The sequence below is a fragment of the Sceloporus occidentalis genome, unplaced genomic scaffold (genome assembly GCF_023333645.1).
Source record: "Sceloporus occidentalis isolate IW3139 unplaced genomic scaffold, rSceOcc1.0.p SCAF_1, whole genome shotgun sequence".
In the NCBI taxonomy this organism is placed as follows: Eukaryota; Metazoa; Chordata; class Lepidosauria; order Squamata; family Phrynosomatidae; genus Sceloporus; species Sceloporus occidentalis.
The window spans coordinates 160,282,021-160,551,031 of NW_028316981.1; the positions used below are offsets into that span (position 1 = coordinate 160,282,021).

The window sequence follows — 269,011 nt, forward strand, 5'->3', positions numbered from 1 at the left end:
AGGATTTAAATCCTGTTTTTGCACGGGATAAACTCCAGAGTGTGATTTGTCCAAGTTTTTTTTTATGCTCAAGCAGGGAATTAAACCCTGATTGCCAGAGTTGTATTCCAACATTCAAACCACTATGCCTCTCTCTCTCTCTCTTTCACTCTTTCACACTCACTGCTACCCAACTTGCTAGCTTACTGAGATGGCATCCACAAATTAATATATATCAGGGAATTTTAATAGCTCAAATTAATAGCAGCAAGAGGACTCCAAATAACTAAAAAGAGTCATGATCTGGCCCCTTTGTATAACAGGTCTAAGAACTGCAACTCGAGAGTGCTAAGTACAACTTAGTTTTATTGACTAACAGCAAAAGAGAAAATCACCATCCATGCAATAGCATTCTCTCTCTCTCTCTCTCTCTCTCTCACACACACACACACACACATTAAATTAAAGGTAGTAGTTTGTAGCAAGATTGAAGAAAGGCAATTTCTTACCAGTCCAGAAGCAAAGTTCCAATTAGGGGATAATAGAAGTGACAGTGACTCAACAAGGCTGCCTGAAATGTGGGAGAGCAGCCAATCTATGTTGAAGGATCAACACATATAAACTTTAGAGTCCGTCCAAAAACAAATTTGAGCATCTTGAAAGTTCTACATGTACTTCTAACAGGTTAGGGACAGAAGACAAAAGACTTAGGACTTGTTCCTGTTCTGGCAAGGAAGGGAAACTATTAACTGGAGCAGGCTGAGAGCCATGACCACTGAGTTATTCCACTCTTACTGTTGCCAAAAGCAACTCACTTTATGGTTGGAGAGCTCTTCTGGATACTACACTTCAATTCTGTAACATAATAAGGAGCAGTAATGGCGGCAACATCAGCAACAACAGAACTATGAACATTTTTATCTGGGAAAAGATTTCCTTCCCAACTTCAGAGCAGACTCCATTGCCATCCAGTACTACTGACCTTTTGTTTGTTATTTTATGCTTAAGTTTTGGTCACCGTACTCCATTGCTTGTTCGCACAGAAATCAATCCTTTTGTGTTCGATAGAGCCAGTGTGCCACAGTGGTTTGATGTTGGACTATGACTCTAGAGACCAGGGTTCAATTCCCACTCAGCCATGAAACTCACTTGGTGACCTGGGCAAGTCACATGCTCTCAGCTTCAGCGGAAGGCAATGGTAAATCTCCTCTGAACAAATCTTGCCAAGAAAACCCCATGATAAGTTTGCCGTACATCGGAAATGACTTGAAGGCATACAACACACACACACACAATTCCCTATAAAATAAAAGATTGCAATCTAAAGCTCCCTACCAAAAGGTGAGAGGTTTGGACAAGGCAAGAGTACTTGGTGAGGACTCCCAGCAGGTTCCTCAGTCCAGGTTTGTGTCAAGCTTTGCCTTTTTCAAGACAGGCGCATCAGTAAGTAGAATGCTGGATTAACTGAAGGCCCTTCCAATCATGTTGTGGGTGAGCTCTCTGCAATTTTTCTTTTATTATTTTCTAATACTGTACAATAATTTGTTTATAGGTTCATTTTTAGCCTTATTAGAGAAACACATCATACATTTTGTTTGCAAACAAATAAAAAAGTAGGGGGATAACTCAAACCCTCTCACACCTAGGAAGAATGTGGGAGAGAGGTGCACTTGTCTGCCATCAATACACACCTATTGCACTTTCATACTAAACCATCATAGCACTATGATTCCACTTTAACTACCATTCCACCTCCTACTGAATCCAAGGATTAAGAGTATAGGTGTTTTTAGTTTTGTCAGAGGCACGAGAAGAGCTTTCTGGCTGAGAGTTTTTAAAGGTCCCACTCTGAATCTCAGGGTTTCATAGAATACAGCCATGGAAGTTAAAGTGGAGTCATAGGACTATACAGTTGGCCCTCCTTGTTTGCACCTTTGACTTTTGCAGATTTGATTATTTGCAGATTTGATTGATATGTTCTCTCTAGGAAGCTCTAGGTCTTCCGATGTGACTCTGCCAGAAATTGACCGTAGAGTCAAACTGGAGGCCCTAGAGTTTCCTAGAGAAAACACTTCCCCAGGCTTTTTTGTAGGTTTGCCGGGCTATGTGGCCATATTCTAGAAGAGTTTATTCCTGATGTTTCACTAGCAGCTGTGGCTGGCATCGTCAGACAATGCTCTGAAGATTCTCTGAAGATGCCAGCTACAGATGCTAGCGAAACGTCAGGAATAAACTCTAGAACATGGCCACATAGCCCAGAAAACCCACAAAAAACTATGGATGCCGGCCATGAAAGCCTTCGACTTCACATCACCAGACATTTGTAGGTCCTCCAGTGCAGTTCTATGGCTGTAGATTCCTAGGGATGTTCTCTCAAGTAAAAAAAAAAAATAGTTTTTTTTTTAATTTGCATTCCCCTCCCCCCCCCTCACTTTTACAAGGGTCCTGTGCTCCTAACCTCAGCAAATGTGGAGGGTCCACTGTAATTGCAAAGTGTGAAAGCATCATTCCTACAGGTTGTGCTTTCCACCAGCGGTATGAAGGAACCCTGCACTGAAGCCCCTCCCTTGTGCAAATCCATAGGGCTCTTTCACAAGGCTGCCAAATGAGTACTTAACAGGATGTGTAGCCAGTGTACACATTAGAAATGGGTACAGGGCTACTTAGCAAAATCCCTTCACCTATTTTCCCACTGTGTATATGGGTGGGGAGGGTGTTGAATAATATCCCACATGCACCTCTTCCAGTGATCACAGGTAGTATATCGTTTGCACCCTGCACAGCTGCCTCATCCCCATTCACACTAAACCACACTGCAAACTGGCACAACCCTTTTTTAGGGCTTTCCCAAACAGACAAAAACAATATGTTTATCCCAGCTGTGATTGGGACACTTCCAAATCAACCCCACATTTCTAACAATGTTGGGACTTCAGTTCCTATCATCCTCCACAGTTAAGGGTTATAATAATTGTAATCCAGCAACACTTGAAGGATCACAAGTTCCATATCCTTGTTTTAAAATAATATACACTGTATAACCAGATGAATATTTATCATGAAACTGGGTGAGATGGCCTCAGGTAACAAATTATCTGTTGTTTTAAGGATCACAAAATAGGAGACAGATATGAGCCAGAGGCTTAATCCACCGAGATATGAGTGGATAAATTAATATGAGGTGAACTGGAGAGAATGCCATTTGCCTATTCTGACATAGGCACAAAAACATCTAGGACTAGACCTCATTGATTTCTTGCCTTTCTTTTCACTGAATACGTTTTCCAACACTGCCCCCCTCAGCAATATTTTTATTTAGTTATAAATAAACAATATACCTATACAGTTTTATTTAGTTATATGCTTTTTAATAGCTTTTTTTCGGGGGGGATACATATACAATTGGCCCTCCTTATTCCTGGATTCTTTATTCCAAAAAGCAAACCTTTACTAGGCCATTGTATATAATGGACTTGAGCACCCACAGATTTTGGTATCCACGAAGGGTCCCTGAACAGAAATCCAGTGGGCATCTAAGGTCCACTGTAATCCTATGTATTTTTAATTTCATTACAGGTAAGATGAGGGACGGGTTTCAGACACCTATTGTTCTTTTTATATTTTTCCTATCTTTTTTCTTCTTCCCCTTCCCACTTTTCTTATTTTTCTTTTTTTCTTTCTTTGATTTTTCTCATTCCTTATTTTTTAAAATTTATCTCCAGATTGTATGTTATATACTGTATTGTTTGTGAGTGTGTATTAGATTTTTAATATTAAAATCAATCAATCAATACGTTTTATAACTTGTATTCTAGCATCCACTGTCTTAATCTTCAAGGCTGAAAAGTTGGATTTTTAAATTGTTGAGTCAGTCTCTTGTAATTCTGATATCCTCACCCCCACCCTAAGGTCATAAACCAAAGCATTTAGAACAAGCTTTTTAAAATTGTAACATTAATGGAAACACGTTATTTTAGGGTGCTTTGTAACCAGTTACAGATTGAATTACTTATAAAAAAAGATCTTCAAGCTTTGAATAGAAAACAGTAGGCTTTGTCCGTTCCCAAGAGTGCAGTTTTATGGAAGTTCAGTTTCTGTGAATAAAACTAATGCACAGCATGGAATTGGCCTGGCAGTGGAGCAAATCCCATCCTTTTGACAATTTGTAGTCCATCCTATTGACACAGATATTAGTGGGAGAGAGCAATGCCTCTGCTTGCTCTTCTAAAAGAAAATCTGTGGTTCAGAAGTGGAAGGAAAGAGCACAGTTCTGAGGCTAAGATCAGGAAAGTCAGTGCTCAAAGTGGGTGGGATGCTCTCCTACTGCTTCCCAGGAAGACTTGAAGACACACACACACACACACACACACACACACACATTAATAGAAGTATTAGGGCTTAGCTTAATCTGAAATAAAAGCATACCTTTTCTTTTTCTCTCCAACCAGTGAGAGCCAAGGAAAGTATTTCTCTCTCCAGTGCTTGTTCAGCTGTCTGTAGGCAATTAAAAAAATAGAGAGAGAGAATAGCTTGCTAAAGTTATCTTTCCTCTTTTCCTTCCTCCCCAGGCCCTCTTTTGCTAGTACTTAACAAATGGGTAATAACAACAAGGACCCTCCACAGCTAATAATTCCCATCAGATGGCACCATAAATATACACCTGAGTAAAGCCAAAGAACTACTAGGCCAGGTGTGTGGTGAAACTGACTTGCTGAGCTAAGGAAACACACTGTGCTGAGTATTCATATTAAAAGTGCCTTAGGAAAAGCTTGGTGGCCTCTCCCTTCTGTATCTCTGTAACTGGGAGAAGCAGTCAAGCCAGATGGAAGACTGCTAGTCTATAATTTTCTTCAGCAATATAGCTTAGAGTGAGCACAACTGCATCTTCCATTGATTCTTGGGTGGCAGTGTTTCCCTGAGAAGGCCTTTAAGACAGAAGAAGAGTCCTGTTGGATTATACCAAAGCCTCATGAAGTACAGCATTTGGTTCCCAAAGGGGCAAATTTGTTGTGTATGGGAAGCCCACAACATGGACATGAGAGCACTAGCAATCATTTGATGATGATCCTTAGCAAGTGGTATTTCAGAGTAGGGTTGCCATAATTCTCTACTAAAAACCAGGACAAAATGTAGGACAAAATTTAGACCAAAATATAGGACAATTGTAGGATAAAATTTAGCCCAAAATGTAGGACATTTAAGGAATACTGTAATGTTTGTATTGTCTTACATTTCTAGAAGGTGTACAGGAATGGAGAAAAGAAAAGAATATAACTCACATTTAAAAATCCTTGTGGCTGTATGTAATGTGTAGTTCGAGCATATCTCCTGAAATCAACAGATGCAAGCATGCCTAACTTACATACAACTAAGTTGTTAAGTATCCAGTGCAGAATTTATTGGTGCTGCTTTTTCTTTTTAATAAACTGGTTTTCTTTTTTAAGGAGAAAGCTACTAGTGCTCATGAGAATCTTAAACATTAGGTAATGTTTATAAATGGTCTTCCATTCTTCTTCAGTACCTGGAATGAACATATACAAAATATTTTTTAAGCTGGCTGATTTTCCCTTGAGAATTCTCTTTATAAAAGGCCAGTAAAATTAGTTTCTATCAGGAAGCAGGAGAACTAATGCCACCTAGCGGGGTGTCTAAACACAGCCCTTCTAGCAAATAGCTTCTTTTAAAAAATATCCTAAAAATTCTCAGTTTCTACTCATTCCTTCTGCTATGTCTGATCAGTTGTCACTATCACTGAAAGATGTTCCTGCAGCAGTTACAACCTGAATACAAAAGCATCTTCACCTAAGTAAGAGTGTAGAAATAATAAGTTACAAGCAACATAATTACCTGGAAATTTCTCTTCCACCCCTCTCTCCCTCTCTCTCTCTCTCTCTCTCAATCTCTGTGTGTGTGTGTGTTGTGTGTGTGTAAAAAGGGCATAAGGATGTTACAAGATCAATGCCATGGAGCAAAGGGAGTGGTGTTTTACAAAGCAAAATTATATATATTTTTAAAGTACCGTATCCTTCTATTTGGCATGGATCTATATTGGCAGCAGAATAAGATGAATATTGGAGGGCATTACATTTTTAGTGCACCCTGTTAGAAAGAAATTGAACTCTTGAGCAAGAGGGATGCCCTAGAATATTTTTATTTTCTTACAAATGATTTTTTATAACAAGGGAAATTTTCAAAATATAATAACCACCAACTCCCACGCCAAGTCTGCAGTAGTACAAAGAATTCTCTCCCACAGAACCCAGCCTTATATTCTCATCAACAGATCCAATCTCAATCTCTACAATCCCCCAAAGTTTATGCTATACTAATCCCATTTACCTGTAAAGTCCCATAAATAATTTGTTAGTTTTGCTAAACAAATGTGACACCTTTTTAAAAAAAAATGATGTGCCCGAATAACTATGCAACTCTAGATTGTTAGGATAATAAATGGTAAAGAGACTAGAGCATGGATTTGTATGTACTGCCTTAGGCTCTACTTGTTACTATGTGAGTAATGTTTATTTTTAGATCACCATCATCACCATCATCATCAAAATATACTTAACGTTTTAAAACTGGCCAAATGTTCCCCAAATTACACCCTACTGGTGTTTTAGAAATACAGTAATATCTAAATTGTTGTTGCTGTTGTGCGCCTTCCAGTTGTTTCTGACTCATGGTGATCCTATCACAAGGTTTTCTTGGCAAGGTTTGTTCAGAGGAGGTTTGCCATTGCCCTCCTCTGAGGCTGAGAGTGTATTACTTGCCCAAGGTCACCCAGTAGGATTCCATGACTGAGCCGGGATCCAGACCCTGGTCTCCCAGAGTCCTAGTCCAACAGTAATGACTCACTCGCTAAAGTTCAATTCAGACAGAGAGAAAGAGACATGGTGCTAGGAATCTGCAGCTCCTGATAACAAGGCTCTATCTGTATCTAAGTCCAAGAAGTCACAGATTAAGGCAGAGGGGCAGACATGGAAGATCAATTGCCATCATTCATCCAGCAACAACAGGACAAAGAAAGACTGTAGCTCCCAAAGCTTATTAAGTCACAGACACTGAACTAATTAGACACCTGGGGTCTTGAAACAGCTGCCTACAAATCTCCATGCCACTCCCTGGGTCCTTATTGCTTTCAACCCTCTTTCTTGATGACAGACTGTGATTACAAACTTGCTAAATGTTAATCATCTTGCTTCTCCCTTCATCTTGCCAGACACCCTGAGTCTGGCTTGGACTGCACTGACTACTCAACAGCTCTTGTGTTCTGATCACTTGATTCCTGGGACAGTTGCTGACTAGAGCATAGGACATCAATACTCAAACTGTTATATCACATATTTCACATATATCACATTACTCCATCTTTTAAAACGTGCTATTTTGTGAATTGAATTTTGCCCATGTTTCTCCAAAAAGTAACTTTATTCCCAAACTCTGGATATGTCCTTCATTTGACCCTTCATAAGAGCCTGAGTTATGAATTTGAATGATAACTCAAAAAAGCATGTGCTTCCAAGAAGTTATTCAAGGAGTGAAAATAATACAGGTAGAATCTGGGTTGAATCTTTGTTGTTCACATGCATTTCAAATGCATCTGATTAAGTTGGGGGGCGGGGGGCTGCAAAAAAAAATCCACTTAACCTGGGATAATCGATGTCTCCCCCCCTCCCCCCCCTAGTTTTTCTAAATGATTTGAATTCTTAAATGTGCAAGTAACCGATGCGAATAGGCCCGGGATAAACCAGGAAACAACTCTGCATGCCTTGAAAATGCTTTGAATACGTTCACATCATCACCTCCATCTTTTTTTGAGTGCTGACACATGTGAGCAACCGAACTCACAGAGATGTGGGTCCATAGTGTGAATAACAAACCCAGAATACATGAATGAGATTATTCACATAATAGTCACACTTAAAAAATAAATGTGTGAATGACCCCTAAATTGTCTGGAAATCAAAAGTAGCCAATTAGAGGGACAGAAAATATATGCCTGGCATGTACATTCTCAGAACATCCTCATTCTCCATATAGCCTCTCTCTATGCTTGTTTACTTTAACACAAATTGTACGGAGTTTGACAGGACTGAATCCAACTTAACTGATCAGCCTTATGCAAAGATTGGCATTCCTAAAAGCCCAATTATTTTACTGGGCTAAGCCATACCTGATTCTGCATAGGATGCATGGACAGGACTGCAACCTTCAATAGATTGAAGGAAGTCAAGTTGGGGGGGGGGGGGAGTATAAACTAGAAAAAGCCTTCAAGAAATTTCACATTTAAGTAGATGATAAGTAGGAACTTGAAGAATGTGATCTGCTTCCATTTCACACTGTTTACTGATAGCAACTGCACTCTAAATGACATTAAACATGTTTTTTTTTTCTCTCTTGACAGGGTCTCTACTTCCTTCTGTATAAAATGAGGGCAGTGTTGCTTGCAGAATTGTGATTATGAAGTGTGTGTTGTGGTGGTGGCCTTTTTAATTAAAATTTAAAAAACACTACATAGAATCATAAAATACCATAGCATACATTGCCAAAATGATTTTCACCACAACATATATCATCTCCTACTATACACAAACATATATTTTCAAACCTGCTCATCTTTGCCTATACAATCTTACAATTTTAACATTCTATCATTGTTTATCTAACTGATCTATTTGGTGATGATGGCCATCCACTGTTTCCCTCTTTCTATTCCATCAACTTGATACCTTCCCTTATTCCCTTCTCTATTACCTTCCTCCTCAAATACCCACTCTTTCCTTTCTCCTCTCTTCCCTTCTTTCTTCTCTCTCTCTTCTTCCTCTCTATTCTCTTTTGCCTTTATTTCATTTTCAAATCCTCTCATTCACCCTCATCATTACCTCTTTAACTCTCTTGTTTTTTTTTTATTATTATTATTACATGTCAAATGCAAAGCATCTGCTGAGGATGGATCCTGCTAAAATGTGGGCAGCTTTCAAGGTCTGCCTTGGAAATCAACATATTTTTAAATAGGGAATATGTCCCCTAAACTGGACAATTTAAATGGTTTTAGGTGACAGAATGTGACACAACTCAAATGGAACAATGCAAACACAATAATATTTCCATCAGAGTCAATTGTGTGTGTGGGATATCTGAAATACATTAACTTTACAGTCCCTGAGTATCAGCCATCCCTTTTGTCTCCAGATATGGAGTCCTCTAGAACATCTCAAGCCTGATCTCTTCCTGGATGCCAAAATGACTAAATTAGGGCTGTCATACTTTGTCCTCATCATGAGAAGGCATGGCTTTTTAGAAAAAACATTACTGCTGAGAGAAGTAGAATCTGGTAGAAAGAGGGGAAGACTACATGCCAGATGGCTAGACTCAATCAGGAAGGTAATGGGCCTGAACCTGCAGCATCTGAACAGAGAAGCTGAGAATAGGGGGACTTGGAGAAGTCTAGTTCACAGGGCTGCCACAAATTGAGGTTGACTGAATGGCAGTTAACAAGAATATGGAGCCAGCAAACAACTCTAGACTGCTACCTTCATATCACCTTCTGCACTCTGTTTGCATCTCCATCTTGGGCATTAGTCTCACTGAAGACTTGATGGCCATGACAGATGGACAGATTTGTATACTTCTTGTTTTAGTCTCAGTCCCCTAATTTTTGGTATCATCTAGCCTGAGGAAGAGTTCTGGAGAACTCAAAAGCTAATACCATTTTGTGACATTTTGGTTGGTTCCAATAAAACTATTCCCCCTTGCATTCTTACTCATGGACCAAATGGCTGCTTCTGTTTTTATTTTATTTTTTAAAAACCAACCCATTATATCTTCCCATTTGTGAGCATATTCTGTCTTCTTATACTGATATACTACTCTGTAGGGTGTGCCAAAAGTCATGCCCATAGGGAGTTTACTACATAAAATAAATATTAAAATTGGCTGCCATTTTCTTCAAAATGTTTCCTTAATTGGTTGATGAATGATATTTGAACATTCCTAAGTAAAAGTAGAGAATTCCCAAGCAAAGTACAAAATTTTCTGATGTTTACAAATCCTTGCATAATAGCCTAATTTAGATAATCTCTTCAGCAAATGACTGTCATGTGGCATTGCCTTCTCCATACATGAAAACAATATTTTTCTTTTTAAGTTAATTTATAAGCCATGGAACAAAAAATAATTAATAAAAATAGAGAACCAGCATGATGTATGTAGTGGTTTGAGTGTTGGAGTAGGACTCTGGGCCATGGAAACCCAGCCTCAGAGGAAGGCAAAAGCAAACCTGCCCTCTGAACAAATGTTGCCAAGAAAACCCCACAACAAGTTCACCTTAGGCTTGCCGTTAAGTCAGAAATTACTTGAAGGCACTTAACAACAAAGTATATCAATCTGAAACAAAATAATAATAATAATAATTTAAAAAATCACCCATGGAGGCATGATTTTACCATATCCTGTGCAATATCTATCGAAACATATATTTGTCTACATCACAAGTCACATTTTTAGAGCGTACGTGCTGAAATGCACCATGTTAAGTAGGCTTAAGAAAGGAGGCCCCAGCATGAAGCCACGCAGGCTCCTCTGCTAGCACTATATAGGAAATTGGAAACAATGATTTCCTTTCCCTCCTCCGGCCTCTCTTCGGTTCCAAAATAAAGGAAGAAATTCCTTGAGATTCTAGGAAATCATAACACATACTTCATGGGGAAGCAATGAGCAAAAATTGGGCTTTTGGCCCAGTAGAATGACAGAGCATTCCCCATTCAGGAGAAAGAGCTGGGAAACAAAGTCACTGCTTCCAAATGGAGATGAGCCCATGCTACCACTCCAGCTAGCCCAGCTTTTCCTCTGTGGTCCGAAACACACTGCAGAAATAATCCAGTTTGAGAGCGCTTTAACAGCCCTGGCTCAATGCTTGGGAATTCTAGGAACAGTAGTTTTGTGGGGCATTTAGCCTTCTCTGTCAGAGAGCTCTGGTGCCACAATAAACTACAGTTCCCAGAATTCCTTAGCAATAAGACAGCACAGTTAAAATAGTCTCAAACTGGATTATTTTTGCAGTGTGTTTTGGACCTGTGTCAATTTTCTGCATGAAGGAAAATGAAAATTGTGGGAAATGCTGGCAGCAGTGATACAAATGGAATCAGACCATGGCTATGTCTGCACTGCAGAATTAATGCTGCATGGCACCACTGCATGCTATGGAATTGGTACTTTTGATAGATGTTTAGCTGTCAGAGAGCTCTGGTGCTACAACAAACTACAAATCCTGCGATTCTATAGGACGGAGCCTATAGAATGGCAGTTAAAGCTGCAGTGCAGATGCAGCCCACGTTTGGACCCCTGTAAAAGTCCATAAACGAGATAGGGCAACTGAATAATAAAGGCCTTATCTGAAAACACCCAAAGACTCTGCCTCAGTTACTATTTTGCAGGTATGTGCATGCTGAAAAGGCATGAAAAAATGTAAATAACATAATTACCTGCTTGGTAAATAATATGATGAAACAAGCTGATGAAATCTTGTATTATTTTCTATATTTGGAAAAAATTAACTCTTAAATTGTTACATGCTATGGAGCGCGGTGGCTCAAAGGTTAAGACATCAACTCTGATGATGACCGCAAGTTGGGCCCACAATATGGGCCCGCTCTGGGCCCCACAACAGACTCCAACTCCCAGAATTCCATAGCCTTGAGCCAGGGCAGTTAAAGCCAAACCAGGTTATTTCTCCAGTGTGGATGCAGGCTTGGCAACCCTGTCATTACCCTCTGGCAGGGTGACCAGATGTCGTAACTGCAAAGGAGGACAAGGGACAAAACAAAAGCTAAAAGCATTCATATGAATGTGAATCCATGCTCTTTTGTCACACTCAAAATGGAGGACATGCTGAATACCCTGCTGACAAGATTGGAATGTGGAAAAGGAGAATGGCTGGTCACCCCACAAGCATTGTGATTAAACTGTGACAGTAACACACTACGCTGTTGTAGCGCTATCATTCCGCTCTAACTGCTACAGCTTCCTCCTGTGGAATTCTGGGATTGGAAGAGCTCCCTGGCTGAGAGTTCTAAATTTCTCCCCCTAAACTGCCAATCCCAGGTTTCCACAGAAGGCAACGATGGTCTAAAACACACTGCAGAAATAATCCAGTTTGAGACCGCTTTAACTGCCCTGGCTCAATGCTAGGGAATCCTAGGAATTGTAGTACATTTGGCACCAGAGCTCTCTGACAGATGTCTCACAAAACTACATTTCCCAGAATTCCCTAGCATTGAGCCAGGGCAGTTGAAGCAGTCTCAGACTGGATTATTTCTGCAGTGTGTTTTGGGCCTAAAGCAGCTACAGTGGAATACTAGCGATATAAGAGGGTGGTGCAATGTTGAGAGGGAGAGGTTTTAAAAGTTAAAGTGGCTCCTCCCTCCTCAACCTCCTTCTGAGGGGAGTAAGAAACGCCTCCAATCGCCTCACTTGGAGGAACAAAACCCCTCCCTCTCTCCTTCCCTCATTGGTTGGTTTCCTTCCTTCCTTTTGCGGATAGGCTGAAGAGCCCATCTATCACAGGCTCACCTGGAGAAACAAACGGGGAAAGCACATCTCCTCCCTCCCCTCCTCATTGGTTAATTTGCTTCCCCCCTTTTGCGGATAGGCTCAGGAGCCCGTCTATCACTTCCTCAGCCTCAACTGAAGAAACAAACAAGGGGGAAACAAAACCCTTCCTCCATTCCTCATTGGTTGGTTTCTTTTCTCCCTTTTGTGGATAGGCTCAGGAGCCCATCTATCACTTCCTGAGCCTCACCTGGAGAAACAAACGGAGGGGGAAAGCAAAACCCCTCCCTCCCTTCTCCATTGGCTGGTTTGCTTCCTTTTTTGTGCAGATAGGCTCAGCAGCCTGTCTATCACTTCCTCAGCCTCACCTCGAGGAACAAACAGGAGACGCAAAACTCCGCCCTCCCCTTCCCCATTGGTTGGGTTCCTTCCTGCCTTTTGCGGATAGGCTGAGCGGCCCGTCTATCTCTTCCTAAGCCTACCCAACCTCTCCGCCGACTAGTAGTCTTCCAGTTCACACTGGAAAGCGGGAGTGGGGAGCGCTTCCCTTCGAAGGTGCTCCCTTGGGGTTTGTTCAGGCGCTGGCGACTGGGAGAAGGAGGCCCTCCTGGAGCCATGCACTGCCTCAGGGCTGTGGTACTGCAGCCCTGGCTGGAGAGCCCGCTCCTCGGCTCAAGGCAGGGAAGCAGTGGTGGTGGTCAAGGGCCGCCACCCACAACCATAGCAGCACCTGAATGACCATTAAGGGCTGCATGACCCATGTGCCATATCACTGGTGGTGGTGTGTCTGCAATACATGATGTTCTGTGTGTCTTCAAGTCGACTTACGGTGACCCTAAGGCGAATCTATCATGGGGTTTCCTGGGCCAGTTTCTTCAGAGAGGGCTTGCCATTGCCACCCTCCGAGGCTGAGAGAGTGTCACTCACCCTTTCATGGGGGTTTCTTGGCAAACTTTCTTCAGAGGGGTTTGCCATTCCATCTGTTATTATTTGTTTGTTTGTATCCCACTCTTTTTCCAGAACTGAGACTCAAAGCGGCTTCATATTAAAAAACAGTACAATTAAAAACATAGAAAAAAGTACAATTAAAATCCTCTGAGGCTGAGAGAGTGTGACTCAACCAAGGTTGCCCATTGGGTTCCCATGGCCGAGCAAGGATTCGAACCCTGGTCTCCAGAGCCGCAATCCGACACTCAAACCACTAGGCCACGCTGCCCCTCTGTGGATAAATTGCTGTTGTTGTTACCTGCCCCCTAGTTGACTCTGATCCATGATCCTGTGGATTATTATTACTTATTATTATACACTCATCCCTCCACATTTACGACTTTGATATTTGCGGATTTGGTTATCTACGGATTTGATTAATGCGTTCTCTCTAGGAATATCTAGGTCTTCCTCCAGTGCAACTCTATGGTCAACTTTAACTAAACGTTGCACTGAAAGACCTAGACGTTCCCAGAGAGAATACTCTACTAGGCCTCTGTAGCTCCTCCAGTGCGGTTCTAGGGTCAGTGTCTGTTGGAGGTTGATCACAGAGTTGCACTGGAGGACCTAGAGATCCCTAGAGAGGTCTCCTCTCAGGTAAAAACATGGTGTTTTTGTTGTTTGCATTTTTCCACATTCACAGGGGTCTTGTGCCCCTAACCCTAGCGAATAGGGAGGGACAAGTCTAGTATTATTATTATTATTATTATTATTATTATTATTCTGTTTATTTTTATCCTGCTTTCCTTCCAGTACAGGGATTCAAGGCAGCTAACAAAATTTAAAACAGTCCTTACGTTAAAACGAGCCCTGGTGACACAGTGGTTAAATGCCTGTACTGCAGCCACTCACTCACAAACCATAAGGCTGCAAATTCAATACCAGCAAAAGGGCTCAAGCTCGACTCAGGCTTGCATCCTTCCGAGGAAGCTAAAATGAGTACCCAGCTTGTTGTGAGCAACTAGCTTACACATTGTAAACCACTTAGAGAATGCTTAAGTGCATTGATGTACTTGCTATTGCTATACAGGGAGATACAGTCCTAGTGTCCCTGTCTTCCACTGCTTTGCTTAGTTCCTGCATATCCATTCCCGCAACCTTCCTCATTGAGTCTGTCCATCTGGCATGTGGTTTTCCTCTCTTTCTGCTTCCCTCCACCTTTCCTAGCATTATGGTCTTTTCTAATGAGTTGTTTCTTCTCATGATGTGTCCAGAGTACAACAGCCACAACTTAATCATCTTGGCTTCCAAGGAGATTTCAGGCTTGACCTGTTCAAGGACCCATTTGTTTTGTCTTTTTGGCCATCCATGGGATCCTCAGCACTCTTCTCCAGCACCACATCTCAACTAAGTTGATTTTCTTCCTATCCACTTCCTTCATTGTCCACATCTCACATCTGTACATGGTAATGGGGAATACGATGGCTTGGATGCTTCTGACTGTAATGCTCAGATGCATATCTTTGCTTTTCAAGATTTTTTTCTAGTTCTTTCATTGCTGCCCTTCTTGTTCCTTGGCTTATCTTGTAATAGCTCTGGTAGTGCAGTGATTAAATGCAGGTACTGCAGCCACTTAGTCACAAACCACAAGGTTGTGAGTTTGATCCCAGTCAGGGGCTCAGAGTTGACTCAGTCTTGCATCCTACCTAGGTGGCTAAAATAAGTACCCAGATTGTCAGGGGCAGTTAGCTTACACTTTGTAAACCGCTTATGGTGTGCTTAAGTGCACTGATAAGCGGTATAGAAATGTACTTGCTATTGCTATTATAGTACACTAAATCACATTATCCCCCCCCCCCCCCTATAGTGAATGGTTTTCTCTCTGTGGTGCAACCCTTTGTTTGCATTAATGAACTTCCTATCTCTTAAGACAGGCAAGTGCCCTTTCCAGTGAGTTCACACCACAACAAGTCAAGCTGGCATCCAAGCATGAATTCTGCAATCCGACTTCACTGGTCTTATTTATTTTTTCATAGCCAGCTGAGAAATCTTATAACTCTGAAGAGAACTAGTAAACTGGCAGAGGTGTAGTTTATTTATACGTATCAGACTCTTTAAATATTTGAAAGGATGTAATATGAAAGAAGGAGCAAGCTTGTTTTCCGTTTTTCCAGAGACGGTCACAGGGCATTGGATTCAAGCTGCAGGAAAATAGATTCCACCTAAACATTAGGAGGAGCTTCCTGACAGTAAGAGCTGTTTTACAGTGGAACACACTCCCTTGAAGTTTGGTGGAGTCTCCTTCCTTGGAGGTCTCTGAACAGAGGCTGGATGGCCATCTGTTGGGGTGCTTTAATTATGAGTTCATGCATGGCAGAGGATTGGACTGGATGGCCCTTGGAGTCTCTTCTAACTCTATGATGCTACGATTCTATAATCTTGAATTATGACACACATAAGGATTTGACCTGGCTATTCCATATCACGAGAGTGCTCTATTCTGTTCAGAAGCAGGGAAAAGAAGATGCCAGTGATTAAAACTTCCAGATGTGCACATTAAGTGAGCCATTTCTTAGTGGCTGTTGAGTTTGGACATTTTGTATTTTATATTTTTAGTGTTCATTTTATTTCACAGTATGAGACATTTTATAAAGCACTAATCACCTCTCCAGTTTTACTGGTCTGAGAGGAGGTGCTGATTCTGCTCCCAGAGGAAATGTTAGCTACCATAGAAACATCCACATGATAGCAGACTTGCATTCAAATTAGAATGTAAAGAATGGGAAGGAAAGAAGGAAAGGAGAAAAAGAAAAATCCTCAGGTTTTGGTGCTGCTTTGTGGCCTAGAAACTGATATATTTTTTAGTTTGGGGGGGAATAAAATTAGCCTATTGCAGCAAATCTCTGCTGTTCCTACAAGACTCTATCTGTATTCAAGGAATGTGAAATTAGTATTAAGTTATGATGGGGGGAAACATTTCTTTACCAGATACTACTGAGTGGAAACTCATATTTGTTTTTTCCGTTTCCAGTCTGTTTTCTTCTTCATCATACACATCTTTCACCAATAGTTTTTATTGCCAACTTGCTTATTTGCCAGAGATGTGATTAATGGCCTGAAGGAAAAACTGAAAGTTTGTATGATTTCAACTTGACTGCCACATATTATATATAACTCCATCACTGTCCCCTTCATGTTTGATGTGCCTTTTGGAATGTAGATGCACAAGTGTCCATCCTACTGTAGCTGCATGCCTGCCTAAAACAGGCAAAGTAAATGGCTGCTGCCTCCAGGATCCCATATAAATGAACAGCAAAGCAGAGAGAAAATGGGAAAAGCCTGCCTCACCAGCTATTCATCAGACAAACTATTATTGGTGTTTCAGCCAACATGTACAAGTCTGTCAAGTCTGCGAATCCTTTAGGATCTGGATCTGCATTTGTGAAGCATTTTATCTTTGTACCTCCAACTGGAGGAGGATCTTATCCATTTTCATAAAGAGTTGAAGACCACCTTTGAGTCACTGGATTAAGCTGCTGAGTGTGCCCAAAGTTGCCAAGATGGGTAGCGACTGATGGGGTGGGGAGGATTTCATTTTTAGTATATTCTAGTGTTATGTATTATTGTTTCATCCTTTATTATATATGTTTGATGTTCTGCAATTTAGTGAAAAGGGTGTTATAAATAAATATTACTGTTGTTGTTGTTATTATTATTATTATTATTAAACTTTATTTCTAAAGCGCAGTAATTATACGCTGTAATAATGTTGTTATTATATTGGCTAATGCCTCTGTTATCCCAGCATTTGTGACATTCTGAACGCCTCTTTCGATTTCTGTGATTCTGTGTAATATCTTCAGAATCTGAGCTTTTCATGTTGTACCACTTCTCTTGACCATGGTAAAAAAAAACCTTCAAATCTCAGAGAAATGTGTAGACATTAAAACAATTAAGGATGTAAAGCTTTTGTTTGACTAGGTTTCTGATGAGGGAATTTAAAAAGAAGTTATTTGGAGGGGAGGAATCTGTTGCAATGGTAAGGTATTCATAGGTATGGTCAGTCAGGTTCAGGAGTTTGAACTTTACATGTTATCTTCTCCTTTGTACACAGAACCAAGGAGAAATTTTAAACATAATTATTACTAAAGATGTACAAGAGGAATTTCTTCGTGTACAAAGGACAAGATAACGGGCAAGATAGCAGGTAATGTACAAGGTCCTGAATCTGATTGACTATAATACTAGACCTAGACCAACAGTGGTATGCCCAGATTCTTCTTTTCCAAATAAGTGTAGACTTCACCTAAAACATTAATTTAGTGAAAGTCCAGCAAATTTTATAGTGAGCCAGTATTTGAATGCATACATATTTACATACATACATCTTTGCTATTGAATGATAATTGATCTTGGCAAGCCATGTTTTGGGAGTCCTTGTTTGGGGGAAAGGCAGGGTATAAAGTAGATTTGATAATAAGATAAACAAGAATAAATCCTAGTTCATTCTCAGAGCTTGGAAAACTTAGGGGCTGAATAGACCAGCATTATACTCTGCCTCGGGGCAGAATGGGGCTATGGCATCCACATGACACATGCCCCAATGTTGCCCTGATCAGGGACGTAGCTAGGATTTTAGGAGGGGGGGGTCCAGACTAAGTGCCACCATTATAATGGGGCTTGAGTGCGGCGGCGCAGCAGCACACACCATTCATTTTTCTACGTCCCTGCCCTGATGCCACCGTCACTCTGTGCACCCGACCGCATGGCGGACAGCATCACAACACTCCTTTGGCGCTGTGTCCGAAAGACACATGCCAAAAGGAGCGCTGGAAAGTGCCGCCAGGTGGCAAGGCACCTTTTCCCTAATGTGAAAAGAAGCGGAATTTTGCCGTTCCTTTTAGCGCCGGGGAAAGGCCGGATCAGGGCCGACTCTGAAAGGGCAGTGGCAGACCACCCCAAAGGGGCGGTCTGTTTAGCTCCTAAGTTTTTAAAAGCAAAATCACCTTGCAGCCTTATGTAACATCTTTTTCTGATATTGTATAAGGAGATGTCAAAGTACCTCCTTAGATAGTAGTTTTGCAGGCTGCTCCAGATGGGAGCAGAGCACGGCTCCCCTCCACCAAATGTCTGCTGATTGACTGCAAGGAAAACTCCCTTGTGCTCCTGCCCAGCTGCCTACCTGCCTCTCCCCTCCCTTTTTCCTTTCACATTTGCTGTTCTGGGCATGTGTACAGTAGAATTAGGGAAGTGAAACTTTACTTTGCTATCTTGGAATGGGATTTTAGCTTTGCTCTACACTGTCAGAATCTCCTAGCCAGGATTGCCTTACTGCATTGGAGAATCATTTAGACTTCATCTCTAGATTATGTTGAGCTGCAACTAAGCATGTCATTGATGGGATTTGTAGTCAAGCAAGATCTGAGAGGCACATAGAGTTCCCACCCCTGCTTTAACCATCATTTCAGGAGGTAATAGAATTTAAATGTGACGGCCTGAATTTTTAGTTGAACAGAAATTTAAATCGGAATGAGTGAAAGATATGAATTGTAATATTACAACACATATCCCATAGCTGTTGTATATGTGGACTTTCAGAAAACTTTTGACAAAAGAAAAAGAGAGTAGGAACAAATGGACACAATTATCTCAAGAGACAGCTGTAAGAAGTGAGTTCTTCCAAGATTTGTATTAGGACCTTTAACAAAAACTTTTCAATAAATTATGAACAATGGGTTGCTTGTTGACAATCTCAAATAATTCAAGATGGTAAAAATAAAAAGAGGTTACAATGAGCTCTAGGGGGAATCTCTAAACTGAAGGTAAGTATAGTGAAATAGCAAACACTTCACTGTAAGTGTAAAGTGGTGTCCATTGCTTAAAAATACCATATCAACAGAAACACACAAGGCCTTAGTCAAGGGACTAAAGGTCAGCCCAATGAGAATATCAACCCAGTGTGTGGCTACTGGAAGAAATATTAATTCTGTGTTAGGGATCTTAAAACCATCAACATGAGACTACCCTTAAAAAGATTTATGGTGTGACCATGTTTAGAATATTACATAAAATTCTCACTGCTGGCATTTAAAAAGTGATAGTGTAGAAATGGAGAAGGTCCTGAAAAGAATAACCAAAATGATAATGTAGCTGGGAGAATAAGGGAAAAAACTACAAGAATTGGGCTTAAGTCACTTTTGGGGGTGTCTGAAAAGGGAAAGAAACATAATGAGGTATAAAAAGGTATGCATGATGTGGAGAATAACATAATTCTGGCACTGGTTTCATCTGAAGCTGAATGGTGGGAGATTCAAGACAGTAAAAGAAGTGTGTATTCACAGAATTAAACTAAGCAACTCTTTTCCACATAATTTTTCTCTGGTTCAGGTCTACTCTATGGTCAAACAACTTTTGGAAAACTTAAGATCCACCCTTGATCTAGAACTTTGTTTGCAGAGACTGTAAAAGTCTAGATTAATGGGTGAAGGCAGCCCTAGCCCTCTCTAAGGTGGTAGATTTCAGTTATCATGAAAAGACAGCGAATTTGCTACATCTGCACTGCAAAAATAATGCAGTGTGACACCGCTTTAACTGCCATAGCTCCATGCTATGGAACTGTGGGATTTCATATATGAATTGTGGGATTTCATATATGTTGTGGCAGCAATGCTCTTTGACAGATGGCTAAATAACAAAACTACAAATCCCAGGATTTCATAGCATTAAGCCATGGTAATTAAAGTGATGTTGATGCATGCAGCCTAAGGTATATAATATAATTTCATTGTCAGGGAAGGGAAAAGGTTCTCTTGCAGGATTTACTGCCAGAATAACTTGGCAGGCTTTCTGTACTGTGTACATCAGGGGGGAGGGTTGTTTGTTCATCCATGTGTCCATGTCTGTCCACTGGCATCCATGTCCTCCTCAGGCTGCAAAATAGCATGGGCCTGGCCTAAGTAAAGAGGAGGAGTCCCCAGTTTTATTCACAACCCTGCACACATCTCAGTTATTCCTCATTATGAAGCACATGCCAACAGTTGGTAAAGCTTTTCCCCAGCTATTTCAAGGACGCAGAATTTTAGAAATGAATGGAAGAGGAAAGGGGAATTCGCTAAGTGTGAAGTAATGATCCATACTAAGAGGAACATATTTCCTGGCTCTTTCTGTAGCTAGTGGCTTTACTTTGCTCTCTCTGTTCACCACTACTTTTTCTAGGCCTTCCTGCAGCCTTCCCTCCACCCCACTTGAAAGGTCTGTATGAAGTTGTGTGTACCTGCAAAGCAGTAGGAAGATATTTTTAAAATAAGTACTGTACAGTTGAAATGCCCACTGCAATCTGTAGTGACTCTCCTCTCTTCCCAGGGATCTGTCAGCGAATGGGATGCTGCTCCGTCTTGGTGACCTTCTCTTCTACACAGTAGCTGAGGGACAGGAGTGCATTTCTCTCCATACATTCACCAGTGTAAGAGTTGAGCAATCTTAATGGCTGGGGTGAAAAAAAGTGGAGTGGACTTGTTGGCTTGTAAATCCTTGTACTGTTTAGACAGCATTGGAAAATTATTAGTCAGATGTTAGATTTCTCTTTCATTTGAAATACAAATAATTTTTAAAATACAGTCAACTCATAAAATCCTAAGAATGGGAAATGTGGGGTTTAAGAAGACTGATTCATATGCCCCCTTTTTTGTGGAATTTCTCTCTATTTTCAAAAGGTGTTTTCCATGAAAGGGCCCCCTATTTGGTAAACCTGATTGATAGCTATTTCCTTAAAAATCAGCACTCTGCCTACCTCTCCTGCTCCCATCATCAATTATTATGGTAAATAACAGTGTTGCTACAAGATAACCATATCAAAAGATTAATTTCCCATGTTAAATATGTGCAGATATAATCTATTAATATAAGAAATTGGAATTGGTTCCTGGAGTGTTGCTAAGTGCACCCACCCACTGCCACTCACAATAGCATAGCTATATCATGCAACGAATAAATTTAAATATCTAATATATTACATTCAGCTTTTTTGGTGGTACATAAGAATGGCCAACTGCTAGACAACCACAGTGATGACTGATATAACTTTTTGAGACTTGGCAAAAATATTTCTGCCAACCCCACATCAGTTGACAGAAATGTTTTTACCAATAGTCTCAAAAATTTGATCAGGAGAGCTTTAAACTGAGTTATGTGAGGGAAGCAGACAGTCTTTAGGAAGACAGGAGTTCATCAAGGGCTAAAGAAAATAGTCAAACTGTTATATAGAGAACAAAGCAAATAGGGCAAGGACCCAACAGTGGGAGGGTAGTTGTGATGGGTGACTTCATCTATGCAGATATTTGCTGGAAATCAAACTCAGCCAAAACCTTAAGGTCTAGCAAATTCCTCATTTGCCTGGAAGACAATTTCATTGTCCAAAAGGTAGAAGAGGCAACAAGAGGATCAGCTGTTTTAGATCTGATCCTTACCAACAGGGATGACCTGGTTAATGGGGTGTGAGTGGTGGGATCCTTAGGTGGAAGTGACCATGTTCTCCTGGAGTTTGTTATACAGTGAAAAGGAGAAGTCAGGCATAGTCAGACACACATTCTAGACTAGGAAAGCTGATTTTAGTAAACGTAGGGAAATACTGGGGGTGATCTTGTGGCCAGGAATACTAAAAAATAAGGGAATTCAGGATGGATGGGAGTTCCTCAAAAGGGAGATACTGAAAGCACAATTTCAAACTGTTCCAATCAGGAAGAAAAACAGGAGGTGTCTCAAAGAAACATCCTTTGCTTTCCCTCATGCCACCCCAGAATACACATATGTAGCAAAAGCATTCTGTATCAATTTGCCAAATTGAAAGAGAAACATTTGTAACATTCGCATTGTAGCATTAGCATATAAAAATAATTTAGAAAAAAAGCCTTTTGCAAAGTGAGGTACCGTGCTTGGGAGCAAGGAAATGAAAGGGAAAGTAGCACAAGCAGACACACATTTTCTATCTATTTGTATCCACCTGTAGCAAAAAGCATGCGCATAGTCTGTCAAAAATAAAATTAAGAGAGAGAGAGAGAGAGAGAGAGAGAGAGAGAAAGCTGCCTGCGGAGAGCAGAGGCTTGCTCTGTTCCCTGCCCTCCCTCTGACCTGCCCTGAATTGACCCTTTTCCCAGCTCCTTTCTCCTCTGCCTCCTGCTCCCCCGTTACCCCAATTCTGCCCTTGGCACCCCCGGCTCCATGTGTCACCTCGATTGCCCTCGTTACCCACCTATTCTCTGGCTCCTGCCTTCTCCTCCTCCTCCTCCTCCTCCTCCTTCCAATGCTGCCCTCCATGGCACCTGTCTTTCCCCCGGTTTCATCCTCCTCCTCCTCCGCCGCTCTGATGAAGAGGAGGAAATGTTCTGCCCTCTGCCCTCCCTCTGACCTAAATCCCTCCCCTGAACTTGACCCGATCATAATCAGGGCCAAGTTCATATTCGCCCAACCCGGTTTTCTTGAAAAGACAGCTTTTATCCTGCTTCCAAAAGACCCACGCTAAGGGGCATTTGCCCCAGAATGGGTGTGCAAAACTCAAATTCGCTTGTGGGAGATTCGGGGTGAATATGAACTTCACATGCAAAATTCGGTTCCTGATCTGGGATAAAAGGTAGTCTGAATGGCCCCCTAGTAGACCACAAGTTGAACATGAGTCAACAGTGTGATGCAGCAGCTAAAAGGGCCATCAGGCTGAGTCCAATTAGAAACCCATAGAACCAAAAAAATGTTCAAATTTTCTTTACAGCATGGGCAGATACTACTAGCTGTTAATGGCCCCTTGTTAATGACAATCTAAATCTACATTTTCGAACCATTTCAATTCATTATTTTGAATGCTGAATAACACAGATTCCCTCACAATGAAATATTTGCTTGGGCAATGTTGTTTCAGTAGATTAAACTGCATGAACTCCTTTGGAAAACTGCCTGGGGAGGTTCTGTCTGGACCTTTTCACAACAATCACTACACAGTTACAGCAATCTGATTCCACTTCAGCTGCCATCTTGGAACTTATAGTTAGTTGAGGCACTACTGCTCTCTGTCTGAGAGTTCAAAGTATCCCTCCCTAAACTACCAATCCCAATATTCCAGAGACAGTTAAACTGTAGTTATGGCACTATTGCTCTGTAGTGTATAAAAGGGTCTTCTTGTCACAGGCGTCCAGTTCTGGGTACTATAACCTCCTTGCCATGAGTGTTTCCATGTTGTTCTTCTTTCCAGTTCAGGCCTTTACAAGGCACTGGCCTTTGGACATCAGATCCACGCCTTTGTGACTGCATGAATCTGATGCGGAAAGCAGCTCAGGATCCCAGCACTGGAGGAACACTGAACAGAGAGCTTTTCCGGAAGTATGAGTCATAGTTGGATGCATTGTGATATTGCTATGGTTAATACTTTGGCAGTTAAAATAGAAATCCTTTTTAGGATTACTAGCTGAGGTATTCTGCTTTAGTCTTAATCTGATGCTTTCCCCATTGCTCTTTCTCTCCCTGCATCCACCCACTGACACAGGCAGTCTATTTTCCCTCTACTTGACCACTTAATCCCATGAGAATGGCTCTTTCTCTCCCCTTACACATCCTACTGCTCTTTCTCTTTCCCTCTACTCTTTTTCTTTTTCTTTAAACTTCCATGCCCCCCCCTCCCGCCAACTGAAATTTTAATTCCTTCCACCTTGAGGCTCGCTCAGCCTTTCCCTGTGCTTACTCTTCTCTCTCTCTTCTCTTACCACATGGAAGAGCTTTCTCTCCCTCCAGCCCATGCATTCTCAATCCCCCTTCTGCTCAGGAATGTAGTTATGGGGAGCTGCCCAGGAGAGCAAAATGAAGGCATTACCCACCAAATAAGAATTCTGATCTTAGATGAAATTTTCCTTCATTTTCCAAATTTCTAGTGATGCAGTTAAACTGAAAATTTTGATTCAGCATTTAGATGCTGTGTTTAGAAACTGTGTTTAGTCATCAAAAAAAAAAAAAGAAAGAAAGAAAGAAAGAAAGAAAGAAAAAAAAAAGGAGCAGGCAAAGAGACCAAGGGAAAGCTAACACAGCAAGTGTAAGAGTTCTAAAGCCCTTATCACACAATTGTTTTTGCAACTCCAATCCAGGCCCAGCCATGCTATTATGTGATAGAATATCACACACAATTGCTTTCTATGGAGAATCATTCTGAGCCTGATCCTAAGTCAATCCAAAGTAACTCCTGATGTAGGTGAATCTTTCTCCAAGGTCAATTCGAATCCGATTGGTCTTGGTGTGGAATGCAACTTTGCTTCGGTTCTGGTACACCCCCCCCCCCCTTCCTCAACTTCCAAGGTGCCAAATTTCCCATGATGCAGCGCTGCAGTTTTGCTCCATTTGCTTCCAGTACTCCTTCAAGAATGGAGGCTGCATTTGGATGTGTCCAGGAGGGGTGGCAAGAACAGAAGGGGCAATCTGATGTGTCCAGAAGGGATGGCAAGAATGGAGGGGGCAATCTGTTGTGTCCAGGAGGGATGGCAAGAACGGAGAAGGCAATCTGATGTGTCCAGGAGGGATGGCAAGAACGGAGGGGGCAATCTGATGTGTCCAGAAGGGATGGCAAGAACGGAGGGGGAAATCTGTTGTGTCCAGGAGGGATGGCAAGAATGGAGAAGGCAATCTGATGTGTCCAGGAGGGATGGCAAGAACGGAGGAGGCAATCTGATGTGTCCAGGAGGGATGGCAAGAACAGAGGAGGCAATCTGATGTTTCCAGGAGGGGTGGCAAGAACGGAGAGGGCAATCTGATGTGTCCAGGAGGGATGGCAAGAACGGAGGGGGCAATCTGATGTGTCCAGGAGGGGTGGCAAGAACGGAGGGGGCAATCTGATGTGTCCAGGAGGGGTGGCAAGAACGGAGGGGGCAATCTGATGTGTTGTCATGGCCAGCCAAGAGCAGGACTTGGAGGACGAGGAGGAGGATGGGTCTACTGCAGAGCAAGGAGTAATTGAGGCTCCACCTGGTGTTAATTCTGCTCTGCCAGAGCCCAGCCCTGATCTCCCAGCCCCAGAGGAGGTTCAGCCAGGTCCTAGTGCTGATGGGATTCCTCTGGTGGTACAGCAGCCTAGTGGTGACTCTGGGGAGGAACCAGGCCTGGAGGTTCCCTCCTTTAGGCAACGCAGGGCTGAGAGTGCTGGCAGACGCAGGTCCAGGAGGATTGCTGAGACAATTGGCAAACAAGCCTCAGCTGGCACCGAGGAGGGAATCTCCTACTTAACCACCTGTGAGATGCTAACTGGGTGCCAGAATTTATTGCATGATTCTTTGGTGTGACTGCTGCCTGCACTGGCTCAGGGTATCTTGACTTCTTGTTGCCTTGACTCTTGACCTTGGAACGAACTAGACTCTTGTACCTTCTGGCTGACCTGACCTTGGAGTGGACTGACTATTGTGATCTCTGTATTCCTGACTTCGGCTTTGGCTTTCGGCTTGCTCTCTCACTCATTCCTTGCAAGGTTTGTGGACTGTTTCCAGCTGCATAGCTAATTACCTTGCTGAGCCATCCTTATCGGTGTGTGTTTGTTTGTGCTGGCTGTAGTCCAGGACATGTGTCCAGGAGGGGTGGCAAGAATGGAGGGGGCAATCTGATGTGTCCAGGAGGGATGGCAAGAACAGAGGGGGCAATCTGTTGTGTTCAGGAGGGATGGCAAGAACGGAGAAGGCAATCTGATGTGTCCAGGAGGGATGGCAAAAATGGAGGAGGCAATCTGATGTGTCCAGGAGGGATGGCAATAATGGAGGCTGCATTCGGATGTGGCTGGGAGGGATGACAGGAACAAGGCAATGCAAAATATAATAATAATGATGATAATAATAATAATAATAATAATAATAGGCAACCCTGCCTCGAGCCTTGAGGAGAGGCAGGAAAGAATTTTTTTAATTAATAATAATAATAGTAATAATAATAATAATTTATTTTGCAGTGCTTTGTTCTCCTTTGGATACCCTGCCTCTAACCTCACATGAATCGTTCCTGTCAAAGAAGCACACTTTCTCTGTTCTTGTTATAAATATAAAAATTTGCAGGCAAAAATAGCCTCCTGTCCCCATGATCATGCCATTTGTCCCATGATACTAGTATTTCTTCTGACAAGATTTTTTCCTCCTCCTGTAATAGACTTGATTACACCCAGGATTTTAGCTAGATTTCTGGCAATGCCATTTTCCAGTTATAATAATAATAATAATTTGTTTTATTTGTATACCGCTATTCCAAAGATCATAGCGGTGAACAGCAAGTAAGCTAATTAGCAAGTAAGCTAATTTGCCCCCAACAGTCTGGGTACTCATTTTAGCGACCTCGGAAGGATGCAAGCCTGAGTCCAGCTTGGGCCCTTTTGCTGGTCTTGAACTCGCAACCTTGTGGTTTTGAGTGAATGGCTGCAGTACAGGCATTTAACCACTGCACCACCAGGGTTATAATCTACCCATGTTTTCTCACTTCTTATTCCATTTCTTTTCTCATGAGAAAAAAATGTTAAGAAGGAAATGATGGAGTAGCTTTTGATCAGTAGCATGAGATGCCTTCCTTCATGTGAACTTACCAATCCTCTTCTGTGCCATCTTGTTCATCGTTATCATATTCCTATTCATGCAGCTCTAACGTATGTGTCTCCTCACAAATAATAAATGCATGACTATTGCCAATACTTGTACCTTCAAAATTTCAAAAGTAATCCCCAGAAATTTGTGGAAACTTCTGGCTTCTTTTTGCAGGGGGATTTGGGATTGAGGGGACTATTTACTATTCTGTCCCACACTTCACTGGAAATAATTTATTGTAAAAGAAGACTCCTCTGGTATTTTCTTTTAGCCCTGGAGTTCACTTAAAGAGGACATTAGAAGTGACAGAGGAGTTATCTGTCAAAAGACCAACAGGGGTAGCTAAAGCTGAAGATAGATCATCTACTTTTTAAAAAGATGGGAGCAAGCTTGCTGCCTCTTCGAGAGATTTTCATAGAATCATAGAACTATAGAGTGTGAGAAAATGCAAAACATATGTTGGCTGATCTAGCAAAGTTAGCTGGCTTTCAGGACAAAGACATATGAAGATAATTTAAAAATCGGCAGTGCTGATGAATGTCCCAGTAGGTCTTCTGATTAACTTCTTTTATGTCTACACATAAACACGTCACTCTCTCATACTCTCTTTCTGTCCTTAGGTGTGTGAGAAGCAATATTGTCCTGTTGACCCAGGCCTTCCGGAAGAAATTTGTCATCCCTGACTTCCAGTTCACCTCTCATGTGGAACAAATTTTTGAGAGCACCAAAGGACTCTGGGAGGGCAAGGTAGTAAAAAAGAACAAGCAGTGTGTGTGTAGAGGTTAAATGAAAGCAAGTCAGTCCCTGTAACTCTCAAAAAGAATATGAAAGAGTTGCTACTGTCATGCTGCTTTCTCCTGAAGCTACACTGATTTTCTCTGTAAAAGGAAGCTTCTTCCTTTCATGTAGAAGCTGCTTCTGTAAGGGAAAATTGATGCTGTTTTAAAGGTTAGGACTGGTCTCCTCTGTTCAGCCTATTGACTTTTAAATGAACAAATATTACAAGAACCATCCTACACTTTGAATACATTTTTTCCACAAGTATAGCGACCACTTTAGAACTTCTTGTGGGTTGGAGAAACAGGAAGTGCCAAATAATATGAACATTCCTGAGGATATTCAGTCAAAGGAAGCTGCCTATGCCTCCATCCGATGGATATGTATACTTGAGGTGAGATTGTTGCACATCCCCCTTACTAAATGGATTTTCCCTTTCTAGGTGGCAAACTACATCCCACAGCTGGCAAAGTGTAATCCAGACATCTGGGGTGTTTCACTTTGCACAGTAGATGGACAATGGTGAGTGGAAGAAACACACCATTGGAGGCTACAGTTTGAAGAGTAGGAACTCAAGAATGCCATAACTCTCCCTGCTGAGTGCATGGTATGCATGCAATAGAGGACACTGCCTTCTGTAGAAGGCTAATGTGCTTGTGGAACCAGGGGGTGAGGGTGAAGGTCACTGCATCCTGCACACCAGAGATGACCTGGGAACCATATAGGACCTTATAGAACCCAGCCTGCAATATTAGTATCACAAATTACACTGACAGGTGTGGGCATTATGGCATTCCCAGATGAAAGCAGGAAACCCCAAGTGTCAGGTGGTGTGATGGAGTGTTCAGACTCAGTGATGGTTCCCATGTTAGTGAGGTGGTGAGTTTGTACCAGATTTTAGTCCGATGTTTAAAATAGCTGTCCAAAGGAGGCACATAGGGGGAATATGGTTCAGGATCTTGGATATCACCTCAAAGTTGAAACCTCGTGTGAATTCACTACCCTACTGTAAAGGGAACTGCCAGCAGCCACAGTTCAAATATATGCTCCTGCTAACTGCCCCGGTGCTGCTGATGTCAACTGGTGGTGGTGCTGCCGCCACCTGCTTTTTGTCTTGGTAGATTAGAAGTCGTGTCACACAAGTCATGCAAAATAATTTGTGCCCTTTTAAATATTCATTAGAGTGGCATGGTCTTATACTTGGGATTTGGAGGACAGCTGTAGCTCAGTGGATGCTTTGTACACAGAAGGTCATGTGTTCAACCATGGCATCTATAGGCAGGGCTGGAAAGGACCTCATCCCAAACTGGGAAGCCCCTGATATTGAAGTGTGAACAACTAGATGGCCTGGTTCAGAATAAGGTAGCTTCCTCTGTTCCTATGATTTGTACCATGCTCCAATTGAAAACATTAAGCCATACTGAACTGGGTTTCATTACCAGATCACTCCTTCTCCTTCTCCCCTCTTTTCTCCAGGCATTCTATGGGCCACACCAAGACCCCCTTCTGCCTGTAGGCCTGTGTGAAACCTCTGAAATATGCCATTGCTGTCAATGAACTGGGTACCAAACAAGTGCATCAGTATGTGGGCAAAGAGCCCAGTGGGCTGTGTTATGACAAACTCTCTCTCTCAATGGGGAAGGTAAGAGGGCAGAACTACAGAGTACAAGTAACGGGGGGAGAGGAGTTGTGCTTATGTAGGGGAACCCTGGTGTATTTGTACATAGGGGACCATGGGTGAAATCCTCCTATCCAGCCATGATGCTCACCAAATGCCTTTAGGCAAGTCACTCTGTCTCTAGGGTTTGTATCACATATGAGGCCATCATCTAAAGAAAAGTATGTAAGTCAAACAAATACCTTTCTCAGACTCTATGCAGCTACTAGAAACCCCGAATTGTGACTCTGGACTGCTCTTTTTTGGACAGTATTTTTTAAAGGTGAGTTGCTTCTTCCAAAACAATTTCACCCCTCTATGGGTAATTCAACCTTTTAATAGATAGGCCTCCCCCTTAAATATTAAACATAAAACACCCTATTTTTTAACACTAGAAAGTAATCTTCTAGCCATTTCTGAATGGGTTGTTTTGGGTGCGTTTGGAGAATTTTTTGAAGTTTGTGCAGGTCCAAGAGGGTTCTGAGGCAAAAAAACAAGACTCCCCCAGGCTCATTACAGTTGCCCAACCTAATGTAAAACATATTGTCTATTGAAAGTTGTTGTAAAATGATTGTGTTCTTTCTATCATTAATGATGGCTACCATCCTTTGAATAAGTAGTTCCTTCCCTTTACCCTTGTTATCCTCATGATATTTAGTTACGGCAGGCCTTTGCTTGAACCTTGATTGATCTCTCAGATGAATGGTGCTTTGTGATCTGCAGCAGACCCACCCGCTCCTAGTCCATGACCTGTGTTTCCTGCATATAGCTCTCTCAAAGTAGGCTTTTCAAAATGTAATGCAGACCCTCCTGGGGAAATATGAATGACTGCAAAGGGGAGATTAGAATTCCTCCCTGACTCATCCTACTCTCATGTTTATGCATGTTTGATCATGTTATAAAGCCCTTGATCTTTTATCCACTGATCTTTTTCTTTTTGAGTATAGTTTGGAAAGTTCATACTTGAGTTAATAGCAGTTTCTGGGTGGTAACATGAACAAGCAAAACAAGCCCCAGTCATTACAGAATATTCAGATACCACCACTATCTCATTCAAAGCCACAATAATGTGGGACTAGTCTCAAGTATGCTCAGAGGGTAATATACATGTTCCGTAATGACAATGGACACTAGCATTGTTCTTGCATTATAAACCTAGGCAGACTGTAGGTCTTGTCATGGGTTGGGGAGGAAGAGCATGGATGACTTTGCACTAATAGTGGATTTTGGTTTTGTTTTGGCATCAAGGGATTCCCCATAACCCCATGGTGAATGCAGGGGCCATTGTCATCAGTTCTCTCATCAAGGTAAGTCACTGTCAATTACCACAGATCTGCACTTGAGAGTATAGAACAAAGGGACTCTATGGAATTTATCACATGAGGGATGGGATATCATTGTCCTGTCCCTGTCCTATTCTTACTGCCTTTTACACCTGACCACAGGGGATCGTATTTGACACAGCGGGGAAGTGTGAGTGAGAGGGATTGCACAAATTACTTTCCCCTGCAGCAGGCTGAAAAGTGCTTTCAGCTTTCATTTCAGCCGTCATTTGCAGCCGTTTGTATTAACGACATAACCTATTAATACCATGATAGCTGAAAGCGCTTTTCAGCCGGCTGTAGTGTGAAAGTGATTTACGCAAAGCACTTTCACTTGGATGATGGACGGGATAAAGAATGGGGAGAGATGTCATCCCTATCCTATCCCCCTTGTGATATTCTCCTATAACTCCACTGATATTGGGCTAGCATGAACAAACTTAACCATAGCAATAGTAATAGCAATAGCATGTACATTTCTATACCACTTATCAGTGAACTCAGTAAACAAACAAACAAGCTTTATTTATATACCGCTTCATACTGCCTAAGCAGTGTCTAAGCGGCTTACAACTGTATAAGCTAATTCTATGATTCTATGAAAGCTGATCTTGTCACTGTAACCCAGAACTGAGAATCCTGCAACCCTCCTAATGCTGTCAGACTGGAACTCCTAGCTAGAATGGTCACTGATGTGGCCAACTACAGGCACACATGAAGCGGTTTACAATCTGTAAGCTCATTGCCCCCAACAAGTACTCATTTTACTAGCCTATGAAAGGATGAAAGGCTGAGTCAACCTTGGAGCCCCTGGGATGGAACTCATAACCTTGTATAATATAATAATAATAATAATAATAATAATAATAATAATAATAATAATAATGATGATGATTTATTTATAGCGCGCCCAATCACGAAGAATCTGGGTGGGTTACAACAATAAAATACATCAATTACAATAGAGTTAAAAATCAAACCCTAGACCTGGTGGCGCAGTGGTTAAATGCCTGTACTGCAGCCATTCACTCAAAACCACAAGGTTGCGAGTTCAAGACCAGCAAAAGGGCCCAAGCTCGACTCAGGCTTGCATCCTTCCGAGGTCGCTAAAATGAGTACCCAGACTGTTGGGGGCAAATTAGCTTACTTGCTAATTAGCTTACTTGCTGTTCACCGCTATGATCTTTGAAATAGTGGTATATAAATAAAACAAATTATTATTATTAATTATTACCGCCCCCCCATACCCAGTACTAAAACAGAATTAAACAATAATAGTATAAAAAACATTAAAAGCATTTTTAAAAAGGCATAAACATAGGCGGGGAAGAATAGACAAATGAGGGGACAATATCTCTATATCTGGGGAGGGTTAACTAAGTTGGCTGCAGTACTGGCATTTAACCACTTTGCCACTAGGGCTCTCTTCTTGGAGCAACCACAGCCTGTAGTTGGCCACATCAGTGACCATGCAAGCTACGTCTGACATGACAGGAGTTCCAGTCAGACAGCATTAGGAGGGCTGCAGGATTCTCAGTTCTGGGTTACAGTGACAAGATCAGCTTTCATAGAATCATAGAGTTGGAAGAGACCACAAGGGCCATCCAGTCCAACCCCCTACCATGCAGGAACTCACAATCAGTGGATCCCTGACAGATGGCCATCCAGCTTCTGTTTAAAGACCTCCAAGGAAGGAGACTCCACTACACTCTGAGCTTTGGTACTGTCCTACAGCAAACAGAATTTCATACCTAAGATGATAGTGTTTAAGGGCCTCAGTCACATTAGTGGCAGCTACTGCTAATAGGATGTAATAATAATAATAATAATGTTTATTTATATACCACTTTTCCAAATTAGATCAAAGTGGTGTACAACAGGAAGTATAATACAAAGTCAAAATAAAACATAACAGGCCTCTCTCCCCCTCAAGATGGTGGTCGGAAGGAGGGCTCTTAGTCTTTCAGGCCAGGCCTCTCTCCCTCCAAGTTGGTGGTCGGAAGGAGGGCTCTTGGTCTTTCAGGCCAGGCCTCTCTCCCTCGAAGATGGTGGTCGGAAGGAGGGCTTTTTCTTCTTTCGGGCAGGCAGTTGGAGCTTGCCTGCCTCTCTCTCCCCCTCAAGATGGTGGCCGAAGGGAGGGCTTTTTCTTCTTTCGGGCAGGGAGATGGAGCTAGCTGAAAGAGAAGCTCTGAACTGCCCAAGTGGGGTATTTCTTCCTCACTAGAGTTGCGTCCAGAACTCAGTTTTTTCTTGGGTTTCTGTGCAATGAAGTGGAAGAACTACACTCAGATTCAGATCTGTATCCATGCCTAAATCCAAGCCAGTTCTAATCCTGAACAATACATCCTCAAACCATCTTTGAGTCCTGGTTGCTACAAAGATTCATGGCCCCTTATATTTATTTGATATTCAAGATAACTTTGGGTCCTTTTGGCCTCCCAGAAATATCCATGTTCATCCATTTGATAAAAAGTTCTATGGTTCACTTGAGTTGGCTTGCCAAGGATACACTATTTTTCCCCAGAATCTATGATCTTTCTTTCAGATGGGGTGCAAGAAAGCTGAGAAGTTTGATTACGTGAGTGTGAGCATTACCTTTCTGTGTATAAAGATAACATTTCATGCTTTCTTAGAGCCCAGGGCCTGGGTTAGGGTACACAAACTCACTGACAAAATGGGCTGACCAGTTTTGCAACCTCGGCCCTGATGTCTGATTCAGATTCCTTTTGTGCTTTCAGAACTGCTTAAAGGTGTTAGTGATGAAGGGTAGTGAAACATGTACGTTACAGGGGTTTGCTTTCAAACATCATTTGCTCTTGACTAAACTGTAAAGTGACAAGCAGTGTTTCTGAATGAGCCAATTAGGATTTGACTTGAAGCAATTCGGTGATCAGCTCAGACATATTTCCCTCTCTAATAACATGGCAACCTACTCAAGATTTTTTTTTTACCTCAGAAAATATTCTTATCTACCAGCTAGAACCCCATGAAGACTACAATTGTTGTTGTTATTCCTAAGAAGTAAAACATTAATGTATAACATAGTATTAACAAAGAGAAAGTTCTGTCCTCATACTTAAAATCTAAATAAACAGATGGATGAGGAAGAGGGAATAAAAATGACTAAGTGGGACTGAATTGTGCATATATCTGGGAGCCCTATTTTTGTTTTTCTTATAGGTAGTAGATTATTTGAAGATGGCAGGAAATGAGTATGTTGGATTCAACAATACCACATAAGGCAACTTTGGGGATGAGTGGCCACTGTTGCTTTCACAAGAGGTGTTCATTGTACTTGTTTCACCCATAGTGTTTGACTGGGGCTTGTGAATGTGATTAATGCAGCATGTGCTGCAGGACTATTGCTTTTTGAACATTCTAGAGCAGTGGACACCCAGAGTCTGGAGAGAAACAAAGGATATGAATATCTCTTTGTAGATTTCAATCAGAGAAAGAAACGGGAGACCAGAAGGTAACGAAGAGGGAAGGAATAGGAAAAGGAACAGCAGACAAGAATCCACCGTAGGCTCCATTTTGATGAGTTGTCCTAAGTTGGGATGGGATACATTGGTATGCCCTTGCCAATGTCTAATGCAGTTCTCTCTCTCTCTTTGTCTCTACACAAAAGTGTTTTCCACATGGTGTAAACATGATGGCAGCCCTTGACTTGTATTTCCAGGTAGGTTGCTTTTTGAGTTATGTTGTTCTCAGTTTGGACAAATGACCCAAGAAGAAAAATCTATCTTAACAACTTACTAAGTGTTTTTCACTTCCTTCCCTCACCCCACTCCACTTAACTGTGCTGTGTGGAAGTGACCTGTGAGTCTGGCAGTGTCATGGCAGCCACACTAGCCAATGGCGGTATCTGTCCTATCACCGGAGAGTGTATGCTGAGCGATGAAGCTGTCTGCAACACCCTCAGCCTCATGCACTCATGTAGCATGTACGACTTTTCAGGGCAGTTTGCATTCCATGTGAGTTTCTGCTGTATCTTTGACCCCTATCTATCCATTTGTGTTCTGAGAAAATATTTAACATGGCAAGATAGAGATCAGAATGCCTTCATGAGAACAGTCAGTTATGACTCACACCCTGGCAAGCTTCTCAACACTAGTGCATCTCACCTCCAGATAATGAGGACTGGAAATCATATATCAGATATAACATTTTGCATACTCTCTGGATTATATGAACAGATGTAGGTGTAGGAAAGACTATAATTGCTCATACCTTGTTTTGTGTCTTTCAGAACAAGACTGTTGTAAACTTGCTCTTTGCTGCCTACAGTAGAGATGTCTCTGCTCTTCGGAGGTATGTGCTTGCTAACTCAGCAGAAACCTCTGTTGATCAGAGTGTAGCTGAAATCATCCTGCATGACATTTGAGTCCCTTCTCCTTGACTTCTCTCTAGATTTGCTCTGTCAGCTATGGACATGGAGCAGAAAGATTATGATTATGTAGCTGCAGCTGAAGGTAGCAGGCTGAGGACACAAATATGGCAAGTGGGAATTGCAGGCATTAATGCAACAGAAGAAGTGACTGTGGTTGTTTAAAAAACGTTTTAGGTTTACATTGGTTTTCTATCATCTCACTGTCACAGTTGCCAAACAAGGAATTATGGGTGTACGGCAATCATGGAACTATCTAATTAAGCAATCACACTTTTTAGTGAGACGAGTAACTTTGGAATACAATACATTATACCAGTTTTAGAATTTTCAGTACAGCTTAGGTCTGGTCATCTCCAGCAACATGATGATTTGTGCGCTAGGCTCCTTCATCCCATTAGTGGCTACCAGCAAATTATTTGGAAACCAGTGCTCTGGACTTCAGTGGGAGAATTCAAAGTCTGGAATATCAGTATGCAAAGGAATCTTTGAGACTAATAAAAGAAAGAAGGTGGTCGCATGACCTTTCATAGACTTGAGCCTACTTCCTCAGATGCATGTTTGGAGTGGAGAGTCCAGAGACAGACCAATATAAGTTGGTTGGGTGTGAGAATTGAAATTCCAAACCATGTGTATATGGAGATGAGAAGGTCTGTCTCTGGACTCTCCACTCCAAACATGCATCTGAAGAAGTAGGCTCAAGTAAGCGAAGGCTCATGCTGGCAGCTTCTCTCTTTCAGTTAGTCTCAAAGGTGCTACAAGATCCTTTTGCATCTAATAATAATAATAATAATAATAATAAATAATTTATTTGTATCCTGCCCAATCAACGAGGAATCCAAGTGGCTAACAACAGTGGAAGTACAATAAAATACATTAAAAAACAAGCTACTGGTAATCCCTTCCTAGCCCCCCAGCCATATAAAGCAGACAATAACAATAAGCAATATCAATACAGTGGCAATCAATAGGAAAACATAACATTACAAGCCAAACAAAGTTCATAGAAAATCCTTTCCCTAACCCCTCAGCACAGGTCCATACCAAAATAATAATTAACCTAACATAATAGCTGATTTAAAAAAACCCACAAAAATAGCAGTTACAATGTCAAAACCATGATCCATATAACATAATAAACATCAAAATTACAATTTATCACAATTAATAAAAAACAACTGTGACAGATCAAAGTATAAAGGAAGCAAAAACAGTTTCCACAACCACCTGCCAGGCGCTCCAGAAGCCAGCACAGGTGTCTCCTCTCCTCCTCTTCTGAGCAAGGGACCAATGTAATGGGTGAATTTGGGTTTGGGTTTACCATTCACCCTGCAAACTATCTAGATAAGTGACCACTGATGCAAGTGAGGGACTTGTCCTGCAGTATCATGCTGGAAACCTATCTGCTTTCTGCTTGAAGAACTCCATGGTCAAGGATGCATACAATGATTTTTGTCAGATGGTGAGTGTCAGAGTCTTGCAGTCCTTTGTACCTTTCCATTTCTGTGATTTCCCCCCAGGACATCTGGAGGTCGTGAAGTTTCTGGTGGAGGCCTGCAGAGTCAATCCCTTTGTCAAAGACAGGTGAGAGCTGACAGGCTGAAATTTCAGAAATAGAAGGGGGCCTGCCTGTTCCTCCTTTTTTGTAGCAGCTCAAAGACTATGGAGATTATCACACAGGGGTTATCCCGTCCTTGCCCTGTTCCTGTCCTGTCCTGTCCTTCCTGCATGATCGAGGGACAGACTTTCAGTTGATGTTGAGCAGATCCCATCATTAACAAGTCCAAAAAGCATGACTGATTGTGATCACGCAAGATACTTACAGATGACATTATTATTATTAACCTTTATTTATAAAGCGCTGTAAATTTACACAGCGCTGTACATACAGTCTTTTTAATTAGACGGTTCCCTGCCCTCGGGCATTGTGCAGATCCTGCAATTAACCCCATTAAAGCGACATTGGCTGCCATTTTGCAATAACATAAGTTCGTGTTACTGCAATACCGCTTTAATGACAGGTTAATGGCAGGATTGGCGCTATGATTTGAAAGCCTTTCATGCTACCCCAGTCACAAACAAGTTAATGACGGGAAAAGGACAGGGAAGTGATCCCGTCCCGATCCCTTCTGTGTGTGATAATCGCCCTAGAAAAAGAACACAGAACAGAACAAGAAAAGCTTAGACCTGCTGCCTTTTATCTAGTTGGGCAGCCTCTACTGGTCCAATGGCTGTTTTCCTACCTGGAAACAGAACACGACACTAGAATGTAGTAGCATTAGTAGTAAAAGCCACTTGCTTCCCCCCCCCCCCCCCCAATGTTCTCTTAAAATTAAGAGACATTGATCAGAATGTGTGCAGGAAAATGTCATTTTTTTCTGTCACTGAATTTCATAAATAACAGGTAACCACAAAGAAGCTTCATTTTGCCCATCTCTAGTCTGGATCATGATTGCACAGCCTGCCAGTCACATATATTAACCCATCAAAGACTTAATCATCTTTGCTGCCTGATTGAAAGTACAAATCCAAGAAGACTGACCCCAGTCTGACAGGCCACAAATCATTAACTGCATTTGACTTTGTAAATTACCTGATGTGCACGAGCAGCAATAGACTATTATATGCAGCTCCCTCAGCAAGACAGGCAGCAATGGCCTATGTTTGTTCTCCCCAATGATGAAAGCTATGCACATGTACGTAAGTGTGTCCTTGCAATAGTGTTAAGTCTGTGGGATGGATCAGAAAAAGACATGGGCAGTTTCTATCCCTTTCCTGGGGATGTCGGGGATTGTAATTGCTAGAGGCAAAATGTTAGGTGGGTGGTATATGCTGTATTCTATTGCAACAATGTTTGCTTTAAGATCAGGAAGATGATAGTGATCAGTTTGCCCCTGATGTGAGAAAGATTTCACTGACCCCACTCACCGAGGAAGAATTGTCAGATTTTCTAGAGATCCATGGAGATAGGAAAGTAACTCTTCCTATAGCATATGCTGTGGCACTCCTGAGTCCTCTCATACTGCTTGTTCTCATTGGTATTTTAGACCATAAAGTTGGAAGAGACCCCAAGGGCAATCCACTCCAACCCCCTGCCATGCAGAAATACACTCCCAACAGATGGCCATCCAGACTGTTTAAAAACCACCAAAAGAGGAGACTACACCACTCTCTGAAGCACCATCAAACACCTTACAGGCAGGAAGCTCTTCCAAATGTTGAGATGGAATCTCTTTTCCTGTAGCTTGATTCCATTGCTCCAGGTCCTAGTCTCTGGAGCAGCAGAAAATAAGCTTGCTCCCTCCTCAATATGACATCCCTTCAAGTATTTAAAGATAGCTATCATATCGCCTCTTAACCTTCTCTTCTCCAGGCTAAACATACCCAGCTCCTTAAGCCACTCCTCATAGGGCATGGTTTCCAGACCTTTCACCAGTCTGTCCACAACCTTCTTGAATTGTGCCCCAGAACTGGACACAGTATGGTACATTATATAATATGATTGTAGTAGTTGGAAAACACTGATGTGTGAATAATAGAATGGCCTGGTTGGTGGTGATAGAGTGGCTAGCTGACAGCAGTTCCCTAGTCTTCTACTCCCCTGGACAATCACTATCTTCTTAATGTGGCTTCTTTGCAGGTGGGAGAACGTTGCCTTAGATGATGCTATCCAATTTAATCATTTGGAGGTGGTGAAGTTGCTCAAGGATTATCAAGACACATACGTCCTGGGAGCCAGACAAGCTGAAGCAGCAGCCGAAAATCTCTCCAAGGAGAACTTGGAAAGTATGGTGTGAGAACAGCATGCAGATGCAAGCAAGAACGGCTTCCTAGGCTGAATGCACTTAAGGGCCAACTTTAGCGGAAAGAAGAAGTCTATGGACTTTTTCACACAGAGGACATGCATCACCATTCCGAAAGAAGAAGAAAGTGGGGCCAATTCGGAAATGCATGTAATTACGTACTACCTCATCACACACAACTGAGAACAGCATCCACCCAAAAGAAAGCAGGATCACAACTGGAGGATTTTACATTTCTGGTCCCAAGGAACCCACCCCCCCTGAGTTAGAGGTGGCCAAAAATAAGGAGTAGGCAAGAGACATGCTCAGCGTCCTCATAACCTTTCCTCCCCCCCCCAAAAAAAAAAACCTTAATTGGATGCATTTGAAATACATCTGAACAACACAGATTATTTTCACTGTTTGAATAATCCCTAGGAATGGAATTTTGTACAGAAAAGATTGTGAGCTGTTTTAGAAAAATTCCTGGACAAGGTTTTCTTGTATGTGTATATTTTGCAGCATACACCAATTGGTGGAACTTATTTTTTTAGTTAAAAAAACTTAACACTACCACTGATCATGAATGTCTGAAACCTTTTGCCCCTCCTGTGTCCTATGCTATCTTTGTCATGGAAGAGCTCCCTTTTCTTGACACATACACTCGTCTATTAGATCAATTTGAGAAAACATAACCATCTGGTCCTCTTGGAAGCCCTCCCTAACTTTCAGCTGCTCCTGAAAAAAATGACATAGGAATTCCTCTAAACATTCTCAGTCTTGATTTAAACAGAATAAGCTTTCAAGATGAAGTTGCACAATTTATTTAACCTTTTTTTTACAACAAAAACTTCCATACAGTTGTCAGTAGTTTGTACAAGTTTAATGGAAGTGCCCCAAAACATAAAGTGATGAAGAATGCACATTAGAGGTGGAATTGTACATCCCTCCTGATTGGCTATGGCTGGTGGTTGCTGTCACCCGACATCTGAAGAGCAGCATGAACCCTATCCATGATGTATAGGGACAACAGACTCACTTCAAACAATTCCTGTTATGCTTGTTGGGAAAGCAAAACAATTGCTCTGAAAAATCAAAAAATCTTGCCCTAATTTTCTAGATAAATCTATGGATTAATATGGCAATAAACATGATGTAGTTACATATGATCAAGATTACAATGTAAAATACAGTGGGCTCTTGGTATCTGCTGTGGTTTGGATCCAGGACCCCCCTGTGGATACCAAAATCCATGGAAGCTCAAGTCGCATTATATACAGTAGTGAAATAAAATAGTATCCCTTATATAAAATGGCAAAATCAAGGTTTATTTTTCAGATTGTTTCATTGGCATTAGGTTGGAATATTTTCAAGGTGTGTATGACTTCACTGTCATGGCACTGTTTTCCTCCTGAGAACACCACAGTAGCAAAGGAAACAGCTGAGCATGGCCTTCCCAACCTGGCTGCCACTCTCCTCATGATGAGAATGACACCGTGGCAGCAAAGCAAAGGGCCAAATGTGGCCCTTCCAAACTCGTTGCTGCTCTGCTCATGATGAGAATGGCATTGTGGTGGTGGCAGCAGCAATACCAGCAGTGGCGAAGGGGCAAGCTGCTTCTAGAAAGCCCTACTGCCACCTGAAGCCCCCCTCCCCATGCAACAGGTGACACTGGGGGCAGGAATGCCACTGCTCTAGGTCGTCCAGCATGAGTCTGCCAAAAGTTGACCACAGAGGCATACTAGAGAATCTAGGCATTTGTAGGTCCTCCAGTGCAATTCTATGGTCAACGTCTACCAGATGTTGGCCAGTGGAGGACCTAGAAATTCCTAGAGCGGTGTCCTCTCATGTAAAGGGTCATTTTTTCATCTGCAGATTTTTCACTTTCAAGGAAGTCCAGTGCCCCTAGCCCCAGCAAATGTGGCAGGCCCACTGTACACTGTTTTAAACAACTTCATTTTTATTGATTTTTGTCAGCTGTCAACTGTGCACATGAAGTCTTTTTCAAACCAGCATCCTTTTTCTTGATTATTTTCTATGAAATTAAACTTTTTTCCTAGAGAATTTGTTAGTGCAGTGAATTCACATAAATGCCCCTGCCATTTGGAGTCCCAAATTGAGGGAAAGGTAGGATATAAATAAGTATAATAATAAAATGTGAATAGTTTTTCCATAATTGTATCCCTCATCGCCTACAACATCAGGGACTGCCTGAAGGAAGAGGCCCCTCCCTCCTCAACTGTCATCTTGGCCTCAGAGGGAGCGATCAGGCAGACCCAGCAACATCAGGGACTGCCTGAAGGAAGAGGCCCCTCCCTCCTCAACTGTCATCTTGGCCTCAGAGGGAGCGATCAGGCAGACCCAGCAACATCAGGGACTGCCTGAAGGAAGAGGCCCCTCCCTCCTCAACTGTCATCTTGGCCTCAGAGGGAGCGATCAGGCAGACCCAGCAACATCAGGGACTGCCTGAAGGACGAGACTTCTCCCTCCTTTGTCACCTTGTATTTTGTATTGCATTATGATTTTTACTGTACACCGCTATGATCATTGCGGAATAGCGGTCTATAAATAAAACATCATATTATTATTATTATTATTATTATTATTATTATTATTATTACATCCTTCCTCCTCATTACCTAGATTGAACTTATGCAGTGGTAGATGGCAGCATTATTGCAGCTCTCCTAAATATTAACTATATATAAATAATTGTAGTGATATTCCTGCCAAGCCTGGACATTATAGAATGTGGGGATCTTGGTAGTTTAAAGTAATTCCTATTAAACTGATCTGCAGGGTTTATCAGTAAGACAGCAGATGCTTAGATGTTTGACTGTCCTTTCACCAGACCAGCAGAGGGCAGTGGCAGTGTACATTATACCCAGAGGCCTCCCTAACAGTGGATGTTTCTTGTTTTCCAGCATTAAAACTTATACTTTCAATGTAGAAGAGACTTTTCAGCTAAAGAACATGGATAAAGCCTAAGTGGGAAACATGTAGCCTTTCACATGTTTCTGGACAACAGCTCCTTGACTACTAGCCCTGCTGACTGAGCTGAAGGGAGCTGATGTTCAATATCTGGAAGATGACATTATCCCAGCACAGGATAACTGAACCAAATGCTATGGCTGATCCCACATGCAAAATAGCTGTCAAAAAAGCAGACAAACCAGAACTGCTATGAGTCAAATGGATTCCCAATCTCTAGGCAGCAAATATTAGTTATCACAGCAGATGAGAATCAAATGTAGTCCTCTTGCTGAGTTCTTTGAGCTAAGCTCTTCATCCTATATATATTGAGATATGTTTCACTACAGTACCTAGAAGTCTGATCTTTTTCTGTGGGGAAAGCAATTTGGACAGTTATTAACTCTGGTTCCTAACCAAGCAAAGATACTGTAAAAGGGAGATGTCTCCTTTTTGTAGCACCCTGAGCAGCCCACATCTCTCAGGCACAGAATCCTCTGAAAATTTATCATTGGGCTTGGAAAGTTTTTAGTTACTCTTGAGAGTCTCAGGTACATCAAGGCCTGAATGAGATACCAGTTCACCATCCCAGAGGGCAAAAGCAGGCACCACAGGACCTTTGAATTCAGAGGAAAGGCTGTGGATTAACATATTTTTGCTGATATCTATTAAGCTCAGTTTCTTGCGTTCATAGTCCAAAAGCAAACCCACTCTCTCTGGCTTACCAATGTTATTGATAGGAGTGGTCTCATTGGCAAACATGGCAATCCAGTGCCGATTAGCATAAGCAAAGACCCAGGAGCTTTCATCCATGCCAATGCAAACTTCTCGGGAAATGTCCACATCTGCCACTCCAATGCGGAACTGCTGTGATAGTTTGACAGTCACTTCCCAGTAATGGCAGCCATTAGACACAGTGGTGTCTCCCAGGACTACAGCCCAATCCTTAAAGCGTTCAGGGTTCTGAGGAACTTTAGTGGGGTCAATCCCAAGCATGCGGTAAATGACACCACAGTCCTTTCTGGACAAGTCCAAGGTGCTGTGGGCTGTCTTCTCATCTAGTTTGAAACTGATCTCTACAATTAAACCAAAACAGAAACATTTAAGTTTTTCACTTCTCTGAAAAGAACTTCAGTTTAATAAAAGAGTTTTATTTTGTAATGCCAAAGAGTTTCCCCCTATGTTGTATCTGAACTATGTACTGTTGTACTAAGAGGCAGCTGTTGTGTTTGCTTCAAAGGACACATATGCAACTTACAGAAAGTAAAAATCAAGCAGCAATAAAATCTACAATAAAAGAAAGTGCAGTGTAGGGGCTGGAAAATTTGGTCCTCCTGTTTATTTGGACTTCAGCTCCCAGGAGTCCCAGCCAATACAGACTATAATAAAGACTTTATTAAAGTCTTTTCATTGGCTGTGGCTCATGAACACTGATTTCCCTAAAACAGGTGAAGGACCAACATTTCAGTAGGTATATTTGGCTGTCACTCAATTTACAATATCTTGATTGCTAAGTTACATCTGCATCAGGGGACATAAGGATAAAAAAAAAAAAACAGCAGAAACAGGTGAGCAAAAGGAAATACTAAAGGTGCCAACCAAACCATTACTTTTCATTGTCTGGTTAAAAGCTATATGAGAAAAGTTATGCAAAAATGTGGCCACCACAGTGAAGAATAATTTGATATAAATAAGCCATTTTGTTTGATCTTGCAGTCTGGCTGAACACAATTAAGATTTTTGGATGCATAAATAAAAAGTTGGATACAGGAAAAATTCTAATATGTTGGCATCTAGATTTGTCAATACACTCATCCCTCTGCATTTGCTGGGGTTAGGGGCACAGGACCCCAGTGAATGTGGAAGACCCGCAAATAACAAAAACACTGTTTTTACCTGAGAGAACACCTCTCTAGGGATCTCTAGGTCCTCCAATGCAACTCTGTGGTCAACATCTGCCAGACATGGACCATAGCATTGTGCTGGAGGAACTACAAATGCCTAATAGAGTGTTCTCTCTAGTATCTCTAGGTCCTTCAGTGTGATGTTTGGTTAAAGTTAACCATAAAGTTGCACTGGAGGACTTAGATATTCCTAGAGAGAACAAATTAATAAAATCCACAAAGAATCAAATCAGCAAAAGTCAAATCCGCAAATGTGGAGGGACGAGTATAGTTTCTATTATACTGGTAGAAAAATACAAATATTATATTACACTGAGATTAAATAACTTAATAATAGTGTTACCTTTAAGCAACTTCACTTGGAAGTATATTTCACTGAAATATGGAACGTTTATGAGGAAGTACAATCAAAACCAGGATACATTTTGCAAATATACTTAAGCTTAGGCATACATTTATTTATATTGTTGAAAAATTCTCTCAGGGCACAGCTGAACTGAAAAGCTGGGCTCTGCCAAGTCCCTATATTTTCTATTTTTATTTCTCGATTTCTCGATTTCTTTGCAAAGCGAAAGAGGAAAGAATTCGATTCAACAGAGGCCCGACATCTTTGCCGTTACCTCTTTCACTTTTTGCTTGTCGCGTACTTAGTTAAACTACAGAAGCCTTTATAAAACGAAGCTAAGCCCTTGGGGAAATGCCTGACACCGGGAAAGGAAGAAACGTCCATGGCAGGGCCGGGGAAGGGGCTGCTTGGGCAGCATTTCCCATCTATTTCCAAGCTCCCTACCTCTCCGGGGCGCCTCCCTTCGGACCCTGGGTCCCGCGCAACGCAGACTCCAGCCACGCCGCCTCGCTCCTCTCAACATGGGCGCCGCCATATTAGAACAGTGGACGGGAGTCACGTGATCGGAATCCACCTCAACGCCGCTGCGGCCGCCATCTTGGAGGAGGGCATAACTTCGCCTCGCCCATGCTTTCCGCCATCTTGAAACCAGGAGGGCGGTAGCGAATGCCAGTTCGAAGCCGCCATTTTATGGCAGGGGGCGGAGCTTTCTCAAAAGCTCTGACTCTGGAGTGGTCCCCAAACTGTGCTCTCTAAAGGATTTTGGACTCCATCTCCCAGAATCCCAGGGTATTAGCCAACATGTCTGAGGCTTCTGAGAGCTGGAGTCCAAAATCGCTTAAAGGGCACAGTCTGGGGACCACTGAGACCTTCATTGTGTTTGTTTTAGGCAGCCTCTGGCTCCCTCTGTACTGCAGTTTGACACCACTTTAACTGCCATGGCTCAATGCTATGGAATTCTGGGATTTGTGGGGAGATTTAGCCTTCTCTCAGTGAGCACTCAGAGTGGCGTAGTGGTTTGAGTGTTGGCCTATGACTTTGGAAGCCAGGGTTCAAGTCCCAGGTCAGCCATGAAACCCACTGGGTGACCTTGGGCAAGTCACACTCTCTCAGCCTCAGAGGAAGGCCATGGCAAACTTCCTCTACCTGGCCAAGAAGACCCTATGATAGCATTGCCATAAATCAGAACTTGAAGTTACACAACAACAACAACAGAGAGTTTTGGGGCCACAAACTACAAATCCTGGGATTCCACAGCATTGAGCCATAGCAGTTAAAGTGGTGTCAAACTGGATTAATTCTGCAGTGCAGATGAGGCTTCAGAAATAAGTAGGATTCTGATGGAATTGGGGATTTGGGAGAAGACACTAAGCACTGTGAAGCCAAAGGCTTTCATGGCCGGCATCCATAGTTTTTTGTGAGTTTTTCAGGCTATATGGCCATGTTCTGGAAGAGTTTATTCCTGATCTTTCGCCTGCATCTGTGGCTGGCATTTTCTCTGATGCTGCCGAAACATCAGGAATAAACTTCCAAAACACAGCCACATGGCCCAAAACCCCCACAAAAAACACTAAGCACTCTTGCAAGCAAAACGTACAGTATAGCCATGAATGCATGTGCCACCCTTTTCTTACAGACTTAGCCGGCTCCTGTTCAATATACTTCCAATCCTGCTAAGTGCATCCCAATGCTTTGACAATCTTAACATGATGGGTTTCTACCTGCATTTGGACTTTAGAGCCTTCTGATGCCTCCATACATGTGCTTGTCCCTAGAAAACATTCAGGGCTAGAAGCAACAAAACAACAAAATCCACAAAACAGCAATACATTCCCCTTCTTGGCCATGTGAGGACCAGGGACAAAGGGCAGGCAATAAAATTTCAACTCCGTTAGCAACAGAAAAGTAACTTCTCTTGAAGTCCAGGCTCTCCCTGTCCTTTATGATGCTACTTGCTCCTTCCTTAGGCAGAGAACATTTAATTTCTCAAGAAGTCTATACCATTGCATCTGGAAAAACGTGTAGGTGCTGCACTTTGATTGGCCAATATTGCTGTTTTGTGAATTTTGTACCTAGTACTTTCTTGTACCTAGTTTAGGTTAGTTTAACATATAAAATGGTCCACATCTAACAACACATGTCTTATGACTCCACTTCAATTTTTCAGCCAAGCCAGTGGGATTGAAAACCACAATTTGAACAACCCTAAATTAAGGGTGGAAATTGTGCAGCCTGTCATCTACGTGCAGCCTGTGTGTGTTCCATGTAGCAATTGCCCTCTCTATGCCACAGTCTTTTAAAAATCAGACCAACAATGTGATTTTCAGTAAAAAGAAAATATCGGGGGGGGGGGGGGGACTATTTTTCCAACCATCGCAATTTTGAGCATCGCTTGCACCAACAAAGTAAAAGTAAAGGTTTTTTAAAACTGACAAAAGTAGCCATATGTAGCATTCCCGCTGGCGAGCCCCGGGGATGCGACCCCCTCCCAGGATAGCAATGTTCATCAAGATTGAGATGTGGCAATCCCGTTGGCAGACCACAGGATTGCGACCCTCTTTCAGGGTGACAATGCTTTATCCATAATTAGATAAGCCCATGTTGATTCGGCTGAGCCAGTCTACACATCCTGCTTCCTTTGCTAATTGGAACTCACCTAAGCACATACTGGTCACATAACCTAGCAAATGATTGTAAGACAGACAATGAGTTAAAGTATACATTATGACAATAAAAGGCCCAGCCAAGACCTGGCTGGGAAGAGTCTTGGCACCCCCATTCCTGTCTCTGCGTCTCTTTGCCGCGACAGCCATACGTGGCCAAAACATCAAATGGTAAGCATGGGCTGGGTGCACAAAAACGGCTCTCTGTAAGGTTTTCATATTTATAAGGCTATAATGTGCACCCATATTGGTATTTCTTGTTTCATTTTGAAAGGAAACATCCTACAGGTTTTAGGATGAAGTCAAATATTTGCAGCTTCTTCAATATTTTTGGGAGAAGGCAGTGAGTGTGGGCTTGCCTCCTATTTCTGCTGCTCGCTTCAAAATGGTTTCCCCAGTCTTTGGACCTGAAGGATCCCACTGGCATTAATGAAATGTGACAAGTACATATGACTGCTATAGGTTGTAGGGAGGTGGCTATTGTTGCCACCTTTTCATTGACAGGATTGTTCTGGCTCTTTGCAGCAAGTCAGCAAGCGCTGGCCAAAGAAAGGAGAGACAAACAGAAAGAGAGCAAGCATATGCCAGGGAGAGGTCAACATAAGGCCTTGCTTTTGCTGAGCCAGATGCTGACTTGACAAAAATCAGAAGTCAGGCTCTAATGAGTTTTTAACACATGACATCTAACGGATGGATCCTCTAAAATTCCTGTAGATTTTGAAGTGTTCTAATCACTACCTAAAGGCCCAGTCTTCCTTATTTCTCCACTACTAAAAGACATATTTCTGGCTAGAGAAAGAAGAAAGCAGAGCAGAAGTTCCCATGCATCTGAAAGCTGAGACACACTTTTTAATTAGTTAAAACTGGAGGTGTACTTCACTCTTTCCACCTGAACAGACTTGATTTTTAGTAGAGAGGTTCTCATGACTTTTTTTTAGGTGAAAAATATCAGTCCAGAGATCGTTTTAACAATCAACAATAGGGTAATCATTTCATCAGAATTACTTAGTCCATGTTGCACAAATGTAACTGTAAATGTGCCCCCGCCTCCCAACCTTGTTAATTTGTTTCTCCTATCATTTTCTAGGCAAGCCCCTAGAACCAGAAATAGGCCTGACGTGAATAGGGTTGCCATAAGTCAGGACCTCCAAACCGGGACAAATGTAGGACAAATGTAGGGCAACATTTTCAAATGTAGGACACGTTTTTAAAAAATGGAGGACATGCGAAAAAATTGAGTTTTTTTTTAAAAATCTTAATATAAATGCATGTTTTTTAGGCATGATCAAAATGGAGGACATTTTGGCATTATTCCTAGACAGATGGCAGAAATGGACTTGCCCTCGGGTTCAACTGTACTTCTCAGAAGTGTGTACTTGGGCAAGGGACGGTGGTTTTTCTTCACTGCGCATGAGTTTGTAAAAATCACAGCAAGTTACATTGGCCGTGCCTCAGAGGCTTGTTGATATCAATATCACCATCACCATCATCATCATCATCATCATCATCATCATCATCATCACCACCACCACTATAATTGGCCAAGAAAGGCAGACTTGTTAGCATTCAAAGCACCATAAATACACAAAAAATGCACTTGCATATATTTAATAATAAAAAATAATAAAAAAACAAGGCAGGGGTGTATATATTTAATAATAAAAATTATTGTAATAAAATAAAAAACAAGCAATAATAAAAATTAATAAAATAAAATAAAAACAAACGATAATTAAAATTAATGAAATAAAATAAAACAAGCAATAATAAAAATTAATAAAACAAAATAAAGACAAGCAACAATAAAAATTAATAAAATAAAAAAATAAAAAGCAATAATAAAAATTAATAAAATAAAATAAAAACAAGCAATAATAAAAATTAATAAAATAAAATAAAAACAAGCAATAATAAAAATAAAAAAATAAAAAAATAAAAAGCAATAATAAAAATTAATAAAATAAAATAAAAACAAGCAATAATAAAAATTAATAAAATAAAATAAAAACAGGCAATAATAAAATTTAATGAAATAAAATAAAACAAGCAATAATAAAAATTAATAAACTAAAACAAGCAATAATAAAAATTAATGAAATAAAACAAGCAATAATAAAAATTAATAAAATAAAAACAAGCAATAATAAAAATTAATAAAATAAAATAAAAACAAGCAATAATAAAAATTAATGAAATAAAATAAAACAAGCAATAATAAAAATTAATAAAATAAAATAAAAACAAACGATAATTAAAATTAATGAAATAAAATAAAACAAGCAATAATAAAAATTAATAAAACAAAATAAAAACAAGCAATAATAAAAATTAATAAAATAAAAAAATAAAAAGCAATAATAAAAATTAATAAAATAAAATAAAAACAAGCAATAATAAAAATTAATAAAATAAAATAAAAACAAGCAATAATAAAAATAAAAAAATAAAAAAATAAAAAGCAATAATAAAAATTAATAAAATAAAATAAAAACAAGCAATAATAAAAATTAATAAAATAAAATAAAAACAGGCAATAATAAAATTTAATGAAATAAAATAAAACAAGCAATAATAAAAATACAAAAATAAAAAAATAAAAAGCAATAATAAAAATTAATAAAATAAAATAAAATAAGTATTTTATATTTTTAAAAATAATGTAAAAAACCCAAAAAACCAAGGCAGACCTAATGGCCACTGACTCAGCTTTCCTCCAACTCCTCCTCCTCCTCCTCCTCTGCCCCAATTCTGCCCTTCAAGGCACCCTTCCTCCTCCTCCTTCTCCTCCTCCTCAAGGCTATGGAATCCTGGGAACTGTAGCTCTGTGGACCATTCAGCCTCTTGTCAAGAGAGCTCTGGTGCCACAAGAAACTACAATTCCCAGAATCCCATAGCACTGAGCCATGGATTTTTAAGGGGGGGGTCAAACTATTTCTGCAGCCTTCTGCTACCCCAAAGCCCTTCCTATTTACAAGCAAGGCAAAAGCTCTTCCTTCACCAAGCCATTGAAAACCAACCCAAGTGGAGGGCTGATTGCTTTTTTTCCATTTGTCAGCTTCGAGAGAAATTTGCATATTACAAGTAAAGTTGTTTAGGGCCTCAAAAACGATCCTGTGATAAAGAATTACAAGAATACTGACGCAGTATACATTTAAAAGATGAGGCGTTTAGACTCCCAGTGAAACATGAACGATTTATGGCTTTTTTCCCCCTCACTGTAACCTGGAAAGTAATGCCTTTTTGAAGACATATATACGAAGTGGGCTGGCAATAGCTCTGAGTGGCAGGTGTCCTGAAGACCTGCTCTCTAGGCTGAGCCAGGCAGGGAGGATGGGACACAGCCATGGGGAGGGGTGGAGCTGCCTCCAGGGCCTCGCTGGGGGGGGGAGTCCCGGGGGCGGGGCCAAACTGGGGCGGGACCGTGTGGCCCTGCCCCAAACTGGGAAAGTCCCGCCCCCAGGCGGGATATGGCAACTCTAGACGTGAAGGAAAAAACAGGCTGATGGACTGGCACTGGCTGGGAGGAATGTGTAGGTAGGTTAAGCTTTTCTCCTGCTCACCAGTTTCGTTCTACAGTACAAACTCTTTCCTCTATTTCTATGACCTCTGCAAACATGGGTATGACTGAATTGTATGACACATTTTATAAGATAGCAGGAAGCTCTGTTCTAAAGCTTTGTCCTCTCCTGCACTTTGGTTTTAAGGCTCTCATTCTATATAACACCATACGGCTCAACTGTGTTGATAAATTAATTCTTTGCCATCCCACTTTTTAAGCTGCTTTTTAAAAGGCAACTCTTCTCTCACTTCCCCTCTTTGTCCTTGGCTTACTTCCGCTTCTGCAAAATGAGGCTGAATCTGCATTGCAAAAGTAAGGCAGTTTGACACTGCTTTAACTGCCATGGCTCAATGCTATGGAATCCTGGGATTTGTAGTTTGTTGTGGCACCAGAGCTCGTGACAGAGAAGCTAAATTGCTCACAAAACTACAAATCCTAGCATTCCATTGCATTGAGCCATGGAAGTTTATGTGATGTCAAATTAACAATAAAGAATTTGTTGCATTGGGCCCACAGTTCCTTTGCACCTCTCACATTACAAAAAGAAATGAGGATCAATAGGATGTAGTCAGAACTCAATCTCACATAGGTAGGAGTACTCACATACACACTCAAATGCTTCCTTCTACACGTGTAAAGGTAGTCCCTTGACATGAATGTCTAGTCGTAACTGACTGTAGGAGGCGGTGCTTATCTCTGTTTCTAAGCCAAAGAGCCAGCATTGTTCGAGGACTGCTCTGGTGATCATGTGGCCAGCATGACTCCACTGAACAGTGTTACCTTCCCGCCAAAGTGGTACCTATTTATCTACTTGTCTTTGCATGTTTTTGAACTGCTAGATTGGCAGAAGTGGATCTAGTGACAGGACCTCACCGCATCATGAAGCACTCAGGCCTTGAACTGCCAACCTTCCAACCTTATGATCATCAGAATTGGCGTCTTTAACCACTAGGCCACCGCATCCCAATTTACTTAAAATTAAATTATTGATAAATTAGAATGAAAGCTACCCATATACAGTTAAATAATTTAAAACATTTCTGTGATATTTTTGTACTCAAACACATTAATGGAAAATTTAGCAGCATAGTTAATGCATAATCAAGGATTTCCGTCTTTAGAGGCAACCCTACTGCAATCCTGTTATCTACTGCATATGTAAATTTCCTGAAGTTTGTGTGCAATCACCTTTGATCACACAGAAATAAAGTCCATCTTGACCAATGGTAACTGTGGCAACTCCATTCAGATCAGGTCCTAGGTTCAGTTCAAAGGAAACTGTTGCCTTGACATCCTTGGAATTAGCATGGATCATATTCTTCCTCCATCCACAGAATTGTTTCAAAGCTTTTATGTAAAAATGATTCTGGTGGTGATAATGATGATCCCAAGAGATTCTCTCTTCTCCCCAGAGACTCTGGATTGGAAGGAGCAAGGACAATAGCATAGAAGCATAGAAGCATAGTTGACTGAACTCAGTCCACGAGTGTCAATGACATTCTAAGAAACTGTGATAAAGTTGATGGCACAGATTATAAATAATAGTCTACTGGGATTTCTTGGGATACTTCCTGAACCCTGACCTCCAATTCTGCTTCTGAGTATTTGACTGTTTTAAGATATTCCTCCCTTTCATCTTCCTCTGAACTGCATCTGCTTCATCTTTAAAAGGATCCAATTCCTAACTGGGACGATGAGGGAGGGCAAAAAGTGGGGGAAGGATAGGGTATGATAAACCACTTTGATGGCAACAACAACACATCTTCTCTCACTCTGAGTTTGGAAGCCAGGCACCATGGGCATCAAGGAGGTAAGTAAGGACTTCCCTCTTTGAGTCCCACAGGAAGTCAAATAGGATGTTCATTCCCCATCTTCCCATCTTTTTGTAGTTTTTCCACCCGCCTGTTATTTTTGATAATAAGTCCTCCAATTTTCCATTAGTTTGCTCATCTGACCTGTTTTCCATACTCCTTTTCTATACTCAATTAAATATTCCTTTTTCTGTCTTGCTAGCTATGTTTGTCCTTGTACTTTTGCCTTGTTTTAATCCCTGAACACACTAGTTACCATTATCTTAACCTACAATTAAATGGCCATTTAAAAAATATTCACCAGTGTTTCCAAAATGTCTGTTGCTCTTTTATTGTTTTAAAATCAAATTCATACCTACTGGAAAGAATAATTTTTTTTAAAAAAAAATAAGTGTTTGTCTTTGTGTGTATATTTTGCTTACCAGTAATTGCTTTCCATGTCAGAGAGGAAAGCAATTGATTGCTTTTTATGGCTACAAACAAGGAAAATATGACACTGCAAAGATGGTGTATTTTGGGTTAATGTGTTCACTGTACTGAGATATTCAGAATCAGGAATTAAACATTCTGGGTGGCTGACAGATACTGTTTCCAAGGGGCAGGCATAGAGTTCTTCCATTTTAAATATAAGTATTAATCCTACCCTAAGGGTTCAACAGCAGTGATATTTTCCTAGAGTTCACTAACTGGATGCAGGATCTAATGTTGGGGTGCACTATCAGTCTGAATTCTTCAGAGGTGTTATCCAAAGACTTTCCCTCCCCTGTGAAGGTTCTTGGTCTGGAACAATGACAATACACAGAAGGCAAGCCAACTGGTAGCTGATAGTCAAAATTCCATTTTCATTGCAAGTGTAGTTTTTGATTGCCAAATGCTAGAAGCTTAGGATATGAATATTGCTTTTTGCAGGGTGGGTGATCTTCTTTTGGGATCTGTTTGGGATCTAGTAGGAAACATATTCCAGAACTGTGATTAATTTTTCTGACTAAATATACTGAATTTGTCAGTGTCAGAGGGAGGAAAAGTGCAGCCTTTCAGATGCTGTTGGTCTTCCACTCCCAGCTTTTCTCATCATTGGCAGTGCTGGCTAGAGCTGTTGGGATTTTTTTTTTTTTTTTTTTTTTTTAATAATTTTATTTAGAATACACTATTACAACATCTAAAGAATAAAGAAGAAGAAACCCCATAACCTTAGAAACACCCCTATTAAAACCAACATTTACACATTTAAACAATTAAGCATATAACAAATATTTACATCTGATCATCCATATTGTTATCCTTCTATTTGTTCCTTCCCTTATATCTGGATGTTACTATATACTGTAATCTATACATTTGTTCCTGGTCTATAACTTATAATGTTAAATTCACATGGTGCGTTCCGTTTTTCAATTATATATCAACCTTATTTCTTTGAACTGTTTAGTAACACATTTCCTTCAATAAAATTCAATACACTCCATTCTTTTTCCATGCTTTCTACAGATTTTCCCTTTAGTAAAGCAGACAATATGTCCATATTCTTAGCCTCGTAAAGTCTGCTCAGCCATTCCTCGATTGGTGGAATATTTGGTGTTTTCCAATATTGTGCAAAGGACATTCTTGCACACGTAACCATATATAAAATAACTCTGCCTAACTTAACGTTTTTAATGTCATGCACCATGTTCAGTAAAAACAATTTCGGTTCAAAAGGGATACTTATTTTAAAGATATCTTCTATAAACTTATGAATCAGATGCCAAAAATTCCTTGTCTTGGGACACAGCCACCACATATGAAAGAAGTTTCCTTCTGGTCTTCCACATTTCCAACAACTAACACTACCTGATTTATAAATTTGATGAATTTTTTGAGGCGTTAAGTACCACCTGTAAAACATCTTCAGGTAGTTTTCTTTATAATTTTGACAGAGTGTAAATTTATTTGTCCCATTCCACGATTTTTCCCATTCTTCTATAGTGATTGTTTTTTTGATGTCCTGTGCCCATCTTATCATGTTATATTTAATCACTTCAGTTTCCAAATCTCTTCCCTTCAGTAATTTGTAATATTTAGATATATGTTTTCCTTGTTTATCAAATATTATTTTATCAAGTTCATTGTTATCATTGGTCAAACCGATTGTTTCATTATCAGTTTTGAAGCGGCTTTTTAGTTGGTTGTATAGAAACCAGTCCTGCATTTCTCCATTTATATTAATTTCTTCTATCTTTTTTATGATGAGTTTCCCTTCCATATTTTTACAAATTAAGTCTTCATATTTTATCCATTGTTGATCCTTGTCTTTTGTTCTTTTGTAATATGCTTCTTGAATTGAAACCCATTTGGGGATGCGATTATAGAATTGTTTTTTAATTTTATACCATACTTTTATTAATGATTTCCTCAACACATGGTGATTAAAGTTGCTTTTATCCTTAGGTTTAACATACCACAAGTATGCGTGGATTCCCATATTTAAATTTGCACACTCCAAATCCAGCAATTTTTCATCTCTTAGGCTGATCCATTCTTCTAACCAATTAAGGCATGTTGCGTAGTAATAGATCTTTAAGTTTGGTAGATTACATCCTCCCTTGATTTTTTCTTCTGTAAGTAATTTCCATTTGATTCTTGCTTTTTTACCTTGCCATAGAAATCTGGACAAGTCTTTCTGCCATATATCAAAACATTTCTCGTTTGCTATTATTGGAATGTTGCTAAATAGATATAACATTCGTGGCAGGATGTTCATTTTTATTGTGGCGATTCTTCCCATAAGGGATAAATTACATTTACTCCATTTAATTAAGTCTTTTTTTATTTCATGCCATGTTTTTGTGTAATTGTTTTGGAAAAGTTCCATGTTTCTTTTTGTGAAGTAAATTCCCAAATATTTGATTTTGGTTTCAATAGAATATCCTGATATTTCTTTAAGTCTCTTATCTTCATCCTTTGAAAGATTTTTTGTAAGAATAGTTGTTTTCTCAGAATTTATTTTGAATCCCGCTAGTACACCATACTCTTCTATGATTTGAATCATATATTTAATGCTATCACATGGTTCATCTAAGAAAACTACAATGTCATCCGCAAATATCCTTAATTTACATTCCGTATTTCGAATTTTGATCCCTCTAATTTTATCTTCTTCCCTTATTTGGTTAGCTAGTATTTCTAGTATCAGTATAAATAACAAGGGGGAAAGGGGGCATCCTTGCCTCGTACCCCTTCCAATCTTAAAGTTCTTAGATTTTTCTTCATTTATAAGTAAAGCTGCTTTTTGATAACTGTAAATTGATTTGATCCATCTTTCAAATTTATCGCCCATATTAGTTTTTACAATGACTGCTATAAGGAAGTCCCAATCTATCCGGTCGAAGGCCTTCTCTGCGTCTAGCATAATGCATGCTAATTTTTTCTCGTTGTGTTGTTCATAGTACTCCAAAACATTTATGAAGGATCTTATGTTATTTTGGCCTTGTCTTCCTGGTAAGAAACCATTTTGGTCTTTATGTATATATTCCGTTAGGATTTTCTTTAACCTTTCAGATATTATCGTTGTAAAGATCTTATAGTCTACATTAGTGAGAGATATAGGTCTATAATTTCTTATATCTGAGGGATCTTTATCTCCTTTCGGAATTATCGTTATTAGTGCCTCTTTCCATGATTCAGGTAAACCATTGTTTTGTATCTCATTAAGTGTTTGTTTAAACGGTTCTAATAATACTTCTTTCAGTTTTTTATAATATATTGCTGATAGACCATCAGGACCTGAAGCCTTCCCTAGTTTTTGTTTTTGGATCGCCTCTAAGATTTCTGTTGTTGAAATTTCTTTATTAAGATTATCTTTCTGGTACTCCTCAATACACTTAATATTCTGTTTATTCAGATATTCATTGATTTTTGCTTTCTTATTTACAATTTCAGTCTTATCATCATAAAGTTCTTCATAGTAGCTTGTAAATTTTTCTATAATTTCACCTTGTGTAGTATAATGTTCTCCTTTGTATTTAATCATATTGATGATTTTTTTCTCTCTATGTTTTTTAAGTTTCCATGCTAGCAGTTTTCCTGCCTTATTGCCGCTTTCAAAATTTTTTTGTTTTATTGTTCTTATTTTGGCCGCAATTTGCTTGATTGATAGTGATTTCAACTTTTCTTGCAATATTTCTACTTCTAGTTTCAATTTTTTATCCCCTTTTGCTTTCCACTCTTGTTCTTTTTGTTTCAATTTAATCTTCAATTGAGATTCTTCTAGCTCTTTCTCCTTTCTTTGTTCTGCATTAATCTTAATAAATATTCCTCGAGCCACAGCCTTACTTGCATCCCATATTGTATTCATTGATAAATTTTCCGTTATGTTTTCTTTAAAGTACCATCGCATTTCCTCTTTCACCCTATTTGTAATTTTCTCATTATTCAAAAGGTCCGTATTTAATCTCCAAGAATATGTTAATTTTCTTTCTTGAATGCTCATAACAATTGGGTTATGATCTGATGTTGGCTTTTCAAGAATATCTGATGATTGAATATATGGGAGAAGAAATCTGGATGCTAAAAATAAATCGATTCTTGAGAATGAGTTGTGAACTTCTGAGAAGAAGGTATAATCTTTTGTTTTCCCATATTTATGTCTCCACACATCCCTAAGAGCTAAGTCCTCTAACATAACAAAGAAAGTTTTTGGTAGTTTTCCTTGTGTTTTTTTAATATTTTTCCCTTTCACAGATTTTCTATCAACTTTGGGATCTATTACCGCATTGAAATCTCCTAACAACAAGATATTGTCATATGAGTAGTCTTGAATTTTTTTGTGTATATTTAAAAAATAGTTATCTTTATTCTCGTGAGGTGCGTAAATTCCAATTACTAACAAAACTAAATTTCGTAATTTTATTTCCACTGCAAGGAAAGTTCCATCTGTGTCCGAAAAAATTTCTCTTGAATCGTATTTTTTATTAACATATAATGCAATCCCTTTTTTACTTTTACTAGCTGTTGATGTATAACATGTTCCTAGCTTGGGATTTCTTAGGTATCTCTTATCTTCTGTTTTAATCTTGGTCTCTTGAATACAAGTTATGTCTCCTTTTAATTTCTCGAGTTGGTGGAAAATTATGCTTCTTTTGTATTTCGAATTTATTCCTTTTACATTCCAAGAAATTACTTTAGTTGACATTTTGTTTATATTTTCACTTTCTATTTTTGGTTAATGCTATTAATTTTATTTTAATGTTGTTCCACCCCTTCCGCCCCTTTTATTTACTTATTTAAATCTTTATTTATTTATTTATTTATTTATTTATTTTTCGTGTACAAAGTTTTTCAGTAGACCTTGTGTAATCAATATAGATTTAGCCCAACAGCTGTCTCCTTGCTTTATAGTCCTTAGGTTTGAATCAGTAGATCAGTTTCCGTTCTTTCTAATGGTTCAAAACTTCCCAATTTTTGTTCCTCATTAATTGGACTATCTATGTCTTTATTTTTCTTTTTACTTGGTTTCCATTCCTTTTTCGTATATTCTCCCTCTGATCTTTTTCCTTCGTTGCTTCTATTTTCTTTTTTTATTTTGGTTTCTATTTCGTTAGCTTTTTCTAAAGTGTCTATTTTGTATCTTTTCTGTTGATAAAAGAAGGTTAGACCTTCTATCCTTTCCCACCTATAGTCAATGTTCAAATATTTCAAGAGTTGAGTCAAAGGTTTATACTTCTGCCTGTTCAACATTATTTGTGGAGGGATGTCCTTAAATATTTTAATTTCGGTATCTTCAATCACTAATTTTAATTCGTAACTCTGTTGGATAAATCTATCCCGAACTTTAGTCCTTGCAAAACAAATTACAATGTCCCTTGGTGTAGCTCTTTCTTTATTAAAGGGAGAATTTATCCGGAAAACCTTGTCTATTTCCATCTCCAATTCTTCTGGAGTTATATCAACATAGTTTGCCAAGGCTGGAATGAGTCTTTCATATAGATCTTCTCTGTTCTTTTCAGCCAGACCCCTTAATTTGATACATTTTTCTCTGTACCGTAATTCGTTGTTCCAATCCATACGTCTTTGTTCTTCTTGTTGTTGGCTAAAGTCTTTAGATGATTTTTCTAAAATATCTGTTCTTTCTTTTATCTGTTCAACTTCTTTTTTTGTCTTATTAAGATCTTCTGATAATTTGTCAATTTTTTTCCCAAAAGAGTCTAGTTCTTTTTTAACATCTTTCCTAATCTCAGCTCTTGTGTCCTTTATTTCTTCTCTTAATTCCACACATACATTTCTGATATCTTCTTTAGTTTCCAGCCTTGCATCTTTTATTTCCTGCTGTAGTTTCCTTATTTCATCCAGGATACGTATATTGGGGTCCGTTATTTTGACTGAGTCTTCCATTGAACCTCTTCTTGTTGTCAATAATAGCTGTGATTGTGTTAGTCCTTTGCTGCTTTTAGCCATTTCCTCCTGTTAGTAATTATATGCCGTTAAACAGATTTACTTATTTCGCTATTAAATTAATTCTGTAACAAAGATTTTTAGTGTAGGATATATAAAGAAAATTTTACACACCCATTGCGTATATATCTGATAATCTACAAATATCAAAATAACACACTCTATAGGTAGGGAAAGAAAAGGGAAGTAACAATATACAAATATTATCTGTAAAAATTGTTGTTATTTCTTTACCTTCCTCCTTGCAGCGTCTCTAGTTTCCATATGAATCTGACAAATATATCAAACTTAACTCCCAATATTAGCTTTAAATTGCTTTGTCCTGTTAATTCACAAACTCAAATTACTTTACGCACCTGCATAAAATAAAACAATAACATTGTAATGTGTTGTTTAACTATAACAGTTTCAGTTCTCTTAGGTTAGACAGATATTGTCACTTGTTAATTAATTCAGCTTATATATTACAGTCTCTAAGACTGTATCTTCTTAATCCAGTTTTATTTCCACTATAGGGATCTAATTAATCCATTCAAAAATAATCTTATTTCTCACCCCTATCTTTTCTTTACTTTGTTTCTTACTTCCTTACTTTCTTTTATTTACTTGTTTTCTTACTTATCTCTATCTCAGTCTTTCCTTGTTCCTTTCAGATTCTCCTCTCTTCTTCTTATTCCTCACATTCACTAAGTTAACTGTTTTTGTCATTGCATTACTCACAACTATAGTCAATTAAGTCAATTAAGCTAATTAAAGAATTTCCCCCAAACAATTTTACCACCAGCAAGATAAAGAGTTATATGAAGGTCTCCAAATTTCCTTATTCCTCTGAAGCTACCCCGTCAATAACAGTAGCTAAATCACAAGCCAGTCCGGAGGTTCGCCCCAATGTTGCTTTCACACTGCCAGCTACTAAAGAAGTAAAATGAAAAGCTTTAGAACCCCTCTGCGTTTCTGCCCCTACACCTCCAGGGGCTGCAAGCTATCTTCCGTGTCCTGCACCACCTCCTCACCAGTGACAACCAATAGTCCGTGCTGTCAAGAGTGTTGTTTCACAATAATAATGTCTCTGCCACTGCTCCTTCGAAGATAGAGGGGGAAAAAACAGCTGTTTGCCTTCCCTCAAAGAGCCTTGCCTGGATGTTGCCTCTGTGCCATTAGTTAAGAAGGTGGGGGATCTAAAGAGCTTTATTGTCTTTCAGTGGTTCCATTAATTAAAGAAGCCTCGCCCATATACTGATCCAAGGGCTTATGGGAGTTGAAGTCCTGTGTCAGTGTCTCCTCTCTGCCCACAAAATGGAGCCCGCCTACTCTATAGACTCATGGGAATTGTAGTTCAGAGCTGGTCGTTTTTGTTCTCTTTACTTCAGAGGTGACCAAATCACTTTAATTTCAGCTAGTTCCTCAGATTAAAGGGAGGAAAACAATGCCCAATGCTTACACTCCCACACTCTTTCCAAAACAAACTTTCACTATTCCATTCCGTTTCTTCCCAATATCAGGGTCTCTGCCACCAAAGGCTTATGGGAGTTGAAGTCCTGTGTCAGTGTCTCCTCTCTGCCCACAAAATGGAGCCCGCCTACTCTATAGGCTCATGGGAGTTGTAGTTCAGAGCTGGTCGTTTTTGTTCTCTTTACTTCAGAGGTGACCAAATCACTTTAATTTCAGCTAGTTCCTCAGATTAAAGGGAGGAAAACAATGCCCAATGCTTACACTCCCACACTCTTTCCAAAACAAACTTTCACTATTCCATTCCGTTTCTTCCCAATATCAGGGTCTCTGCCACCAAAGGCTTATGGGAGTTGAAGTCCTGTGTCAGTGTCAGACATAGAGCTGTTGGGATTTGAAGTCAGAAACAAACTCTAGAGGGCTGTATGATTCCCACCCTTGCCCTTGTGGGTTACCTCACAGGATTATGCTGGGAATGAATAAGATAAAGAATATGCTTGAGCACTTTGGAGTTTGAAGGCCTAGTTCAGCTAGTGTCACATCTTCACTCATTTTGCCTCAAGGATAGGATTGGTTGATTTTCTGGTTAATACAGTATTCTTATAGACTTTTTAAAAATTAACGATTCTTCATCCTTGCAGATGTCACAGTGAAGATATTTTTAAATAATAATAATGGGATGAAATTATGTAATCCTTGCCTAATTTGGGTGCACTGGAGCAACAGGTATCCATCCCTATGTTGTGTGCGGGTAAAACCTGTATACTGAATCTATACAACAAAATCCCCAGTGGATCCATACAGCAAAATCTACACTGACTGTGATTTTATTTTAAACTATAGCTTTGAACAGACCAGAGGGCTGCTATAAAACCTGATGAAGAGAATCTACTGTCTCACCTTAACTGAAAGGTTTGATAGTTGCAGTAGCATATCCCAATAAAGTATATGTCTTTTGTGCTATGTTGTTGGTAGGATACACCCCTACCTGTTGACTTTTCGGGGGTGTTCTCACTTACAATTTACAACAATTTAAAATACACCGGTTTCAGTAAAACAGATTCAAAATAACACGGGTGTTATCCCATGTTCCAAATCACTTTTTTTTCTTTGTTCTCATGTACCAACTGATTCGCTGTAAATGATCCGCTTTCATTCCTATTCAAGAATGAATCGGTGTATATATAAACCGGTTTTAGCGTTATTTCGTTTGCACTCACCTTTTTCGGCTGTCAATCAAAGCGACATCATCGTGACGTCACAATAAACCGGAGTAACATAAACTGGTTTAGCTGTTTCCTGCGTTTCCATTTATTGACTGTTTGTAATTCGTTTTTAATTTGGCGCTTTTTTTTAAAATGACCAATAAGAAGGCGCTTAAGCTATTATGCGTCATAAGTGCCCAAGCTTTTAAGAGTCCTCCAGTTGTCTGTTCCCTCCTTCTTTTGCCATTACTACTTTCTTTACCGACAATCATGGACCCTCACCTGCACCTGGAGCAGATGTTTGTGTCAATATGCTTGCTTATAGAGAACTCCCTGAGCTGTCTTTTAAGCCATGAAGCAGGGATATGTCCTGCAAAACCCATCCCATAGTTCCCCTGGAAAGAGCCTCGGGTCCCCAAATTCGCTTTGGCCGCCCCATGGGGAGAGTATCTTTGGGGAAGATTGCTCCCTGAGCTGTCTTTTAAGCCATGAAGCGGGGATATGTCCTGCAGGAGCAAATAGGAGGAGTTCCTGTTGCTCCTGCTCTCTTATCGCAAGACCTCGGCAGACAAAGGGACAAGGGAGGCAAAGATGGCGACGGACGGCGGATGGGGACAAAGAAAGGGTGACTCCCCCGAGCCAGCCCATCGCGCTCCGCTCCTCCCATCCAGTTAACCCAATTCAGAGGCTGAATCGTTCCCTTTAAATACTCCTATTCCTATCCCGAATCAAGGAAAAATAGAAGGGTCGACCCTTCTATTTTTTTACTCCGGTTTATAAGCCTCTAACCTGGATTAAATAAAATACACCGATACAGATTCGAATCATAGTGGAAAAGATTGCGGGTTAATCTAGAACTGTTCTAGAGTAAAATCGGGTTTCAGTAGGAACGCAACACCTTGAATTCGATTTGAAAACCGGAGTATAAGCCAGTGAGAACAACCCCTTCCTTATTCTTTCTGTTTCAGGAACTGCAGAGTCGTAGGTTCTGGAGCTGCCTCTTGGCAGAAGCAGCTGGCACTCTCATCTTTGTCTGGGTGGTGCTGGGTGCCTCATCCCCAGCTGGTCCTACAGAGGAACTCCCTTCCCCGCTCCAGCCAGCCCTTGCAGCTGGCATGGTTGCTATCAGCTTGGCTCACTGTTTTGGAGAGATCAGTGGTGCTCAAGTCAATCCAGCACTTACCATGGCCTTCCTGTGCACCCGCAAACTGGATGTTTTGCATGCGGCAACCTATATCTTGGCTCAGTGTTTGGGTGCCATCTTAGCATCTGGGGTTTTCTACCTTGTGTTGCCTACCTCAGCCATTGGGCATTTGGTCACAAAGGTGAGTTAACTACCTGATTCCTCTGTCTTCCTTTTCCTCCTCCTCTCTACCTCCCCAACCCACAAGAAGATATCCAAAGAAATGAAAGTTAATTCTGCCTTCCTTAGCCAGCAATAAAAATAAAAATATGTAATTACTGGTTCTCAGAGGGGCTGCATCAGTCATGGTGTGTGGTATGTCATTGACTGTAAGCCTAGTGGTTGTGCATCATTACTGAATTCTAGCTAACTGAAGCCAAGGGAATCTTGATCACTAGATTGAGCAAGCAGAATACCTAGTCCTAGCAGTGGCTACCTAAAATAATAGAATCACAGAATCGTAGAGTTGGAAGAGACTACAAGGGCCATCCAGTCCAACCCCTGGCCATGCAGGAAATTTCAATCAAAGCATCCCTGACAGATGGCCATCCAGCCTCTGCTTAAAGACCTCCAAGGAGGGAGACTTCACTACACTCCGAGGGAGTGCATTCCACTGTCAAACAGCCCTTACTGTCAGGAAGTTCCTCCTAATGTTGAGGTGGAATCTCTTTTCCTGTAGTTTGCATCCATTGTTCCGGGTCCTGTTCTCTGGAGCAGCAGAAAACAAGCTTGTTTCCTCAATATGACATCCCTTCATATATTTAAACAGGGCTATCATATCACCTCTTAATCTTCTCTACCTGTCACTTTTGCTCCCATTGTCCTTTTGCCCTTACTGGCTACTTTAAATATATAGTTGTCCCTCCCTTTTCCGTGGACTTGGAATCTGTGGTCTTGCTCTTTGTGGGAGAGACAAGCGGCCATTAATAAAATAGCAGCATGTGTGCCATTATTTTCTATGGGACTCGAATATGTGCGAGTCTCCATTTTTGCAAGGTGATCTGAAACACATCCCCGCAAATTGGGAGGGGCTACCGTATGCTAATTGGCTGTCCTTTCTCCCCCTGCGGGATACTTGGCTGTATAAATCTCATTCAATAATCTCTGGATAGGGTGGAAATCTCTGGATAGAGTGAAGCAAACACTCTTCTTTTGACCCCCCCCCCTCAAGAATCTTACTTTTATATTCAGCTAACCTGAAATGGAGATCAAATTGACATTATCTAAATAAATACCCTGAACTTACCAGATCCTGAGCTTGGTAGCTAAGCAGGGTCAGGCCTGGTTTGTACTTGAAAGGGAGACTGCCAGGAAATACCAAGGGGTATTTCAGAGGAAGGCAATGGCAAACCACCTCTGGTACTCCTTGCCTAAGAAAGCCCTGTGAAATTAATGGGGTCTCCACAAGTCAGCAGGCAACTTGCATATAGCAAAGTATACATACTTTACTTTAGAATGACATTAACACAAGGTTACTGTAACATGCGCGCGGGCGCGCGCACACACACACACACACACATATATATAATTTTTCCTCATATCCCTTGTTTGTAACAATTTTAAATGTTAGCCATATAATTTTTGTAGTGTCATTTAAATATTTCATAATATAGAGAGATAATGAGAATTACTACTTCACATTTGATATCCTAGACATAAATCTTTTTGATTATCCAAAGGTGCAATTAATATAGAATGTCCAAAAATGTATGCGCAAGATTGATTCTAAATACATTAGAAGTCAAGGCTCCTTATAGTTGCTACAGTGTGCATTCAAGTCATTTCTGACTTATGGCACCCCTAAGGCAAAACTGTCATGGGGTTTTCTTGGTAGGATTTATTTAGAGGGAGTTTGCCTTTGCCTTTTTCTGGGGCTGAGAAAGCATGACTTGTCCAAAGTCACCCAGTGGGTTCCCATGGCTGAGTGGGGATCTGAACTCTGGTCTTCATAATCATAGTCCAGCACTCAAAGCACTACACCATGCTGGTGATCCTGTACAGATGTATGTAAAAGTCACCTGGCACTAATATCTCTCTCTCACAGTACCCATGCTCAACTATTCCTCTTCTCCACTGTATCTCTTGTTTATCTCTGTTTCAGGTCAGCACTGAGAGAAATGCTGGGCAGGCTTTAGGGATGGAGGTTTTTTCCACCTTCCAGCTGGCTCTCACCATCTTTGCTGTCGAAGACCATCGGAGGCGTGAAATGGGCGAGCCTGGGATCTTGGCCATTGGCTTCTCTGTGATAGCAGGAGCCTTAGCTGCAGTAAGCACCTTCTTAGTCAAGCATGATGTCCCTTTAATGCAAGGGGTGGGGGAGGGACACTTGCCCCACTCTCCAGGGTGAAATTCCAATTTGGGAGGGCTCTTGGGGACCACATTCTAGCAGTATGTAGGGTGAATGAAACCAAATGTAATTCTCATTGTTTGGGGACATTTTCTCACCAAGCATGTGAAGCAGAGTTCCAGTCTATTCACTTCTACTCAGCATTAAATCTGAGTACAGTAACTTCCTGGGATTTAAAGAGACTCTTAAAAGCTATTGTTGATCCATGTTGATTTTGAACTATGTTGTATGACCAGGTACCTTCTGAATTAGAAAGGTGGAATCACCATCAGTGTTATAGAATCATAGAATAGGAAGAGACCGCAAAGGCCATCCAGTCCAATCCCCTGCCATGCAGGAAATCCAAATCAAAGCATCCCTGACAGATGGCCAATTCCAGCCTCTGTTTGAAGACCTCCAAGGAAGGAGACTCCACTACACTCCAAGGGAGTTTGTTCCACTGTCAGACAGTCCTTACTGTCAGGAAGTTCTTCCTAATGTTGAGGTGGAATCTCTTTTCCTGTAGTTTGCATCCATTGTTCCGCGTTCTAGTCTCTGGAGCAGCAGAAAACAAGCTTGCTTCCTTCTCAACATGACATACCTTCAAATATTTAAACAGGGCTATCATATCACCTCTTAAGCTTCTCTTCTTCAGGCTAAAAATCCCCAGCTCCCTGAGTCGTTCCTCATAGAGCAAGGTTTCCAGACCTTTCACCATTTTAGTCGCCCTCCTTTGGACACGCTCCAGTTTCTCAACATCCTTTTTGAATTGTGGTGCCCAGAACTGGACACAGTATTCCAGGTGGAGCCTGACCAGAGCAGAATAGAGTGGCACTATTACTTTCCTTGATTTAGACAATATACTTCTACTGATGCAACCTAAAATCGCATTGGCCTTGTTAGCTGCCGCATCGCACTGTTGACTCATGTTCAATTTGTGGTCTACATGGACTCCCAGATCCTTTTCACACGTAGTTTCGTTCAGCCAGGTGTCCCCCATAATCCTATATCTGTGCATTTCATTTTTCCGCCCTAAATTCAGTACCTTACATTTCTCCGTGTTGAAATACATTTTGTTAGCTTTGGCCCAGCTTTCCAATCTATCAAGGTCATTTTCAATCTTGATCCTGTCCTCTGGGGTATTAGCTACTCCTCCTAATTTGGTGTATTCTGCAAATTTGATAAGTATGCCCGCAATTCTGTTATCCAAGTCATTGATAAAGATGTTGAATAGCACTGGGCCCAGGACAGAGCCCTGTGGGACCCCATTGGTCACTTCTCTCCAGGATGAAAAGGAGCCATTGTTGAGCACCATTTGGGTTCGGCCAGTCAACCAGTTACAAATCCATGTAACAGTTGCCTTGTCTAGCCCACATTTTACAAGCTTGTTTGCAAGAATATCATGGGGAACTTTGTCAAAGGCCTTACTGAAATCAAGATATACTATATCCACAGCATTCCCTTCATCTAACAAGCTGGTAATTTTTATTAAAAAAAGAGATCAGGTTTGTCTGGTATGACTTCTTTCTCTGAAACTCGTGTTGACTTTTTGTGATTATGGCATTGTTTTCTAGATGTTCACAGACTCTCTGTTTAATGAACTGCTCTAGAATCTTTCCTGGTATAGATGTCAGACTAACTGGACGATAATTGTTAGGATCCTCCTTTTTTCCCTTTTTGAAGATGGGGACAGCGTTTGCCCTCCTCCAGTCTGCTGGGACTTCTCCTGTTCACCAGGAGTTCTCAAAGATTATTGCCAATGGTTCCGATACTGTAGTGTCATTGTCATTATCATTATCAGTGTTGTTGGTGTTGTTTCATTGTTTCAATGGAGTAATCCCCTTCTAAGATCAGGCATGAAGCAGGGGAGAGATTTTACACCTGCATATATCATTGTAAAATCTCTCCCCTGCTTGATGCCTGGGCTTAGAAGAGGATTACTCCATTGAAATAATGAAACAACAGTGACAACACTGATGATTATAACGACAATGACGCCACAGTACCTGGAACATCCCACATTATCCAATGACATTTAACTGAGACTTAAGGTGTGTGACAGGACGGGACCTTCTTTAAGAACTAGGCTGATTCCACCTCTCTAATTCAGAAGGTACTTGGTTATTCTGTATGAAATACATAGTTCCTCTTTGTGGAATCAACCTAGGTCTTAAAGAAGGTACCGTCACATCACACACCTTAAGTTTCAGTTTTGAAATCAGTTAAATGTCATTGGATAATGTGGGATGTTCCAAGTATTATGGTGTCATTGTCATTATCATCATGAGTGGAGGAGTGTACCAGAGAAACTATGCATTTGCATACAGAATAATTTTATAAGGAAATGTATGTATTTGCATGATTTCTGCATAGCACAGAACTGGGAGGTTCTGCCTGCAGAATCTGGATTTTTGTTGCTTGGGTTTTCTTTGGCACACAAACCAACATTTTACATATACAACATTAAATTATCTGCAAGCTGAATTGTTTAAATACCAAGTGATAGGCATGTGTTACTTTCCTATCTCTCAATCTCCATGCAGTACCTAGTCCAGCTAGGGTGCTTTAAGAATGACAAATGATAAACACCAGTTAAAAAGACAAGAGTTTTTTGGGTTTTTAAAAAAGAAAGACTGACTGCAAACCAGTTCCTGGAACAAAGGAAGACAATGGTACATGACCATCACTGATTGTGCCAATATGATGCTTTTACAGGGCACATTCTCTGGAGGCAGTATGAATCCGGCCCGATCACTGGGACCTGCAGTAGTGACAGGAATCTGGGAGCATCACTGGGTGAGCAGATGCTTGTTGGATTTCTGTTCAGAGATGAATAACATACTACCTTGTCTCTGGTACTATGTATTTAAGTAGTTCTCCATTCCCTGAATTTTATAATTGAGGAGCTGAGCATGAAGTCTGCATACATGAAGGAAGTGCTGTGAATGTAGTTTTCTTTCAGATGTGGTTGCCATCAGTACCTCCTCTGGATACTCTAGTTTTGTGCTGTCAGCTAGATTTACTTAGGCCCTCCTAAGGCAATGCTTGCTTGTCTCTCTTGATGCCCCATCAAGGTGGTTCAACTGCAGTGTAAAATGGCCACCTTACCAATCTCAATTACTTTTGTGCCATCTTCTCTCCCCCTCACCCCTTTCCTCTGGATTACCTGTTGCTTTCAAACCTACTTTGTGTTCTCTTTTACCCAGCCTCTCCCTTTTTGTTTCTCTCCCAGGTGTACTGGCTTGGCCCCACACTGGGCGCTGTTCTTGCTGGAGTATCCTACGAATTCTTCTTGGCTCACAGTGCTTCACGGGAAAAGCTAGTTGCCTGCCTGTCCTGCCGTGACATTGAAATTGTGGAGGCAGCCAGTATGTCTCATTCTTCACTCTCTGCTCCTGCTCCTGCCAGGCCACCTTGCAAGGGGGAACACGGCACTGAGTAGGAATCCACAGCAATGACTACTGGCCATCCTCTTAACTGTGCTGTTATGCTACCCTTATTAACACTTCCTTGCCATGTCACTCACTTCTGTTATGACTATCTTGGCCCTGGCACTAAAGTGGATTAGGGATGTGAAGCCCTTTAAGGAACACTGCAGTGCCAGTCCTGGCATGAGGCAGAGCTCTATTTCAGGGGGCAGACCTTGTGAGGTAGGAGTGGCAGCAGAGTGAAAGATGGAAAGGGCTCCTGTCTCTTTAATGGCTGTGTAGAAGAGAAAATTTCAGCAGGTGTTGCTTGTCACACAGCCATTAAAGGGACAGGAACCCTTTCCAGTTTTTACTCTGGCAATCCTACTAGCAATAGCAACAGCAATAGCAAGTACATTTCTATATCCCTTACTGATGTATTAAGTGGTTTACAAAGTGTAAGCTACTACTGGAAGACAGAGCTGTGTATCCCACACAATCTATCCTGACCCCATTATGCCAGTCTGCGACCATATCATGAAGTTTACTTGGCATAATTTCGTGTTGTTTTTGATTATTGTATTTTGTATTCTTTGTTGTGTACCGCTTTGATCAGTTTTGGAAAAGCGGTATATAAATAAATTTTATTATTATTATTATTATTATTATTATTTGTTCAGAAGGGGTTTTGTCAGTGCCTCCCTCTGAGGCTGAGAGAATGTGACTTGCCTAAGATCATCCAGTGGGTTTCCATGGCCAAGATCTAGTCTCCAGGGTCATATTCCAGCACTCAATTCACTATACCATGCTGGCATATTCCCTGCTCCACATTTCCTGACCCAGCTGTCCATTTCTGGGGAAAGTATGCTTAGAAACTGCTCCAAGGTCATCCTGTCTCTGCAAAACTATGGGGATCTCTATTCCCCTGCTTAGAGAACATGAGGGACTTTGATGGGCTAACACAGGGAGAAAGGCTGGAAGCCAGAATTTTTGTGTTCTCTTAATCCCTGGAGATAAGCAGGAGGAACTAGGAACCAGGTTATCTTTGGTGACTACAAAGGTGGAACTTGAAGAACTGGAAAGCAGGCCACCTAGGTTTCATTTCACTGACACTGTTTTTATCATATGACCACTGGCAAATCTGTTCCCCTTCATCTCGTTCCCACCACCACTGTGTAGCAACACTCAGAGAACATCTCAAAAAGACCCAGTGCATCTCTTTGTTCTGTTTGCCACATGGGTGGAGTTCAACAACAGGCATAAGCCAACCCCTTCTGTAAACTTGATGCACAATAAAATGTGAGGCTGCAACAGTGTGTGTGTGTTGCATACATTTTGATTCCCTCTCCATGTGTCTGGAACAAGCTGGGCCTGGTAAAATGCTGAGTCCAGCAAGTCCTATTGTCCCGGTTGCTTTCAGGGCTGGCGGTTTTTGTCCTGCCTGCCCAATCACTGAGCAGGCTAATAAATCCTCTGAGCATTGGAGTCTCTTAAACAGCTCTGACTAAACCTCTGCTCCAAAATGCTGTGGTGACAAATATCCCAGAAGCCTTGTTTTGAGCATGGTATATGTGTGTGCCTCTAGTTTTATCCTCATCCTTTTTGCTGAGCCGTTATTCTCAGATACTCCAGTCCGAGAAGGCCTGGTTTATGCCTTGGTTGCAAGGCTGGCCATTCTATTAGGCAGCCACAAAAGGATATCAAATCACTAGTTATTCAGTTTGTATTTGGGGGCTCTTGTCTGCTCTAAACAAGTGAAAGCTCTTACAATCTACTGAGTTATGCTGGCTGTTATCGCCTCTGCATCTATTCATTTCACTCTTTTGGGGAGAGCTGTTTATAATGATTTACTGAATCTGCACTAAGGTTCTTCCAATGTTTTGTTTTGTTTTTAGAAACTGGAACATGGTTTTCTGAAGTAATTTCATGATTCAAATGGAAAATTTCCTCCTTAAAAAAAACCTGAAGAATTACTTAAGTGCAAAAATGCTACTTAATTGGTTCACTATAGCACTGTAACTCTACAAATATGTTTTTACAAAAGAAGCAAGAAAGAGAAGAGAAGGGACTGTATTATTCTACAGTACTGTAATACTTATTTAAATGAAAAAGAAACCCACTCAGAGGTGGGAATAAAATTCTCACCAGGTGCTGGAAATTGCCAGAAGTAGATAGCTTCATATACAGAGAAATCCACAGTATTGTTCACCACAGCAGTTGTGTATCCAGGCGTGGCAAAAGAGTCTTCTGTCAGTGTGAAGGTAATTGTTGATAAAGAAGGCAGTGGAATTATGACTGTAGTTTCCATGATCAGTTTCAGATGGGTCATACTTCTTTGGTCAGGGGGAAATCCATGTCCTGATTTTGCTACTGTTTGTAGCTACACTCTTAAGCCTCTTGTGTTAGTGCTGATGGGTGGGCATCTTCTTTCCCAACATCATTGATCAATTCTAGGCACAATGATACCAACCCATTTTACACAGCCTCTGGAGTACACTGTATTCTGAAACCCTTGGGGTTGATAGGGTTTTACTGCTTGCCCAGGTGCCAGGGAAGAGAGCTGCTAATGTTGCTTATGGGTCATGCTCTGTTTTTTATTTTTGTTTCAGATAACAGAAATGTTCAGATTTCACATCCAAGTACAGGATTGTATGGTATGTAGAAATCACACATATGTACACCCAGAGGATAAGTCCCCTGAGTATGGGTAGCCTTGGGGTTGAAAATTATCCAAGTCATGCTGGTGCTTGGGGCAGATGCTCTAAATGACATTCCAGTACAGTAAACAGGTACCAACTAATAACTTTCTAATAGTACTACCAGATCTTGATGTCAGGGATTATGCACTACCTTGCCAAACGATAAGGCTGGGCCTGGTACATTTTAAGGCTGCATCCACATTGCATAAATAATCCAATTTGACACCACTGTAACTATCATGGCTCAATGCTGTCCAATTCTGGTAATTTTAGTTTGTTGTGGCCCCAGAACAGAATGGAGCTCTGCTCTGGTGCCACAATAAACTACAGTGCCCAGAATTTCATAGCATTGAGCCTTCACAGTGAAAGTGGTGTCAAACTGGATTATTTATGGAGTGTGGATGCAGGTTTAGAGAGCAACTATGGAACTGGCCTCGAAAATTGCCATAATTTGGAGGGGGGGGGGAGCTGTCCTAGAAATAAAGTAAAGGGTCTCCCAGTCCATCCATTACAGATTATTGTAGAACCTTGGACCATGAATGGACTAAATTTCAATTTGAAGATCATTATTAGAAGTAGGAGGAACACTTTTGCCCAGGAAATAGTGTGCTACATCATGATTAGGCATATTGACTGATCAAACATGCCTTGTCGCCTGATCAAATGTCGCCACCTTGAGTCCCTATATTGGGAGAAAGGCGGGATATAAAATAATAATAATAATAAATAATAAATAATAATAGTTCTGATAACTCAGTCTCCTCCTCATACATGGAAGTGAAGACAGATTCTTTTAACTATTGTCAACATACTGAAGCAATGATACTACCATTATCTCCCAATTATGCAAATCATATAAAAAATGTGAATGCCCCTGATCTTAGCAATGTAGTGCTGTGCAAATTACTTTAGAAGATGCTGACAAGGACTGATGTGAGATGCAGTTCTACAACATCTTGCACAATTCACACCCCTAGCTTATTCAATGCTACAGCCAGGTACACCCTTGTGGAAAGGGTTTTTGGATGAGTCTCAAAAATGATGATGTATCATCAGGTGTGCTCCACTGGTGTACTTTGTAGTGTGCCACTGTGCATCTGTGTGTGGCAAGGAGAAGCATGCATTACATTCTACTAGCAAAGTGTTTATCCTAAATTTTCCCTGGACTTTATATTTCTAGTACAAGAATACATCCTTAGCCAGTTAAAATAAATATGCCAATCCAATAAATAAATATTTACAATAGTTAAAGAAAAATAACCATCAGTTTCTGATAATTAAATATTAACAAAGATTTTGTTGCCTGGAAGATCATCCCACATGTTTTACTTGAAGGTGGAAAAATATGAGGTGTATTTGAGCCAAGTAAGGCATTTTGAAGTCATATTTTATCTCCTTAATAAGCAAGTCAAGTTTGTGCTTAAATCTACCCACACTGAAGTCAATTGAATTTTTTAAATGCTTGGAATGAATTATGTGTAATACTTGTGTCGTGAACCTATAAGAAGTTAGCTTTTAAAAATTCAGTCTTCAAAATATGTTAACAAAACAGCCGACCCTTAGAATAAGTCCAAGTTAAAATTAAGAGCAAGGGTGGAGAGACTTTAGACTCTTTAGGCTGCATCTGCACTGCAGAATTTATGCACTTTGACACCACTTTAATGTTGTTGTTGTTGTTGTTGCTGTTGTTATTATTATTATTATAGTTTATTTCTATAGCGCTGTAAATGTACACAGCGCTGTACATACAAATGATCAAATCAATAAAAATAAAACCTGTCAATGGTGTATAATCCACAAAATATGTATAAAACAATAGGTAATAATATAAAATAGAGTTGGCTAAAATAAGCAGGCAACAATTAAAAACAACAGCATCTGCTATCCTTTAATGGTCATGGCTCCATCCTATGCAGTCCTGGGATTTGTAGCTTGATGTGCCACCAGACCTCTCTGACAGAGAAGGTTAAATATCTAACAAAACTACAGATCCCAGAATTCCATAGCATTCAGCCATGGCAGTTAAAGTGGTATCAAATTGCATTTATTCTGCAGTGCAGACACAGCCTTAGAGGTTCTACATTTTGTTTCTAGAACCCCAAGAACAAGCTATTGACCTAGCATAAAAGATGTGCACTTAAAACTAAGTAATTCTGAACCCAGACATTTGTTTTGAATACCAGAATTGAAAGGAGCTCAACGCCCTTCACACAAATTTTTGTTCCTCTTTATAACCATCAGCATTAATATAATTTAGGGTTCATGCTGTTATTATTATTAAACAAAGGTGCATTAGATATACTTGCCAATCTACTGCAAATAAGCCAGAGAGCTATTGCTGGATTCTGATCTACTTTCTGCCCTCCCTCCCACTCATATACCAAATCCTACTCACTTTCCAAGGTGTGTTTCTTACCTACAGTAGAAAGCTCCAGAATTCCTGTTGTGGGAGGAAAAAATTCAGTCTGGGAACATCATCTGGAGGTTTTGCTCTGGAAATCTTCAGTCTCATTAATAATGAGGGTTGGTACTCATGTAGCAGTTTGAACAGATAATATACTACAGACTTATGCCTGTGGCAATTGGTTCCATTTAGCCCAGCGGAGCATTCCTGTGATGTGCACATGCACATATATGCAGTTCAAAAAGTCTAATTTTAGTAGGAATACAGGAGAGCTCTGCAAGAAGTATCTGCTGGAATATTTTGCAATGCACACCACACTATCAGATCCAGACACCACCACATCTAAAGCAGAACCCCTGAAATCAATAGGACAAGTTAGTTGTGACTTGTGAATATCTTAGCTACCCTTGACTGCAAAGGCTTTGGAATGGAACCATCAACCTCTATGGAGTTTATTAACAGGATATTGCTAGCCTCTCTCTTACCAGCTTGATTTGTCTCCAGTTGTTGAATTAATAGCGCAAGGCCTCAAACTATCTCTTGCAGATAATACCTTCTTTGGAGTCTGGGCACCTTGAGGAGGTGAGAGGTCAAGATCAGTCTAAAGTTCATCATTTGTATTCTCAAACCATATCCAACTGCCTAGGCATTTCTAACTAGAGCTCAGACACCTTGTTTTGAACTACATGAATTCCTCAGCCAGCATAATCAGTGTCTGTGCTGAGTAAGATTTTGGTATAACCAAACTCCCCACTTTAGGGTATAAGAATAGGCTTATTATACCCGAAAGGCACCAAATATTATCTGATCTTGGAAGCTAAAATGAGTCAGCCCTGGTTAGTACTGGGATGAGAAGCTACCAAGGAATATTAGGTGATGTAGACTGTCTTTCAGAGGAAGGAACTGGCAAAACCACCTCACGATTCCTTATCTAAGAAAATGCTATGAAATTCATGGGGTTGCCATAGCCAATAGGCGACTTGGAAACACATACACACAGTCTAAAAGAGTAATTAAAAGAGCCCTAAGCTTGATTTGTAACCCTTAAAACAATACAATTGCATTCATACAACAAATCAGGCTCCCACCTTCTGTCCCACACTCAGTCCAGAAAACTTGTTGCAGTGCAGACATTGTGTCTCTTCCATTCTTTTTTCAGCGGACGGTAACAGCACTGAATAAAGGGAGCTTCAGATGCATCTCCACAGAGTCGTAGGACCATTTGCAGTTTGTACTAGTCCCTTTATGAAATTCTCTCGGTACAGAGAACAGGATGGAGTTTCCCTTCCCTACAAGAAAACTGTAACAACACACGTACTTCAGAGAACAAAGGACACCTGATGCATTCAACCAACACTTACAAACAAGGAACCCTAGAATGAAGCCTCTTCACTGAGAGATGACCCCAGCTTCTGGGAAAGCTGAATTGCAGGAAGGGGGTGAATCTAGTGGGGATCAATGCTTGGATGGCAGTAGAAGATTCTGGGAACCCTCATACATCTTCAGCCTTTTATAAGGGCATTACAGCTTCCCCATCTGGTCAGTGAAGAGTTAAGAGAGCTCAGTTAGTTGAGCTAAGATCCCACCTCCAGGGCTGGCATAGCCTAGGGAGCCTTATAAAAGTCACAGCCCCAACAGAAAGTGGTGGGTTTGGGTCTGTGTATGGAGCAGTAGTAAGATTGAGGACTGTCCTGCTGCCACTTCAAACCAACCTCTCCTGCCCTGTCATGTGGGAGGCACGCTCGTCCTCCTTTTGGAGGGCTGTCTTTGCTGAGTTCTTTGGCACCATGATCTATGTACTTTTTGGCCTGGGGGCCTCATTGCGTTGGGTCATTGGCCCTATTAACGTTCTGCAGGTGGCCTTGGCCTTTGGTTTGGTGGCAGCCACCATGGTGCAGTCTCTAGGCCATGTGAGTGGTGCCCACATCAATCCGGCTGTCACCGTAGCCTTCCTGCTGGGCTCTCAGCTTTCCTTCTTCCGCGCTATCTTCTACGTGGTTGCCCAGGTCCTGGGAGGAGTGGCTGGTGCAGCTGTGCTTTATGGAATTACACCAGCAGCGCTGAGGGGTAACTTGGCTCTCAACACGGTAACTGGATCAGGCAGACCTATTGGGGAGTGTGGTGTTTTCTTTCTTTCCCTCCTTCCTTCCTTCTTTCTTTTGGTTGTCTTAGTTTTGAGTAGAGTGGCAACCCTTGCAGCTAAGAAGTGAAATGACATAGCATTTGCTGTATGCAGGAAATCCACTAAAGGACTACAAGGAGTGATTGGTAAAATTTGGGTGATTAGACTGTCCCAGAAGTGACAGCAGAAGAGGGAGTTGTGTTGTTTTTAACATCTCTTATCAGGATATGTCTTTAATCCCAAGATTGCTAGATAAACTGCCCAGCCTAAAACCTGGAGTAGGTAAGATCTATGTGCTTACATAGGAGATGCAAAAATGCATCTGTCCCAGCTATTTTGTAGGACTGATAGCGGTTTAAGAACATGGTGTTGGCTCTGTAAGCAAGAAATGTCAGTGTCTCCCAAACTTTGGTCCTCCAGAAGTTTTGGGGGGCATTCCCACTATGATTTAAAACGAATCGCTGATTGGGTTATATGACCGTCATTCCCATTTGATACCGGTTCCAATCCCACTTTGATCAATTTCTGTCACGATAAAGTGAGACAAACGCAACCCCCCCCCCCTGGTTTTTCCAGACATTCGTTTCTTAATGGTTCTTTTGAAAAAAATCAATTCCAAAGTGTGTTCAACAAGTGGGAATGACGGATCTGTATCACATCATTCTAGATGCAAGGGACTAATGGCAGAGGGGTGTTTACCATCCCTCCTCAGTTTTTGGTAGATCCACCATCCCACCCCCCACCCCAGTGCTGCCTTTGTGCTTGTGGTGCGACCTATGGGTGCATGATTTTAAAAAAGTAATTGATTGACTGGTTTTGCAATTACTTGCAATGAGGCAGGTAGTTGGAAAACCAATGAATCAAATGTTCTATATATTTTTTTAGTATTTGCAAAATCAATCAATCGAATCTTCTATCAACACACACACACACACACACACACACACACACACACAGAGTTCCCAAGCTGGACTGCCCAGGCTGCCGCTTATGTCACTGATGACGCATAGATGAATGACATGCATTTTGAAGTGGTGCAAACTAGTGGGGATGAAAATCATGTCAAAAAAGAAGCGATTACAAGGACATAATGAAAAGATCTGCTTTCATAGTGGGAATGATGGACCTTTTGGAATCGATTTACCAAGACAGAGTGAAGGTGAATCGCACACTGGTTTAAATGTAAGTGGGAATGAGCCCTTGGGCTCCAGATTCTAGAATTTCTGATTGCTGGCCAAACTGATTAGGACTTCTGGGATTTGAAGGAGATTATCACACCATGGTGTTCAAGAGATGTTAATATGTACTCCTCCCGATATAGTGGTCCAAAACACCTGGAGGACCAACGTTTGGGAAATGCTGGTTGACAATTACTTTGTTGTTGTTTTTACCATGCCTATGTGAATGTGTACTGGGAGGGGGAGAGCGAGAGGACAAATAAATAGGAAAGCAAAACAAATCACACACACACACACACACACACACAGCCCAGATCTGAAAGAAAAAGAAGTCAGATAATCTCTCATGTGGGGTTATCAAAGGTATTTATGAAATAATTGTGCTGTCATTTTTATTACTTCAACCTATTTCATAATCCTATTGAAATTTAAAAGAACCCTCCTTTTCAGGCAGGATTTTGCTGTGTAAGAGATTTTTCACAAATAAAAACCTCTGAAGCGCCTGCCTGCCAGTTGAACAATGTCTGAAAGCATTGTTATTGTCAGACATAATGCAAAACGGCAGGCCTTAATCCCATAGCAACTAGGGATGAGGGACCAGAAAGGCTGCTGGGGTGGCCTGTGGTCCACGCTTCCATTGTCCCAGTAATAGCTAATTGTGATTTTAGATTACAGACAGATTTAAGGAAATACCAAATTAACCTTCTTTGTGTGTGTGAAAATCCCTTCCCTTTCTTGATGTAAGCCCACACATGATGTGTTGGCTTCACAGCTGTGCCTCTCTTTCAAAATCAGGAGTATGGCTGAGCTTACTGCTAGGCTGCCTTCCGGTAGGATGCCTTGTAAATTCCACTTCTCTAACAGTGCAATCCTAAATAGATTTATTGCAAAGTAGGTCTCCCTGAGTCAAACGAGATTTACCTGTACCATGCATACGTGTGATCTTATGCATACGTTACCATGGATAGGATCACATCTGAACGTTTGCTCTGTATTCTAAAAACTGAAACAAAAAGTATCTGTTATTAGAAAACCATTCTTTTCAGAGTTGGTACTAAACTTGCATTATGTGTTGATATCTTTGTTCTACTTAAGGAAACTAGTTGTTGTTGTTGTTGTTGTTGTTGTTGTGTGCCTTCAAGTAATTTCTGATTTATGGCGACCTATCATGGGATTTCCTGGCAGGTTTCTTCAGAGGGGATTTGCCATTGCCATCCTCTGAGGCTGAGAGAGTGTGACTTGCCCAAGCTCACCCAGTGGGTTTCATGGCCAGCTGGGAATTGAACCCTGATCTCCAGCGTTGTAGTCCAAGATTCAAATCTCTACACCATGCCGACTGTCTCTAGTTTCACTAGTAGCTATATTTATCAGCAAGCAAAATTCCTCTCCTAGATTGACTATTAATGATACTAGTACCTGACCTAATTGGATTTAAATCATCCTCTCACTTTTGGGTCAACAGAATGGGAGGATTTTTCTGTTATACCCACTGGTAGCCATGGAGGGCTCAGAGAAACCAACTTCAACATATGTTAATTGGTGGAAGAGGTGGAGATACACTTAGGTTTCAAGCCCAAATATGTTCACAGCTCTGAGCCTAAATTGTTAGTCACAACTAAAGTAGACCTACTGAATCAATGTGATTTACATATGTATTGATGCAACATTCAACATCAGATTCAACGGTTTTACTCTAGTTGGGACTAACCAGTAGGATTCAGATCCTAGTTTTATTCCTGAAGAAAGGACAATAAAAAACACACTCAGCTTGTCAGATGTACTGAAAAGACATTAAATTATACATATTGAATTTTCAAATCTTAAGTTTGAGCTTGAGATTTAAAATATTTCAATATCAGTTATCTGGTTAAAAATTCTAATTTTAAAGGCAATATAAATATATACTAAAATTTTGAATGCAAACATAGGTTTGAATTCCCTAATTTTCTAATTTTGTAGGTAGAATTCAGATTGGAGTCTGCGGTATCAGTCTGCAAAGGGATCTTGTAGCACCTTTGAGACTACAGCAGTTTTCACTCAGGAGTTTATCACACTGGGGCTAATTTCGGCATTAAAGAGAGATTAAAGCGCATTTAAAGCATCCTGCAAATAAAGTGAAAAATGGCGGGTAATTGCACGGATGATTATCACATGCAATTGCACAAATAAAGTGATATCGAAATGCATTGTCACCCAAATCCCGAAAGTAACCACTTTAATGGTTTTGTGCGACGTTGTGTGGAATCGTTTCAAGTAATTACGCGATTTTTCCAGGATATTCACGGAATAAACTCCCAATCTCCTTCGTATGATAAACTCCATAAATAGATTAAAAGATGTTACAAAATCCCTTTGCATCCCTAATTTTGTGTGTGCCTTACAGCTCTTCTATTTAACTAAATTCAGATATATTACATTTGAAGATCTGATTTGATAGCCATGTCTGATAGATGGCTGTGCCTGTTGGTGGGTTTTAGAATTCCTGAGCAGTATCTCTTGGTGATGCCTATGCAGTGCTGTTCCAGAGAGACTGAAATTGCCTGGTCTCAGATGTATCTCAGAAGGTGTTTGAATACTTCTTAGGGATTTTGGGCTCTGTTTTATACCGTACAAAAGACTGCTCTTACAGAGCAGCAACTAGTATACAGTATTGGGTTTTGAATGGGTAGTTTTTGTTGTGTGCCTTCAGGTTGCTTCTGACTTAATGGCAACTCTTTCATGGGGTTTTGCTTGCAGAATTTGTTCAGAGGGGGTTTGCCCTCTGAACTGAGACCTGCTGGAGAGTGTGATTTGCCCAAGGTCACCCAGTGGGTTTCCATGGCTAAGTGGAGATTCAGACTCTGGTTTCTCAGTATGCTAGGGGTCATTCACACTTTTTTTTAGCACAAAGCTGGGAGCCTTCTCACTCATGCATTCCATGTTTGTTAATCACATATGGAACTGTATCTTTGCTCATCTCGGTGAGTTCCGCTGCTCACATGTGCCAGCACTTAAATAAAGATGGAGTTGATGATGCGAATGTATTTGAAGCACATTCAAGGCATGCAGAGTTTTATCCTGGGTCTATTAGCATTGCTTATTCATACAGCTAACAATGCAAGATTTGCACTTCCCATTATTATTGGAGTGAAGAGCAGGGGAGAGAGACAAAGCACTGTTATCAGTCCTTGTTCTACTTAACATGAATGAAGTGTTTCCAAAATGTGGCACAATCTATTTTGCTAAAAGCTGATAAATGCTCTGAGAGTTATGAAGCAGTTTCTTGAAGACACTGTGGTTCATTTGGAGATATCTGAATTTAGCTCTGATTGGAAATATATTTTGAAATGCTGTGGCACAGTGTCACTCTAGGTGGTTGGCTCTAACATAGCCATTTTAATTTCTCATGATGCATCAGTATTGATAAGATTGTTGCCCTCCACTGCTTCCAGGTAAGCTGCCAGCAAAGGAAAGAGGCTTGTAATAATATATTTTGTCCAGGGCAAAAGTGGAATTGTAGCACTCTAATTGCATAGTTTGAAAGGTCCCCTGGAATCGTCTGTAAAAAGACATGAATGTCAAAAGGATTTCTTGTAAGGCTTCCAGAAAATCTACTAAGACGTGACAATAAACCAAGGCCCCAATGCTTTTTGTGACAGCTCTTGCTGTGACCTTTTTTGGGATAGCAATTGAAGGCGGGCGGGGGGGAGGATTGTGGCTAAAATTAGTGAAAGCCAGAGGGTGGGATTGTGGCCCCTTGTACCATTCCCCTTAATGAATTCAAGGATTGCCACAGGGTATGGCAAGATGAGTGAGATGTATTCTGGTCCAGGTAAGAAGAGAAATAGTATGACGTGGTGACACATTGCTTGCATACTTGCTAGAGTAATTTCAGAAGGAGGGTCCATATAGCTCAGTAGTTAATCATGGACTAGGATTCAGGAGACCTGGGTTCAAATATTAATTCTATCATGAGGGTGATTCTGGAGAGATCTAGGCCCGTTACAGATGGGCTCTTGAGGCGCCCCCATCACGTGCTAGGGGTTGGCTGGGGACCTAGCGTCCACACTGACCTCACCCCTAGCACGTGACGGGGGCGTAATAATGGCGGCGCCCTATACACACAGGCGCTGCCATTATTACGTGTTGGATGCGCCGTGGGAAGAAGCGCCATTTTGGGGCTTCTTTTTTGCTCCGCGCGGGAGCTGTGTGGTTTGGCTGCTACAGCTCCCTTGCGGAGCAACCAGCAGCGCCGGCGGACCACCGCTTTTAGGCGGTCTGTAACGCACCCTAGTTTTTTAAGGAAAAGCCACAGGAGCTGGATTTGCTTAGTGTATGTGTTCAGAGGGAATATGATTGCCATCTTAAAATATCTGAAGGAGGGTCACATTTACAACAATGGTTGTCTCTTGCTTAAGGCTAAATCCAAAGGCAACTGGTTCAAATTTACACAAGAAGGGATTTCAACAAATTTTAGAAACTGCTTGTATGAGATGAGATCACACTGCTTCTGAAGGTAGTGGACTATCTTTGGCTGGAAATTTAAAGTAGATTTCAAATGGACAGCTATTAGAAAGGCTGTAGTCACAGTTTTCCCCAACTGGCAGAAGACATTTGTAGGGGTTTCCAACATATCTGCTCTTTGATTGTGTCAGAGTTGCACTGAGTGAATGGCTTCTGGGTTAATATGGGAGGTCAGAGTACCTCACATTTTTCATGCCTACCAACTGAATCCGACCTCCCAGAGCACTTTTTCCGTGACCGCTCCCACTTTATGGAATGGCCTGCCGGATGAGATCCGTCAACTTACCAAACTAGAGAGCTTCAAGAAAGCTGTCAAGATGGGTCTCTTCTGGCAGGCCTTCCCGGAATAGAACCCGGCCATGTAACACTCCCCCCACAGACATATATAAGTGAAGACTCTGGCCACAGTTATTCTATTATTGTACTATTGTTTTAAGATTTTATTGTCTGTAATTTTAATGAATAAAATTGTTTAATCTTTTTTTAAGGGGGGCAGAAATTATATATATTGTATTTTTTAAAGGTTGTACACTGCTTTGATTGTGGCAACAAAAAGCAGGATATAAATTAAAGTTTTATTTATTTGTTTGTTTGTTTGTTTAATCTCTGGATATAAATATACATAGACATATACACATAATGCCTACATCTACATCAGGATTATTCATATAACCCCTGAAGCTTGAAGGCAAGTTGGTATTACATCATTTTTGAGCAACTGAATTAGTGAGTGTCATAAATTAGTATATATACTCGATTATAAGTCAACCTCATCTATAAATCACCCATTTGGGTGATGACCCATGAAAAGTGGAGAGTCAGGACCAGAGACACAACAGCCCATATTCTTGATCCCTGTAAAGAAGTGGTTCCCAACCTTTTCTATGTCCTACACCACTAGGAAATGTTTGATTAACATTCACACACCCTGCAAAAGTAATATAACATTTTAAGATGAAGAAGTCTAATTTCCAATTTTTGGACCTCAGACTGAACCACATGCAATACTGTGGATGAAGAAATTTAACTTAAAAAAAAAAGCTTTTAGCTCAGTACATAAAATGCACATCTAAATTGAGCAATTAGATTCTAATTTATTCTGAAAAAATTGATGGATGACTCATAACTCTACACAAGCCACTTTTGTTGCACTCCCTCAAATTCCGTCTTGCACCCCAGGTTGGGAACCGTTACTATATAGCCTTTCAGATCCCATGTATTCAGTCCACTGGCTTAGACCATGGACTTTATCAAACGTGAGGAATTTCTCTTAATTTTGAATGAAAATAAAGTGGAGCCAGAATGCATTCACATGAATTCGCTAGTTTAACGAATTTACGTGAATGCGAATTGCGTTCGAACTGGCTTCCCATTGCCCAAAAATAGCATGCTATTGCCCAAATTTGCGTGTGGTAGTCTATCATGCAATAACGTGAAACCCCATGATTGCATTCGGATTGCCATTGGATTATACTTCCAATTTCCCTTGTCTGATAAACTCCCTGTTCTTTACCAGGGTCCCCCTTAAATTTGTTGCTGTGGACCCCCAAGACTTAACTAATTTATTTAAAACTGTAAATAATAATAATAATAATAATAATAATAATAATAATAATAATTGCTGAGCACTGAACCATTCACAATTGCACCATCCATTCAACCTTCCCTCAGAGGTGCTGGAGGGGAAGACTTTTCTCCTGCTTTTTCTCACCAGTTTGCAGCTGGAGTGGATTGGATGGCAATATGCAGGCCCAGGTGGCTTTTACTTTGGCTCATGTCATGTGGCCACTCTGCTGTTGGGAGGGGGTGGTCTGAGCAACCTTCAAGCCTTCACAAATCCCCTGTGAGGACATTGTGGCCTCCTGGGAGTCCATGGTCCACAGGGTAAGAACCACTGGCTTAGACCAATGTGCAAGACTGAGCTGGAAGCCTTTATAAGAGAAGAGAAGAAATAAGAACCAGACAACTTGGGAGCTGAATAGATCAGGGCCACAACAACTACATGCCGCAGCCCCAATCTGGCCTTTCCGCAGCGCAAAAAGGAGCAGCAAAAAGCGGCTCCTTTTTGCACCGTGGAAAGGGCACCATAGCCATTGGTGCTGTGGCTTTTTGGTGCTCCTTTGGCACTGTGTCATCTGGGCATGTGCCACACCCCCACTCCACCCCCACGCCAGCCTTTCTCACTAGTCTGTTGAGGCTCCAGGAGCTGAAACTGCCTGATATCTTTAGCCTCTAAGCATACTAGGGACTGTCTCTCTCTGGTGCTTTGTACTCAACTCCTTCTCTTCTCTGCCTTTCTGCTGTACCTTGCCCAAGGAAGGCCTTTTTAAAAGGAGGGAAAGGAAGGGGAAGAAAGAAAAAAAATGAAGGTGTTTTTAGAAAGATATATTATTGCTTGAGGCTACAAGATGAGAGAGCCAGTATGGTGTAGTGGTTTGATCATTGGACTATTAGTCTAGAGACGAGGGTTTGATTCCTTGCTTAGCCGTGGAAATGCACTGGGTGACCTTGTACAAGTTGCACATTCTCAGCCCCAGGAAACCCATGATAGGTTTGCTTTAGGATTGCCATAAGTCAGAACTGAGATGAAGGCACACAGCAATAAACAAAGACAAGCTGGTACCTCTCCTGGCCTGTGCTCCATATAGAGAATCTATCTGGTCTGACAAATCTCACTTCAGGGTTGCCAGAGTGCCTTTCTGCTGGTAACAAGCAACACCTGCTGAAATTTCCTCTTTGCACAGCTATTAAAGGTATAGTAGGCCCTTCCAGTTTTTGTGCTGGCCAGTCTAATTACAATGAAGTAACGCCTTCCACCATATCTTGAAGGCAGCAGTGGACCAAAAAAAAAAAAAAAAAGATGTGTAGCTAAAGATGGGGGAAAGGCTTCCAGATCTTTGTAAATTTGACATCTCTTATGTGTGGCACAATGCAGTCTGTCCTCCAAAGGAAGAGCATGGCTGGTGAGCTCAGGAGGAACAGTCGGGGAATACAGCTGCACACCAACATCCTCTACTACTGGAGATGCTGTCTAAGAGTAGGAATGGCCCTAGCTTTGCACAGCCTCTAATTCTTTTTTTAAAATAAATTTTATTAGATTAAAACAACAATTACAACATAACATACATAGTATTACTATTCCAAAATCATTCAAAAACATCTATTTCTTCTACAGCTTAAGAAAAAACAGAAGACAGATACTCTGGTTTCTCACACAGCCTCTAATTCTAAGTGACAAATGTTGATCTAAAGGGCCCTTGGTATGTGATGGGGTTTGGTTCCTGGACCTCCCATGGATACTAAAATCCAAGGATGCTCAAATCCCATTATATTGAATGACATAGTAAAATGGTGTCCCTTATATACAACAACACAATCAAGGTTTGCTTTTCCGATTAATAAAATCCATGGATGGTTGAATCTGTGGCTGTAGAATCTATGGATAAGAAGGCCAATTGTAGTTAAATATTTTACCCAAATCTCCCCATTTAAGTTTGAACCAGCTCCAGAAACATCTGCTAATAATGGAATAACTACTTTCAACATTGCCTTCAACAGCTGTGCTGACAAGGTGAAACTGTGTACAGATCAGTATGTAAGTGAGGCTGTTCTGATGGAGATGAAATGAAATGTTGGCTTCTGTTGTTCCCTCACAGTTCTGTCCTTGTGTGTGTCTCCTTGGCTACAGATGCATCCCAGTGTAAATGTAGGCCAGGCTACCATTGTGGAGATCTTCCTGACCCTACAATTTGTCCTCTGCATCTTCGCTACCTATGACGAGAGACGTAACGGGCGCATGGGATCTGTGGCACTGGCTGTGGGACTCTCCCTCACTCTTGGACACCTTTTTGGGGTAATGGATTCAGTTTATAAGAAATGTCCCTGCCCTTGGCAGGCATGGCACCAGTATAATACATCTGCAAGGCTAAACAATCTCTATACATACTGCCCCAATTCTACATTGCTTTGAGGATCAGCTCCACACAGCATTATCTTCCATACATTTAACACTAACGTACCTGGCTATTCTTCATTTTGTTTGCAAAACAACAAACACATTCAGTTCTTTTGCAAAAGGGTTTGAAACTTACCTTTTGAAATAGCTGCATCTGGGAATAAAACACAGAAGAGCAATAGTGAAGCTCATACAGTGAATTAGAATTGTCAATTTATATGTCTACAGCCCCTCCATGTGGCTGCAGATTTGCAAAGGGTTGCTTAGGATGCAAGAGTTCTAAATGGAGAAATGTTGGTGTGTCCCACACATCCCACCATGTCTTTAGTAAGGGGTGCCTGATGTCCAGGGAGAAAGACAATGGGGATGTTCCCACTAGGGGAAACCCCGTGTTCTGAATCGAATCCAAGGAGTGGCGTTCCTATTAGGATCCGATTTAAACCTAGAACAGTTCTAGAGCAACCCACAATCGTCCCCACTACAAATCGAATCGTAGAGCGGTATAAAATTTTGAATCGAGTTTTCGTCATTTAACGCGCGTTAAAAAAATACTAGGGTCTGACCTTCGTTTTTCCCTTGATTCGAGTTAGGAACCGGAGCATTTAAATAGGAACGACAGCCTTTGAAATCGGGTTAGCTGGATGGGAGGAGCGGAGTGCGATGGGGCTGGCCTTGGGGGAGTTGCCCTTTCTGTCCCCATCCGTCATGGCTGTCACCATTTTTGCTTCCCTCACCCCTTTGTCCGCTGTGGTCTTTCAATAAGAGATAAGGATTATTTTTATTTTTTATTTTAATGGTTTACAGGCGCTTAATCTCTTCAGCGCTTTAAGCGCCTGAAGTCCCGGCTGCTCAAGCACCTGCATCTGCCAAAGGACTACAAGGCTTCCCCCGGTGGATTGCAACCTACCCTCTGTGTGGGGAGAGCCCATTTCTAACGGAGGAGAGGCAGGAAGGCAAGCCTGCTCTCGAAGAGGTATTCCCCGCCCGCTTGGGCTCTGATCTCGCCCAGGCAGGGAAGGGAAGGCTCCTCGCGAGGAGGCATCTGATCTCGCCCAGGCAGGGAAGGGAAGCCTCCTCGCGAGGAGGCATCTGATCTCGCCCAGGCAGGGAAGGGCTCTGATCAATTGGGGGTGGGGGGAATAGAGCCTTTCTCCCTCTCTTTCTCAAACGGAATCTGCCTTCTCCTCCAACCCTGGAAAGAGAATCTTGGGGAAGAGTGCTCCCTCCCTGCTTTTCCAGCAGCGTCCTTCATTGATCTCTGGGCTCTCTGAAGGGATTCTCCCTGGCTGTCTTGGGAGACATGAAGAGGGGATGCTGTCCTGCAAAACCCATCCCATAGTTCCTCTGGAAACAGCTTGGGTTCCCCAAATTCGCTTTGCCAGAAGTCTCTCCCATTGATCTCTGTGCTCTCTGAAGGGATTCTCCCTGGCTGTCTTGGGACGTCTCTTGCTCTTGCTTTATTTGGCTTTCACTCTCTCCTCTCTCTTAGGTCTGCAGCCTCTTGACGCTGGGATCGTTCTCTTTTCCCCTTTTCTGTCTTGTGTCTCTATCCCACTTAAACTGACTACCTTCTCCTCCTTGATCCCATTTTCCAACCCTGGGCTTTGAGTCTCTACCCACTGAAACACACTGCCTTCTCCTCCTTAATCCGATTTGGCAAACACACACACACACACACACACACACTACAGACAGACAGACAGACAGACAGACAGACACACACACACACACACACGATTATATATGAATACTCACACAACACATGCATATATATATAAATGCATACACACACAAACATAGGTATATATACACATATATATTTGTGTGTGTGTTTGCACACATGTATATATATATGCATATGAGTGTGTGTGTGTGTGTGTGTGTGTGTGTGTGTGTGTGTGTATATATATAAGGTAATTGTTACTTTATAATTATAATTATAAATTATAATTATAACTACAATGTTGAAAGTAGTTATAATTATTTTTGAATTTATGAAAAAACCCTCATCTGTAGTTCCAAACCCACTGTAGAAATAATACAGTTTGAGACCCCTTAACCTGCCCTGGCTCAGTACTAAGGAATTATGGGAACTGTTGTGTTTGTGAGACATTTATCCTCCTCTGCCAGAGAGTGCTGGTGCCATAATAAACTACCATTCCCAGGATTCCCTAGCACTGAGTTATGGCAGTTAATATGGGGAGACGCAGAAGAGGACGTTTGAGCGATGAAGCGCCTTCATTGGTCCATTTGAGAAAAAAAACCGCCAAAAATACATCGATTCACAAACTGTCAATGAAATGGAAACGATGCCAAAAGTTAAATCGCTTCCAAATATTCCGGATTAACGTTACGTCATTCTGACGTACTATTGATTGACAGCTCCAAATAAGGTATGGAGGAGAAGAATCGCTTTATTTAAACACCGAATTCATGACAAGTAGGAACGCTACCAGGTAAAAACTTCGATTTAAATAACCAGATGGGAACGAAGATTGATGCGATTCGGAACGCGAGATAAGACCAGGGTTATTTTGAATCGGTTTTATTAAAAACGTTGTATTTTAAATCGTTTCAAATCTTAAGTGAGAACACCCTCTTTGTCCAACCTAACCCTATTCTCTTGCAGATGCACTACACTGGAGCTGGCATGAATCCCGCTCGTTCCTTTGCACCAGCAATCATCACCCGCAACTTTGTCAACCACTGGGTAAGGAGGAGGTTTTTAGGGGTAAGAAAGTAGGCTGACACAATCAGGTGTGTAACAGAATGTCAAGCTGAACATTGCTGGAGAAAGCACCAAGCTGATCTAGCCTGAATCCACCAAGGCAGTACGCTATATGTTCTGAGGAAGTCCCTTCAAACACAGAAAGCAAGGAATCCAATATGACTCTGCCCAATTTAACTAACACAGTGCTGGACAAAACAGCTGGCAGATTTCTGCATAGAAAAAGTTCAGTCTCTGACAAGTTGTTAAATTATAATGCCTGCTTTAAGGAATCATTTAGAACAGTGATGATATGAAAGCACCTTACAGTTCTCTATTACCACAGATAAAATAGTGATAGCATTAACAGATCAGAAGACCTGACAGGAGAACAGAATGGGAAATTAATAATTTTGAGCAACAGCAATAGCAATAGAATGCATGTTTCTATACCACTTATCAGTGCACTTAAGCACTCCTTAAGCAGTTTACAGTGTGTAAGCTAATTGCACCCAACAAGCTGGGGACTCATTTTAGTGACCTACAGAAGGATGCAAGGCTGAGTGAGCCCTGGAGCCCCAGCCTGGGATCGAACTCACAATCTTGTGGCTGTGAATGGCTGAAATACTGGCATTTAACCACTGTGCCACCAGGGCTTCTTTTTGAACAAAGCTGCTGGCACAAACATAATAAAAAAGCCATAGGCTGACTGTTCTCATTCTGTGTTGACTAGATAGATTCATAGAATTATAGAGTTGGAAGAGATCCTAAGGACAATTCAGTTCAACCCACAACAATGCAGGATGACACAGTCAAAGCATCCCTGACAGATGGCCGTCCAGCCTCTGTTTGAAAACCACCAAAGACGGAGAGGCTGCCACATGCCAAATCAGTATATTCCACTGCCTAACAGTTCTTACAGTCAGGAACATCTTGCTAATGTTTATGTGGAATCTCTTTTTCTGTGTTTTGAACCCACTGATCTGTGTCCTGGTCTCAGGAGCAGCAGAAAACAAGCTTGCTCCTTCTTCCATTTGACATCCTTTCACATATTTAAACATGGCTATCGTGTACCCCTTAAACTTCTCTTCCCCATGCCAAACATATCCAGCTCTCTAAGCCACCTGGCATAGAATATAGATTCCAGACCTTTCATCATTTTGGTCACCCTCTTCTGGACATGCTCCAACTTCTTAATATTGCTCTTGAATTGTGGTGCCCAGAACTGGACACATTGAAAGATACAGCTATCTTTCATGGATCTCTTTCATATTGCACAATTATCTCACTTTGTTACCTCTTTAACCTCCATGGCTCTTCTCTATGGAATCTTGTACTTTTGTGAGATAGTTAGAATTTAGTGTCAGAGTTTTAGTGCCTCTCACCAAATTACAAATACCCAGATTGCACATGATGCAGACACGGCAGTTAAAGTGGTATCAAAGTGCTATAACTGTGCAGTATGGAAAAATACTATATATAACAAAGCAGATTACAATCCAAAACCGCAATGCTGGTGAAATGTCAGGAATAAACTCTTCTAGAACATGGCCACATAGCCTGAAAAAAACACAAAAAACTATGGATGTTGGCCATGAAAGCCTTTGACATCAGATTACAATCCCTCCACAACCATTTGCTGTGTGGACTGTGTACAGCTACCTTTTCATCATCATCATCATCATCATCATCATCATCATCATCATCATCATCACTACTACTACTGTTTATTTATTTGTATCCCACTTTCCCCCAAAAATTAAGGCTCAGAGCGGTCAACAATTTAAAAGAACAGTACAATTGAAAACATACAAAACTGATGCATTAAAATAGAATTAAATTCTAATTAAATTTAATTAATGTTCTATGTGCCAAAATATCCCAAAGCATCCCCCATTCAGACTTGGGAAGAAGTTTCTCTTGGAATGGCAAGCATGGAATGCTTAGTGGGAATACATTCCTTCCCTACCCTGGAACACTTAGTAGGAAGTAATTCTTCTTTGTCTTTTTACATTTTCAAAATGTTGTCCCACACAGAAATTACATGAACCTTGTAAGACATAGAAGAGTGTACTGAAAAGGAAGAAAAAGCAGCAATATTGGTGCAAAACACATCCCTTGGATGGTGACAGACAGTAACTTTTAAAAGAGATTAGAGAAGATTTATACATATGAAGACACATTTTTTTCCATACCAATGCTCAAGCATTGTAGACTTTTGAAACAATTTAAAAAACCCTACAGAATCTGTTTACCAATGGTGAATACAATATGCACATCACAAAAAGGATATTTCCAGAGGGAGGGCTACTCACAGTAGCAATTAGAAAACACCGTGTGGCAATACAAGTGGAGACTTTCATCAGTGATCATTTCAATTGCTCTCTTTGTTCAGGGGCCAGTGTAGAACCAACCTGGCTGGTAGAATGCTGGCTACAGACACTACAAAATCAAATACAAAAGGCTTGCTTTATGTAGTAAAGTAGCACAGCAGGGAGAGGTCTGTGCCGAACCTCTCTCTTTACTGTGCTAAATTACTTCCACACGAGATTTTTACTGTGCAATTGCCCTAGCTGAGACACAGTATTTATCAAGGATGCAGACAATGCTCTCCTCCATTTGGGACCACTCCAGCTTTTCCCATCACTTCTTCTATCAGTTTTCTTACCACAGGGAGAGAAAAATTGGGAATGGCTGTCTGATGCCCACTGACAGGTAGCACTAGGAGCTGTCCATCTCTAAAAGCCTACAGTTGTTTTTCCAGGTTCATTTCCTGAAGTCCAGAGCAGTGCTGACTAATCTTAATTCTGCCAATTCACTACTTTTGTAATTTAAAAACAAATGTGATTCTGAAACGTTGTGTGTGCAGTACTATTTCTAAGACCCGCTCACCCACCAGTATCTCACTGCTTCACTCATGTGCTTCTTTCTCTCCTTTCTAGGTGTACTGGGTCGGACCAGTCATTGGTGGCGTGCTGGGTGGCTTCTTGTATGACTTCATCCTCTTCCCCCGGATGCGTGGGGTCTCAGAGCGCTTGTCTATCCTCAAAGGCGAACAGCCAGTTGAAACCAGTGTGCCCCCAGAACCTCCTGGAGAACCTGTTGAGCTGACAACACAAGCGCTATAAACACTGGCCTCTGGGTGACAAAAACCACAGGAAACACATGCCCTTTCTTTGGGGAAAGAGGGGGCAGAAACAACTGGCCCAGTATACAGACTGTTATTGCTCCTGACCGGTAGGCAGTGGTCTCTTAGGAGACACAGATTTGAAGGGACAGTTTGTCATTCAGTCTGTCTCTCTCTCCAAAAACAAAAAGCAAGAAAAAATCCTACAACAAACATGGGACAAAAGATGGGGGAGAATGGGTGGGGTGGGTAGTGGAGGGAAATGATGTTATTGCCTGAATTTTTAAGTAATTTCTTTTGCAGTGAGAAATCTTGGACACAGTTTTATGGAGGGGACGTTGTAATAATTGCACCTGATCTTCCCATTTAAATCCCTGGGAAACTTTGGAGCTGTGCCTCTGTGTGTAATTATACATGTAAAGTCCTTGGCAGTTAGTTAGGTGGTGTGTGTGCGTGCGTGCACGCACACGTATGCACATATCTGTAACTTTCACATTGTAAAGGAAGCCTTTGGACAGCTTCCTGTATTCCCTTCCTCTCACCTACCATTGTCATCTGTTGCATCTCAGTGATCTACAACCTGCTCATGACTGACATTGTGTTCTGCTACTAATGTTGGAGGCATTATTTTATTTAGGACAGGACTGGAAGACCAAACCAGACTCCTCCATAGTTTGTCAATGGTCTCTTCTTTCTCTCTGTTGCTCCTAATCATCCAGCCCCATCTCTGTGGGCTGTGCTAGCAAGGTATATAGAAGCTTGACTCACAGGTGGGTTGGGGGCAACTGGATGGGGAGGAACAGCAGTGGTGAAAAGATTGCATGGCCCTTTCCTAGCCACTCTCGATAGAGAATCTTCCTCCTTGGAGGAGTGTAAAGACAGACAGGTATACATGTTCATGAGTGGCAGAGGAGGGAGACAAGGGGCTCTTTGTCCACATGTGAGAATAGTGTTTGTATACTTGCATATCTGTTGTGTGTATGTAAATGAGAGAATTATTGGGATGAGGAGGAGGTCCAGTGTCTGCAATCCACAAGGGCCAGCTACTAATGCCTACACTGAATTCCCCTTCATTTTTTCATTTGACCTTATCTTGAGGATCATGGCATAGTTAGCTGTAGCCATCATTTTAATTTTCTACCAAGCCCCAATGTAATGTTGCTCTAGTGTGTTGTGGGATATCAAACTGGTGGCTCAGTAACCCAACCGCTCAGCATTGCTCCTGTCATGGAGTTAGCCCCTCAGGGCCTACAGAGAGTGGAGAGGACCCATTTAAAAGAATCATAGAGTTGGAAGAGAGCAGAAGCGCTATCCAGTTTAACCACCTGCCATGCAGGATACACAATCAAAGCACCCGTGACAAATGGCCATCAGGCCTTTGTTTAAAAACCTCTAAGAAGGAGACCTTACCACCCTTTGAAGCAGCATGTTCCATTGTCCAACAGCTTTTACTGTCAGGAAGTTCTTCCTAATGTTTACATAGAATTTATTTTCCTGTAACTGGAATCGATTCCTCTGTGTGCTATTCTCTGGAGCTGCAGAAAACAAGCTTGCTCCATCCTTAATATGTAATCCCTTCAGATATTTAAAGAGGGCTATCATGCACCCCTTAACCTTCTCTTCTCCAGGCAAAACATAACCAGCTCCCTAAGCCATTCCTCATAGGGCATGGATTCCAGACCTTTCACCATTTTGGTTGCCCCCTTCTAGCTTCAACATATTTTGCCCACAGCTCCACCATATCTTGATCTGGCCCAGGGAAGAGGGAAACATTTGCAGGTATGGCCATTTTTAAAATGTAGGCTGAAGTAGGCTTCCAGTTTAAAAAAAAATCATTCTTGATTTATAGACTAGAGCTAGGAGTCAAAGTCCAGTGGCTCTAAGTAAAATGTAAGGATGGGAGCAAGTGCCAACAGTCCTAAGAAACAGCACTACTAAGCTCTGCTCTAAACTGTTTTTTAAAAAACTATTATTATATTTATTTATATCCCACCTTTTCCCCAGCCTTGAGACTCAACGTGGTTTACAAAAGTTAAAAAAATGTTTTATTTTTAACATCTATATCCTGCATCTTCAGTGCCATTTGGCTGTCCCAATGAGAGCTACGGTCATCTTCTTTCTTTTGCATCCTCAGTGTTAGAGGAGTCCAATATTATGTTTTGTGAGGTCCCAGGCTTAGACCTTGGGAAGCCTTTATTGCATGACAATTTGGTGGCCAATGTATATGACCTAGACTGGTGTCAGGCTTCAGTGGGCCCTTGACACAGAGCCAGTACCCCCAAAACAATACCATTACTGGACAGACATGTTCAAGATGCGTGACCAATGATTTCATGGTGACCAACTGGTACAAGGCATTAGTAGCAGTGCTGGACAGAGGGTGAGGAGGAGTCCTGATGGCAGGGGTGCAGGCAGCATAGGTGGCATCTTGGCAGAATGTATTTGTACACATAAACTCTGGCAGCTGCCTGAATCTATTGGATGCTGATACTGGGCCCGCTAGTAATACCAAACCTGGCCCTCCTGGAGTAGACAAATGAAATGGGGAATGTCTCACTGTGGTACATTTTCCTCAGTGCCCTGGAACTTTGGGCACTCTGGGATATTGTCAGAGATTTAAAATGGCAGCTGGAGACCAACCATGACAAAGATTTCCTCATTAAGTGAGCCTCAGAGCCATGTCTGGTTCTTCGGAATAATAGTTCTTGACTTTGTATTAATGTATTTATGTATCTAATTTGTGTGTGTTGTCTTTCTTCTATGAGATATTCTTTTATCTCCTTCACTCACTCTAATAACCTGACCCAGTGCTCAAAGTGGGATGAGATGGTGTTAGGATGATATCTGAATTCTGGGCCAGGCTTAAAACCTCCATACTTTTCAACATATTTCAAATTTGCCTTTTTCTTCTCTACCCAGATCCAGCAACTACAAACATTAGGTCCCCATTTGAAATACCTGAAATGTGAATGTTGGTCCTCTAACAAAATTTGCATCTAGTCAGTAAAATGGGCCCCCTTACCAAAGCATACTTTTATATCAAGTAGATCAATTTCTTTCTCTTTTGCCAGAAGCTGGAAAAGTTCTTGGCTGGCCTTCTAATTCACTGCTGCTTTCATAAGCTGGTTGAAGCCAGGCATTCCTGGAAAAAGTGGGGATAAAAGAGCCTGGAAAACTATAGGTTTATTAGCCTAATTTAGGATTGTTGGCTCTTGCTCCCATCCTTGCATTTTATTTAGAACCACTGTGTTTTGGTTCCTAGCCTAACTTAGGCTAATAGACAAATTATTTGAAAACATTAAACTACTAGAATGGTCAGTTATAGAGAAGAACAAGCCTTACTGTAGAAGAATCAGCAAGGCTTTTACAAAGTTAAATCCTGCCCCATCATATTAGAATTCTTTAAGAGTATCAAAACAAGTGCAGATAAGACAAATCTGAAGATAAAATCTTGCGGTAGGATAAAGGCTCTTTAGTAAATTTAACAGTTTGGGATAAAGTGATATTATTCTATTATAGAACAGGAACCAGAAGGTAGAAATAAATGAGAAATCCCCTTATATAAATCCATCATGAAACCTTATACTCAAACAGGATACAAAAAGAGCTGAAGCATATTCTAAGCAAACAATATCTAAATCTTGGGACATTTTAGAAAAAAGGATTAACAAAATAATGATATAGCAGTTTTCTCCAAGCTGGTACTTTTCATCAATCCTCGCCACCATGGTACCAGCCTCCTTGCCACCATGCCCATGACTGATGTAGATTTACTCACACAAAGAGCACCAGAATGGAACAGGCTGATGAATCGTGTGGGGGAAATGCACAGAAAGAAAATGTATCTTCCTTGTAATGCCATAACCTGGGGTCATGCAATGAAACTAGAGACTAGTAGATTCAGGACAGACAAAAATCCTTCACACAATTTAATTAAAGGGATTTAGTACCACAAAAATTATTCTGATGATGGTTTTAAAATAAGGTTGGGCACATTCCCAGAGATGGAATAACTCAATGGAACTGCCATCTTTGGAGAGGAAGCATGTCTCTGAACATCTGCTTTTATGGTGAAGGAGTGATACCTTTGTGCCTTGCTTATGGATTTCCCAGAAGCTAACTAGACCGATGCATTTTGGAAACATAAAACTGATGGCACAAACCCTTCAGCTAACCCAGAAAAGCATTTGTCATTTTTTTTGCGGGGGGGGGGAGGTAAATGGACCTTTGGTTTTACTCAGTGTGGCAGTACTTATGCTCTGAGGTCATCTTATGCTCTGTAGTCATAGAGACTAGTCTATTAGACAAAAGGTTCCCAGTGGAACTGTACTTTGTAAGGTCTGCCCAGATAAGAACTACTGGGAGTGAGAACTGGTGATGATTTCAAAAGACAGAGGGAAATAGTAATAGTGAGCAGTGGGATTGTAGGTTTTTCTACCTGAACCAATATTTGGAGCATGTTTATTTCTGCAGTGTTGACATATTTAGGGGTGGATCATTTTTCTTCAGATATATGATGTGAATTTAGTTTTGAAGCCTCACTTCTGTTATAGTAAAAACTAGTGGAAATTCAAAGCCGCATCGTTGGATTCACAGCATGGAGTCACGCTACCAAGATCCACTATATCCATCATGAGTCCAGATGGGTTATAAACCAACATTATTTCACTTATGCCTCTAGACTCTCTCCTTTACAATAGGCTTGTTTCTTTTGGTCTAGTAGAGGTCTAACTAGTTTGAAACTGGAGTCACTCTGATTCAGTGGGCTACATTTGGTGCTAAAATAACTGAAACTGGACGAAGCCAATGTTATGATTAGAAGGATCAATGACCACTGCTACAAAACTAAGAGACTAATAGTTGGTGTGAATCCAGTTGTCAGTTGACTAGACCCAGTGGGATGATACTAGATCACCCTGCTAGCTTTCCTGGATTCACACTGAAATAAAAAAAATAGACCTTTCCAGATTGTGCATGAGATGCCAATTATTTCCTTCTTGCTCCTTGTTTTTAATTTTTCTGCAGGATAATAGCAAGATGAGTTGGCCTTTTCAATGAACGGTTTAACTTTCTCTTTCACAGGTATAAAGAACTTCTTTTGATTTTGTGTTGGAATTTCTTTCTTTGATTAAATCCTACAATTTATTTTTGGTAACAACTCTGTCTGGGAAATCTTGTAGCTTGACATGGTTACAAAAATGCTTTTACATGGATGAGATATGTTGTGAGATTAATGGGATACTGAAAGAAAATAATCCTGGATTTTGTATATTCAGGTTTCAGTCACACAAGCATTGATCTGCCTAAGGAACGGATGCCACCAGCCAATTGAACTTTAGGACTGCAAGATTGAGAGAACAGTGTTTTCAAGATAATATTTTCAACATAATAATACATCAACATAATAATACATCAGATTGCATTAGGGATGTAATTTCCCCAGTAATTTCATTCTTGAAGGAAGCAATGAATAATTGTAGTAGTTTTCTTCCCACTATGAGAAAGTATTTGAAAACTGCAGTTTTTGAACATTATTCATAATTGTGGACTTTTAATGTGCAAAATCCACATGTCTGTGCATGCACACACATGCATACACACAGACAGAAAACAATATTGCACAGAAATAATATTTTCAATGCAAAAAGGTGATGTTTTCTGCACAAAAAAAGTGCAAATTTCATGGAGAATAAGTCCTGAACTGTAAAGAACTTCATTATGCAAGAATTCTTGACAATTGAGAAAGTTGTTTTGACCACTTTTCAAATATCCTTTCCATCCCTAAATTGCGCTACTATAGTTATAGCATTTTCAGGAGCCTATACAATTAGCTGGGAGTAAGCTCCAATGACTTCTGAACAGATACATACATTATTATGCTGTATCTATCAACAGCTATATGCTGCCTCTAGGTTCCAGAGACATTATGCCTCTCAGTAGCAATTGCAGCAGTTAGAGGAGAATGTTGCCTTTACATCTTACCTTTGAGCTTCCCAGAAGCATCCACTTGGCAATTGTAGGACACAGAAGAGCATATTAGTCTTATTCTACAGAGGGTTTCCCCTCCTGATAATCGTCATGATGGGGAGGCAGAGTTAAAAGGCACCGTTAAAACAAGGTATTGAAGTCAAAAGTATTTTCACAAGGGACACAAAAGATAAATCCCAGTCCAGACTGCATGAATATCACTAATAAAAGAACAGAATTCAAGACAGCCATGTTAGTCTGGACCAGTATGCAAAGGGATATCCTGAGTGTACAAAAGCTTATGCTACAAATTTATTTCTCTCAGTCTCTAAGGTACTAACAGTAACCCTTTGCACAGAGAACAGGATGGGGAAAGGAAGCCACTTTGACTTGAATGTACTGTATATTCAAATGTAATGTAGACTTTTCATTTGATTGACAAATGAAATCAAAACCTCAAATGCAAAGCCTGAAACTGTAGGTCAAACCCTGAGATCCAAGAACCCATTTTACACATGCCTAGCAATTATGGCCCAAACCAAGTAACTGAAAACATTACTTCCATTCTCGTGTCCTCAAATAGGAACTCTACGTATTTCTATTAGCCAATTGCTTTGTCAGTTATGATTATTTCCTGGACTACAGAACATCTTAGTGCCCTTTTCACATTTGTTGCTTGGATTCAAGTTGTTTCTGACTTATGGCAACCATATAATGGGGGTTTCCTGACGAGATTTATTCAGAGGAGGTTTGCCTTCTCTGAGGCTGAGAGAATGTCACTTGTCCAAGGTTACCCAGAAGGTTTCCATGGCCAAGCAGGGACTGAAACCCTGGTCTCCAGGGTTCTACTCCAAAATCCTAACCACTACACCACCCTGGCTTTCTTATTGCTGGAAAGGCTGTAAAAATACTGAATGTACCAGATCACCATGTCATAATGTAATGTTGTACACTTTTCTTGAAAGCATGACAAAACCTTAGTTTCTTCTTAATCATTATACCATAAAGTATTCCCCCCCCCCCCCCAATATTTTTCTGCTCATGGTTACTGTCACCGTGATAAGTGGTGTGGATGGGCCTATATTTTGTTGTGTTTGGTTCTTGTTGAGATTCATACATGGCTTCAAAAGCCAGAGGACCCGCACCTTCCCCATTAAATGTCAGATCCCACTCAGAGAACAACAACGTGCCTTTATTTTAATGTCTCATCCATAGGGTCGCCATAAGTCAGTGTTGACCTGAGGGCAGTTAACAACAACCAAAGTCTATTCAATCTTACCTTACTCCTCCTGCCTATTTCCAAAGTTGTTCTAGATCCATTGCTCCCTTGTCCTGAAGTAGTTTTCACTTTTCAGGGTGAGCTATCAGCCCCCAAACTACATTTCTCTTTAGCTTCACAAAACTTAATTTTCTAAGATCTACTAGAGGAAGCTGCAAGTAGAAAATAGGTTTTCTGTTTATTGTATGCTCCACGTTTGCAGCTTTGACTTTTGTGGATTTGATTATTTATGGATTTGATTAATATGTTCTCTCTAACAATCTCTAGGTCTGCCAGTGTGACTCTGGCCAATTTTTGCCAATAGTTGTGCTAGATGACCTAGAAATTCCTAGAGAAAACACTTATCTAAGCATTTCTTCCTTCCAAAGAATGTGGAGGTCTTGAGTGTTATTATCACAAGAGCCCTTCTGTGATGCTTAAAGTGTGTGTATACACTGGAGATGAATGCAACAGGCCTCACCACTGACCTATGTTAAGTATTTGAAGGGCAGCCTGTCTCCATAGGTACCTCTCAGTACATTACAGTCTCCAGTGGACATGGGCAGAGAAGTAGCTAGCTACCAGAAAGAGGACTTTCTCTGCTTATGGCACCTCAAGAGGTTTACCTGGTACCTGTCTTACTGTCTTTTTGATCCAGGAAAAGAGCTCTGAATGCACCAAGATTTTAAATACAATTTTACCATATATACTCAACATAAGTTGACCTCATATATAAATCAAGGGGCCAGAATTATAGATTTTGATACGACCTGTGGATAAATCAAGGGTAAAACTTAGGGACATGTAACAAAGAATGTAAAGGATAAAGCAAAAGAATATGATCCCAAAGAGCTTACAAAATTCCATCAGGCATAACTGTTTGGGTTCACACTAAAGACTAGATGGATGAGAGAGCAGAGGCAGAGTCAGTGCTTCCAGGACAGTTTACACTCTTCACTTTCACCAGGGAATGATACCTTTAAAAAAACAGTTAAAGTACAGTACATACATTGACCCATGGATAAGTCAATTTGGTTGTTTTGGGGTCAGTTGTTTTATTAAAATTTCTAGACTTATACATGAGTATGTACAGTAATCCTGCCAACTCTTTTCAACAATTTTTGCATCTGCATTTTCATGGAGGAACAAACCACTTTGGGATATGATTGAAGAAGAGGAAATATCAACAATGTACCCTAGACTGGCTATACAATCCATCCACTGTGAAAGCAGCATTCCCCGTTGTGTACTGGAGCGAACATTTGCATGGTTTCTATGTGAATAGGCATGTCGGTCATAGTCCAAAGACTGTCCCATGCCCACATCCTCAATGTGTAAATTCACAATATATGCTATAAAACATGAAGAAACACCTACTGTTTTCCATCCAAGGATGCTTAATTTAGCCTCACCAATAGAATTTTGTGTCTTCAGAATATTATTTAATGATAGCGTGAAGACCATATGACTATGTCTATGGCTGCATTGCCAATGGAAGGGATGACAAATGTTCCATTTCAACGTGTGACGGCCCACATGTTCCCCACCTTTCTTCTATGGTCCAAAACACACTGCAGAAATAATCCAGCTTGAGACCGCTTTAACTGCCCTGGCTCAATGCTAGTGAATTCTGGGAACTGTAGTTTTGTGAAACATTTAGCCTTCTCTGTCAGAGAGCTCTGGTGCCACAATAAACTACAATTCTCAGGATTCTCTAGCACTGAGCCAGGGCAATTAAAGCAGTCTCAAACTGGATTATTTCTGCAGTGTGTTCTGGACCTAAGATTATGTACAGCCTAGTTTGCCTGTTCTGTTCATCAGTCTGTGAATTCCAGCTGTGGACCTCCTCTCCCTGGCGTTTATCACACAGGAGGAATTTCTCTTAATTTCAAATGAAAAGAAAGTGGGGCCAGAATGCAGTCACATGAATTCGCTAGTTCAGAGAATTTACATGAATGTGAATTGCGTTCAAACTGGCGTCTCATTGCCCAAAAATAGCTTGAATTGCCCAAAATTGCTACATAATGGAACACTTATTCCCACATTTAAGATCACTATATAATAAGGTTGTCAGGTTACCCTTGTTGTAAGGGATGTCTTTTGAAGGGCAGAAAATGTGTCCCTTACAGGGCTGGTAGCTGTCCCTTATTATAAGTGTGGTCTTCTATGTGAGGGTTAGAAAGATTTTCCTTTTATATACAATAAGATGCCCCCAAATCTAATGTTTTGGGGAGTGTGCTCTTCATAAAGAAAGAAAAATGTGCATCATGCAATTTATGAATGTGAATAATATGCTAATTTTACAGAGAGACACCTGGCTGGGTTAACTGAAATCAGTATAGATATATCATGAAGTAGATATGTTCCTGGGCATTACTTCTTTAACAGACGATTTGGTACCTAAAACAGAAATAACATGGAAAGAATAGGGGCAGGTTCCCACACCAACAGGTTACAGCAACTCTTTTATCCAAAACTAACATGATACACAGATAAAATGAAACAATCAGGTCAGGTAAGCCTCTCATAAGGAAATAAACACATTTTGAACCTTCTAAGGATTACAATGAAGACTTCTTACAAAATGCATCCAGGAATGACAGTTTCTTTCATGGTCTCCAGTTTTCTTACAACTTCCATTTTGGTGGTGAAACTTATAGATCCATGTGTTTTTTGGATTTTTTAAAAACATGCTGGAGGTAGAGATGGTGAGGCAACTTTATCTGCTCACCCCTTTGCTGTTCTTATATACTCAATAAGGGGTTCTGGAAGCAGTTGCTGTTTACCTTGCCTGTTGCAGGCAAGTATCCTGAACTGCAGAACAATCAGTATCCCATTATTTCCAACTCAAGCTTTACTGTACTGTTTACTGCAGACATACTTAGAATCATAGAGTTGAAAGCGACCACAAGGGCCATCCAGTCCAATCCCCCTGCCATGCAGGAACTCTCAGTCAAAACATCCCCGACAGATGGCCATCCAGCTTCCATTTAAAGACCTCCAAGGAAGGAGACTCCACTCTCTGAGGGAGTGTGTTCCACTGTCAAACAGCTCTGGAAGTTTGTCAGGAAGTTCCTCCTAATGTTGAGGTGGAATCTCTTTTCCTGTAGCTTGCATCCATTGCTCTGTGTCCTATTCTCTGGAGCAACAGAAAACAAGCATGCTCCATCCCCTATATGACATCCCTTCAAATATTTAAACAGGGCTATCATATCACCTAACTGTCTCTTTGCCAGGCTAACCATACTCAGTTTCCTAAATCATTCTTCATAGGGCATGGTTTTCAGACCCTTCACCATTTTAGTGGATCCAAAAATCTGTGTTTCTCCAGCCCTTCTTCGCCATCCTTCCAATTCCAATGCTGCTGAAAAAATTCCAGCTAGACAGAAAACAATGAAGAAAAAAGGGATCCTGGATGAGCGTAAAAAGACTTCCTTAAAAGAAGATGCTTTGTCAGAGGCTTTCTTAACTGAAGCTGCTGCCATTGCCACACTGCAGAAATGAAGCAGTTTGACACCACTTTAACTGCCATGACTCACTTCTATGGAATTCCAAGATCTGTAGTTTTGTGAGCTATTTAGCCTTCCCTATTGGACAGGTCTGATGCCACAACAAACTATAGTTTCCAGAACTCCCTCACATTGAGTCCTGGATGTTAAAGAGGTGTCAAACTGCTTTATTTTTGCAGTGTGGCAGCAGCCGTGAGGTATGCCTGTATTTTCATTTGGTATTTAAGTAAAACACAGACTTGTGAATAGCTGCTTCTTTGTCATGAATTTCACCTGTTCTTTATTGCTTTTTTGATAGCCTAGCATCCTCTGTGGCTTTTGTCCATGTGCCTCTCTTTCTCCCGTTGGAGGGCTGATAACAACACAAAACTTTCCATGTAGTGATCTTGTAGCACCTTTGAGACCAACTAAAGAAAGAAGTTGGCAACAGGAGCTTTCCTAGACTAAAGTCTACTTCCTCAGGTGCATTTACCATTTAAACTCGACTATAAGTCTACCTCATGTATAAGTCGAGGGAAGGTTTTGGGGTCAAAATTATGGATTTTGATATGACTTGTGGATAAAGCAAGGATAAAACTTAGGGGCATGTAATTAAGGAACCTAAAATGCTTTCAAAGGACAATGGCAACAAAAATGGCAGTGCACATATACTTGGAAATATACATCTGATTGCTCCTCTCTTTAAAGAGTCCATGAAATTCATGGGGTCGTTATAAGTCTACAGGCGAGTTGAGGGCACACGCGCACGCGCGTCCTCTGACTGGGCATAGGCCTGTATCGACCTGCTGCCGCAAAGCCGGAAGTTGTGCCTCCGCCCGCTTTAAGACGATCACCAGAACTGGCGTCTTAACCACTAAGCCACTGCATTCCATAGAGATAGAAATTATTGAGCGAATCGCGGGCTGCAGTTTCCTGCCTCCTTTGGGGGATCTGTGGCAAATTGAGCAAAAACGGTAGAAACACAACAACTCAACAAGGGTCTTTAGCCTTGTTTTTCATTCGCTTTCTGTGTCTGTCTGAGCGCAACAAGCCCACTTTGCAGCACTGGGGGATCCCACTGTATTTATGTATCCATCCATTCAATTTATACGTTAATGGTGTGTCCACACTGCATAATTAAAGCGGTTTGACCCCGCTTTAACTGCCACGATGACCCTATCCTACACAATCCTGGCATTTGTAGTTGGTGGGGGGGGGGGAGAGAGAGAGAGAGAGAGAGAGAGATTTTGGACATCAGCTCCCAGAATCCCAGACTGTTGGCCAATATGGCTGAGGCTTCTGGGAGTTGAAGCCCAAAAACCTGGAGGACCAGAGGACCAGAGTTTGGAAATCACAGTGGACCCCAAACTATGCCCTTCAAGGGACTTGGGACTTCAGCTCCCAGAATCCTACTGGGATTCTGGGAACTGAAGTCCAAAATCTCTTAAAGGGCACAGTTTGGAATAATAAAATGAAAACTATACAGCTATAAAACAAATTATTTAGGTAGTAAACAACAACAACAACACCCCCCATACATACACACATTATAATACAATATAAAACACATAAACTGAGCAAAAGAAGTTGTAGTGCCAGTTTATTATGGGAAAGCTTATACTTCCATTTTCTTTTGCTCATTTTCAATGCAATATAAAAGAAACAATCGGACAGAGGCAATAAAACAACTACTGGTATACAGGATTATTTATTATTTATTCTTGTTTTTTATTATATTTATTTAGTTATTCTTATTTATTTAATACATAGGATTACTTATTATTATTTATTTAATATTATTTAATATTATTTATTTATTATTTAAGATACAGGATTATTTATTATGTATTTATTATTATTTATTTAATATACAGGATTATTTATTATTTATTATTATTTATTTAATATAATTTATTTTTTATTTAATATACAAGATTATTTATTATTTATTTAATGCTATTTATTTATTATGCAGGATTATTTATTATTTATTTGTTTATTCCTATTTATTTAATATACAGGATTATTTATTATTTATTAGTATTTACTTATTGTTTAATATACAGGATTATTTATTATTTATTTAATATTATATATTATTATTTATTTAATATACAGGATTATTTATTATTTATTGTTTATTATTTAATATTATTTATTTATTTACTATTTAATATACAGGATTATTTATTATTTATGTATTCTTTTCTTATTTATTTAATATGCAGGATTATATATTTATTCTTATTTATTTAATACATAGGACTATTTATTTATTTATTTATTCTTATTTATTTAATATACAGGATTACTTATTAGGGAACAATATTAAATTGAAGTTCCAGATGCTTAGAGTCTCAGCAGCCGTCCCCAAACTGTGTGCCCTAGAAGAGATTTTTTTGGACTTCAGCTCCCAGAAGCCTCAGCCATGTTGGCCAATAGGTTGCGATTCTGGGAGTTGAAGTCCCAAAAAAATCCTTTAAAAGAGCACACAGTTTGGTTCGGGGGGGACCACTGCTTTAGAGCTTTCGGAGTAAAGCCTACCTTCGGGGGCCGTGGCCCTTTTAAGGAGCTGAGGGGGCGGGGCTTGGGCGCCATTTTGATTTCAAGAGGCGGGAAAAAGCTACTCTGGTTCTGTTGCTGAGTCTGACTGAGTCCAAAGGGAGGCAAGATGGCTGCGGTGCGTACAAACTGGGGCTCAGCAGCTGCGGTTTAAGGGTCCTTATTCCGGAGTAAAGGGCTCCATGGGGATTGTTGTTGTTGTTGTTGATATTATTATTATTACTATTATTAGTAGCTTTGTCAGCTGAGCTCTTTTGAAAAGGTTCATGTTTCTGGGTTGTGTCTGCAATTAATTCAAGATTAATAGGTTGTTTTCTCTTTTTCCAACTCTGTCATTCTAAAGCTTTGTTGTTGTTGTTGTTGTTGTTGTTGTGTGCCTTCAAGTCATTTCTGCCCAATAATAATAACAACCATAAAATTTATTTATATCCCGCCTCTCTCCAATCGGATTGAGGCGCCTTACAACAATGAACATACATTAAAAAACCAAATAACGATTGATATCACAAAAAGCCTCACAGTCTCCTGGAAAATGGCAGTGTTGTGTTGTGATGCTTGTTTCTGCTGAGGTTTCTGACTTACAGAGTCAGAGGCTGCATCCGCACTGCGGAAGTAACCCAGTCTGGCACTGCTCTAACTGCCCTGGCTCCATGCTATGGAATTCTGGGATCTGTAGTTTTGTGGGACGTCTGTCAGAGGGCTCTGGTGCCACAGCAAACTGCAAATCCCAGGATTCTGTAGCATGGAGCCATGGCAGTTAAAGCAGTGTCACACTGGAGTATTTCTGCAGTGCGGAGGCTATCCCAGTCCATGCAACAATCAATCCTGCCTTGATTGTGGAAGCTAAGCAGGGCTTGGCTTGGTTAGTTCTCCAGGGTGCATCTACACTGTAGAAATAATGCAGCTTGACACCATTTTAAACCACCATGGCTCCACTGTACAGAATCCTGGGATTTGTAGTTTTGTAAAGAGGCACCAGCAGCACTCTTTGGCAGGGAAGGCTAGAGACATTGCAAAACTACTAATCCAAGGCATCCGTAAGATGGGCCTACAGCACTTAAAGTGGTGTCAAACTGCACTATTGCCACAGTGTTAATGCGCCAGAAAGGAGACTGCCAGGGAATACTAGGTGCTGTAGGCCATCTTGAGAAGCAGGAGTGTGGTTTGAATGTTGCACCACGACTCTGGAGACCAGGTTTGATTCCCAGCTGGGTCATGAAACCACTTGGGCAAGTCACACTTTCTCAGCCTCGGGGAGGCAATGGCAAACCTCCCCCAAACAACTCTTGCCAAGAAAACCCCATGATAGGGTCGCCATAAGTCAGAAATGACTTGAAGGCACAAAACTACAAACAACAAGTAAGCTATGGTTCAGAGAGAGGCAGGGAAAACATTTCCCAGGATTCCTTGCCTTTAAAAAGCCCTCTGAAATTCATGGGGTGGCCATAAACTGACAGGTGAAGGCACACACTTACAAGCCCCATTGCTCTCAGTGCGGCACCATATGGTGGCGTCAGTGGTGTGGCACTTTAAGCAGATCATGGAGTGCAGCTTTTTAATACAGTGCCTCCCTCTGCATAGGGGAACAGGAATGGGGGAGAATGGGGAAAAGAAGTGGGCTGCCCAAAGAAGATGCATTTTCCCACTTCCACCAGTGATCCTACAAACCCCTTTGTATGGGAGAGAACACTGAATTTCTTAAGAAGGCCTTCATGTTTTTACAATAGTAAACATTTTTAGATGCTGTTTTGGTAAAGCATGCCAAATGTAGTCCAAATTTTTAGTGTGGCCTAGTGGCTCGAGCATTGGACTATGACTCTGGGGACCAGAGTTCCATCTCAGCCTCAGAGGAAGGCCATGGTAAACCTCCTCTGAACAAATCTTGCCCCATGATAGGTTCTCCTTAGGGTTGCCATAAGTTGGAAACGACTTGATAGTACGCAACAACAAGGCTACCCTGTCACAGGGTTTTCTTGGTAGGATTTGTTCAGGATGTGTGGGTGCACACCATTGCCCTTCCCTGAGGCTGAGAGAGTGTGACTTGCACAAGGTCACCCACCCAGTAGCTTTCCATCACTAAGCAGGGATTCCAACCCTGGTCTCCAGAGTTGTAGTCCAGTGCTCAAACCACTGCATTTATGCTGACTGGTTAGCATCCTAGTCTCTTGCAAAATGTTCTTGTGCGCAGACTGTTCTGAAAGGCGTTTTGTAGGGGGATATTTTGCCCAGGTTGCCACTACCAGGTGTGCTCATAACTACAAAGGAGGACAAGCCACCACAAAATATAGGCCATTCAAGAAAAATGTAGGATGTTTCCAAATAAAAACTAAAACACTAATGTAAAAACGTGAATTCATGCTTCTTATGCTCAGAGTGGAGGACCTTTGGGGATTCCTCCTGGACAGAGGTCTGAAATGTAGGACAGGTCCTGGGAAAGGAGAACATTTGGTCCCCTTGCCATCGCAGAGTGATATTTTCCCTCACTGCAAAGGAGGACAAGGCACAGCAGAAGTGAGACTTCCAAGAAAAATGGAAGACAAGACCAACTAAAAGCTAAAAACATTCCTATTAAATGTAAATCCATGCTTCTTAGCTCCATTCAAAATGGAGGACATTTTGAGATTCCTTCAGGACAGAAGGCTGAAATGTAGGACAGGTCCTGGAGGAAAAGGAGGACATGTCTGGTGTCCCTAGCTGCTGCTGAAGCCACCACTTCATTTATGTGCCAGATGGTTTGCAAAGTACAGCTTGGGGCCGAGTGACCAGGTGTCCTCCTTTCCCCAGACATGTCCTCCATTTCACCCATCTGTCCAGGAGGAGGAATTCCAAAAAGGTCCTCCCTTTTGAGCATAACCAAGAAGAATGAATGGACATTCCTATTAGTGGTTTTTTTAAAGCTGTTGTTTTGTCCTCCATTTCTCTTGCATGCCCTCCATGTTGTGGTGCCTTGTCCTCCAACTTCAGGTATCCCTGGGGCTCTTTTCTCCCTCTGGCACCAGGATTTTCTCCCACCCTCCTTTCCTCCTTGGCTCCTCCTGTTCAGCCTCTGAGCCTGGCTTGCTTTCCTTATGTTGTCATTTGCCGTGGGTCCTTCCTGCATTGAGATCAAGGACAGACTTGCCTTGAAAACAGAGACACTGTATGTGCAGAGATTTCCTGCTTTGCTGGTTTCCTTTGAACCATAGCAAGGTGATTTCAGGTAAGGAGAACAACATCCCCACCTCACTCCCAGTTCTTGCAAACCCTGATTGTTGCTTTGGTTGTTGTGCTGCACCTGATAAGAAAGAGCAGTTCGGTTGTAGCTGTTGTGATTCAAGTGGCAGACAAAAGCTCTCCCCCCCAACCTTTACATGCTTTTTTTTTGTTTCAACAGCTGTGCAAACACTGACCCAATCTTTGCATAGCTTTAACTGAGCACAACCTTCAGGTCTCAGGTATAAATCCATAAATGCAGTCAGATGCTGTGGGTGAAGCAGCCTGACAGTTGTCCGCTTCTCTTTCCCCATTTCAATATGATCTCACCCCCACAACTATGCAGCTATATCTGAAACGGTTGTTTGGAGGATATTGAGACTATGCTGGAGGATTGTTGCTATGTTGTTGTTTTGAGAGTGTGCTGGAGGATTGTTTTCCTCCAGCAGTATATTTGAAAAAGTGTATTGCAATCTATGGGTACAAAGGCTAAATTCTTAATCTTTAAGGTACCACAAGACCCTTTTTTTCTTCTCACTTCCTTTCTTTTTATAATGAAAACTGACTACTGTAACTGTCTCTTTGAATATTACTTAATTTAATGTATCTTTATGGTCTATTTGTGAAATAATCTTTCAATAACTGACTACCATAACTATCTCTTTGAATATTATCTATAATTAGACTGACTAGCATAATTAACTCTTTAGATATTACTTAATTTAATGTATCTCTGTGGCTCATTTTTAAAGGAATGTTTCAATAACATTATCAGTATCATTTTAAAAAATAGGTTTCCCAGTTGCTTACTTGTTTCAGGGGATTTAAATGTATTTTACCTCCCTTCTATGTACTGTTTCATTGAATTTTTCCAAAGTCATGTGTATTGTGTTCAGTTCTGGGAAAATAATTAGATATACTGAATGGACACATTAGAAATACTGAATGGACTAGTTATAGGCATGTTGATGGCATCCACTGGTAGTAGTTTGTACTACTGTTGTGTATTTTGTTTATACGTTAGTTTGAAGGCCTTTGAGAAATAAAAAAGAAAGAAATAAGAAACAGACACCTCCCATTCTTGAGCAGGTATATCTGTGCTTTAAAAAATATTTTAAAATATGATTTTAGTTTTCTTCCTGTGCATGTTAAATGGTCCCTAGTTGTGTTATTTAATTGTAAAACTATATCCTTTCTACTACCAGTTTGTTGCTTTGGCATGAATATCTTGCCATTTCAACTCTTTGAAAGCCATTTCATGGCTCTTCTGCAACATAATGCTATATCTATCTGCTTACTAATTAGTTTGAAGTAAGCTGAGAACTACAGTCTTTATAGAGTTGGCCCTCCGTATCCAGGGATTTTGCATCCAGGGATTCAGCCATCCATGGCTTGAAAATATTTTGTTTTTAATCTGAAAAGCAAATCTTGGTTTTGTTATTTTATATAAGGGACACTATTTTACCATGCCATTGTATAAAATGGGACTTGCGCATCCCTGGATTTTGGAATCCATGTGGGGGTGGTCCTGAAGCCAAACCCCAGGAGATACTAAGGGCTCACTGTAGTCTTGTGAAAGTTTTGTATTCCTCCCTCCAGTACTGGAGCTCTTCTGTTACAGAAAGTTTGAAATGATTGGTTGTCTTCACCCCTTCCCCTCCTCTTGGCCACTAAGCCGATTGTATTTCCATCACTGAGAGACAGGCAATAGCAGTGTTGCTTAATTAATTAAATGTGTATCTCACCTTTACCTTCCCAAAGTGGTGTTCAGCACAACTAGCAATAAAAAATATACTTTGGAAGTCAGTTTAATTTAAAAATAAAATAAAGGCAAGTCAGTTAGAACAACAGTTGCTTTACTTATGTAACTGTTACTACTACTGCTAATCAAAGTTATTATAAGGCAAAGGAAAAATGTTTAACTTATAAAACTCTTGTCTAGACAGCACTCTTCCCTTCCTTGTCTTGGTTACAATTTAGGTCTAGATAATCTTTTAAAATGTCCTGTGTTTCTTCCAAGGAACTCATGGTGATCTGTATGCATCCCCATTAAGATAATTTGACTCAAAGGCCTGTTACAGACTGCCAAAATAAAGCTGCTCCAGGTCTCTTTGGAGGTATGCTATTTAAATGATGCATGCACCCTAAGAATCCGGAAGCTGCACCAAAAGCTGCACTCCAGTGCTTAGGAATGGAGTGTGGCTTTGGTGCGACCTCCGGACTCTTAGGACCCATGCATCATTTAAATAGCATACCTCCAAAGAGACCCGAAGCAGCTTTATTTTGGCAGTCTGTAACAGGCCAAAGATGGTAATTGGTCACCAGATATGCTGAATGGCTAAAGTGGGAGTTTGAACCTGAATCTTTCCAATCCTAGTCAAATAATCAGATCAATACACAGGCATTCAGAATATAGACATTAGCAAAAGCTGTGCGAACAAATGCAGTTCCTCCTAGTGTAGAAGTGGTTTGGTTTTCTGGAAGGGCTACAAATCTCCCTGAAAATATGTTGCTGGGTCTGTCTGTGACAGGGATGGATGGGGAGCAGGGGATTTAATGGATGAGAATAGGTGGAAATTTCATAACACTGGACCAATGCTTGTAGGGATGCTCTGGCTTTCCATTCTTATCTCCTGAGCCAGGAAGTGCTCACTGTACAGTATTTTGTAATTGTTGCCTTCTGTAAACATACAGTTTTAAAGTACAATAATGTCCTCCATTTCAAGGAATGTCCTCCATTTTGTGGTGCCTTGCCATGCTTGGCAGTGAGGACATCTGATTACTCCTGGCAATGTAGGGCAGGTCCTAAAAAGGAGGACGCCTGGACACCCTGCACATTTCAACATTCTGTCCAGAAAGAATTCCAAAGTTTCCTCCATTTTAAGCATGGCTAAGAAACACCAATTTATGTGAGCCTTTTTAGCTTTTATTTGGTCATGTCCTCCATATGTCTGGCATGTCTTCCATTTTGCGGTGCCTTGTCCTCGGTGGTGAGTACATCTGGTCACCCAGTAAATGTAGGACATGTCCTGGATAAAGGACGATGTCTGAATACCCTGCACATTTCAACCCTCCGTTCAGAAGGAATTCCATAATGTCGTCCATTTTGAGCATCACCAAGAAGCAGGAATTTATATTTATATTAGTGCGTTTTTGGCTTTTATTTTGTCATGCCCTCCATTTCAACCTTCTGTCTAGGAGGAATTCCAAAAGGCCCTCCACAAAATGGAGCCTATGCTCCGCAACACACTGCAGAAATAATCCATCTTGAGACCACTTTAACTGCCCTGGCTCATGGCTTGGGAGTCCTGGAAATTATAGTTTGGTGAGACATTCAGCCCTCTCTGTCAGAGAGCTCTGGTGCCACAACAAACTACCATTTCCAGTATGTAAAGAGATCTTGTAGCCCCTTTGAGACTGACTGAAAGAAAGAAGTTGGCAGCATGAGCTTTTCTAGACTAAAGTCTACTTCCTCAGGTGCATATGCATCTGAGGAAGTAGACTTTAGCCTAGGAAATTTCATGCTGCCAGTTTCTTTCTTTCAGATAGGTCCAAATAGGGTTGCCATAATTCTCTACTAAAAACCAGGACAAAATGTAGAACAAAATTTAGACCAAAATATAGGACAATTGTAGGATAAACTTTAGCCCAGATGTAGGACAATTAAGAAAAATGGAGGACCTTAAATGTCCTACATTTTGAGCTAAAATTTGTCCTACATTTTGTTCTGATTTTTAGTAGAGAATTATGGCAACCCTAGGTCCAAAACACACTGCAGAAATAATCCAGTTTGAGACCGCTTTAACTGCCCTGGCTCAACACCGGGCAATTCTGGGAACTGTAGTTTTGTGGGACATTGAGCCTTTTCTGTCAGAGAGCTCTCATGCCATAATAAACTACAATTCCCAGGATTCCCTAGCACTAAGCCAGGGTAGTTACAGCGGTCTCAAACTGGATTATTTCTGCAGTGTGTTTGGACCATAGTCTCAAAGGGGCTGTAAGATCTCGCTACATACTGATTCCACAGACTAACACGGCTATATCTTTGAATTCTACTACTGTTTCCAGGATTTCCTAGGATTGAGCCAAGGCAGTTAAAGCTACCTCAAACTGGATTATTTCTGCAGTGTGTTTGGACCGAAGAAGCAGGAATTTATGAGTGTGCCCAGCTTTTATTTGGTAACATCCTCCATTTTCTTCTGCAGTCTCCTCTCTTTTGCGGTGCCCTCTCCTTGCTGAGTAATGAGGACCCCCTGGTCTCCCTGCTCCCATCAGCAGCAGCCTCAGCCACCTTCTTCCAGGGCTGTATTGTGGACTCTCCAGGAAGAAGCTTGGCCTTCCTGGCTTTGCAGAGGCAGCCTTGGCCTCAGTCGTCCCCTTGATCACGTTGCCTCTCCAGCTGCTGGGGATGCTCCACGTGGGGCAGCCAGCTGATTGTGCAGGGAACCCACGTGGAGGAGGGTGGATGATGGGCTCCTCTCCCTTTGCAAGCCTGGCCTCTCCACGTGGGCTGGATCTAGCCTGACAGTCTGCCTGCCTGCCTGACAGCCGCCTGACAGCCCACATGGCTGGGCATGGGAGGGGGGAGAAACCAGACATGTCCTCCTTTTCCCAGACATGTCCTCTATTCTAGCCTTCTGCCTGTGTTGTGTGTGTGCGTGCGCGTGTCTGCGCGCACACCTTCAAAGTCGTGTGTCAACTTTCGGCAACCCTATGGATGTCCTAGGATTTTCTTAGGCATGGAAGACTTGGAGGAGGTTTTTGCCAGCTCCCTTCTCTAGCAAATAAATGTCAGGGAGTGGTTAAAATGGGTACATTTAGCATTTAAATGTTATGTTAATCATAACAGAATTCCACAAGCATCCAGGACAGGACATGGATCTGAGCTTCTAGCAAATAAGCAGGATACGTTGGTAAGGTAAAAAAAATAAGACTTACTTTATTGTGACATTTAGGTTCTAGAAAAATAACTAATCAGTAGGGAAAAGCTACACTATGGTAGAGAGATCCCTAAAAGCTGATCTCCATGTGTGTAAGCTCCAAAACGTTCCACAGCAATAATCCAGTTTGAGACCACTTTAATTGCCCTGGCTCAGTGCTAGGGAATCCTGGGAATTGTACTTTTGTGAGACATTGAGTGTTCTCTGTCAGAGAGCTCTGGTGCCACAACAAACTACAATTCCCAGGATTCCCTAGCACTGAGCCAGGGCAGTTAAAACAGTCTCAAACTGGATTATTTCTGCAGTGTGTTTTGGACCAAAGTAAGAAGAAAAGCATCCTAAGAAGAGAGCTTTTTAGATAGTCCATGCTGGTTTTAAGATGGAGAGAAACAGAAGCAACTAAACAAAGGGTTGTAAGTCTCCCAACTTCTGGCGGAATGGGAGGGAGATAGGAAGTGACCTCTTCAAACAGTCACACTGACCAAATGACCATAGAGATAATCAATGTGACCCATCCTTTCTCCCAACTATAGCTACAAGCAATTGCTACAAGCATTAATGCTGTTTTCTCAAACAAAATAGCCTATGGCACCTAGTCTTCATTGCTGATCTCCCACCCTAGTACTAACTAGGGCTGACTGGGCTTAGCTTCCAATTACAGACAAGATCTAGTGTCTTTATTTAGGTAAATAAGGTTTTCTTAGGCAAGGAATGCTCAAAGGTGTTTTGCCAGTTCCTTCCCTCAGAAATAGAGCCCCCAGCACTTGGCATTTGCTGGTGGTCTCCCATCCAAGTACTAACCAGGGTTGACTCTGTTTAGGTTCCAAGATCAGATGGGATCTGGTGCTAGGTCTGAGGGAGGCTGTTGCCACACTGCAGAAATAAAGCAGTTTCACACAACTTTAATAGGCATGGCTTAACGCTGTGGAATTCTGGGGTTTGTAATTTGTTGTGGCACCAGAGCTGCTCTTGACAGGGAAGGCTAAATATCTCACAAAACTACACATCCCTGGATGGCAATCTTGGCTTTTGGGAGTGAAGTGTAACGTCTTGCAAGCTGAATCATCCTACAAGCGTTTGCTCACCACACATACAGTCCAGGTCATGAGCAGGAGCAATGATACGAAAGAGATTCCTGCTAACAATTGCTATTCCTCACCTGTCCACTTCACTCCATCTCCAAACCAGCTTGTCTTTGAGAGCTATAGTGTTAAACCAGAGAAGGAGATACTGCTGTTTATGAATGTTTTTGTTGGTTAGAATGTAAGTCTCATTAGATTCAAGTCAAAAATAAAAGGGAAATGGACAAATATGTAGAGTTGGGGATATAAGACTAGGACTTAAAAGGGCAGCTATGAAGGAACGAGGCAAGATTCTTAAGTGTAAAGATATATCTTTGAATACTAAAATTAGGATTATTTGTGCCTTCATATTTCCCATTTCTGTATGTGGTTGTGAGCACAAGACAGTGAAGAAAGCAAATAGCAAGAACATCAATTCATAGGAAATGTCCTGTAAAAGAGTTCTATGGATACTGTGGATGGCTAAAAAGACAAATAAATGGGTCCTAGAGCAAATCAAGCCTGGACTCTCCCTAGAAGCTGAGATGGCTAAACTGAGACTGTTTATTTTGGCCATATCATGGGAATACATGACTCACTATAGGATACATCAGTACTTGGTAAGATAGAAGGCAGTAGGAAAAAAGAAAAGCCATATTACAGAAGGATGGACTGCCAGGAAAGCCATGTCCCTGAGTCCGCAACATGTGAGCAGGGTATGTAGGGGAAGTTGGAGGTCTCGTTCATAGGGTTGCCATAAGTCAAAGTCACTTGATGTAGTTAACATAAATGAATAAATAAATAAATATGATTGCAAAAACAACAGTCTTGTGGCACCATTGCATCAGACTCATCAAGTGAGTCCTTATGATATATATCTCTTTGTCATTCATGTGCCAAAAGATTTTGTGTTTTGCAGTACCAGACTTAACATGTCTAATCTTCTGGAGTGTGAAATTGGTTTTCCTGTGACTTGTATGATGAGTAGTTTTTATCTGTCACATGCTGACTAGTTTGTATCTTGCTTATTAATAGCAAGATGCTGCTTGCTTATTTTCATGATTTTTTTAATAGTGTTGCTTCCCATGTGTTTGCAACTCACTGTAACCATGCTATTGGTTTTATCTCCTTCAAATTTCTCTGTTTGAGTTTGGGTTTGTGTGGAATATTGGTTGCTACTTAGTCATTGCCATGACTTCCATTCGGCACAGGATATATTTGCAGTTTGGTTAGCCATACAAAGCTTGTGCTTTCCATTATTTTATGGCCATTCATCTTGGGTGAGGTATGCTCCTTCCCCTTTCCAAGAAGATCAAATAAAATGTGGCTGGGCTGGAGAATGTGTTTTAGGGTGAAAGTAAGTTCCTTAAGTATGTTTGCTTTTTCCAAAGGTCTGTCTCTGTGTGGTATGTGTGTGAGAGGGGGAAAAAGTGCTACAATAATAGAACAGTGAAAAGGTGTAGATTTTTTGCAGCTGTCTTGTATGGGTTATACTGTAAAATGATATGCCTCTGCTTGTCAGTCAATGAAGGCTCCCAGAGTGGTGTCCAAAGAGATGAAAAAACAAAGTTCTGGTTCTCTGACAAGCAATTTAAAAGACACAAACAACACTGAGAAACGCTTGGGAGGAGAGAAAAGAGCTGATTTTTTTTCATTAGTGTTCTTAACTGAAATTTTGTATTCCACTTACTCCAACCGGAATAGAAATGCTTACAGGAGAGGAGCAAAGCCAATGGAATGATCTTGCTTCCATTCTCTTTGTAGAGTGGACTGGCCACATTAAAAGTGTGTCAGGAGGGGGAGCATACTGGGTAGTTCCTGCACCATCAATGATTATGTGGAAGAAGACGTTTTAGCAAGCATAGGTTGTCATGCACACTGCATCTCCTGTAATTACCTCTTTATTCATTGTTTTGTGCCTCCAAGTCATTTTTTTATTTATGGAGACCCTAAGGCAAACCTATCATGGGGTTTTCTTGGCAGCTTTCTTCAGAGGAGGGTTGCCATTGCCATCTTCTGAAACTGAGAGAGTGTGACTTATCCAAGGTCATCCAGTATTGTAGCTTGTCATGGCCGAGCGAGGAATCTAACCCTGATCTCCAGAGTCATAGTCCAATACTCAAACCACTACACCATGCTGACTCTTGTAATTACCTCTGTTATTGAAGATAAAGGAGGCTTCTCTTTCTCTTACTCCTTTTTAAAAAATATAGCCATCCAATTTTATCCTATTCCTACACTGCTATTACCAATTACCTCTTGCACATCTCCACTTGATTATGCACTTGTGCAAGTAATTGCTCTGTGTCACACTTGGTGAAATCTTGCTATACAGGTTGAGTCTCCCTTATCTGGAATTCGAAAATACTCCAGAATTGTATTTGCAAATTAATCTTGCAGCATTTTTTCTTAACATTTGAATGACTGAATGAGATCAGTACCGTCAGTACGGGGGGAGGGTGTACATTGTACAGGAGAAAGTAGTATGTTGGTCATTTAAAATTTGCAAATCTAAATTGAATATCTGTTCTGGAACCACTGGGAAGATGAACTGCAGCAATAGCAATTGACCATCCCCTCAGTGCTGATGCTGCTAAAACCCTTCCAGCTAGATAGAACAAGGTAGAAAGGCAATCTGTGTGGGCATGAAAAGACTTTGTAAAAAGGAACTTCTTTGTCAGAGGCATTGTTAACTGATGTATTCCTATATAGCCTTACCTCTCATACCAATATGGATTTGCTGTTTAGTTTTCAAGCATAGATTAGTGAGCATATAACTCTGACTTCATTTTAATATTAGTATTCCCAAACTAGCAAAGCCTTCTTTTGGTTACAGATCTAATGTAGTGGTGTTTTTAATACATCCACGGTGCAGAGCATCATAGATTCTGTAGTGAAAAAGCAGCATAAAACAGTTTCTTATCAGTAACAGATTGTTTGATGCAAAACAGTTTAAAGCCTGTGGAGTACAGTATTTTGAAAGTGCAGCTACTGTGAGAATATCTTATGCTTTTTTGATGCAAGTGTGATTTGTAAGCTGATTAGGTAGAGTAAAATCTTGGAAAGACTGTCCAAATTTTATTAAACAAGTGACAGAAGAGGAATTTCTGTCTGTTTTGAATTTTGGCAGCAGACTGTATTTAAACTGCTTTTTGAAAAAACTAGAAAGGGTTATGTTTAGAATGCTACTTTGACATCTATGAGGCAGATGTCTAGATGTTTGATTACTTTGTAAATACTAACAGAGTCAAAAATGTCAGTGTCTTTCTTACATTTTTAAAAAAAAATTCTTAATGTAAAACAAATATCTCCAGTTAATTTACCATAAAATTTACATTATCAAAAACAACTTATATAAAAATATGTAGTTTTCCCCCCAGTAATCAATATATGTAATCCAGCTTTGAGCACATGTACGTATTATAAATCTTCTTTCTTGTACATGTGTATAACTAGTTTTGATATCATCAGTGTAACTTAGGCTGCGTCTGCACAGCAGGAATAATCCAGTTTGACAGCACTTTAACTACCGTGGCTCAAGTGATATGGAATTCTGGGAATTGTAGTTTGTTGTGGTGCCAGAGCTCTCTGACAAGGGAAGGCTAAATGTCTTCTCATCAACAAAATCACAATTTTCGTCAACAAAATTTTTGTGTTCAGCAAAACTACAGTCCCAAGAATTCCATAGCATTGAGCCATTGCAGTTAAACTGGTGGCAGAACAAGATTATTGCTGCTGTGTGGATGTAGCCTCAGTTTATTGTTCAGCAGACATAAGCAGTATTGAAAGTTTGCAGTTTTTGTGCAACATTCTTCTGGGAGAAATTATATATGATATCAACTTGGTGTGTCAAAAGTGTATTTACAATAAGATCAATAAAGCTCTCAAAGGTGCCAAAGAGTGACATTCATTTTGTTGTTCTTGTGTGCCTTCAAGTCATTTCTGACTTACGGTGAACCTAAGACCCTGTCACGGGGTTTTCTTGGGAATATTTGGCCCGTTACAAACGGGCATAAAGTACGGACTGGGTCCATATTAGGGTTAGAAAGGGGCGTCCCTTCCGGACACCCCTAATCCTAGTACAGACCCAGTCCGTACAAAATGGCAGCACCTATTCCACACGGGGGCTGCCATCTTCATGTAGCGGACGCACTGAGTTCCGCGCTGCAACCAGCAGCGGTGCGAGACCACCCCTTTTGGGCGGTCTGTAAAGAGCTTTTGTTTGGAGGAGGTTTGCCATTGCCTTCTGAGGTTGAGAGCATGTGACTTGCCCAAGGTTACCCAGTGGGTTTTGTGTCCGAGCTGGGAATTGAACCCTTGTCTCGAGAGTCATAGTCCAATAATCAAATCACTGCACTACACTGGGTCCCATGACCTCTTCAGTATCCATATTGGCATTTCTTTAAAATTTATCTTCCCTTTTTACGTAACTGCTCCCTATAAAAATACGTTCCTCCTCCCCCTGTTTTTTTAGATTCTTGTCTTGTAAAGAAATAACATTCTCAATGCCATTTCATGTTAAGCACAAGGGACTAGTATGCCGGAGATTGTGCGGGAGGAACTGCTCTGCTCTGTTGACAATTTAAAATAAACCTTGTACAGTATGTGTCTAGAAGAGAAAAGGTAGGTTTATATTAAATATGTTTAAGATGTAACTCATAATATAAACACAGGAGTTAACAAAACATTTGCAAATAAGAGAGATCCAAGATGCCACAGTAGTGAATCTACCGCACTGTTCTGAACAACAAAAGGGAACACTTTTGACCACTTACAAGGAAGTTGATGCACCTTGGTCTTTTTCTTCAAAGACCTTGTGCTGATTTTTAAGTATAGCAGGGAGCTTGCTCTGACCCATTTCTTTGCATTTACCTGCTTTTGTTCTCATACAGCAGCATGGTTTGTGGTCAAGAAAGAGGTCTGTTATTCAACTCACATATGCTTCTTCTGATAGGCTCTTGCCTGGCTTATTCATTGGCAGGTGACCTGTTCCATGGTTGCCCAAGGAGTTTGAATGAAATTGGGCCCCAGCCGCCTGCAGTGCAAGGAGGCACATGGATCTTGGTGCCATAGAGTGATGCGCACAGGGACATGGAGCAAGAGAAGAGAACAACTGAGAGATGAAAGCCATTTTGCTAGCCTATTTCTTTTTCCTGCCACATCATTAAAACAAGCTTCAGTGCATAATTCCTATTCTCTGTGATTTCACACTTTTTCTTAACATTACACCATGATAACGATCTAGCGTGGTGTAATGGTTTGAGTGTTGTACTATGATTCTAGAGACCAGGGTTCAAATTCTGGCTCAGCCATGTAAACCCACTGGGTGACCTTGGGCAAGCCACACTCTCATAGTCTTAGAGGATGGCAATGGCAAATCTCTGAAGTAACATGCCAAGAAAAACACATTATAGGTTTGCCTTAGGATTGCTATAAGTTGGGAACTACTTTAAGCTACATAACAATGAGAAGTTGTCTCTTGCCTAGTACAGTGGTACCCCGGGATACGAATTGACCGCGTTACGAAATTTCCGGGGTACGAAAAAGTTAGATTTAAAAAAACTGTTCCGGGTAACGAAAGATTTTTCGGGTTACGAAATTAATTTCGGCGCGTTTCGGCGCGAAATTCAAATCGGAAGCGCGGCTAGCGGCTTTCCAGCGGCTTTCCAGCGCCTTTTCGGGTTGCGAAATGTATCGGGTTATGAACGGCGCCGCGGAACGAATTAATTTCGTAACCCGAGGTAGCACTGTATTGCAATTACCCAGTTGTAGTATTGTTAGCAATTTTTTAATTATTTTGTAAATACTACTGCTACTATAAATTATTATATGAAATTAATAGTATTAATAAGAATATAATCACAATACAGGTTGAGTCTCCCTTATCCAAAATGCTTGGGACCAGAATGCATGGCAGGGGGTTGGACTGAATGGCCCTTGCGGTCTCTTCCAACTTATGATTCTATGAGAATTGTTTTGGATTTTGGATTTATTTATTTATTTTGGGAAAGCTCTACATTATTTCCATATATGTACATAATGAGATATTTTGGAGATTGGACCAAAGTCTAAACACAAAATTCATTTATGTCTTGTGTACACCTTATACACATAGCCTGAAGGTAATTTTATACAATATTTTAAATAATTTTGAGCATGGAACAAAGTTTGAGTGCATTGAATGATGAGAAAGCAAAGGTGTCACTGTCTTAATCACCCAAGAAAAAGGTTTTTGTTTTGGAGGATTTTAGAATTCTGGATAAAGGAAACTCAGCCTGTACACCATTATGTAGCATCTGAGAGGGTTTGTAGTTCTTCCCAACTCAGTGTAATTCTTACAGAAACCCACAAAGCAAGGCAGTGTTTTCACCATATTGGAGGCTCGCAATAGTGGATAGCACCAAGACAATAGTTTACTCAAAGACAATTTTGAGGGAATAACTTTTACTGGTTCCCATTGTGTCTCTTAGACCAGTGCTACTCCAAATGATGGTTTCTGGACCAGTGGTGGCCAACAAGTCATTTGCTCCTGGGCCATGGAGAGCTTCCAGGAAAGAAAGAAACAGTTGTAGTGAAAGGGCACAAATATGGTACTGGGGTGTGTGTGTGTGCTTCTGGTCCCCCACATCAAACAGACTTTGAAGCACACTTTCTTAGCCAATGAATTACATTGTAAGGGGCAGAATATCCCTTGCCCTTATGGAGGCAGGACCTACATCTATTTATTTTTAATTTTTATCCCACCTTTCTCCCAGATGGGACCCAGAATGGCTCACAAAAATCAGTAATAAATGAAAGGAAGATCACTAATAAAATAGTTAACAGATGTGCCTAAAGTCTAATATGTATGTGAAGGAGATAGAACCGTATTGTTTGGTGAAGCTATTGCTACCCAGTAGACTAGCATGCTGAACTGGTTGGTCATGCTTATGCAGTATGCTCTTGGTGGCTTGCATTACCTAAGAGACACCTGATACCTGAGGTGAACTGCTGTGCATGATCACTTCGCTATCAAGAACAGCTGCCTGTAGTAAAAAGCAGCTTAAAGTGACCCCTATCTGTTTCAGTTGTATTGGCCTTTGATTTTGAAACAGAAGAGTGTGTGTTTCAAACAGAAGGGGCAGTGAGTATCAAGCCAGCTTGCAAGCCATGCTACCTAATCCTAGCTGTGTTTCAGCTCAATATGATTGCTCATTAGTGAACAAAATGTACTCAGTTATTACTTCCCTTTTGGCATGCTCTCACATCTTTCTTACTTTCACGTGAAGTCAAATGGATTCAAAATAGGTTCTGAGGCTGAGCCCTAGTTCAAACATTGGGCTTTGATGTATATTGCTGTTTCTAGGACAAACTCTAGGAAGAACTGTGAATGTGAGCAAATAGTAATTCTTCAGGAATAATTGCAGAAACTTGTAATGAATTCAAAGTGTTGCACAGCCAAGTACAAGGAAAGCAAACTGACTTTTAAACTTCCTTCACCTGAGTAGTCACCCTCCAGATGTGGTGAACTGCAACACCTATTATCCTCAGTCACTGTACAGCTAGTGGTAATTGTAGTGCAATACATCTGGAAGATGCCAGGTTAGGGAGAAATCCACGACTTCTTAATATTGTCAGGAAACTAGCCTGCAAGAAGGGATATAGTGGGGTGGGAGGCAATGTGCCAGCATTCAGTGCAGTGACAGAGTGAAGTAGTGGGGAATTGAAAATAATTATTTACAGAAGAAATGGCACAAACTGGAGTAGCTAGCAGAGTAGAAGGTACAGGGTTCACGTAAGTGTTCCGTTAACAACTCTGGCCAGGTTTTGCAGAAAATACGTCCAGTGTACCCCTGTGAATTAGCCTCCAGCTATGGAATGGCAACCTGTCCAGTTTCTTATTTAAAAGTATGAGAAAAATAAAAGGGATGGCAAACAGGCAGGTACCGTATTTTCCGGCGTATAAGACGACCTCCAACTTTTCCAGTTAAAATATAGAGTTTGGAATATACTCACCGTATAAGACTACCCCTCTTCCAACGCACACCAAATAAAAATTAAAAAAACATCAGATTTGATTTCAATATGGTAATTTTAATTCAAATGACATGCAGGTACTTAGCAGGAAATCTCGTTGTATACAAAGCCTGCTTGGATTGGTCAGCTCTCCCTGCCTGCCCAGCCTTTCCTGTCTCCAAGAGTATCAGAGCAGTAGCTGCTTTCATACGATCGTCACATATGGTGGGGATCTGGCCGCAGCCGTTTTTGAGCTCCCCCCACCATATGCGGCGACCGCAGATTCTCCAGTCCAGCTTGGAAGTTTCAGCACCTGCCCTATAAGATGACACCCGGCATATAAGACGACCCCCGACTTTTGAGAAGATTTTCCTGGGTTAAAAAGTAGTCTTATACGCCAGAAAATACAGTATTTCCTCCGCAAAGGGATGAGGAGAGGAGGGACTGACTCATCTGATTTCTTTGTCCACAACAGATATGTCTCTAATCTTTGGATTTCAAATGTTACCTTGGAGAAAAATGGTTGCTTCCATTCCTAAATTATTGTTGACAGAGGCATGCACTTGTAGGACTGCCTCTCTCCCCACATTTTTTTTTACTTATACACACACACACTGACTCACTGTAGACAAGCTGTGCGATATTTTTGGCGATACAAGAAGGAATTGAAAGGGTACAAGAAACTTGGCTCTACTACATCTTAGCTGTTAACATCTTGCTAAGGGAGAATGACTGCTTGCATTCATAAGGTGTTAAAAACCTTCATGGGCGAAGAAGTAATGCCTGATGTGAAGGAGGTAGCAGTTCCTGGATCACTCCTGAAGAAGTCATTGTGGCAAATGCAGGCTGGGTAACATAATCTCTCCTCATTCAGCAAGGTAGTTGTCAACTGTGGCAACTCAGCCAGCAATTCTCAGATCTCAATTCTCAAATTATCTTGATCAATTTTTGCCTAATTTGAGTACTGAAATTAATTTGGTTGTGCTGACATACAGTTTATGAAGACCAGGGAGTGCAACACCACTGATTATTTGTCTGTCTTTGGGTGGTTCTCACCCTTTTTGACAGATGGGTTATGGGAGGTGGTGTTGCTGAATTCCTTCTCTGCTCCATGGTGCTCACACTGCAAAGTACCAGGGAGTCCTACCTGGGTCCCCCCCCCCCTTATTTTAATGTATGTATGTGTGTATATAAAACCGTCTGTTGCTTCTTCAGTTGTTCTCCTCACAGTGAAGTCTTCCTTTCTAGAGAGTAGAGCCTCCTCTATGGAGACTCCAGATGAACCAGAGCACTAGAAAATCAGCAGAACCAGTAGAGTGGCATTACTACACTTCTCCCTTCAAGTGTTTTTGTTTTACATATATAAGGTTTGAATAGAAATAGTATCTACATGAAGCTGCTTGAAGAGGCTATCCAGTCATTTGGGGTAAGGTAGCACCAGTATGTTGATACTCCCTCCCCAGAAATGTCCATTAGGTTCACATGAGGCATTGGATAAGCCTGGGTTTAATAACTGGCAGGTTGAGGGCTAGAACTGTCACTAACCAGGGAAGTGGAGTCAAGCCTTCCTCTTAATGGAACTCCAGTCACTCTGAGCAGGGGTGAGCAATTTACAATGCTCCAGAGTTTGTGGGATTGCAGTTTCCATCACCCCCCTTCGTTGGCTAATACCAGATGTGGCTTATAAAAGTTGTAGTTCACTAAGACCTGGAGGACTATAAGCTGCCCACCCTTGCCCTTAAGTTCCCATGTGGCCTTGAGCATGGGTGCTCAAGAAACATCTGTGGCACGAACAGTCATGTATTTTTTGCTGCTTTTTGTGGCCTGTGGCAACATTACCAGGGTAAAAGAGTGGTGGCATTGCCCTCTATGTAAATGGTCACTCTTTTCAGTTTGCTGTTGTTCCTGCCATTTTGCCTTGAGAAGAATGGTCATGAGTGGCAAGTGAGTCTCCTTTGTCAGGAAGACTGTCACCTACAACATGCAGGGAAGAATGGACCTGCCTGCAGCCAGGCTGCCCTAGCTATGTGCCCAGTTCACTATTTGTCTTTCTGTCTTAGGGCTCCTTCGTGTATACTCACATTTTCTGTGTCTGTACTTTCAAATATGATGTATAAATTAGACAAAATATAATTTGGAGGGACATACATCTTATAGGTGTCTTCATGAGAGAGTCAGGATTAGCTGCCTGCCATGGGGACAGCCTTTGGCTTAACCTAGGTTTTCTAACTTAATGTGCAAATGGACCTTATAGGGGGTGAGTGTACAGTTAACAGGGTACTACGGCATGTCTATGATTTTTTTAATGAGCATATCTAGGCATTACGGTTATCAGAAGAGGCAGTATTGAGAATGTTGTGAACTATGGAGGCACCCATCATGCATATGCAAGAAAGGGGATCACAGATGAGAAAATGTATTCTTTGTACTAAAAGAAAAGGGTCCCTTCAGAAATATAATAAGTTCTTACTCACTGCTTTTACAAAAAATGTGAAGACACAACTTTTCAAACCAGCCTTGATCTGCCTTCATATTAGCTCCCTTTCTTTTGATAGAAAGATGAGATTAAACATGCATTTAATACTCGCCACAGTTTATGTTATAATGCCAAAGTAGAAGACTGCATAAGAGCCAGCATAGTGTAGTGATATGAGTGTTGGATTATGACTTTAGAGGCCAAGCATTCAAATCCCTGCTCAATCATAGAAACCCACTGTGTGAACTTGGGCAAGTTACACTTTCTCAGCTCAGCAGATGGCAAAGGCAAATTCCCTCCAACAAATCTTGACAAGAAAACTCTGTGCTAGGGTTGCCATAAATCAGGACAACAACAGCTATAAAGAATCAGAATCAAAAGAGTTGGTAGACACCACAAGGGCCATCCAGTCCAACCCCCTGCCATGCAGGAATACATGATCAAAGCACTCCCTACAGATGGCCATCCAACCTCTGTTTAAAAACCTCCAAAGGAGAAGACTCTAACATACTCAGAGGCAGTGTGTTCCTTCTTCCTAGTTTTAAGTGGATTCTCTTTTCCTTTAACTTGAATCCATTGCTCTGTCTCAGTCTCTGCAGCAGCAGAAAACAAACTTATTTCATCCTCAATGTGACATCCCTTCAAATATTTAAACATAGCTATCATGTCACTTCTTAACCTTCTCTTCTCCAGGCTAAACATGCCCAGCTCCCTAAGTCTCTCCTCACAGGGCATGATTTACAGGGCATGATTTCCAGATCTTTCACCATTTTGGTCACATCTTGGTGGAACTTTTCCTGATGCAGAATGTAGTATAAAACTGCATCCAGTGTTTTTTTTTAAAAAAATATTATTATTGCAAAAAACAAAACAAAAACAAACCTCTGAGTGACCCATCAGATATTACATAAATGAACTCATGATACTGCTACTGTATTTGAGCAAGATATGGGATTGCAGAGTAGATTGGACCTCCTAAGTATAAACTCCTGCCTTCCTCTTTGTTTCCCCACCCCTTCCCCAACTGCATGGTGACCTAGGTGACCTAGGTTATCATATAACCTCCTAGACTGCTAGAAAGTAGGTTAGACCCCTACAGCACACTGGGTAAGTAGGCTAGTTGCATAAACCAGGTTATGTGATCTTTGATTCTGTATGAATGAAGTAATTGTGAGGAGGGGGCAGTCTTGTCAAGGATTGGTTGGAGAAAGCAAGTTCCCTTCTTTTTTAGGTGTGAGGTTTTGCTGTATTTCACAGACCTGTTAGTCTCTAGCCCTACATAGCTTTCTGTCTGTCACAGCAGTCAGAGCTTTTGGGAGGATTCCAGATGCACATGTATGTGAGGAGTTTGCTGTGCATGCATGAAGGTCGCTGGAGCTCAAAGTTTTAGCTGGTAAAAGACAACCTGCGGTGGAGTATTGAACACATAGTGTGTGGTGATTTAAGGGGGCCCTCTATTTTCTTTTCTGTAGTGCAAGAAATATATCTTCTATGCTATCTTGTGTGTACTTTTTTTAGTCTGCAAGGATGGTTCTTGATTCTATAGTGTACTGGCTTCAGGTTTAACACCTTACCTGGACTAAAGCCTTTAAAAGGTGTGTTTATGCAAGTTTTCTGTGGTCTGTGTGGAAATCCTAGCCTACTGATCTTCCTATTTGCTCTCTGCAGTGTTTATGGACAAGAAGCTGAATGAACCCTTCATCCTAGGGGAGCAGGCAAGAAATTCCCGTGGACCAGGGGTCCTATGAAAGATTCTGCCTATTGTATTTCACCAATCATAATTTCTAATTATTTTGGCTAAATGTAGTAGTCAACTGTTGTCTTTAGGGATTGGTGAGGCTCTGTTTTCTTGATTCTGTTCCCATGGAGGGAAAGTACAGATACTTATTTTGCATCCACTATCTGGTAAGGACATTTGTACAGAGGAAGAGCAGCAGGTGTGGTAGTGTTGTGTATGTGTTGCAATTACATTGATACCACGTCAGCATTATAACCCTGATGCCATCTACAGCCTGCAAAAATGTTGAAAGAGGTAGTCTTTGTTTTGACTGGTGCTTGTAAAAAGAAAAATCTCTGGCAGGTGCTAGTGACAAAAATTAAATTACTAATCATCACTAACAAACATGGGGATGAACAATATTTATATATGTTTCCATTGTACAATCATTCACCATATTATTAAACCGTTGGTAGTTGCATATTTTGCCCTCTATTTTTTCTCCTTACAGTATTCCCAAGAAATAATAGGGCTTCCCGTTATCCAAAGCTTAACAAAAATGGAGCACAATCAAATTACTACAGTGGGAGTGGTGATTCTTGCTTTTTAGAATGAACTGTAAAAGAGCCACCTAAGGTGCTTGACCCTACACTTAGAATCTGCTCAGTACCTTGAATAGTTCTTTTAAAATTGGGACTAAATTCCAGAGTGATTACATTGCTCCACTGACATGGAAGCCACTGGCTATTTCCCTGTCATTATCTGAATTTTACATATGATCCAGATGATCTTGCCTTCTAATTGTAAGTCTCCACTGTCTTCTCACACTATGTTGGTATTTGCCACTGCAGTGAAGTCAGGAAACTGAGAAGGGTTCCTGGAAGAATCTTTTTCTTTTCTTGCCATACAATGGAGTCTAAATGACATAGTTTCAGGTGCTGCTTTGTTTAGTGAAGGTTATTCCTATTGCTTTCAGAACAGATCGGAACTCACATGACTTACCAGTGCCTCTCTTCCTTACAGGCTCCAGTATTTCACTTAGACTGAGATATATGGACTTGTACATGATGAATTGTGAACTCTTGGCAACGTGCAGCGCCCTTGGCTTCTTGGAGGGGGACACTTACCACAAAGAGCCGGATTGCTTAGGTGAGAGAGCCAGACTGGTTGGAGGAGTTTAAAGGCTGGTAATAAGGGCCCTATACACTTTGTGTGTAACTTGTTAAAAGGGGCCACTTCAGTTATAAAGGAGAGAAAATAGAGGAATAGGAAAGGCTGCTTTATTATTATGATTGTTGTTATTTTAAAAACTCATTTTTAGCCTTCTGTTGGTTTCCCTTGTTTGGGTGGTCCCAGAACATAAATTATGAACCACCTTGTGTTTCATATTGAGAGAAAGGTGGAATATAAGCTCAGTAAATAAGCTAAGAAAACATTCTGTCTGTCTCTAAAGAACAGAAACTCCTATTCCTACCATTGTTAATATGTTTTCTGTGCCTTTATTTCACAACCACTCTATTGCCTTTTCCATATGCCCTGTATCCTTCCAGAGAGTGTGAAAGACCTGATCCGCTACCTGCGTCACGAAGATGAGACTCGGGATATCCGACAACAGCTGGGAGCAGCTCAGATCTTACAGAATGACTTGATCCCAATCATTATCCAGTACCCTCAAGATAAACAGCTCTTTGATGCTGTTATCAGGTAACCAGGGGGCAGAGAAGGAGGGATGACTGAGTATGTTGTTGTGTGCCTTCAAGTCATTTCTGACTTACAGAGATCCTAAGACAACTGTTATCATAGGGTTTTCTGGAGCTGAGAATGTGTGCAGGGAATTGTAACACTGATCTCCAGAGTCCAACACTCAAACCACTATGCCACGCTGGCTCTCATGACTGACTATAATCAGTATAAAATCTTAATAATGAGGACTCTAAGAAGCAGATCGATGGGATGCAGTGGGTCAAGTGGTTAAAATGCTGACTCTGTTGATTGCAAGATCAGCAGGTTGGCAGTTCGAGGGCTGGGTGCTGTATGATGGGGTGAGCACCTGTCATTAGTCCCAGCTTCTGCCAACCTAGCAGTTCGAAAGCAGGCAAATGCAAGTAGATAAATAGGTACCACTTCTCAGTGGGAAGGTAACAGTGTTCGGTGGAGTCAGTTGGCCACATGACCACCAGAGCAGTCCTCGGACAATGCTGGCTCTTTGGCTTAGAAACGGAGATTAGCACTGCCCCCTACAGTCGGTTACAACTAGACATTCTTGTCAAGGGACTATTTTTACCTTTACCTTTAAGTAGCAGATCATGATGTAAAGATATAAAGAACTCTAACACCTTTATATCTTAGCTCTTTGTATCTGAACCTGCTTTTCTTTGATGAAAATGTGCACATCAATTAAGAATATACTTCTGCTGGCCTTGCTCTGGCCTCCACAATGTCTTAGATTAAAGGAAGGGGTGCAAGAAAACTTGAAAATGTTCTTATCGTTGAAAGAAATGGTCAGCCACTACAAGGCTTTTTGGAGGAAGGTGAATTTTAGGAGGGTTTATTGTGCAAAATTTTTATTTGCACAAAAGAATAATTGTTCTTTGTTGAAAAACCACTTTGGACAGAAAAGCATTTAGCATGGAACATACTGAGTTTTATGAGAAATGCATTAAAAAAAAATTTTTTTTTTGCACAAGGGTTTTAGAAAAAAGGTCTAAGAGTAGAAAAAAAACCACTGAAAAATGCATAAAAACTCTCGTAATCTTTCCAAGCAGGGAGAACACTTTTGGAATTATTTGTTGTTCTGTGTGAAAATGAAATAAGTGAAGGTTTGCATACCTGGAGAACAGATAGTTTCCTCCCCTTATTTTACAACCTTGTTGTGCATGAACAGGCCAATTGGTTAGTAGAATTGTTTGCTTTGTAACATCCAGCTGGTAGTCCTAGCATGACATCAAGGATGCCATTAGATTTGGGCTAAAATTATTATACAATAATTGTCATAGCCTCTATGTATTTTTCTTCTCCTTTTTCTCTTTCCAAGGTTAATGGTAAATTTAACTCAACCAGCTGTCCTCTGCTTTGGTAAGCTCCCTCAGGATGTCAGCTTCCGTCATCACTTTCTCCAAATTGTCTCTTATCTTCAGGCTTACAAAGAAGTGAGTTGGCATACCTTTGTCATTCCCCTTCCCCCTCCCGTTCCAGTTCTTCCTGGAGTGGGGGGAAGATGCATGTAAGCCCATGTGAAGGTGTTTTTTTTTAATAGTAATGCTCCCTTGTTAAGTGCTTTCTTTTAAAAGGGCTTTGCCACTTTTAAAAGACCAAAGATCATGGGTGTTAGAAGGGAGAAACTGCAGCCTTCAAAGGAAGAATCATGGAAAACCTTATGCTTATGGGGGCACAAAGATCGACAGATGTGGTAGAAATGTCCTGGTTGTGATGTATGCACTAATCATCTAATCACTTTTTGGAAAATCTCCTTGTTCTTTTGGAACTATGTATTTTCCTAATGTAGTTTCTTCCCTACCCATAGGCATTTGCCAGTGAGAAGGTATTTGGGGTGCTGAGTGAGAAATTGTACAACCTTCTGCAGCTGGTAAGTTCCATATTCAGCTGCCCTGCAAATTCTGACTTTGTTGTATTAAATTATGGTTTATGCTACCAGTGGTCTGTTGCAATAGCCATGCACTGTTCTATAGACAACTCCCAGTTGTCTGTAGAGAAGTCCCAGTTTGTTTGCCTTGTTTCTGCTTTGATTAGCCCCTCCCCAGCTTCTGTTTCCAGTTGGGCAGCTAGGGAGAAAATTCTGGAGTCAGATATAACAACAAGCTGTAGTTTTAACAAGCTGAAATTCATAAGACAACAACAAATAATGGGATCTGTTTGTGGTTTGTATTTAGTTAACAAGTCATGGTTTGTTTATAGGTATTGGTTCAGACATAAGAGCAAGGCAGAATTCAACATATCACAGCTTGGCTTGTTATGTATGAAGAGGGCTTTTTTGTTCTTCAAGGAGAGGAATTAGCCTGGAAGTATTTCTCTGTTTGTGGAAGGGGATGACACTTTGCTGGGTTTTAGGGTGGAGGCACATAAGTGACAAAAGCCAGCCCCTCCAACCAGATCTTTCCTGTGAACCCAGTGGACAGGAATATGTGGTAATCTGTCCCTTCCTTGTCTCCTACTTCCAGGACTGGGAACAGCGTCAGGAGGAGGATAACTTGTTAATCGAGCGCATCCTGCTTCTAGTGCGCAATGTGCTACATGTCCCAGCTGATCCTGATGAGGAGAAGGTACTTGTGTGGAGTCGGGTACCTGATTGTGGCTAGGTTGATATGAGTCTAGGGCTGTGCCAAGATCTGTGAAGGAACATGGACCTTAGGATACATTCTGTTTCACATTTGTTACATCATCCACTCTGACACTCAACATACTGTCATATTATTTTTCCGTGGTTGCAGATGTGGGGGGAGTGGATTTGGGTTGGCTCAGTCTTCACTAGCTTGGGCCCTCTAGATGTCTGGGACTACAGGTTTAAATTTTTGAAACACTTTTTCACTTTTCAGAGTTTTAATGAAAAACAAAATTTAAATGTTGAAGCCTAAGACCTGCCTCTCCTTCTCCTACAACACTCAGTGGGGTTCTTCTCTAGATAGAAAAAGAACCTTTTTAAGTCTGGGAAACCTAGTCCTTTCCTCCTCAGACCTCTATTATTTGTCTCTTGTAGAACATTGATGATGATGCCAACACCCATGACAGAGTTCTGTGGGCCATTCACATCAGTGGCATGGACGACTTGCTTAAATTCTTAGCCAGCTCCCAGAGTGAGCAGCAGTGGAGCCTACACGTGTTAGAGATCATCTCCATTATGTTCCGGGACCAGGTAAAGAAGACAGGAAGCTGAGGAAAAGTGAAGGGGGCAGTGTTGAAAGGTCTGAAAGGTTGAAAGGTGGCAGCCCAATGACCTGTTGCATTGCCAGTCTATTTGAGAAGGGGCATTGGATGCAGTCTACATTTTAGAACTTAAAACGAATCCCCAGAAACCTTTGTGAAATTGGTATATCTGTAGGAAGCGAAGGAATAAAAGGGAAAGGATTGATTGATTGACTGATTGATTGATGGGTTTTATACTTCACTTTCTCCTGCCATAAGATCCAAGGTAGCTTACAGTAACTTAAAATAGATATTAGCTAAAATGTTATATAGTGGGCCCTTCCAGGAATCCCGATGGATACCAGAATCCATGAAAACTTAGGTCTGATTATATATAGTGGTGTAGTAAAAGGGTGTCACTTATATAAAATGGCAAAATCAAGCCTTGCTTTTTGGAATTTCTTTGAAGGGGGAATATTTTAAAGCTGTGGATGGTGAAATCCATGGGTGCAGAATACAGAAGGCCAACTGTATTACAATTTTTTAAGTAAACAAAATGAGATAGTTAAAAACAATTTAAAATACATTTAAAACATAATTTAAAACAACAAAAAAACAAAAACACAGCAATTCACTTTCAACATTGTTTTGTTATATGATTAAAAATCAATCAATGGCATGCCTAAATAAATAAGTCTTAGCCTGCTGGCAGAAAGAGAGCGAGATAAAGGCAGATCTCTCATGGAAGAGAGTCCCACAGCCTTGGAGCAGCTACTCTCTCCTACGTCCTCACTATTTGATCAAGTACTAATGCAAAAAACCCAAATTTACCAGCAAATGTGAGATCTCAGTATCTGAGAGCAGTGAGGCAAAGTGTGGTGGGACGTATTTGTGAAGTAATATAAATGGTGGCTATTACCAATACTGCATAGTCTCTTTAAAAGGCGTGTGTGTGTGGGAAGGATGAAAGATGAGTGACTCATTGGCTGTCAGTCACTGATACCTAGGAACAGAACTTGCGTTCAGAGGCAGAATACCTTGATGTGCCTCACATTAAGAGCGAAAATACAGGATGGTGCTCTCAAGCATATTTGCCTCTTGGCTGCCCACTGTTAGAGACAGAATTATGGGTTAGCTGAAAATGACATACCCTTATAACATTTTTACAGGTCTTCTCCAAGCTGGAGTGTGGCAGATGGAAAAGGAAGGATAGACAGAAAAAACACATTGTTCTTAGGCAGCCTGAGATGATTAATTCTGGGATGTGTTGGTTTTGGGAGCTGATTGGGTAACCCTTGCTTGGGTTGAAAGAAGACACTAAAGACTTTGTGTATCCCAACAGAAACCAGAGCAACTGGCAGCCACTGGGCAGGGTCGTTCAACCAAAGAGAGGGTCACGGACATAGCCGAATTGGAGGTCCTGAGGCAGAAGGAACAAGCGGAGAGGAAGAGCCGTGTTCTCCAGCGGAGCAGTAGGTCAGGCTCTGTTAGAGAAGTTGTAATATGAAGCAGACTGTCTTCTTCCTGAGTTTCACAGACCATCCCATTAGGTAGACAGGGGACAATGTGACATTTAGAAGGATGTCTTTTCCATCACCAGTTATTTGTTTATTTCAACTGGACTGAACCTGGGACATTCTGCATGACACTAAGCCATCACCCCTATGAGAGACTTGTTGTGGGGAGGAATACCCCACTAAGAATGACCTTGGTGAGGCCCCTCTTTCCTTACAATCACTGCCTGTTACTCTCCTGCCCCCCAGTTCCTCTTAGCCTGTGCACTAAATCCTACCCCCTGTGTTGAAGCTCCACCTAGAGATTGTACAGCCATATTGCTCCCTTTGTTTTTTCAAATTTAGTTGTGCCTATCTTGCCATGAGGGACAGTAGTGTGCAGATGGATTCTTCCTTGGTACACTGATGTGCAGCCCTCTGGGAAATTTTCCTTAGCCCCTCTTTTGTCTGTGCCTTCAGTCTAACTTGATGAAATTGGGAAGGAAAACCCATGGGGGGCAGTGGCGAAGGAAATGAAAGCAGATATTCTCCATAGAGGATCACAAATTATCTCCTGGCAGTGGAGATAATCTTGGGCTAGATAGTTGAATCCCAAAATTTAAGTGGTCTTTGACCACTGTCTATGTCTTGTTGGTCTATGTGCTGTTTTCTTGACCAATTGTTACATTCTGGTAACCTCTGTTTCTCTTGCTCCCCCCAGACACTCTCGGTTTGGTGGCTGCTACGTTATTCAGGGCTTGAAATCTATTGGCGATAGAGATGTGGTGATGCACAAAGGGCTACACAATGTAAGTCAATACATGCCTCTACAGGGCAAGAGAGGCTTGAGGAGTCTGAGAGAGGTTTCAGTACATTCTGCATGCCCAGATGAATCAGGCTAAGGACTTTTCACTGCCAAGAATAGGGACGGGATAGGACTGCCTGCTCCTAACAGGAAAGAATGAAGTATGGAATACTGTGGGTGGATGCACCACCTAGTTTGTCTACTTGTTCTGATATCTGTGGTTCCAGAGGACATTTTTTTTCTGCCCTGAGGACTGCTTTATTGTTTGGGAAGCATCTGCTAGGTAGCATTCTAGCACCGGATGGAACAAAGGGCATGTCAGGATAAAGGGAGTGCGTAGAGCAGTAGTGTTCCTGGGGGCGTGTGGGCCACACCAGGTGACACTGCAGAAAGGGGGTGTGTAACCTCAGAAAGGGGGTGACACGCGGTTGGCTTCCCAGTCCCCTGTGGGTGCTGCTTAAACACTTGCAGGTGCTCTTTAGGGGTGTGCAGGCACTCCTTGGGCCTGTGCAGCTGCTGCTCAAGGCCGCAGCTGTTGCTCTGGCCCCTGCAGGAGCTTCTTGGGGGCACATAGGTGTCCCCGTGCGCTCCCCTGCCCCAGAAACGGTGCCAAATGTCCAGCCCCCTTGGAAGTCCTATCCCCTGCACCAGGTGTCGCTGGGTGCGGGACACCACTGGGGTAGAGCCAGACAGAGTTGTGAAGACTTGGGGTGGATGAAGAAATAAGAAAATCTGGAGGACTTTTTCCCCTGGTTTTTTTTTCTTTTTCTTTTATAAAGCCTTTGTTTTCTGGAAAAATTTAAAAATGGAATATTTTCTTTTAGAATGAATACAATGTTTAAGATGTTTCACATATTAACTATCCCTAAATCATTTGTAAAATCTATGTAAGATGAATACAGTGCTACCTCGGGTTACAAAATTAATTCGTTCCGCGGCGCCGTTCGTAACCCGATACATTTCGCAACCCGAAAAGGCTTTCCGTTAGCGCTGGAAAGCCGCTAGCCGCGCTTCGCATTTGAATTTCGCGCCGAAACGCGCCGAAATGAATTTCGTAACCCGAAAAATCTTTCGTTACCCGGAACAGTTTTTTCCAATCTAACTTTTTCGTACCCCGGAAATTTCGTAACGCGATCAATTCGTATCCCGGGGTACCACTGTACTTACATAGTAGCACTGTGCACAGTATCAGATTACTGTAATTCCTGGTTTTGATTTCCTTTTCTCAGTTCTTTTTATGGTGTGAATGTATGTTATGTCTGCTTGACACTCTGGAGAACTAGGGGAGACAAAACAATTTCCCTTGTATTATTTACACTGATGTTTTCTTCTGTTCCTATTGTGTATGTGGTTGTTTTTTGCTTGCTCCTCTTTGGCAAAACCAAAGCGCTTCCTTGTATTTTAGATGTTCCTTACAGTTCATGCCTTTGTAGCTACATTTCTGACAAAAAATAAAATTCTTCTTTGTGGTGTTTGTAACTCACACATAAGGAAATCTCTTCACCTGTGCAGACCATCTTTGGAAACTTCTAGGGATAGATCTCTTTGCTGAGCACCCTCTTACACTTCACATGTTCAGTACAGTTCCTGCTCAAACCTCCTTAGTTCTCTTTTATTCACCATCACAGCTGCATTGTAAGGAACTTTGTGTGGTTGCTACTCTTCAGCTTTTTTCCCCTTGATTCTTTTCTGGTTTATGACAGTTACCAAATACTTTAAGAGGTATGTCTCTTGTGGAAAGAAGATTCTCTGACAGATGGCCAAGCCTCCTTTGCTTGCTCCCATGGTAGAGCTTTTTCCCCACCAGGCCTATTGGATTAAGGCTTCATGTCTCTAAGCCCTTCTCTGGTAGATGGCTAATAACATGATTGATCTCACAGCTTAAAACAGGCCTCTTTTTATAACCTCTACAGGCATTGATTTATGCACTTTGATACCATTGGTTTCACCAGTTACTGTACTGATGGATCACATTAGCACCAACAAGACTTCCCTTGCTCATCAGATAACCTTAGTACTGTCAACTTCAGGTTCAGCTAGGCCCCACTTGAAGTCATTGGCACCCTGCAAATTCATGCAGGCTTTGTCCATGGTCTCTGCTGCTTCCAGGAAAAAAAAAGAATTCTGATGATTCTTCAGTTCGGAAGAGGAAATCCAAGTCTGCTGGTGTTTTTCCTTCTGAAAGTAGCTTCTGCCTTTCATTTGGCTCAGCAGCTGTTGCTTCTGACCTTCTTTCCAATCAATCCATAGATGATAAATGTGTTTGCCATATGCTAGATGTCAAACATGCACTCACCTTCTAGGATGATCAGACAAAATACTTCAGAAAATCCTCCTATGCTTTTTGTCTGCTATGGAACTCATAGGCAAAGTTTTCAAGCTTCCTTGCAGCACATTTCCAAGTGAGTAACTGCTGCCTCTGCATTCCTGCCTGGTGTGCCCATACCAGGCACCTAATTGGTCTCAGCCACTTACTTTTGCAAAGTACAGTCAGCCCTCTTTATCCACGGATTTTTTATCCACTGATTCAAGCATCCACTAAATTCCAAATAGCAAACCTTGATTTTCCATTTTATATAAAGAACATTATTTTGCTATGCCATTATATTTAATGGGACTTGAACATCCACGGATTTTGTTATCCCCAGGAATGATGTTTGGGCTAGGGATTATATTTCTTTTATTGGTCTGTGCTTCAGTTGTTGCAAGCATAGTCTCACCCTCCATCCTGGTATGTATAGCTTGTCAGTCTCTTACATGTGTGAATCACAGAGACCACAAAGAAGAAAAGCAGGTTGCTCACCTGTAAGTGTTGTACTTTGAGTGGTCGTCTGTGAACTCACACAACCCACCCACCTCCCCTCTGTTGCTATGCTTGACTTCCTTGGTTGCTGGCTGCTCTGGCAGACATGGAACTAAGGAGAACTGAGCAGGAACCATACTGAACCTATGTGGTATAGGGGGGCAGGCCTTCAGCTGAAGAGATTTAGCTGTAGAAGTTTCTGAAGATCATCTATGGAGACACAAAATTCCCCTAGGTTTGAGTTCACAGATGACCACTCAGAGAACCATAGTTACAAATAGGCAGCCTGTTTTTTTAAAAAAGTAAGTTCAATTTGTAATTATATTCTAAACCAGTTGTAATTTTTCAAGCTCTGGGTGGTTGAATCCATGGATAAAGAATCAGTGGATACAGAAGTACATCAAACATTATAATTTTATCCCGATGTTATATATAATGAATTTTGATTAATAATGAATTTTTTGCTCCTGAGGTAACAAAATGATTTACAGTCTGTAAAGAGGAGGATTATTGTTGCATTTTCCAATTTTTCCAAAATTTCTGTAATGTATCTGCTGTGCTCCTCTTTGTATCGTCACAATTACTTCTCCCTTACTTGCTAGGGCACACAGAATCTATTAGGTAAGGAGAGGAGTAGTAGGGCAGCAAACATTGCCTCTGAATTATTTCCCCTCCTCATATCTCATCCATATTCTCAGGTGAAGAACTATAGCCATGATTTGGGCAAGGAAGTTCAGAAGGTGCCAAAGAGACGGCAGCTTGCCCATGACAGTGAGGCTGCCAGTCGCCGCTCGGCTCTTAATGTGCGCCTGTTCCTTAAGGAATTCTGTGTGGAGTTCTTGGAGAACTGCTACAATCGCCTCATGTATCTGGTCAAGGTGAGAATGAAGCCCATATTCTGTGTGGGAGGAATGGATGACATTAGAGAATACGGTTGCCAGAGTAAAAACTAGAGACAATTCTTGTACCTTTGATGCTGGTGTAGAAGAAGGAATTTCAGCCAGTGTTGCTTCTTACCAAGTTGCTTGACAAGCAACACCTCCTGAAATTCCCTCTTCCACCTAAACATTAATGATGTCCTATGTAGTTTTCACTGACAACAGTGCTAGAAAAAGAGGGCATGGTAGTGTTGGTGATCTCAGAGGATGCCATGAAGCTGGTTTTCCCTAGTTTATTTATTTTTGGATGCAGAGATGTACTCACCTGAAGCTGGATTCAGCAAAAGTGAATCTTTTTTCATAGTCCTTTGTGTGTCTCTATCTATCTATACTGTATATCTATTGCACTTATATCCTACCTTTCTCCCAAAATCATTTGCTTTTCATTCCTCTTGTGCTGTGGTGGCATTAAATCTGTGAAAATTATTTCTGTCCTATCCTGTATTCAGGATCTCAGGGCATAGTGCAGTCTGTAAAAACAACTTCAAAACAATGCAATCAATTTAAAAACAAAGGAGTGATCAAACAAAACAGAAAACAAAACCTACAGTCTAGTAAGCCAAAATTAAGCTGTGGTCACTAGGCACACAAAAGCTTGAGTGAAAAAACAGGTTTTCAGTTGGTGGTGATCTGAGGCCAGTATTAGCAGCCAGACCTCAAGGAGGCATTCCACACCCACAACTCATCTTGGAGAATGTCCTTTCTCACATTTCTGTGTAAATTATTGGTCCTAGTGTGGGACACAGAAGAGGACACTCAACCCAACCTTAAAGCTAGCTTGGGCAGGAATTTACAGTGAGAGCTGCTCCCCACATACTGTGCTCCAAAACCATCTACGGCTCTGAATATCATCAGGAATACCTTGAACCTAAACTATAGTTGCATTAGCAAAATTGAAGGGGAGATTGGAAGGGAGCTCTGTCCTTTCGTGATACAAGCCTGGATGCTGCTGGCAAAGTTGTTGCTACGAGCTTATTTGGGGTGGAATTAGTCACAGGTACCTATTGGTGATGCATTACCCAGCAGGCCAAGTCAGAACTCCAGAAGCCTGGGAGCTCCAAATTCAACTGTTTTCCAGTCCAAGTCTTTATCTTACCTAGAAGTGAGGTCAAGATCTTCAGGTAAAAACTAAGAAGATGCTAGTTTGTTTGAAGAGGGCAAAATGCACAGGACTGGATGCAAGTAGGGTAGGTAGAAGATGAGCCCTTGGGGTGGTGGGGAAAAGGGGTACTTTTAAGGCCAAAGTCAAGAAGTTCTGTCTTTATGGTAGGAAAGTAGTGATCCTGATAGTTCAGGTGTGAGAAAAGCGAAGCCCCTGGTGTGCATGCAGTTCCCCAAGGCTTTTTTATGCCCCCCCCCAGCACCTCCCTCTAAGGTGGCCATTTTAGAAGAGGTCTTTTCTTTTGCAACAGGAAGTCAACCCAAAGTCAACTGATATGGAGCCAGATTTTCTGGAGGGCTGCTGCTTGCACACAAGTGTCTGTGGCCTTGCTCTCTGTTTCACCGCCTTCAGAGGTGTGCTGCCTGGTGAGGACATCTTACTGATGGCTTCTAAATTATGGAACTCTGTTTTGAATGAGATAAAGATGGCACTCTTCTCTTGAATTTCAGGCATGGTGGTGTGGGATAGCATAATACTTTCAAAATTCTGAAAGGACAGAATTTCTGGAAACCAAACAGACAAATTACTAGTTATTTTAATAAGAGTGGGTGTATAGGAGGGAAAAGTATGACTTCAACATTTAGCTCTCTAATCTCAGAGGCACAGAACAGAGAAATGGCAAAAGGAAAGGTGTAGAAAGTCAGAGATTGGAGAGCTAAATGTTAAAGTCATACTTTTCCCTCCTGCACATCCACTCCAAAAATTATTTGGAAATCAGCATCACCACCTGCTCTTAAAATACATCGTGTAGAATAAGAGGATATGTGTAAATATACATCCTTTCTCTATATTAGAATTTGAGTTACCACTTTTTTTTAGTATGTGTAGTATCATGCTTAAGGATATGTATATGTAGTGTCGTGATTAGGGATAGTTAGAGTTGTGAAGGACTATGAAAAAAATAGGGAAAAATATTTTTGTCCATATTTCTCCTGAATCAAGCTAAAATAAAATATTTCATAATTTATTTTCTTCCTTTTAACAGTTTTTTTCTTGGTTTTCCCCAGTCTGGGGAAAAATGGGAAAAAACCAAGAAAAAACAAGAAAAAAACTAAAAAAAAGAAGAAAAACGATTATGGAATATTTTATTTTAGCATGATTCAGGAAAACTACAGACACAAATGTTTTTTTCCTAATTTTTCCACAGACCTTCACATCTCTAGGGATATTATTATGTTTACTATCGCTGAATCTGAACCCAAAATAGAAAGGATGATATAGAAGGGATCACATGATTAATATTCTCTTATCTCCCTCCTCAGGATCACCTTATGCGAGAGAGAGCCCAGCAGCATGATGAGACATACTACTTGTGGGCAATGGCTTTTTTCATGGCCTTCAACCGGGCCCACTCTTTCCAGCCACAACTGGTTTCTGAGACTGTTGGAGTCCGGACCTTCCACTTCATTGAGCAGAATCTGACCAACTACTATGAAATGCTGCTTGTGGATAAGAAAGAGTCAACATCTTGGTCTAGAAGGTAGGAGTCTGCTGCTGTGGAATGGCTTTGTGAGTCTCCTACTCCTTGGGTTCCTTTTTGACTTGGAATAGGTCCTTTTTCTCCTACATCTCTGCACAAATGTGACTCTTGCCTCTCATCTACTCTCTTTCTCTCTCTCTCTCTCTTGCTCCCAGGATGCATCTGGCTCTCAAAACCTACCAAGAGTTGCTGATGACTGTGCATGAAATGGACCATTCACAAGAAGAAGCTATTCGCCACAGCAGCCACATTTTAAAAAGTGAGGATTTGAAATTTTAGCTAACTGGAAAGCAAGTTTACCATATTCTTGGACAATACCATATTCCTGGACAATAATCCGGATTTCCTGTCAGGATTAGGAGCCAACTCTCATCAGAGCTGGAAAGATGTTTGTGAGGAGTTACTTTTTCTTTGGTTAGGGGGGAAATAAGTTATGTTTCAAAATTAATATATTGGGTAGGAATGAACATATTTTATTGGCATAACCAGTAACATTTTCTAGTTACTTTTAAATTTATGTTTAAAGAACAGTCTAGACATTTTAAAGGCATTCTTCAAGTTTCATTCCTTTCTCTTACCCCCTAAGGTTCTTCCCTCCAGTGTACTTGAAAGTAGTGAGCAGTACAGTGGTCCTCCACATTCGCTGGGGTTAGGAGTGAAGGACCCCTATCAGTGTGGAAAAACCGCAAATAAAAAACACTATTTTTATCTGAGAGAACACCTCTTTAGGAATCTCTAGGTCCTCCTGCTTTTAAAGTAGAGGAGGGGGTTGGTTACTCCATATCTGAGGGTCATGCTGGAACTCTGCTGGACCTGGGAGCACCTCACCCCACTCCTGAATGAGAGTTGTAATAAGTGTTGGAGACAAATTAGTACCCCAGAGTTCTGGTCCTAACCTGCTGTTTGTCAGCTGAAGACTGAGGACAACTTGTATTTGGGTGGATAGGGATAGGTCCTCTCAAAAGAATATCTTCTGCGGTGAGGATCTTGCCAGTCTCTCAAAAGAGAATGGACAGGATGTCCTTATTAAATGGATGGGAGAATGGACAGGAAAGAGAACAGTCTTGTTTCTCTTGTTGCTCAGTTTATAAGGATCAGATTGGTTTATTCTTTACTCTTACAAAACAGGAGATACTAACTCTGTCTGTGATATAACTGATCCAATTCCCTCTCCCCCTAGATAACATATTCTACATGATGGAGTATCGTGAACTATTCCTTGCTCTCTTCCGTAAGTTTGATGAAACAAAGCAGCCCCGGTCATTCCTCAAAGATTTGGTGGAAACGACTCACCTTTTTTTGAAGATGCTCGAGAGATTTTGCAAAGGGAGGAACAACTTAGTGGTCCAGGTACACCTTGGTGTGTGGGGGCAGAGCTTTGTTATTTAGATCACCAGGTCTTAGTGTAACCCTTAAGGATCTTTTGACCAAGTACACATAGCATTGTTGTCCAGTCTTTGTCCAAGGAGTTAAGATAGTGTTATGGTTTCACCTTCTCTATTGTCCTCATCATAATCTTGTGAGACTGGTTAGTCAGAGTGAAAGGGCACTAGTACAAGGTCGTGCAGAGAGTTTTGTGGCAAAGTAGATAGCTGAGTCAGTGTGGGTGGCGTAGTGGTTTGAGTGTTGAACTACAACTCTGGAGACCAGGGTTTCATTCCCTGCTTGGTCATGAAGCCCACTGGGTGGCTTTGGCAAGTCACATGCACTCTCACCTTCAGGGGATGGCAAAGGAAAAGCTCCTTTGAACAATTCTTGCCGAGAAAACCCTATGACAGGATGCCTTAGGGTTGTCGTAAGTCAGAAATGACTTAAAGGCAATAGAACAACAACAAAGAGAACTGAATCTGATTTTTCTTGGTCCTGGTCCAACACTTTAACCACTGCACCATACTGTCAGGGGTTGATTACATTGCAAGGCAAAGAGAGGTTTTGAATGGACAGATTCCAAGATTCTAGATTCCTCATGCTTTGTGTCTTGTTTCTATTTTATAGCCTTCTTTCAGGATAGCTCAAGAGAAGTTGGAGTTTTAAAGACTATTGTTCTAGAACATAATGGTTACAAAATAAAGATTTTTTAAAAAATCCTTTAACTTTATAAATTTAATTTTTAAAAAATTCAATAATGAACCTTCAAAAATAAATTCAAAAACAATTTCATACTAATTTCTAAAAAAATCCTAACTTGCGCGTATGTATAAAGTCATGTGTAAGTAAAGGCTTGATTAGAAATATATACAGTTGGTACTCCATTTTCGCGGGGATCCGTTCAGGACCTCTCTGCAAAAATGGAGGCTCACTCTTATTCAATACCCATAGGCTTGAATGGGGTGCGCCCCCATGTGTGTGGACTGGGCGTTTGCGCTGGGTGCGTGCACCATTGCAAATAGTGGAGGTTGCCCCTCCACGTATACTCAAGGGCACATATCTTAGATCTGCACGTTAGGAGGGGCGACTACACACACACACACACACACACACACACACACACACTGGATCCTCAAAACAGCCTCCAGCTGAACAATTAATATTACCATTTTAAAAATGAATCAGTGCAATAAGATTCTATCCAAGTTAACACCATTAAAATTAAAAGCAGAATAGTAAAAAACTAGCAGTTGCACCTTTCAGGATGTTGCTCAAGATCCATTTCCTGATTATGCAGGCAGAGTTCTGTGGATGATACCATAGTGCAAGCAGTTGTATTTTTCGTACATGTTCTATAAGTGTTCCCCTAATGCACTTGGGCTGTGGTATATTCGCCATTGCACAGCAGCAGTGTGCATTGCTGTGAAGTGAATTACATGATTGCTTGTGTAATAGTACAGTCCAATATACAGGTGGTGTAGTGCACTCATAGTATAGCTATGCTAGCATTAACTATGCTGTGCAACTTCACTATTGGCTCTTGGCCATAGTTTGAGACTAGTAGGATTGTTCAAGTGAGAATGGGGAGGCTTCTTGTACCCTTAATGCTTGTGTAGAAGTGAGAGTTTAAGCAGGTGTTGCTTCTTACCAAGTTGCCTGACAGTCAACACTTGTTGAAATTCCCTCTTCTACACAAACATTAAAGGGACAAGAGCTATCTACAGTTCTCACTCTGGCAAACCTGGAGACTGTCTGCTTTGCGATGGATGCTCTAACAAGTTTTAAGCCAAGACCATGAAGGCTATGCTTGCTCTTCCCCATCCTCCCCACACTTTCTCTGGTGGACAGTACTTGTGGGTTAAGGATTCTAGTAATGCTACACTTATCTATCAACATCCCCCTTTCTTCAAAAGCTGGGTCAAAAACTAGGTTGCTTGTATTGCTACAGAGCAAAAAGGTCAAGAGGAAAAAGAAGCGCCAGGTTCACCCTGCTGGCTCAGATGCGCAGTCCCGAACTCCTGAAGAGTTGGAGGAGATGTGGCCACAGCTGGTTCATCAAATGAGTGAATGCATAAAGGTAGGGTAATGCTGTTGCAAAGGACAGTATTGGGTTTGGCCCTGAATTTGAACGAACTGACTTCTGTTTTCTAGTGGTTTCAAAGAGAGGAAGAATGTGTGTTCTGCACTTGCCAGAGCATCTCTGCTTTACTGAGTTCTATGATTTGCAAGATTCTGGATTGTAGGAGCCTGTCTTGGAGGCCACAGGGCCAATCCTACTCATAACTGTCAAAGCTGACTGGAAAAGACTTCCTAAGGCAGTGGTTCTCAACCTTCCTAATGTCGCGACCCTTTAATACAGTTCCTCATGTTGTGGTGACCCCCAACCATAAAATTGTCTTGATGGTCTTAGGCGACCCTGTGAAAGGGTCGTTTGACCCTGCTGTCCTAAGGGTTCAGATGGAGTTCTTTTTCACCATTATCTGAAGGTGGCAGAGAATGAACCAGTTTTCTTCCACTGAACTACAGTCTTTCCCCCAAAACTTTCTGCTGGCAACACCTTTTTATTCAGATAGGATTTTAATAATTGGTTGCAGGGTGCCTTTGACTGGGGGGTGGGTAGGTTGCTGTATTTTTAACTTTATTGTTATGTTTTTAGATGACTTTATACTTTAAAAGTTAGTGGTGTTTTACTGTGGTTATCAGGATTTTTAGAGCTTGTTTTAGCTTTTGTAAGATGCCTTTGGTCCCATGCTGTGAGAAAGGCAGCATTTTAATAAAGTAAAATAAAATAAAAAGGGTAAAAATAGAATTATTCGCATCTTCAACTGCATACTGCCTATACAAGGCAAAGGAAAGTGTTGGTTCTCTTCCTGAATAATTTTGCTGTGTAGCAGATTTAATGCTTTTTGGGGTGGAAACCAAATTACAATACATTAATGGAGCAATACTTGTACAGCATTCTTACATAACTTAGTTATTCCTGAAGTGCCTTTTAGCAACTGGAAGATGGTCTTCAAGATGGTTTATACAATAAGTCTTCTTAGAAAGACTTTCTTTCTTCCACTCTGCACTCAGGGTGATTTTTCTTTTCGAATGTTGAACTGGCTTTGTAAACTGTTCGGTCATATACTGAAATTACAAAAGGGCTATATGGATGGCTCTGGTCCTGGTTATCTGAAGGACCATACTGTCCCATAGACTGTTTGAGATCTTCTAGGGAGACCCTTCTTACTGGCTGCATCCACACTGCAGAAATAATCCAGTTTGATGGTGTTTTAACTGCCATGGCTCCATGCTCTGCAATCCTGGTCTGTAATTTGTTGTGGCACCAGAGCTCTCTGACAGAGAAGGCCAAATGTCTCACGAATCTACAATTCCCAGAATTCCACAGCATGGAGTTATGGCACTTAAAGCGGTGTCAGATTGGGTTATTTCTATAGTGCGGATGTAGTCTCTGTTCTACCGCTGTCACAGGTGCATCTGATGGAAACGTGGGAGAGGACCTTCTCAGTGGCTGCTCCAAGTGTTGGATCTCTCTTCCTCAACAGGCTAGACTGGGAGCTTCCCTGCTCTCCTTCAGGGCTGATAGCTAAGGGGCAACGGGCCTTTCAAAATATGCTGTAATGTTTATTTGTTGTTTTCTTTTTTATGATCATGTTTCTCACTGCTCTTAATTCTGCTGTTGGTTTAATTATGTTGTTAACTTTTATATGGTATGAATTCTAGCTTTTATAAGCTGCCTTAAGTCCAGACTGGGGGGGGAAATGAGGATGTAAATAAACACAGAGAGCTGGTGTGTCGTACTGGTTTGAGTATTGAGTTATGATTCTGTAGACCAGGGTTTGATTAATTGTTTGGCCATGAAAGCTACTGGGTTATCTTGGGCGAGTCATGCTCTCACCCTCAGTGAAAGGCAATGGCAAACCTCCTCAAAACAAATCTTGCCAAGAAAATCCCTTGATAGGTTCATCTTAGGGTTGCCATAAGTCGGAAACAACTTGAAGGCATGTAACAACATAAACAGCTGGGGTCACCCCTTTTCTGGGGTGTCAGTCAGTGCACTCCACACTCCCTGCACCCCCCTAGTGACACCACTGTCTGTATGGTTCCCTGCACAGTCATTTTATTATCTTTTTAATATATGCCTGTGATTAGACTTGACACTTACAAAATATGCTTGGGTTGACTAGAAATGTTGAGCAATCCTTCCTCCCCCTGCATTTAATATTTCCCTAAAGCTTGCCCTCTTGTCCTCATGGGAATTCATTGAGCACCTTTCTTTCTCTGCCAGAGTTCTGTGCCTCTTCCAGAAGATGTTGTCCCTTTTGATGTTGCATCAGAAGTTCCGCTAGAGGAGCAGCGAACTGAGGCCATGGTGCGGATCCAAGATAGCCTCCTGGCTCGCCAGGCCCCTAAAGCACTCTCCCTCTTACGTTCAGCACGGTAAGAATGTTACTTTTTGGCTACATCACCATCTTACCAATTTGTGGATAAAAAAGTGCAGGCTTATAAACTGCCACTGCCACGTACAATACCGTTCTAATGATTATTTAAGCCCTAGGCTTTGAGAAACATGGGGAGCCATGCTTTCTTTATGGATGAAAGCAGTGCAACAACTGAGGGGAAGCTAACGTAGCTAAAGCTTGGACCTGGTACACTGGAATTGGATGGCTCTCTCTATCATTGTGCATCAAAAACATGAAAATAATGGGTCAGAACCAGCTGAAAATTTACATTTTAAAAGTTCAAGTGATCTTTTAGCAGTACCATCTAAAATACAAAACATATTAGTTGTTAACAGAAAGATAAGTAGGCATGTGTGGGCTTGCCTGTGGTTAAACAGAGCAGCACTCAGGTGTGCAGTGCATTGTGGGGTCACAATGGCAAGAGCCCTTGCCCCAAAGAGCAACCTAAAATGCATGTTCTGGGGTGGGAAAAAGGGACTGGAAGAAGATGCAACACAAGGTAGACATGTGATATGGTCTTCATGCCTTAGCTCAGGGCAAGAGTTCTAGCTTCACACAGGCCTATTACTCTGTTAATATGTTTATATACTGTTTGAGCCAGGAAGATATACAGTATAATTTGTTCTCTAAATTTATTCATGAAGGATAATCAGGATATATTAAAGGAAAGAGTAGTGATATTTACTGGTCTCCTCTTACTGCTAACATTTCTATACTTTCTCTTTCTCTCTCTTTTTTTGTCTGCATACACTTGAACGTGTATATTTGATTTCGCCTATGTCACCCATTGTTTAATGATGGGATGGTGGTGGTGAAGAAAGTGTGTATGTACCTTCAAGTCACTTGTCAATTTATGGCGACTCCATTAATATCAAAGCATTTTCTTAAGCAAGGAATCTTTAGACATGATTTTGCCAGTTCTTTCCTTTAAAGCATAGCCTACAACACCTGGTATTCATTGGTGGTCGCCCATACAATACTAATCAGCGCTGAACCTGCTTAGCTTTCAAAATCAGATCAGGTGCTTTTAGGGTATTTAGTGAGGTACTAAACTTAAAGTATTTGTGCTTGGCCAATTCTCCTGCCTTCATTTTGTTTTGTAAGGGAGGTGTGGCCAGAAGGGGATATTTTTGGATCACCCACCCTTGATCCAGATGAAGAGACTGAGCTGCTGAGACAAATCTTCTTTGCCAACCTTCCTCGTGAGTATTCAGTTTCCATGAGTGAAATCAAATGGAATAGAAGCAGAGGGAATAGCCTTAGCTGATAACATGGTCATCATAAAGATGGTGGTGGGCAGGGAGGGAATCCAGGGTATTTGGCTGTCTGAGGTGCTTTCCATAGGCTGACAGAGAGAAATTATTTTATTAATTATATTAAAGGTTTCTATACTGCCTTTTGAAAAGTCTTTCCCCCAGCGTGGCACATTGTCATTTCAAAAGCAGAGCAATATCTAACATTTTAAAACCGGCAGTCTGAACAAAGAAAGTTTTTAAAACTATTTAAGAGTACAGGACTGACAATTTAAAATCTAGCCTCCCCTCTTTTAAATAAAGATGGATTATAATAAAACCTTTGAAAGCATGCTTGAGGGTGGGGGTGGGAAGAGGGATGCTAGTACCTCAAGTCAGGGAGTTCATCTGTTGGTTTGTTGTTTTAAAGTTGGTAAGCTACCATGCACAGTCCCTCTGCCTTATCCTTCCCCTTAAAATTTGCTATACATGTTCTTGAAATAACAGTACCCCTTCTTTAGAGTTGAGGAACTTTATAGTGCCCCCTTTTGCTGAATGTAGACTTCTGCTGTGATAATCCTAGTGTTTTGGGGACCATTTTCTTTAAATTTCACTCACCCCTTCCAATGTGCACAGGGCAAGCGGCACCAGAAGTAGAGGAACCTGAAGAGGTAGCTGAGGAAGAGGAGGTAGCCGAGGAGGAGTTGGCATCTGTACATGTGTCAGAAAAAGAATTTAGCTTCCTAGATTATGTGAAACGGTAAGCAAGATTTGAGAGGCATAGGTGTAAGAAGAGCAAGAAGTGTCCCATCCCTTGCTTCTATCCTCTCCTCTCCTGTGTGCATGGGCTGTTTCAGATTTCACAAAGGCGGGATACAGACCACCCAAAAAGACAATAGCAATAGCGGACAAACCGTGCGGCTCCCTTGCGCAGCAAAAAGAACCCTCAAAAAGTGGTTGTGACGCCGCAAGGCGCCAATGGCGCACTTGCGGCATCACAAGGGCACCGAGACGTGCGGACACTAGGCATCCATCATGTCAAAATGGCGGCGCCCATATGTACAGGGCGCCGCCATTTTGACGCCCTTGTCACATGCGAGAGGCGTCTGAAAGCGCCGCCCCTCGCATGTCACGACGTCGCCCCATAGGGCCCGTCTAGCCAGTGCCAAAGTTTCCCTTAGTTTTATCAACTCATCTTAGTAACTATTATACCATTCCTCCATCCCATGCAGAAGGGCTAAAAGGTTACTTAAAACAAACACACACAGTCTGAAACTCTCTTTGGAACTAAATCTCCTGCCCATTACTATTTTTTGTGCTTTTGAGGAGCTGGAGCATGCACACACATATATCACCTTGCTCTTACACTGAATACATCTAATGTTTGTTTCTTTGTGGGTGGGATAGGTTTGCTAGTGCTAATGTAGTCAAGGCTTACATCCTACTGTTGAAGAACTACCAGCAGAACACCACTCACACCAACCACTGTATTGTAAAGATGTTGCACCGCATTGTCTGTGATCTCAAGATGGAAGCCCTGCTCTTCCAGCTGTCTGTTTTCTGCCTCTTCAATCGCCTCCTGAGTGATCCAGCTGCCAGCGCTTACAAGGTGTGGGGACCTTAAGTAATACAGTAGCTATAATGTGTCTCTGTGTTTAAATGTACAGGTTGCAGTTTGTACCACTAAAAATGGTACTAAAAAGCTCTTTGTTTAAGTAGTGAGCCTCAGCACAGGGGCAGAGGATATATTTTTCCACCTCTTTATATAGGTGGAGAAGCTTAGGCCGCATGCAGCCCCAACCTCTGTATGTGGTCCCAAAAGTGAGGGAATGGGGAGCCAAAATTAACTGAAGGTAAAGCTAAAGCAAAATGGAAGTGACTTCTGTTTTTGCTTTACTTTTATTTTTGGCATTGGTATAGCCCACTCGGCAAGGATAAGGATCCAAAGTTGGCCTCTGTCATGGTTCTGTTGCCCACCCTGCTGTATATGTTCCTGATAAGCGTTATAGAAATGTACTTGCTATTGCTATTGCTATTGTCTTCTTTCTTGGCATCTCCATTGGAAAGAATCCTGAAATTGCAAGGCTAGGATACCCAAGATCCTGCCAGTCAAGAGCTACAGCCAATCAAGAAAAGGCAGTACTGAATTAGGTTGCCCAATAACATTGTATTTTATAAATACAGTAATCAAGGTAAGCGTTTGCTTTACTTTGGTTTACTTTACAGTGTTACCTGCTTTACTGGGTGACAGTGTCATGTAACGAAAGTGTCATGTAGTGGCAGTCTTTGACTCAAGAACCCCAAAACCTCAGTGTAAAACAGCAAGCTTTATTCAGAAGCCAAAATAGTTCACAGTGTGGTGATGTTGTTAGGACTGAGGCACTTTGGTTGCACAGCTTTATTATTATTATTATTATTATTATTATTATTATTATTAACCTTTATTTATAAAGCGCTGTAAATTTACACAGCGCTGTACATACAATCTTTTTAATTGGACGGTTCCCTGCCCTCAGGTTTACAATCTAAAAAGACACGACACAAAGGGAGTGGTGGTGGGGAAGGGGCCTTTCTAGTAGGATAATACATATAAAATACATAGCAATATAGGAAATGATTCAATAAAACAGGCACCAAAAGAACATCAAATAGTAAGCGACAATTATGCAATGCCTGGGAAGGCTTCTCTGAACAGGATGGTTTTCAACTCCGTTTTGAAGCTGGTTAAAGAAGTGATGTCTCTTGCTCGCGGGGAAAGAAGGTTCCAGGAGTGAGGGGCAGCGAGTGAAAACGGGCGAATCCAAGATGGAGCAGAGGAAATCCTGGGCTGGGACAGCAAGCCTTGGAGAAAGGTCAGGGGCGGAAAGATACAACTGGGTGTCATCGGCATACAGATGGTAGGAAAAACCAAAAGAGCTGATGAGTTTACCTAAGGACAGTGTGTAGAGAGAAAACAGAAGGGGACCCAGAACAGAGCCCCGGGGGACTCCAACAGGTAAGGGAACAGGAGAAGAATTCTGACCACCTGCAACCACTGCAAAAGATCTGTCTGACAAATAAGATCTAAACCAGTCGAGAACAGAGTCTGAGAACCCAAGGTCAGAGAGTATGTCAACTAGGAGACAGTGATCAACGGTGTCAAAGGCTGCAGACAAATCAAGAAGGATGAGAACAGAATAAAGGCCATTAGCCTTGGCCTGTAAAAGGTCATTCGAGATCTTAGTGAGAGCTGTCTCTGTGGAATGCCTTGGGCGGAAACCAGACTGAAAAGGATCGAGGATGGAGTTGGCTTCAAGAAACTCAAGACAGCGAGAATAAACAACCCGTTCCAAAACTTTAGAAAGAAAGGGAAGAAGAGAAATTGGACGATAGCTAGACAAAGAGGAGGGGTCAATAGAAGTTTTTTTCAGAATTGGGGAAATGAGAGCATGTTTGAAGTCCGACAGGAAGGAGCCTGTAGAGAGAGAGAGATTGAAGATATGGAGAAGCGAGGGCAGAAAGGAGGGAGCTATAGAAATTAGAAGACGAGTAGGAATTGGATCAAGAGAGCAGGTTGCAGGTTTGCAAGAGTTCAGAAGTGTAGAGAGTTCATCCAAAGAAGCAGGAGGAAACACAGAAAATTTTTTAGGGGAGGGCGAAAGAAGATTATGAGCAGAAGAGGAATCAGGAGGGACTATCTCAGAGCGAATGGTGGTAATCTTAATTAATAATTAATTAATTAAAATTAATAAAAGCAGCTTTTGAATACTTGGGAATAAATGAATCAAATTATATTTATATTTATAAATTTATATTTATATTTATAAAATCCAGTTATATTAAATAGACACACTCCAAAATACCAGTGGTCAAAAAATGCAGGAAGATTACAAACTACAAAATAATATTCTAATCAAGAGTTTGTTAGACATCTGGATCAGGCTGTGACTCTAAACACACTTGCTAGGAGTTAGGCCTCATTAATCATGCTGGAATTTTTCTTCTGAGTAAACTTGCATAAAGATTGTTCTGTAGCAGACTATGGACCAGGAGGTTCCTAGTTCAAATCCTGCCACTGCTACTAAGGAGGATTTAGCAAGTCAGTATATCTTTGACTCTGCCTCCAAGTTGAGAATTTTGGTTTTACAAGATGGTTGTAGGGACTAATGAGATAATGTATGGGATTCATTTTGATATTTTAAGGTGCTGCGTGAATTTAAAGTTATTTTATTTATTTTATTTGTCCAACAGTACTTAGTGTTTTGGGCTGCTAATTGAATCTCTCAATAGACGAGAAGAACTAAAGGCATAAGGGGGACTTTCTGTATGCAAAAGCTGTTATTTCATTATGCCTTGCTAACTCTTTTGAGATCACCAGAAAGACCTTTAAAGAAAGCACTAAGGGTGGTGCAGTGGTTAAATGCCTGTGCTACAGCCACTCACTCAAAAGCATAAGGTTGTGAGTTCAGTACCAACAAAAGGGCTCAAGCTCGACTCAGGCTTGCATCCTTCTGAGGTCGCTAAAATGAGTACACAGATTGTTGGGGGCAATTAGCTTACAGTTGTAAATCGCTTAGACACTATTAGTTCAGTATGAAGTGGTCTGTAAATGAAGCTGTTTGCTTTTGTGTCAGGAATTTACTGAAAAAGGTGTGCAAGCTGTCATTTGAAATTTTATTTTTCAAACACAAAGACAGTTGATCCAAGAAAAAAAGTCTCAAATCCACATTGACTCTACATGCATCTTACCTCTTTCCATGTATATAACCATTTGCTTTATTTATTTGTTTGATGTATATCCCAATGGAGATCAAAGCAGCTTACTAGTAGGAGGAGTTTCTTGGCTCCATCTGTACTTCAGTACTAATGCAGTTTGACACCACTTTAGCTGCCATGGCTCAGTGCTACGGAATTGTGGGAACTTTAGTTTTGCGAGACATTTAGCCTTCTCTGTGACAGAGCTCTGGTGCCACAAGAAACTACAAATCCCAGGATTCTATAGAATGTAGCCATGCCAGTGAAAGTGGTGTCAAACAGCATTAATTCTGCAGTGTGGATGCAGCAAATGTCAGCAGTAAGGAGACTTTTCTTCTTCTTCTTTTCCAGGAGCTGGTGACCTTTGCCAAATATGTTGTGGGCAAGTTTTTTGCATTAGCATCCACCAATAAAAAGGCCTACATGGAGTTGCTGTTCTGGAAAACCACGGCTGTGGTACGCGAGATGACTGAAGGCTACACCTTGCTGCGGGAAGATGGCAGGTGAGCTCCTGAAATCTTGGTCAGTGACATGTTTTCTGGAAGGCTATTTTTGTGTTCTGTCAGTTAGCAACTGAGGGATGGAAGAATGTAGTAAATTCTTCAACAACAATTTCCTCTTTTGGGCTGCCACCTCATCCTGGATGCTGGCTTTCTTTTAAATCTCAAGATGAGATAAGAAAAGGGGCAGCCCCCTCTGTGTGTTCCCTCCTGCAGTCCCATTCTTGTCTGCTTGTGTTCCCCCATTTGCTTTTGGTGAACAAGCCTCTAGTTACTCTTTTTTATTTTATTTTTAAATTTCTATATCCTACCTGACATGGTGGGATATATTCTAAATTATCTTGACTTGGGGCCCAAGGCAGCTTACAACAAAGTTAAAACAAGATAGAATTAAATAAATATTGATTAAAAAATTAAACAAGTCATATTAAAACACAATTAATTTAAAAAGTATAAAACCATTTAAAAACATTATGATAGAGTTAAAAAATACAGCACCCCCCCCCCCCCCCCAATAATAAAAGCCCTTCTATACAGGCAGTTAATTATCAAATGCCTGTTTAAATAAAAAAGAATAGAGCAGGGAGTAGCCTGGCCTTCCATGGGAAGGAATTCCACAGCCTAAGAGTAGACACCAAGAAGGCCCTCTCCTGTGTCTTCACCAAACATCTCTGAAAGGATAGAGTGGAAATGTGAGAATGCCCACCCCAGCAAGTTCATACAGAGGCTGTACAGACTGGCATGATGAGCCGGCGTTGAGGTGGAGTGGGAGCGTGGTGACCACTTGCCCTGACTCTACCCCCACGCTGCCTGCCCGACCAGATAGCAGGCAACTTCACAATGTTTCTGTGGTGCAGCATTTAGACACACTGCTCTGAAGAAACAGAGAAGAGCCACATGACAGCAGCAAGGGCAACTTTTTCCCGTCCCAAAAAGGAGTGGCATTTTGCCGCTTCTTTTGGAGTTGGAAAAACGTCAGATTGCGGCCTTAATCCGGCAAGCAAAGGAGCAGCGGCAAGCTGCTCTATCAGGGCACTCTGTCTCACCCCACAGTGATATAGGATCTGGCAAGCCACTAGTTAGTACAACTAGAGTAAACCTATTCATTCAGTTGTTGAGTGGTGAGTCAACATATAGGTGCATCCCATTGATCTCAATGAGTTTACTGTAATATTAATAAAAATAAAATAATAATCCTAGTCAGGATGAACAGAATTTCGGCCATAGTCTTTCAAACAGTCTTGATTTAAGCCATGTTGGACTTTATAGGCCATAATCAGCACTTTCAATTGTGCCTAGAGAACAACTGCTTGCCAGCGAAGCTGTTTCAGCAGAGGTTTCCAGTAACTGGCCCTGGTTAGCATTCTGAGTATTGCATTTTGGAAATACTAAAGTATTATCAAACATAGAGGTGAGGTGTAACAACATTTGGAGACATTCCCCACCAATATTCTGAATAAGAAGAACAAAGCACCTGTAGTACTAATGCAGTTTGACACCACTTCAGTTGCCTTATCAGGCAATACATTAAAGACTTAACATTTTAAAAAGTGCTGTGAAAGAATGCTTCCTCCCACCCACCAACAGTTATACAAGTAGTTTTCCAAAATTCTACAAAATATCTCCCATCTGCCTCTGCCCTCACACCCCCTCAAAAGTTCTTTTGAATGTGGGCAGTATCCAGGAAGCCTTTCTCAGTGCAACATGTCTTACTTCAAACAGCTCCAACTCTTACAAGGCTACCCGGTGGACTGAGGAGGAGGAAGAGGAGCTGCGGGAACTCTACTACAAGTACAAAGAAGTGGAAGGTACCAGATCACTTTACGATGAAGGGGAGGGCACAGCACAAGAGAAAGAGCAGGGAATGAGGCAGAGGGCAAGATCAAGACTCAGTATAGAATCCTTCATTTTATTCCTTGGCTGAACTGAATGTTCTTCTTTATTTTAAAACACCTAACCCTTGGAACCAATTTTGGGGTCATACGATGGGAAGCTTTGAAGTTGCATTATCCTCTTTCACATTGCAAAGGGAGCAAAAATGAATTTCAAGGGTAGATGGCACAAAACGTACCAGTGCCCCCACAGCTCTTTTTATGCAGATTATGTGAGAACATAAAAGGATGACCAGATGCAAAAGAGAAAAATTCTCATTTTAAGTTGTTGCATAGAAGATTGTGTAGTGCTTTCACCCTGACATGACAAGGCTGCATTTGTACAAAAAGTCCTCTTTTATGCAGTTCATAGAAATAGAGAGCTACTGATTTCTTTTGCCACCAGTCACTATAAAGCAAGAGCAAGCAATTGTGGTATTCTTTAGATGCTTTTGTCCTACAACTCCTACCAGCCCTAGTGAGTATTGGTAATGGTGAGAGATCATGGGAGTTGCAGTCCAAAAAAACATCTGGAGGGCTACAATCACCCACACCAATCCTAGAAGGATTAAAAAAGCCTTTAAAAAAAGTAGGGTGGGGAGTTAAATTTGGTTCCATAATACTGTTTGAAACTAATGGTGAGTACTGCGTCAGAAAATGTTGAGGACTAGCAAGTCTGCTTCTTGTTCTTTGCTCTAACCTATAAGGGAGAGAAGCTTTTACAGAAGCTGATTCTTTTTAATGCTACCAATGCGTCTTTTTAATGCTACTAATGGCTAGCAGAGCTTTTTTTGCTCTTCTGTTTCTCTGAAATGAGGTTGGATTAAACATGTACCACCTCTCTCATACACACATACTTTTCTTCCTCGCCAGGTGAAGACATCCTTAACAACATTTTGGCTCACTTGAGCACTCATAACCGGACACGTAAGCAGGTGGCTAAGCAGCTGGTGCACCTGGGGCTGGCGAACAGTGTGCGAGATTTCCCTCGAGAGAGGTAGGTAATGGTCATGGTTCTCTGTCAATGGCAGAGACTGGATGGATACATAGTCTCTTCTTTTCTGGTGACAGGGAGCATTGGCAGGTCTCAGCACTGTAGACTTTGGGTCTGGTTGGAGAGAAGCATGGTGCCTCACAGGTTGTGGCATTCACAAAAGGAAAAGGCAAGTGTGAGGTGTCTCATCTGTGCATCCAGAATTCCTTACTCTAATTGGTGCAGAATTCTAGTCTCCTTCACACACAGTGATTTTTTAAGCAACGTGTGATTGCAGTGAATTATTTGGAAGCATGCAGAAGGTACCTGTAAATGTTTAGTGAGAACTTCTGAGCCATCTGTGGATAGCTATCATCCCTTGTGTCATGTTTCCCTGTACTTTTCCAAAGCAGAAAAATAGGAATAACTTTTGTACCAAACCATATTCAGGGGTATTGTACCACACCATATTCATGGCCTTTGTTTCCCTATGCAGCAAAAAACAACCAATGGGCCTAATACAGGACAGAAGCAACCTGGATTTCAAGGGAATCTATTTTTCTGTTGCTAATGGAGTTGAAATATACCTTTTATTGTGCTTTGTTCCTGGTCCCTACATGGCCAAGAAGGAAAGCCGACTCTGCCTGGCCTAAGATTCCTCAGTACCATCTTAACAGATAGCAAAGTAGTATTTGAGACAAAATGTAGGCCTAAAATGGTCACGTTTCTTCTTCTGTATGATTTTTAACGTCTTTTCCTGATGAAAAAGCTAGTGAAGCTTCGAAAGTTTATTTGTTGGCCAATAAAGGTATTGTGGATTTTGGATTTTGTTGTATTTTGCTTGTACCAAAAGGTACATATACCAAGACTGGAAAACATATGGCCCCTCCAGATATCACTGGACTGCAGCTCCCAGCATTATTCATCATTAATTGTGCTAGACAACCTTTGGAAAGCTGAATGATTCTCACCTCTGATATACAGTGGGCCCACCATATCAGCAGGCTAGCCATATGTGGACTCCAGCATCCATGGATCACCCCACCCCATTATTATCAGTGGTGGTGCAAGTACGCAGCTGTGCCAGCGCAGCTACACACATGGTGCCGCCTGCTGACTATAATGTTGCTTGAGCATACATATTTTTTCTCATCTGTGGGGGCCCTTGGAACCAAACCCACATGGATGGGAAGGACATGCTATACCACCTTAAGTCCTGTTCAAGGGAAAAGGCAGAATATAAATAAAACAAATACATAATAAAATAAGAAAGAACCCATTTAGAAATAAGTTTCATTAATTTTGATTACATTTCTCAGTAAGCATGTAAGAAAAAGTTTCAAAATGTAGGTTTTACCAAACCTCTGTAGATTCTGTTTATTATAGCTGCAGCTGCTTATGAAAGTTGTACTCACAGTCAATGCAATTTTTATGTTGGACCAAAAAAATGGGCCAAAAGCACACTTCTATTATACATGCAAAGACAAAGAGAAAGAAAATGGGTTTTTTCAGGCATTGACAATCAACCTCCATGGCACAGGACATCTCAGGCACCTGTCCTAGGATTTCATTACTGTCACACACATTGCCTGAAGTGTTGACATAAGCTTAAAGGTTAAAAACTTGGTTTTGAAAATGAATAAAATTAAGCTGCTTGATTCTTGTGCCATGGAATATTACAGAAGTATCTAAAGCCCTCACTTCCTTTGTGATTCACAGTCTTTTAAGAGAGCTGTACATTTGCTCCCCACCTGCTTGTTTTGCCACCTATGTAGAAAACCTGGGATGTAAGAATGTTAAAGGTAAAGGTAGTCCCTTGAAACAAATGTCTAGTTGTAACTGACTGTAGAGGGTGGTGCTCATCTCCATACTAAACCAAAGAGTCAGTGTGTCCAAAGACGACTCCGGTGGTCATATGGCCAGCATAACTTCACCAAATGTTGTTACCTTCCCACAAAAGCAGTACCTATTTATCTGCTTGCATGCTTTTAAACTGCTAGTTGGCAGAAGCTCGGATTAGTGACAGGAGCTCACCCCATCATGCAGCACTCGGACCTCGAACTGCCAACCTTCCAACCTTACTATTGTCAGAATTGGCATCTTAGCCACTAAGCCACTATATCCCTTGTGAATGTGGGGCATCCTAATATGCTGCGCTTTCTTCATCAGGAAGGAGACGCGTATTGTGCTGTGGACAGAAGATCAAGAACTGGAGCTTCAGCGGCTCTTTGAGGAGTTCCAGAGCACAGATGGTGAGACTGGATGGCTGAAAGGTCTTCCTGAGTCTGCAGCCAGATAATACAAGGTTCTTGTGACTGGCTCGCAGGAAAAGGGTGGGCAGTGATGGTAGTGCTAAGACTAGTGTCTTGGCGCTGCCCTTGCAAACCCTGTTTATCACATGTTTACTTTTGTAGAGGGATTTTTTCCTGCAAGCCTCCCTCTGGACTCCTTCTTGCTGTGGTCATTTAAAGCCACTTGACAAGTGGGGGCTGGAGCTAAGAGGAAAGAAGAAGATGAAAGGAGCAGGAGGAGAGTTAAATGGGGTTTGGGCCAGCTGGGAGGAGGAGGTTGGTTACCTTGTGAATTGAGAGAGGTCAGCAAAAGGTTATAATGTGATTCAGTATGTACTTGTAAGAACTCTGAAGTAAAACCATCCTAGAAGTGTTATGTGTTTGGAAGAGGACATGTAATACAATGTATGTTCCTTTCCTGTGTTAACCCATTGTCTGATATTCTTTTGGTACATGGGATGTCCAGACCTACTTACACATACACAGAAAGGTTGTGGTGGGGGGTTTACATGTATTTCTGAAAGTTTTGTGTATTTTTGACATTTTTTAGGGAAGAAGGAAGCCGTGCTACTGTTATATTGGTTTATTAAATCACTTGACCCATCTCTGCTTCCTCCCTGCCAGTTCCTTCTGACTCAACATTACCTTTGCTCCTTTCTCTCCTACTTTGTAGATATCCTGGCCAATGTGATGAGGCACATTACTGCAAAGCGTTCCAAGGCTCGCATCATTGAAAAGCTGCTCAGCATGGGACTGGTGTCTGACCGTAAAAAACTCTACAAGAAACGCAAGCGGAAGCCTGGTTTTTGTGGCATGGTATGATGACCATCGCCTCTTTTGTGTGTTACTTCCATGGTGTGTACATGATCATGTGTGCAAATGCATGCCTGCATGTATGAGAGTTCACATGAACATTGGAACTTAAGGCAGTTTGACTAATCCCATCAAGGTTTTTTTTTTTTTGTAGGGGGGAGGAACAGGGAAGGAGGAAGCAGTTGACCCTGCAAGTGAACTTCCTGCAACATGAGTCCCCCTTCTCTGTCCTCTTGCTAATTGCACACAGCACATCTTATATCTAGGACCTGTCAGACTGTGAAACTTCCCTTCCCTTGTTGAATAGATACTAGGTGAGCATTCTGTAACTGAACCTTTCTTTTCTTGTAGCTAGAAAGGGATAATGAACTTTTGGCCTTCCAGGCATTTTGGCATATAATGCTTTGGCCTATAATTCCCATAAGCCTCAACCAGCATGGTAAGGGAATGTGAAAAGGATAGGCCAGAACATCTGGATGGCCAAATGCATCCCACCCTTGAGTCTAGGATGTTTGTAAATGAACCACAACACTGCATCAGTTGGTAAGTGACAAAAAGGGATGAATTTATAGGTGGCAGCCTCCTTGTATATCTGTAAGTCTTCTCCTGTGAAGTAAGGGACTGGCTAATCTGGTGAGAAAGAACTGTTTGAACTTTGGGATTTGCTAGTAGTGATGCTGTTAAATCTGGGCTGGGCTGAGTCAGTTAGAATATTATGAGATTTCTGTGTAGTTTGTACAAGCTGCTGAGGGAGGGACATGTTGGGTTTGTGTCTGTTGCTGCTCTGTCATGTTATCAATTATTTTTTCTTTTAGAATAAAGATGCATTTCCCAAGGATTTTGGAGTACCTGACTTGGATGAGGATGAAGAGGAGGAGGAAGAGGAAGAGGAAGAGGAAGAAGATGATAATTTGGACAGTGAGGAAGAGGAGGAGCCAGCCCAGAAAGGTGGCAGCAACGATGTGGGCAACAGGTCCCAGGATAGACAGATTAACAAGAAATGCAGGTCTACATCAGATAGAGGCATCAAGGCACTTGTACAGAGCCTGAAGCAGGAAGGTGAGAAAGTGTTGGTTTCCTTGATGGCCAAAAAGAGGATGGACATTTACTGGGCAGCACCATCTATTACAGGGGTATCCTTCTGCAACACCTATTATACCTTATGACTGACTGTGCTGGCTGAGGCTAGTGCGAGTCTTAGTACAAAACTTCTGAAGGCCACTATCTTCCCTTTTATTAACATATAGCCGAAGCATTCAGATGATGGTTTTCAAACTTCCTAACTTCAGGAAATTTCTCCCTTGCCCACTAGTCTGAAGAGGTACACCCAAATTCTGCTGCAGAAAGTCCCATAGAGATGTTGGATTTTCTTATGCAGTGAAGACAGTTGCTGGCCAGATCTAGGCTACTGAGATGAATCTGTATGTCCGTTCCATAAGCACTCTTCTGAGGCCATGCAGCAGGAGATGAGCCATGGCAGGTGGTCTTTCAAGGAATCCCAAAATTACCCAGAGTACTGTTTGCACATATGAATGTTACTCCAGTTTGGGAATCAGTATCTAGGGCATTCATTGGAGATGACAAATGGAAGTATTATAGAGTCCATTTCCCTACATATGCCCTTCTCTCTCTGTCCGACCCTTGGCCTAAGCATAATGAAATGTGGTCAAAAAACAAAACAAAACCTGACTTTACTATTTCAGACTGCATGTGGCAAATAATATGCTTTGTTTTTTTTTTAATTCACTTCTGTATAAAACAATCCATGCAAATAGAAAATCAGTGCATTGCTACATTCTATTAAAAAAAGAAAATTGTGCAATTAGCGAGAGATACTCTAGCCCAGCTCTTTGCCTCTTGTACTGGTGTTATTTTTTTGGAGTGATACTTGCAGTGTAAGGAGTGGCATTTAAAAATACTCCTTCACCACCACCAGCAGCACCTCTGTTTTCTGAAGTGATGCAGCCTGTTCTACCACTTCATCCTTCTCCATCTGGAGACTGAATCCAGCTGTCACAAGGCCCCATGTCATTGTATCAAGAGTATTAAGAGAAGGGGTCCATTCATCTCCTCTTCCCCTTTTGTCCCCATAGGTTTGTCTGGCCCCCTCTTATGGCTCCAGAGTAGTCTGAACCGAACAGCTGCTGACCGAGAAGAGGATGGTGAGTGCAGTGGAATCTGGGCCTGGTATTCCCAGTCCTTAGGAAGAAGAATTATGCTTCATGGCTGTCCTCTTAGCTTGGTTGGTGTCCTTTTAAAGGACACTGGAAAAGAACTTCATTCTGTGTCCTCATTTCCTTCCCCAGGCAAGAGCAGAATACCTTCCAGAGCCATCTATACAAGAATATATTCCTGGCCTCTCTAGAATGATTAACAGAACCTAGATTGATAGTGATACAGGTTGTGTCTTCCTTATCTGAAATGTTTGGGACCAGAAGTGTTTTGGATTTTGGACTTTTTCAGATTTTGGAATATTTGCATATACATAATGAGGTATCTTGGAGATGAGTCCCAAGTCTAAAAATGAAATTCATTTATGTTTCATACACATATAGCCTGAAGATATATTTTATACACAATATTTTAATAATTTTGTGCATGAAACAAAGTTTGTTGTACTTTAAACCATCAGAAAGCAAAAGTGTCACTGTCTCAGCCATCCATGTGGATAATTTTGGATCTTGGAGCATGTAGGCTTTAGGAATTCCGGACAAGGGAGACTCAACCTGTAGTATCGTTTTTCACCAGGATGCACCCAGCCTGTGCCTTTGGTACCGCTGTCTGAAGAGAATGAGGATGCCATGGAACACCAAAACTTCCAGAAGCTTCTACGGAAAATGGGGATGAGAGCACCAGCCAATGAGCAGGTAACTCTTTCTGCTAGGGTAATTAAAGACTATGGGCCCGAACAGACAGGCCAAAATAAAGCTGCTTCGGGTCACTTTGGAGGTATGCTGTTTAAATGATGCATGCATCCTAAGAGGCCAAAAGCTGCGCCAAAGCCACACTCTAGTCCTAAGGAGTAGAGCTCAGCTTTGGTGCAGCTTCTGGCCTCTTAAGATGCGTGTGTCATTTAAACAGCATACCTTTAAAGTGACCCGAAGTAGCTTTATTTTGGCCTGTGTGTTTGGGCCCTAACGGGGCCTTACATTGATGTATTTTGTACCTGTTGGACATAGTATTTTTGTTTTTTAGGAAGGGCAAATAAGTTTCACATCATTTAAATCTGCTTTTAAAATATGATTAAATCAGAATGGGCAATACACAGCTGTATGCTGCCTCACCCTTTTGCAGACAGACAGGCCAGCTGCTTTTTCTTTTTAATGTTTTATTAAATTTTCCATTTACACCAAAAAAAAATCCCGAAAGAAAAAAATGAACAAATAACACACAACTTACGTATATAAACACTCTACCTACATCCACTCGTATCTACATCTACATATACCATCTAGCAACTTCATAATAAACACCTGCAAAGGAGAGAAGAAAAAAGAAAGGGGGAAAAAAGAAAAGGGGGAGACGAGAAAAAAAATAGGGAGAGGCATAAAAAGTGAAAGGCAAGTGGAGAGAAAAGAAAGAAAAAGAAGGGGAACTGGGGGGGGCAAGAGAAAATACAGGCAAAAAAGAGGACATGAATACAAATGGGTTGATAATAATTTAAAGAGGGAAATCTGGAAGGAAAGGAAAAACAAAGTTCTTTTTTTCTTTTCTTTTTTGGGAATACTGATATACAAGATAAAATGAAGGAATAGAGGATTAAAGGAGAACAGCATGAGAAAGTAACAGGTGAATTGTTTATGTATATACTTATAATTCACCTGTTATTTCCTCATGCTGTTCTCCTCTAAGCCTCTATTCTTTCAATTTATCTTGTATATCAGTATTCCAAAAAAGAAAAAAAAGAACTTCGTTTTTCCTTTCCTTCCAGATTTCCCTCTTTAAATTATTATCAACCCATTGCAAAAGTTTTAGCAGCCATTCATCAATCTGTATCTCTTTTTTGATTTTCCAAGATTGAGCATTGATTAGTCTAGCTGCTATAAGCATGTAAAATAAGACTCTTCCATGTATTTTTTTCAATCTTTTCCTCCAACATACATAATAAATCTCCAGGTTTTTTTCTATCTCCATTTCTAGTATTTTGGTAATATTTTTGTGGATATTTTTCCAGAAACTTTTAGGCAAGAGCTTCTTTTGAAGAAGAATCATCCTCATAGAAGCCACCTAGAAGTACAATTCTTCTTTATAGCAAGGTTGCCACTCCCCACATCCTTTTTTAAAGAGTCATGGTTTGGGGCAGGATTAGTACCAAAGTGAACTTCTTTACTTCCACTGTAGCAATGACAGATTCATGTGCAGCAAATCAGCTTTTATATCTGCTGAAGTTGCTCACACCTGATCTGAGTGTTTGAGTTCAAAGGGCTGCTGAAGGGCAGTGCTAAACTTTCAGTCCTTCCCCTCCTGATTTCATTGAAGCTGGATTTGTAACAGTTTAGTTATTTTCTGCTTAGGAAATGTTTGTAGTGTATACATTCAAGGTGAAAGTGACCTAGAAGGGCTGGGAATGAATCCATGATTTGTCTATCAGCAAACAGGGGGAAAAAACGAGCTCTCTGGATGTTTTGCACAGTCCTTTTCAGGAATTCTTGGTTTAACCCTCTTATTAACTCATTTGTGACTTTTCTCCCTTGCCTATATATCCTTGGAAATGTTGAACAAAAATGTTCTGTGTGGATTGAAGTAACATTGTAGATTTGAATGTTGAAAGCATTTGGGGAAATACACGTGTGTTAAATCCAGTTGTTTCTTTCAGCTAAAGCAGATTCATTGAATTAGCATTAACATAGCAAGTCCATCTATTTAATAAGTTGCTTTAATTAGGGGGGGTGTATGTGTGCATACAGATATTTAAGAAGGCAGCAAACCATTCTTACACTGGGTAAAAATAAAGATTCCTGTCTTTTCACTAACCACAGCTGTTCATTCACTCCAGAGCCTGATCCTTAGATGTCGTGGAACAAGAACTGCTTTTTCCCCCCTTTGGAGAAATCATTATAGATTTTGTTTTCTGTTAGGACCCATTCAGTTTGTACTTTGCAATCTTGCATCTTATAACAGTCATATAAAATGGCTATTAATAGTTGTTTTGTTTTCTGTGTTAGTTAATTAAAGGCTTGGAGCTTTAGTCATTGCACTTGCCCTTCTTTGTTAAGGTTTTGTCTAGGATTTCCTCTCATACATTTATGGCTGTAAGTATCTTTCTTTTAAAAACTGAGCTGGTGCACCAGGCCTAAACTTGCTGTTGTTGCTTTCATGTGAGGTCAGCCTCCCCACTGGCACCACTGCATCAAGCAGCTTTTAAGAGGATATGAAAATAGTGCTCTCTTGCAGCCAGCATGCTATGTGGCCAGGAACTAGCAGCATTCATTTACTTCCTTGCCTTTCTGCTTCCTACAGGAGTCTTTCTGGCGCATTTCAGCCAAACTCAGCCCAGAGCAACTGCGACAACTTGCTACTTCCATTGTCCTGCAAGAAGTGGAGGGAGAGACCAAAGAACAGCCAGCAGGTGAGGTATACACTAAGGAACAAACAGCAAAGAAAAAAGAAGGGCTGGGAGTAGCTTCCTGTTGAAATTAGTCCTTCCTGTTAAATTGCACTGATGCAGATAATCATCACAAGGCCACAGACAATTATTTGTTTCAAATCTATGCTCATATCATATTATTGTTTTGCTGAATCTTTCTTCTTAACATTTAGGCTGTTTGTGAGCCATTTGTGATGTGCAAGTAGCTCAGCCAGTGGCGATTCTAGTACTATTTGCATACTCAATTTTGTGTGCCTTCATGTCGTTTCTAACTTATAGCAACTCTAAGGGAAAGCTATCACTGGGTTTTCTTGGCAAGTTTCTTCATGAGGGTTTTCCATTGCCATTCTCTGAAACTGGGCAACTGTGATTTGCCCAGGGTCACACGGGGTTTCATGGACAAGCAGGGATTCGAATCCTGTTTTCCAGAGTCATAGTCCAGCACTCAAACCACTACACTACACTGGTTTAGAGCCTCTTAGGTTTGTACAAATAACATCCAACCAGCAAATTCAAGCAGTATCAGATCCCAAAGGCAGACTTTTTCTCAATGCAAGTTCAGAATTACCATTTTCTCTGTCAGTACTTGCTCTTTTGTTGGTTCACCTTATTGGACATGTGCCTTAGAACATCTTCTCTCCATTTTTCTTTCTGTTATTGCCAATCTAATGCAGAGACTGTTCGATATATTTGCTTTTGCAAAGACTAAATATTAACCCTCAAGTTCAGCTGTGGTTTATTGCACAATCTGGGCCAAAATATCTTCCTCAGACTGCTGATGAATCAGTTTTTGTAGTCTGGTGTTCCAGTTCCTGCTGGCATTATTGCTCAGTTTCAAAAGTTGGCACAGCGGTTTTATTAATGTGCAGCCTTTTGCTCAGTTTCGTTTCCTAAAACACATGTGAACTTCTGGAATTAATTCCTGCTTTCCTAATAAGCCATATTACCCTATATCAGTCTGCAACCCACAGCTCTCATCCCCCACCCTTCTAAGCAGTATGGCCAATGGCCATCATGTTTGGGAATGGTGGGAATTACAGCCTGACAAACTTGGGGAGCTTGTGGAAGGAGGAAAGCTAAGTTATTTTTACCTGTTAAGGAAGAGGTGAGTTCTGCTTTCTTTCTCATTCGAAGAAAAATTAGAGATGCACAAGACTAAATCTTGGTTCCATTTAAGCTAGCGAGGCCACAGAACATACCTGATGCAGTATGTTCAGACAACTGAGTCACAAGGTCTAGAATACATGCTGGCTACAAAGGCAGTGCATCCTGTAGAAAACTGGTTTCTGGGTCAGACATTTGAAACCATTTTGCTATATTCCATACTGTAAAACAATCACATGTGTTTATCCTCCCCTTTAAATTTTTTATGAAATATATAATAAAATGCACACAAACAAAACAAAAACTTACACACAACTACATAATGACATACAGATAATCCTAACATATATAAACAAATCTATTAATGTTTATAACTTCCCTCTGTTGTGCTTGGACTTCCCCTTCTTTTTTTCTTTTCCCTTTCTAAAAAGAAAGAAAGAGAATTTCAAGGTCAGCACTAGCCTATAGATAACAGTACATCTTATTCTTCCCAGGAGTTGATAAGCCACAGTGGTCCTCCAGATATTTTTGGATTTCAATTCACAGCTTTCTTCACCAATAACTCTGCTGGCTAGTATTGCAGCCCAAAACACCTGTATGCCCACCCACAGTTGCCCACACTGTGTGTCTTAATGTTGCTGTACATCAGTGTTTAGTCTTTTAATAATTGTTTCTCCTGCAGCCATAAGAAAAAGAGAGTTGTGCTCCAGGTGAAGCTCCAGTGTTGAGCAAACTGGTTTGGGGTGTCCCAGTTTCTTGCTTAGGGATCTCTGCACCTGAAAGGGTGCACATTCCTGCATGCAGAAAGTAGCTAACCTTACAAGGAAACTATCTCAGAAGAGGCTTGACATTTCTTCACTTGACACACTCTTTCTCCCCTTAGTTTCAGAGGAAGATCATCCTGATACAGAGGAGCCAATGTACCTGACAGCAGAAAGGTGAGAACTAACGTTGTGCATGAAAAAGGGAAGTGGTGTGTGTGCACAAATGAGGCAACCTGCATACAACGCTGAGAATAACAGCTTATAGCAGGAGGAAACAACAGTGGTCTAAATCCTATCAGTCCCAGCTATAGTAGACTTGTATCAATTGTGGAATGGTGAGTCAACATATAGGTAAATCCCTTTACTTCATTGGTCTTCTTTAGTTGGGACTAGCCATAGGCTTTAGGCCAGTAATGGATAGAGCAAACCTGTTTCAAATTCCATTTGTGGGGAGAAGAGTTTGTGTACAGTCCACTCCCACTTTTTGGCCTCATTTTTTTCTTTCTTGATTATTAATCCCCTCACAGCTAGCTTTTTAGATTTTGGATTACAAAGGTTTGTACTTCCAGTTTTGTAAACTGGAATATTCTAAGCAGGAGCATGATATAGATAGAGGGAGTCACTTTTTTCTCTCTTCTCCCTCCTTCTTTTGGTTCGTTGCCCCACTGGCAAGTATTTACTTACCTGCATATGGAAGCATTATATTGATGTGCCTCATTGTCATGCCTCCAGAGCATCTTTGATGCTCTTGAGACATATATTTAGTTAAGATTATATTAGGTTTTCTATGTATTAGTTTAAGAGGGGAAATACAGGTCTACAGCTTTAAGAAAGACAGGGATTGTGGGAAATCCCAGGGTCTTATGCTGTCTCCCTCTAGCTAGTCTCAGTGTGTAGTGAGATTTCAGCCAAGTCAGACCTGGAGAGAGTATTTTCCTTTGACAAAAAGATAAGTCCACAAAGGAAAAAAGATAAGTCCACAAAGGAAGAAAGATACATCAAGAAGAGAGCAAGGTATTTAGAAAGGACTATAGTAGGAAAAAGAAGAAATCAGTTTTGTGTTATTTGTGTTTATAACCAGTAAAGCTTTTGAAACTTTAGAAATTTGTGGACAAGTCTTTTGTTCTGGCTGTGTTCCCGAGAGCCAGAGGCCTTACTACACCCAAAGTCCATAGCATCGCTCTTGGGACAAAACACTCATGGCACAGGGATCATAGTAATGTGTAACTTTCCTACACCTGTTTTTAACTACTAGATTCAACTCTTTCTGTTCCTCTCAGAAATGCATATTTTGATACAGAAATTGACGTACACACACTTAAAAGGTTTTACCATGTGAGGATCATATACCACTGCCACATGTGAGGACCTCTTCCTGTCCCAATACTATGGCATCAAATGTGGGAACCTTCTAGATTCCTTCATGGTTCCTGTGTGAAATTTTATTCATCTGGACACCACCAGCCTTGAATAACTGCTTCAACTAGAGACACTACGTGTCTGAAGTCAAGCACTCCAATGACCATTATATAGCATTCTCAGAGGCACAAGTATTTAATACAGAAATTAATTTATTAAACAGAGGTTCAACATATATAGATTACTTATTCAACATATAGTTTAACATATAATGAAAGATTACTTTCTCATTAAACCTTGACTAACTCTAAATCACATCTCTCTCTCCTGTTCCTGACTCCAAATAACTCCTACCTTTGACAAATTCATATTTCCCTCTCTGACTTAGTCATACACAGCAGCCTTTTAAAAATCCCTTAGAACATTCAGACAAATCTTCAGTGCCTTGGACATTCCAAGTTATCATTACTCCTGACAGATCACTTACCTTTTTACATATACATGACACCCATATGTTCATTTTGTCTTAATTTCTCTAGTAAACACACAACACTTTTTTTTACAAAAGTTAATGGTATCACAGCCCTCTCTCCCAAGCTAGAACTTAAAGCCCTATTTGTATACCTGAACTTTCTTGCTCAGACAGGATGGAGATATATTAATGCTTTACATTAATGGTGAAAATTGATGGTTTCTCCTACCATCTGTACGCCAATGATACCCAGCTGTACCTTTCCACCCCTAATCTTTCGCCAGAGCTAGAGCAGCAAGTGTCATCCTGTTTAACAGCTGTCTCCCACTGGATGCACCATCGGCGTCTGAAGCTCAATATGTCCAAGACCGAGCTTCTTGTTTTCCCTCCTAAGCCCACCCTTCACTACTCCTTTTCTATTTCTGTCAATAACGTCTCTATCCAGCCGGTCCAGGAAGCCCGCAGTCTTGGTTTCATCTTTGACTCCTCTTTGTCATTTATCCCTCAGATCCAGACCACAGCCAAAGTCTGCAGATTTTTTCTCTATAATATCGCCAAAATCCGTCCATATCTCTCAGCTTCTACCGCAAAAACACTGGTCCATGCCCTAGTGGTCTCACGATTAGACTACTGTAACCTCCTCCTGGCAGGGCTTCCCCTCTCTCATCTCCACCCATTAATTTCTGTTCAGCATTCAGCTGCACGCATTATTTCACTCGCTCGCCATTATGATCATGTCTCCCCTCTGTTGTCTTCCCTTCACTGGCTCCCTTTTCCTTTCCGTATCAGGTACAAACTTCTGCTCCTCACCTTTAAAGCCCTGCATGGGCTGGCCCCTCTTTATTTAACTGATCTTCTCTCTCCCTACATCCCTACTCGCACTCTCCGCTCTGGTAGCCAAAGTCTCCTTTCCCAACCCAGGATCTTCTCTGCCCCATCCCGGATCCGCCCCTTCTCTCTTGTTGCCCCTCATTCCTGGAACCTTCTTCCTCTGCATGCATGGCTCATCACTTCCCTAACCAGCTTTAAGGCTGAGCTGAAAACCATATTGTTTAGGGAAGCGTTCTCAGGGAATTTGTGATTGTTATCTGGCTGTCTGACAATATTTGATGTGATGTGATTTGTTTGATATTTGATGTTTTTAATCTGTTTTTTTCTTTTCTATATGGTAATTTTATCTATTCCTCTTTTAATTGTTATTATCTTAGAATGTACGCCTTGGGCAGGCTTTTATTTACTCCTAATTTTACCTACTTTGTACAGCGCTATGTATAATTACAGTGCTATAGAAATAAAGTTTAATAATAATAATAATACATTCTTCTTTGCAGGGGCGAACCTACTCAGCGCCCTCTGGGATCCAAACGGAGCCGCTTGATAAGTGACAGTGAAGAGGAGGAGAAAGAGGAACCCCACAGCCCAGGTATGTTTTGCATAGGTAGCCCAGTCATTCCCCCTCAGGTCTTTTCCCAAACTCCCCACTCCCCGTTCTTCCTTGTTTTGTGAAATGCTTCTCCCATGCATGTCCAGCAACTCACTAGACCTTTAACAGTAATTTCTGGATTTTGTAAAGGACACACAATTGTACCTTAAGGAATAGCAGGCATGTAATTGAGATATAAACTGAAATTTCTTAAAAGGCTACTATAAGCCCAGAGTATCCACTCATGGACAGAGGAAGCTACCCACTCTGTCCCTGTATGCTTGACTCTCCTAGCCTCTTTCCCTTCAGTATGTACTGGGAGTGAAAGGCCATAATCTCTCGGTCAGATGTAGTTTGATTTATTTTTCTTACTAGGTTCTGCATCATTTATGCTCTAAAACCAAACAAGAGAACAGCTTTCTTGTTCTAAAAAGACTGAAATAGTACTGGTGAGAGGAGGCAGTAGGCAAGTAAAATAAACAGTCAGATACAGTAAAAGAAAAAGAGAAAGTGGAGGAGAATAGAAAAAAACATAAAGCTGTGATGGGATTGCTTAGTCATTTCTCTTACAGAGAATGTAGCATACTCTCCCATCAAAAACTTCACTTTTGTCTTCTTCACATGAGTTGCTGCTCTGAACATCCTTTTGATCAGGAGTCAAAATCTAGGAGGCAAATTCCCACTGAATGTGCTTAATTTTTATCTCAAAGGTATATAGAGACCTAAAAATAACTAAAGGGTTTTTTTCCAGATATAAGAATAACATTTGCTTCCAATTTTAATTCATAAATATGGTGCTTCAGCTTTTCAGATCTCCATAAATTATGGCCCTCTCCAGACGGACCTAAAGTGCGCCCCGTCACGTGCTAGGGATTGGCCAAGGGCGCACTGCCCATACTGGCCTCACTCCTAGCACGTGACGGGGACATTAAAATGGCAGCGCCCTGTACACACAGGTGCCACCATTTTGATGCGACAGACGCTTAGCGTCCGCACCTCCCTGCGTCATTGTGATGCCGCAAGTGCGCCATTGGTGCACTGTGGCGTCACAAATGCGCCGTAAGAAGAACCCGCTTTTTAAGGGTTCTTTTTGCTGCACGGTTTGTCCATTGCGGCACCCTTGTGCAGCAAAACAAGGCGTGGATAGACCACCCTTTTTGGGCGGTCTGTATCCCACCTTAGTCTCCAAAGTAGCCCTTATATAGGAATGGACAGCCTGTAAAAGTTGTCCATCCTATTTGCATATTCTGAACCTGCCCTCCCTTGCATTTTGAGTTCTGTTTTAGAGAACTCAGACAATATTGCATTTTGGTTTTGCAAAAACATTCTAGTCTTTGTGCTTGTAAAATATGAATGGGTGGCAGCATGAGTTTCTGGTGCTGCTCTACCCATGCCCTGCTTAGACACAACTGTATACCCATATGCTGAATTTGACTTTGGCCCTGCAGGTTCCAGAGAGGAAAATAAATTCTGTCCTTCAGGCAAGAGGAAGCGGCTGCGAATTGAGGAAGAGGATGAGGAAGACTGATGGCTTGGAACATCCCTCTCTTCCTGGACCAGGAAGGCCAGTTATCCCTAGGTCCAGCAACTAGTGCTGCTACCGTTGTCCTCCAGCAGTGGAAAGTTGGAGAGTCCAGACTAGAAATGATCAAAATGGCTAATGATTTTGTTTGGGGGCAGAGGATTACAAAGATGGGCTGCTTAAATGAAAAAAAACATGGGATCAGCTAAGATAGAGAGCAGAGACATGGGGCTTATTCTCATACTGCTCTGCTATGTTACAATAGATTGACATGGAGAAAGAAGACTCTTTTTAAACTGTATCATGTTGATAAATAAGCGTTTGCACCCTGTGATGCTTTCTCTCCAAATTGACATTGTTAAATTTGTCTGTCATGAGTGGATGAGAGCCATTCTTACCGACAGGAGAGCCAGGCATGCAGGCTCTTCATGGACTGGGTTTGAGGATTTGTGCCACTCCACCTCTTCCCTGGAATCTGGTTGAGATTTCATGGCCTCATTCCCTTTGCTTAGTCACATGTTGCCTTAAAATACCTGGAGACGTATTTGTTTTGGTTGCTGCTATTCCTGTTGTGCTTTGGAGTTGCAGCAGCAGTGGGACATTCCCCATTCCATTTCATGTCAGGCCTTAAGAACAAAGTGGCAACAGGTCTGCAAAGGGGGGTGGGGAAGGACTCAAAAGCTACAGCTACATAATGAAGAGGGGCATCTGTACTATCTTTCGCACCCAAACAGCCTCTCCCCAAGTGGTTGCCAGTTACTTCTGTCTTGCAGCCTTTATCACGTTATTGACATCTTTGTTCTGGCTATTCCAGAGGGAAGCAACAGCAGAGACCTTCACATGGGTTGTTTCCTGCTATCCCCATGTTGGCAAAGGTCACGTGTAACATTTCTGTGTCTGCATGTATGTTCTACTTTTGATATATTTTTTAAAAAAACACCAAACCTTGTTTGATAGATTCTCAAGAAATAAAATGTCTTGATGGTTTCTCTGCCTGTCTTACATACCACACTTTGCTTTCAATAACAAGAGGGGAGAGGTGAAAACATTGTGATTGGTGATCTTGCTGTCCTTCCTTTTTTAAAAATAATAAATAGAAGCAGGGCAATCATAATAACACTAAGTACGTTCAGGTTTCCCACATATTTGACCTGCATTCTGACTGTAACTTTAGGTCAGGAGTCAGGGGGGGACTACTACTCCAGATATTTTGGACTTTGGTTGTGCAAACAAGTGCAACTGTACTGCAGCAGCTCCTCCTCTCTTCTCTTTCAACCCCCCTCCCCATTATTTCCTGAATGTGCTTTTCCCACCTTCTTTTTGACCCATTGTAAAGGTTTTGCTAGTGGCTGCTCTTGAACCAAGTTGGTATGGGGAGCTGCCCCTATTGCTAATACACAAGCTGCCGATGGGATATATGCATGTGAATTTTTAGTTAACTTAGTGTTAAATCAAATTTGGGAACCAGCACAAAGAACAGGAACTAGTGGAAAGAGGCAACATTTGGGGCCCTTGCAAAGGGAGGAAATGTGCCAGAATTTGCCAGTGATGCTGCATGTTGCAATTGGGTCTGCTGATAAGAGTGTACATTTGGGATGTGTATATAAGCACTGACGTGGAGCAGCTTTTAATTCTCATCCTGAAGTTGGATCTCTTTTCCAAACAGGTAAGGTACTCCCTCTCAATGGCTGGGAAGTGGGAAGGGGAGAGGATAGGAATGCCTTCTAGAGCAGTGCATCTCAAGCTGTCTAATGGGGAGATAAGTTTCCCCCCAATATGCCAGGGACTGTTACCAAATTTGTGCCCATTGGATACAGTTCTTTCCTGTAAACCAGCAACCAATGGCATGGGGACCAACATTAGTCCAACATAGTATAGTTGTGTCACCATATTACTTACGTCGAATTATGGTGACCTCATGAATTTCATAGGGTTTTCTTGGTCAGGGAGGACTCAGTTCCTTGTAGAGGAGCATATTTCAGTATTTCATTCTGAAGAAGTAGCAATATACAAAACAAGACAATTCCTTGTATTTCCACAGTGGAAGATTGGGATCTGAAGGGAACATGGGCCTCCCAATAAGAATGCACATATGCCAGATTTGTTTCTCTTGTGTGGATCACTCCCACCAACATGCTCAACCCTTTCCAGTTCCATATTTTCCAGTAAGACAAATTTGTGTGTACAGTTGGCCCTCTGTTTTCGCAGGGATCTGTTCCAGACACACACGCCCCTGTGAAAATGGAGACTCACCAATATTCAAGCCCCATAGGCTTGAATGGGGGGCATGCCCCATTGAAAATAATGGAGGTTGCCATTATTAATTAATTAATATTTAATTTATACTTATCTGTGGCCCAGAGAAGTTTAGCCTAATTTAATTTTGGCCCTACCTATTGCCAAGTCGTGCAGGTCTACCTTTCTGAGACTCTGGGGAGCCACAGTGAGCGTGTAGATGATACTGGGCTAGCTGAGCCAGTGACCTGAACTCAGGGCAATATCCTACTCTCAAGGGAAATGTATAGAGCCTGCCCAGATGCCTCAATTTACCAATTTTGTGACTTCCTTTTGTGGAAGATCCTGCTGCCAGTTTGGGGGATATAATCCTGTACTATATAATATGTGGGAGTGAAGTGGAGTGTTGGACTAGTACTTTGGAGATCAGGATTTGAATTCCTGCTCGGCCAAGGAAACCCACTAGGTAACCTTCAAACAAGTCACACTCTCCCATAGACTCACAGAGTTGGAAGCCCTATGGGTCATCAGATCCAACCTCCTGCTCAATGCAGGATCTCCAGCTAAATCATCCCCAGCAGGTAGCTGTCAAGACTCTTTCTAAGGACCTCCACAGAAGGGGAACCCAGCACCTCTCTGGGCAATTGGTTCCATTGCTCACAGTACACCAGATGAAGCATGACCAACACAGAATAGTGGAGGACTTACTTCCCTCAAAAATGCAGACTAGCATTTGCTGCAGTATCACACTGCTGGGTCATATTCAACTTATGATCAGCAATAACCCCAAGGGCCTTTTCATATGTAGTACTGCTGAACCAAGTATCCTGCTCAGCCTCGGGAAAGCAAAGGGAAACTCCCTATGAACAAATCTTGCCAAGAAAACCCTGTTATAGGTTTGTCTTGGAGTTGCTACAAGTTGGAAATGGCCTGAAGGCACACAACAACAATACATGCATGTATAATTTTTCCGTTAGCTGATTGAAACCTCCAGGGCCACCTGTACAAATGTTTCCAAAACTGCTTTCTTGACCATGCAAACTGCTTTAGCTGCACATGTCAGACCATCACTAGGATCCTACAGACACTAAAAGTATAGGAAAATTGAGCTGCATCAGACCAAATTCCAACTAGTCCAACTTACTTACACTACAATGGCTAACTAAATGCTTCTGTTAATTTCCAGGCAGGACACGAAGACAGTGGTTGCCATCGCAGTACCACAAGACATAATAATAATAATAATTACAACAACAACAATAATAAATGATTTATTTATAGCCTGCCCAATCACAAGGAATCCAGGTGAGTTACAACAATAAAAATACATAGAAAATACAATAAAGTTAAAAATTTGTCCCTTCCCAACCCAGATCCCAGATCTCCTCCGGTAGGTTATTCCATAGCTTCGGAGAAGCAGTTGAAAAGGACCTCTGGGTGACTGAAGTTAGTCTAGATCTAAAGTAAATTCTTTCCCAAGGACCTTAGTGTGCAGGATGGACAGTACGGAAGAAGGCGTTCCCTTAAGTATTCTGGTCCCAAGCCATGTAGGGCTTTAAAGGTAATATCCAACACCTTGTACCTTGCCCGGAAACTAATTGGCAACCAGTGGAGGGACTTCAAAACCTCTTGGCATGAGGGTAGCCCCATGTAGAGCGCATTACAGAAGTCCAGTCGAGAGGTTATCAGCACATGTACTACTGTTTCAAGGTCTCCTGGTTCCAGGAAATGGTGTAGCTGGCGTATCAGCCGAAGCTGATAACAAGTGCTCCTGACTGTCGCATCCACCTGAGCTGTCAAGTGAAGTGACAAGTCAAGGAGCACCCCCAAGCTGCGGACAGTCTTTCAGGGGAAGTGTGACCCCATCCAGGACTGGCTGACATAACTCCATTCCCGGTTTACTGCCTGAGACATGATGTCTACCCGCACTTTTATGTACAGAAGCTACCTGGACCATATGGGATCATTGACAAAGGGACTATGTCCTCTGTTGTGCTGGAGGGCAGCAGGCTAATTTAGAAGTTACAGGGCTGGCCATGTCAGTCACTCTTTCCTTCAATAGTGGGAAACAGCCTAAGGATCCAGGAGAAAGATGAGGGGATGCCACTGTGGCACTACAACATCTTCTGCTTGAGGGAATTGTTTTACTCTGGCTAGTGGCAGGCTTGCCTCTGGTCACCAGCAGTTGGTCTATACTTTTGGACAAGGTGGACCCATTTAGTTATAATGACCAATAGCTATCAACAGTCCTACAGCTGCATCTACACTGCAGTTTGACACTGTTTTAACTGCCGTGGCTCAATGCAATGTAATTCTGGGATTTGTAGTTTTGTGATATACTTTGCCTTCATTATCAGAGAGACAGTGCGACAATAAAATACAAATCCAAGGATTCCATAGGATGGAGCCATGACTGTTAAACTGGTGTTTAATTTTTGTTATCTTTCATCATTTTATTCATTTTAAATTATTGTAAGCTGTCTTGAATCCCATTCTGAGAGAAAGGTGGGATAAAAATCCAATAAATAAATTCTGCCATGCTGCAGCTGTCCTGTTTACCATTGAACTGTCTAATTCAGAATTTCTTAACCAGGGTTCTGCAAGAGATTGCTAGGGGTTTCATGAGAGATCATGACTGGGGGGAGGAAAAACATTTATAATGTTACAGATATAATAATTGTTATGCAGGGGTTCCTTAAGATCTGAAAACTCCAAGGCTGAGAAAGGCTGGACAAATCTAAATGTGGATGTGATAACCTTGGAGCCATTTCAGAGATAGGTGCCTCACAGAGGGTATAATTCTGCAAGTATTTTGGAAGACTTCAAAGTTGGATTGAAATGCAATAATACCTTCCCATTTCAACAGGGGTGAAAGAAGCAATCCAACATGTACTCACCACTGCCCGTGACTGTCTTGGCTTTTGTCGGCTTCCTGCTACATCCAGAATCAGAAGGTCACTTGATGCCCACAGTTCCCCCGAGAGAGAATGATGCTGAAACCCACCAATTGACCTCTGATTCCAGCCAGGCTCATCTCCACACCCTCCTTAGTTCCATATCCTCCAAATCCCTCCAATTCCAGATGCGCCAAAAGGGTGTTTCCTGTCAAGACCTGATGCCTGAGGCCCTGGGAGATTTTGCCAATGTACCCTGGAAGTCCCAGATCCTCATTCGAGCTTCACTGGCACTTGCCTTGCAAACTGCAGGCTGTGACTGGCATGCAGAAACCTTGGTCCTTCGCCTCTACAAAGATCTGGGACAGGCAGACACAGATGCCCTCCTGTTCACTATGATAGAAGCACTGGGCACAGCTAAGCCCCCTGGTAGGAACAGTAGCAGTGCCACTGCCTTACAGTTCAACTTAGATCAGCTGGCACCCACCCAAACCTGGCACTGCAGAGGTTTGAGGCAAGTGAATGGTGCTCTCTTGCATGGCCAGGGACACAGCACCCACAGAGGGTTTCTGGCAGCTTCTGTAGCTTGCCACCACCTGGGTGACTCTTGTGCTGGGGTGTCTGTCAATGGCACCAGTTCTTTCCAAGTGGTGGAACGAAATGGCAGCTACTACCTGCCACACCATGGCGCCCATTCCTGGCTCCATCAGTGCCACAGGCTTTCAAGAGTCCAGCGCTCTACCCCAGAGGACTGTGCTAGTGAAAAGGAGCAAAAAGTCCATGCGGTCATGGAGTGGCTACCCGTAATCAGTACCTTCTACAACTTCGGAACCAGCATTTACTATGCAACCCAGGACTGCACAGACCTGGCCAAGGACCGTGCTGTGGAGGGTGCCATAGACCTGGGCTATGATGCCCTGGTTGCTATGACAGGTGGGGCAGGAGGGGGTATTGCAGTAGGGATTTCAGCAGCAGTCAAGCCAGGATTCAAAGCAGGGGTGCGTTATTTGATAGACTATTTCAATCAGCAGCAAGAGGAGCCTTACACCGTCCCTTCCAACTACTCTGGCCAAGTTATCATCCTGTAGTTGTAACCATTCAGCACCTCCTAAGCAGAACATTGGAAATTAACCTTTTTGGCCTGCAGCTCCCATATTCCCACAGCCATCATGGTCACTGGCTGGAAGATTCTGGAAGCTCGAGTCCCAAAAGTCATGGCTCTGTATACTTTGAATTTGTTTCCTCCTCTACTTGCTCATTTTCTGCTCCTCATTCCAGGATTGCAGCTGCGCTTCAGAAATAATGCAGTTTGACGCTGCTTTAACTGTCATGGCTCAATGCTTTGAAATTCTGGGATTTGTAGTTTGTTGTGGCCCTAAAGCTCTCTGACAGAACTATATCTCACAAAACTACAAATCCCAGGATTCAGTATGATCAGTGTCAAATAGTATTATTTCTGCAATATGGATGTGTTCAAAAACTCAAGATTTATGCTTTCCAGTTAACATTGATGGGTGCTGCAGTCTGCAAAAAAGAAATCCACATGCTCACTGCAATACAAATCCAATTTTCACTTGTCCAGTACTGTCTGCACTCAAAAGCATGTTGAGAATTGTTCTCGGAAGGACATTGTGTTGTGCTAATTGTGACTGTGGTTGGTATCATTGCTTTGCTTTCCCTCACTTTGATCAAATGCCAGCAAAGACAAAAGAGAGGGAGTGCCTTGGATATAGTTACACAAACAGATAAACTCTTGCCAGAATAATTATTTCTGATGCTGCTATTGTTGTTATTAGCTCCACAGTCTACTAGCTGTTACTGGATGAAATTTTGTATCATTGATTATTTCAAATCCATTAAATAATCTAGGATTCAGGCAAGTATTGTCTGATAATCTGGAGTGTTCCAAGCACTTTTTGTAATTGTGCCGTTGTGATCTTGTTTAAAGCAATTTCGTTCAGATGTTTTGTCAGCTCATGTAGAATTACTCCCACCTATCACTACTGGAACCACAATGGTTTTCTCAGTCGATCAGTCAATCAAATCTTCTCCTTCCCCAATAATAGAAGTTGGCTTACATAAATTAGAAAAAATACAGCTTTAAAGCATTTATATGATCAAAAGACCTTTCATTAAAATTTTAACACATAAAATAATTGGACATACATGCAGCTTAAAAGCACTTATAAAGACATAAGCAAACATATATAAAATGTTTTAGTTAAAATGTCTGTGGCAAGGGACATCATCTCAACACAAGAGAGATTAAGGCCTGACTCCTAAAGCTTGCAGAAGGACAAAGACACTTGTGAAAAATGTCTAAAGTCGTGTGATGGTGAATGGTTGAGTGGAATGGAATTGCATAGAAATAACCTACTGAGAACGGAGGGTGGCAGGACTCTTTACCATATTTTGTTACAGGCTTGTACTGTTAAAAACTAACATTAAAAAGGTGCATAGGTGTTCGATTAGAGTCACTCTAGAGCGGCACTCAGAAAATTTCCTTTTGAACTGGCACTACCAGAACCCTGCAGTTAGCATGGCCATTGGTAACAATGTCTGGGGGATTCTGGGAGCTGACATTCTAAAAAGTACATTTGCCCAGTTCTGCACCAGTTTGTCACGCAAACACAGATGTCAAGTAATCTACTTCTTTGGAAGTTTTTAAACAGAGGCTGGATGGCAATCTGTCAGTGCTTTGGTTCCTGAATAAACTGGAAAGCTGGGCCAAAGCTAACAAAATGAAATTCAACACAGAGAAATGTAAGGTATTGCACTTAGGGCAGAAAAATGACACACACAGATATAGGATGGGGGACACCTGGCTGAATGAAACTACATGTGAAAGGGATCTGGGAGTCCAAGTAGACCACAAGTTGAACATGAGTGAACAGTGCGATGTGGCAGCTAAAAAGGCCAATGCAATTTTAGGCTGCATCAATAGAAGTATAGTGTCTAGATCAAGAGAAGTAATAGTGCCACTGTATTCTGCTCTGGTCAGGCCCCACCTAGAATATTGTGTCCAGTTCTGGGCACCACAATTCAGAAAGGACATTGAGAAACTGGAGCGTGTCCAAAGGAGGGCGACAAAAATGGTGAAGGGTCTGGAAACCATGCCCTATGAGGAACGACTTAGGGAGCTGGGGATGTTTAGCCTGGAGAAAAGAAGGTTAAGAGGTGATATGATAGCCCTGTTTAAATATTTGAAAGGATGTCATATTGAAGAGGGAGCAAGCTTGTTTTCTGCTGCTCCAGAGAACAGGACCCGGAACAATGGATGCAAGCTACAGGAAAAGAGATTCCACCTCAACATTAGGAGGAACTTCCTGACAGTAAGGGCTGTTCAACAGTGGAACACACTCCTTCCTCTGAGTGTAGTGGAGTCTCCTTCCTTAGAGGTCTTTAAGCAGAGGCTGGATGGCCATCTGTCAATGGGGATGCTTTGATTGTGGCAGACTGGGGTTGGACTGGAGGGCCCTTGTGGTGTCTTCCAAGTCTACGATTCTCCTTGGAACCACAGCCTATAAGGCCCCTCCAGGCGTTGTGCCTGAGTGTGCATTTGGCCCAACATCTCTAACCACTAGGCCACACTGGGCTTCACTTCGCAAAGAATTTCCACAGATTGCAGTTCTGTCAGACTTCATGATGTGCCATGTATTTGGCGGATGGCTTTAATGTATCTATTCACACAAAAGGAAATGAAGATTTGGCAGCATGGAATTACGGTTTATTATAAGAGACATTAGGGCAAAAAAAGAACGAGGGATGGCTAAGGATTCTGCATGCTGTGGAATGGCGGGAGGGGGAGGGGGAGGGGGAGGGGGTGGCAACAAGAGTCCCCTCAGCGGGAGGCACCAGCCCCATTGGCTCCTCTCCAGGCCTCATCCCATCCCCACTTAACTGACAGGGCACGAGACAGGCCACGCCCCCATCCACTGACAGGGCTCAAGTTAAGCCCCGCCCCGTTCGCTCACAGGGCTCTACACAGACTCCGCCCTCATTCACTGACAGGGCTCGAGATAGGCCCCGCCCCCATGAACTCACAGGGCTCGAGGTAAGCCCCGCCCCCAGGTCTGACATCATTCCTGGGAAATCGAAATCTCCGGCCTCAATCGCCGGCTGTTCCCTCTAAGGGCTTCTCCTCCCTCCGCTGCTGGACGGGGTTCCGAGGCGTCGTCCAATCACGCGGCAGGGTGGGCGTGGTCCTGTCGCTTTCGCCCCGCCCTCCCTCAGAGCGCGGAGGGCGTTCTGTGACTGAGGGGAGCTGCCTGTCTGTCAGGTGAGGCGCTGGGTCTTTGGCGGGGGATGCGAGAGAGGGACAGGGGGGCGTCCTCCATTTCAGCCTGGCTGTTGTTGCTGCGTGCCTCCTTCCAGGTGCTTTCTGGTTTCCTTGGGGCAAGATTGGCTCAGAGGTGGGTTTGCCATTGCCTTCCCCTGAGGCTGAGAGAGTGTGACCCAGTGGGTTCCCATGGCAGAGGCGGGAATTGAGCCCTGGGCTGCATCCACACTGGAGAAATAACCCGGTTCGGCACCGCTTTCACTCTTTTTATGGCTCAAGGCTATGGAACTCTGGGAGTTGGAGTTTGTTGTGGGCCCAGAGGGACAGAGCTACAGAAGCAGGCTGTGTTTAGGAATAGCCCATAGACATGTAAAAGTGGTGGGTATGAGGATGAGGAGAACAGGTCGTTTGCATCAGCCAAAGTAATAGTAATAGTAATAATAATAATAATAATAATAATACATTATTTTGTACCCTGCCTCTCTGTCAGAAGACGATCAAGGCGGTTTACAATAAAAAAATCCATACAATACAACAACACTATCCCAATTCCTCCCTCCCTCCCTCCCCCCCCCCCCAAAACATCCATTAAACACATTTAACCGTTAAAATATTCCATTAAAACAATCGGAGACAGGCAAGCGGGGCTAAAGAGTACTCAGTGAGAGGGTCGATCCAGTTGGTGGTCGGGGTTACTAAATAACAATAATAAACTGAGAAATAAAATAAATAAATAAATAAATAATACAATACTAAATAATAGAAAGAAGCCCTTGCAAAACCCCTGAAGGAAGAGGACTTGCATCCTTAACATTAGGAAGCTCAAGTGATGCAGCACCCTAAGTGCTAGCAAACTTTGTTTGCCATGTTTGTGACTTCCAAATTACCTGTCAATTTAGGGCAACCCTATACATCTCATTGTGTTTTCTTAAGCAAGGAATACCCAGGAGGTGTTACTGCCACTTTCTTCCTCTGGAACATAGCCAACAGCACCTGGTATTATTCCTTTTATTCATGTACAGTATTTATACCCCACTCTTCAGTCCGAAAGGCTCTCAGAGCTGCTTACAGTTATTATTATTATTATTTTCAATTCCCTGCCCTCAGGCTTACAATCTGCGCCCTGGTGGCGTTTAGCAACTTTATAAGCAGTGGTGGCGCAGTGGTTAAATGCCTGTACTGCAGCCATTCACTCAAAACCACAAGGTTGCGAGTTTAAGACCAGCAAAAGGGCCCAAGCTCCACTCAGGCTTGCATCCTTCTGAAGTCGCTAAAATGAGTACCCAGACTGTTGGGGGCAAATTAGCTTACTTGCTGTTCACTGCTATGATCTTTGGAATAGCGGTATATAAATAAAACAAATTATTATTATTATTATTATTAGTGGCCTCACATCCAACGACTAACCAAGGCTGACCCTGCTTAGCTTCCAAGATCTGGTGCCTTTAAGCTTTATTAAATTGCTTCTGGTTCCCTTCTTACCTTCAACCTTCCCAGTAGCATAATGGGGATTTGAATATGAATTTTCTATTCTACCATTATTGATGATTAGTTGGAGTTACAGGGTTTTTTTTAAATTGGAAAACAAGTTTTCAGAATAAACGTTATATAAACTGGCACCTTTCAGAAGTTTAGGATGATCATTCTCATTATCCCCCCCCCCCCCAAGCAGGGCTATAGTATATGGGGAGGAGGGCAGTGTAGTCCAATATGCCTGGAATATACTTGATTGTGGAAGAGTGTGTGTCAGTGACATTGATACTACTGTGTGGGTGTGAATGTGTAGAAGTACATCAATTTTCAGACTGCAAGAATGGCCAGTCATTGAAAAATCTGAGCTGGTGTGCCTTGCCTTTAAAAGAAGAATCATTTGATTCCTTCAGAGGTCTAGAAATGGTCCCAAAGAGTGTTTATTGCGATAAATATCGACAGAGGACTTGGTCACTGCTATGTATAGCCTAGTTATGGCCAAATTTTCAACTCTGCCATGGCAGTGAGAGTGAGGCTGCTTTTGAAACCTAAGATGCTTTTGACTGTTCCATTGATTGTTGGTTGGCACATATCACGCCAGTTTTTAAATGGCGTCACTGTTTTCCTGCGCATTGCATGTTGGCCTTCACTGATCTGGGTGGGACCAGCTTTATCTCGAGAAACACTTTGCTCCTTTATGAAACTGCTCAGTGGTTGAGGTAAAGTGGTTTGGTTGCTGGACTACAACCCTGGAGACCAGAATTTGATTCTCTGCTCGGCCTTGGAAACTTATTGGGTGCCCTTGGGCGATTCACACACTCTCAGCCCCAGGAAACCCCATAATAGGTTTACCAGAAATTGGGCACAAAAAGTCTTTGTGGGGGCATCTTGGGTTTAGAAGAGCCTTCTTGGGGCCTTTCCCTTGGTATTTATTCTTATGAATTACAGTTGAAAATATTTTGATTTTCCTTATGCTTTTTGGTTTGTGTGGCTTTATTTTTACAGAAGATTTTGTCTAGTTTTTGCTTTCTGTTGGTGTTTTTAGTTTAGTTTTACAATTACTGTGTCTAGTTTTATTGTTTTGTTAATTCAGTAAACTTCCTTGCAATTCAGGATCATGTGGCCCTTCCATAACCACTATAGCGTTTGATGAGGAATGCTGTAAGTTGTGGTTGAAAGATATCTGAAAAGTTGTATGTTTCCACCTCTGGTCTAACTGAAATCCAGATAGAAATGTTTTAAAGAATGAAAATGGTGTGGTTAAAATGCATATGCATATGACATATGGTACTTTAATCCATACAGAAGGTGCTTGTCCACTTCACCCAAGTGTTCCCTTTCAACAGTGTAAATGTTAGTTCTATCTTTTAAATTTAAATAATTTTAATTATTTTCTTATTTAGTTAACAAATGAATCTCTACTTAGGAAGATTACAAGGTTTTACAAGGGAAAGAAGAGACTACAATCTGTAATTTGTGAATGGTGGCATCTCTGTTTCCTTTCTTTCTCACTTAATAGTGACAAAAATAGCCTCCTTAAGTGCATACATGGAAAGGAGAAACATCTGTTCCATCTGTGACACGTGGACAGCATGGTGGGGAATTTGTGGCTACTCAGATTCTGGCCTGTTACAGACAGCCAAAATAAAGCTGCTTCGAGTCACAGTGGAGGTATGGTATTTCAATGATGCATGCATCCTAAAAGTCCAGAAGCCACACCAAAGCCATGCTCCATCATTGCATCATTGAAATACCATACCTCCACTGTGACTCGAAGCAGCTTTATTTTGGCTGTCTGTAACAGGCCATTGATAGATTATAATGTGCATGGGCTTCAAATGTTATGTCTGGGAAAATGAGAATGATGATTGATCACCATGTTGGGAGAAAGGCAGATTCCTTCTAGATTCTTTATAGGACCTTGATTTTATGTGGAGTTCAATCTGGGATAGGAAGCAATGTTTAAATGGGCCTTTATTACAATTTTTTAATTCACATGCTGCCTTTCTTCAACTCATGCTTAAACCTTTCTGCTAGAGCTGAAGCTATAAAAATGTAATGAGAGAAAAATTGTGATCTCTCCCCCCCCCCATGTGTAATCTGGATTTATAGGTGTACTTCAGTTCCTGGGTATTACTACTGTAACAGAAACTTTGGTATCAAAGGGAGAAATAGCATGGAAAGAGCAGGGTTGGATTCCTACCCAACAAAAAAGAAGGGCAGTGTGAACATGTTTCAGCAGACTTTATTCAAAGAGAGAGGTGCATATCAAATTAATTAACTAGGTCAGGTAAGCATTGCATGAGTAAATTAAAAATGTACTTAAAATCCTCTTCCAAAATACATCCAGGGATTCTTTCTTTCTTTCACTAGCCTCCAAGTTTGTAATAATTTCCAGATCTGTGCCTTTTTAATATGCTGAGGTTAGCTGATAAGGTTTATTTGCTATCCCTTTATCCCTGTTTTACTATTCATATATGCTCAGTAAGGTATTCCAAAGCTAGCTGCTGTTCACCTTGCCTGTTGCAAGGAGGCACACATGGCTACAGAAGCTGCTCTAGAAGATTGTCAGGTGGAAAATATCATTGAAAAATTATGTAAGGTGTTGGGGGAGATAAAAGAGCAAGCTATATTTGTCTCCACAGCAGTAAGACCCATTTAGTTCAATGGCACTTAGTCCCAGATACTCTACAGTAGAGCTATAGTATAATAGAATGGTAGTGAAGAAGCCCACTTCAATCCTTCACTGAAGCTGAGCTAGGCATTCCTAGCAAGGGTCAGGCCAACTGATCCAATGTAGGACCCTTCAGTTGTTGGGGCACCCATATTATGGGCTTTCCCTCCAGCAAAACCTTCAGGACCAGACAGTGTACAGTATCATCTGGCAGACTTCACCTGGGCGTATAAGAAAAATGGATAGAAATCCATTTTGTTTCTGGTCTTAGTTTTGGGCTGTGTTCTTGAAAATGGCCTGGTTCTCCTTTTTCTTTGAATTTCTTCTAATTTGGCTCTTTGTTGCTCTTTTTTGGAGCTGTTTCATGCAGTACCAAATTGTTTTGACTTGTGGCTTATTTATTAAAGATTGCCAGTTGTGTTGCTGGTTATGACTTCCTGGACAGACAAGTTAAAGGCAGATTAGTAAAACACCCAGCACTCTAAGATAAGAGCAGTCTCAAGGTAGTGAGTGCGGAAAGTTTGTGGCCTGAAGACGACCACTTCCTAAAGCCTGCTGGCTTGTATCAGCTAGAATTAAAGGTTAGGGGCAGGTGGGTGATTTAATCCCCATTGTTTCCAGTGAGAGGAAGTTTATTACACAAGCACTTGGGATGGCATAGTTCACCTCTGATTTAGGGCATGTCCCAGGAAGGGTGCAGGTTTTGTGGCCTATTTCTGGTCCAACTGTAATGGAGGTGCACCCATGGAAGTGAAAAGCTTTTCAGATGTCCAGGAATATTAATATTTGTTAGGCTGAAGCTTCTGAGAGCTAAAGTCCAAAACACCTGGAGGGCCAGTGTTTGGACATCACCGGTTTAGTTATTTCATTTGTATGCCACCTTTCTCCCAAAAAGGGGTGCAAGATGGCTCACGGATAAAACCACTTAAAAAAATTAAAATGATTATAATTGTTTCATCTCACTAAAAAGAATATAAAATTACATTTAAAAATATACAAAAGTTAATGGAAGTTGTTATATTATGATAGTGAACTCAATGTGTAAAAGATAAGTTTATAATTACATGGAATGGATAATCAAATTGTTAGAAATTTTATAAGGTATGTTTTCAAAAAAATTAATGATTGCTACAAAAAGTAAAATACTACTCTGTGTGTGTTGATATATTACAAACATAACTAAAACATACAATTTTGCTCTTGGTGTTCAGAAGTGGTTCTCAGTTTTTGGCCCTCCAGTTGTTTTAGACATAAACCACTACAATTCCTGACCATATTGTGACTGGGGCTTCTGGGAGTTAGTCCAGCAAGATTTGGAGGGCCAAAGGTTCAGAACCCACTGGTTTGCAGCAGCTCCCTTAGCTGTCCTCACTGAGTATCTAAGATTGTTCCCTTGAGTAGTCACAACAAAATGGAACCTCTTTCAGAGAGGGCTTGGGCTGTTCAGTGCCATTGATAATATCCTTTCCCCTTGAGCAAAATCCATTTTCAACTCCTTGGCCTGCTGCAATGGGTGTTTATTGAGGACTGTATTTCCTGGTTCCTTAAACTCCTTTGACATCAGCTTGCTTGTTTGGTTTGATGTTTTTCACCCTCCCACATTGCTTGTGTCCTGCTTACCTCTACTGAGGGCAGCACAGCAAGGGAATATGCAAAGGAGTAGTCAAGAGTCCAGTCGAAGGGTCACACAATACCAATCAATCAGCCATAGCAAAGGACAGAGGCAAGAGCGTAGTCACAAAGGAAGTCCAGAGGTCAGATAACTTGAATCCAAAAGCAAGGAATACAGGAACAACAAAGCCACAAGACCGGTTGTTGGCTGTAGAGAACCTCTGCAGCTGGAGGTCTTTTAAAAGGCCTCTGCTCCTCTCAGCTGAAACCCATTAGCTCTCCTCTTGGCTTCTAGCCTGGAAGACCTCCTCAAGGACTCCTTGACCTGCCTTCTCTCCACAGGCCCTAGCACCTGCAGCCTAGAGCTTGTTTCTCCCCCTGCAGCTTCCTGAGCCTACTCAGGGACTGCTGATCCAGGCAGCCCCAAATCTGCCTCTGTCTCAGCCTCCTCCATGTCTTCAGAGTCTCAGTCCTCTGACTGTGCCTCTAAGTCAGGCCCAGGGCAGTCCATGACAGCTTGTAATTTTCTCTTCTTAGTTTCACATCTCCTTTTGTTTCTATTTGACTGTGAAACTGGTAAGAGTTTCTTACCTCTCATGTTACCACAGAGAGATAGTGGAAATGGAGCTGAACTTCATTGCATTCCTCCAGGTTTATGAGACTTCCACACTTTTTACTGTGCGCCCTTCATTTCTGTGGGGTGCGGTCCTGAAACCATCAAAATGACTCTGTGAAGCCTAGTTGTAAAATCTGCAGGTGGAATGGGAATTATCTAGTTTGGATTTGGCCCTGCAACACTGGTAGAATCTACTACGTGATGGGATGCATTTTCACTATTCTTCCTTTGTTTTGAATGGATTTTTTTTAAATGTGAGTGTAATCCATCTTAATGTACCCTCCTGCCCAAGCTCATCCCTGGCATGAAGGCTCACTGCAACCCATCAAGTGTTAGATTGTAAGGCTAATGATCTCCCTCCACAGTAGTCAGACTTTTCCATCTTCCCTAGAATCCTGGATCACAAATTACTTATCCTTGCAACTAAGGAATGGCCAGGGAAGAAGAAGGAACAAGTAGAGCTTGGAAAAAAATATTTTTTTGAACTACAAAGTTTTCAGAACCCAGCTGTAGTCCCTTTTCCAAGTAACTTTTCCAAGTTCTGGGAGTAAGGCCCATTAAACCTCATGTTGCTTCTCAAGTAAATTAGTGTTGGGGATTAGACAACTCTCCAGGAATTGTTGAACTGCAGCTCCCAGCATTCCTCAGCATTGCTTGTGCTGGGTTAGAGCTTCTGGAATTACAATCCAGTGACATCTGGATTGTGATTGATGCCCACCTCTGGGTTAAATGTAGGGTTCTGCTAGAGGTTTTTTTGTTGTTGTCTGCCTCCAAGACATTTTTTTACTTATGGTGACCCTAAGGTGACACTATCATAGGGTTTTTTCCTACTAGAGTAGACCCATTGAAATGAAGAGAATTTGTTAGTCTCAACTGAATTAATATGCATCTGATGAAGTAGACTGAGTGTACAAAAGCTCATGCTACAAACTTGGTTTTCTCATTTAGTCTCAAAGGTGCTATAAGATCCCATGGTAAACTAAATTCAGTCCCTCTGATTGCAATGGATCTATTCTAAGCAGAACTAATGTTGAATTTATCCTAAAGGATGTAAGTGTGAATCTGAATGGGATTTGTTTATGACATATTCCCTTTACCCCCCCCCCTCCCAAAAAAAAGATTTAGTAATACAGTACAAATATTTGAGGAGATAGAAATATAAATATTGCACTTTCTTCTTAGGTTGTTGAAATTCTCTTAATTCAAAATTATCTGCCAACAATAAACTGGTACTGTTTTTGGTAGTCTTTTAATGTCTTGGTTCCCTGTAGAGGGACTCCTCTCTAACTTCTGATGTTCTGACTTTCTCTCTTTAAGGGTTGTCAACAGTGTGGAGCCTAGGACTGACTTCTCCCCAACATGGCCCAGTGGCAGCAGATCCAGTCGTTGGACAGCGTATATCTGAATCAGGTGCATGACCTCTACTTGGACAACAGCCTGCCCATGGAAGTGCGACAGTACCTGGCATACTGGATTGAGGAACAAGACTGGTAATTTTATGGGATCGCTGCCTAAAAAGGAGACTTCCACCTCCCTTCCTCTGCAACTGGTCATTTCTTTCCTCCTATAAGTATTGCTCATAGGAGTCCATAGGGATTGCTTCCCATGAGATTGCTTTTCTCTGATATTTCCACCCAGTGATTCTCAGCCCAAATAAAGTTAATGTCAGCTTATTGCATTCTGTTATTATTGTCAGTCTATCTTTCCTGGTCTGCAAAAACTAAGACAACAACAATACTAGAATGCTATGGTACTATTACATTAAATGAAATACAGTTATTAAAAGGCGAGGGAAATGAAAAATGGTTCCAGAACACAGTGAAATAGGCAATAGCATCCCCTTGCTTTTGGCCATTGGTGGACGTGTGAAAAAATCAGCCTTCCCAGGTTATATAGTAGAAATAAAAATGGGAGGGGTGCAGTCTTCCAGGCTCTTTGTGGAGAGTAGTGTAGCACCCTTACTCCTTAAGAAATGGCTGACATGTTTTACTTGGAATCTGGTGCATCTTTAGGGCAGGCAAAGACCTTTTTGTGTAAGCAGGCATTTAATATGTAATTACTTGTAGGGAGACTTCTTATTGGTGTGTTGGCTTTATTTATTTATTTTGTATACTTTTAAAGTAATTTTATATTGTTTTAAATATGATGATTATAATTATTCTACAAATTGTATTATTATTTTTTACTGACTTCATTTGTGAGCCACCTCGAGTTCCACTCTGGGAGAAAGGTGGCATTTAAATGAAAGAAAGAAAGAAAGAAAGAAAGAAGAAAGAGCTGTGCTGCTGGTGAAGACCTGTTTCATCCAGTTTTTCCTTCTCACAGGGAGTAGCCAGAAGTCCCAATGGGAGAAGGGAGCAACTATAGCCCCTGAATAGTGCTTCCAAACAACTCATATGCAGAGGCATGCTGGACATGATACATAGCCATGATGACTAGCAGCCATGGGTAGCTTTTGATGAAATTGTCTGAAACAGCAGTTAGTGTAACATGGAGATGGGCAACTTCAAATTTGGGCCCCCATGATTGAGCATGTGCTGCACAAAAGGCTAAAATACAACAACAACAATTGGAACTGGCCAGAATTCAGCTTCTGGTTTTATTCCTTGGGAAGGGATGTTCTGGTTTTTTGGGGGGAGGGGGACTCTATTAAATTACCAAGCCTTCATGTGTGGAGAGGCTTTGGGGAGTTTCATGTGGCCAATAGGCAACACTTCCCCTGACTCTGATGTAGTGGTTAAAATGTTGATCTGGGATTTGGGAGATTGTGGTCCAAGTCCCCATTGATCCATTAATTTCATTGGGTGGCCTTAAACCAGTCATGCGCCTTTAATCTGTATTCACAGGATTGTTGTAGGGTAAACTCGGACAGAGGAGAGCCATGCAGAGCTCCTTGAGCCTACTGAGGGAAAAGTAACATATAGAAATGTAACTAAGAAGTCATTCCCTTTCAAGGCCCTCCCAAGTTCTTGGCTAACTTGCTAGCAGAGGATTCTGCAGCTGAACTATGTGCTGAGTGAACCAGGACTTATTTGGCTCTTCTGAATCTTCCACCATTCAATTTAACTAAATGACCATGGGTTCTAGTATTGTGAGAGAGGAAATATGGCACTTTGTTCTATAACAGCAGAAAGAGGGTGAGGCGGGACTGAGAGATCTAAAGAATAAGGAAAAATTATCTTCCTTTCTCCAATTGGATCCTGACGTTTCTGGGCTATGACTGCTTATCTGTTTGTGCCAGAATGAGGATTCTTTCTAGGAGGCTGTTTGATAGCACCAGCATTACCCTTTCCCAAGTGCTACTGGGTCTTGCTTCTTGAACCAAACTGTAGAGGGAGCTCTATAAAGTTCTAACGGAAGACTAATGAGATCACTGTGGAGTTTATCAGACTCAAGTTTTGGACCCTGCAATTGCGCTAAGGAAGTGTAAAGAACGTTGCGAAATGACTGTTTCGCACGATGTCTTACCACATTGCTTGCTTTTCCGTCATTTCCCCGTAACGTTATGTTAGCGCTACAGTTGCGCTACAATTGCACGAAAGTTGCGATTTCCGTGATGTGAAACCATGCATTGCAGAACTATTTACTACACCAGCGCTTTCCTTTTGTCTTTCGCATTTCGCAACAACATATTTGCGCATGCGCCTTGGAGGTTTTGGTGGCATCCTGACCTTTGTGCTTCCGGGGGGGGGAGAGGGGAAAGGGTCTGGAATGGATGACCCCTAGGGGCCCCTTTCATTTACAGCCTACTAGGTGTTCATACAGGACAGAGGAATGGGGCTGGGATGGATGACCCCTAGGGGACCCTTTCATTTGCAGCCTCCTAGGTGTCCATGCAGGACACCGGAATTGGGCTGGGATGGATGACCCCCTAGGGGCCCCTTTCATTTACAGTCTCCTAGGTGTCCATGCAGGAAGGAGGAATGGGGTTGGAATGGATGACCCCTAGGGGTCCCTTGCATGTGCAGCCCCCCAGGTGTCCATGCAGGACAGAGGAATGGGGCTGGAATGGATGACCCCTAGGGGCCCCTTTCATTTACAGCCTATGAGGTGTCCTTGTAGGAAGGAGGAATGGGGCTGGAATGGATGACCCCTAGGGGTCCCTTGCATGTGCATCCCCCCAGGTGTCCATGCAGGACAGAGGAATGGGGCTGGAATGGATGACCCCTAGGGGCCCCTTTCATTTACAGCCTACGAGGTGTCCTTGCAGGAAGGAGGAATGGGGCTGGAATGGATGACCCCTAGGGGCCCCTTGCATGTGCAGCCCCCCAGGTGTCCATGCAGGACAGAGGAATGGGGCAGGGATGGATGACCCCTAGGGGTCCCTGGCATTTGCAGCCCCCCAGGTGTCCATGCAGGAAAGAGGAATGGGGCAGGGATGGATGACCCCAAGGGGTTCTTTACATGCAAGACAAGGCCACCCCCCCTCCAAGGGGTTGTCCTGAAAAAGGAAGGCCACCGGAAGGGAATGGGGTCAAAAAGCAGCCCAGCATCATGGGAACTTTGCAATCAGTAACTTGAGCGTTGCGTTGCGCTGCTGCCTACCACACCAACCATTTTGCAACAGATTTCGCGAGGATAACGGGAGACCATGGCCTGGCTTCCCTTTTTGCCCGCAATGCCCAAAAAGGGGAGGAATGACGCTTAAACTACGGGAGTGTTGCACAATGGGCTCGCATAGAAATGAATGGCGTCTGGAAGGACGTCACGCTTTCACGTTATTGCGCAACGTTGGTGACGCTAACATTGCGCGATAGGCAGGAAAAATCGCCAAAAACTCGCGTCTGATAAACCTCTGTATTTCCACAGATACGAGTGGAGCCATTTAGACACTTCTAATATGAAAAATATCCTCTTCATCAGTAAATTTGCACCAACAAGTATGAGGCCTCATAACCACCTAGACAGTGGCCAAGCAAGCTGAGCCCCTTGGGACATAGCAGAGGCTTACTCTTCCTCGTACTTTTTGACATCACCTCTAATATTCCTTCCATCTGCATGAGTGCTCCCTGTCTTCCAGTATTTGTATCTTTGTTTTGTGTGAAAAGAGATCTTGTAGCACCTTTGAGACTAAATGAAAGAAAGAACTTGGCGGCATGAGCTTTTGTCAACTTAAGTCTACCTCCTCAGATGCATTTTGTTTTTGTGTGTACAAGCTGAAGTACCACTCTTTATCAACCGTTTTCCACCTTTGTGTCTGTTTTAGGAACAGAGTAGCACAGTCAGATCCCTCACTGGCCTGCTTGCTTTTCCATGATATACTAACTCTCCTGAATGATCAACTGGGGCGTTTAGCATTGGGTGAAGAAAACAACTCCAACATATTGCTCAAACACAACTTGCAACGCTCCAGAGCTCATCTCCAGGTACAAGCATTACGTGAATGGTGGCGGGATGAGGGAGTGGAGAACCATGAATTGAGGGGTCTGAGTTGAGGAGAATACCATAGCATGAGATGCAGTCAGCCTGCGCCATCCATGGGTTAACCATCTGGAGGTTAGAGCATCCATGGATGGCCATTATCATCAATGGCAGTGCATGCACCCAGACACGCTAATGTGGTTCTGCGCACATTGGTATCCATTGACAATAGTGGGACCTGAGGTCCTGTGTTTTTTTGTAACTGTGGGTGGATGGGAGAAGGCAGAGAAAGAGGACGTTTTGGAATTCATCCTGTACAGGACGGAGAAATGGAGGATATGTCCTGGAAAAGGAGGGCATCTAGGAGGTTCAGCCCTTGCTGAAATCAGGCAAGTTTATGGACCAGCCCTGTCCTCTTTCTCTCTAGTGTGTGTTTGTGTGTGGTTTTACGGGAGTTTGCAAAGGGAAACCTCAACCTTCTTTCCTCTGAAACAGCTTCTGGGGCAAAGAAGATTTTCCTCCCTGGTTTCCCTTCCATCTCTGAAGCATGTGTGTTTGTGCACTTAGGAAAATGACAGTTTGGAGCATGTGCAGAAAGCATATTTCCAAGCTAGCTACAGAATTTGTCCTTATCCAACTGAAACCCAAATTCACATTCAACCCACTTTTTTGCCTAAGTAATGTGCTTTTAACCCCTTTTTGTGCTCTGTGTATGATAAGCATTAGCAAATTGGCTTGCTTTTCCAGAATGCCAGCACTTTAACCATTTTTGGGATGGAAGCACATAGGTCACCGTGTAAAAAAGGTCCTCTAAGAGTTTTAAGGTGAAAAAATGTTGGAATTTTGGGGGTCTTAGATCTTGCTCTACACTGGAATGCTGCTTCCTCAAAACTTCTGTTAAATTCTATTTTGTCTTTTTGGCCTTTAGGCCGAAAGAACCTCACTTTTTCTTAGAAAGGGGTGGGGTACATGCAGTCCCTCGACTACCGGAAACCCCCAGTTCCCTTTTGCAGTCCTCAGTTCCCTCTCTGAGCACCCAGGTGCCTTGACCCCCCCCCCCCAAATTTTTCAAAATTGCTGGAAAAGTGTACAAAAATGCCTTTTGAAGGACCAGTAACATTTTAAACATCTCAAATTCCCTAAAAACCCAGGGTTTTTTAAAACTGAAAATTGGCTGAAAAAATCCAGTAAGCCAGAAGTTGACTTCTGATCACTTCTGGGGCTGATTTTCAGTTTTATTTTTCACAGAATCCAGCAGATGAAGCGCACCACAGGGGTGAAAAGTGGCCCTTCTTGCAGTTGATCATCCTTGTCATAAAAGATGCCCCCAAATGCAGCTCTGGTGGATCACTGTGGCTACAGAGTGCAAGTGGTTGCTGCCAACACATTGTGTGTTGCAGGAGGGAGACAGTTCCCATTTTGTACCTTCCCTTAATTCTAATGCCATCTAGATTTTTTGAACTTTTATTCCCATTAATCCTAGCCAGGATAGCCAGTGGTCACAGTATTGTGGGAATTATAATAATAATAATTCAACACTTTCTAGAGCACACCTGGCCAAGGAAGCCTAATTTACAATATAAAGTTTGTCTGCTGATTTTCAGAAAAAGTCAGCTGAGATGGAAAAGAAAGTACTATATATACAGTGGTGTAGTAAAATGCCTTTGAGGGAGGGAATTGAAAATGTTTCCAGTCTGTGGATGGTTGAGTCCATAAATACAGAGGGCTGACTGAAACCAATTTAAAGATCACAAAGTACTTGGGGTTTTGTCTTTAGTTAACAAAATTTGCAAAACATTTGGATGTGTGGATGGATGCATAGGTACAGTGGGCCCTTTTCTTATGTGGGGATCCGTCCAGGAGCCCCCCCTCCTGCGTAAAGCAAAAAGTGCATTTGATCGAGTCCCATTTGATATAATGGGGCTTGTGCTCGATGAGCGGTCGTACGTGCACGCCATGGGCACACACACCATTTTCCTTTTTGCTGAGCAGCTTCAGCTGCCTGTAATGAGTCTTTGTATGGTGTATAATCACCAAAAATGACCCTACTAATACAAGTGACTTTTCTTCCTCTTTCATAGTACTAGAGCAAGGCATTATACATTGCAATTAAATGGTAGTTGAGTCAGGACAGTTAATGAGAAGTATTTGATTCAAAGGACCTGGCAAGATGATGAAACTGACAGTACCTAAGTATCGGAGAGCACAGCTACTGTATCATACATTTATATAAGGGCTTTTAAACTGTGATTTTATTGGGAGAGAAGCGGCATCGGCAGTGATCACACAATGCAATTTCCCTCCCATTTCTGTCCTGTCCCCCAGCCTTCTCTTCACATTCACAGAGGAAACCTGTGAATGAGCTACCGATTGTGCGATGCCCCAGGTGCAAAAAGCCATCCCAGGGCATTCACGTGATTTGCAGTCACATGGTGTTACTGTTTGCTCCTCCCCACTTTCTCCTCTTCACGATTAAAATTTTATTCTAAGGTTTTTGCGTGGTTTTGGAACAATGCAGTTTTAAGTTTGTTTGTTTTTTTAATTTAAAAATGTTAAATGGGAGCTGCATAACAAAAGTTGAAAAAAATATTTAAAAATGGAGAAAGGCATGCCAGGGAGTGAAGTGGATGGAGGTAAGGGACAGGACAAGAAAGGAGCGTGATGGGGGCAGTATATTTATATTCGGAAAATTCAGAATATAAATAAATTATATTATTATTATTATTATTATTATTCATATCAAACCATTTAAAATTTTAAAAAACACATAAAATTGTTATTAATATCTTCATTCTTCCTACTGTCTTCTTTACATTATATACTATTCATAATTCTACAAAGGAATAATACTATTAATTTATCACTAATTCATTTTTTTCTTCCTTCCTCAAGTGCTCCCTTTACCAGAACCTATTATCTTCATATTACTCTACCCTCCAAAATTGTAACTCTTCCCGTGGAGGTAAAACACCTCCCTCTTTTACTAAAACCTTTTGTACAAATATTTTCCATATTGCTTCAAAATAATTTCCTTTCATTATTCCTTTTTTTTAACCTTAATTCCACAAGTTAACTTATCATTAATTGTCATTTGCCATATCTTTTTATACCAATCTTGTATTTGTAGATCTCCCTGATCTTTCCACTTTTTTGCTACAATTAATCTTGCTGCTGTTAATAAGTTTGTAATTAAATCCTTCATAGCCTGGGTGCAGTTGATCTTATCATATATAGATAATAGTGCTATCTTTGGACAAATTTCCAAGTCAATTTCTGTTATTTCTTTTATCTGTTTAAATACTAATTGCCAAAATTTCTTTTCAGGTAAACATCCCCACCACATATGAATATAAGTACCAATTTCTTGGCAGCTCCTCCAACATAGCCTTGAATAATTCTTATATATATTGTTTAACCATACTGGTGTTAAATACCACCTCCACATTAATTTATAATAATTCTCCTTTATCCGTATGGATAAATTTTTTAAATGGCATTGATTCCAATTTTCCCCCATTCTTGAATATTTATTATTTGTGCTAAATCCTCCTCCCATATTATCCTAAGATATTCTTCTTTCTCATTATATTTTGATAATAATTTATATATTTCACTTGTAACACCTTTTAAAATTTCATTTGCCTCCATACTATCTCTTTGCCTAATTATTTGTTCAAATTTTGTATGTTCTCTAAATTCTATAATTTTCCTATTCCAATTTGTTGTCCATTGTTCCAGTTAAATACAATTAAACAAAGTTGATTTTAGACTTAGTAATTTCTCCTTTTATTTTCCTTTATCCTTCATCCATTCTTTTATCCTGTATATTTCTTGTTTCCTGAACTCTTTCTCTAGTTCTTCCTTTAGGTTTATTAGAAAGTTTTTAACATTACAACTTGTATTAATGGTGAGATAGCAGGCATTATTTTTTTCTTTGTATTTTTTCCAAATCTCTAATATATTCTTTAGAAAGGAGTTTTCTATTTCTTTCATAGTAAAATTCTTTTAAAAATATATTTTCCACTTCTTTCTCTATTTCTATTGTTTCCATCTCTAACCAATCTATTTCCCCTTTCTCTGTAATTCCATCTATGATATATCTTAATTGCTTTGCGCTATAATATCATTTTAAATTTGGGAGCCCCAATCCTCCATCTTTTGGGGGTTTATACCAATATATTTTATTAATCCTCACTTTTTTATTCCCGTTACAAAAAAGTATTCACTAATACTTGCTAGTTTTTTATTTCAGCGTCTGATATTTGTATTGGTACTGTCAGCTCTTTTCAATACATCCCTTAAGCTTAATACTGTTTCCTCTTTTCTTCCCTACTTTTTTCCTTTCATTTGACTGCTATAAGACCACATTTTTCATCCTTCTTCTTCAACTTATTAGCGAATTCATTTTCTAAAGTGCCTACTTCTTGCTGGCCTTTGAATATCAGTATAAGAGCAATCACAAAGAATTCTGGTATTTCTTCAAGAATAACTAACTGGTGCTGACTTTGTAGATATACTTGAAAATAGACCCTGTTGAATTCACTGGTAGTAACTACCAAATAAACAGGGCTAGGATGGTGCTGTGTAGATTGATGGGAACTTTATGAATACTATTGCTGCTGCTTCTGATACTGTTGTTGCAGCTGGTGTTGTAGTTGTGGCATAAGCTTTCATGGATGAGAGCCCACTTGACTATATGGATAAAACCTTCTCGTATATGCTGGGGTAATGGACAGATGGAAGTTCAAACACACATAGGTATAAAAAGAGAGGTGGTGAAACCTGACAGCAAAAGACTGAAATGTGAGAGGCATATATTTATTCTGCTTGGGAAATCCACAAGGTTGCATGTGAATCATCATGGCCTGTGGGTTGCTATGTGGACAGTGCCCTCCTCTCTCCTCAGTGTTGTCAGCAGATCATGTGAAAAGTTCGTATGTGGATGCAGTTGCAACTTTTAATCTATTCTTACCTTCCTTCCAGGCCCTGTATCAAGAGCGTCCTGAGCAACTGGCCAATGTCATTGATGGTCTGCTGAGGCAGGAGCAAGCTATTTTGTCGGCTGCCTTGGCTGCCTCTCAGGTAAGATTGGACCTTTCCTATCGAGTTCTCCCATCTTAACTTAATAAATAGATGGATGGATAAATAAATAAACAAACAAACAATTCCCCCTATAATGTCTCTTGGTTGCTTTTCCACTTTACTGAGCGTTGTCCTCTGTCCATGCTTTCATCCCCACCTTGTAATATCACACTTTTCAGCTAGTATTTATGTGCCCTCCTCTTCATCATCTGCAGGAAAAGCTGAATTGGAGTGTGGGGGGAAACAATTAAATCATTCATTGTTTATATTAGGTGTATACACATATATATTAGGAAATGAGTAAATAAGTCTGTTGGTAGAATAATTAATGAAAAGATAGACAAAATGTATTATCAGTCTGGCTTCACACCTGGCTATGGAACAGAGACAGCTTTGGTCCTCTTGGTAGACCACGTAAACAGGCAACTAGACAATGGGGAGTTTGTCCCTGTTGGTTTTTCTGGACTTCTCAGTGGCTTTTGATACCATCAGCCATGGTATCCTTTTGAGTTGCCTCTTTGGGATGGGGTTCAGGGGCACTGTTTTACAGTGGCTCTGGTCTTGCCTGGAGGGGTGGACTCAGAAGGTGGTGTTGGGGAATGCCTGTTTGACACGATGACTACTATCCTATGGGGTATGTCAGGGCTCATGTGTGTCTCCCATGCTATTTAATATTTACTTGAAAACACTGGGAGAGATCATCTGCAGGTTTTGGCTTCAGCAGGCTGATGATACACATCTCTCTCTCCTTTCTATTGGATTTCAAGGAAGCTGAGTCTTTACTAAACCAGTGACCTCTGTCAGAAATGGACTGGATAACAATGAACAAATTGAAAATTAATCCAGACAAAACAGGGGTGCTCCTGGTCAGTTGGAAAGCAGATCAGGGAATTCTGGATGGGGTTACACTCCCCCTGAAATCTCAGGTTCATAGTTCAGGTGTGCTCCTGGACTCAGACCTGAGCCTGGATGTCCAGGTTTCAACTATGGCCAGGAATACATTTCCACAGTTAAAACTAGCATGCCAGCTGTCCTCATTCCTTGAGAAGTCATATCTTGCTACAGTGGCACATGCCTTGATTATATCCCATTTGGACTACTGTGTGAGGCAACACTTTGGAAACTTCAGAAACATAACTCTGTCCAGAATGCTGAGGCCAGACTGTTGATTGGGTTTTAGTTACAGAGATTCTGTCACTCCCTTATTGAAATAACTCCATTGGTTACCAGTCCATTTTCAGGCAGAATTCAAAGTGCTGGTTTTGACCTTTAAAAGCCCTACATGGGTTGGGTCCAGACTATCTGAAAGACCTTATCTCCTTCTATAAGCTAGTGTGAGCTTTCAGGTCTATATGGGAGAGCTTTCTCACAGCTCCACCACTTTTGCAGGCACTGTTGGTCAGGACCTGGGGAGAGCCTTCTCTGTGGCTGCTCCCAGGCTGTGGAACTCCCTTCCGTAGGAGGTCTGGTTGGCCCCCTCTCTGCTCTCTTTCTGTCAGCAGTTGAAGATGTTTTTATTCAGGAAGGCCTTTGAGTTTTAATAATGGAGTAGTAGTAGTTGTTGTTGTGTGTGTGTGGTGTGCTGTATTTTTAATATTTTAATGGAAATTATGTTTTAAATATATATTTAGTGTTTTTAATTGCTTTTAATTATTTTTAATAATATTGTTATTTAACTTTTATAATGTTTGTAAAATAATATTATTGTAAAGTGACTTGAATCTCATCCTGTGAGAAGAATGGGATATACATTCAATAAATAAATAAAATAGCATTAAAATATCATTATCACTCTGCATGGGTTTTGTTTCGCAGATCTGATGTGCTTTCCCATCAGCACCATGGACTTCAATCTTTCTTTCCATGAAAATAAATAGCTTATGAATCTCTCTCTCTCACTCTGAGGACTCAAGCCTAGCTGCTAAACCGAGGGTGGAATTTGTGCAGTGCATGGGCTGCATGTGGTGGTGCCCCGGTTGCCCCAGCCTAGCTATGGGCCTGAAGCTGAGACTAGTGACAGGGGCAGTATCTTAGTGGTGAAGATGCCAGTTCTGATGACTGTAAGATAAGAAGTGACAGGAGCAGTATCTTAGTGGTTACCCCATCATGCAGCATTCAGGCCGCGAACTTCCAACCTTCTTATCTTGCAATTTTCAGAACTTAACAACTAAGATACCACATCCCACTTTACTTTATCTTTACTTTAACTGTGGCAAATAGAGTGGCAAAAAGTGGGTCTTAGTCCCTCCTGGGAAAATGGTGGTGGCAACTCTTTGGCACTTTCTCTCAAAGGAGTGCCAAGAGGAATTGGGGTTTGAAGGATTTCAATAAGACATTTATGTATGTTTGTCTTCTTTTCTAGGTTAAAATCAGGCATAGTTCTCACATTAAAGTTAAAGGGTGTAATCAGTGCTAACGTAGCTACCATTTTCTTTGCTTTGTCTTTACATTCTTTCAAAATGTGTGCATTTTCTTAGCCTTGGCTGTGCCTGGTCACCTCTCTTATACATCACACAGCCACCGTTTATTGTACTTCCCTCTTCATTCATCCAGTTTTTAGGATGAGCAGAAACAGTTAGGCCTTTTGGAATTTTCTAAGTTGTTTGATATTGGTTTTTTTTGCTTCATCCTTTGCATCCTTTGTTACGTCCCCCTAAGTTTTACCTTCAACTTATCCATGGGTCATAATTTTGGCTACAAAACCTGCCCTCAACTTATACATAAGATCAACTTATAGTCGAGTATAGGTTCGCCTTAGGGTTACCATAAGTCAGAAACCACTTGAAGACACACCACCACCACAACAATGACAATATATGGTTATCTCTTCATTTGCTGTGCTCCCCAGGCTTGAAGGTGAAGACTCTCAAAGCTGACTGACTTTGAACTTGAGAAGCCAAGGAAAAGGTCTAGCAATAAGTCAGTTATTTGTAGTTATATCACTTTCAGGGATTCAGTTCTCCAGTTCTTACAATTCATAGGTTTGTCTTTTTATTTTGATTCTGATACTATTTGAAATGGATTTACAAATTGATTGGGCTTTCAAGAACATCCAGTATTTGAATCCTGCTCCTGCTGCTTAATCCTCTTCCCCATTATGTTGCTCAGTTTTTCTGAAATTCCATCTACTTTTGATTTACATTTAAGATTAACTATAACTGACCATTCTTGCCATACTTTCTTTAATTGTTCTTCTCCTTTACACATCAAACTGGCATTTCCTTTAAGGCCTTTCATTTACTTCAAGATCATTTGGCAGGCCTCTTTGGTTTTGTTTGTTTGTTTGTTTGTTTGTTTGTATTTGGCTTGGAATAAATATCTGGTTTCAGTTGAAGTTTTGATTTGAAATACAGTAGGTTTCTAATGGTGTGTCTTTGGTGCTGGACAACTCCTGACTCATTCTGTTGAGACTCTCTGTGTTTTCTGCATCTTTGCTGCTTCCATGCTTCTTAATTTGATTTTTCTGTTGGTGAAAATAGAGAGTTAACTGAAACTGCCATTTTCTATTACAGATTCAAATGTCATACACTATCATCATAAAATTCTCTGTGTGTGCAATAAAAGAAGGCTGGTTGGTCTAAGAACAAGAGTCTTTATGCCTTTTGATATAGAACTTCTGAGCCTTATATGTTTTCCCAAATCTAATATTAATATCTGGTTAGCCAGCCTATCTACTTTATTTTTATCATTGCCTTCTATCATTCTGCATTTCTACATTGTGCTGTCCAGTTTTCCCCCTACAGCTGTGGCTTTCAGGCTGTATTCCAGAAAATACTGATCTTCAGTGTTAGAAAATCAGTAAAAAGAATCATCGAATCATAGAGTTGGAAGAGACCGCAAGGGTCATCCAGTCCAACCCCTTGCCATGCAGGAAATCTAAATTAAAGCATCCCTGACAGATGGCCATCCAGCCTCTGTTTAAAAACCTCTAAGGAAGGAGATTCCACTACACTCCAAGGGAGTTTGTTCCACTGTCGGACAGCCCTTACTGTCAGGAAGTTCCTCCTAATGTTGAGGTGGAATCTCTTTTCCTGTAGCTTGCATCCATTACTCCGGGTCCTAGTCTCTGGAGCAGCAGAAAACAAGCTTGCTCCCTCCTGAATATGACATCCCTTCAAATATTTAAACAGGGCTATCATATCACCTCTTAACCTTCTCTTCTCCAGGCTAAACATCCCCTGCTCCCTAAGTCGTTCCTCATAGGGCATGGTTTCCAGACCTTTCACCATTTTAGTCGCTCTCCTTTGGACACGCTCCAGTTTCTCAATGCCCTTTTTTAATTGTGGTGCCCAGAACTGGACACAGTATTCCAGGTGGGGGCTGACCAGAGCAGAATAGTGTGGCATTATTATTTCCCTTGATCTAGACCAGGGATCGGCAACCTATGGCCCGCGGGCCACATGCGGCCCACTGAGGCCTAGAGACCGGCTCCAGCCCGGCCCTGCCACAGATTGCCACTGGGGCCTTTGGCTTCCCGCACAAGGGCGCGGGGCAAGCGGCGGGCAAGGGGGGACAAGGAGGAGCAAGTGGGGGCAAGCGGCGGGCAAGGGGGGCAAGGAGGAGCAAGTGGGGGCAAGCGGTGGGCAAGGGGGAGCAAGGGGGGCAATTGTCTATAGAAGCCTCAGAAACATGCATTTATATTAACATTTTTTTAAAAAATCAGCAGATTTTTTTGCGTGTCTTCCATATTTTTTTTAAAAAGTGTCCTCCATTTTAAATTTTTGTCCTACATTTGCCCTGGTTTATTTATTTTAAAAAAAGTGTTGTTTTTTTTTGGCTTCGGCCCCCCGAGTTGTCTGAGGGACAGCAACCCGGCCCCCGGGTCAAAAAGGTTGCCTACCCCTGTTCTAGACACTATACTTCTATTGATGCAGACTGAAATTGCATTGGCCTTGTTAGCTGCCGCACTGCACTGTTGACTCATGTTCAATTTGTGGTCTACTTGGACTCCTAGATCCCTTTCACACGTAGTCTCGTTTCCGCCCTAAGTGGAGTACCTTACATTTCTCTGTGTTCAAATTCATTTTGTTAGCTTTGGCCCAGCTTTCTAATCTATTAAGGTCATTCTGAAGTTTGATCCTGTCCTCTGGAGTATTAGCTACTCCTCCTAATTTGGTGTCATCTGCAAATTTGATAAGTATACCCCCAATTCTGTCATCCAAGTCATTGATAAAGATGTTGAACAGCACTGGGCCCAGGACAGAACCTAGAGGCTTATGACCAAATCCTACATAAATTGTGAACTCTAGAACATACCCTTATGCAAACTGCATAGCCAGCAATCCTCGTGTAAAGGTTTTTTTGAAGGAAGAAAATCTGAAGGCCACTGGTTACTAAAAAGTTGCCCAAAGCAGTACCTTGTTTGCCAAAGGAATCTAGCTTTTGGCCTTCTGTTATATGTTATAGATTCCAGTGTATTTTCTCTTCCTTTCCCTGCAGCCAGTAGTGGAACCCCCAATGGATGCTCTCATGACCTCTAGCCACCAGTACAACATTCAGAACAGGCTAGCAACGATGCGAAGCGCAATTCAGGTGAGAGTGCTGCAGACACAAGGTTTCGGAGTAAGTAAAACAACTTGTCTGGTTAGTCTTCTTTCTGTAGAGTGGTCTTTTATTTTTAGGAAGAAATTTCCAATGGTAAGGTATGTTAATTTAGGGTCACTTGGTTTAGCAAGCCATGGATGTTTTGCACAGCACACTAAATTTCATGTTGTTGGTACATGGAGCTCCACTCCGTACACGTCATACTAGATCCTGTCTGAAAGATACAATTATTCTGAATTGACTTCTCCTGATGTAGAACCAGAGAACCTTTGGACTTCAATATGTATTAACTGGGTTTTTTTATAGCCACCTGGAATGTTTTTGATCCTGTAGAATGCGTATAACAGTTTTAAAATAAAATAATATAAATAAGTATCAGTGTGGACACAATGCCTTCTGCCAGGACCCATGCTGTCTTTTCTTTCTGAAGAACAATCTTGCATCCCCACTGTTGGGAAGCAGGGCACAAGTGATAGACCATTAACTGGATCTCAGTGGCTTGGGTATGATGTAGGTGTGGGTACATGGCAGTGGCTGCTGGTGGATTCCATGTTATTGGGGCAGTGAATCCACTCCAGATATTAATGTAAACTATCCTATGTGCTGAACTGGTTTTTGGTAAAACGTGCAGTACATTGGATAGCTCATTTAACATTCAAACTAATACTTTGTCACAGGCAGGGTCCTCCGTCCCTCACCTGTTACTTGAGTTGTCTAATTCAGCTTGCTTTGTCTGAGCTTGATACCTGGTTCTACTCCACAGGCTCTGAAAACCTCCATAGATCAACTTGAATTGCTTCAGGACACCTTTGATTTCTGCTTCAAGACACATAAACATTTGGGTGAGAAACATTCAGGAGCCACTCTTGACTGGTCGTATGGTTTAGATTGGAGTAGCCCGGTTCTTTTGGTGTGTTATTAAATATCAGGGCAGACGGGAGATAGATATCTACTAGCAGATCTCTGGGTGACAGACATGTCTGTCTGCCAAATGTTTAAAAGTAGCAACCAATTCCCACATTCCACACCTCTCTGTATTGTGCTACTGGAAGGGTAGAAAGTTTGAGACAACCAACAGTGGATTTTGTGTAGAAAGTCTGTATGCTCAGGTCATTGATTTCTAGGCTTGGAATCCTTTAATTCTCTTTCAAGTCTTTTCCTCCTAATTATGTTTAATAGATTTCCTGATTCTAGTAAACCACAGAGGCTGTGAAGTCTTCCCAACTCTGTTTAAAAACAATGTTTTCTTTACAGTTGCATGTAACTCTTGCCTTTTGCCCATGGTTTCCTTGCCATGTGGGCACCTTACTTTGAGGGCCACACAGGGCCATCCTTCCTGCCCCCATTAAAAAAATTTTTGCTGCTCAGGGACACCGCAGCAGCCAAACCACGTGGCATCCCTCCGCACCAAAAAGAACCCACTAAAAGCAGGGTCTTTTTGGTTCCCGTGGCAGACGCTATGAGTGCGCCATTGGCGTTGATAATGCAAACGCAGCACCATGATGTGCGGATACTGTACTATGCTTGTGTCATCACGGTGGCCCCCATGTAGACTGGAGGCCGCCATAATGGCACCGCCGCTGCGTGCAAGGGCTTGGGAGTGTGCTGTTACTTCGCACTCCTGAGCCCTAATTTTGGCCACAGGCCACCACAAACCGGCAGTCTGTACTGGGCCTAAATTTAGAAACAGGTCTGAGGGTTAGATTTTTGTGGGTTTTTTGGGCTATGTTGCCATGTTCTAGAAGAATTTATTGCTGATGTTTCGCCAGCATATGTGGCTGGTATCATCTGAGGTTTGATTTTTGTCTTTAAATAAATCTGTACATTGCTGGAATCAAGGCAGGGAATCAGATGACTGCTTTTAAATTAAGGCATGGATCTGTCACTATTCCCATGTTTGACCTTTGCCAAGGATGTAATTCTTAGCCTATATTGCTGCTCCTTTGTACACAGTGGTATACCTATATTTAACACCCAATGTGGGTCATTCTTAATACCCCCCTCCTTTCTGCAACAATCTTTTCTGGATCTGGTGGAGCCGGTGGCCAAACGGGAAAGGGAGGCTACTTGCGTTCCTGCCAAGCCAGCAGACCTGTCAGACCCAGAAAGCAGTCCCTTCCCATCAGTGGCAGCTGCTAGGAACAGGCTGCTTCTGCTGCTCTGCAGCCTTTCTGGATCTGGTGGAACCTCTGGCTGGGTGAGAAAAGGAGGTGATTTGCTTTCTTGCCCACCAGACAGGCCAGGCCTGTAGGGAAGCTGCTTCCCACCTACACACCAGTTAACACACCCCCAAGGTGTCACCCCGTGTGGTCTGCATCCTCCACACCCTTCTAGCGATGCCTCTGTTTGTGCACTTGAAGTATCAGCACGAGTGCTCCTGTTGTGCCAAAGCAGCCATAGACCATACCCCTTGCAATAGGAAGCATCTCAATCACAAGTTACCTTCTGCTTGCTGTCGGTTACTAGTAAATGGCCAGCAGCATCTTCTGGGACCTTCATGGAGTTCAGCTCTGACCTCACTAGTGGCTTTCCTTTTTAGAGTGGACACCTTCCCAGGATTGGGGAAGCTGCTTTGATTGCTCAGCCTCTCCTTCTGAACCACAGGGAACTACTTCCTCCTCCTGTCACAAAGGCAGAGGGGAAAAATCTTGCCATTAATGTTTCTCCTGAAGCCACTAATGTACCCTACTGCTGTCAAAATCCTTGTAATTCTGCTGGGAAATATGACATGTAAGGAGCACAAAGAGATGGAAGAGAATTGAGTCAGACTTGCATTTCCTAATAGGAATATCTGTTTCTTACTCTGAAGATGGCCATATAATGAAAGGCATAGTGCCCTGTGGAAATCTGTAAATTTCTTGGGCTTGCAATGCTTTTTAGCAAACAGCCATAAAGCTCTACACAAAACCATGTTTATGATTCAAAACTGTGTGTACTTCATACATTTAAAAAGTACATTTCTAAAACAAACATACAAGGGTCTCCATGTGGGAAGAAATAAAAACATCACATGATAATGGAACTGGGATGAAACAAGAATCCCAGCATGATTCTGAGAAATGCAACAAAAATGAGGCTGACAGATCCTCATTAATATATTTATTCCTCAGCAGAATTTCCTATGTGGTAGCCTGCTGTCAGAATAAATTTGGTAGCAAGCAAGGAAATACAGAAATGGAAGAGGCACATGTGACTTTGTTCCTTCATGTAACCAACTCCTGTCTTTAATGCTGTCTTCTACTGCAGAAAGTACGGTGCCTAATAATGATCCTGCTCAAGACCGAAGAAAGCAGGAGTTACAAGTAATGTTAAATAATGTGGACTGTTGCCGTAAGGTGAGTCTGGGCACCATGATTGAGTGAGAATAAGCCTCAGTGATGGCTTTGTCTTTTTGTGGCTAAAAAAGAGGCCATAGGAGCTAGTCTGATGTTTGCTATGTCCCCACCCCCTCCTTCTTGAGCCTAAACATTGAACCACTTCAGTTATCAGCAGTTCTCCCCACAGGAAGTGCTGGCCCAGATCCATGAACAGCTGGGCCGTTCAGTGACTCTGAGGGAACTGCTACTGAAAGAGCAAGACGCATGGAAAGATCGCCAGCGGCGAGCATGCATTGGAGACACCTGTGATACCAGCTTAGGACAGCTAGAGACGTGGTAGGTCCCAGAGTGGTCCTTGCTAGTGGTGCAGTTCCTCGTTGTTCTTAGGGCAGAGTAAGGACAGTACCTGCCTAGAAAAAATATTATAGCCATTTGATAATGACTGCATGTTGCAGTTATTATGAAATATTTGGGCCAATTAACTCTCAGAATCCCTCACAGTTGGCAATGTTACTTGGCACTGATTGGATTTGTCATCCAAGACATCAGAATGGAGGGCATCAACTTGACGGAAACTGCCTTTATTTCTCTGTCTACTAGAGCTTTTGAAAAGGATCTCCTGTGCCTGGTGTGCTATTTGTATTTGTGCCTCCCCAAGGCATGCCTGTACAGTCCAGTCCGTCACTTCATTAGCCAGCTTTCTTGACTCTTGGAGGGCTCCTCCCTTCCCCATCCCCACCCCCTATTAACATATTCATCTACATCCCCTGTTTGTGGTCCCCCTAAACTTCTTGATCCCTTTTGTGTACCACAGGTTCACCGCGAATGGTGAGGACCTCTTCCATTTGCTGCAGCTGTTGCAGACACTGAGGGAGCTACAACAAAAGCTGACCTATGCCGAAGATCCCCTGATATGCACCTTGCCCCATCTAGAAAAGCGACTGAAGGAACAAATTGTCTTCCTTTTGGAAAGGTGCTGGTGGGGCAAGGGGAAGCAAAGGACTCTGTTGATGAGGGCAAGGTAAAAATAGGTTGTGGATACTAATATCTTCCTTCTCTGGTCTCCAGTGCCTTCGTGGTGGAGATTCAGCCTAACATGCCTTACCCTAATCGCCGGCCACTGGTGTTGAGAGCAAATCAGAGGTTCTCTGTCCGTGCCAGGTGAGAGACATCCTTAATAATCCAACTGTAGCTCCTTTCTCCTGGTAGCCATTTTTGGGGGTAGGTGAGGCAGAGTGAGGGAGGAGAGAAAATGAAAGGCAAAAGTGGGGGGGGGGGGCAGAAAAATGACTGCATCCAAAGGATTCAGCCCCAATACAATCCTCATTAACAAACTGAACCAGCCTTTCTCAACCTTTTTACTCTGAAGGAACCCTTGAAATAAAATAATTTTTAGGTCTCGGAATTATTATATCTGTTCAGAAAGCACAAACCCTACCACTACCAGTTGCATGGGTTGTAATGCAGTGCTGTTGCTTCTCTCCAGGCTCCTAGTGAAGCTGATGGACCGGAACCATCAGATGGAGGTGAAGATTGAGATCGACAGGTAGGGTCCTATGTCAAAGAAACCTAGCCTTCAAATGTTAGAGATGGGTGGGCAGGTTGGAGATTGCCACAGCACAACTGGGAAGGAGCTGAAAGTGAACTCTCATGCACTGACCTTTCTTCCCCCACTCTTTCTGTTTCAGGGATTCTGCCAATTTGGCCGGGTAAGAGCCAGCCTTGGAAAGTAGGTGGAGAGCAATAAGCCTTTTGTGTTTGAGGGCAAAGGGTGACAGCATTTATTCATGTGTTAGATAGAGGAGGGAGGAGGGCATGAGACCTGTGGTACTGCTGAGAAGAATGAGGCTGGGTGAGCTGGTCATGGCACCAGTTCAAAGCATGGCAATGGACCAGTGTGAAGACAACCCCTCCAGGTACACTCTGTGAAGCCCTGACCCCAGGGAAGCTCTCCTAGCATGTAGTGGGCCTGTGTAAAACCTGAAGGGTGCACACAACCAGAATTGGAGGACTGCATCAAATGCACACAGGTTTGTGAAGAACCGGGCAGACTACTAGGCATGCAGTTGAAATAATAGGTTGTGCCAGTAAAAAGTACATGACTGTCTGTGGCCACTAGAGGATGGCAACATGCCTCTGTGAAGGATATGTGCTTGTTCTCATTTCTTTAAAATCTCTTATCCTTTTTTTTATTTAAAGGTTTCGGAAGTTCAACATTTTGACATCAAACACCAAGACCTTGATGATGGATAGGCCCCAAATAGATGGACTTGTTTGTGACTTCAAGCACATTGTACGGTTTAGCTGAGATGCCAGTTGGGTTTGAAGAATCAAAACCCAGATCCTCTGGGAAGGGAGATGGGGATGCACCACAAGTGATGGAATAAAGGGCTGGAAATTGAACTCTTCCAAATTGGGGGAATTCTGGAAGTTGTAGCCCAAAAAAATAGAAAAAGTAACATTTACGATGTCCTAGATTTACCCATCTCAAGCATTTATTTGAAGCAATTATTGGCTTTATCAAACTGTGATAATGTGTGGCTCAAATACAACCATTTATTTAGTCAATTTTTCTGTTGAGACATGTGCTTAGTTTTTATCTGCTGAGAGTAGATTATATTTGTATATGCCGTGAACACCACAAGCTATTTCCCATCCTCTTCTTCTTTTCCTTTTTATTGTCTCTTCCCCCTTTTCTATCTAGGGTTTTTCTTTTTCCATTTCTTTTTTGTTATTACTGATTAAATTGGAAAATTGCCAAGGGAGAAGGCATAAGCAAACATTATGTAATGATGTGGTAAGATTCTGAAAGGGCCATTGCAGCAAAAATCAGAATACAAGAAATCTAATTGATGGAATGCATTAAAATAGCAAATCATGTTCTCATCTTTATACTCATCAACAGTGCTGTGGAAAGCAGAAGCAGGTTTAATGCCTAACTTAAGTAGAACACTGTTTTTGGTTTTTCTTTTGCCTTTCTTAAAAAACGGGAACCTAAAACACACACACACACACACAGAGAGAGAGAGAGAGAGAGAGAGAGAGAGAGAGAGAGAGAAGAGGAGAGAACTTCACAATACCCAGACTCATATTAGAAGGGAACAGAATCCTAAAATTTGTCTTTCCCTTGGCTACTTAACTGGGTGTAGTCCAGTCGTTAATATTGTATCTCTTCATTTGGATTCTGTGTACCATCCACAGACTTTTTGATTATCTTAATTAGTTGCATGTGTTCTGCTTTACTTTGATCTTTGTGGCTTGGCCTGCACAGATCAGTTTTTCAGAAGCATGAGGATAGCTTCTGTGGTTTATGTGGCAGTGATTTAGCCTGAGTGATTTTAAGTGACTTCCTCTGCTCATGTATGCATGCTGTTTCTTCCCTTCTCTTGTCAGTCACTGAAAGAGCAGAAGATCATTGGCTCCGGGAAGGGCAAGGGAGGCAAAGGGATCAATGAGGTGAGTTCCCCTGATAAACAGGAGTCCCTAGGTCACCCTCCCATGCTGTCAATACAGGGCTGAGGAACTGAGAAGTTGGACTTTAGTTCCTATCAACCCCTGTCAACCTAGGCAAATGTGAAGGATAATGAGAGTCTGTCAAACATTGTAGGCTCACTGGTTCCTTAGCTGTGTCACTTGTCAGCTAATCTGGTTCCAATGTGAAGTCGAATGGCCACATCACACAATATATATACCCAACTCCTTTCCAGGCAAGCATTCTGGCGAAACGTCAGGAAAAAACTCTTCTAGAACATGGCCACATAGCCCGAAAAGCCCACAAAAAACTATAATCTGGTTCTGTTATCCCCTTCTGGCCACAAGTGCCTAATTCACAATAGAAGCTGAAACTAGACAGGCAGAATTAACATCAACACTACACTTAAACAAGTCTCGAGTCTTAGAATCCCTTATCTTGTTTACATTTGAGTTGGCATTTTGCCCAGACTTAAGCTGGCACTAGGTTCACAATAATACGTATGCACACACATTCTAATACATACAGTTTCTGTTTTATATCTTATATCCTATATGTTGTACTGTTTAGGTTATGCTCTATACTTCATAAGTTTATTCCCAGGCCTCAAAGTTGGCAACCAAATAAACCTGGCCTATAACACTTGTATTGTGAGGTGATCTAAATTCATTTTCTTTCTTTGCATAGTGGTGGTGGTGGGTACATGTCTGTGATTAAAAGTAAGATATCATTCCCGTACATAGACAAACACCCTTTTCTTGTAACTGGCATGCTCTCCCCGCCAGCTTGGAATTTCTCATGGAATTGAAGAGCTAAAGTCTTGGAACCTTTTGTGGAGCAGTTGGGATAACTACTCTAAAGGTTCAGCAGCCCAGCACACAGGAAGGTGGAATTTTTCCATATTGGCTCACCTCTTAGCCTTGGTTCTTCCATTGTGAGAAATATCTCTTAACCCTAGTTCTCCCATTTGTGAGAAATATCGGGCCTATATCTCCTAAGCTTGTTATTCAAGTATAAGGGTGTTTTGTAGGTTTTTTGTATTTTTTGTAACTGTTCAGTATATTTCAAACTATAAGTGCTGTGTAAATTACAAGTGCAAATTACTGAAATGGCTTGTTTGAGCAAACACAAGTGATATCTAAAAGATAGCAAGCAGATACACTATATTGCACTTGGGTGTCCTTGGGTGATTCCACTTCTGACAAATGAAGACCTACACACATAATTAGATTTTAAAATGGCCACAGCTATTCATTGATTACAGCTGTGGTTAGTTGGCATATGATGGGATTGGATCCAGGCATTGGCCAGTCTATCTGCTGCCCAATGAGACCAGCCTCTGCCGGAGAATGGAAGCGGGACAATGGGAAGTTGCCCAAACAGGAGTCCTTCCAGCAAGATCCCCTATGCCTCCGTTAGGGTGGGGTTCCCAGGAATGTGTAAGCCTCGTCTGGGCCAGCCATTTCCGCTGTATTCTCCACTCTACGACAATATATGCTGCTTCAACCAACCAGAATAAAGACTGCAGGAGTTGCAGTCTTCTCTCTGGTTGGCCTCCCAATCCACAAAAGTTAATGCCCCTATGATGCCATGTGCACATACACAGTCAGAGAGGTAAATGTTTTACTTCTTTTTCCTCATTCATTCAAATCCTCTCTGTGTTTGTGTGTCTTTCTTCTTCTTGAAGGGAGGGTTGTCTGCCTCAGAGGAGCTGCATATCATCACTTTCACCCTGGACTATTGTTACCAAGGTTTCAAGTGCCAGTTGCAGGTATGAGGACCTCAATTTATTTATTTTAAAATATTTCTGTATTGCCTCCCAGTCCACAAGGACTTCCAAGGTGATGAGCAAATAAAAACTATTAAAGCAATACAAAGAGAAGATATTTTTAAAACACGTTAAAATACTCCTTAAATACTTGTAAAAACACTTGATGACACCAGGATTGTTGAAAGCAAGCAAGGAGCCATGCTTGGGTTGGGCATCTCGTAGGTAGGAAATTTGACCTCTAGCTGAGTGATCCTGCTAACCAACTAGATCTCCCTAAGAAGAGTGACAGTCCTGAAGTAACTGTGGCATAGCAAGCAGGCTGTTTATAGTTTTGGTGAGACAAAGTGACATTTTTCCAGCACTGCAGTTTTGCCACATACCTCGACCCCTAAGTCAGGGCTTTGCTTTTGTTAACTGATATAATGAACAGGCATTAAAAAAAACACAACTCCTTTCTTGTCCCTGCAGCGTCTTAGGAAAAACCTTTCTTATTTCTAACATTTTTATGCAGGAAAAAATTGGTGCAATTGCGGGTCTTTTTGTTTCTGCCTTGTCATACGAATGTCAATAGAGAAGATAGTATGTTTTGGCCTAGAGCAGTGCTTCTTATGCTTTTTTACATGGCTGATTGGTAGGTTTTTTTTCCTCAATGTGACAGGGATCAGTGCCCGTTGGCTACAGTTAGTTCTCCCCCACTAGAAACATGCTGCAGACTAGCCAGTGGCTTTTGGATTGGCATCAGTGCACAGACCATCACTTTGAGTAGTATTGGCCTATAGGACCATTATTCTTGAAACCTAACCCTGTACAGTCTGGGGTGAGAACAGATGCTGCTCATTAAGTCTTTGTGATCTTTTCCCATTAGACTTCCACCCTGCCAGTGGTTATCATCTCTAATGGCAACCAGACATCCAGTGCCTGGGCCTCCATCTTATGGTTCATCATGCTCAGTAAAGATCTAAAGGTAAGAACGGATATAATTTATTTTCTGTTTTTAAATGCATCCGGGACAGAATACAATCAACACTTTCACAGTTTGGATGTTCCACTTGTTTTGCCACCTTGGCTGGATTTACCTTGTTAGTATTTTACTTGATCTTATTATTTCTAATCTAATAAAGGTTATCTGAAATGATACAAGCTTCATGAAATATACTTCCACACCTCTAGACCTCTAATATTATCTGAAATGTTTTACTTCAAATAAGTACTACCACCATCAGAGATTTGATAAGTGGAGACCTCACGTCTAAAATTCTTTGCCTACAGAAGCTTAGCTGTTCCATTTCTTGCCATCATTTGGAATAAAGATTAAAAACTTTTGATCCTCTAGATTTTTTGGTCTACACACACAGTGGCACCAGCTACAACGTCCATTGGCAAGAGATACAAGTTGTAGACCAAAGCATCTGGAGGGGCAATGGTTCCTATCCCTAATTTAAAAAAAAATAGTGGAAATTATTTTCAACAAACTTGTCAGTCTCAGTTTTACTGACTTTCAGCTAAAATAAGACATTTTAGTGAAAGAATGGACCTGTTGATTATTTGTAATCAGTATGTGGGCAGACTGTCTACTGGAGTGTATTAACTGGGATTGGGGGTATACTTTCCTACAGGGCTTTTTTATCCTAAAAATAAATGAAAGCTTAGAAAATCATTTCTTATTTTCTTCCAAATGATTATGTTGCAGTTTGCTTATGTAAAGAGTAACTGCTGTTTATTACTTACATATTATTTGAATACTTCAAAAAAAGTTAAAACCATGGTGAAAAATCCTTTAAATGTTTTAGCAGTGGCAAGTAAACACTGCACACAGAGAAATGAATGGCATTATCAATTCACATGTTCATTTTAAAAAGTAATGGGAACTGCTGGATCTGATCCCCTTCCCCACCACCATTCCCTTCTCCTTTTATGTCGTGTCTTTTTAGATTGTAAGCCACAAATAATAATTGTAAGCCACTCTGATAGCCTTTAGCACTGAAGGGCAGGGTATAAATACCATAATAAAATAAAATTAAATTAAAATAAATGTGTATTTCTTATTCTCTCCCTCCCCCCCTTCTCTTCTAGAACCAGCGATTCTTCTTCAGCCCACCAGCTGCCACTTGGGCCCAATTGTCCACTGTTCTGAGCTGGCAGTTCTCTGCTGCTACTGAGCGAGGCCTGAATGCAGATCAGCTCAAGATGCTGGGAGAGAAACTCTGTGGTAATGTGGGAGTCTGGTAATGCAGGGCCAGGGCAACACAGTACTTTAAAATAGGGAAGGATGCAGTCCAAATGCTTGTTGAGATGCATTTCATCCTCACTTTCCCAGCAAGGACCTTTGGGTGGAAAAAGTGTTATTAACACAGGCTTAGTAGCTGTGAACATGGAACCGAGGGTTGAGGTAATTACCCCCCAGATCAGGGTGGGCAACTAGGGCAGGTCTAAGAGCCAGTTTGGTTGTCAAGATCCCCACTAGGGAACAAGTGGATTGGGGCGGGGGACTAAACAAAGCCAGACAGCCACCCCTGGATTTGAAAAATACAGTTAGCCCTCCCTAATTGCAGGTTTGACTTTTGCAGGTTTGATTATTCACTGCCACCTGCACTGCCCCCCTAATGCCATTTTTAATAGGGACTGCATGCCTCACAAGATTGAACGACAGTGAACGAAGCTTGTAAGTCCCTACTAAAAATAATGTAGGGCAGCCATGGAGGTGAGCTCTGCCAGCTACCTGCTTCTGTCTTTGGAAGGAACTCTGCCACCTCAAAAGCATCCAGGGTGGGTTGAATCTGCTGACTGTACTTTTTGTGGGTGTTAAATTGGGGGGGGGGGGGGGCGCTAGAGTTATCTGCAGTTTTTCCACTTTTATGGGGGTCTTCAGCCCCTAACCCCAGTGACGTGGAGGGCTGACTATGTATTTTAATGACAAACAGTGCAGGGGAGCTTGCTACCTATTCAGACAGTGAGTTGCTACGCAAGAGGCTTCTAGAAAGGGCAATTTACTTTTTGTGCACATCCTTCCTCAGAGAAAGGGTGATCTGGGAACTACCAAAACTGCTTCATGGGTTGTGGGCCATGGGCCACGCTTCGCCTATCCAGGGTGTGGGATGTCTTTTATTCTGAGGGCTAGATTCAGTTTCAGAGATGTATTGTGGGCTGCATTCCAAGGTAGGCAGGGCCAAAGGCAAAAGTACATAGCCACAAATGCTGCCCTATTTTAGCTTAGATCTGTTGCTGCAAGTGATTAAGCGTTAGGAGAGGTATTTCAGTCTAATGGGAGGAGGTAAAAACTGGGAAACCATCAAACAATGGTGACTTGGGGAAGGGGACATGGCTCGCTGGAGGGTCCAGGGGGCCAGATTTTGCTCTAGGACTTAGGATTTCCCACTCCATCTGTGGATTCATCTTAAGTACAGGCATGCCATGGCTAGTTGCCAAGGACTTCTATTCCCTCATCTCCATATAGAAGAAGCAATGGGAAGGGCCTGGAATTTAAGGGAGTCTTAACATGCCATCCCTTCTCACACATACACACCTTTCTTCTTACAGATGGAACAACTGCCACAGCACAGAGCACCATCACCTGGGCTCAGTTCTCTAAAGTAAGTGACTATCCAGCAACGTTCCTTTTTGGTCTCCATCTGCCTGCCCAGCTAGCAGCTTTCCTATTCAAATTTCCACCCTTATTTTTACCTTTTATTAATAACAATACTTAAACAACCTCAAACATAACCCCATGTGCCATGAGCAATCACATGCTTCATTTAAAATGGGCAGGTCTCAATGTTGATCCATCACGTTGTTGGAAGAAGATCAATCCAGCAGGACAGTGGTTCCTAACCTTTGGCCTTTCAGATGTTTTGGATCTCTGCTCCCATAATTGCTGACTGTTGGCCAAGTTGGCTGAGGCTTTAGGGATCTGAAGTTGAAAACAAATGGAGGACCAAAAGTTGGGAACTACTGCAATAGACTGTTCACAACGTATGAGATAAATGAAAACCAGATTACACAATATCTGACCCTTCTGAGCTTCTTGATGTGTTTGTGCTTTCCTCTATAAGAATTGTCGAGACATTTTCCTTCCAGGTTAATAGACTTGTAAGATGTTTCCAAGGCTGAACTATCTCAAGATGAGCCACAGTCAGCAATAATAAATTTAAGTTTTTACAGTGTAACATTATGCATGTCCTTGAAACAACAACAATAATAAAGGTTCTTCTGACATAGTTATCATTTAGTTTGTTGGTTCCTCACTTTCCTTTATTGTTTCTTTCTTAAAATTTAAGGATCCCTGTCCATGATCCTGTTTTCTGCAGGATAATGGCGCTATATGGTTATTGAACCTGTTTATTCATGGAATGGCACAGAGGATAAATCCACTATGATTGGATTTCCATCCACTCTGCCAGATTGTAATTCACATTTCTCCTTCATAGGTCAGCCTGTCTTTAGCTAAATTACCATTTGCTATTCTCCACTACTAGAAGCTGATCTTTTTAATGGAAGTGAGGTTCTGCAGACGTATTCTCAAATAAAGTTAATGAGCAAGATAGACATTCTCATCAGAGGAGGTACCAACCCAGTTAATTGTTGTTTGTGTAGCATCTCCACTGGTAAACACCTAGCCTCTGATTTAGGAGTTTTTAAATTTTACTTTCTATACCACTTTTCCCCCAACATGGGACACAAAGTGGCTTACAGTATAAGCTGAAACAAAATAATACTAGCCCAATTAATACATTAAGTTAAAAACAATAAAAACACATTCCAAACATAGTAAAAGATACAATATAACTCATTTTGTAAAAAAAAAAAAATCCTTCTGTCCCAGCCCATTAAGAACCAAAATGCTGTTTAAATGAAGAAATCTTTGCCTGTTGGCAAAAATATAAGAAAAGGACCCCCCCCCCCCCCCCCGTGTGAAGAGCAGCCACCAAGACGGCCCTCTTTTGCCTTGTCCTCAACAATAGGCTTGTGAGGGTGGTGGGAGTGAGAGAAAGCACTCTCACCAAGTTCATAAGACTTGTGCAGGCTCATATAGAAAGATACTTTCTTTCAGATAGTCTGGACCTAAGCTCTACAGGACTTTGTAGGTCATAACCAACACTTTGAATTTTGCCCATAAAATGGACCTGTAGACATTAAAGCTGTTTCAACAAAGTGTTATATGCACCCTATAAGTACATAGCCCCAGTTCTAGAATTCTAGTGAGATTGATCTATCTTTAAGAAAGAGGTCTTGTGTTAACCAAACTTGCGTCTTTCCAAGGTGTGCCTCTTTTTCTAGAAAAATAAAGATGGTTAAAGAGGATGGATGTTCATGTTTCCAATCTTGGCTTCCTGCAGGATTCTCCTTCCAGCTTCTCCCTCTGGACCTGGATTGATGGGATTTTGCTCCTAATTCAGGAACACCTGCTGCAGCTCTGGAAGAATGAGTAAGAAAATGGTGTCAGTAGGAGAGCAGAGAGGGGAATGATAAAAGAAGAGGGAAGAAGATTAGATGTTGACTCCATCCTTTGGAAAATGTAGAGCTTGAGGAGTCCTGGATTTTCCTGTCAGTGTTTCCAAGGCAGTTTCCAAATGATATGCCACAGAGGCTTTGTTCACTAGGAGAAGTGTCGACCCATTTTTGCTTGTCTCAAAAACCACCTCAGTGGTTTTTCAAGTACCTCATGACCCCTCAAAATAACACCACAATATCTTTTGAGGATTACGTGTGCTCACAAAGACTATAAAACCTAGAAGATAGACACACACCCTGGCCTTCAGTCCTCTTTCACCTTCACAGGCATGCAAACAGCATTGAACAAGGTGGTACAGACTGGAGATGAGAAAAAGTCCCAGTTCACTAACTCAAACTGTCAGTCCAGAAACTGATATGACCATGCAGGTTACAAATCAAGATGGTAGGTCACACTAGGAGATGCCTTATAGTGACTCTGCCCATTGGTCCCTCTAGCTCTGAATCATTCACACTAGGAATAGGGAACCTGTAGTCCTGCATATGATGTTCAGCTCCAGTTCTCATCAGCTCTAGCCAGTGTGGACAGTGGCCCATGGTGACTGGTGCTGTAGTCCAGCCACATCTGGAGTGTCTCAGCTTCTGACCTATATTTATGGATAGTGTCAGAGAGAGACTGTAGACAACAGGGGGCTTTCCAAGCCTTACATAGAAATGGCAAGGATTGAATCTGGGACCTTGTACATGCAAGGTGTGTACTGTGCACTGAGCTACAGACTTTCCCTGGTGACTCTAGCAGCTGGGATAAAAGAATGCAGCTACCCATGAGGATACAGGCTATACCTAGAAATGCAAAAGACAGGAGATAAACTGCCAGGGAAGATTGCCATGTTCAATGTTAGGCTTGGGTCACCAGTTTATCCAACATCAAACAGGGAAACAATGCAGCAGCGGAAGAGTTTGTAAGCAGCAAACACAGAGCAAGGGTGATGTGTGGTTTTCCTTGCTGTTTTTTCTCACCATAGTCTCATCATGGGATTTGTGAGCCGCAAGCGGGAGAAGCATCTATTGAAGAGAAAGAGAGGGGGCACATTCCTCCTCCGTTTCAGTCAGACTACCCGGAATGGTGGCATCACCTGCACCTGGGTGGAATATGATGACCAAGGTGAACTCCTGAAATTCTCTATGCTGCCTTATGTTTGTTTATCGATTTTATTGCTTCATTTATCCTGCAGTATTTTTTAAAATTTTGTTAAAGCTTTATTGCATTTGAAGCTTGGTGTAAACTATCAAATAATATCTATTGAAGGGCAATGTGAAAATCTGATAATCATGGGCATTTAAACTGTGTTCTGGGACTTTCCAAAATGGTTCATCATTCCTTCCCCCACTTTATTAATTACTCCCTGGTTTTGTTTGGTTTTCTGAATTTTTTCCATGTCTGATGTAGTAGACCACTTGGTTTATGTCTCCCAAATGCCACATTAGTCTCCACTTTTTAGTTTATCAGTGTCTGCAAATTCCACAGGTTCCCCCAAGTTTTCTGCGGTTGAGCCTTATACCAGAGAACAACTCAGAATCCTGCCACTACCTGACATCATCCGCGACTATCACATCCTGGCTGAGGAAGTTATCCCAGAAAATCCACTCCATTACCTCTATCCAGACATTCCCCGTGATGAAGCTTTTGGTCCTTATTACAGTGAACACCGAGAAGGTATTGCACTGCCAGTTTTTCCTGGAGCTTCCTGGGATCCTGCATATATCTAAAAAATCCATATGGGCAGCATTTTTGTGTGTGTGGATAACATGGTCCTTTTTTAAAAAAAATCACTACTTTTGAGGTAATTACAATTTGTGCTGGGTCTCTGGTTTATTGATCTATGAATAGACTTAATTCTGGGTTATTAATCTATAAATAGATGTAATTCTAAAATGAAATCATGCCCACAGTGACCATCTGTGCATGTAAGAGTTTCAGAGCTTATCTTCTTTATGGAATTTGGGTCCTATTCATACAGACTTTGGACACTGATCCTTGAGTAGGCTAAGCCTTCGCATTGTGCGTTGAGGCCAATGCATCCTTTCAGGAGGAGGGCTGGTGCTGCCTCTTGCTTCTCTACTCTTGCTTATCCTGTTCTGCTTTTTTCTTTCTAGCAGACCTGACAGAAAAGAGAGAATACCTAAAACGTCGCCTAATTAGTGTCTCTTCTAGGTGAGCATCACCATCTTGTTCTTGTGGTCAAATACTTCCAACAGCTTAATTTCCATGCTTTGGGCTTCACCAGGAACTAGGACCCCCACTTCATCTCCCACACCTTCTCTGCAGGGCTTGACTTGTTCACGGGAAAAATATACTTTATAACCCAATTTAGACAATTGCCTCCTCAGTCTCCTGCACCACACCTCCCCATTCAGGGCCAGCTCTGATGGTAGAGGAGTAGGAAGGTTAGGCCCAGTACAGACTGACACCTTGCGCTGGCCTGAGGTCAAAAGTAGGCCTCGGGAAAGCAGAGCGTTTGCATGGTCATGAGTGTTACCGCGTGCCACAGGCGCCATCTTCGTGCGCTGCAATTTAGATGGAGTGCGCGATGACGACGACTGCCTTGTGCAGGTCCCAAACGGCACGGCGCATGAGCAATGGCACAGTGCCACTCCAGGGCGCTTATGGTGCCTCTGTAGCAGTGCACAAAGGTACCGCATTTCACAGCTCCTTTTTGGAGCGGATCATTGCTGCACTGTGCAGTTGCCACGGCAATGATCTGGGAGATCCGTGGCAACAATCCCAGTCTGTACAACCCCTTACTTTCTGTGAACCTACTTTTATTTTTGCTTCTATAGGTCCCAAATCCTTCTGTTGTGGGATCTAGGTTAGGATTAATTTTGGTTTTACAGTTGTTTCCAAACCTGAGTAAAGTGAAGCCTCCCAGCTCTGAAGAGTTCTGCAATCAAATCAATATATTTTACATTATATTCATATATAATCATGTATATATACACAGAGTGTACATTAATAGAACTGTGCATATTAAATTGCCCTGCTCTGATTGCAAGTTAGCTTAATATAGTTTGACTCCACTTTAACTCTCATGGGTCTATCCTATGGAATCTTGGGATTTGTAATTTGTTGTGCCACCAGAGCTCTCTGACAGAGAAGGCTAAATATCTCACAAAACTACAAATTCTAGAATGCCATAACATTGGGGTATGGGAGTCAAAGTGGTGTCAACTGCATTAATTCTGCAGGGTAGATGCAGCCCCAGACAAGTATCACTGAGGAAAGGATGTTCCCATTTCTTCATAAACAGCTAAATCTGGTTGTGCTGATTAGCAAGGACTTGACTCTCGGCTTAGTCTTAGCCAGCAGATAACCAGGCCACTAGTACCTATATTCCTTACTCAGAATAATTGCAATTCCTAGAAAGTTTTGTAACACAGAACTTGGCATCACAGGCATGCTTTTTAGATTTCATCACAGTGATGGGCCAACCTCTTATTTTTTTCCTCTTACTTAAATATAACAACCTATTCATCTAGACAACCTGAAGAAGCCCAGGCCTCAGACCTCCAACTTCCAAAACCCAATGCCTCAGACCTCCAAGTTCCAGAGGCGAATGTCCCAGAACTCCATGTTCCAGAGGCGAATGCCCCAGAACTCCAAGTTCCAGACCCCAGCAGTCCAGAGATGAATGGTGTACCTGAAATTTATATCCCTTTGCCCAGAGAGATGGAGGAGTTAGAACAAGGACTTGGAGGCCTTCTGTTTGACAAGCAAGGTGAGTACTGGATCTGTGGCCCTTTTAAAAGTGAAATTCCATTATAACCCACCCATCATGGAAAATAGAATTATTTCATGGGCATTGGACTACATTTGCAAAGTACAGTCCGTCCTCGCCTTACGCGGTGGATCCGTTCCGGATCCCGCCACGTAAGGCAAATTCCACCTATGCTCGAGCCCCATTGGAAACAATGGGGCTCGTGCACGGTGGTGCGGCGGCGCGGGAGCGCGCGGGGCGCAACGGGTGCGTGTGCCCATTCAATTGAATGGGACGCGCCGCCCCTTCCGCCCCGCGCGCACCCCGCAGCTTGAGCACGTATGCTCAAGGCCCTGTATGGTGCGCCCGCGTATGGCGCAGGCGCGTTGTATCTGGTTTCCATTTTGACTCTCACTAACCTAGGTTACTGCAATCCCCCCCCCCCCCCCCCCACTTTCCTGCTGATAGTTTCTTTCTGCCATGTTTTTTTTCAGATCCTTATCTCCCACAACCAGCTGAAGAGCAGTACCTGGGACCAATACCACCTGAACTGTTCATGGCCCCCGAATTACAAGAGTTGAATCTGGATGAAGCAGACTTTGAGTAACACAAATAGTCATATTCTTGGAAGTAACAACAGTTTTAGGGGACAGAGAATGGCAGTGGTGCTTTCTGCCAAGCTGAATATCTGTTTGTGGACCTCCAGCTGCCTGCCCTCATCCCTCAGTGTGAAGCAGAGCTTTCTCTTTAACCAATTCAAAAAGGATGCTGAACCAGCTAGGAAAGGGAATTTAATATGGCTATTCCAAACATGATAATAGTGAGATTAGACACTGTGGAAGCACACTGAAATATATCTAGATCAGCAGAGCTGGATAAATTGGGGTTTTAGGTGCAATTATAGAACAGAAAATAGAATGGAATCAACAAACAGTGGTTTAGTAATTTGGTAGCAGTAATTTCTGTTAGCAAGGAAGAGTGTGTTGAAAACAGAAGGAGTTACAGGGCAGGTGCCTTTATCACCCATCTGTATTCCCTGTAGTTCACTTTCTAGAGAAGTCCTCCTTTTTAGCTTCAGGCAGCAAAGTATTGTGAGCTGCCCCACCAGTTAACAATATTTCCTTCTATAGAAATCCATTCCAGATTTCCTTTCCTTCTGTTTAACAATTCTCTTTTGCTTCTTTGTTTTTAAACATGACCAGGTAAGAGTAGTTGGGGTGAGTTGCAGTTGAGCTGAAGTTTTCCCCTTCAGCATATGGGACACAAGAGCCAGGCAAAAATGGAATTTATCCTTTTGTAGCTAAGGGGCTGGTGGCAGGCATTCCAGGGACAAGAGATTGGACCTGCTGAAGTGTAGAAGCAGGGAGAGCACAGGAAAGGGCACACAAGTTCAGCCAGTCTTTTGGAAACCTGGAAAAGGGAGGGGAGTATGTGACTCAGCCTGGCAACCTGGTTTACTGGCTCAGTTAAAAATAGGCTGACAGATTTATCTCTATATAATAACATCCAAAATCCACAAAACTGGTACCTTTATGGGACCAACTAAAATGCACAAAATACTTCATGCAAGCTTTCAAAGGTCCGTCAGGCAAAGGTGGTAAAAATCAGACAGGAAAAAACCTTTTTGCCAATGTTAGTCACAGAACTGAATTTTGTCAAGATGTGGTTGGGGTGGTTTTGAGTATGGAGGGATAGCTATGCAGGCAGGCTACTCCTCCTGGCCATGTGGCACTGGGAGACAAAGTATTGTTTTTAATTTTATTAAGAGATATATATATATATATATATATATATATATATATATATATATATAATTAACTCAAAATCAAAACAACAGCAAACACTCACTAAAGCATTTCCATCTTCAATGACATTTATACTAACATAAAACATGTTTACTCTACTTCTTAGACTTATTGTTTGTCATATTATCCTTGTGCTTCCATCATCCCCAAATATATTTTACTTCATAGCTATTAAATATATAATTTCTTATTAAACAGACTTAATCCCTAACCAATTTATTACATTTTTTGTTCTATTATTTTGGCTTCTAAATTATTTTCATTTGATGTGCTATATATTTTCATTATTCTTTTTCATTCTACTAAGCTAATACACATACCTTCATCTTCCTCTGTTTGTATATAACACACCCAAGGTTTACATACTTTATAAAACTTTTGTATTGAATCTTTCCTTATCAAACACGTAAGCTTATCCATTTCAAATATTCATATATTTTCATCTTCCTTTCTTCCAGTTTAGGTAGTTCAGTACTTTTCCAGTATTTTGCATACAGTGTTCTAGCCGCAACTATTGCATGGAATAAAAGTTTCCCAAATTTATTTTCTAGTCCCTGGTCTTCTATTATATTTAACAAGTACATCTTGGAATCTCCATGACCCCCAAAATGGAAAATCTTTTTCATTTCTCCGTGTATCTTCTTCCAATATTTTTTAGCTAAATCACAATTCCACCAGCTATGGAGGTAGGTACCTACTTCTTTACCACATTTCCAACATATATTTTAATTTTGTTTCTTTGATATTTTTGATAATCTTAATGGTGTTAGGTACCATCTATTTGTGTTTTATATAGGTTTTCTTTTAAATCAAAAACTTAATGTATATTTTAACTTTTTTTTCAAATTTTCCCCATTGATCTAATTCAATACAGTGAGCCCACACCATATGTAGGCTCACTATAGACGGCTTTCAGCTTACGCTGAAGCCGCTCACCAAAAGGGAGAATGGCGCACGCTCACGGCTGCAGCACAAGCACGAACCCCATTATATCCCAGGGGGATTCGAGCATATACATTTTTTGCCTTATGCAGGGGGGAGGGGTCTGGAACGGATCTACCACATAAGGCAAGGGCCCACTGTATTTATTTTAAATCTTTTGACCATTTTAACATGAAGTATTTAATTGTCTCTTCCTCCATTTCATGCTTCATTATTAATTTGTATTTTTTTTATATATATTTGTTCTTTGGTGCCTTCTTTAATATTTTTTTCTAAATCTTTATCCACTGGGCTGATCCCATACAATTTCAAATCCATTTTAAACCTTTCATTTAATTGACAGTAGGCAAACCAATTATATTTATATCCTTCTCATAGTGGTTCTCTTTGTGTTTTCATCTCTCTTTTGTTTTTGTTTTTTATTTTTGTTAACTCCTTATATGAGATCCAGTTATCTTTACTTATCTCCTCTCTCCTAAACATTGCCTCATTTGTTGAGGCCCATAGTGGAATTTTATCACACCATTTTGACCTATATTTTGAGCAAACACGTAAGAGCTTTTTCTAATAAAGTGATTGTTGAAGCTTTTATCAACTTTCAACTTATCACAAAATAGGTAACCATGCATTCCAAATTTCACAACTTTCCAATATTAAAGTTCTCTTATTTCTCAGGGTTATCCAGTCCATTAACCAATTTAAAGAACAAGCATAAGAATACCATTTCAAGTTTGGTAAAGCCAGTCCCCCTCTCTCCACCTTATCATGCAGAATTTTCATTTTTACTCTTGGTTTTCCAAATAAATGTAGCAATATCTCTGCCATTTTATGAAGGACACATCATTTGTAATCACTGGCAGATTTTGAAAAAGATAAATCATTTTGGGGAGTAGCAACATTTTGATTGTTGAGATTCTACCCAGTCATGTTATATTTAATTTATTCCATTTATCTAAACCTTTCTTAATCTCCTGCCATGCTTTTTCATAATTATTTTTAAACAAATCCCTATTTCTAATTGTTAATGTTAGCCTTAAATATTTCACCATTTTTTTCTATTTGGAATTCCATTATATCCATCAGTTTATTTTCCCCCTCTTTTGTTAAGTTCATAGCCCCCTTTTTTGTTTTATTTTTATTTATTCAATATCCCAACACTTCTCCATAATTTTCAAAGTTTTTAATAAATGTTCCATACTGTCATTTGGGTTCCCCATAGTTAACACAAGCTCATCCGCATATGAGTGTAATTTGTATGTTGCGTTTTTCACCCTAACGGTCCCTTCAATCACTTTGTCATTTCTGATTTTCTTTCATAGAACCTCCAGTGTTATCAAAAACAATAAAGGTGACAGGGAACAACCGTGTCTTATTCCTTTGAAAATCCTGCATGATTTGGTTCTCTCTATTTGCTATAATTCTAGCTTCCTTTTTGCCATAGATCCACTCTATCCATTTTAAAAAATTATCCCCCACATCCATTCTTCTTAATACCTCAAACATGAACTCCTAATTAATATTATCGGAAGCCTTCTCCGCATTAATAAATATTGGGCAATTTTCTATTTATATTTTTTCATGTATTTCTATTAAATCTAGTGACTGTGTTTGCAGTCTGGGGGTGCTCCTTGACTTGTCGCTCCTGATGATAAATCAGGTAAATGCGACTGTCAAGAGCGGCTGTTATCAGCTTCGGCTTATACACCAACTGCGCCCTTTTCTGGAAGTAAGGGATCTTGAAACTGTTGTACACGTGCTGGTAACCTCACGTCTAGATTTCTGTAATGCATTCTACATGGGGCTACCCTTGTGCTTGATTCGGAAACTGCAATTAGTGAAGAACATGGCGGCCACAGTACTGTCAGGAACATTGAGGAGGGACCATATTACTCCGGTATTAAAGTCCCTCCACTGGCTGCCTATTGGTTTCCGGGCCCAGTACAAGATGTTGGTTATCACCTTTAAAGCCCTAAATGGCTTGGGTCCAAACTATCTCAGGGACCGCCACCTCCCATATAATCCTCCCCGCACACTCCGGTCCTCTGGGAGGAATTTGCTGCAGCCTCAATGATCTAGGCTTTCGGCTACCTCCCAGAGGGCTTTTTCTGTTGTCGCCCCCAGATTATGGAATGACCTGCTGGACAAGATCTGTCAACTGACATCTTTAGACAGCTTTAAAAAGGCTGTCAAGATGGATCTCTTCCGGCAGGCCTTTCTGGGATAGATAACCCTGGCCTCAGGAACCCTCTTCTCATGAGAGTCCCCAAAGTCCTCCCTAGAAATGCTACTGTAGTTTACTGTTCTATTTGTTTTGTTTTGTTCTGTTCTGTTTTGTTTTTGTCTTGTTATAATGTGTATGTGTTAATGTTGTTTAATTTGTTGGTTTTAATTATAATTGATTTAATAATTTTTAAGGGGGGGAGGGAATTTTGATGTACAATGTATTGTATTTTATTGCTGTTAGCTGTCCCGATTGACCTCAAAGGGGCGGGATATAAATAAATTTTTATTATTTATTATTATTATATTATTAATATTATCTTTTATCATTCTTCTTGGGAGAAAGCCACTTTGGTCTTCATGAATCCTATTGACTAAGACTTTTTAAAATCTTTCTGCCAAAATTGAGGCTAATACTTTATAATCCGAATTAAGTACAGAAATTGGTCTGTAATTTTTAGGATCCAATAAATCTTTATTTTGTTTTGGGATTAATGTTATATTTGCTTGTGTCCATGTTTGAGGCATATATCCAGTTAATATTCCATTCATTGGAGACAAAGTATTTTAAAGTCCAGGAAATAAAATTTAAATTCCATTAGCAACACAAAAAGATATTTCCTTTGAGATCCAGGATATGTCTCAGTCCTGAAGAAGCCAGTGGAGCTTCAAAAGCTTGCGACATGTGTTTTGTGAATTTTGGTTGTTCTAATAAAGGTATCAGTGTTCTGTGGATTTTGGATGTCACTGTACATTGCTGTATGGCCGGCACAGCTACCCTTAGATATGTTTCTTAGATTTATTTTTGGTTTTCTTAAAGATCAAAACCTATCATAATTGCTTCTTGCTTAAGGGCTATATATCAGAATTTAATTCATAGCTGTGGTGGTGACTAAATGTTGACTTTTTGAGGGGTAGTGGTTTGAATTTGAATGTATACAGTTGTAAATAAACAGTACAAAATACCATTTATATTTCCAGTATTATTTATGGGAAAACTATGCTTTTGGGCTACTCTGGAATTTCCCTTCACATGGAGAAGTTTAGAGTGCAAATCAAACTGTGTACTTGTACTATAAATGCAAACATGGACAAGGGTTGCCTCCAAGCTAATCCTTATATCTAGATTTCCTTTTCTTATGGAATTTCCTTTCATTCAACCTTGCCACAGTGATGTCATTGTCAAAGTGCTGGTATTCTGAATTTCCGTGTTTATCTCAGGTGCGATTTGTGTGAGACTTAAAATGTAGTTGTGGCACCACCTTGTGTAATCTGGAAGTTTTTTTTTTTAATGGCATGATTGGCACCACTGTTTGGCTATTTGTGAAAAAGAAAAGGAAGAATAAGTAGAGAAAAATAAGTAAATGAGTAGAATAAAAATAAGAGATAAATATAAAGAATTAAAGCCCACCCACCCCCTTTACAGTTGTTTTGGGAATGCTGGAAAGCACTACATGAGAAGCCAGTATGATGTAGTTATTTGAGAGTTAAACTAGGACTCTGGAGATCAGGGTTTGAATCCCACTCACCATGTAAATCTATTGGGTGGCCTTGGGCAAGTTACACTTTTTGACTAATCAGAGGATGGCAGTGGCAAACATCCTCTGAAGAAACTTGTCAAGAAAATCCCATGCTAGGTTCACCAAAGGGTCACCATAAGTCGGGAATTACTTGAAGGCACACAATAGCAACAAATGAAATACTTTATTTTCCTGCCACAATAAAGTCCTGAAGGAAAACTCGGGTCACTCCAGCAAAGCCCAAGTGCACAAGCACTAGGCGTTATTGCAAGTAGCAGCATAAAAAGCCCTTTTCTGCTTCAGGGCCCAGGTCTCTTTCCCTCAACCATGCTCTCTCCTCCTTCAGTGTTATGTTCCCTCTATTTCACAAATGACGCTAGAGCCCATTTCCACCTACACGGTGTAATAAAATGCTTTATTGGACTAAATCCATGCAAAAGTCATACATGTCACATGCCATCCCTTAAAAACAGGATGGGTACATAGTATGGAAACAAAAGGAGTCAGGTTTTGGAACAAACTTGCCCCTTTCTTAATAATAATTATAGTTGGCACCAAGTTTCCCTATACATCCTGATACACTGCTGTGGTGTATCAGTGGTCTAGTAGGGTTCAGGCCACATAAATAATAAATAAATACATAAATACATAAATTAAATACATAGATTAAACACATTAAATACATATAACCCAAAATACATATAACATATTAAATGCATATTAAATACTTATAACCCCAAAGACCTTCTCCGTTGGTTTCTCTCCTTAGACTGTCCTGTCTTGATCTAAAACAAAGAAGCACAGTGAGAGAAGACTCTTGCCACCACAACCGCAAAGGACTGCAGGCGCCACAGGGTCAAATTCTGCAGTGGCCCTTTCTGCCATGCTGGGCCTGAGGTCTTGGTGACTGGGCTTCTGCTTTCCTTGTTACTTCCATCCTGCAGAAGATAAAGCATTTGGGTTAAAAATACTCCCAATCTGACTCCTATCTTTACATGATAGATTCTGAAATAGTGCCTCATCTCTTACAAAGGCTTATTGCAGCTTTATTGTTTAGGGTGTAGCACAAATCTGTATAGTTCAGGTGTCATGAGACAGAAAAAAGACCATCAGCCCATTCTCATTATAAGTTCATTGGAGCAGGGGAGTTAGGTACTAAAAATTCAGTGGTGAGGAAAATATTGGATAGGTAATTCCCCAGTCAAAGGAGCCAGAGGAAATGTAACACATTGGGTGGTGCCATACACAATGGTTCCTAGTATGGGCAGGAAGTAAATAGCCGATAGAAGCAAATAAGCTAAGGTGCATTCCTATGAAAATGTTCCATTTATTTAGTTACATTACAAAAGGGCATATAAGAGATGCTTGGGAAAAGAAGGGTATCTTTCCCTTCCTAAATAGCATGCACAGTTGTTTGGCAGTAAGTGCCTCTTTTCCTATATGTTTAAGATGAAAGTAGGTAGTGGTAGGGGCACTATGAGTAGATTGCTGGTTTCACAAGCAATTTTGTATATATAACTGTGTTTTGTATAAAATATGAAGTCAGAACTTCTCCAGCTGGATTTTATATTTTCATCAACAGAAGATTACATGTTTCTGCCTTTCTTGCACCTGAGATCCTCGCATGTGAGACTAGTAGTGAAACCTAAACCATTACATCACCAGCTACCACTTAATTCAAATGTCTGCAGATCTCTCCTCCCTAATTTCATCATGCAACAAGTCATGTTCTCCTGCTTGTATCCTCCATAACCCTCAAACTTGGTTTTTGAAACTACTTCCTTGATAATCAGTGTCAAGCTTGCACACATTTTTGTATGTGTCTGTCACAAGGCTAAATAAGAGAGTAGTACATTAATATGGAATTTGGAATTTCTCTAAGAGGCAACACAACTACATTTGCTTAAGGTATTAACTATTTGACATGGATTGGCTGATTTGGTGACCTTTATGATTGGTTTTTTTTTTTAAATTTTGTTTTGACTGCTTAAAACCCAACATTATCAGTCAATATAGACTTGCAAAAATGTCTGTTCCATTCCATTTTAGACTTATATCCTGCCTTTCTGTAACTCACATATATTTAGAGTGGGCTGCATAGATCATATACACATTTGTTCTGGGGAAGAGATATGTGGTTGAAGAAAACTAAGTAGCAAAGCAAGAGCTTTTAGATGCTTTGTGTGATTTTGCAAATCCTAGCCCCTTTGTTGCATCGTAGAATATTTCCCTGGTTGAGGCAAGACTATAGGGAAAATCAAAAGCACAACAGAAGAAAACCAAGAGGGCAGGTGACATACAGAAATGACTTGCACTGAAGTGGACTGTTGGTTCTAGATAGCTTAGCTCTGGCCACATCAGAAATGATTAATCCAAATAAATGGACTTCAGTTCCCATTATCCCTAGTCAGCATAACCAGTGATCCAGGATTATGGGAGTTGTAACATCTGGACAGCCACATATTCCCCATCCCTGATATACTTATATATATATTTAAATGTTTTGCCCTTTAGTTTATTCTGCACCTCCCCCAGCTAATGCAGGACAAGATAGTCTTTCATTGGTCTACTCTCCATTGTGGTCCACCCTGTCTTATTGTGCAGCTGGCCTCGGCCTAAGTCCCACAGAGCCTGTTCCATTGCTATGTCCTTCATTATCCCTTTGGCTCCAAGTTGCATTCCACACCAGACCAATTTGGAGTGAAATCGAAGTGAGCTTGGAAGCAATTTCTGTGAATTCGCTTGTTACCGTATTCACCAAAATGAGGAGTCACTTTGGATTCACTGTGGAAGCCCCACGGAACAACTCCTCATAGAAAGCAATCATGTGTGGTAATACATCATGTTATTGCATGAATTTGCATCGTTGGACTTCAGTCACATCGGATCAGAGCTGTAAAAACCTCCGTGTGATAAAGCCCATTGATTTACACCACTTTGTGATCCCACCAGCCAAATCCCTTCTGTTCCATAGACCTACCTTTAGAAGGGGCAGCTGAAGCAAGGAATTCAGGACCTTTTGGAGTTCCGTTGTCGTCATTACCTCTGAGTCATCAAACATGACCAGGAGGTTATGATAATCATGAAGTCTCTTGCTGATTTTTGTCAGGCAGTGCTAGGAAAAACAGAATAAGAATCAAGGGTCGTTTTATTTTAGTTTAAATGCCAGGCACACCACCAAGTTAAATGATATTCATCATAGGGTGAAGCATTGCTGAAACTGAAAGTAAGCTGAAAGATTGTGGACCACTAATATTTGTAAACTTAACCTTGATTGTAGGTTAACTCTCAAATTAATGAAGCCTGAGGACAAATTTAAACAACAACAACAACACAAAAACCTTTAGATACACATCTAGTGAAATGCCCTGTGTCATTTTGAACATTGACATATATGCCATAATGAATGTGTTAACTTTATCATGTAACCAACTAGCAAGGCCACCCCTCCAACATAATTTTGCTCAGCTTTTTTGCTGGGTGGTGGTGATGGTGGTATTAATTATCAATATGGCTTTTTAATTATGATTTAAAAAAAAACAATTACCATCTTATTTGTGGTGGTCAAGGAATCTGGATCACAGGAGTCACTGCATTCAATTGGCTGGGGAAACTGGACAGTTGTGTTAAACACCTAGGGAGTAACAGTTACAATGAATGGAAAGGTGTACTTCTAATTTGCTTGGAAAGCAGTCTAATCCTGATAAAATTAAACTGTCTTTCAGCCTATATGTTTACCTTTTTCTTCTTTACCTTCTGTCTTATATGCATTCACCAGCACCTCCCGTTTCTTACAATCACCCATAAAGCCCCTTGCCTCCCATTCAATCTTTGCTGGCCTCTCCCAAAAATTGTGGATAGATTGAGCCTAGGAGACCTTTCACACTAAACCATTGTAATTTTAGGACTCTATTTTAGCTGCTGAGTTTTATACTTTTCTCTTAGAAATCCTAAGATTCTTTGCACACTGACACACACACACACACACAAAGCTTACAAAAAGCAATGAAGAGGTAACAGCACAAATTATAAGAAGTAACAGCAATGGACAGCTTTCCAAAACAATTACTAACAGGTCTGGATTGCTTTTAAAGAGTATTTCCCTCCTGTTTCTCAGCTTTTTCTCAGCATTTTACGCCTTCGGGAGCATTGTTCTCATTGGATTATGCTTGTTACACACCAGTTATGAGAAGGGAGGGCAAAATGAGGCACTGCACCCCGAATATGTGTCTTTTTCCTTCACCTCATCCCCAAAGAATCCTGGGAACTCTAATGTCCATCTATATATCCCTTGTGCTGACAGAGCTAGAATTCTCAAGGTTCCCTGAGAAGAAGGAGATGCATGTGGGATCCTTCTGGAGGTGGGCAGCCAGGCAGGACAATTCTGAGCAGTTAAGAACCTCTTCCGTATTGCTCCTTCTCTGCTTGACGTTCTCCTTTTCCCCATCCTCACCCCAAAGCTGGTTTGGAGGGCCCCTGTTTGTGTTTGTTTGCATGTGATTGCAGTTCTGTCCTGTTAAACCAATTTACATCAGTTAGGTGGACCTGGTCAAAGTTGTCAAGCTGGAATGTGTCCAGAACGGGGTGACCATGCCCTTTGAGGAATGACTTATGGGACTGGGTATGTTTAGTCTGGAAAAGAAGAGACTGAGAGGCCATATTTAAATATCTGAAGTGATGTCATGTAGAAGATAGAGTGAATGTGTGTTACTGTTCTTTGTTTTTGTTGTTCTGTGCCTTCAAGTCATTTCTGACCCTAATGCAAACCTCTCATGGGGTTTTCTTGGCAAGATTTGTTCAGAGGAAGTTTGCCATTGCCTTCCCCTGAGGCTGAGAAAGTGTGACTTGCCCAAGGTCACCCAGAGACTTAGAAATGGAGCAATGGATTCAAATTACAAGAAAAGAAATTTCACCTAACATTAGGAAGAATTTCTTTACTGTAAGAAGTGCTTGACAGTGAAATAGATTGTCTCAAATGCTCCTTTTTTTGGAGATCTTTAAACTGAGGTTGGCATGGCACATTTCACTGCAAGTGTCCCAGTTTGGCAGGCACAGTCCAGTTTACTCCTCTGTCACTCACTTCTTCAGCTGCTTTTTAAATGCCCAATTTCTCTCTCCTGCTTTCTCTCTTTGTCCTCAACTTACTGTACTTACTCATGTATAAGTCTACAAATCTTTGTCAAAAAAAAAAAAAATGACCCCAAAAAGCTGGGTTGACTTATCCACGGGTCAATGTAAGTAGTGTACAGTATTTTAACTCTTCTTCTCTGAGTAGAATGACAAAAGGTTAGAGCTTAGTTCATCCTGGGAGCACCTAAAGGAAGCACCAACCCTCTCTACTCTTTCCACCATGTTGCTGCTTCTGGCCTTTTTGAATGCTTCGGTGGGAAAATAGCAGTGGTGGCACTTCTTTGGTGCTTCACCTTAAAAGAGTGCCAAGAGGAATCAGGTGTAGAAGGATCCGAATAAGACATTTCTGTATGAAGATAGTAAACTTTGTCCTTTACATCCTTTGTTGCATGTCCCTAAATTTTATCCTCGATTTATCCACGAGTCATATCAAAATCCATAATTATGATCCCAAGATTTGCCCTCATCTTATATATGAGGTCACTTATAGTCAAGTATGCACAGTTATTGCAAACTGAATTTGCACTCAATTCACTCAGGAGAAGAAAGGAACCTTGCCCTTCCCAGTAAGCACAGTCAAAAGCCTCTCCTAGCTTGTGTGTTCTTTCTCCTTAATAACATTTGCTATCTTAACCACCACACTCTGGTGTTGCTTGGCCACAACTTGTGTATTCCCACATGGCAGGGAGTTGGACTAAGATGGCCCTTGCAGTCCCTTCCAATTCTAAGATTTTATCATTCTAGGCTTCCTGATTTATTCACAGGACATTGGTCTTTAAATGGTCGGCTGAGCTATAGGTTGCCCACAGTCTAGTGAGAGTTGCATCAGTGGTATTGGTGCTATTTTGTGTATAAACTAAAGGCATAGTAGTCATGTGGTCCATCAGAAAATTCCAAAATGGCAACTTGGGTAATGTCATCTTTAGGACCAATAAAATGTTGCAATGATGACAAAAGCTTTAAAGTTGTGCCTATGTATGTGTGAAAGAAATTTGTTAAGATATCATTGGATCCTGTACTGGGAGAAATGCGGGATATAAACAGGGATGATGGGAGATGCAGCCCAACAATGTCTGGAGGGCCACATGTCCACCAATGCTGATGTAGTACCTCATCCTTAACAACAATGACATCACACAGTTGCAAATTAATTTGAATACATTACTCCTCTGCACTCTTGAACAATATTACATCAGAGTTGTTTTTTTGGGCTTTTTTCCCCTCCCAAGCATAAGGGCCAATGATGCTGCAATATTAGAATATTAAATAGAGAGAGGAAAAAATCAGACATTGCATCACATCATGTCACATGGAAGAGAAACAAAATTGACTATGATACTTTAAAATACATAATATGTGTGTAGTAGAAGGGGGAGAACTTTCTTTAATGCAAAATGGGTTGCTTTTAATTCATATTAGCGGTGAGGATAATTTGAATAACTGTGGTTGCCATTTTAAACAGCTGATTTTATATGAAAAAATATGGGGAAAACTCCTTAGAAAAATATTGTGGTATTGTTATTACTTTTTCATATGCTTGGTTTTTCTTGTTCCTTATTATGACTGAATTGGGAATTCAGATCTAAATGGATAACTGTGAGTGCATAGTTGGTAATCCACATTAGGTAATGTGGGGCTGGATTCAGAATAGGGCTGTAATGTGGGACATTTTTACTCAGAAGTAAATTGAACTGAGTTTTGTGGAGCTCATTCCTAGGGTTGTGTAGGACTGCAGTCACCATGAATAGTGTATCCCATAGATTTCAAGAAGACCTATGGTCAACTGGCTTTGTCTGGACCAGTCCATAGAATTTAAGAATGGGATTTGCATAAGCAGCATTAGGACTCATCTCAGTAACTGTCCCTCATGTAAAGTCTAAAGACTAGAAGTCTTTAGACACCACTCTGGTCCTGCAGCCCCTTCTACTTTCGGCACCTTCCAAATCCTGTTCTTCAACCAGCCTCTGGTATATTGTTATTAATTATCGTTGTTGTTTTGTTTATTTTATCCCTATATCATGAAATCTCAGGGCAGCATACAAGTGGCATAGCTATAAGTAGATTAAAACAATTTACAGCAATTTAAATAGAGACCTTTAATGGAGTTTGTTTGTTCTTGAAAAAAGAGGGATACCAGTATTATAGGGTTTGATGCTTAGAATATAAATTGTTATTTCAATTGGAAAGAGGAGAAACATAGAAATATATCTAAAATACAGTCTGAGAGAAGTGGGAAGTCATTTTCTTTTAATGAAGGAAGAGAAATAGGGGGGGTGCTTGTCAGTGTTTTTTTGTGTATTAATGTTTATGTATTTGTGTGTGTATGAAATTTCTTCTTTTGGGATATTGGATAAAATTATTTTTAAAAAAATTAAACTAATTTAAATAGACAAAACCATATTGAAAAAGCTGACAAGTTAAATGCAGATTAAAGACGGTTAAAACAATTTAAAAATATGGGCCATAAACTTTTTGCAGCAAATCGGTTAGGCTGCAGAAGCCCTAGTGAATAATCATGTTCTTATTTGATGCCAAAAAGAAGCCAGTGCTAACTGGGCCTCATGGGAATGGCATTATAGAATTAGGGTACCATAACTGAGAAGGCCCTTTCCCATGTCCTTAAGACAGTATATTGACCTCATTGGTGGGACACAGAGGAATCTCCCCCTCTTGCCTCAAGCATTGATAAGGAGAGGCATCCCTTCAAATATCAAAACAGGGGAAATAATCATATGCAACTGAGAAAATAAACCCACTTCTCCAACCAAGATGCCCTACCACCAGCAGCAAAAGTAAATAACTGAGCTACAAATTTCCTTGATCCATAAGAGCCAAAAAAGGAGCCTTTGTGGACCAGATCAATGCCTTTCTAGATCACTTTCCACAAGGCCCTAGCTAGCAGTATACACTCGCTCCTCCATATTCGCGGCTTTGACTTTTGTGGATTTGATTGTTCATGGATTTTATGAATATGTTCTCTCTAGGAATATCTAGATCTTCCAGCACAATTCTATGGTCAACTTTAACCAAAAGTCGCACTGAAGCACCTAGAGATTCCTAGAAAGAACACTCCACTAGGCATCTGTAGTTCCTCCAGTGCATTTCTATGGAGAATGTCTGGCAGATGTTGACCACAAAATTGCACTGAAGGACCTAGGAATTCCTAGAGAGTTGTCTCTCAGCTAAAAACATAGTGTTTTTGTTATTTGTGGTTTTTCCACATTCACGGGGATCCTGTACCCCTAAACCCAGCAGATGTGGAAGGATGAGTGTGTAGAACGCTCACAAGCAGGATTGTTGTTGTGTGCCTTCCAATTTATGGAGACCCTAAGGCTACTCTATCACAGGGGTTTTTAGGGCCAAGAGTGCGTGACTCACCCAAAGTCACCCAGCAGGTTTCCATGGCTGAGTGGAGAATCAAACCCTAGTCTCCAGAGTCATAGTCCAGCGCACAAACCAGCACGCCACACTGGCTCCCCAAGCAGGATTTGTTATTGCGTGCCTTCAAGTCATTTTTTACTTATGACGACCCTGAGGTGAACATATTGTGGGGTTTTATTAGCAAGATTTGTTCAGAGTACGTTTGCCATTGCCTTCCTCTGAGGCTGAGAGAGTGTAAGTTGCCCAAGGTCACCCAGTGGGTTTCATGACCGAGCCAGGAATCAAACCCTGGTCCCCAGAGTCGGAGTCCAACATACAAATTGCTACACGATGCTGAATATGTGAGTGCAATAGCTTTCTCTCTCCACTCCTCATAGACAGAACAACCCCTTCACATCAAGTCTGCCTTCGAGCTCAAAAGTAATGAAGTAAAAAACACAGTTACCTGTAACAATTTTTTAAAAACTGTGTTGTGAAGGTGCAACAAAGATGTGACAAAAGTTATATTTCAAAAAGTAACCTGAAGACTCAAATGTAATACAACCAGTAGGAATGACATCCTCCCTTTCTAACTACTTTTAAAGGGCCTTTTAGAAGTGTTTTGAGGAGAAGTTTTCAAGTTTTATACTGCTCTGTCATCAGTCTTAAGGGTTTCTTTGTAAAGAATGAGAAACATTTTTTAAATGCAGCCAGTTAGTTTTTTCCAACTAATTATTTTTCACAGCTAATGAAAAACAACTATTTTTTTACAAGACCCTTAATCATGTGAATGAATTACTTTTAAAAAGTAACTTTTCAAGCTGCAGTTAGCCCATTCACCCATCTGGCTCAGGACCAACTTGTGATACACAGATTCAAGGATTCATGGACCCTGATGGAGGGAGTATGAGTCTTCTAACACATTATTCCTCCAGACCTGCAATTTCAATCTGTACTGAGCCCAACATGCCTCCAATTTGGTGGTACAAATATGGACATCTCCCATGACTATGCATTACTTTCTGTAATGCATTTCTGTATTCATGAATTTTGTGAATAGCATCTGTTCTAATTTGGATTTCTGTATAATCAATGCTGCCTCTAGGAATAAGGAGAACTGAAGATACCAAAGACCAATACATTGAAAGCATGTCTTCCAGCCTTGAGATACTGTAGCCCTTTGCCCTCCAACTCAGTTTGCTGATAGATGCTGGGTCACGAGGTACTGTGCCTACAAATTAACTTGTTTAAAATACAGGTTGACCCAAAGTATATCTGAATGAAAGGCACCACTTTTTTTGACAAGGCTCCATCAGAAGGACTCATGGGATTTGCAGTTTGGTGGAGGTACATAGAAGGAACTAAGGTACACTAAGAAAAGAGAGACTGTGGGTGATATTAGCTTCTCTAATGCAGCTAGAAATTCAGGATTGCTTGGAATCCGTAATCCTTGAAAAGAAAACTAGGGTTTTCTCCAACAGAGAATTCCAGGTACCTCAACTACAAATGCCAGCACTCCATCAGATGGAGCCATGACATTTAAAGTGGCATTGAATTGCTACAAGTGCGTAGCAGAGATACATTTCTGGAGATGTAGAAGCCCAGGGTTCTCCCTGTTCTCCTTAATCCATGGCCCATGGGCCTGTTTTCAACCTAGGGCCACTTGTGTTCATTGAAGAAGACAACAAATTTGGTTTTTACTCACCTCTGGCTCCCTGATATCCAGCTTCTCCAACTGCCTGAGGATCTCATATGAAGCATCTTTACCATGCTGCCAAACATTGTTGGTTTCTCTGGGCAATGTCATCCCTCTAGAAGCTACAAAGAGCAACAGGAGGCCAAGAAGGCACCTTCCTAAGTGGTTCCTCAGGTTGTGCATCATCTCTAAGGGAATCAGGCTGAGCCAATGATGATGGAAGGTGGTGGTGGAGGAAGACTGGGAGACTGAGGAACCAGGATCCATATTTATGTGTGTTGCTGCTGCTGCCACAGGTGACTAAGGCCAAGAGTGGGGATTTCCCCCTCTAGGCTGACAGGTGGGGGTGGCACTCCATGGCAGTGATGTCAGGGAGGCAGCTCTTCACTCCAGCCAGCAGGTCCCCATCTCTCTGACATCCACTGGAAAAGCAGAAATGATACCCATTCTCTGGGCTCTCCGAGGTGGAGTGTTGTGGGTAACCTCAGAGTAAAGCTCATTTGCCTAATGGTTCCCCACGTTTAGACTCCGGCAGCTCCAAGAAGGGTGATGGCTAAGTCACAAATCTCCCTTTCCTCTCCCTACCTGCAAAAATCCCAAAGTGGTGTTTCTTGCCTCATCTCAAACCTATGTCAGAAGATGGTCTAGGAATGGGAAATCAGGAAGCTGGCCTCCCACACCCCCTTCCCTGAACCCAGAGTTTGGAAATGGGACTTGTTGGAATACAACTCCCAGAATTCCCCATTTGGGGAGCTGTAGGATAAAAGAAAACTTTCCCAAACTCTGCCCCACCATTCTCACCCCTGCAAGGTGCTAATGGCTAGGAGTAACGGCCCTCCTTATTTCTGTTATTTATATTCCTATTTTCATTGCATCCTGCTTTCCAATAGCCTTAGCTGGAATCTTGTGCACGCTTATTCAAGAGTAAGACACACTTGGTTCAGTAGGTCTTAGGCTGCACCCACACTGCAGAAACAGTCCAGTTTGATACCGTTATAACTGCCATGGCTCCAAAATGGTAGTTTGGTATTTGAATAGTCAATAAAGTACCATTCCCAGAATTCCATAGCAGTTACAGAGGTATCAAACCGGATTATTTCTGCAGTGCAGATGCCATCTAAGACCCACTGAACCAAGTGGGGCTTACTTCTCAGCACTCATGTCCAAGATTGCATCACTAAGCTATATAATGACACATTTTTGAATTGCTTGAAGTTGTCTTAAACTGGCCTGGTGTTAGTTCTACAGTGAACTTGTTTATTTTATTATTTATTTATTTTATTTATATGCTGCCTTTCTCCCAAACTGGACCCAAGGCAGCTCACAAAAGATAAAAAAGAATATCTCCAACGGAGATATACGTCTTGTTCACCAATACTAAATAACATAACACTCAGTGAATCAACATGCAGTGTTTAAATTAAGATCGACAGTGCAGCAAGAGGTGGCATATCAAAGCAGTGCATCCCTGGGGTGGGGAGGTATGGGGGGTGTGGGCCATACCAAGTGATACCCCAGAAGACAGGAGTCATCCAGTTGGCCATCCTCACCTTTGGTGCAAGAGGGATGAGTGTGATCATGCCAGCTGCTCTGTCACAGGGCTTTCTCCCTGGGAAGGAAGCCTGGTGATGGAGGAGAAGGGTGGTGCGTGCCCTTTCTGTCCCCTACCACTGCTTCACTTGCCCTGCTTTGACTCCATTAAAATCACACATGCCTATTTTAATCTGAACTCAGATTTGTCTTAAAAGCCACAGCTTTCGCCACCTGAAGTCACAGCAGTACAAAAGGGCATTTCTACCATGTTCGCATGCTCACTATATCAGATTATTTTAGGTCACAGGAATGCAGCAGATGCAGGCTCAAACCCCCTCCAGCATGCATGCAATGACTCGGTATGCATGCATGGTACCTTACCATGGTTCCTTTGTAGCAAGTTACTAAAAAAGTAGGTCTGCTCAGGAGTAGATCATACTTTCTATCATGAGGGGCTTGCTGCCAAGGTCAACACAGTGCAAGCTTCCTGCACTTCTCTCTTCCAAATTAAGTACCACTGAGTTCAATCTGATATCCTCCCAGGGGAGTGTGTGAATGTTTACAGATTGGGAAAATGTGGTGAGTAAAATTACTTTATAAATAATTCAGGGACGTAGCCAGGATTTTAGGAAGGGGGGGTCCAGGCTAAGTGCCACCATTATATTGGGGCTTGGGTGAGGTGGCGCAGCAGCACGCACCATTCATTTTTCTAACGGAAGGGGGGGTCCAGACCCCAAGAACCCCCCCCCCCTTGGCTACGTCTCTGAATAATTGTAATTTTACCTTTGATTGCAATTGAGATTGGATAAATTCCTTCTGGTTTGAATGGTACAGATTTTAGGCAAGGGTCACTTGTATATGATACACAGAAGTAGGGTTGCCATACGTCCGGACCTCCAAACCGGGAAAAATGTAGGACAAAATTTTCAAATGTACGACACATTTTTTGTGTGTCCTACATTTGAATAGGAGCCTCTCTGAGGGGAGGCTTTCCCTTGCCGCCTGGGCCCCGGGCCTTGCCGTGATTGCGGCGGGGAGCGGAGCCCAAGCGGCGAGAGAATCCTCCTCTGAGGGAGGCTTTCCCTTGCCGCCTGGGCCCCGGGCCTCGCTGCGATCGCGGCGGGGAGCAGAGCCCAAGCGGCGAGGGAATCCTCCTCTGAGGGAGGCTTTCCCTCGCTGCCTGGGCCCCGGGCCTCGCCGCGATCGCTGCGGGGAGCAGAGCCCAAGCGGCGAGGGAAAGCCTCCCTCAGCTTGCCATATCCCGCCCGGGGGCGGGGGCAATCCCGGGGGCGGGGGCAAACCGGGGCGGGACCGTGTGGACCCGCCCCAAACCGGGAAAGTCCCGCCCCCAGGCGGGATATGGCAAGCCTACACAGAAGGCAATGGTGCATCAAACACACACAACTTTTAAACTGTGATTACAGCTTGGAACAGGTGCCTTTTGCAATACTTATCGCACAGTGCCACCTCTGACCCATAGATACTGTGTCTCCAAATCATGTTTAGAGTGTCCTTTTTCATTGATGGGCGAAACCCGTGAATGATTTTCCAATCATGCTAGTCCTAAGGTACAAAATGTCACTGTTGAGGCAGTTCTAGTATTGGCAGTCACATGGTATCAATGTGTCCACTTCTTCTCCTGTCCTCCCTCCCCCTCACTATTCCCAAGCAGGCTGGTTGCCTTTATTTTGTTTTTTCAATTTCTTTTCTTTAGAAAAACAGCTAAAACTTAAATTGAATTAGCAGAATTCCAGAATTGTGTAAAAACGTTAAAATACAAATGCAATAAAAATTGCTGAAAAGCATAGGGCAGGGAGGTGAGCTTAAGGGGAAGTCTGGAAGAGAATGTGATGGAGGCAGCAGCTCCAGTCACACAACTGTAAAGACATGCAATTGCAAAGACATGCGATCATGGCTGCTCTGAAATGTGCATGTTTTGGGGTTTTTTTAAACTGATGTGATTGCTGAGAGAACCAGGATTATGTGGTAATGTTATAAGTCTCTGTAACTAACCCAGACCAATCTACTAACTGACATGCATATAATGCATATAGCACTAACAATGTGCCAGGCATGCTATAAAACACAGAAGAGGGGGACCTTATCTAAATGCACGGCAATGTACATTGATAGGAAAAAGGGGGAGATTGGGAAGGAAGGAATGAGAGGCAATACAGTTTAAAAAATGTCTAGAGTAAAGCTCATGGTGAGAGAAATTTATGCATGATGTTGAGAATGGCTAAATGGCCATTGTTCTCCTTTCATGATGCTAGAATTTGAGATTACCCATTGACTGGAATCAAAAATGTTTTCTTCACACAGTACACAGTACACTTTCAGAAACTCACTGTGATATGATGGGACAGAGGTCATTGCTTTGCTGGCTTTAAAAGGAGTTTAAACAAACTAATGGAGAAGTGTTATCAATATAAATTAGCCCTAAATAGACCCTCCGGATGTATGCGACTATATCTCCATAAAACAAGTGGCTGAAGCATGAACATGCTTTAGGGAAGAACTATCAAACCTGTTCATGGAAGTGCCAGAAACATCCAGTAGACTTAAGGCTACTCCATATCCCCCTTTTCAGAGCTAAAAGTTCTGTCCAAGCAGATTTTTTAAATGTCTGAGTTTTCTTAACAAGGTCTGGATTGGAGAGAGAAAAATTCTTAGATAGTAGAACTCTAAGGAGAAAAAAGAGAGACACTAGGTAAAGGCAGAGTAAAAAGTTCCCAAAGCAGCCAGCCTCAATATTATTTTTGATAATTTGAGTACACTTCATTTTGCAATCAGGAATTGAAAATGCAAATGTAACCAGATCAATTAGTGGCATTATTAAAGATTGGCCAATCATTAAAATGTTATTTAAATACAGTTAAGGTTAACAATATTTCGAGTAGCAATTATCACAGATTATCTATGATGTGCACTGATGCGATTCTATAGTGTGAATAACAAATCCGCAATTCACGAGTGAGATGATGCGCTAAAAAAAGGGACATCACTCTGAATGATCCCTGAGAGTGATTGATGGTTTGAAGTAATCAATTGGTAAATGTGTCATCTTTTTTGCTTTTCAAAATATAGTAATCCTAAACAGTTTGCTATGAGAAAGAGGGTGCTAGATTTACTAGATTCGATCTTTTAATCTGTCATCTTATGTCCTCTAATGAAGGTAGTCTGGGAGGAGGTACAAAGAACCTAAGGCAAGCCAGTGCTTGGAAAATGGGTGGGTTTTGTTTTTGTTTCCCCCCCCGACCACAGTTCTTTGAATGTCACAGTCAACATGGACATTTGCATTCTTTAATAAGAGATCTCCCCAACTCTGATGGTGCTCCAGGGGACAGGATTTTCTAAAAAAGTAGAAGTTCTCAGATCTGGCCCTGGAGCTCAGCCCATTCCACAGGAAAGAACTGCTGAGGCCTGGTGGCACATTAATTTAGCTACAGCTAAAACTGGAGGCACATATATTGTTCACGTTTGTAGCATGAAAGAGTCCAAATTAATATTGGGTGAGAGCCCATCTTTCTGAAGAAGGCAAGTCATGGATGCTTTAGGTACATGGCACATATACTTTCTTTGTAAAATTAAATGTTCTTTTGCAGCACACTAATGTGCCCTGATGTAGAGAGCTAAATAATTATACACTGGAATCATATATGATCTATTAACTTTACTTATACCTAGCTATGTAGCAGAAGTGCTAAGAAACTCTTTTACTGAATTCCAGATTCCCATAATGGGACACCAGCAATAGCACTCATGGTGCATCAGTGAAGAATGCACATCTGTTTACAATGCACATCAGAGCACATCACACACCAATGTGTGTTGCACACTGATGCACATCAAGCAGCATGTGCCTTGGGTACTTTGACAGCATTGCTGTGTAGTAATGTAACAGTGCCCTTCTACCAAATATAGCAGAATAACCTATGCAGCTGTGCAATTCTAATACCCACAGAAATAAAACCACTTATGAAGACTTAAAGCTCCAACAGGATTCCAGTAAGAGTTTCTAGTTATTGACACAACCTAGGTATTTTATTTTTTTTTTAATTTTCTTTATTAAGTTTTCCTCTATACAATTTCCACCATTTTCTATTAAAGCAGCAAGTAAATATCTACATATGAAGTCACACATTATCCTCTCCCCATTTTTTTTCCTTCTCTTTCCCTTCTTTAAATTATGATATCCAAACATAATTTATAATCAAAAAGAAAAGAGAGAAGAAGGAAAGAACAAAAACAAAAACACAAAAAAGGACATTTGTTTTAACTCCATGCCTTCCTACATGACTATTCAACTTCATATCAAATCCCCATTTCTATAACCATTTTTCCTTTAAGTTACATTTCTTAAACCAATATTTTTCTATTGGTTCCCAATCTTTGAGGTTTTTTTCTTTGTTTTTATTGTCATTAATCAACATCGTTAATTTATCTAGCTCTTTCATTTCTATTACTTTATATAACCAATCCTCTATTTTAGGTACGTTTTTATTCTTCCAATTTTTTGCCAGAAGTATTCTGGCTGCTGTGATTAAGTATAAAAAGATTTTCCATAGCCTAAGTTCTAGAGTCCTCCCTAAAAATGAAGTCATATTTAATAGAAATAATTCTGGCCTGCACGGAAAGTTTACCTTAAATATCTCCTGCATTTTACTATGCACTTTTTGCCAGTACTTCTTAACTTTTGGGCAGGCCCACCACATATGCAAATAATTTCCTATTCTTTTTTGACACTTCCAACAGATATTATTGCTCAGCTTGTATATCTTTGCAATCTTATGGGGAGTATAATACCAATAATTTACCACCTTTATATAATTTTCTTTCAAATTTTGTGATGCTGTAAACTTGTTGGTCTTCTCCCAGGCATTTTCCCAGTCTTCTAGAGAAATAATACACCCCAATTCTTGAGCCCATTTATTCATATTGTTAGTAATGACTTCTTGCTCATATTCTCTGTTTAGAAGTAACTTGTAAATTTTAGATATCTTGCCTTTATCTTTTTCCCAAAACAGTCTATCTAGCTCATTTAGCTCTCTTTCATATGTTCTTTCCTTCATATCTTCCCTTGCTTTTTGTGCAATTTGCATGTATCCAAACCAGCTGATCTTTATACCGATTTTGTATAATTCTTCATGTTCTTTTATTATTATCTTCCCATCTATGCTGGTTCTTAATAAATCTTTGTATCTTAGCCACTCTGTCCTATACTCTTCCTTTCCAAAAAAGGCTTCCTGAGTTGAGGTCCACTGGGGTAGGCCAAAATATACCCTCTGACTGACTCTTTTCCACGTTTGCAACAGAGCTCTTCTTACTAAATGGTTGTTAAATTCTCTGTTATCTTTTTCTTTGTTATAACACAAATACGCGTGCCAACCAAATTTTAAGTTAACTGCCTCTAGATTAAGCAACCGTTTATTTGATAATGTTACCCATTCCTGAATCCAAATTAAACTGCAGGCTCTGAAGTAAGATCTTAAATCAGGTAAGGCACATCCCCCTAGAGCTTTTTCCTTTTTCAAAATTACTCCTTGTATTCTAGCTCTCTTTCCCCTCCAGACAAACTTTAATATAACACTCTCCCATTCTTTAAAAATAGTTTCTTTAGTAATGATTGGCAAATTTATAAACAGGAACATAAGTCTCGGTAATACATTCATTTTGATGACGGCTATCCTTCCAAACAAGGAAAGATCAAATTTGTTCCACCGAATCATATCGTTATTTGTCTCCATACTTTTTTGTAATTATCCTCAAATAAATTCTGATTCTTGTCTGAGAGCCAGATGCCCAAGTATTTCACTTTTTTCTTTATTTCTATGCCTGATCTTAAGGTTAATTCTTCTCTTTCACTACTATTTAAATTTTTTATCAACATCTGCGTTTTAGTTTTATTAATTTTAAAGCCAGAAACCAATGCAAAATCTTTTAGTTCTTTTAAAAGATAATTTATTCCCCTGATTGGATCTTCAAGAATTATAACCAGGTCATCGGCATATGCTCTCAGTTTGTGGACATGCCCCTTAATTCTTGTACCGCATATTTTGTTATTATTTCTAATGGAGTTGTTCAGTATCTCTAGCACTGTTATAAATAATAATGGGGACAAGGGACCTAGGTATTTTAATTGCTACTTACTAGTCATATCTAGTAAGCATTAATTCCACCCCTTTAAAACAATCCATGTGATTTATTAAAAATAATGTGCTATGTTGTAATTTAACAGTAGCCCTCTACTGGATGCAGACATTATGAAAGTGCCCAGATCCTGTTTGTACCAATCATGTGGGCAAATTTCCTGAAAGACATGTCTATGTAATCATTCCACACTCACTCAGTGATGTTTCTGTGTTTGATAGCTAGTACAACTGACATAAGTATATTAACACAGGCGTGGGAGGAAGCAATGCAATCATGTCACAAAATATTTAGATATAAAGGAAGCTGGGGTGGGAGATGGTAGTGGTGTCAGATGTCAAAACAGCCCAATAGGGACTGAGCTTGCCCAGTGGGTGTTAAGCTTGCCAAGTATCCCTTATTATAAGGGACATCTCTTATTTGAAAGCTGGAAACCTTGCTCCTATAGGGCTGGGTGCTGTCCCTTATATTATAGGATATTCCTTATGTGAGGGTTGCAAATCTTTTGTGTGTGTGTGTGTGTGTGTGTGTGTGTGTAATATAGACTGAACAAGATGCAAACAATAAATAAATCTTGTATTTTGTGGTGTGGTCCCTTCATAAAGGCAGAAATGTTTTCGTCATGTAATTTATGAATGCAGACAATATTAATGTTGCAGAGAAATACATGATGAGGTTAATTAAATCAATACTTTCATTTGATGTTTAGGAGGAACACAAACTTGTTAAAAGTTGCTTCCTCATTATCCAGCCTACATGTCAGGACCATATTTTGGTATGATGACTGCATCTTATCACCCTACCTGTTCAACCTATATGTTCAACATATTGTAAGAAAAGCAGGCTTGGACATAGAGGGAAGAGGAGTGGAAATAGGAGGAAGGAATAGCAACTATCTAAGATACGCAGATGACACCATAATACTAGCAGAAGACCGCCCAGATCTGGAACAACTACTAAAGAAGATCAAGGAAGAAAGTGCAATGGCAGACGTACTGTTGAATATAAAGAAAACAAAAATAATGACCATGGAGAATCTACAAATTCAACCTAGACAATGGAGAAATAGAAATTGTAGAAGAATTCTTATACCTGGAATCAAACATTGATAGGATGACTGGCAGGTGAACCTTGGTATTAACGTGTCTCTTCAAAAAGCTAATATGGTTAATTTCTCTCCTAAGCAAGGGTTTCACAGTCTCTACTGCTGATGGAGTAAAGGTGACAAAGCAATGGAGGAGAGATGTCACAGTGACAAAGTCATGGGGGAAAAGGAGACATGAACAGAGAAGGTGACAAAAGAGTGACAGGTCACAATTGGTTAACTTTCTGATGGAAATGATCCTCACATCCATTTAGCTTCCTCAAAGCATGTTAACTGTCTGTCCTTGTTGTCAGAGAGGCATCCTCCCTTCATTTCTCCTGGCCACATCCTGACCGATAGACCGCAGGCAGATTACTTCATCTCCATTAATGTCACCACGGGGGCTTCCCCTCAGAGCCGCTGGGAGTGGACCTGTTTGTGATGTTATTGTGGATAGCAGATAAGAAAGAGAGTCCAACAGTCATAGAAGGGAACTGGTGTAGGATGAAGGAAATTTAAATATGTTGTTAGAAAAACAAGTTGAAATAGCTACACAGACACTAAAGGGAACCCAGGAATGCCTTTCTCAGCATGAAGTCTAGTTTTTGGTTGGACATCAGATGATGTGCCCCAGAACCTGGACAAAATCTGGACAAATCAGGCCCCATGGCAACCAGATCAATCTTTTGTTGGAATCTGACTCTTTTCCATAAAACTCAAAAATTTGTTCCATGATTACTGCTGATTACAGTTTACTACTGATTACTGATATATAAATATATACAGTATCTGAGAGCCAGCATGTTATACAAGAAATGTTGTGGGTTTGCTGATACTTATCACACACCGCAGTGCCTCCAACCCATAGATGTGATGAACTGGCCAAGAGAGTCCTCATGAGGCTGGGAAGTTACCGTAGCTAGTGTTATAATGTGTTAGTGTGCCAGGAAACCAGTGTCTCTGTTCAACCTACTGTTGATTGAGTGGGGTTTGTGGATATACTCCAGTTCTGCTATTTCTCTTTGTAGTTTTTTGTTTTGTTTTGTTCAGACCGCTCTTCTGAGGTCTGAAGGGAAACCCAAATGACTGCATAGTTAAAAATATCTTTTTCTGGTGCTATATGAAGGCTTTACAAAGATCCATTAGGCTGGAGTGGTGGAGGATGAATTGGGGGTGGGGTTCATGCCATTTAATGTAATGTGTTTTTCCACCTGCTGACTTTATTATTATAATAATTTATTTTGTTGTTTGGGTAACGTTTTAATGTTTTGTTTTTAGGCTGTTTGCAGACTCCCTTGCTGAAGAAGAATGGGGTGGGTTTTTGAAAGGAACAAACAAAAAATGACAAAATGGGGAAGCCATAGCAAGGGATAAATATCTCACCTTCACCAACCTCTGATATTTGCATTCACTTGAAGCTTGCAGGTAATATTATTAGCTAAAAACAGTCTTCACGGGTATTTGATTGGTGCTACAATCTCTGCACAACATTTGTTGTTGCTGTGTACCTCCAAGTCATTTTTGACTTGTGGCAACCCGAGGTGAATCTACCATAGGGTTTTCTTGGCAAGTTTTTCAGAGGGGGCTTACCGTTGTCATTCTCTGAGGCTAACAGAGTGTTATTTGCTCAAGGTTTCCCAGCAGGGTTTTATGCCTGAGTGGGGAAATCGAATCCTGATCTCCAGACACAGTGACCAGGTGTCCTAACTATGAAGGAGGTCAAGGCAGCGTAAAATAAAGTACATTCTAGAAAAATGAAGCTCATTTCCAAATAAAAGCTAGAAACACTAAATATAAATTCATGTTTCTTAGCCATGCTCAAAATGGAGGACATTTTGAAATTCCTCCTGGACAGAAGTTTGAAATGTAGGACAGGTCCTGAAAAAGGAGGGCATCTGGTCACTCTGTTTCCAGAGTTGTAGTCCAACACTCAAATCACTACAAGTAAAAAAATATGACTTTGAAGCACACAACAACAACAACAACAACAACAACAAATGGCATGCAGAGATGAGCTGCTTTAAGTGGAGTCTCTGATGTTATTGTGGTTTGCTGGGGCCAGCAAGAATGAAACAGGCACTTTTGGGCCATGATAAATTGCCTCTGCAAGTGAAGAATGAACTGTGGAGGACCTTCCTGGTTCTGCTTCTCTAATGGAGGTCACTGCCAAGTCCAGCTTGCTTGCTAGACACCAGGTTGGCCTGGTGGAGATTCCCCATGAAGTTAAGTGAAACCTATACCAGTCAGGGAATGCCCCTTGCTATTCTTCTGAATGATCCCACATTGCATAGAGAGGTACTGCACATAGCGATGAAATTCACATGACACATTTTGCTGTCTCCACTGGCCAATTGCAACACTCTGCCTTTCCACGTGTTCCCTTTGTTTGAAAACATAGAGTGTGGGTGAGAGAGAGAGAAAGAGGGGGGGGGGGAGAATGTAGCAATTGCTTCATAAACAACCACAACACCTTTGGGCAACACTGCTTGCACTACATTGCTTGCTTCAGTCTGACTTACAAAAGAATGGAGGAACTGGTGTGCTAATTATCATCTTGTCACTTTCAGTGACGTGTCAAAACAGTTGCAGAAGTGCTCATTATGCTAAAAATATTTTTTAAAGTAACAGCTCAACCTGTAATTAAGTATTTGTTCAATTGGTAATTAAGCACTTTTATTTTTATTTTTATGCTGGTGGAGGGTTGGGGATTGTGTAATTTTATGATTTACTGTATTATGTATTTTTATCTTTTTATTGTAACCTCAATCTGTAGGGAGAGGCGGGCTAACAACAACAACAACAATAATAATAATTAATGGCTTTACTGCTTCCATGTTTTGTCCTGTCAGATATGACTTAGAATATTTTGGCGTTTAATAACATGAGAAATTCCTTGATTGATCGGATAAAAAGTTATCCCCAGGATGGGCAGCAACATCTATGGCCTTTCAGGAGTTTTTGGACTATCAGTCCTAGCTAGCACAGTCAACCATTATGACTGATGATGGAAACAGTAGCTCACCAATATTGTGGGAGGGGGGATAAAAAATTTACCTGCATTGCAATAGACCTTTAACTGACCAAAAGTTGTAGACCAACAGTTTCGGAGAACTTCATGTTCCACACCTGAAACCCAACTAATTCAGCAGTCTAACTCCAACCAGACAGTGATTTATATGATGCAGACGGTTATTTCCAGTCGTTGTCAGCAGCAGATGATAATCAGTATATTACCTCCTAACTGGTGTTTGCATTTTGAGCAAGTATAAGTATTTACTATGGACAGGTTACTCTTGCCTTATTTTCCATTTCCATAGAGGAGTTGCTCCTGTCCCTTAATCGTTTTGGTAACCCTTTTCTAGATCTTTATATGATATCCTTGGTGGTGGGAATGGGGGCAGTGGCCAGAATTGTACACTGTATTTAACTGTAGTTGTACCATAAGGGAAATAAGATATTGGCAGATTTATTTTCTGTTCTTTTTCTAATTATGCCCAATGTGGAATTTTTCTTTTTCACTGCAGCAACACACTGGTGGTTCAACAGTTTTATTGATGTATTCTTATCATCATAGCTGTTTTTTTTAGTTTGTTTGTTTCTGTTTTGTTTTTATATTATGATTTTATTACTTTTCTCTTTGGGGCCCCTGGTGGGCAGAAAAAGTGATTTCTAAATACTTTAAATACATACATACATACATACTCAATGTGTATGTTAAAGTCAGATTTTTTTTTTTTTTTTGCCAATTCCCCTAGTTTGAAATGTTCCTTTTGGGCTCTCCACAATCCTTTTTAGTTCTAGATAATTTGATGTCATCAGAAAATGTGGCCATCCCATTACACATCCCTAACTCAAAACAAGTTCAAAAGCACAGGAACGAATGCAGATTCTTGTAGGACCCTTACTACTTTCCATCATTCTTAGCTTCCTGTTCTTTCACTAGTTTGCTGTCCATAAGAGGGCTTATTTACTAAGGACATTACTACACACTGCTTTTAAACTGTGATTACTCCAGGAAAGAAGCAGCATTGGCCATAGTCATCACACAATGATGGCTCCGACCCATAGCTGCACCATCCCTGATCCATCCCTTTTCATTGACAGAGGAAACCTGTCAATGACCTGTCAGTCAGGCAAGTCCCCAAGTGCCAAATGTTGCTCCCAGGGCAGTTGCATGATTATGAATCATGTGGTGTCAGTGTCCCCTCCTCCCTATCCCCCCCTCGCTATTCCAAATTACCTTTAGTAACTTTTTAAAAATTTTCCTGTCTTTTCTTTCTGTCTTTTGAATTCAGTTAGGGTAGCAGAGTCCAGAACTGTGAGAGAAAGTGGAGAGTTGAAAAACAAAACCTAAAAGGTGAGTAGGGCAGAAGGTAGAGAGACCCAGAAGGAGAGTGTGATGGGGGCAGCAGCTTTGGTCATGTGAATGAGAGAGGTGCAATGATGGCTGCAATGAGAATAGTATGTTCCCATTTTATTTTAGTAGTGTGACTTCCACAAGAATGGGGCTCATGTGGAAGAGTCCTTAGTTTACTCAGCAGTCCTTGGTGAGGCACTCAGTCAAAAGCCTTTTACAAGTCCAAGTAAACTAGATCACTCTACTAGATCACTCTTATACATGTGTTGGTACGTTTGAAGAACAATAAAAAGTTAGCCAGACAGGACTCACCTTCAATAAACTATTGATTGTTTTCTCCATCTGTTATGATAATTTCATCATTCCCAGGATATAAAGACATTAAGCTAACAGACCTGTAATTTTGCAGGCCTCTTCCTGGATCCTTAAAAAAATTAATTAATGGTGTTAACATTAGCCACTTGCTAGCTGGCACAAAGGCTGATCAGTTCTTCCTAGGGGCTTGTTACATATTTCTGTTTGAAGATCCCGAGTTTGAGGTTGAGGTTTTTGAATTCTTTAAAATATGAACTGGAGTTTGGACCTGGAGATCTGCTTGTTTATAATTTTTCAAAGTCAAGAACTTTTTGTTGTGATGTGTGCCTTTGTTTCTGACTTATGGCAACCCTAAAATGAACCTATCACAGGGTTTTCTTGGTAAGATTTGTCCAGAGGGGGTTTGCCGTTGCAACTCTAATCTCCTGGAGTCCTAGTACAACACTCAATCAATACTTGATGCTGGAACTCTTCTAAAAATAGAGGCTAAGGTATGAATATCTGTCATACATCTTCTGTGGTAAAGATAGATTAAACTGATAAATTCATTTTCTGTGTAGTCTCCTATCCTACTCTTGTTCTCTTATAACTGTTGCCATCCAATAGATTGAAGGCCTGCTTAGCCAATTTCCAACGCCAGATATATTTTACAAGTATTTATTGTTTATTGTTGGTCTTGATGCTATTAGCAATAGACTTCTCAAAATTTTGTTTTTGGATCCCTGGTTTTCTAATGTCTCCAGGAAGTCTCGCATTCATATGGTGCCTTGGGTCATCTACTGGGAGAAAAATTGGGATTTAAATAAAATAAAATAGATTGCAGACAGCCTTTGTTATTTGTGGGAGGGCTCACCAATAATTACTGTTTTAATATTTTTTAGAATCCAAAGACATTGCCGTATTAGTCTGGAAAATCAGTATGCAAAAGGATCTTGTAGCTCTTTTGAGACAATCTGAAAGAAAGAAGTTGCTAGCATGATCTTTCATAGACTTTAGCCTACTTCCTCAGATGCATATCTGGGCTTAGTGCTTGTTCATTTTTGTACCATTCTCATAATGCCTGACAAGTCCCAACTACATGGGAGTCTTTGGGCTTGTCTACATTTGCCCAAACCCCAAACTCATCCCATATCTGACATGATGAGTCCTCATGATACATACACACAACAAATCCACTTCTTTAAGCCATTAATTCGTTTTAACAGAAAATGCTGTTTACTCCAAAGTTTTCAGTAATAAACATGACATGAGGACAAATCAGGCTGGATCTGAAAACACAGCTGTCCATGTGTCTACACATCCATTGCATCATCCCACTGGTCCATCCCCCTGGATGTTGCCATGGTGGTCTTGCTGGGCAAGCAGTGACTGTGAGATCCTGGCCTGTTTCGCTGCTGCCTTTTCTGGGGAAGGTGATCGAGAGAGCGGTTGCTTCCCAGCTTCAGGGGATCTTGGAAGAAACAGATTTTCTAGACCCATTTCAAACCGGCTTCCGGGCGGGCTATGGAGTTGAGACTGCCATGGTCGCCTTAGTCGATGATCTCCGTCTGGGCATGGACAGGGGAAGCGTGTCCCTGTTAGTGCTTTTGGACATCTCAGCGGCTTTTGATACCATTGACCATGGTATCCTTCTGGAACGCCTGAGGGAGTTAGGTATCGGGGGCACTGCGCTCCAGTGGTTCCGTTCCTACCTCTTGGGCAGATTCCAGATGGTGATGCTGGGGGGAAATTGTTCTTCTAAAAGAGAGCTGACATCTGGCATCCCTCAGGGTGCCATACTGTCCCCCATCCTGTTCAACATTTACATGAAGCTGCTGGGAGAGATCACCCAGAGACATGGGGCACGGTGTTATCGGTACGCTGATGATACCCAATATGTTTCTCTATGCCTTCGACTACTGCAGTGAGTAAGGATGGCATCTCTCCTCTGAATGCCTGTCTTGATTTGGTAATGGGCTGGATGAGGGAAAACAAACTCAAGCTGAATCCAGAGAAAATGGAGGTACTCGCGATAGGTACCCCCTGGTCCAGGGAAGGAACTTTATCAACGTGTCCTGGACGGGGTCACACTTCCCCTAAAAGAAGAAGTTCGCAGTTTGGGAGTACTCCTGGATCTGTCCCTACAGTTGTCATCTCAAGTAGGTGCGATGACTAGGAGTGCTTGATACCAACTTTGGTTGTGCCAACTGCGTCCCTATGTAGAATGAAAGGACCTTGAAGCAGTGGTACATGTTCTGGCAATCTCTCGTCTTGATTTCTATAATGCGCTGTACATGGAACCTTGTATCAGGTTCAGAATCTTCAATTAGTCCAAAATATGGCAGCCACACTGGTCACCGGTTCTTCAAGGTTTAACCATGTAACACCTATTCTAAAAGATCTTCACTGGCTGCCAATTAGCTTCCAGGCACAATACAACGTGTTGGTTATTACCTTTAAAGCCCTACATGGCTTGGGCCCGAGTTACTTGCGGGAATGCCTCTCCTTACATAATCTGCCCCACACTCTCAGGACATCGGGGAAGAATCTGTTGGTATTACATACAACTAGACCAACTTCTACTTCCCAGAAAGCCTTTGGAGCAGCTGCTCCAAAACTTTGGAACAGTCTCCTGGAAGAGATCCATCTTACTACCTCCTTGGAGGTCTTTAAGAGGGCAGTTAAGACGGATCTCTTCTGGCGAGCTTACCCACCTAATCTCTTATAAAAAATATTCTTCCATCTCCTTGACCTAGATTGAAACATCTCTCTCCATTTTGCTTAGAAAGTACTGTTTTGTTATCCATTTTTATATTTTATTGTATTATCTGGAAAGAATTTGCTTGAATTACAAACAACTAGACTAATTTCAATTTCCCAAAGAATGTATACCACAGTCGCTCCAAAACTGTGGAACAATCTCCCAGGAGAGATCCGTCTCACTACCTCCTTGGAGTCTGGAAACCATGTCCTATGAGGAACGACTTAGGGAGCTGGGGATGTTTACCCTGGAGAAGAGAAGGTTAAGAGGTGATATGATAGCCCTGTTTAAATACTTGAAGGGATGTCATATTGAGGAGGAAATAAGCTTGTTTTCTGCTGCTCCAGAGACTAGGACCCAGAGCAATGTATGCAAGCTCCAGGAAAAGAGATTCCAGCTCAACAATAGGAGGAACTTCCTGACAGTAAGGGCTGTTCGACAGTGGAACTCCCTCCTTCCATGGAGGTCTTTAAACAGAGGCTGGATGGCCCTCTCTCGGGGATGCTTTGATTGTGATTTCCTGCATGGAAGGGTTGGACTGGATGGCCTTTGTGGTCTCTTCCAACTCTATGTTTCTATGAGTCTATGACTGCAAGAGCTTTCAATAATGAGCTGTACTACGATTCTATTCTTACATTTTAATTTAATGTATATGTATAGATAGTTTAATTACACTTTAACTACAGTGGACCCTCCACATTCACTGGGGTTAGAGGCACAGGACCCCTGTGAAAACTGAAAATAATTAAAAAAAAAAAAAAACTCTGTGAGAACACCTCTTCAGGAATTTCTAGGTCCTCCAGCAGAACTCTGTGGTCAATATCTGCTAGAATCTCACCATAGAACTATCCTGGAGGACCTTCTATGGTCAGCTTCCCACAGAATTTCTCTGGAGGATCTAGCAATTCCTAGAGAGAACATATTAATTAAATCCTCAAATAATCAAATCTGCAAAAGTCAAAGGCACAAATGTGGAAGGCTTCTTCTGTGTGTTTCTATCCACTGGTATGTTTATTTGTACTTATTTTATTTGCTGTAGGCTGTTTTGAGTCCCAGTTTTGTGAAAAGCCCAGGCTATGAGGATGATGATGAAGATGTTGATGATAAAGGTAAAAGTATGGGGTAAGCCAATCTTGCTGCCATTTAAGGGGGAGGGGGTGCTCCTGTGCATCGTTCTGCTGTGTGAAAAACCTTTTCCCTAAAAAACCTATCTGACTGCTCTGTGTTTGAGAGGTTTTGTTGGAATGTGATGTGCAGCCTGCATAGGTTTACGCTAAAGCTTCACGCCAGGATAGCCACCAAATAAACTGCCTCGGAGCTGTATGGCTGTTCAGGAATCTGTACTTCCAGAGCTGATAAAGCACACTGAGACAGATGTCTCTTCGAAGAGGCTCTTTTAATCTTCAGTTGCTATATATACAGATTCCAAAACTACTTTCACTATGCATCTGCCACCATCAACCAACAACCCACACTGTACAATGGGGCTTGAGCTTTATATACACTTTTGCCATGTGGCCACTAAGTCCAGCCTCTTCCTGCTGTGTCACCTTAATTCTTGTCCCCCAAACAAGATGACCATGCATATTTACAGTAGTTTTACAACACTTCGCAGTGCTTTCCAGCACATGATGGCCTTGTAGAGACATCACATGTTCTGCCCCAGCTGTATCCAATCACTTGGTTACCATGCTGTAAGTGACCCATAGTTACCTTTGTCACTCTTTTCCACATCTGGACATTTTATTTCAGGTTTTATTCTCTGAACGGACTAAAAACATTGATGCTTACTGTTGTTAACTGCCTTCAAGTCAACTTCAAATCATGGTGATCCTGTGAATGAGACGTCCCCAAGACCCCCTGTCCTCAACCTCTTGGTTCGGGTCCTGCAGGTCCTGGGCCGTGGCTTCCCTGATTAAGTCTATCCATCTGATATGGGATCTTCCTTTCCTACTGCCCTAACATTATTGTATTTTCTAGTTAGTGCCTTTCATAAGGTGTCTGAAGTATGGCAGCCTCAATTTAAGCCCAGGCCAGATCAGTTCTAGGTCACATTTGTTTGTCTTTTTGACTGTCCACGGTATCCTTAGCACTCTTCTCCAGCACCACATCTCAGAGTTGATTTTCTTTCTATCAACTTACTTTGCTGTCCAGCTCTTACAGCACATTGTGATGGGAAACACTATGGCTTGGACAATTCTGACTTTAGTGTTCAGAGTTATATCTTTGCACTTTAGGATCTTGTCCAGTTCTTTCATAGCTACCCTCCCCGTTCCTAGTCTACTTCTGATTTCATTCTGACTGATGACTGTTCCAAGGTATAGGAAATTGTTAATGATTTCAATTCCCCTGCCATCTAGCTACTAACATTTTAATGAGTTTTGGAGTGAAGTAGGGTTTTAAGACTGGATTTCTGATTATACAAAGTGGAATTGCCAGGATCCTTGCCCTGCCCATATTAGTGAAATTCCATCCATCTTTTTTAAAAACTGGCTGAAATGTGGAGTGCCCAAGAGGGTGAGTGTGTTAAGCTAAGGAAATTCTAACTGGGGTTTGCTGAACAGTGAAGACGTGTTTATCTAAAGTGAAATAATAGCTCAGACTGTAAAGATACACACATCACCCTTAATTGTTGCAAATACTGTTGGTCAAACATAATTTAAAGGGAAAAACATTTACTGGTGTAGGGGAAATACCTTTATAAATGTCAGCCATTAATCACATTTTGTCTGCTTTTTTGTTAGTTAACTCAGCCATTTGTCATCTTAAGAGTCCAAACTGCACTTCTGCATTTAATGTACAGTATCTTTAAAAAAAACCACCAGCATGCTCTGGTAAGTGCAGGACTGGGGATGTGATATGCGAGGAGGGGAGTTAACCTTTCTCCATTAACTATAGCTGAATCCGTAATGCAAAAATAATCTAATTTGACACCACTAACTGCCATGGCTCAGTGCTATGGAATTCTTGGATTCATAGTTTGTTGTGGCACCAGAGCTCTCTGAAAGAGAGGGCTAAATGTCTCACAAAATGACAGTTCTCAGAATTTGACAACACTGAGCCATGGCAGTTAAAGTGGTGTCAAACTGGATTATTTCTGCAGTGCAGATGCAGCTAAAATGGGGCAGATTGGAAAGGGGTCCCCAGCATCATCTCTTTAAAAAGATACAGTGTAGTGTTGGACTAGGACATTGGGAAATCAGGGTTCAAATCACCATTTCAGTCATGGAAACCCACTGAGTGACCTTGGCAAGTCATATTTTTTCAGCCTTAGAAGAAGGCAAGCACAAGTCCCCTCTGAATAGCAAGAAACCCCTGTGATAGAAATGAGTTGAAGGCACACAACCATCACAACAACCACCACATTATAAACAAAATTAAGGTAATAACCCAATTATTCTTTAAATATCAGGGTAGTTATTTATTTATTTATCTGTCTGTCAGACGAGGTCGAAAGAGACAATTGTCACCGGATTTCGGAGTCAAATACAAAGCGCTTGCATGCCAAGGTTTCTGCCATAAACCCAGAACTTCATAGAATCCTAGAATCCTCGAGTTGGAAGAGACCCTAAGAAGGGCCTTGATCCAGTCTAACCCCATTCTGCCATGCAGGAACTCTCCATCAAAGCAGCCCCATTGACAGATGGCCATCCAGCCTCTGTTTAAAGGCAGAGATACCCAGTTGTATCTTTCCACCCCCGACCTTTCTCCAAGGCTTGAACAGCAAGTTTCATCATGTCTCACAGCTGTCTCGCAGTGGATGTGCCATCGGCGTTTGAAGCTCAACATGTCCAAGACGGAGCTTCTTGTCTTTCCTCCTAAGCCCACCCTTCAACACTCCTTTGCTGTCTCTGTGGACAACATTTCTATTCAACCAGTCCAGCAAGCCCGCAGTCTTGGTTTCATCTTTGATTCTTCTCTGTTGTGTATCCCTCAGATCCAGACCACAGCCAAGGCTTGTAGATTCTTTTTGTACAATATTGCCAAAATCCGACCATTTCTCTCTGTCTCTACTGCCAAGATCCTGGTCCATGCCCTAGTGGTCTCACGACTCGATTACTGTAACGTCCTCCTGGCTGGGCTTCCTCTTTCTCACCTCTATCCTTTAATCTCTGTCCAGCATTCAGCTGCACGCATTATCACTTCCACCCACCGCTCTGCCCACATCTCTCCTGTGTTGGCATCCCTTCACTGGCTCCCCCTCCCTTTCCGCATTCAGTATAAGCTCCTGCTGTCGACATTTAAAGCCCTCCATGGACTGGCCCCTCTTTACTTATCAGACCTTCTTTCTCCTCACCTTCCCACTAGGGCCCTCCGTTGTGGTAGTCAAGGTCTACTGTCCCAGCCCAGGATTTCCTCTGCCCCATCTAGGATTCGCCCCTTTTCACTCGTTGCCCCTCACTCCTGGAACCTTCTTCCCCCGCGAGCAAGAGCCATCACTTCTTTAACCAGCTTCAAAACTGAGTTGAAGACCATCCTGTTCAGAGAAGCGTTCCCAGGCATTGCATAATTGTCGCTTGCTATTTGATGTTCTTTTGATGCCTGTTTTATCGAACCATTTCCTGTATTGCTATGTATATGTATTAGCCTACTAGCCCCACCTCCTTTCCCTTCTCCTTTTATGTCGTGTCTCTTTAGATTGTAAGCCTGAGGGCAGGGAACCGTCTAATTTAAAAAATTGTATGTACAGCGCTGTGTAAATTTACAGCACTTTATAAATAAAGGTTAATAATACAGTAATAATAATAATAATGGTATACCCATATCAAAAACTTTAGCTAAAAGTCAAGACCATAATGCTCCAGGCCATTTAAAATATGCTAAAGGGAGCAGGAGAGGAAAATCTTTCTTTCAGAGGAGGAGGCATGTATAGTGGAGTGTTGGAATAGGAGAGAGTGGGAATCATGCAACCCTCCGGATTTTGTTGGGTTGTATCTCTCAGCCTAGCTAGCCCAGCCAATGAGGAATGCTGTGAGTTGAAGCCCAACATCTGGAGGGCTGTATGATTTCCATCCATGGACTACAACTTGTAGATAAGGTTCTTGCTTCCACTGAGTCATGAAACTCACTGGATTACCAGTAGGCAGCTCAGGACAGGTGCTAGTCACTTTCTCTCACCCTTGTCTACCTCACAAGTTGTTGCCTTTAGTGAGGATAAAAGTAGAAAGTAGGAGAGCCATGGATGTTGTCTTGAGCTATCTGGATGTATAAACTGATAAATACATTTTACAAAAGAGGAAGTGTATCCTTTATTACATCACCCCCCAAGCACATGACCAGTATACCCCTAACAACTATAACACAAAAGTTAAAGGAAAGATGGAGACTGGGGAAATTAGCATTTGCTCAGTAAGGGACAGAAGAAGGCACTACAGAAAGGAAAGGTGCTTACGAGGCATGAAACAAGGGTTTAGGTGTTGATGGAGGGATGATGATGTTCTGTGGGATCAGAATACGTGGATCTAGACAGAAAATAAAAGAAATGGAACACTGCTGAGGAATACCTGTTAAGTATTCAGTATGTACAGTGCAGTGCAAATTTACAGCGCTTTATAAATAAAGAATAATAATAATAATAATAACAACAACAACAACATAAGTGACCAGACTGGACCTATCATTAGATGTGATTGCTACACTCAGCAGACTGTCAGAATCAAAGATTAAAATAAAAATAAAAAAATTCTGTAGTCCCCCCACATGACGCTCTGAAAAGCTGCCATTGCATCACAGAGCTTTCTAGAGCTGGTTCCTTCCTAAATTCCTCCCTCAGGGGGGTCTTTCAGAGCCATTCTGGCTGGTAAAATCTGGGAGATGCAAGTCAGAAAGGTGACTTTTCTGGACTTTGTTTTCCATAGTCATTTCCCAATGCTTCCTGTTTGACCATTGTGCTCAAAAAGTAGATAACACGCATGTTCTTCTGCAAGGTATCAAAAATGGTTGCAGAGAGCTCATGTGTTTTTCTGTATAGGAATCAATACGTGTACTGTTCCTAAACGACAGCTTGCATGGTGTTGATCTTTCAAAAGCTACACAGTTATGCTCAGATGAAAATCTACTGCCTTCATGTGTCTTGAGCTGACTTCACCCTTTGATGCTCTGGATTCAAATCATTCCCCTTGGGCCATTTCTGTGTCATATCTGAGCTGATGTCTATGGGTTCTCTGGACCTATTTCTCCAAACACTTCTCTCATGGTGACTCTTCCTTGTTCCATCTTTCTTCTCACACACTAAAATTATCTTGTTTATGTTTTATAGTGGATGTCTCATTGATATCTCAGTGAAAGTAGCTTTCGTAATCTTTTCACGCACATCTTTGCCCCAACAGCCCACCTCTTAATTCTTGCCCGAGACAGGAAACATCTTCCATTGTCAATGTTCCATTTTGGCATGAATGGATTAATCATCTTGCCAGATTCTAAACACTGTAGAATCTAAGTCAAATTGAGGACCCTTTATAGTCCAATTGCTTGGAGTTTCCTAATGTAACAACTATCCATCTCACTTTATACTTCTTGCAAACGGCCAGACCATGATGATCATAGCAACTGTTAATATTCTGCCTTTTCTGTTGTGGCTTCCACCATGTGGAATGGCCTCCCTCTTAAAATCAGAAAGCCTTCCATTGTTGGTTGTTTTTGCTGTCAAGAGAAGACCTAGCTATTTACCCAAAGCAGAAGGCATTCTTCTGTTCATTCACCTGTCCGTTCACTCCACGTCAGTTATTCCTGGTTTTTAATAAATTGTTTTATAGAATTGATCACTTCCATGGTTTTCTCATTTGATCCTTTGAGCTATGTTTTACTGTATCTGTCTTTTTTAAAATGTCAAACTGCTTTGGAATTTTTTTTAAAAAAGAAGAAAACAGTATATAAACTTTGGAAATAAATAAATACATAAATAATTTTTCTTTTTCCTTTCTAACTCTCTGATCCAAATAATGAAATCTCTTACTGGTGGGTTTTCTCCCTTGTGAAGCTAGTGAAGAATGAAGAGTGGAGATGGCATTAGGTTCCAACAACAGAGGGGGGGGGGGGGAAGGGTTTTAATTAGAACTGATAGTATCTCCTGGGGCCGTTTGGACAAAATTGAAAAACCAAAAACCAAATCTGGAAAAACCTGGTTTCATTCCTGTCCTTTCCCATTTTTCTTTTTCTTTTTTTTTTTAATTTTTAGATCTTCATGACATTTCCCCCATTCTGAAGTATTCTTAGGGAACTCCCAGCACTTCTTGTTGTGTACCTTCAAGTCATTTCTGACTTATGGCAAGCTTAAGGCGACCCTCTTTCAAGTTCAGCACCTGCTCCCACAACCCACTCAGGTCTCTCTGTTGTTGTTGCTGTTGTGTGCCTTTAAATCATTTCACACTTATGGCAACAATATCATGAGGTTTTCTTCGCAAGATTTATTCATAGGGGATTTGCCTTTGCCAAGGAACTGGCAAAACCACCCCTGATTATTCATTGCCTATGAAAACCCAATAAAATTAAGGGCATTGCTGTAAGTTGATAGGCAGGTGGACTAGATGTCTTCCTTTTCCATGACATGTCCTACACTTCTATATTCTGTCCAGCAGTAGCATTGCTGTGTGTGTGTGTGTGTGTGTGTGTGTGTGTGTGTGTGTGCGGCCACTTGGGCTGTCCTCCCACCAGTGGTGTCACTAGGACAGTGCGGTGGTGCAGCCCGCAGCGGGTGATATCCCAGAAGGGAGGTGACATCTGATTGGACCCTGCCCCACACTCCCCCACATTCCTCGCACCTTCCCATGCTCCCCTGAGCACACTCCCATCCTCCCTGCACTGTCCTGCACTCCCTGTGCTGTCCTGGATGGGGGCAACATGGTGAGGAATGAGCGTGCACCCCCCCAGTAGTCCCGCCCCCAGACGCCCTATTCCCCACACTGGGTGACACCCAGTGCAGGGACATCACTGCCTCCCACTGAGGGAGAGGGGCAAGCACTCGCGGCCCTGCTTCCCCAAAGCAGTGGCAGTCTCCTTGTGAGGAGGCCACCACCCAGTGGCATCACTGGGGGTGTGGGTTTTGGTGCAGACTGCAATGGGTGACACCCAAGAGGGGGGTATCATCCAGTGTGGTAGGACACTGGAGGGGATTCAAGGCTTGTACATATACAATAACTTTTATATGTATGCTTTTATTGATGCTTTTGTATTGTTTTAATTTGTATTGTTTTAAATATATTGTAAGCCACCTTGAGTCTCATTATTGATAGAAAAGCAGGATATAAATGAATAATACATCAACAACAACAACAATAGTGGAACAGGATATCAATCCAGTTATCAGTCAGGCAAGATGCTATGAGGGAGGCATACTTTTTGCTTTGTTTATTCAAGTAAAGGCTGGTAGGCTGGAATGCTGTAACAGGGCATTGTTTTTTCTTATTCTCTATGCCTGCATCTGTAATGCAGAAATAATGCAGTTTGGCATTGCTTTAACTGCCACGGCTCAATGCTATGGGATGCTGGGATTTGTAGTTTGTTGGAGCACCAGAGCTCTCTAACAGAGAAGGCTAAATATATCACAAAACTGCAAATCCCAGCATTCCATAGCATTGAGCCATGGCAGCTAAAGCCTATGCTACACTATACAATATTTAAGGTGTGGTAGTCTTTTAAGCATTAGTCCATCTGAGGACCTGAAGCATCCGACTCCTTTCTGCTGCTATACAGTTTGCATAGGACACATCAACAGTGTTGTTTTAATAAGGAAACAGGCTGTAGTAAAACAACTTCCCTGTGTGTAGTTTTGCTTTTATCAACAGAAACTTGAGGTAAGGAGGTAGGAGGGGAACATTGGGTGAAAAAGCCTTGAAGATGACTCCACCTTTTGTGGAAAGAGAATGAAATAGTGGGCTTGTGGGAAGGAGGGAATGGGAGCTATTGGTGATGGTGTTGAGTCAGGGTCAAATGCAGGATGGTGGTGGTAGTGGCCGTGATGAAATCCATAAGCCCTGGTCTCCTGATTTTCCCCATTTTTAGTTACATCATCTTCCACCATCCTCCATCTTCTAAAACAATAGGGAAAAGACACAAAAGGTCATCAAATGCTGCCAATACACTTTCATTCTTAATCTGAGGTGCTTCTGATGACATTTTAAAGCCCTAAATGGCTTGGAATCTCAGTACTTGAAGACATTGGCATTTATCACACTGAGATTATTGAAGCTAAGATCAGGGGTGACTGCGGGTTGAACGATGCGAATTGACGTTATAACGTGACTGTTTTATCACACCTGGTTGCTGTTCCGTTGCCCTTCCAAACTGAGGGGGAATCGAATCCAAGGCAAGTCACGTGATGTGGATTCAGGCAAAGCGGAGTGAGCGCAAATTGTATTACCACACCGGTGCATACCATGCAGATTCAACTTGATTCGAATTGGGACCCTTGCGCATGCTCAGTGGGGCTCTGGACGCATCCTGAACCTTTGCACTTCCGGGGTGAAGAAGGGAGCCTGGTTCCACTTTCACGGGAATGATAGCTTCACCTTTCTTCCTCCCTTCTATTTTCCCATCCCTGGCAGCCAAATTCAAAGGGGTCCTCCGTGTCAGAGCCCCCATCCATTTCAGCCACATTGACATCTATCCTCTTGTCCTCTTGTCCTCATATTATTCTCCTCATCTATTTCATCTACATCTCTCCTTCCCTTTGTAACAGTTGTCTTCTCTTAGGCTGCATCCACATTGGGGAGATAATCTGGTTTAACTCCAGTTTAACTGTCCTGGCTCAGTGCTATGGAATTCTGGGAACTGTAGTTTCCTGAGACATTGATCCTTCTCTGCCAAAGAGCTGTGGTGCCTCAGCAAACTAATAACTTAAATAATTGTTGTTATTATTAATATTTTAAAATTATTATTATTATTATAAAATAACACATTATTATTATTTTAAAAATAAATTATTATTATTATTATTATTGGAGTTGGAGTTTGTTGTGGGGTCCTTGGCTTGAGGCTATGGAATTCTGGGAGTTCCATCTCTCCCTCCAGCCTCCTGTTTCTTTCCCTTCACATCTGTCATCTGGATCTTCCCTCCATCCCTAGCCTCACGTGAATGATAGGGAATGTCACCTATCTCTAAATGCCCTCTGCTTCATCCAAATGTATCACCCACCGGCAAAATTATTGTTGTTCTTCTTCTTATTATTATTATTATTATTATTTTGCATTGAAAGAATTTTTATTATTATTATTATTAATAATAATAATAATAATAAATTTCTTTCACTGCAAAATAATCAGTGTAGAAACTGCAGTTCTACTTGGAAGTAAATCCTGCCTCCACCTTGGCCCCACTTTGGAGGACGTCCTGCCCCCCCACACCAAAGAGTCCTTTAGAAACTTTACTAACCCCACTCTCTCTCTTTGTCCCCCTCTTTCCTCTTCTTCTCCCCCCCGATCTCCCCCCTCCTCGCCAGCATGTCTCCTGTCCCTGTTAAAACGTGAATGCATTCATTCAGGGGGGAGCACCGGAAGCAAATGGGGCAAAATTGCAGCACGACATCATGGGAAATTTGCAACCCAGGGGTTTTGTGGTGGTGTACCAGAGCACAAGCAAAGTGTCATTCCACACTAGCCCAATCAGGAGTGAATTCGAACCGAGCCTCAATGCAAATCCCGTCAACTCACTTTTTATCAGACTCCCCAAAATGAGGAGCCAGTAAGGGTTCAGTTCGGAAGCCCTGCGGAAGCCCTGTGCAAAGAGCTCCCATTGAAAGGAACCACATGTGAAAATACTTTAACGTTATGACGTGAATTCGCATCACTCAATTCACACTTGCCCTGGATCTGAGCTGGAAAATCCCCGTTTAATAAACACAATTCCTCTCCCTATAAACACCTGCCCCAGGATTAAGTTCCGTATGAGGGACCCTCATCTTTATCCCACTAGTGGGATTGACACATTGTGTAAGGATGTGGGAAATGGATTTCTCAGCTGTGATATCCTGGTTGAGGAACGCCCTTCTCTTGGAGGCCCAAGTGCACCAAAACGGGCTTAATTTCAGTAGTAAGAAGGGGGAAAAAGGCTTTGGAGCTTAACAACCCAAGGAAAAACATGAGCCAGCGTGGTGTAGTGGTTTGAGTGTTGGACTTTGGAGACCAGGGTTCGATTTTCCATTCTCCCATGAAACCCACTGGATGACCCAGGGCAAGTCAAATACTTTCAGAACAAATATTGCCAAGAAAGCCCCATATGTTTACCTTTAGGGTTGCCATAAATACGAAACAACTTGAAGGCACACAGCAACAACAACAATAGGGCTTAACAAGCCAAGGAAAAACATGCCTTCAGACTTACTGATTCCCCCCAAATTGCTATGGACATGGTTTAAACCTGTTTTAACTTTTTAAATCGTGTTTTTAACTTGTTAAATTATTTAATATATTTTCCATCTGTTTACATTATTTTCATTGTTTTAAATTGGTCTAAACCCATTTTATTTGTACGCTACCCTGAGACTGTGTTACACAGAAAAAAATTAATAAATTAATAAATGCCCTGTTCCCTGCTCCTCCGGTGGTAATTGCTCACAGATTGGTTTAGAGCAGGGGTAGGCAACCTTTTTGAGCCGGGGGCCAGGTTGCTGTCCCTCAGACAACTGGGGGGGCCGAAGCCAAAAAAAAAAAAAAAATTAAATAATTTTTTTTAAAAATTAAATAAATAAATAAACTGGGACAAATGTGGGACAAAATTTTCAAATGGTGGACACTTTTTTTAAAAAAGTGCAGGACACGTGAAAAAATTTGCTGATTTTTAAAAAAATGTTAATATAAATGCATGTTTCTGAGGCTTCTATAGACAATTGCCCCTGTGCACGAGAGGCCAAAGGCCCCGGTGGCAATCGGCGGCAGGACCGGGCTGGGGCCGGTCCCAAGGCCTTGCCGGGCCGCATCCGGCCCACGGGCCGCAGGTTGCCTACCCCTGGTTTAGAGAGAACATTGCCTCGATAGACTACCCAAATGTAGTTCAACAACTATGGCTAAAACGCGTACAGTGAGTCCATGGTATCCACTGAGATTTCGTTTTAAGACCACCACCCCATCCCCTGTGGATGCCCAAATCTATGGAAGCTCAAATCCCATTAAATACAATGGCATAGTGAAATGGGGTCCCTTACATAAACTGGCAAAACCAGGGGCCCCATTCCCACTTACAAATAATTTGGTTTGCAGTCTGAATTGATGGTTTGGTTCGACAATGGAGCATTGTTCACACTACATTTGAGCCAATCCAATTTCCCCATTGCAAATTAACTCACTTCTCCTTCCAATTTACCAATGAATCAATTCAAAAAGGACCCCTTTCTGTGGCTTCTCTCCCTCCCCCCCCCCCCCCGGTCAATAATGGCAATTGCATCAATGTTTCTGCCCACATTTGGTGGCGGTCTCTGTTGCATCTGTCCGATGCACTGATGCATAGAGCATCACATGTGTGACTATGGGCTGATCATAGGGGCAGGGGTGCAGTGGGATAGCATCTGGCCAGATGTGGGAAGTTGATAGAGGTTGCAGGCAATGTGCTTGTGCAATGCACATGAATAGTGAGGAGGCAACAACAACAATTATCCAGCAGCGTGGCTAGATGCCACACCATTCAGTTAGTCTGTGCGTATTTGGCCCGCCTTGGGAGCAGGCCGTCCAGGCAGCAGGGTTTTGACCTGCATTAGGAAAAAGCAGGATCACGCCACTTTTTCCTGTCCATCTCTTCCGGACCTTTGAAATACAGCTGCCCTCTATTACTACATAAGAAGCTGGCAGCTTTGAGAGAAAGCAATCTCCCTGTCTGCTGAGGTAATTTCCTAGTTCACAATGAGCTATTTTTAAAGTTCTCCAAGGACAAAAAGGTATGTGGGGAAGAACTAGCCAAGTGAGTACTGAGCATATTTTGTTGGTGCAAAATACTTAGTGTTGGAAGGAGTGGGGGAAGGAAAATGGGGTAGGGAAACATGAAATAGCCAAGATCTCGAATAAGCACTCCAAACTGCAAGATTTTTTGCTGGTCTGTCAGTGTGTGTGTAGACACACATACAAATAATTATTCAATGAGCTTGTTGGAGATATAGGTGTGATCTCAAAGTTGGAAAGAAATTCCCTTCTACTCCACCCTAAAGGGCAAATTGACAACCAAGTTTGGATTTCCCTCCTCTTGTTTTTTTCTAACCCACAAATGACTAGCTTAGTAATTTGTCAGGTATATGTGGGCAGAAAGGCTAGTAATCTTTGTTTATTAAGTCATACCTCCCCAAGCTACCCCATTTTTTTACATATTTGTAATGAATTGGGGTGGGGAAGACTTTAAAATAATGCAGTGGAAGTGGAGACTTGGGGATGTCTCATCCACAGGTCAACTCAAGGGCAGATAACAACAAAACATTTTTTAAAAAGTTGGCTTAAATACACTATGATGATTTTTTGTTTTTAAGTGCCTTGAAGCCAACTTTGACCAATGGTGACCCTATCAATGAGAGACCTCCAAATCACCTTGCCATCAACAGCCCTACCCAGGTCTTGCAGATTCAGGACCATGGCTTCCCTGATTGAATCTATCCATCTGGTATGAGGTCCTTCTCTTTTCCTATAGCTCTCCATTTTACTAAGCATTATCATCTTTTTAAATTAGTCTTTTCTTCTCACGATATAGCCAAAATTAGTCATCTTTATTTTTAGGGAGAGTTCAGGCTTGATTTGCTCTAGGATTCATCCATTTGACTTTTTAGCAGTCCATGGTATTCACAAAACTCCAGCACCTCTCAAATGAACTGATTTTCTTCTTATTGGCCTTTTTCTCTGTCCAGTTTTCACAACCATACACAGAGATGGGGAATATTATTATATGGATCATCCTAACTTTAATATTCAGTGATATATTTTCACACTTCAGGATCTTGTCTAGTTCTTTCATAGCTGGTCTTCCAAGTCCAAGTCTTCTTCTGATTTCTTGACTGAACACTCTGCTCTGATTGATGACTAAGCCCAAGTATGGAAAATCTTGAATTATTTCAGTGTCTTCATCATCTGCTTTAAAATTATGTAGGTCATGATGACTGCACGATTGCACCATTGCTCAAGGGATAGTGCAAGGGATGTTGCAAGTATGTGATCTATGCTGCACAACTGCTTTGGATACTATTCATAAGCTAATTCCATAAGTGCATATCTGCTAGTGCAACAGACTTTCTAATATGATAAATGTTGGCTACAGACCATCATTTGCACTCTTGTGCTTGCCTGAAAATAAGTGGAAATGTCTCTTTTTCCATCATCCTTCCTTCCTTGGCCACTACATTGCATTTTCCCTCTCACCCTCTGGTCAATCTTTTCTTCTTTAAACAGACAGTCAACATTCTGTGCTACTGAATCCTTCTTGGATTGTTGTAGGTTGTTTTTTGCTCTCATGTTTTCTTTTAGGTCAGAGATGGACAAAGTGTGGTCTCTAGGCCCCAGGGTTCAAAATCAAAAATAAAATCCCCTCCAAAATGCATCTACAGGAGGTGTGGAGGGCATTTCCATCACGTTTTGACCCAGGAGAGGCACTTTTTGAAACAGGACATAAAGAGGAAGTTAGTCCCATTCACTTCCGATTGTTAAAAAAAAAGGCCTCTCCTGGCCATAAAATGGCCCAGGAAGCCCCCAAAACATGGTAAAAATAACCCCTTTGTGGCCTAGAGTACATTTAGGGGGGATTTTTGAGGGGGGCAGGATCACCTATGAGGTGTGGCCCTCCAAAGTTTCTAGGGGGGCTAATATGGCTCCCTAGCCTTCCAGTTTCCCACCCATTTTAGATATTTTGCATCCTGGTAAGTCTCAGGTTTATCTTGAAGTTATTGGTATTTCCTTCCATGTTGGATGATGTGATTTTTCTGCTGCAGAAGCATGGGAATACTATTACTTAACCTCTTTCACGTTTAACACCCACTCCCACACCCCTGTTCAAGTTTCTCTGTTGTTGTCATTGTGAGCCTTCATTGTGTTTCTGAATCATTGTGACCCTATCATAGGAGTTTATCAGACGAGGAAAAGGATGTCCTTGTCCTATCCTTTCCCCATCCTTATGGCATGATTGGGAAAAGATTTTCACATGGCGTCATGCAGTATCCTGTCATTGAACTGCATTTGACCATGATCGCGCAAAATACTTTCCCATGACATCACGTTTATCCTATCATTAACCTGTCATTGAAGTGGAATTGCCCTATCATTTTGCATTAATGGGAGTTTGCGTTAATACAGTTCCACTTTAATGACAGCTTAATGACAGGATAAGCATGATGTCTCTGAAATGCTTTCACTTGATTGGGACAAGGACAGGATAAGGACAGAATAGTGATCCACTTGGCTCCCGACCCCGTACCATCCCCGTCTGATAATCACCACAGTATTTTCCTGGCAAGACTTGCTTAGAGGGGATTACCTTTGCCTTCCTCTGAGGCTGAGATAATGTGACTTGCCCAAGGTCACCCAGTGGGTTTCCATGGCCGAGAGGGCATCCGAATCCTGGTATCCAGAATCTTAGGAGATTACTACTATTGGAGCTACTATTGGACCTAGAACAAAGCAGCTTTGGCAATACTTATCGTACATTGACACCTCTGTCCTGTAGCTACTGTGCCTCCTAAGCGCAGTTAAGGCATCTCTTTTCACTGATGGAGGAAACCTATCAATGAGCTTGCAATTGTGCTAGTCCCCAGGTGCAACACATCGCTGCTGGGGCAGCTGCAATATTGGCAGTCACATGATGTCATTGTGTCCTCCTCTCTGCTTGCCCTTCCTCCCTCTTGCAGCTCCCATGCAGCTTCATTGCCTTCATTTTTCCTATTTCTTTTCTTTCTTTCCTTTTAACAACTTACATTGCATTAGCAGAATTCCAGAATTGTGTGAAAAAGTAAAAAAAAAGAAAAAGAAATAAGAAGCACTGAAAGGCACACTAGTAAGGCATAGGGCAGGGAGGCAGGATTAAGGGGGAGTCCAGAAGAGCGAATGATGGCAGCAGTAGTAGCCCCAGTTGCACAACTGGAAAGGTGTGTGATAATGGCTACTGTGGAACAGGTATGCTACAATTTTTTTGACTGACACAAACGCTGCGAGAACAGGGTTCATGTAGTAATGCCTTTAGTCCAACATTCAAGCTATGACACCATGCTGGTTTCAAAACCTAGCTGCACCTTCTTCTCTTCTTTATACATTACATTACCCTTGACTGCAACAGTACACTTTTTTCACTGATCAGCCCACATCACCAACCAGAGATGCGAGCAACATCCCATCGCAGCACCTCTTGTTGGGGATTCCTCAAAGGGCCTCTGATTTAAAAGTCTGTGGCAACCATCCACAACTTGACAACCTATGCTGATATTCATCCAGTCTAACAGAGGCTGAGCTAGTGGTTGACTCCAGAAACCACATCCGAAACTCAGCAGAGATCAGCTTTAACAATGGTTTACAATTTCAAGGGCCAAATGATAATTCATGCTATTTGCATTCATACAGTATACTCAGTATAATGCAGCTGAACTAATGACCAACAGGCATTGAAGAATAGATAGAAAAGCAGAAAGGATTAAATTAAAGGATAACAGATGTAATAAAAGAGAAAGGAGACCTCAAGGATGTAGAGAAGATAATTTAACATGTTTTAGGAATTGCTTGAAAGTGTTTTGTTGTTGTTGTTTGTACCACAGATCTCTGAATTCTTCAACCATCATGGCTACTGGTGAGTTCTAGGAATTGTACTCCCCCCAAAAAAAGCATATTTCCCCAACTCTGAAGCTACTTTAGGTTAGATCATCTTGCTCAGTACTGCTTACTCTGACTAGCACCTTCTCTCTAGGATCTCAGGAAGGGAGACTGAAACTTAGCATCTTTTGCTTGCAATGATAATTTTAACCATTTCAAAAGAAAGTAGACTTATCTTTCACTCTGTCTTTTACTCAGCACAATCCTAGACAGCATCTCAAGGAAGCATGTATGCAAAGGGAATCTTGTATCACCACTGAGACTAACTGAAAGGAAGAAGTTGGTAGCATGGGCTTTC

At 41.4% G+C, this 269,011-nt stretch overlaps 7 protein-coding genes across 11 annotated transcripts; 5 read left to right on the forward strand and 2 right to left on the reverse strand.

Annotated features, from left to right (window-relative positions):
- Window positions 1-41,397: 41,397 nt before the first annotated feature.
- On the reverse strand, window positions 41,398-44,714 carry SPRYD4 (SPRY domain containing 4). The gene is made up of 2 exons (XM_089508342.1): window positions 44,622-44,714; window positions 41,398-43,003 (listed from the first exon to the last, which is right to left on the reverse strand). The coding sequence occupies exons 1-2, from the start codon at window positions 44,710-44,712 to the stop codon at window positions 42,456-42,458; spliced, it is 639 nt and encodes a 212-aa protein (XP_089364468.1). The 5' UTR covers window positions 44,713-44,714; the 3' UTR covers window positions 41,398-42,455.
- A 7,480-nt stretch (window positions 44,715-52,194) lies between these two features.
- LOC149322530 (aquaporin-4-like) lies at window positions 52,195-68,244 on the forward strand. Its single transcript, XM_089528519.1, has 5 exons — window positions 52,195-52,209; window positions 62,262-62,618; window positions 64,578-64,742; window positions 67,518-67,598; window positions 68,035-68,244. Exons 1-5 carry the CDS (start codon window positions 52,195-52,197, stop codon window positions 68,242-68,244), a joined length of 828 nt encoding a protein of 275 aa, XP_089384645.1.
- A 6,795-nt stretch (window positions 68,245-75,039) lies between these two features.
- On the forward strand, window positions 75,040-90,905 carry LOC149322531 (lens fiber major intrinsic protein-like). Its single transcript, XM_089508351.1, has 4 exons — window positions 75,040-75,399; window positions 84,804-84,968; window positions 87,700-87,780; window positions 90,720-90,905. Exons 1-4 carry the CDS (start codon window positions 75,040-75,042, stop codon window positions 90,903-90,905), a joined length of 792 nt encoding a protein of 263 aa, XP_089364477.1.
- Window positions 90,906-101,782: 10,877 nt separating this feature from the next.
- On the forward strand, window positions 101,783-170,549 carry TIMELESS (timeless circadian regulator). 4 transcript variants are annotated; one of them, XM_089479230.1, is made up of 30 exons: window positions 101,783-101,835; window positions 126,584-126,709; window positions 127,111-127,264; window positions 128,595-128,709; window positions 129,084-129,146; window positions 129,739-129,840; window positions 130,275-130,430; window positions 131,763-131,896; window positions 132,635-132,722; window positions 136,220-136,399; window positions 138,884-139,101; window positions 139,257-139,360; window positions 140,282-140,451; window positions 142,418-142,546; window positions 144,761-144,912; window positions 146,040-146,137; window positions 146,804-146,927; window positions 147,575-147,776; window positions 151,253-151,404; window positions 153,124-153,209; window positions 154,146-154,269; window positions 156,415-156,497; window positions 157,210-157,352; window positions 158,165-158,408; window positions 159,443-159,511; window positions 160,098-160,216; window positions 162,810-162,918; window positions 164,924-164,978; window positions 167,967-168,058; window positions 169,507-170,549. In XM_089479230.1, the coding sequence occupies exons 2-30, from the start codon at window positions 126,613-126,615 to the stop codon at window positions 169,584-169,586; spliced, it is 3,642 nt and encodes a 1,213-aa protein (XP_089335356.1). In that variant the 5' UTR covers window positions 101,783-101,835; window positions 126,584-126,612; the 3' UTR covers window positions 169,587-170,549. The 4 variants fall into 4 exon arrangements, 3 of the variants coding, with proteins under 3 accessions (XP_089335356.1, XP_089335346.1, XP_089335338.1); XM_089479220.1 differs by lacking the exon at window positions 101,783-101,835 and adding an exon at window positions 104,270-104,297; XM_089479212.1 differs by lacking the exon at window positions 101,783-101,835 and adding an exon at window positions 107,323-107,378.
- A 675-nt stretch (window positions 170,550-171,224) lies between these two features.
- Window positions 171,225-176,475, forward strand: APOF (apolipoprotein F). 2 transcript variants are annotated; one of them, XM_089479252.1, is made up of 2 exons: window positions 171,225-171,246; window positions 174,682-176,475. In XM_089479252.1, exon 2 carries the CDS (start codon window positions 174,703-174,705, stop codon window positions 175,795-175,797), a length of 1,095 nt encoding a protein of 364 aa, XP_089335378.1. In that variant the 5' UTR covers window positions 171,225-171,246; window positions 174,682-174,702; the 3' UTR covers window positions 175,798-176,475. The 2 variants fall into 2 exon arrangements, with proteins under 2 accessions (XP_089335378.1, XP_089335368.1); XM_089479242.1 differs by lacking the exon at window positions 171,225-171,246 and adding an exon at window positions 172,226-173,120.
- Window positions 176,476-179,024: 2,549 nt separating this feature from the next.
- STAT2 (signal transducer and activator of transcription 2) lies at window positions 179,025-225,048 on the forward strand. Its single transcript, XM_089479259.1, has 24 exons — window positions 179,025-179,121; window positions 186,677-186,849; window positions 190,566-190,725; window positions 195,704-195,802; window positions 201,242-201,334; window positions 202,110-202,188; window positions 204,593-204,681; window positions 204,851-204,999; window positions 205,478-205,636; window positions 205,732-205,824; window positions 206,150-206,209; window positions 206,352-206,372; window positions 206,863-206,956; window positions 208,057-208,119; window positions 209,823-209,906; window positions 210,772-210,870; window positions 211,980-212,115; window positions 213,444-213,496; window positions 215,240-215,328; window positions 216,380-216,519; window positions 216,883-217,071; window positions 217,512-217,569; window positions 218,892-219,130; window positions 219,604-225,048. The coding sequence occupies exons 2-24, from the start codon at window positions 186,719-186,721 to the stop codon at window positions 219,714-219,716; spliced, it is 2,490 nt and encodes an 829-aa protein (XP_089335385.1). The 5' UTR covers window positions 179,025-179,121; window positions 186,677-186,718; the 3' UTR covers window positions 219,717-225,048.
- Window positions 225,049-226,381: 1,333 nt separating this feature from the next.
- On the reverse strand, window positions 226,382-236,043 carry IL23A (interleukin 23 subunit alpha). The gene is made up of 4 exons (XM_089528632.1): window positions 235,792-236,043; window positions 229,144-229,230; window positions 228,577-228,711; window positions 226,382-226,534 (listed from the first exon to the last, which is right to left on the reverse strand). Exons 1-4 carry the CDS (start codon window positions 235,891-235,893, stop codon window positions 226,382-226,384), a joined length of 477 nt encoding a protein of 158 aa, XP_089384758.1. The 5' UTR covers window positions 235,894-236,043.
- Window positions 236,044-269,011: the final 32,968 nt, after the last annotated feature.

What these genes read in the sequence shown, in the direction of transcription:
- SPRYD4 (XM_089508342.1), bottom strand. Translation starts at nt 44,712, where the DNA reads ATGGCGGCGCCCATGTTGAGAGGAGCGAGGCGGCGTGGCTGGAGTCTG. An exon ending in AAGGGAGGCGCCCCGGAGAG is followed by an intron (nt 43,004 to 44,621) that starts GTAGGGAGCTTG and finishes GTTTAATTGTAG; the next exon opens with AGATCAGTTTCAAACTAGAT.
- LOC149322530 (XM_089528519.1), top strand. An exon ending in TAGCAGGAGCCTTAGCTGCA is followed by an intron (nt 64,743 to 67,517) that starts GTAAGCACCTTC and finishes ATGCTTTTACAG; the next exon opens with GGCACATTCTCTGGAGGCAG. An exon ending in GAATCTGGGAGCATCACTGG is followed by an intron (nt 67,599 to 68,034) that starts GTGAGCAGATGC and finishes TTTCTCTCCCAG; the next exon opens with GTGTACTGGCTTGGCCCCAC.
- LOC149322531 (XM_089508351.1), top strand. Translation starts at nt 75,040, where the DNA reads ATGTGGGAGGCACGCTCGTCCTCCTTTTGGAGGGCTGTCTTTGCTGAG. An exon ending in GTAACTTGGCTCTCAACACG is followed by an intron (nt 75,400 to 84,803) that starts GTAACTGGATCA and finishes CCTTGGCTACAG; the next exon opens with ATGCATCCCAGTGTAAATGT. An exon ending in GCAACTTTGTCAACCACTGG is followed by an intron (nt 87,781 to 90,719) that starts GTAAGGAGGAGG and finishes TCTCCTTTCTAG; the next exon opens with GTGTACTGGGTCGGACCAGT.
- TIMELESS (XM_089479230.1), top strand. Translation starts at nt 126,613, where the DNA reads ATGGACTTGTACATGATGAATTGTGAACTCTTGGCAACGTGCAGCGCC. An exon ending in TGCACAAAGGGCTACACAAT is followed by an intron (nt 132,723 to 136,219) that starts GTAAGTCAATAC and finishes CCATATTCTCAG; the next exon opens with GTGAAGAACTATAGCCATGA. An exon ending in CAGCTGCCAGCGCTTACAAG is followed by an intron (nt 147,777 to 151,252) that starts GTGTGGGGACCT and finishes CTTCTTTTCCAG; the next exon opens with GAGCTGGTGACCTTTGCCAA.
- APOF (XM_089479252.1), top strand. Translation starts at nt 174,703, where the DNA reads ATGTACTCACCACTGCCCGTGACTGTCTTGGCTTTTGTCGGCTTCCTG.
- STAT2 (XM_089479259.1), top strand. Translation starts at nt 186,719, where the DNA reads ATGGCCCAGTGGCAGCAGATCCAGTCGTTGGACAGCGTATATCTGAAT. An exon ending in GCTCCAGAGCTCATCTCCAG is followed by an intron (nt 190,726 to 195,703) that starts GTACAAGCATTA and finishes CCTTCCTTCCAG; the next exon opens with GCCCTGTATCAAGAGCGTCC. An exon ending in CTGCCTTGGCTGCCTCTCAG is followed by an intron (nt 195,803 to 201,241) that starts GTAAGATTGGAC and finishes CTTTCCCTGCAG; the next exon opens with CCAGTAGTGGAACCCCCAAT.
- IL23A (XM_089528632.1), bottom strand. Translation starts at nt 235,893, where the DNA reads ATGACATTGCCCAGAGAAACCAACAATGTTTGGCAGCATGGTAAAGAT. An exon ending in TGGATATCAGGGAGCCAGAG is followed by an intron (nt 229,231 to 235,791) that starts GTGAGTAAAAAC and finishes GTTACTCCCTAG; the next exon opens with GTGTTTAACACAACTGTCCA. An exon ending in TTCAGCTGCCCCTTCTAAAG is followed by an intron (nt 226,535 to 228,576) that starts GTAGGTCTATGG and finishes TATCTTCTGCAG; the next exon opens with GATGGAAGTAACAAGGAAAG.